At 41.6% G+C, this 246,091-nt stretch overlaps 1 protein-coding gene across 1 annotated transcript; it reads left to right on the top strand.

Moving 5' to 3' along the window:
* The first annotated feature begins 59,583 nt into the window (after positions 1–59,583).
* Positions 59,584–240,306, top strand: ARSB (arylsulfatase B). Its single transcript, NM_001101175.1, is given in 8 exon segments — positions 59,584–59,927; positions 82,133–82,319; positions 86,995–87,185; positions 94,733–94,940; positions 150,720–150,963; positions 178,090–178,160; positions 236,072–236,194; positions 237,424–240,306. Coding segments are annotated over 8 exon segments (1,602 nt in total). The 5' UTR covers positions 59,584–59,615; the 3' UTR covers positions 237,690–240,306.
* Positions 240,307–246,091: the final 5,785 nt, after the last annotated feature.

Genomic DNA, 246,091 nt, shown 5'->3' with positions numbered 1-246,091 from the left:
GCCATTCTTATCTCTACCCCAACGATTAAACCTTTAGAGAAACATGTTTAAAACTGTTCAGCCTTTAGACGCAATATTTATCATATTCAGAGGCACTGAAACCAAACAGGTTGAGACAAGCGTTGAACAGAGACTTCATGACTTCTGAGCGTAGCTTTTAGCCCATTAGAACCATGACAAGAACCCAAGACTCTGAAAACCAGAGAAATAAAGAAGTACAGCAAAAGCATCTACGTGATTTCCTCAGTGCACGGCCTGTGGGCTTTACAGCCCTGTTCATGGGGCATATTTATTCTTGGCACTCTGTCCTAACTTAAAAGGCATTTTACTTTTTGTTTAAATATAAATTATGTTACTACCAAATTGTTAATAATAATATTACTAGGAACAGATAATACATGCTCAGAGTTTAAAATTTAGATGTGAAGGATATATTGTGAAAGTTAGTTTTCCTCCTCTCCCTGTCCAGGGTCAACCGCCTATCAAGAGACAACCAACGTTATCGTTGCTTCTATATCCTTTCTGAGATTCTTTATAAGTATGTAAACATTTATCTCTTTCAACATATGAATATATGTGTGTGTGTACACACATTTATACATGTAATTTTGTTGTTGTTCAGTCACCAAGTCACGTCCGACTTTTCATGACCAGGCTTCCCTGTCGCTCACCATCTCCCAGAGTTTGCCTCAGCTGATGTCCATTGAATTGGTAACGCTATCCAAGCATACATGTAATTTGAAGCAAATTAAAACATACCAAGCATAATGTTCTTTGCCAAACTTAAAAAAAGTAACAGTATATCTTGGACATTATTCCATATCATCCTTTTAAATGATAGCTTAGTGTCTCACAATTATTTTGACCAGGACTAGCTATTTACCTTTTTCTAATAAAAATAAGGCCAAAATGAATATCTTGATGTATATGATATTTCTCACATAGACTATATCTGGAGGATAAATTCCTACAATTGGGATTAAAGTGTATGTACATTTTGATAGATATACAAAATTGTTCCCCATAGGGGTTACGCCAAATTTCACTTCTGTGATTCATATATGAGGGCTTGTTTTACCCAAAATAGTTAAGTTCTCACTAGTATCAGTGGTATACTATTGAAATTTCAATTTGTATTTCTCCTTTGAGTGAGGTTAAACATATATTCAAATATTTAATAACCACTTACATTTCCTTTTCTGTAAACTATTAGGTTCCTATATTTTGCCTATTTAAAGGTGGATGTTGATCTTTTTCTTACTGACTTTAGGAGTTAAAAGATTTTAAAGTATGGGCCAAATAGATTTTGTATGGGTTAGAATGTAAATCAGGTGTCTCTAATATCTTTTCCATGTAAAAAATATATCCCAAGTTCCAAGCACCTCATCTACCAAACAATTAACTTTAATACCTATTTGTGAGTTGGGAGCAGCCTTTCTTTCAGTCCTAATTTTTGCATTTTCAAACTGATTGGAATGTTTTTTATCTATATTATTTTATGTGCTTATGTAGTGGGGAAACCCTAAAAAGATCAATGATTAGATTAACTCAAACAATAAAATAATTATTTGGTAGAATATAAATAGGAATTCATGTCCACAAATAACAACTAGTTAAAAGATAGAGAAAAAGTTAAAGAAAGCCCCATTTCAGTAGCAACAGAGAAGATAAAATACTTAGGCATAAATTTAACAAGAAAGGTTCAAAGTCAGTATGAGGAAAATTTTAAAACACTTCTAAAAGACACAAATGTAGACCTTAATAAATGAAGGATAACCTCTTATTTTAGATAGGCAATTTCATATAAAGATTTAAGCTGTCCTTAATTTATAAATTTAATGCAATTCCAATAAAATACCAACAAACAGGTTGATATTAAAGTTTATATAAAACATGCAGGAATAGTCAGAAAAATATTAAAAATTAAAAGCTCTGAGGAGTCAGTCCCCATAACTCATTAAAACATATTGTAAAGCCTCTATAACTGAATCCGTGTGGTATTGAGTTCATGAGTCAACAGGTAGGACAGAGAAATAGAAAGCCCAGAAATAGACGCACACATAATGTGGATTCTTTACCAGATGAGCCACAAGGGAAGCCCCCAAATACTGGACTGGATAGCCTACCCCTTCTCCAGGGGATCTTCCCAACCCAGGAATCGAACGGGGGTCTCCTGCATTGCAGGCGGATTCTTTACCAGCTGAGCTATCAGGGAAGCCCATATGGAAATTAAGCGTGTAATAAAGTTTGCTTCTCATATCACTGGAACAATGGGGGACTTCTCTATTCTTTTTATGAACAGTGGTGGGAAAACTGAGTAACCGTTTGGAAAAAGGTAAAATTAGATCCCTATCTCACATCATACACAAACATAAATGCCAGTGGATCAGGGATCTAAATGTAAAAACTGGATACAAGTACTAGAAAAAAATATGAGTGCATTTGACTTTAACATTAGTGTAAGGAAGATCTAACTAGGACTCAAATCCAGATGCAATACAACAGGAAAATATTGATAAATTTGTCTGCATAAAAATACCTTTGGCATGTCAAAAAACACTATAGCAAAATATTTGACAGTGGACAAACTGGGAGAAAATATTAGTGATGTCAATCACAAAGAGGTAATACGTCTAATAAAGAACTTTTTAAAATGACAGGGAAATGACCAAAAACCCAATTGAAACTGACATGGACAGTTCACAAAAATAATGTAAAAATGTCCCTTCAACATACGAAAAGATTTTTAACCTTACTTATAATAGAAATACAAACACACACACACACACACATACACACACACACACACACTATACTGAGGTACCATTTTTCTTATAAGATTGGCAAAAATTAAAAGTATAGTATTTTTTTAATGACTGGTGATAGTGCAAATTAATACAACCCATATACATACAGAAAAGGGGGAAATAGAATTGGAGGTATTCACTTGAACTCGTGGTTTTATATTGATACACATGTATCTATATAATGCATATATGTAAATACATAAGTGGTGGCTTCCCTGGTGGCTCAGATGGTAAAGAGACTGCCTGCGGTGCAGGAGACTTGGGTTTGATCCCTGGGTCGGGAAGATCTCCTGGAGAAGGAAATGGCAAAGAGGTAATGTATCTAATATATAAAGAACTCTTTAAAATGACGGGGCAATGACCAAAAACCCAGTTGAACCTGACGTGGACAGTTCACAAAAATAATGTAATAATGTCCCTTCAACATAAGAAAAGATTTTTAACCTTACTCATAACAAGAGAAGTACAAAAACAAACACAAACTATACTGAGGTACCATTTTTCTTATTAGATTGGCAAAAATTAAAAGTATAGTATTTTTTTTAATGACTGGTGATAGTGAAAATTAATACAACCCATATACATATGGAAAAGGGGAAAACAGAATTGGAGGTATTCACTATGAACTCATACTTAAGGTACGCGTATATGTGTACACATATATCTGGCTTCTATCTTTAGTGAGAGATCCTACAAGCCGTGACAGCCGGTAACAATGAGTACACCTACAGCATAGATCTTGAGATTTTTTTTTCAGGTAGGAATACTGGAGTGGGTTGCCATTTGCCTTCCCTGGGGGATCTTCCAGACCTAGGGATCAAAACCACATTTCCCATGTCTCCTGCCCATGACTCTGCATTGCAGGCGATCCTTTACTTGCTGAACCATCAAGGAAGCCCTTCTAGAAGCCATCCTCCACTAAAAGGCATCAGGGTTCCTTGGAGAAGTGGATGAATCCAGGGTTGGAGAAGGAAGAATATAAGATAAATCTAGAATGTCTTGTACCAAAAAGTAAGGGAGTACTCAGGGATTAAAGAGGACATGCTGAAAAGACACTGGAGCCAGACTGAAGAGATACCCACTGGCCAAATCAGAAGAAATTTGAGCACTGAAATAATTAAAGAGTTAATAGCATACTGACTAAAATAAGAATCTATGAGTTCATAGTGATATAAATAAATAAATGGGGAAGAACATAAAGTTCTTCCTTACAGTAGAAAGATAACTGGTAATTATAGAAAGAATGACGGAATTAGAAAATCACCAATAGACAACCATCCTAATGTTAATTGAAGTAAGAAGCATTGGGGGTGCTAAAACTAATAAGCAAATGTTTGAGGAATGACAGAATATATACATATTCTCAAAGTATTTCCCCCTAAATAATTACTAATTACAAAGGGGAAAATAGTAACTTTACAGTGAAGAAATGGCCACCTTAACAAAGTTCTCAAATAATAAAGCAACTCAGCATGTGCTTCTTAGTAAGAAGCATCAAGAATGCAACATCATTTTTTGCAATATTTCTGCACAAACCCATAACCTGAGTCTAATCATTAGGAAACAACAGACTAACTCCAACTAAGAAAATTTATAAAAGCTAGCCAGTACTGTACATCACAGGTGTTCAATATACAGATGAAAATTAACTTTTTCATTAACTCAGGTGCACATTTCCTGAGCAATATTAACATAAGCTTGTCCCCATGAGGACATGGGAAGGCTTAGTGCAAGTTTAATAGTTTCTAGAGCACTTAGTCAAAGCAGGAATTGTTCTGCAGATTAGCGGCCACTGTTTGGGCAATTTGATTTCTATCAGTTAGGGTAGGCAGGAACAGTTATGGGGAGAGGGACATGCAAGGCCACTGTGGAAAATTCTCAGTCCTTTAAGGTCTCTTACAGGGTCTTTAAATGACATTGTCAAGCCTTTACATAATGAGACTCAAACGAGTCTTCAAAATTATTATCTTTGATACAAAGAAAAATGCGTTTTTTGCAACTCTCATACTTCTTAGTCAATCACTTCGTGTAGAAAAAAGAAAATGACATCAATATTATTACTTTATGCCCTGTGAGTAGAAACTAGGAAAATCAATAGAAATTTGCATTGTTGTTTAAGCATTAAAATATCCATGGCAAAGAATTTTATCTAAAATAGTTTATCAGTGAAATAAAAATTTTAACAATTTAAAAAATTACTTTAGGAGGAGCTAAGATGGCGGAGGAGTAGGACGGGGAGAACACTTTCTCCCCCACAAATTCATCAAAAGAACATTTAAACGCCGAGTAAATTCCACAAAACAACTTCTGAGTGCCGGCAGAGGACATCAGGCACCCAGAAAAGCAACCCAAGTCTTCGAAAGGAGGTAGGAAAAAATATAAAAGACAAAAAAAGAGACAAAAGAGGGAGGGACAGAGTTCCGTCCCGGGAAGGGAGTCTTAAAAAGAGAGAAGTTTCCAAACACCAGGAAACCTTCTCACTGCTGAATCTGTGCCGAGCCTTGGAAGCACAGAGGGCAACATAACAGGGAGGAAAAATAAATAAACAATTAAAACTCGCAGATTGCGAGCCCTACGGTAACTCCCCCAGAGGAGGAGCAGCGCAGACGCCTGCATCCGCCATTAGCAAGCGGGGGCTGGGCAGGGAGGCGCGGTGCGGGCTGCATCGCTTCGAGTAAGGATCTGGCCTGAATACCCTGAGCGCTATCTGAGTGAAATAATTTGGGCTAGCAAACCAGACTGTGGGATATCTACCACGCGAAAAGCCAGCCCTAACCTAAGACACCGCCAGGGCCGCGCACGGAACAAAGGACTGAACAGAGATAGCCGGCTGCAGACCATCCCCCTCCGGTGACAGGCAGCCAGAGCCGGAAGGGGGCAATCGCAGCCCCAGAGACATTATCTATAAAAATGTAAGCAGGCTTTTTTGCTAACTAAAACTTCTTGGGGGTCTGGACGGTCAACATCTGCCTGAGAAGGTGCGCCGCTTGTACATATAGATAAACGAGTGGCGGGGAGGCGATAAGTCGCAGCAATCGCGCTCGCCAAACACCTCATCACCTGAGCTGCTCGGACCTGGGAAGGGCACAAAACGCAGGCCCAACCGAGTCTGCGCCTCTGAGGACTACCCGAGTGCCTGAACCTGAGCGGCTTGGACCCGGGAGGTGCAAGCAGCCCAGGGCCGGCTACGGATGGTTCCCGGCGGAGCAACCTAGAGCCTGAGCAGTGTGGGCGGGGAGGCTACACGCGCCATGAACGGGGGCAGACCCAGTGTGGCTGAGGCACTGTGAGCACACGCCAGTGTTATTTGTTTGCAGCGTCCCTCCCTCCCCACAGTGCGACTGAACAAGTGAGTCTAAAAAAAAAAAAAAGTGTCCACCACCGTCCCCTTTGTGTCAGGGTGGAAACCAGACACTAAAGAGACCAGCAAACAGAAGAAGCTATAACAGAGGGAACCAACCACCTTGGAAGCTACAGGCAATAGATTAAACCCTGTGGTTAGTACTGACTACATCGGAAGGAGCCTATAGATCTTGAGAAATATAAGTCGGACCAAGGAAGTAGCCGAAAATGAACTGACCCCACAATACTCATAACAAAACCAGAGAAAGTCTTAGATATATTTTTACTGTTTTTACGATCATTCTTTCTTTCTTTTTTTTTTAAATTAAAAAAAAATTTTTAAGTCCTCTATTATTCCTTTAATTTTCACTTTTATAACCTACTATTACTTTGCAAAAAAAAAATACCCTATTTTTTTTAAAGCAAACTTCATATATATTTTTTTTATAATTTTTGTGACCTTGTTTTTTTTTTCTTTCTTCTTTTCTTTAACATTGTATTTTTGAAATTCCAATCTCTACTCTAGATTTTTAATTTTAGCTTTTTGGTATTTGTTATCAATTTTGTACCTATATTTTCTTTTATAATTTTTGTGACTTTTTTTTTCTCTCTCTCTTTCCTTCTCTTCTTCTTTTATATAACATTGTATATCTGAAATTCCAAACTCTACTCTAGATTTTTAATTTATGCTTTTTGGTATTTGTTATCAATTTTGTACCTATATTTTCTTTATAATTTTTGCGACTTTGTTTTTGTTTGTTTGTTTCTTTCTTTCTTTCTTTTTCCTCTTCTTTCTTTTTAACGTTGTATTTTTGAAATTCCAAACTCTACTCTAGATGTTTAACTTTTGCTTTTTGGTATTTGTTATCAATTTTGTACCTATATTTTCTTTATAATTTTTGCAACTTTGTTTGTTTTTTCTCCCTTTCTTTTCGTTCTTCTTTTCTTTAACATTGTATTTTTGAAATTCCAAACTCTACTCTAGATTTTTAATTTTTGCTTTTATGTATTTGTTACCAATTTTGTACCTTTAAGAACCCAATCTTCAGTACCCATTTTTCACTAGGGAGCGAGATTACTGGCTTGACTGCTCTCTCTCCCTTTGGACTCTCCTTTTTCTCCAGCGGGTCGCCTGTGTCTCCTCCCTAACCCCTCGCTACTCTACCCAACTCTGTGAATTTCTGTGTGTTCCAGACGGTGGAGAACACTTAGGGAATGATTACTGGCTGGATCTGTCACCCTCCTTTTCATTTCCCCCTTTTATCCTCCTGGCCACCTCTGTCTCCTTCCTCCTTCTCTGTATAACTCCATGAACATCTCTGAGCGGTCCAGTTGTGGAGTGCACATAAGGAAGTGATTACTGGCTAGCCCACTCTCTCCTCTATTGATTCCACCTCATCTCATTCGGGTCACCTCTAACTCCCTCCTCCCTCTTCTCTTCTCCATGTAAGGCTGTGAACCTCTCTGGGTGACCCTCACGGTGGAGAAACTTTTCATCTTTAACGTAGATGTTTTATCAATGGTGCTGTATAGAAGGAGAAGTTTTGAAACTACTGTAAAAATAAGACCGATAACTGGAAGCAGGAGGCTTAAGTCCAAACCCTGACTCCAGGGAACTCCTGACTCCAGGGATCATTAATTGACAGGAGCTCATCAAACGCCTCCATACATACACTGAAACCAAGCACCACACAAGAGCCAACAAGTTCCAGGGCAAGACATACCAAGCAAATTCTCCAGCAACACAGGAACACAGCCCTGAGCTCCAAGATATAGGCTGCCTAAAGTCACCCCAAAACCACAGACATCTCATAACTCATTACTGGACACTTCATTGCACTCCAAAGAGAAGAAATCCAGCTCCACCCACCAGAACACCGACACAAGCTTCCCTAACCAAGAAACCTTGACAAGCCACCTGTACAAACCCACACAAAGTGAGGAAACGCCACAATAAAGAGAACTCCACAAACTGCCAGAATACAGAAAGGACACCCCAAACTCAGCAATTTAAACAAGATGAAGAGACAGAGGAATACCCAGCAGATAAAGGACCAGGATACATGCCCACCAAACCAAACAAAAGAGGAAGAGATAGGGAATCTACCTGATAAAGAATTCTGAATAATGATAGTGAAATTGATCCAAAATCTTGAAATCAAAATGGAATCACAGATAAATAGCCTGGAGACAAGGATTGAGAAGATGCAAGGAAGGTTTAACAAGGACCTAGAAGAAGTAAAAAAGAGTCAATATATAATGAATAATGCAATAAATGAAATCAAAAACACTCTGGAGGCAACAAATAGTAGAATAACAGAGGCAGAAGATAGGATTAGTGAATTAGAAGATAGAATGGTAGAAATAAATGAATCAGAGAGGAAAAAAGAAAAACGAATAAAAAGAAATGAGGACAATCTCAGAGACCTCCAGGACAATATTAAACGCTACAACATTCAAATCATAGGGGTCCCGGAAGAAGAAGACAAAAAGAAAGACCATGAGAAAATACTTGAGGAGATAATAGTTGAAAACTTCCCTAAAATGGGGAAGGAAATAATCACTCAAGTCCAAGAAACCCAGAGAGTCCCAAACAGGATAAAGCCAAGGCGAAATACCCCAAGACACATATTAATCAAATTAACAAAGATCAAACACAAAGAACAAATATTAAAAGCAGCAAGGGAAAAACAACAAATAACACACAAGGGAATTCCCATAAGGATAACAGCTGATCTTTCAATGGAAACTCTCCAAGCCAGGAGGGAATGGCAAGACATACTTAAAGTGATGAAAGAAAATAACCTACAGCCCAGATTATTGTACCAGCAAGGATCTCATTCAAATGTGAAGGAGAAATCGAAAGCTTTACAGACAAGCAAAAGCTGAGAGAATTCAGCACCACCAAACCAGCTCTCCAAAAAATACTAAAGGATATTCTCTAGACAGGAAACACAAAAACGGTGTATAAATTTGAACCCCAAACAATAAAGTAAATGGCAACGGGATCATACTTATCAATAGTTACCTTAAACGTAAATGGGTTGAATGCCCCAACCAAAAGACAAAGACTGGCTGAATGGATACAAAAACAAGACCCCTACATATGCTGTCTACAAGAGACCCACCTCAAAACAGGGGACACATACAGACTGAAACTGAAGGGCTGGAAAAAGATTTTCCATGCAAATAGGGACCAAAAGAAAGCAGGAGTAGCAATACTCATATCAGATAAAATAGACTTTAAAACAAAGGCTGTGAAAAGAGACAAAGACGGTCACTACATAATGATCAAAGGATCAATCCAAGAAGAAGATATAACAATTATAAATATATATCCACCCAACACGGGAGCGCCGCAATATGTAAGACAAATGCTAACAAGTATGAAAGGAGAAATTAACAATAACACAATAATAGTGGGAGACTTTAATACCCCACTCACACCTATGGATAGATCAACTAAACAGAAAGTTAACAAGGAAACACAAACTCTAAACGATACAATAGACCAGTTAGACCTAATTGATATCTATAGAACATTTCATCCCCAAACAGTGAATTTCACCTTTTTCTCAAGTGCACATGGAACCTTCTCCAGGATAGATCACATTCTGGGCCATAAATCTAGCCTTGGTAAATTCAAAAAAATTGAAATCATTCCAAGCATCTTTTCTGACCACAATGCAGTAAGATTAGATCTCAATTACAGGAGAAACACTATTAAAAATTCCAACATATGGAGGCTGAACAACACGCTGCTGAATAACCAACAAATCACAGAAGAAATCAAAAAAGAAATCAAAATTTGCATAGAAACGAATGAAAATGAAAACACAACAACCCAAAACCTGTGGGACACTGTAAAAGCAGTCCTAAGGGGAAAGTTCATAGCAAACAGGCATACCTCAAGAAACAAGAAAAAAGTCAAATAAAGAACCTAACTCTACACCTAAAGCAACTAGAAAAGGAAGAAATGAAGAACCCCAGCGTTAGTAGAAGGAAAGAAATCTTAAAAATTAGGGCAGAAATAAATGCAAAAGAAACAAAAGAGACCATAGCAAAAATCAACAAAGCCAAAAGCTGGTTCTTTGAAAGAATAAATACAATTGACAAATCATTAGCCAGACTCATCAAGAAACAAAAGTAGAAAAACCAAATCAATAAAATTAGAAATGAAAATGGAGCGATCACAACAGACAACACAGAAATACAAAGGATCATAAGAGACTACTATCAACAATTATATGCCAGTAAAATGGACAACGTGGAGAAATGGACAAATTCTTAGAAAAGTACAACTTTCCAAAGCTGGACCAGGAAGAAATAGAAAATCTTAACAGACCCATCACAAGCACAGAAATTGAAACTGTAATCAAAAATCTTCCAGCAAACAAAAGCCCAGGTCCAGACGGCTTCACAGCTGAATTCTACCAAAAATTTAGAGAAGAGCTAACACCTATCCTACTCCAATTCTTCCAGAAAGTTGCAGAGGAAGGTAAACTTCCAAACTCCTTCTATGAGGCCACCATCACCGTAATACTGAAAGGTTGTTGAATCACGTGAAGACACCGGGATTCTTGGCCCCCGGAGGAGAAGAATTCAATCCGGGGCCAGAGACGAGGCTTGATCGCTCAGAGCTTTTGTGTAATAAAGTTTTATTAAAGTATAAAGGAGATAGAGAAAGCTTCTGACATAGGCATCAGAAGGGGGTAGAAAGAGTACCCGCTTGCTAGTGTTAACAATGAGGTTATATAATCCAAAGAATATCTGGAGATTGTAAAGACCTCATCAGACCTACTCCCATAATTTACATTTTAAGATAACACTGTTCTCACGCAAGATACATCCTTGTAAGACCGGGTCTACTCCCATAATTAACATTTTAAGATAACAGAAGATTGAATCCAAAGACTGTCCTTAGGCAGGATACATTATTGTTATATAATCCTAAGGAATGTGGAGAAAGAAAAAAAGTTTGTCCTTTCTTCCTCCTTGAGAATTCCAGACCCCTCTCTCCTTGGAGACCCCTAGACTCCCTATCAACCTGTCTAGGAACTGATTCTCTCAATACCAAAACCTGACAAAGATCCCACAAAAAAAGAAAACTACAGGCCAATATCACTGATGAACATAGATGCAAAAATCCTTAACAAAATTTTAGCAATCAGAATCCAACCACACATTAAAAAGATCATACACCATGACCAAGTGGGCTTTATCCCAGGGATGCAAGGATTCTTCAATATCCGCAAATCAGTCAATGTCATACGCCACATTAACAAATTGAAAACTAAAAACCATATGATTATCTCAACAGATGCAGAGAAAGCCTTTGACAAAATTCAACATCCATTTATGATAAAAACTCTCTAGAAAGCAGGAATAGAAGGAACATACCTCAACATAATAAAAGCTATATATGACAAACCCACAGCAAACATTATCCTCAATGGTGAAAAATTGAAAGCATTTCCTCTAAAGTCAGGAACAAGACAAGGGTACCCACTTTCACCATTACTATTCAACATAGTTTTGGCCACAGCAATCAGAGCAGAAAAAGAAATAAAAGGAATCCAAATTGGAAAAGAAGAAGTAAAACTCTCACTGTTTGCAGATGACATGATCCTCTACATAGAAAACCCTAAAGACTCCACCAGAAAATTACTAGAACTAATCAATGATTATAGTAAAGTTGCAGGATATAAAATCAACACACAGAAATCCCGTGCATTCCTATACACTAATAATGAGAAAACAGAAAGAGAAATTAAGGAAACAATTCCATTCACCATTGCAACGGAAAGAATAAAATACTTAGGAATATATCTACCTAAAGAAACTAAAGACCTTTATATAGAAAACTATAAACCACTGGTGAAAGAAATCAAAGAGGACACTAATAGATGGAGAAGTATACCATGTTCATGGATCGGAAGAATCAATATAGTGAAAGTGAGTATACTACCCAAAGCAATTTATAGATTCAATGCAATCTCTATCAAGCTACCAACGGTATTCTTCACAGAGCTAGAACAAAGAATTTCACAATTTGTATGGAAATACAAAAAACCTCGAATAGCCAAAGCTATCTGAGAAAGAAGAATGGAACTGGAGGAATCAACCTACCTGACTTCAGGCTCTACTACAAAGCCACAGTCATCAAGACAGTATGGTACTGGCACAAAGACAGAAATATAGATCAATGGAACAAAATAGAAAGCCCAGAGATAATCCACACACATATGGACACCTTATCTTTGACAAAGGAGGCAAGAATATACAATGGATTAAAGACAATCTCTTTAACAAGTGGTGCTGGGAAAAGTGGTCAACCACTTGTAAAAGAATGAAACTAGAGCACTTTCTAACACCATACACAAAAATAAACTCAAAATGGATTAAAGATCTCAACGTAAGACCAGAAACTATAAAACCCCTAGAGGAGAACATAGGCAAAACACTCTCCGACATACATTAGAGCAGGATCCTCTAGGACCCACCTCCCAGAATATTGGAAATAAAAGCAAAAATAAACAAATGGGACCTAATTAAACTTAAAAGCTTCTGCACAACAAAGGAAACTATAAGCAAGGTGAAAAGACAGCCTTCAGAATAGGAGAAAATAATAGCAAATGAAGCAACTGACAAACAACTAATCTCAAAAATATACAAGCAACTCCTACAGCTCAATTCCAGAAAAATAAATGACCCAATCAAAAAATGGGCCAAAGAACTAAATAGACATTTCCCCAAAGAAGATATACAGATGGCTAACAAACACATGAAAAGATGCTCCACATCACTCATTATCAGAGAAATGCAAATCAAAACCACTATGAGGTACCATTTCACGCCAGTCAGAATGGCTGTGATCCAAAAGTCTACAAGCAATAAATGCTGGAGAGGGTGTGGAGAAAAGGGAACCCTCTTACACTGTTGGTGGGAATGCAAACTAGTACAGCCACTATGGAGAACAGTGTGGAGATTCCTTAAAAAACTGGAAATAGAACCGCCTTATGATCCAGCAATCCCACTGCTGGGCATACATACTGAGGAAACCAGAATTGAAAGAGACACGTGTACCCCAGTGTTCATCGCAGCACTGTTTATAATAGCCAGGACATGGAAGCAACCTAGATGCCCATCAACAGATGAATGGATAAGAAAGCTGTGGTACATATACCCATGGAGTATTACTCAGCCATTAAAAAGAATACATTTGAATCAGTTCTAATGAGGTGGATGAAACTGGAGCCTATTATACAGAGTGAAGTAAGCCAGAAAGAAAAACACCAATACAGTATACTAACGCATATATATGGAATTTAGAAAGATGGTAACAATAACCCTGTGTACGAGACAGCCAAAGAGACACTGATGTATAGAACAGTCTTTTGGACTCTGTGGGAGAGGGAGAGGGTGGGATGATTTGGGAGAATGGCATTGAAATACGTACAATATCATATATGGAATGAGTCGCCAGTCCAGGTTCGATGCACGATACTGGATGCTTGGGGCTGGTGCACTGGGACGACCCAGAGGGATGGTATGGGGAGGGAGGAGGGAGGAGGATTCAGGATGGGGAACACAGGTATACCTGTGGCAGATTCATTTCGATATTTGGCAAAACCAATACAGTATTGTAAAGTTTAAAAATAAAATTAAAATTAAAAAAAAGAAAGGATAGAAAACAAAAAAATAAAATAAAAAATTACTTTAATGTTAAATTAAAATTTTTTCCTGTTAATTTTTTTTATTCCACCAGAGATGAAAAGTGGATGTGGCATAAACTAATCTACATCTGCAAAGAAAAAAAAAATTATATGTATGTAAGAGGGAAATAGTCTAAAATGTGCTAAAGTATAATTATTTTTTAAAAACGATAAAATCACAACCCTTATGCATATATAAAAATGAATACATGTTAAATATCTTATTTAACTCATTAATGAGAAAACTGGTGAAGCGTTAATACCAGTTCAAAGGACAATCCAAGGAACACATCCGGAATATGACATGTGTAAGTGGAGGCAAAACTTCTTTCTATGGTGGTGGCGGTGAGGGTGCCGCTCCACTGGATAGAATTCATGTGCATGTGTGGCTTAGATGGTAAAGAATCTCCCTGCAATGCAGGAGACTCTAGTTCAATCCCCGGATCTGGAAGATCCTCTGGAGATGGAAATGGCAACCCACTCTCAGTATTCTTGCCTGGAGGCTCCCCATGGACAGAGGAGGCTGGTGGGCTACAGTCCATGGGGTCTCAAAGAGTCGGACATGACTGAGCGACTAAGCACAACAACAACAATATTTATATAGAAGATTCACTTTACACTGACTGTTGATATACTAACAGTTTATTTCAGCACTCTTCTGACAGGTCATTTTCTAAATGCTAATAGGAACAGTTGGCTAAGTTTGCTTTAGGATTTTTAGGTTTTTCTCCTTTATATCTATTATTGCCATGCTAGTTTGATGGAAGAGAATTTTTTAAAGTTTAAAATGGAAATATGTCATTCTTCCTATCAAATCACTTGGCATGAAACTGAGCAAAATAAATAGATATATATTCTGAGAAATGATTTTAAACTTTCATTAATCTTCTCAAAAAAGTGAAGTTTTTCTCCTGGTATTATCCTCACAGACGGCATATCATAAAACTGTAAGTTGAACATATCTTTTGAGAGTTTTCATCTAAAGAGGAAGCACACAGTTCAGTTCAGTCACTCAGTCGTGTCTGACTCTTTGCAACCCCATGAACCGCAGCATGCCAGGCCTCCCTGTCCATCACCAACTCCCGGAGTCCACCCAAACCCAAGTCCACCGAGTCGGTGATGCCGTCCACCCATCTCATCCTAGCTGTGACCAAGATGCCGAGGACGGTGGGGTCTTGTTTTTCAGGTGGTTGGCAACACGACCTCCGGGAGCTATAGTTACCGCATCCAGAAGAGTCTGGTTTTCGCGTATGTCCCTGTAGAGCTCAGTAAAGTGGGACAACAAGTTGAAGTTGAACTATTGGGCAAAAATTACCCTGCAGTTGTCATACAAGAACCCTTGGTGTTAACAGAACCAACCAGAAGCCGGCTTCAAAAAAAACGGTGGAAAGGACAAAATTTGAAAAGACTTTGAAGAGGCAAATGTATTATGGTTTCAATATGCTTGTACTCAGAATTATAACTGATTGGCTGGGGAATGGGGAAACCAAAGATTTATTTCAAAATCATCAAAATCTAAATTAAGAATTCTAAAACCTTTCTCTTGTTTTCTAAGGAAGGTAGAATAATGGATGAATGATTTACATTGTTTCAAATGAAGATACTTGAAATCAATGTTTTTGTTATCCTATATTGTTGTTTATGAAACTCCATTAGCAAAACATTTAAGCGATTGCTAACACACAACCGAAGTAGAAAACATTATATAATTTTAGAAACATTTGCATATGGTTCTTGTTAGCTGAAAACAAATTATGTTTTACATAAAAACAAATGCAGTATTGATGGATTTACTTCTTTGAGAAATACTCATTGAATAAGGTATCGTTTTAATTTTTCATAACATGTCTAGGAAGAAAACACTAAAATGTAACATTGGTATGTGTAACATTTTTATTCAGCTCCTTGAGATATTTACTTTCTTAATGACCTCCCTGAAGGCAGTTTTATGGGACATCATTATTGTCCTTTCAAAGGTTGTTTTAAACGAGAAATTGCAAAAAAGAAGAGAGTCTTCCAAAGGAAGTGGTACTTGTAGACCTTCTGAGATGAAGCTGAAAAATAAATAGATTGTGCCAGGACAAACACAGCCTGAATACTGAACACCTCTCTTTGGGCAAGAATTACTGCAGGTTGCCATCACATTGTGCTGTTCTGGACACCATTTCACAAACAGTTGACAAAGCAGGTCAAATAAGAGCTGAGGAGCGGACAGGATTGCCCTTACCACTGTGTATAGCAAGAAAAAAACAAGCCATTTAAAATAACTCTTTGATACGCCTCTTGAAATTATTTGCATTTAGTTGAATAAATCAAAATGTTCAAAAAAATGTAGTTTGTCATTTATCATTTGTCCTGTACACACATTTGCTGCCTAGGATGTTCAATAAATGTGTATTAAAGACAGCTGAATGTGAAGCATGATAAGATTCTGTAGTTAGATTTTAAAATAATTTCTTAACTTGTAAGTTTTGAAAATGTGCCAAATTTACATGTAAATTTTTATAAAAGTAGTCATGTATTGGAACTCTTCAACATGCTATTCATTTACCTTTGGTATCTCCTCTTACATAAGAAATGAAGAAAATCCCTTTGAAAACACACATTTTCTAATTATCAAGAGTATTATCCAGAGCCTTTCTCTCAGCTCTGATATAGGTATAGGTATTTTTCATTCTTTGCCTTTCTGTAGTCTAATTGCTAATTGTGTTAAAACTAATGAAACCTTTGAAAAAATTTAACACTATATCAGTAGTACAATTTAATAGTTACCTAAGTTGTAACTTTTCAGTGATGAATTACTGGAAAATTATTGACATAAAATATTATGATATCAGACTCTAATCAAAGGAACAGTACCAGGAAGGAGAAGGCAATTGACTATGCAAAAACAAAATCCAAAAAAATGGTCATTTTTAAAAAAAATAAAATTCAAATTTCAAAGAATGCTGGAGAAACAACAAAAGATTCTGATCTTACATTGCTAGATGAGATCAGTAAAGCAGTATTTGAATGTCTTCATCTTTTTCACCAAAAATTGGGCACTTGCTCTAAATCAATAGACTGAACAATGTCATCTGCATATCTGAGGTTATTGATATTTCTTCCGGCAATCTTGATTCCAGCTTGTGCTTCTTCCAGCTCAGCGTTTCTCATGATGTACTCTGCGTATAAGTTAAATAAGCAGGGTGACAATATAACAGCCTTGACGTACTCCTTTTCCTATTTGGAACCAGTCTGTTGTTCTATGTTCAGTTCTAACTGTTGCTTCCTGACCTGCATACAAATTTCTCAAGAGGCAGGTCAGATGGTCTGGTATTCCCATCTCTTTCAGAATTTCCCACAGTCTATTGTGATCCACACAGTCAAAGGCTTTGGCACAGTCAATAAAGCAGAAATAGATGTTTTTCTGGAACTCTCTTGCTTTTTTGATGATCCAGCGGGTGTTGGCAATTTGGTCTCTGGTTCCTCTGCCTTTTCTAAAACCAGCCTGAACATCTGGAAGTTCACGGTTCATGGATTGCTGAAGCCTGGCTTGGAGAATTTTGAGCATTACTTTACTAGCGTGTAAGATGAGTACAATTGCACAGTAGTTTGAGCATTCTTTGGCATTGCCTTTCTTTGGGATTGGAATGAAAACTGACCTTTTCCAGTCCTGTGGCCACTGTTGAGTTTTCCAAATTTGCTGGCATATTGAGTACAGCACTCTCACAGCATCATCTTTCAGGATTTGAAAGAGCTCAACTGGAATTCCATCACCTCCACTAGCTTTGTTCATAGTGATGCTTTCTAAGGCCCACTTGACTTCACATTCCAGGATGTCTGGCTCTAGTTGTGTGATCACACCATCGTGATTATCTGGGTCGTGAAGATCTTTTTTGTCCAGTTCTTCTGTGTATTCTTGCTACCTCTTCTTAGTATCTTCTTCTTCTGTTAGGTCCATACCATTTCTGTCCTTTATCGAGCCCATCTTTGCATGAAATGTTCCCTTGATATCTCTAATTTTCTTGAAGACATCTCTAGTCTTTCCCATTCTGTTGTTTTCCTCTTTTTCTTTGCATTGATCACTGAGGAAGGCTTTCTTATCTTTTCTTGCTCTTCTTTGGAACTCTGCATTCAGATGTTTATATCTTTCCTTTCTTCCTTTGCTTTGTGCTTCTCTTCTTTTCACAGCTATTTGTAAGGCCTCCCCAGACAGCCATTTTGCTTTTTTGCATTTCTTTTCCATGGGGATGGTCTTGATTCCTGTCTCCTGTACAATGTCACGAACCTCAGTCCATAGTTCATCAGGCACTCTATCAGATCTAGTCCCTTAAATCTATTTCAATCAATTTCTATTTAAATCTAGTCCCTTACATCTAACCCTTATGGCAGAAAGTGAAGAGGAACTAAAAAGCCTCTTGATGAAGGTGAAAGAGGAGATTGAAAAAGTTGGCTTAAAACTCAACATTCAGAAAACTAAGATCATGGCATCTGGTCCTATCACTTCATGGGAAATAGATGGGGAAACAGTGGAAACAGTGTCAGACTTTTTTAGGCTCCAAAATCACCGCAGATGGTGATTGCAGCCATGAAATTAAAAGACACTTACTCCTTGGAAGGAAAGTTATGACCAACCTAGACAGCATATTGAAAAGCAGAGACATTACTTTGCCAACAAAGGTCCATCTAGTCAAGGCCATGGTTTTTCCAGTGGTCATGTGTGGATATGAGAGTTGAACTGTGAAGAAAGCTGAGCGCTGAAGAATTGATGCTTTTGAACTGTGGTGTTGGTGAAGACTCTTGAGAGTCCCCTAGACTGCAAGGAGATCCAACCAGTCCATTCTGAAGGAGATCAGCCCTGGGATTTCTTTGGAAGGAATGATGCTAAAGGTGAAACTCCAGTACTTTGGTCACCTCATACGAAGAGTTGACTCATTGGAAAAGACTCTGATGCTGGGAGGGATAGGGGGCAGGAGGAGAAGGGGACAACAGAGGATGAGATGGCTGGATGGCATCACTGATTCGATGGACGTGAGTCTGAGTGAACTCCGGGAGTTGGTCATGGACAGGGAGGCCTGGCGTGCTGCGATTCATGGGGTCGCAAAGAGTCGGACAGGACTGAGCAACCGAACTGAACGATGTCAAGGTTTGTTGTCAGCCATTTTCTCTAATTTTTAGCCAATGAAGAAAAACTTCAGAAATGTTTACTGTATGTAATACAAATGTATGATGAATTTTCTGATGAAGATATTTTAGTGGAAACTTTTAAACACAGACATGTTTGAAAGCCACTATAAATGTTCCCAAAGCACTAAAGACAGTAATGCAATTCCTGGAGTTTGTTGTGAAAGATTTTTACGAATTTCTGTCAAACTGGTACATCTGTTGCTCATGTAAAATAAAGGCTTAAAAAAAATTCTTCAATCAACTTTGCAAAAATAACTGGACAAATCTGGGTATACTGCCTGGTAAACATTAATATGTGAAGAAGAAAAAAATTCAGTGAAATCACTACAAAGCTTAAAAAGGAAAATGTTTATTATTCACAAGTAGCAGACCAATTTGTGAGTATAAATATTCTCCTTTTTCAAAACTAATATAGTTTAAAAATATTAATTTCTTTTTTATACTATAACATTTATTTCTATTTTTCTCATTACTCGCCTGACTATATATTCAAAGTTTAATAGAATTTTTTATCCTGTGTATTTTTTTCCTGGTAGTTATTATTCATTTCATTATTATTATTCAAAATAGCTGTACGGGACTTCCCTGGTGGCACAGACAGTAAAGTGTCTGCCTACAGTGCAGGAGACCCGGGTTCAATCCCTGGGTCAAGAAGATCTCCTGGAGAAGTAAATGGCACCCCACTCCAGTGCTCTTGCCTGGAAAATCCCATGGACGGACGAGCCTGGTAGGCTACAGTCCATGGGGTCGCAAAGAGTTGGACACGACTGAGTGACTTCACTTTCACTATTCATTTCATTATTATTACTAAAAATAATTGTATAATGTAAAAGAGGGAGAGAATCACTAAAAGTGGTCATCCAGGCTGGCTTCTTCTCTCGTGTCTGGCACCTAGCTAAGGCTGATGGCAACCCCTTGGGGTGGCAGGGCACTTGTTTCCAGGTGGCCTCACTATGTGATTGTCTTGCCAGGAAGTTCAAAGGAGGGAACTTAACTTGGAAAACAAGTGAGCGATGCCAGCTGCCAAGCTGACACCATGACTCATACAGGTTGGATCTGCTAATGGGAGCTGGAACCATAGAAAAGATATATCCATGTCGGTAACATCCTGTTTCTTGACCAGAGAGGTGGTTAACTTGAGTCTGTCCACATTGTGAGAATTAATTGACCTATGTACACTTTTGTGCACTGTCTTAAGCACACAAAAAATGCTATGTCAAAATCTTGTTTATACGAATGGTACTATTTTCCACTCTCTACTCTCATCTAGTTGGTTTTGAGGAGGTGATGAGCAACAAGCAGCATAAGGAGGTCAAAGGCGTTTCAATTTGAATTCAGTTTCAGACACTGGGAGAATTTTCAGAGATAAATGAATTATCTCTTCTTTTAAAAAAAACTGATCCTCTTCTTCTCAATGCACATACTCACACTAACACACAAAACAAAATCAACAATAAATGGAAGATACTTCTTAGAGAGAATTACCTTCCTACAAGCTGGTAAGCTTGATGATTCTTAATGCCTTGACAGTAGTTAGCCACTGATAGTGGTTAATGCATATAACTGATGCATGTAACTACTGGGCAACTTAAACTCATCTCCAAGTTTTAAAATAGGACCTTATAGGCTTTTGAGAAGACTCTGACCCTCTCTGCGTCCCTTGTGCTCAGTTGGTAAAGGAATCCCACTCGCAATGTGGGAGACCTGGGTTTGATCCCTGGGTTGGGGAAGATCCCAGGAGAAGGGAAAAGGCTTACCCACTCCAGTATTCTGGGGCCTGGAGAATTCCATGGACTGTACATGTCCATGGGGTCACAAAAAGTTGGACATGACTGAGCGACTTTTCACTTCAACTTGACGCCCTCACTTAGATATGGTAGAAACAAATCCCATCCCCAATCAATTCTCCAAAACTTAAATATATTTTGGAAAATAGTTTAATAGCTAAAACATCTAAAAATGACAAAGTGTTGTCTTTCTTTCTGATTTTTAAGGTCTAATCTCCTTCTGAACTATTCAAGGTAGTAATGGGGCAATGAGTAACCACCAACTCACAATTTAGCGCGGACACTTGGTTAGTAAACTTCAGTTTTCCTCTGTGTAGAAGAGGCCTCTTGCCATTCTTATCTCTACCCCAACGGTTAAACCTTAGGAGAAACATGTTTAAAAACGTTCAGCCTTTTAGACGCAAATATTTATCATATTCAGAGGCACTGAAACCAAACATGTTGAAACAAGCGTTGAACAGAGACTTCATGACTTCTGAGCGTAGCTTTTAGCCCATTAGAAACATTGGACATGACTGAGCGACTTTCACTTCACTTGACCCCTCACTTAGATATGGTAGAAACAAATCCCATCCCAAATCAATTCTCAAAACTAAATATATTTTGAAAATAGTTTAATAGCTAAACATCTAAATGACAAAGTTTGTCTATTCTTTCTGATTTTTAAGTCTATCTCCTTCTGAACTATTCAAGGTAGTAATGGGCAATGAGTAACACCAACCACAATTTACCACACTTGGTTAGTAAACTTCAGTTTTTCTCTCTGAAGAAAGGCCTCTTGCCATTCTTATGTCTACCCAACGTTAAACCTTTAGAGAAACATGTTTAAAATGCAGCCTTTACGACCAATATTTATCATATTCAGAGCCTGAAACCAAACAGGTTAAGACAAGCATTGAACAGAGACTTCATGACTTCTGAGCGTAGCTTTTAGCCCATTAGACCATGACAGAACCCAAGACTCTGAAAACCAGAGAAATAAAGAGTACAGCAAAAGCATCTACGTGATTTCCTCAGTGCACGGCCTGGCTTTACAGCCCTGTTCATGGGCATATTTATTCTTGGCACTCTGTCCTAACTTAAAAGGCATTTTACTTTTGTTTAAATATAAATTATGTTACTACCAAATGTTAATAATAATATTACTAGGAACAGATAATACATGCTCAGAGTTTAAAATTTAGATGAAGGATATATTGTGAAAGTTAGTTTTCCTCCTCTCCCTGTCCAGGGTCAACCGCCTATCAAGAGACAACCAACTTATCGTGCTTCTATATCCTTTCTGAGATTCTTTATAAGTATGTAAACATTTATCTCTTCAACATATAATATATGGTGTGTGTACACACATTTATACGTGTAATTTTGTTGTTGTTCAGTCACCAAGTCACGTCCGACTTTTCATGACCAGCTTCCCTGTCGCTCACCATCTCCCAGAGTTTGCCTCAGCTGATGTCCATTGAATTGGTAACGCTATCCAAGCATACATGTAATTTGAAGCAAATTAAAACATACCAAGCATAATGTTCTTTGCCAAACTTAAAAAAAGTAACAGTATATCTTGGACATTATTCCATATCATCCTTTTAAATGATAGCTTAGTGTCTCACAATTATTTTGACCAGGACTAGCTATTTACCTTTTTCTAATAAAAATAAGGCCAAAATGAATATCTTGATGTATATGATATTCTCACATAGACTATATCTGGAATAAATTCCTACAATTGGATTAAAGTGTATGTACATTTGATATATACAAAATTGTTCCCCATAGGGGTTACGCCAAATTTCACTTCTGTGTCATAACGAGGCTTGTTTACCCAAAATAGTTAAGTTCTCACTAGTATCAGTTATACTATTGAAATTTCAATTTGTACTTCTCCTTTGAGTGAGGTTAAACATATATTCAAATATTAATAACCACTTACATTTCCTTTTCTGTAAACTATTAGGTTCCTATATTTTGCCTATTTAAAGTGGATGTTGATCTTTTTCTTACTGACTTTAGAGTTAAAAGATTTTAAAGTATGGGCCAAATAGATTTTGTATGGGTTAGAATGTAAATCAGGTGTCTCTAATATCTTTTCCATGTAAAAAATATATCCCAAGTTCCAACACCTCATCTACCAAACAATTAACTTTAATACCTATTTGTGAGTTGGGAGCAGCCTTTCTTTCAGTCCTAATTTTGCATTTTCAAACTGATTGGAATGTTTTTATCTATATTATTTTATGTGCTTATGTAGTGGGGAAACCCTAAAAAGATCAATGATTAGATTAACTCAAACAATAAATAATTATTTGGTAGAATATAAATAGGAATTCATGTCCACAAATAACAACTAGTTAAAAGATAGAGAAAAAGTTAAAGAAAGCCCCATTTCAGTAGCAACAGAGAAGATAAAATACTTAGGCATAAATTTAACAAGAAAGGTTCAAAGTCAGTATGAGGAAAATTTTAAAACACTTCTAAAAGACACAAATGTAGACCTTAATAAATGAAGGATAACCTCTTATTTTAGATAGGCAATTTCATATAAAGATTTAAGCTGTCCTTAATTTATAAATTTAATGCAATTCCAATAAAATACCAACAAACAGGTTGATATTAAAGTTTATATAAAACATGCAGGAATAGTCAGAAAAATATTAAAAATTAAAAGCTCTGAGGAGTCAGTCCCCATAACTCATTAAAACATATTGTAAAGCCTCTATAACTGAATCCGTGTGGTATTGAGTTCATGAGTCAACAGGTAGGACAGAGAAATAGAAAGCCCAGAAATAGACGCACACATAATGTGGATTCTTTACCAGATGAGCCACAAGGGAAGCCCCCAAATACTGGACTGGATAGCCTACCCCTTCTCCAGGGGATCTTCCCAACCCAGGAATCGAACGGGGGTCTCCTGCATTGCAGGCGGATTCTTTACCAGCTGAGCTATCAGGGAAGCCCATATGGAAATTAAGCGTGTAATAAAGTTTGCTTCTCATATCACTGGAACAATGGGGGACTTCTCTATTCTTTTTATGAACAGTGGTGGGAAAACTGAGTAACCGTTTGGAAAAAGGTAAAATTAGATCCCTATCTCACATCATACACAAACATAAATGCCAGTGGATCAGGGATCTAAATGTAAAAACTGGATACAAGTACTAGAAAAAAATATGAGTGCATTTGACTTTAACATTAGTGTAAGGAAGATCTAACTAGGACTCAAATCCAGATGCAATACAACAGGAAAATATTGATAAATTTGTCTGCATAAAAATACCTTTGGCATGTCAAAAAACACTATAGCAAAATATTTGACAGTGGACAAACTGGGAGAAAATATTAGTGATGTCAATCACAAAGAGGTAATACGTCTAATAAAGAACTTTTTAAAATGACAGGGAAATGACCAAAAACCCAATTGAAACTGACATGGACAGTTCACAAAAATAATGTAAAAATGTCCCTTCAACATACGAAAAGATTTTTAACCTTACTTATAATAGAAATACAAACACACACACACACACACACACACATACACACACACACACACACTATACTGAGGTACCATTTTTCTTATAAGATTGGCAAAAATTAAAAGTATAGTATTTTTTTAATGACTGGTGATAGTGCAAATTAATACAACCCATATACATACAGAAAAGGGGGAAATAGAATTGGAGGTATTCACTTGAACTCGTGGTTTTATATTGATACACATGTATCTATATAATGCATATATGTAAATACATAAGTGGTGGCTTCCCTGGTGGCTCAGATGGTAAAGAGACTGCCTGCGGTGCAGGAGACTTGGGTTTGATCCCTGGGTCGGGAAGATCTCCTGGAGAAGGAAATGGCAAAGAGGTAATGTATCTAATATATAAAGAACTCTTTAAAATGACGGGGCAATGACCAAAAACCCAGTTGAACCTGACGTGGACAGTTCACAAAAATAATGTAATAATGTCCCTTCAACATAAGAAAAGATTTTTAACCTTACTCATAACAAGAGAAGTACAAAAACAAACACAAACTATACTGAGGTACCATTTTTCTTATTAGATTGGCAAAAATTAAAAGTATAGTATTTTTTTTAATGACTGGTGATAGTGAAAATTAATACAACCCATATACATATGGAAAAGGGGAAAACAGAATTGGAGGTATTCACTATGAACTCATACTTAAGGTACGCGTATATGTGTACACATATATCTGGCTTCTATCTTTAGTGAGAGATCCTACAAGCCGTGACAGCCGGTAACAATGAGTACACCTACAGCACAAGATCTTGAGATTTTTTTTTCAGGTAAATACTGGAGTGGGTTGCCATTTGCCTTCCCCGGGGATCTTCCAGACCTAGGATCAAAACCACATTTCCCATGTCTCCTGCCCATGACTCTGCATTGCAGGCGATCCTTTACTTGAACCATCAAGGAAGCCCTTCTAGAACCATCCTCCACTAAAAGGCATCAGGGTTCCTTGGAGAAGTGGATGAATCCAGGGTTGGAGAAGGAAGAATATAAATAAATCTAGAATGTCTTGTACCAAAAAGTAAGGAGTACTCAGGGATTAAAGAGGACATGCTGAAAAGACACTGGAGCCAGACTGAAGAGATACCCACTGGCCAAATCAGAAGAAATTTGAGCACTGAAATAATTAAAGAGTTAATAGCATACTGACTAAATAAGAATCTATAGTTCATAGTGATATAATAAATAAATGGGGAAGAACATAAATTCTTCCTTACAGTAGAAAGATAACTGGTAATTATAGAAAGAATGACGGAATTAGAAAATCACCAATAGACAACCATCCTAATTTAATTGAAGTAAGAAGCATTGGGGTGCTAAAACTAATAAGCAAATGTTTGAGGAATGACAGAATATATACATATTCTCAAAGTATTTCCCCCTAAATAATTACTAATTACAAAGGGGAAAAATAGTAACTTACAGTAGAAATGGCCACCTTAACAAAGTCTCAAATAATAAAGCAACTCAGCATGTGCTTCTAGTAAGAAGCATCAAGAATGCAACATCATTTTTGCAAATTTGCACAAACCCATAACCTGAGTCTAATCATTAGGAAACAACAGACTAACTCCAACTAAAAAATTTATAAAAGCTCCATACTGTACATCACAGGGTGTTCAATATACAGATGAAAATTAACTTTTTCATTAACTCAGGTGCACATTTCCTGAGCAATATTAACATAAGCTTGTCCCCATGAGGACATGGGAAGGCTTAGTGCAAGTTTAATAGTTTCTAGAGCACTTAGTCAAAGCAGGAATTGTTCTGCAGATTAGCGGCCACTGTTTGGGCAATTTGATTTCTATCAGTTAGGGTAGGCAGGAACAGTTATGGGAGAGGGACATGCAAGGCCACTGTGGAAAATTCTCAGTCCTTTAAGGTCTCTTACAGGGTCTTTAAATGACATTGTCAAGCCTTTACATAATGAGACTCAAACGAGTCTTCAAAATTATTATCTTTGATACAAAGAAAAATGCGTTTTTTGCAACTCTCATACTTCTTAGTCAATCACTTCGTGTAGAAAAAAGAAAATGACATCAATATTATTACTTTATGCCCTGTGAGTAGAAACTAGGAAAATCAATAGAAATTTGCATTGTTGTTTAAGCATTAAAATATCCATGGCAAAGAATTTTATCTAAAATAGTTTATCAGTGAAATAAAAATTTTAACAATTTAAAAAATTACTTTAGGAGGAGCTAAGATGGCGGAGGAGTAGGACGGGGAGAACACTTTCTCCCCCACAAATTCATCAAAAGAACATTTAAACGCCGAGTAAATTCCACAAAACAACTTCTGAGTGCCGGCAGAGGACATCAGGCACCCAGAAAAGCAACCCAAGTCTTCGAAAGGAGGTAGGAAAAAATATAAAAGACAAAAAAGAGACAAAAGAGGGAGGGACAGAGTTCCGTCCCGGGAAGGGAGTCTTAAAAAGAGAGAAGTTTCCAAACACCAGGAAACCTTCTCACTGCTGAATCTGTGCCGAGCCTTGGAAGCACAGAGGGCAACATAACAGGGAGGAAAAATAAATAAACAATTAAAACTCGCAGATTGCGAGCCCTACGGTAACTCCCCCAGAGGAGGAGCAGCGCAGACGCCTGCATCCGCCATTAGCAAGCGGGGGCTGGGCAGGGAGGCGCGGTGCGGGCTGCATCGCTTCGAGTAAGGATCTGGCCTGAATACCCTGAGCGCTATCTGAGTGAAATAATTTGGGCTAGCAAACCAGACTGTGGGATATCTACCACGCGAAAAGCCAGCCCTAACCTAAGACACCGCCAGGGCCGCGCACGGAACAAAGGACTGAACAGAGATAGCCGGCTGCAGACCATCCCCCTCCGGTGACAGGCAGCCAGAGCCGGAAGGGGGCAATCGCAGCCCCAGAGACATTATCTATAAAAATGTAAGCAGGCTTTTTTGCTAACTAAAACTTCTTGGGGGTCTGGACGGTCAACATCTGCCTGAGAAGGTGCGCCGCTTGTACATATAGATAAACGAGTGGCGGGGAGGCGATAAGTCGCAGCAATCGCGCTCGCCAAACACCTCATCACCTGAGCTGCTCGGACCTGGGAAGGGCACAAAACGCAGGCCCAACCGAGTCTGCGCCTCTGAGGACTACCCGAGTGCCTGAACCTGAGCGGCTTGGACCCGGGAGGTGCAAGCAGCCCAGGGCCGGCTACGGATGGTTCCCGGCGGAGCAACCTAGAGCCTGAGCAGTGTGGGCGGGGAGGCTACACGCGCCATGAACGGGGGCAGACCCAGTGTGGCTGAGGCACTGTGAGCACACGCCAGTGTTATTTGTTTGCAGCGTCCCTCCCTCCCCACAGTGCGACTGAACAAGTGAGTCTAAAAAAAAAAAAAGTGTCCACCACCGTCCCCTTTGTGTCAGGGTGGAAACCAGACACTAAAGAGACCAGCAAACAGAAGAAGCTATAACAGAGGGAACCAACCACCTTGGAAGCTACAGGCAATAGATTAAACCCTGTGGTTAGTACTGACTACATCGGAAGGAGCCTATAGATCTTGAGAAATATAAGTCGGACCAAGGAAGTAGCCGAAAATGAACTGACCCACAATACTCATAACAAAACCAGAGAAAGTCTTAGATATATTTTTACTTTTTTTACGATCATTCTTTCTTTCTTTTTTTTTTAAATTAAAAAAAAATTTTTAAGTCCTCTATTATTCCTTTAATTTTCACTTTTATAACCTACTATTACTTTGCAAAAAAAAAATACCCTATTTTTTTTAAAGCAAACTTCATATATATTTTTTTTATAATTTTTGTGACCTTGTTTTTTTTTCTTTCTTCTTTCTTTAACATTGTATTTTTGAAATTCCAATCTCTACTCTAGATTTTTAATTTTAGCTTTTTGGTATTTGTTATCAATTTTGTACCTATATTTTCTTTTATAATTTTGTGACTTTTTTTTTTCTCTCTCTCCTTCTCTCTTCTTTTATATAACATTGTATATCTGAAATTCCAAACTCTACTCTAGATTTTTAATTTATGCTTTTTGGTATTTGTTATCATTTTGTACCTATATTTTCTTTATAATTTTTGCGACTTTGTTTTTGTTTGTTTGTTTCTTTCTTTCTTTCTTTTTCCTCTTCTTTCTTTTTAACGTTGTATTTTTGAAATTCCAAACTCTACTCTAGATGTTTAACTTTTGCTTTTTGGTATTTGTTATCAATTTTGTACCTATATTTTCTTTATAATTTTTGCAACTTTGTTTGTTTTTTTCCCTTTCTTTTCGTTCTTCTTTTCTTTAACATTGTATTTTTGAAATTCCAAACTCTACTCTAGATTTTTAATTTTTGCTTTTATGATTTGTTACCAATTTTGTACCTTTAAGAACCCAATCTTCAGTACCCATTTTTCACTAGGGAGCGAGATTACTGGCTTGACTGCTCTCTCTCCCTTTGGACTCTCCTTTTTCTCCAGCGGGTCGCCTGTGTCTCCTCCCTAACCCCTCGCTACTCTACCCAACTCTGTGAATTTCTGTGTGTTCCAGACGGTGGAGAACACTTAGGGAATGATTACTGGCTGGATCTGTCACCTCCTTTTCATTTCCCCCTTTTATCCTCCTGGCCACCTCTGTCTCCTTCCTCCTTCTCTGTATAACTCCATGAACATCTCTGAGCGGTCCAGTTGTGGAGTGCACATAAGGAAGTGATTACTGGCTAGCCCACTCTCTCCTCTATTGATTCCACCTCATCTCATTCGGGTCACCTCTAACTCCCTCCTCCCTCTTCTCTTCTCCATGTAAGGCTGTGAACCTCTCTGGGTGACCCTCACGGTGGAGAAACTTTTCATCTTTAACGTAGATGTTTTATCAATGGTGCTGTATAGAAGGAGAAGTTTTGAAACTACTGTAAAAATAAGACCGATAACTGGAAGCAGGAGGCTTAAGTCCAAACCCTGACTCCAGGGAACTCCTGACTCCAGGGATCATTAATTGACAGGAGCTCATCAAACGCCTCCATACATACACTGAAACCAAGCACCACACAAGAGCCAACAAGTTCCAGGGCAAGACATACCAAGCAAATTCTCCAGCAACACAGGAACACAGCCCTGAGCTCCAAGATATAGGCTGCCTAAAGTCACCCAAAACCACAGACATCTCATAACTCATTACTGGACACTTCATTGCACTCCAAAGAGAAGAAATCCAGCTCCACCCACCAGAACACCGACACAAGCTTCCCTAACCAAGAAACCTTGACAAGCCACCTGTACAAACCCACACAAAGTGAGGAAACGCCACAATAAAGAGAACTCCACAAACTGCCAGAATACAGAAAGGACACCCCAAACTCAGCAATTTAAACAAGATGAAGAGACAGAGGAATACCCAGCAGATAAAGGACAGGATACATGCCCACCAAACCAAACAAAAGAGGAAGAGATAGGGAATCTACCTGATAAAGAATTCTGAATAATGATAGTGAAATTGATCCAAAATCTTGAAATCAAAATGGAATCACAGATAAATAGCCTGGAGACAAGGATTGAGAAGATGCAAGGAAGGTTTAACAAGGACCTAGAAGAAGTAAAAAAGAGTCAATATATAATGAATAATGCAATAAATGAAATCAAAAACACTCTGGAGGCAACAAATAGTAGAATAACAGAGGCAGAAGATAGGATTAGTGAATTAGAAGATAGAATGGTAGAAATAAATGAATCAGAGAGGAAAAAAGAAAAACGAATAAAAAGAAATGAGGACAATCTCAGAGACCTCCAGGACAATATTAAACGCTACAACATTCAAATCATAGGGGTCCCGGAAGAAGAAGACAAAAAGAAAGACCATGGAGAATACTGAGGAGATAATAGTTGAAAACTTCCCTAAAATGGGGAAGGAAATAACACTCAAGTCCCAAGAACCCAGAGAGTCCCAAAACAAGGTAAGCCAAGGCGAAATTACCCCAAGGACACATATTATCAATTAACCAAATATTCAAAACACAAAGAAACAAATATTAAAGCAGCAAGGGAAAAACCAACAAATACCACACAAGGGCATTCCATAAGGGATAGACCAGCTGATCTTTAATGGAAACTCTCCAAGCCCGGAGGAATGGCAAGACATACTTAAGTGATGAAAGAAATAACCTAAGCCCAGATTATTGTAACCAGGCAAGGATCTCGATTTTCAAATGTGAAGGAGAAATCGAAAGCTTTACAGACCAAGCAAAAGTCGAGAGAATTCAGCAACCACCAACCAGCTCTCCAAAAAATACTAAGGATTATCCTAGACAGGAAACACAAAAACGGGTTATAATTTGAACCCCAAACAATAAAGTAATGGCAACGGGATCATACTTATCAATAGTTACCTTAAAACGTAAATGGGTTGAATGCCCAACCAAAAGACAAGGACTGGCTGAATGATACAAAAACAGACCCTACATATGCTGTCTAAAGAGACCCACACCTCAAACAGGGAACACATACATACGAACTGAAGGCTGGAAAAAGATTTTCCATGCAAATAGGGACCAAAAGAAAGCAGGAGTAGCAAATTACTCATATCAATAAATAGACTTTAAAACAAAGGCTTGAAAAGAGACAAAGACGTCACTATAATGATCAAGGATCAATCCAAGAAGAAGATATAACAATTATAAATATTATCCACCCAACACGGAGCGCCGCAATAGTAAGACAAATGCTAACAAGTATGAAGGAGAAATTAACAATAACACATAATAGTGGGAGACTTTAATACCCCACTCACACCTATGGATAGATCAACTAAACAGAAAGTTAACAAGGAAACACAAACTCTAAACGATACATGACCAGTTAGACCTAATGATATCTATAGAACATTTCATCCCCAAACAGTGAATTTCACCTTTTTCTCAAGTGCACATGGAACCTTCTCCAGGATAGATCACATTCTGGGCCATAAATCTAGCCTTGGTAAATTCAAAAAAATTGAAATCATTCCAAGCATCCTTTTCTGACCACAATGCAGTAAGATAGATCTCAATTACAGGAGAAACACTATTAAACAAATTCCAACCATATGGGAGGCCTGACACAACACGCTGCTGAATAACCAAACACATCCACAGAAGAAATCAAAAAGCGAAACAAAATTTGCCATAGCAACGAATGAAAAAGAAAACGACCCAACACCCAAAACCTGTGGGACACTGTAAAAGCAGTCCTAAGGGGAAAGTTCATAGCAAACAGGCATACCTCAAGAAACAAGAAAAAGCTCAAAATAAGAACCTAACTCTACACCTAAAGCAACTAGAAAAGGAAGAAATGAAGAACCCCAGCGTTAGTAGAAGGAAAGAAATCTTAAAAATTAGGGCAGAAATAAATGCAAAGAAACAAAAGAGACCATAGCAAAAATCAACAAAGCCAAAGCTGGTTTCTTTGAAAGAATAAATACAATTGACAAATTCATTAGCCAGACTCATCAAGAAACAAAAGTAGAAAAACCAAATCAATAAAATTAGAAATGAAAATGGAGCGATCACAACAGACAACACAGAAATACAAAGGATCATAAGAGACTACTATCAACAATTATATGCCAGTAAAATGGACAACGTGGAGAAATGGACAAATTCTTAGAAAGTACAACTTTCCAAAGCTGGACCAGGAAGAAATAGAAAATTCTTAACAGACCCATCACAAGCACAGAAATTGAAACTGTAATCAAAAATCTTCCAGCAAACAAAAGCCCAGGTCCAGACGGCTTCACAGCTGAATTCTACCAAAAATTTAGAGAAGAGCTAACACCTATCCTACTCCAATTCTTCCAGAAAAGTTGCAGAGGAAGGTAAAACTTCCAAACTCCTTCTATGAGGCCACCATCACCGTAATACTGAAAGGTTGTTGAATCACGTGAAGACACCGGGATTCTTGGCCCCACGGAGGAGAGAATCAATCCGGGGCCAGAGACGAGGCTTGATCGCTCAGAGCTTTTGTGTAATAAAGTTTTATTAAAGTATAAAGGAGATTAGAGAAAAGCTTCTGACATAGGCATCAGAGGGGGTAGAAGAGTACCCGCTTGCTGTGTTAACATGAGGTTATATAATCCAAGAATATCTGGAGGATTGTAAAGACCTCATCAGACTACTCCCAATATTACATTTTAAGATAACACTGTTCTCACGCAAGATACATCCTTGTAAGACGGGTCTACTCCATAATTAACATTTTAAAGATAACAGAAGATTGAATCCAAAGACTGTCCTTAGGCAGGATACATTATTGTTATATAATCCTAAGGAATGTGGAGAAAGAAAAAAAGTTTGTCCTTTCTTCCTCCTTGAGAATTCCAGACCCCTCTCTCCTTGGAGACCCCTAGACTCCCTATCAACCTGTCTAGGAACTGATTCTCTCAATACCAAAACCTGACAAAGATCCACAAAAAAAGAAAACTACAGGCCAATATCACTGATGAACATAGATGCAAAATCCTTAACAAAATTTTAGCAATTCAGAATCCAACCACACATTAAAAAGATCATACACCATGACCAAGTGGGCTTTATCCAGGGATGCAAGGATTCTTCAATATCCGCAAATCAGTCAATGTCATAACGCCACATTAACAAATTGAAAACTAAAACCATATGATTATCTCAACAGATGCAGAGAAAGCCTTTGACAAATTCAACATCCATTTATGATAAAAACTCTCTAGAAAGCAGGAATAGAAGGAACATACCTCAACATAATAAAGCTATATATGACAAACCCACAGCAAACATTATCCTCAATGGTGAAAAATTGAAAGCATTTCCTCTAAAGTCAGGAACAAGACAAGGGTACCCACTTTCACCATTACTATTCAACATAGTTTTGGCCACAGCAATCAGAGCAGAAAAAGAAATAAAGGAATCCAAATTGGAAAAGAAGAAGTAAAACTCTCACTGTTTGCAGATGACATGATCCTCTACATAGAAAACCCTAAAGACTCCACCAGAAAATTACTAGAACTAATCAATGATTATAGTAAAGTTGCAGGATATAAAATCAACACACAGAAATCCCGTGCATTCCTATACACTAATAATGAGAAACAGAAAGAGAAATTAAGGAAACAATTCCATTCACCATTGCAACGGAAAGAATAAAATACTTAGGAATATATCTACCTAAAGAAACTAAAGACCTTTATATAGAAAACTATAAACCACTGGTGAAAGAAATCAAAGAGGACACTAATAGATGGAGAAGTATACCATGTTCATGGATCGGAAGAATCAATATAGTGAAAGTGAGTATACTACCCAAAGCAATTTATAGATTCAATGCAATCTCTATCAAGCTACCAACGGTATTCTTCACAGAGCTAGAACAAAGAATTTCACAATTTGTATGGAAATACAAAAAACCTCGAATAGCCAAAGCTATCTGAGAAAGAAGAATGGAACTGGAGGAATCAACCTACCTGACTTCAGGCTCTACTACAAAGCCACAGTCATCAAGACAGTATGGTACTGGCACAAAGACAGAAATATAGATCAATGGAACAAAATAGAAAGCCCAGAGATAATCCACACACATATGGACACCTTATCTTTGACAAAGGAGGCAAGAATATACAATGGATTAAAGACAATCTCTTTAACAAGTGGTGCTGGGAAAAGTGGTCAACCACTTGTAAAAGAATGAAACTAGAGCACTTTCTAACACCATACACAAAAATAAACTCAAAATGGATTAAAGATCTCAACGTAAGACCAGAAACTATAAAACCCTAGAGGAGAACATAGGCAAAACACTCTCCGACATACATTAGAGCAGGATCCTCTAGGACCCACCTCCCAGAATATTGGAAATAAAAGCAAAAATAAACAAATGGGACCTAATTAAACTTAAAAGCTTCTGCACAACAAAGGAAACTATAAGCAAGGTGAAAAGACAGCCTTCAGAATAGGAGAAAATAATAGCAAATGAAGCAACTGACAAACAACTAATCTCAAAAATATACAAGCAACTCCTACAGCTCAATTCCAGAAAAATAAATGACCCAATCAAAAAATGGGCCAAAGAACTAAATAGACATTTCCCCAAAGAAGATATACAGATGGCTAACAAACACATGAAAAGATGCTCCACATCACTCATTATCAGAGAAATGCAAATCAAAACCACTATGAGGTACCATTTCACGCCAGTCAGAATGGCTGTGATCCAAAAGTCTACAAGCAATAAATGCTGGAGAGGGTGTGGAGAAAAGGGAACCCTCTTACACTGTTGGTGGGAATGCAAACTAGTACAGCCACTATGGAGAACAGTGTGGAGATTCCTTAAAAAACTGGAAATAGAACCGCCTTATGATCCAGCAATCCCACTGCTGGGCATACATACTGAGGAAACCAGAATTGAAAGAGACACGTGTACCCCAGTGTTCATCGCAGCACTGTTTATAATAGCCAGGACATGGAAGCAACCTAGATGCCCATCAACAGATGAATGGATAAGAAAGCTGTGGTACATATACCCATGGAGTATTACTCAGCCATTAAAAAGAATACATTTGAATCAGTTCTAATGAGGTGGATGAAACTGGAGCCTATTATACAGAGTGAAGTAAGCCAGAAAGAAAAACACCAATACAGTATACTAACGCATATATATGGAATTTAGAAAGATGGTAACAATAACCCTGTGTACGAGACAGCCAAAGAGACACTGATGTATAGAACAGTCTTTTGGACTCTGTGGGAGAGGGAGAGGGTGGGATGATTTGGGAGAATGGCATTGAAATACGTACAATATCATATATGGAATGAGTCGCCAGTCCAGGTTCGATGCACGATACTGGATGCTTGGGGCTGGTGCACTGGGACGACCCAGAGGGATGGTATGGGGAGGGAGGAGGGAGGAGGATTCAGGATGGGGAACACAGGTATACCTGTGGCAGATTCATTTCGATATTTGGCAAAACCAATACAGTATTGTAAAGTTTAAAAATAAAATTAAAATTAAAAAAAAGAAAGGATAGAAAACAAAAAAATAAAATAAAAAATTACTTTAATGTTAAATTAAAATTTTTTCCTGTTAATTTTTTTTATTCCACCAGAGATGAAAAGTGGATGTGGCATAAACTAATCTACATCTGCAAAGAAAAAAAAAATTATATGTATGTAAGAGGGAAATAGTCTAAAATGTGCTAAAGTATAATTATTTTTTAAAAACGATAAAATCACAACCCTTATGCATATATAAAAATGAATACATGTTAAATATCTTATTTAACTCATTAATGAGAAAACTGGTGAAGCGTTAATACCAGTTCAAAGGACAATCCAAGGAACACATCCGGAATATGACATGTGTAAGTGGAGGCAAAACTTCTTTCTATGGTGGTGGCGGTGAGGGTGCCGCTCCACTGGATAGAATTCATGTGCATGTGTGGCTTAGATGGTAAAGAATCTCCCTGCAATGCAGGAGACTCTAGTTCAATCCCCGGATCTGGAAGATCCTCTGGAGATGGAAATGGCAACCCACTCTCAGTATTCTTGCCTGGAGGCTCCCCATGGACAGAGGAGGCTGGTGGGCTACAGTCCATGGGGTCTCAAAGAGTCGGACATGACTGAGCGACTAAGCACAACAACAACAATATTTATATAGAAGATTCACTTTACACTGACTGTTGATATACTAACAGTTTATTTCAGCACTCTTCTGACAGGTCATTTTCTAAATGCTAATAGGAACAGTTGGCTAAGTTTGCTTTAGGATTTTTAGGTTTTTCTCCTTTATATCTATTATTGCCATGCTAGTTTGATGGAAGAGAATTTTTTAAAGTTTAAAATGGAAATATGTCATTCTTCCTATCAAATCACTTGGCATGAAACTGAGCAAAATAAATAGATATATATTCTGAGAAATGATTTTAAACTTTCATTAATCTTCTCAAAAAAGTGAAGTTTTTCTCCTGGTATTATCCTCACAGACGGCATATCATAAAACTGTAAGTTGAACATATCTTTTGAGAGTTTTCATCTAAAGAGGAAGCACACAGTTCAGTTCAGTCACTCAGTCGTGTCTGACTCTTTGCAACCCCATGAACCGCAGCATGCCAGGCCTCCCTGTCCATCACCAACTCCCGGAGTCCACCCAAACCCAAGTCCACCGAGTCGGTGATGCCGTCCACCCATCTCATCCTAGCTGTGACCAAGATGCCGAGGACGGTGGGGTCTTGTTTTTCAGGTGGTTGGCAACACGACCTCCGGGAGCTATAGTTACCGCATCCAGAAGAGTCTGGTTTTCGCGTATGTCCCTGTAGAGCTCAGTAAAGTGGGACAACAAGTTGAAGTTGAACTATTGGGCAAAAATTACCCTGCAGTTGTCATACAAGAACCCTTGGTGTTAACAGAACCAACCAGAAGCCGGCTTCAAAAAAAACGGTGGAAAGGACAAAATTTGAAAAGACTTTGAAGAGGCAAATGTATTATGGTTTCAATATGCTTGTACTCAGAATTATAACTGATTGGCTGGGGAATGGGGAAACCAAAGATTTATTTCAAAATCATCAAAATCTAAATTAAGAATTCTAAAACCTTTCTCTTGTTTTCTAAGGAAGGTAGAATAATGGATGAATGATTTACATTGTTTCAAATGAAGATACTTGAAATCAATGTTTTTGTTATCCTATATTGTTGTTTATGAAACTCCATTAGCAAAACATTTAAGCGATTGCTAACACACAACCGAAGTAGAAAACATTATATAATTTTAGAAACATTTGCATATGGTTCTTGTTAGCTGAAAACAAATTATGTTTTACATAAAAACAAATGCAGTATTGATGGATTTACTTCTTTGAGAAATACTCATTGAATAAGGTATCGTTTTAATTTTTCATAACATGTCTAGGAAGAAAACACTAAAATGTAACATTGGTATGTGTAACATTTTTATTCAGCTCCTTGAGATATTTACTTTCTTAATGACCTCCCTGAAGGCAGTTTTATGGGACATCATTATTGTCCTTTCAAAGGTTGTTTTAAACGAGAAATTGCAAAAAAGAAGAGAGTCTTCCAAAGGAAGTGGTACTTGTAGACCTTCTGAGATGAAGCTGAAAAATAAATAGATTGTGCCAGGACAAACACAGCCTGAATACTGAACACCTCTCTTTGGGCAAGAATTACTGCAGGTTGCCATCACATTGTGCTGTTCTGGACACCATTTCACAAACAGTTGACAAAGCAGGTCAAATAAGAGCTGAGGAGCGGACAGGATTGCCCTTACCACTGTGTATAGCAAGAAAAAAACAAGCCATTTAAAATAACTCTTTGATACGCCTCTTGAAATTATTTGCATTTAGTTGAATAAATCAAAATGTTCAAAAAAATGTAGTTTGTCATTTATCATTTGTCCTGTACACACATTTGCTGCCTAGGATGTTCAATAAATGTGTATTAAAGACAGCTGAATGTGAAGCATGATAAGATTCTGTAGTTAGATTTTAAAATAATTTCTTAACTTGTAAGTTTTGAAAATGTGCCAAATTTACATGTAAATTTTTATAAAAGTAGTCATGTATTGGAACTCTTCAACATGCTATTCATTTACCTTTGGTATCTCCTCTTACATAAGAAATGAAGAAAATCCCTTTGAAAACACACATTTTCTAATTATCAAGAGTATTATCCAGAGCCTTTCTCTCAGCTCTGATATAGGTATAGGTATTTTTCATTCTTTGCCTTTCTGTAGTCTAATTGCTAATTGTGTTAAAACTAATGAAACCTTTGAAAAAATTTAACACTATATCAGTAGTACAATTTAATAGTTACCTAAGTTGTAACTTTTCAGTGATGAATTACTGGAAAATTATTGACATAAAATATTATGATATCAGACTCTAATCAAAGGAACAGTACCAGGAAGGAGAAGGCAATTGACTATGCAAAAACAAAATCCAAAAAAATGGTCATTTTTAAAAAAAATAAAATTCAAATTTCAAAGAATGCTGGAGAAACAACAAAAGATTCTGATCTTACATTGCTAGATGAGATCAGTAAAGCAGTATTTGAATGTCTTCATCTTTTTCACCAAAAATTGGGCACTTGCTCTAAATCAATAGACTGAACAATGTCATCTGCATATCTGAGGTTATTGATATTTCTTCCGGCAATCTTGATTCCAGCTTGTGCTTCTTCCAGCTCAGCGTTTCTCATGATGTACTCTGCGTATAAGTTAAATAAGCAGGGTGACAATATAACAGCCTTGACGTACTCCTTTTCCTATTTGGAACCAGTCTGTTGTTCTATGTTCAGTTCTAACTGTTGCTTCCTGACCTGCATACAAATTTCTCAAGAGGCAGGTCAGATGGTCTGGTATTCCCATCTCTTTCAGAATTTCCCACAGTCTATTGTGATCCACACAGTCAAAGGCTTTGGCACAGTCAATAAAGCAGAAATAGATGTTTTTCTGGAACTCTCTTGCTTTTTTGATGATCCAGCGGGTGTTGGCAATTTGGTCTCTGGTTCCTCTGCCTTTTCTAAAACCAGCCTGAACATCTGGAAGTTCACGGTTCATGGATTGCTGAAGCCTGGCTTGGAGAATTTTGAGCATTACTTTACTAGCGTGTAAGATGAGTACAATTGCACAGTAGTTTGAGCATTCTTTGGCATTGCCTTTCTTTGGGATTGGAATGAAAACTGACCTTTTCCAGTCCTGTGGCCACTGTTGAGTTTTCCAAATTTGCTGGCATATTGAGTACAGCACTCTCACAGCATCATCTTTCAGGATTTGAAAGAGCTCAACTGGAATTCCATCACCTCCACTAGCTTTGTTCATAGTGATGCTTTCTAAGGCCCACTTGACTTCACATTCCAGGATGTCTGGCTCTAGTTGTGTGATCACACCATCGTGATTATCTGGGTCGTGAAGATCTTTTTTGTCCAGTTCTTCTGTGTATTCTTGCTACCTCTTCTTAGTATCTTCTTCTTCTGTTAGGTCCATACCATTTCTGTCCTTTATCGAGCCCATCTTTGCATGAAATGTTCCCTTGATATCTCTAATTTTCTTGAAGACATCTCTAGTCTTTCCCATTCTGTTGTTTTCCTCTTTTTCTTTGCATTGATCACTGAGGAAGGCTTTCTTATCTTTTCTTGCTCTTCTTTGGAACTCTGCATTCAGATGTTTATATCTTTCCTTTCTTCCTTTGCTTTGTGCTTCTCTTCTTTTCACAGCTATTTGTAAGGCCTCCCCAGACAGCCATTTTGCTTTTTTGCATTTCTTTTCCATGGGGATGGTCTTGATTCCTGTCTCCTGTACAATGTCACGAACCTCAGTCCATAGTTCATCAGGCACTCTATCAGATCTAGTCCCTTAAATCTATTTCAATCAATTTCTATTTAAATCTAGTCCCTTACATCTAACCCTTATGGCAGAAAGTGAAGAGGAACTAAAAAGCCTCTTGATGAAGGTGAAAGAGGAGATTGAAAAAGTTGGCTTAAAACTCAACATTCAGAAAACTAAGATCATGGCATCTGGTCCTATCACTTCATGGGAAATAGATGGGGAAACAGTGGAAACAGTGTCAGACTTTTTTAGGCTCCAAAATCACCGCAGATGGTGATTGCAGCCATGAAATTAAAAGACACTTACTCCTTGGAAGGAAAGTTATGACCAACCTAGACAGCATATTGAAAAGCAGAGACATTACTTTGCCAACAAAGGTCCATCTAGTCAAGGCCATGGTTTTTCCAGTGGTCATGTGTGGATATGAGAGTTGAACTGTGAAGAAAGCTGAGCGCTGAAGAATTGATGCTTTTGAACTGTGGTGTTGGTGAAGACTCTTGAGAGTCCCCTAGACTGCAAGGAGATCCAACCAGTCCATTCTGAAGGAGATCAGCCCTGGGATTTCTTTGGAAGGAATGATGCTAAAGGTGAAACTCCAGTACTTTGGTCACCTCATACGAAGAGTTGACTCATTGGAAAAGACTCTGATGCTGGGAGGGATAGGGGGCAGGAGGAGAAGGGGACAACAGAGGATGAGATGGCTGGATGGCATCACTGATTCGATGGACGTGAGTCTGAGTGAACTCCGGGAGTTGGTCATGGACAGGGAGGCCTGGCGTGCTGCGATTCATGGGGTCGCAAAGAGTCGGACAGGACTGAGCAACCGAACTGAACGATGTCAAGGTTTGTTGTCAGCCATTTTCTCTAATTTTTAGCCAATGAAGAAAAACTTCAGAAATGTTTACTGTATGTAATACAAATGTATGATGAATTTTCTGATGAAGATATTTTAGTGGAAACTTTTAAACACAGACATGTTTGAAAGCCACTATAAATGTTCCCAAAGCACTAAAGACAGTAATGCAATTCCTGGAGTTTGTTGTGAAAGATTTTTACGAATTTCTGTCAAACTGGTACATCTGTTGCTCATGTAAAATAAAGGCTTAAAAAAAATTCTTCAATCAACTTTGCAAAAATAACTGGACAAATCTGGGTATACTGCCTGGTAAACATTAATATGTGAAGAAGAAAAAAATTCAGTGAAATCACTACAAAGCTTAAAAAGGAAAATGTTTATTATTCACAAGTAGCAGACCAATTTGTGAGTATAAATATTCTCCTTTTTCAAAACTAATATAGTTTAAAAATATTAATTTCTTTTTTATACTATAACATTTATTTCTATTTTTCTCATTACTCGCCTGACTATATATTCAAAGTTTAATAGAATTTTTTATCCTGTGTATTTTTTTCCTGGTAGTTATTATTCATTTCATTATTATTATTCAAAATAGCTGTACGGGACTTCCCTGGTGGCACAGACAGTAAAGTGTCTGCCTACAGTGCAGGAGACCCGGGTTCAATCCCTGGGTCAAGAAGATCTCCTGGAGAAGTAAATGGCACCCCACTCCAGTGCTCTTGCCTGGAAAATCCCATGGACGGACGAGCCTGGTAGGCTACAGTCCATGGGGTCGCAAAGAGTTGGACACGACTGAGTGACTTCACTTTCACTATTCATTTCATTATTATTACTAAAAATAATTGTATAATGTAAAAGAGGGAGAGAATCACTAAAAAGTGGTCATCCAGGCTGGCTTCTTCTCTCGTGTCTGGCACCTAGCTAAGGCTGATGGCAACCCCTTGGGGTGGCAGGGCACTTGTTTCCAGGTGGCCTCACTATGTGATTGTCTTGCCAGGAAGTTCAAAGGAGGGAACTTAACTTGGAAAACAAGTGAGCGATGCCAGCTGCCAAGCTGACACCATGACTCATACAGGTTGGATCTGCTAATGGGAGCTGGAACCATAGAAAAGATATATCCATGTCGGTAACATCCTGTTTCTTGACCAGAGAGGTGGTTAACTTGAGTCTGTCCACATTGTGAGAATTAATTGACCTATGTACACTTTTGTGCACTGTCTTAAGCACACAAAAAATGCTATGTCAAAATCTTGTTATACGAATGGTACTATTTTCCACTCTCTACTCTCATCTAGTTGGTTTTGAGGAGGTGATGAGCAACAAGCAGCATAAGGAGGTCAAAGGCGTTTCAATTTGAATTCAGTTTCAGACACTGGGAGAATTTTCAGAGATAAATGAATTATCTCTTCTTTTAAAAAAACTGATCCTCTTCTTCTCAATGCACATACTCACACTAACACACAAAACAAAATCAACAATAAATGGAAGATACTTCTTAGAGAGAATTACCTTCCTACAAGCTGGTAAGCTTGATGATTCTTAATGCCTTGACAGTAGTTAGCACTGATAGTGGTTAATGCATATAACTGATGCATGTAACTACTGGCAACTTAAACTCATCTCCAAGTTTAAAATAGGACCTTATAGGCTTTTGAGAAGACTCTGACCCTCTCTGCGTCCCTTGTGGCTCAGTTGGTAAAGAATCCACTCGCAATGTGGGAGACCTGGGTTTGATCCCTGGGTTGGGAAGATCCCCAGGAGAAGGGAAAGGCTACCCACTCCAGTATTCTGGCCTGGAGAATTCCATGGACTGTACAGTCCATGGGGTCACAAAAAGTTGGACATGACTGAGCGACTTTCACTTCACTTGACGCCCTCACTTAGATATGGTAGAAACAAATCCCATCCCAAATCAATTCTCAAAACTAAATATATTTTGAAAATAGTTTAATAGCTAAACATCTAAAATGACAAAGTTTGTCTTTTCTTTCTGATTTTTAAGTCTATCTCCTTCTGAACTATTCAAGGTAGTAATGGGCAATGAGTAACACCAACCACAATTTACCACACTTGGTTAGTAAACTTCAGTTTTTCTCTGTGAAGAAAGGCCTCTTGCCATTCTTATCTCTACCCCAACGGTTAAACCTTTAGAGAAACATGTTTAAAACTGTTCAGCCTTTAGACGCAATATTTATCATATTCAGAGGCACTGAAACCAAACATGTTGAAACAAGCGTTGAACAGAGACTTCATGACTTCTGAGCGTAGCTTTTAGCCCATTAGAAACATTGGACATGACTGAGCGACTTTCACTTCACTTGACGCCCTCACTTAGATATGGTAGAAACAAATCCCATCCCAAATCAATTCTCAAAACTAAATATATTTTGAAAATAGTTTAATAGCTAAACATCTAAATTGACAAAGTTTGTCTATTCTTTCTGATTTTTAAGTCTATCTCCTTCTGAACTATTCAAGGTAGTAATGGGCAATGAGTAACACCAACCACAATTTACCACACTTGGTTAGTAAACTTCAGTTTTTCTCTCTGAAGAAAGGCCTCTTGCCATTCTTATGTCTACCCCAACGGTTAAACCTTTAGAGAAACATGTTTAAAACTGTTCAGCCTTTAGACGCAATATTTATCATATTCAGAGGCCCTGAAACCAAACAGGTTAAGACAAGCATTGAACAGAGACTTCATGACTTCTGAGCGTAGCTTTTAGCCCATTAGAACCATGACAAGAACCCAAGACTCTGAAAACCAGAGAAATAAAGAAGTACAGCAAAAGCATCTACGTGATTTCCTCAGTGCACGGCCTGTGGGCTTTACAGCCCTGTTCATGGGGCATATTTATTCTTGGCACTCTGTCCTAACTTAAAAGGCATTTTACTTTTTGTTTAAATATAAATTATGTTACTACCAAATTGTTAATAATAATATTACTAGGAACAGATAATACATGCTCAGAGTTTAAAATTTAGATGTGAAGGATATATTGTGAAAGTTAGTTTTCCTCCTCTCCCTGTCCAGGGTCAACCGCCTATCAAGAGACAACCAACGTTATCGTTGCTTCTATATCCTTTCTGAGATTCTTTATAAGTATGTAAACATTTATCTCTTTCAACATATGAATATATGTGTGTGTGTACACACATTTATACGTGTAATTTTGTTGTTGTTCAGTCACCAAGTCACGTCCGACTTTTCATGACCAGGCTTCCCTGTCGCTCACCATCTCCCAGAGTTTGCCTCAGCTGATGTCCATTGAATTGGTAACGCTATCCAAGCATACATGTAATTTGAAGCAAATTAAAACATACCAAGCATAATGTTCTTTGCCAAACTTAAAAAAAGTAACAGTATATCTTGGACATTATTCCATATCATCCTTTTAAATGATAGCTTAGTGTCTCACAATTATTTTGACCAGGACTAGCTATTTACCTTTTTCTAATAAAAATAAGGCCAAAATGAATATCTTGATGTATATGATATTTCTCACATAGACTATATCTGGAGGATAAATTCCTACAATTGGGATTAAAGTGTATGTACATTTTGATAGATATACAAAATTGTTCCCCATAGGGGTTACGCCAAATTTCACTTCTGTGATTCATATACGAGGGCTTGTTTTACCCAAAATAGTTAAGTTCTCACTAGTATCAGTGGTATACTATTGAAATTTCAATTTGTACTTCTCCTTTGAGTGAGGTTAAACATATATTCAAATATTTAATAACCACTTACATTTCCTTTTCTGTAAACTATTAGGTTCCTATATTTTGCCTATTTAAAGGTGGATGTTGATCTTTTTCTTACTGACTTTAGGAGTTAAAAGATTTTAAAGTATGGGCCAAATAGATTTTGTATGGGTTAGAATGTAAATCAGGTGTCTCTAATATCTTTTCCATGTAAAAAATATATCCCAAGTTCCAAGCACCTCATCTACCAAACAATTAACTTTAATACCTATTTGTGAGTTGGGAGCAGCCTTTCTTTCAGTCCTAATTTTTGCATTTTCAAACTGATTGGAATGTTTTTTATCTATATTATTTTATGTGCTTATGTAGTGGGGAAACCCTAAAAAGATCAATGATTAGATTAACTCAAACAATAAAATAATTATTTGGTAGAATATAAATAGGAATTCATGTCCACAAATAACAACTAGTTAAAAGATAGAGAAAAAGTTAAAGAAAGCCCCATTTCAGTAGCAACAGAGAAGATAAAATACTTAGGCATAAATTTAACAAGAAAGGTTCAAAGTCAGTATGAGGAAAATTTTAAAACACTTCTAAAAGACACAAATGTAGACCTTAATAAATGAAGGATAACCTCTTATTTTAGATAGGCAATTTCATATAAAGATTTAAGCTGTCCTTAATTTATAAATTTAATGCAATTCCAATAAAATACCAACAAACAGGTTGATATTAAAGTTTATATAAAACATGCAGGAATAGTCAGAAAAATATTAAAAATTAAAAGCTCTGAGGAGTCAGTCCCCATAACTCATTAAAACATATTGTAAAGCCTCTATAACTGAATCCGTGTGGTATTGAGTTCATGAGTCAACAGGTAGGACAGAGAAATAGAAAGCCCAGAAATAGACGCACACATAATGTGGATTCTTTACCAGATGAGCCACAAGGGAAGCCCCCAAATACTGGACTGGATAGCCTACCCCTTCTCCAGGGGATCTTCCCAACCCAGGAATCGAACGGGGGTCTCCTGCATTGCAGGCGGATTCTTTACCAGCTGAGCTATCAGGGAAGCCCATATGGAAATTAAGCGTGTAATAAAGTTTGCTTCTCATATCACTGGAACAATGGGGGACTTCTCTATTCTTTTTATGAACAGTGGTGGGAAAACTGAGTAACCGTTTGGAAAAAGGTAAAATTAGATCCCTATCTCACATCATACACAAACATAAATGCCAGTGGATCAGGGATCTAAATGTAAAAACTGGATACAAGTACTAGAAAAAAATATGAGTGCATTTGACTTTAACATTAGTGTAAGGAAGATCTAACTAGGACTCAAATCCAGATGCAATACAACAGGAAAATATTGATAAATTTGTCTGCATAAAAATACCTTTGGCATGTCAAAAAACACTATAGCAAAATATTTGACAGTGGACAAACTGGGAGAAAATATTAGTGATGTCAATCACAAAGAGGTAATACGTCTAATAAAGAACTTTTTAAAATGACAGGGAAATGACCAAAAACCCAATTGAAACTGACATGGACAGTTCACAAAAATAATGTAAAAATGTCCCTTCAACATACGAAAAGATTTTTAACCTTACTTATAATAGAAATACAAACACACACACACACACACACACACATACACACACACACACACACTATACTGAGGTACCATTTTTCTTATAAGATTGGCAAAAATTAAAAGTATAGTATTTTTTTAATGACTGGTGATAGTGCAAATTAATACAACCCATATACATACAGAAAAGGGGGAAATAGAATTGGAGGTATTCACTTGAACTCGTGGTTTTATATTGATACACATGTATCTATATAATGCATATATGTAAATACATAAGTGGTGGCTTCCCTGGTGGCTCAGATGGTAAAGAGACTGCCTGCGGTGCAGGAGACTTGGGTTTGATCCCTGGGTCGGGAAGATCTCCTGGAGAAGGAAATGGCAAAGAGGTAATGTATCTAATATATAAAGAACTCTTTAAAATGACGGGGCAATGACCAAAAACCCAGTTGAACCTGACGTGGACAGTTCACAAAAATAATGTAATAATGTCCCTTCAACATAAGAAAAGATTTTTAACCTTACTCATAACAAGAGAAGTACAAAAACAAACACAAACTATACTGAGGTACCATTTTTCTTATTAGATTGGCAAAAATTAAAAGTATAGTATTTTTTTTAATGACTGGTGATAGTGAAAATTAATACAACCCATATACATATGGAAAAGGGGAAAACAGAATTGGAGGTATTCACTATGAACTCATACTTAAGGTACGCGTATATGTGTACACATATATCTGGCTTCTATCTTTAGTGAGAGATCCTACAAGCCGTGACAGCCGGTAACAATGAGTACACCTACAGCACAGATCTTGAGATTTTTTTTTCAGGTAGGAATACTGGAGTGGGTTGCCATTTGCCTTCCCCGGGGGATCTTCCAGACCTAGGGATCAAAACCACATTTCCCATGTCTCCTGCCCATGACTCTGCATTGCAGGCGATCCTTTACTTGCTGAACCATCAAGGAAGCCCTTCTAGAAGCCATCCTCCACTAAAAGGCATCAGGGTTCCTTGGAGAAGTGGATGAATCCAGGGTTGGAGAAGGAAGAATATAAGATAAATCTAGAATGTCTTGTACCAAAAAGTAAGGGAGTACTCAGGGATTAAAGAGGACATGCTGAAAAGACACTGGAGCCAGACTGAAGAGATACCCACTGGCCAAATCAGAAGAAATTTGAGCACTGAAATAATTAAAGAGTTAATAGCATACTGACTAAAATAAGAATCTATGAGTTCATAGTGATATAAATAAATAAATGGGGAAGAACATAAAGTTCTTCCTTACAGTAGAAAGATAACTGGTAATTATAGAAAGAATGACGGAATTAGAAAATCACCAATAGACAACCATCCTAATGTTAATTGAAGTAAGAAGCATTGGGGGTGCTAAAACTAATAAGCAAATGTTTGAGGAATGACAGAATATATACATATTCTCAAAGTATTTCCCCCTAAATAATTACTAATTACAAAGGGGAAAATAGTAACTTTACAGTGAAGAAATGGCCACCTTAACAAAGTTCTCAAATAATAAAGCAACTCAGCATGTGCTTCTTAGTAAGAAGCATCAAGAATGCAACATCATTTTTTGCAATATTTCTGCACAAACCCATAACCTGAGTCTAATCATTAGGAAACAACAGACTAACTCCAACTAAGAAAATTTATAAAAGCTAGCCAGTACTGTACATCACAGGTGTTCAATATACAGATGAAAATTAACTTTTTCATTAACTCAGGTGCACATTTCCTGAGCAATATTAACATAAGCTTGTCCCCATGAGGACATGGGAAGGCTTAGTGCAAGTTTAATAGTTTCTAGAGCACTTAGTCAAAGCAGGAATTGTTCTGCAGATTAGCGGCCACTGTTTGGGCAATTTGATTTCTATCAGTTAGGGTAGGCAGGAACAGTTATGGGGAGAGGGACATGCAAGGCCACTGTGGAAAATTCTCAGTCCTTTAAGGTCTCTTACAGGGTCTTTAAATGACATTGTCAAGCCTTTACATAATGAGACTCAAACGAGTCTTCAAAATTATTATCTTTGATACAAAGAAAAATGCGTTTTTTGCAACTCTCATACTTCTTAGTCAATCACTTCGTGTAGAAAAAAGAAAATGACATCAATATTATTACTTTATGCCCTGTGAGTAGAAACTAGGAAAATCAATAGAAATTTGCATTGTTGTTTAAGCATTAAAATATCCATGGCAAAGAATTTTATCTAAAATAGTTTATCAGTGAAATAAAAATTTTAACAATTTAAAAAATTACTTTAGGAGGAGCTAAGATGGCGGAGGAGTAGGACGGGGAGAACACTTTCTCCCCCACAAATTCATCAAAAGAACATTTAAACGCCGAGTAAATTCCACAAAACAACTTCTGAGTGCCGGCAGAGGACATCAGGCACCCAGAAAAGCAACCCAAGTCTTCGAAAGGAGGTAGGAAAAAATATAAAAGACAAAAAAAGAGACAAAAGAGGGAGGGACAGAGTTCCGTCCCGGGAAGGGAGTCTTAAAAAGAGAGAAGTTTCCAAACACCAGGAAACCTTCTCACTGCTGAATCTGTGCCGAGCCTTGGAAGCACAGAGGGCAACATAACAGGGAGGAAAAATAAATAAACAATTAAAACTCGCAGATTGCGAGCCCTACGGTAACTCCCCCAGAGGAGGAGCAGCGCAGACGCCTGCATCCGCCATTAGCAAGCGGGGGCTGGGCAGGGAGGCGCGGTGCGGGCTGCATCGCTTCGAGTAAGGATCTGGCCTGAATACCCTGAGCGCTATCTGAGTGAAATAATTTGGGCTAGCAAACCAGACTGTGGGATATCTACCACGCGAAAAGCCAGCCCTAACCTAAGACACCGCCAGGGCCGCGCACGGAACAAAGGACTGAACAGAGATAGCCGGCTGCAGACCATCCCCCTCCGGTGACAGGCAGCCAGAGCCGGAAGGGGGCAATCGCAGCCCCAGAGACATTATCTATAAAAATGTAAGCAGGCTTTTTTGCTAACTAAAACTTCTTGGGGGTCTGGACGGTCAACATCTGCCTGAGAAGGTGCGCCGCTTGTACATATAGATAAACGAGTGGCGGGGAGGCGATAAGTCGCAGCAATCGCGCTCGCCAAACACCTCATCACCTGAGCTGCTCGGACCTGGGAAGGGCACAAAACGCAGGCCCAACCGAGTCTGCGCCTCTGAGGACTACCCGAGTGCCTGAACCTGAGCGGCTTGGACCCGGGAGGTGCAAGCAGCCCAGGGCCGGCTACGGATGGTTCCCGGCGGAGCAACCTAGAGCCTGAGCAGTGTGGGCGGGGAGGCTACACGCGCCATGAACGGGGGCAGACCCAGTGTGGCTGAGGCACTGTGAGCACACGCCAGTGTTATTTGTTTGCAGCGTCCCTCCCTCCCCACAGTGCGACTGAACAAGTGAGTCTAAAAAAAAAAAAAAGTGTCCACCACCGTCCCCTTTGTGTCAGGGTGGAAACCAGACACTAAAGAGACCAGCAAACAGAAGAAGCTATAACAGAGGGAACCAACCACCTTGGAAGCTACAGGCAATAGATTAAACCCTGTGGTTAGTACTGACTACATCGGAAGGAGCCTATAGATCTTGAGAAATATAAGTCGGACCAAGGAAGTAGCCGAAAATGAACTGACCCCACAATACTCATAACAAAACCAGAGAAAGTCTTAGATATATTTTTACTGTTTTTACGATCATTCTTTCTTTCTTTTTTTTTTAAATTAAAAAAAAATTTTTAAGTCCTCTATTATTCCTTTAATTTTCACTTTTATAACCTACTATTACTTTGCAAAAAAAAAATACCCTATTTTTTTTAAAGCAAACTTCATATATATTTTTTTTATAATTTTTGTGACCTTGTTTTTTTTTCTTTCTTCTTTTCTTTAACATTGTATTTTTGAAATTCCAATCTCTACTCTAGATTTTTAATTTTAGCTTTTTGGTATTTGTTATCAATTTTGTACCTATATTTTCTTTTATAATTTTTGTGACTTTTTTTTTTCTCTCTCTCTTTCCTTCTCTTCTTCTTTTATATAACATTGTATATCTGAAATTCCAAACTCTACTCTAGATTTTTAATTTATGCTTTTTGGTATTTGTTATCAATTTTGTACCTATATTTTCTTTATAATTTTTGCGACTTTGTTTTTGTTTGTTTGTTTCTTTCTTTCTTTCTTTTTCCTCTTCTTTCTTTTTAACGTTGTATTTTTGAAATTCCAAACTCTACTCTAGATGTTTAACTTTTGCTTTTTGGTATTTGTTATCAATTTTGTACCTATATTTTCTTTATAATTTTTGCAACTTTGTTTGTTTTTTCTCCCTTTCTTTTCGTTCTTCTTTTCTTTAACATTGTATTTTTGAAATTCCAAACTCTACTCTAGATTTTTAATTTTTGCTTTTATGTATTTGTTACCAATTTTGTACCTTTAAGAACCCAATCTTCAGTACCCATTTTTCACTAGGGAGCGAGATTACTGGCTTGACTGCTCTCTCTCCCTTTGGACTCTCCTTTTTCTCCAGCGGGTCGCCTGTGTCTCCTCCCTAACCCCTCGCTACTCTACCCAACTCTGTGAATTTCTGTGTGTTCCAGACGGTGGAGAACACTTAGGGAACTGATTACTGGCTGGATCTATCTCCCTCCTTTTCATTTCCCCCTTTTATCCTCCTGGCCACCTCTGTCTCCTTCCTCCTTCTCTGTATAACTCCGTGAACATCTCTGAGCTGTCCAGTTGTGGAGTGCACATAAGGAAGTGATTACTGGCTAGCCCACTCTCTCCTCTATTGATTCCACCTCATCTCATTCGGGTCACCTCTAACTCCCTCCTCCCTCTTCTCTTCTCCATGTAAGGCTGTGAACCTCTCTGGGTGACCCTCACGGTGGAGAAACTTTTCATCTTTAACGTAGATGTTTTATCAATGGTGCTGTATAGAAGGAGAAGTTTTGAAACTACTGTAAAAATAAGACCGATGACTGGAAGCAGGAGGCTTAAGTCCAAACCCTGACTCCAGGGAACTCCTGACTCCAGGGATCATTAATTGACAGGAGCTCATCAAACGCCTCCATACATACACTGAAACCAAGCACCACACAAGAGCCAACAAGTTCCAGGGCAAGACATACCAAGCAAATTCTCCAGCAACACAGGAACACAGCCCTGAGCTCCAAGATATAGGCTGCCCAAAGTCACCCCAAAACCACAGACATCTCATAACTCATTACTGGACACTTCATTGCACTCCAAAGAGAAGAAATCCAGCTCCACCCACCAGAACACCGACACAAGCTTCCCTAACCAAGAAACCTTGACAAGCCACCTGTACAAACCCACACAAAGTGAGGAAACGCCACAATAAAGAGAACTCCACAAACTGCCAGAATACAGAAAGGACACCCCAGACTCAGCAATTTAAACAAGATGAAGAGACAGAGGAATACCCAGCAGATAAAGGAACAGGATAAATGCCCACCAAACCAAACAAAAGAGGAAGAGATAGGGAATCTACCTGATAAAGAATTCTGAATAATGATAGTGAAATTGATCCAAAATCTTGAAATCAAAATGGAATCACAGATAAATAGCCTGGAGACAAGGATTGAGAAGATGCAAGGAAGGTTTAACAAGGACCTAGAAGAAGTAAAAAAGAGTCAATATATAATGAATAATGCAATAAATGAAATCAAAAACACTCTGGAGGCAACAAATAGTAGAATAACAGAGGCAGAAGATAGGATTAGTGAATTAGAAGATAGAATGGTAGAAATAAATGAATCAGAGAGGAAAAAAGAAAAACGAATAAAAAGAAATGAGGACAATCTCAGAGACCTCCAGGACAATATTAAACGCTACAACATTCAAATCATAGGGGTCCCGGAAGAAGAAGACAAAAAGAAAGACCATGAGAAAATACTTGAGGAGATAATAGTTGAAAACTTCCCTAAAATGGGGAAGGAAATAATCACTCAAGTCCAAGAAACCCAGAGAGTCCCAAACAGGATAAAGCCAAGGCGAAATACCCCAAGACACATATTAATCAAATTAACAAAGATCAAACACAAAGAACAAATATTAAAAGCAGCAAGGGAAAAACAACAAATAACACACAAGGGAATTCCCATAAGGATAACAGCTGATCTTTCAATGGAAACTCTCCAAGCCAGGAGGGAATGGCAAGACATACTTAAAGTGATGAAAGAAAATAACCTACAGCCCAGATTATTGTACCAGCAAGGATCTCATTCAAATGTGAAGGAGAAATCGAAAGCTTTACAGACAAGCAAAAGCTGAGAGAATTCAGCACCACCAAACCAGCTCTCCAAAAAATACTAAAGGATATTCTCTAGACAGGAAACACAAAAACGGTGTATAAATTTGAACCCCAAACAATAAAGTAAATGGCAACGGGATCATACTTATCAATAATTACCTTAAACGTAAATGGGTTGAATGCCCCAACCAAAAGACAAAGACTGGCTGAATGGATACAAAAACAAGACCCCTACATATGCTGTCTACAAGAGACCCACCTCAAAACAGGGGACACATACAGACTGAAACTGAAGGGCTGGAAAAAGATTTTCCATGCAAATAGGGACCAAAAGAAAGCAGGAGTAGCAATACTCATATCAGATAAAATAGACTTTAAAACAAAGGCTGTCACTATGGAGAACAGTGTGGAGATTCCTTAAAAAGCTGGAAATAGAACTGCCTTATGATCCAGCAATCCCACTGCTGGGCATACACACTGAGGAAACCAGAAGGGAAAGAGACATGTGTACCCCAATGTTCATCGCAGCACTGTTTATAATAGCCAGGTCATGGAAGCAACCTAGATGTCCATCAGCAGATGAATGGATAAGAAAGCTGTGGTACATATACACAATGGAGTATTACTCAGCCATTAAAAAGAATACATTTGAATCAGTTCTAATGAGGTGGATGAAACTGGAGCCTATTATACAGAGTGAAGTAAGCCAGAAGGAAAAACACCAATACAGTATACTAACGCATATATATGGAATTTAGAAAGATGGTAACAATAACCCTGTATACGAGACAGCAAAAGAGACACTGACGTATAAAACAGTCTTATGGACTTTGTGGGAGAGGGAGAGGGTGGGAAGAATTGGGAGAATGGCATTGAAACATGTAAAATATCATGTATGAAACGAGATGCCAGTCTAGGTTCAATGCACGATACTGGATGCTTGGGGCTAGTGCACTGGGACGACCCAGAGGGACGGTATGGGGAGGGAGGAGGGAGGAGGGTTCAGGATGGGGAACACATGTATACCTGTGGTGGATTCATTTTGATGTTTGGCAAAGCTAATACAATTATGTGGAGTTTGAAAATAAAATAAAATAAATTAAAATTAAAAAAATAAAAATAAAACAAAGGCTGTGAAGAGAGACAAAGACGGTCACTACATAATGATCAAAGGATCAATCCAAGAAGAAGATATAACAATTATAAATATATATGCACCCAACACGGGAGCACCGCAATATGTAAGACAAATGCTAACAAGTATGAAAGGAGAAATTAACAATAACACAATAATAGTGGGAGACTTTAATACCCCACTCACACCTATGGATAGATCAACTAAACAGAAAGTTAACAAGGAAACACAAACTTTAAACGATACAATAGACCAGTTAGACCTAATTGATATCTATAGAACATTTCATCCCCAAACAATGAATTTCACCTTTTTCTCAAGCGCACATGGAACGTTCTCCAGGATAGATCACATTCTGGGCCATAAATCTAGCCTTGGTAAATTCAAAAAAATTGAAATCATTCCAAGCATCTTTTCTGACCACAATGCAGTAAGATTAGATCTCAATTACAGGAGAAACACTATTAAAAATTCCAACATATGGAGGCTGAACAACACGCTGCTGAATAACCAACAAATCACAGAAGAAATCAAAAAAGAAATCAAAATTTGCATAGAAACGAATGAAAATGAAAACACAACAACCCAAAACCTGTGGGACACTGTAAAAGCAGTCCTAAGGGGAAAGTTCATAGCAAACAGGCATACCTCAAGAAACAAGAAAAAAGTCAAATAAATAACCTAACTCTACACCTAAAGCAACTAGAAAAGGAAGAAATGAAGAACCCCAGCGTTAGTAGAAGGAAAGAAATCTTAAAAATTAGGGCAGAAATAAATGCAAAAGAAACAAAAGAGACCATAGCAAAAATCAACAAAGCCAAAAGCTGGTTCTTTGAAAGAATAAATACAATTGACAAATCATTAGCCAGACTCATCAAGAAACAAAAGTAGAAAAACCAAATCAATAAAATTAGAAATGAAAATGGAGCGATCACAACAGACAACACAGAAATACAAAGGATCATAAGAGACTACTATCAACAATTATATGCCAGTAAAATGGACAACGTGGAGAAATGGACAAATTCTTAGAAAAGTACAACTTTCCAAAGCTGGACCAGGAAGAAATAGAAAATCTTAACAGACCCATCACAAGCACAGAAATTGAAACTGTAATCAAAAATCTTCCAGCAAACAAAAGCCCAGGTCCAGACGGCTTCACAGCTGAATTCTACCAAAAATTTAGAGAAGAGCTAACACCTATCCTACTCCAATTCTTCCAGAAAGTTGCAGAGGAAGGTAAACTTCCAAACTCCTTCTATGAGGCCACCATCACCGTAATACTGAAAGGTTGTTGAATCACGTGAAGACACCGGGATTCTTGGCCCCCGGAGGAGAAGAATTCAATCCGGGGCCAGAGACGAGGCTTGATCGCTCAGAGCTTTTGTGTAATAAAGTTTTATTAAAGTATAAAGGAGATAGAGAAAGCTTCTGACATAGGCATCAGAAGGGGGTAGAAAGAGTACCCGCTTGCTAGTGTTAACAATGAGGTTATATAATCCAAAGAATATCTGGAGATTGTAAAGACCTCATCAGACCTACTCCCATAATTTACATTTTAAGATAACACTGTTCTCACGCAAGATACATCCTTGTAAGACCGGGTCTACTCCCATAATTAACATTTTAAGATAACAGAAGATTGAATCCAAAGACTGTCCTTAGGCAGGATACATTATTGTTATATAATCCTAAGGAATGTGGAGAAAGAAAAAAAGTTTGTCCTTTCTTCCTCCTTGAGAATTCCAGACCCCTCTCTCCTTGGAGACCCCTAGACTCCCTATCAACCTGTCTAGGAACTGATTCTCTCAATACCAAAACCTGACAAAGATCCCACAAAAAAAGAAAACTACAGGCCAATATCACTGATGAACATAGATGCAAAAATCCTTAACAAAATTTTAGCAATCAGAATCCAACCACACATTAAAAAGATCATACACCATGACCAAGTGGGCTTTATCCCAGGGATGCAAGGATTCTTCAATATCCGCAAATCAGTCAATGTCATACGCCACATTAACAAATTGAAAACTAAAAACCATATGATTATCTCAACAGATGCAGAGAAAGCCTTTGACAAAATTCAACATCCATTTATGATAAAAACTCTCTAGAAAGCAGGAATAGAAGGAACATACCTCAACATAATAAAAGCTATATATGACAAACCCACAGCAAACATTATCCTCAATGGTGAAAAATTGAAAGCATTTCCTCTAAAGTCAGGAACAAGACAAGGGTACCCACTTTCACCATTACTATTCAACATAGTTTTGGCCACAGCAATCAGAGCAGAAAAAGAAATAAAAGGAATCCAAATTGGAAAAGAAGAAGTAAAACTCTCACTGTTTGCAGATGACATGATCCTCTACATAGAAAACCCTAAAGACTCCACCAGAAAATTACTAGAACTAATCAATGATTATAGTAAAGTTGCAGGATATAAAATCAACACACAGAAATCCCGTGCATTCCTATACACTAATAATGAGAAAACAGAAAGGGAAATTAAGGAAACAATTCCATTCACCATTGCAACGGAAAGAATAAAATACTTAGGAATATATCTACCTAAAGAAACTAAAGACCTTTATATAGAAAACTATAAACCACTGGTGAAAGAAATCAAAGAGGACACTAATAGATGGAGAAGTATACCATGTTCATGGATCGGAAGAATCAATATAGTGAAAGTGAGTATACTACCCAAAGCAATTTATAGATTCAATGCAATCTCTATCAAGCTACCAACGGTATTCTTCACAGAGCTAGAACAAAGAATTTCACAATTTGTATGGAAATACAAAAAACCTCGAATAGCCAAAGCTATCTTGAGAAAGAAGAATGGAACTGGAGGAATCAACCTACCTGACTTCAGGCTCTACTACAAAGCCACAGTCATCAAGACAGTATGGTACTGGCACAAAGACAGAAATATAGATCAATGGAACAAAATAGAAAGCCCAGAGATAATCCACACACATATGGACACCTTATCTTTGACAAAGGAGGCAAGAATATACAATGGATTAAAGACAATCTCTTTAACAAGTGGTGCTGGGAAAAGTGGTCAACCACTTGTAAAAGAATGAAACTAGAGCACTTTCTAACACCATACACAAAAATAAACTCAAAATGGATTAAAGATCTCAACGTAAGACCAGAAACTATAAAACCCCTAGAGGAGAACATAGGCAAAACACTCTCCGACATACATTAGAGCAGGATCCTCTAGGACCCACCTCCCAGAATATTGGAAATAAAAGCAAAAATAAACAAATGGGACCTAATTAAACTTAAAAGCTTCTGCACAACAAAGGAAACTATAAGCAAGGTGAAAAGACAGCCTTCAGAATAGGAGAAAATAATAGCAAATGAAGCAACTGACAAACAACTAATCTCAAAAATATACAAGCAACTCCTACAGCTCAATTCCAGAAAAATAAATGACCCAATCAAAAAATGGGCCAAAGAACTAAATAGACATTTCCCCAAAGAAGATATACAGATGGCTAACAAACACATGAAAAGATGCTCCACATCACTCATTATCAGAGAAATGCAAATCAAAACCACTATGAGGTACCATTTCACGCCAGTCAGAATGGCTGTGATCCAAAAGTCTACAAGCAATAAATGCTGGAGAGGGTGTGGAGAAAAGGGAACCCTCTTACACTGTTGGTGGGAATGCAAACTAGTACAGCCACTATGGAGAACAGTGTGGAGATTCCTTAAAAAACTGGAAATAGAACCGCCTTATGATCCAGCAATCCCACTGCTGGGCATACATACTGAGGAAACCAGAATTGAAAGAGACACGTGTACCCCAGTGTTCATCGCAGCACTGTTTATAATAGCCAGGACATGGAAGCAACCTAGATGCCCATCAACAGATGAATGGATAAGAAAGCTGTGGTACATATACCCATGGAGTATTACTCAGCCATTAAAAAGAATACATTTGAATCAGTTCTAATGAGGTGGATGAAACTGGAGCCTATTATACAGAGTGAAGTAAGCCAGAAAGAAAAACACCAATACAGTATACTAACGCATATATATGGAATTTAGAAAGATGGTAACAATAACCCTGTGTACGAGACAGCCAAAGAGACACTGATGTATAGAACAGTCTTTTGGACTCTGTGGGAGAGGGAGAGGGTGGGATGATTTGGGAGAATGGCATTGAAATACGTACAATATCATATATGGAATGAGTCGCCAGTCCAGGTTCGATGCACGATACTGGATGCTTGGGGCTGGTGCACTGGGACGACCCAGAGGGATGGTATGGGGAGGGAGGAGGGAGGAGGATTCAGGATGGGGAACACAGGTATACCTGTGGCAGATTCATTTCGATATTTGGCAAAACCAATACAGTATTGTAAAGTTTAAAAATAAAATAAAATTAAAATTAAAAAAAAGAAAGGATAGAAAACAAAAAAATAAATAAAAAATTACTTTAATGTTAAATTAAAATTTTTTCCTGTTAATTTTTTTTATTCCCCCAGAGATGAAAAGTGGATGTGGTATAAACTAATCTACATCTGCAAAGAAAAAAAAAATTATATGTATGTAAGAGGGAAATAGTCTAAAACGTGCTAAAGTATAATTATTTTTTAAAAAAGATAAAATCACAACCCTTATGCATATATAAAAATGAATACATGTTAAATATCTTATTTAACTCATTAATGAGAAAACTGGTGAAGCGTTAATACCAGTTCAAAGGACAATCCAAGGAACACATCAGGAATATGACACGTGTAAGTAGAGGCAAAACTTCTTTCTATGGTGGTGGCGGTGAGGGTGCAGCTCCACTGGATAGAATTCATTTGCATGTGTGGCTCAGATGGTAAAGAATCTCCCTGCAATGCAGGAGACTCTAGTTCAATCCCCGGATCTGGAAGATCCTCTGGAGATGGAAATGGCAACCCACTCTCAGTATTCTTGCCTGGAGAATTCCATTGGACCGAGGAGCCTGGCAGGCTATGGGGTGGCAAAGAAACAGGACGGTACAACTAACACACACAATTAGTTTTCATCGCCTATAGCTGGCTGGTTATCTACAACCTATATGTTACCTACAACCTATAGAGTTGTAAAATGATTCCCATGGAATCAGATGCAGAAAATTTGCAAGGATGCTGTGCAAAATGTCTTCCCCTACAACTGTTAACAGTTCTTTTCTGTCTCCAGACACAGAGTAGGCTGAGTCTTGATGGCAATGGGAATATACTGGTCATAAGGCTAACTTCCCCATTCAATGAGCACGTGGCTAAGGGAATTTTTCCTTCCATCCACAGATTATTTAAGGCAAATGACATATTTTATTTCTTTGGTTCACTACTTGATTGTGGGGGAGCCAGCTGGTGGCCCAGACGGTAAAGAATCTGCCTGCAATGCGGGAGACCTGGATTCCATCCCTGGGTTGGGAAGATCCCCTGGAGCAGGGCATGGCAACCCACTCCAGTATTCTTGCCTGGAGAACCCCATTGACAGAGGAGGCTGGCGAGCTGCAGTCCTTGGGGTTGCACAGAGCCAGACACGACTGAGCGATTAAATTTCAAAGAACAGCTCTTAAAGGGAGCATGAACCAGACAGGTTAACGAGCTGCTCAGCGTCCAAAGAGCACCTCAATCAACACCCAACTGCATCTGTAAAAGGGCCCCGTGCAGTCGGAGTGTGTATTTGACTTTTTTTTTTTTTTTTTTGCTGGTGGGGAGGAAGTGGCTTCACAGGCGTGCGCTATTCTTAAATTAATCGGAAACATCCAGACCTCTTGTCTCTTCATCGTTCTCCCACCTGCACGACGCTGGGTTCTTTGGTCAGAAATAATTCTGCTAGAAATGAGTCACGACCTTTAAAACATCATAGCTCAAGATCTGGAGTCAGAACTGAGTTTGAGTTAGGCTCAGCCAACTACAAGCTTGTTTATTATTTATGGGGGGGGGGGGGGGGGTAGGCAGTAATTGTGATTCCTGGCAGCCAGGGTTGTTTCAAGATGTAAAGAAATGAGAGATGTGAAACATACTTTGTAAGCTGTTAAGAATTAGTAAAAAGAACAGATCTGCTCTCTTTCAGGGGTGCCACGAGGCATAGTTCTTCCGTGGAAAGATAAGAAGTCTTGGCTGCTTTCCAGCACCCACGGAGTTGCCACGGAGCACGGCAGCAGGCACGGCCCGGCTTCTTCCAGGCTGACTCCTCCCTACCGGCCCGCGTCGGAGGCGGCGGGCGCGGGTCTCCCCTGCCCGCGGCCAGCTGGGGGTGAAGTCCCGAGCCGGGGCGGGGCGGGCCTGGGCCGCCCAGTTCCTGCTTCTATAAGCGGTGCCTGGGGCCGGCGGCGCCGCCACAAACGCCGGCACTGCGGGCGGCGCAGGATGGGCGCGCGCGGCGTCGAGAGCCCGCCGCGAGGCCCCGGGCCGCTCCTCTCCGCCATCCTCCCGTTGGGGCTGCTGCTACTGCTGCTGCTGCTGCCGCCGCTGGGCTCGGGCGCCGGAGCTAGCCGGCCGCCCCACCTCGTCTTCGTGCTGGCGGACGACCTGGGCTGGAACGACGTGGGCTTCCACGGCTCGGCCATCCGCACGCCGCGCCTGGACGCGCTGGCGGCTGGCGGGGTGCTGCTGGACAACTACTACACGCAGCCGCTGTGCACGCCCTCGCGGAGCCAGCTGCTCACCGGCCGCTACCAGGTACACAGCGCCCCCGGGGCCCGCCCGGCCCGCGAGCCTCTTAGAAATGGGCTCTGGACCCCGAGCGAGCCAGAACAACCGGCTGCGTCCCCGGCCTGACTCTCGAAGGGGCGGCTTCTCTCACGGGCGGCGCCGTGCTCGCTCCTCCCAGGCCCGCAGCCCGCGGAGGTCTCTGCGCATGCCCGGCTCCAGGGCGCGCCCCCCGCTCCCTCCCCGCCGCGTCTTTTCGCGCCCCACCTATCCCGGCGGGTTTTCTGCCTTCGGTTTTCGGAAGGTCCCAGGAAGGGGCTTCTGGGCAATGCCAGCTGCGGGGCATTGCGAGTCAGTACGCCGAAGACCCGAGTGGACTCTGCCTAGCGGCCTTAAAGTGGGAGGATGGAGAGAGAAGGGAGGGGCCCCCAGGAATGGAGCAGGGGGAGATGGGCAACCAGGAAAGCCGGGGTGGGGGCGAGGCGGGGAGTGGTTAGGCAGGTGTGGGGGAGGCGGGGGGCTGGCGGCCGGGGGAGGCGGTGACGGGGGTGGGGCGGGAAACGGGTGCGGGGGGGAGGCGGGCGGGCGCGGGTTAACAGGGAGGAAGAGTCTGCAGTGGAGCCGGTTTTGTTTCCCTGCGAACCCAGCGGTCCTACGTTAGGACTGCCCTACCAAAGATTTAATTTTTCCAAGTTCACAGCAGCCCTGGAATGAAAACCAGATTGATATTTCTTGGGCTGATGACTTTCCCCATCCAGGAATCAAACCGGGTCTCCTGCAGGCAGATTCTTTACCGTCTGAGCCACTAGGGAAGCCCCAGGCAGCATTTCGAATACCTCTGAGACACTTCTCCATAGAGGTAGGGGAAGGTCGGCGTTACGTATGATTTTAGTGAAGGCTGGGGTGGTGTGTGTGCAGGCAAGCACAGGTTTTTGCAGAGGCTTGCTGCTAGTCATGAGTTAATGACTTTAATGCTTTTCTGGATATAAGGAGATGTAAGACTTGGGCTCATAAAATCTTCTCCTGAAAATATCTAACTCTCTGAATGCCTGCTCTGCTAATTTTTCCCAGAGCACAGAGTGCCTTATTGCTAATCTCAACCCTGAACTCCCCTCAGGGGGTGTTGAAGGTCAGCAGCTGTAGTGGCTTGTGACCCAACTCTTGTAGAGGCAGATGGCAAGTGCCAGTTCTTAGTTGGCAGAATCACATAGCTAGAAAGTGGTAAAAAGGGGTTGTGTGCCCTTCTTGTATCTGCTAGTCATCTCAGGCCTCTAAAACTGGATTTTTTTTCTTAACCTGAATAAGATTGACATTTTGTGATTATGACTATGAAAAATACAATTAACAGGTACTGCTTGAGAACACAAGCACACCTCCATATGTACTATGTATTCAACAGCCCCTTACTGTGAGTCACAGGGATGTGCTTGAACCTTGCCCTTCCAAATCTGTGTTCATGTAGCCTTTCAGATCAACCCTAGCCTCCTGTCCTGAGATCAAGGGAAGGGAAGGGTTCACTTGCAGTAAAGATTTGCATAGTGGTCTGAGACTTTTAGAAAAGATAAGACTGAAATGCAACTCAAAGTTTGCAGTGGAGGTAAAGGATGGTTCCCTTCACCATCAGCCCTAAATACTTTCCACAGCTCTGACTGGCTGCTACGTGAACTCAGGAATGTCGGCTCTAATGCAGATATCACCCTGGACCCTTTGTAGGAGTAAAAGTGCATCTGAGTAAAGAGGGGATCGAAGGGAAGACATAGTCTACCCAAATGGTTCTACATTTGATCTGAAATAAGAAAACTGAACTCAAATTGCAGAAGAATGGGAGGGTCATTTATTTCTCCAACTTCCTCCCTTCCAACAGTCTTGAACAGGAAAGCAAATACCACACTTTAAAAATTTGTTCATATAACTGACTGCGTTTGCCCCTGAGCATTCTCCCTAATAAGTTACCAACATTTTATCTTCAGGGGGAAAACAAATTTGAGTGTTTAGACTACCCTGAGGTCAAGAAGTGAAGGGAGGGTAAAGGCTGCTTACTCCAAAAGAGTTTAGAGACCACTCACTGCAGCAACTAGCCTCCCCAAACATTTTGCTTGACTTTTCTCCACTGTTTTATTCTGACTTCAAGAGACTCAATTAGAAATTATCTTGGGTTAGTAAGCATCTTCTTTTTTAAAAATTATTTATTTTAATTGGAGGCTAATTACTTTACAATATTGTGGTGGTTTTAGCCAAAGATGGAGAAGCTCTATGCAGTCAGCAAAAACAAGACCCAGAGCTGACTGTGGCTCAGATCATGAACTCCTTATTACCAAATTCAGACTTAAATTGAAGAAAGTGGGGAAAACCACTAGACCATTATGTATGACCTAAATCAAATCCCTTATGATTATACAGTGGAAGTAAGAAATAGATTTAAGAGACTAGATCTGATAGACAGAGTCCCTGATGAACTATGGACTGAGGTTTGTGACATTGTACAGGAGACATGCATCAAGGCCATCCCCAAGAAAAAGAAATGCAAAAAGGCAAAATGGCTGTCTGAGGAGGCCTTACAAAAGTTGTGAAAAGGAGAGAAGCAAAAAATAAAGGAGAAGAGGAAAGATATAAGCATCTGAATGCAGAGTTCCAAAGAATGCCAAGGAGAGATAAGAAGGCCTTCCTCAGCGATCAATGCAAAGAAAGAGAGGAAAACAATAGAATGGGAAAGACTAGAGATCTCTTCAAGAAAATTAGAGATGCTAAGAGAACATTTCATGCAGAGATGGGCTCAATAAAGGACAGAAATGGTAGGGACCTAACAGAAGCAGAAGATATTAAGAAGAGGTGGCAAGAATACACAGAAGAACTGTCCAAAAAAGATCTTCATGACCAAGATAATCACGATGGTGTGATCACACAACTAGAGCCAGACATCGTGGAATGTGAAGTCAAGTGGGCCTTAGGAAGCATCACTACAAACAAAGCTCGTGGAGGTGATGGAATTCCAGTTGAACTATTTCAAATCCTGGAAGATGATGCTGTGAAAGTGGTTCACTCAATATGTCAGCAAATTTGGAAAACTCAACAGTGGCCACAGGACTGGAAAAGGTCAGTTTTCATTCCAATCCCAAAGAAAGGCAATGCCAAAGAATGCTCAAACTACCGCACAATTGCACTCATCTCACACGCTAGTAAAGTAATGCTCAAAATTCCCCAAACCAGGCTTCAGCAATATGTGAACCATGAACTTCCAGATATTTAAGCTGGTTTTAGCAAAGACAGAGGAACCAGAGATCAAATTGCAAACATCCGCTGGATCATCGAAAAAGCAAGAGAGTTCCAGAGAAGTATCTATTTCTGCTTTATTGACTATGCCAAAGCCTTTGACTGTGTGGATCACAATAAACTGTAAAAATTCTTCAAGAGATGAAGACCTGACCTGCCTCTTGAGAAACCTGTATGCAGATCAGGAAGCACTAGTTAGAACTGGACATGGAACAACAGACTGGTTCCAAATAGGAAAAGCAGTACGTCAAGGCTGTATATTGTCACCCTGTTTATTTAACTTATGTGCAGAGTACATCATGAGAAACGCTGGGCTGAAAGAAGCACAAGCTGGATTCAAGATTGCCAGGAGAAATATCAGTAACCACAGATATGCAGATGACACCACCCTTATGGCAGAAAGCGAAGAAGAACTAAAGAGCCTCTTGATGAAAGTGAAAGAGGAAAGTGAAAAAGTTGCCTTAAAGCTCAACATTCAGAAAACTAAGATCATGGCATCTGGTCCCATCACTTCATGGCAAATAGATGGGGAAACAGTGGAAACAGTGTCAGACTTTATTTTTCTAGGCTCCAAAATCACTGCAGATGTTGACTGCAGCCATGAAATTAAAAGATGCTTATTCCTTGGAAGGAAAGTTATGACCAACCTAGACAGCATATTAAAAAGCAGAGACATTACATTGTCAATAAACATCTGTCTAGTCAGGGCTATGGTTTTTCCAGTAGTCATGTATGGATGTGAGAGTTGGACTATAAAGAAAGCTGACCGCGGAAGAATTGATGCTTTTGAACTGTGGTGGAGAAGACTCTTGAGAGTCCCTTGGACTGCCAGGAGATCCATCCAGTCCATCCTAAAGGAGATCAGTCAGGTGTTCATTGGAAGGAGTGATGTTGAAACTGAAACTCCAATACTTTGGCCACCTGAGGTGAAGAGTTGACTCATTGGAAAAGACCCTGATGCTGGAAAAGATTGAGGGCAAGAGGAGAAGGGGACGACAGAGGATGAGATGGTTGGATGGCATCACCGACTCAATGGACATGAGTTTGGGTGAACTCCGGGAGTTGGTGATGGACAGGGAGGCCTAGCGTGCTGTGGTTCATGGGGTCTCAAAGAGTCGGACACGACTGGGTGACTGAACTGAACTGACATGAATCAGCCATAGGTGTACATGTGTCCCCCATCCCGAGCCCCCCTCCCGCCTCCTTTCCCATCCCATCCCTTTGGGTTGTCCCAATGTACTGGCTTTGAGTGCCCTGATTCATGCACTGAACTTGGACTGGTGATCTATTTCACACATGGTAATATACATGTTCGTAGTGATGCTTTCTAAGGCCCACTTAACTTCACATTCCAGGATGTCTGGCTCTAGGTGAGTGATACACCATCGTGATTATCTTGGTCATGAAGATCTTTTTTGTACAGTCCTTCTGTGTATTCTTGCCACCTCTTCTTAATATCTTCTGCTTCAGTTAGATCCATACCATTTCTGTCCTTTATCGAGCCCATCTTTGCCTGAAATGTTCCCTTGGCATCTCTAATTTTCTTGAAGAGATCTCTAGTCTTTCCCAGTCTATTGTTTTCCTCTATTTCTTTGCATTGATCCCTGAGGAAGGCTGTCTTATCTCTCCTTGCTATTCTTTGGAACTCTGCATTCAGATGCTTGTATCTTTACTTTTCGCTTCTCTTCTTTTCACAGCTATTTGTAAGGCCTCCTCAGACAGCCATTTTGCTTTTTTGCATTTCTTTTCCATGGGAATGGTCTTGATTCCTGTCTCCTGTACAATGTCATGAACCTCTGTCCATAGTTCATCAGGCACTCTATCAGATCTAGTCCCTTAAATCTATTTCACTTCCACTGTATAATCGTAAGGGATTTGATTTAGGTCATACATGAATGGTCTAGTGGTTTTCCCCACTTTCTTCAATTTAAGTCTGAATTTGGCAATAAGGAGTTCATGATCTGAGCCACAGTCAGCTCCCGGTCTTTTTTTTTTTTTTTTTGCTGACTGTATAGAGCTTCTCCATCTTTGGCTGCAAAGAATATAATCAATCTGATTTTGGTGTTGACCATCAGGTGATGTCCATGTGTAGAGTCTTCTCCAGTGTTGTTGGAAGAGGGTGTTTGCTATGACCAGTGCGTTCTCTTGGCAAAACTCTATTAGTCTTTGTCCTGCTTCATTCCGTACTCCAAGGCCAAATTTGCCTGTTACTCCAGGTGTTTCTTGACTTCCTACTTTTGCATTCCAGTCCCCTATAATGAAAAGGACATCTTTTTTGGGTGTTAGTTCTAAAAGGTCTTGTAGGTCTTCATAGAACCGTTCAACTTCAGCTTTTTCAGTGTTCCTGATTGGGGCGTAGGCTTGGATTACTGTGATATTGAATGATTTGCCTTGGAAACGAACAGAGATCATTCTGTCATTTTTGAGACTGCATCCAAGTACTTCATTTCGGACTCTTTTGTTGACCATGATGGCTACTCCATTTCTTCTAAGGGATTCCTGCCCGCAGTAGTAGATATAATGGTCATCTGAGTTAAATTCACCCATTCCAGTCCATTTTAGTTTCCTGATTCCTAGAATGTCGACGTTCACTCTTGCCATCTCCTGCTTGACCACTTGCAATTTGCCTTGATTCATGGACCTGATATTCCAGGTTCCTGTGCAATATTGCTCTTTACAGCATCGGACCTTGCTTCTATCACCAGTCGCATCCACAACTGGGTATTGTTTTTGCTTTGGCTCCATCCCTTCATTCTTTCTGGAGTTATTTCTCCACTGATCTCCAGTAGCATATTGGGCACCTACTGACCCGGGGAGTTCCTCTTTCAGTATCCTATCATTTTGCCTTTTCATACTGTTCATGGGGTTCTCAAGGCAAGAATACTGAAGTGGTTTTCCATTCCCTTCTCCAGTGGACCACATTCTGTCAGACCTCTCCACCATGACCCATCTGTCTTGGGTGGCCCCACAGGCCATGGCTGAGTTTCATTGAGTTAGACAAGGCTGTGGTCCATGTGATCAGATTGACTAGTTTTCTGTGATTGTGGTTTCAGTGTGTCTGCCTTCTGATGCCCTCTTGCAACACCTACCGTCTTACTTGGGTTTTTCTTAGCTTGGACGTGGGGTATCTCTTCATGGCTGCTCCAGCAAAGCGCAGCCGTTGCTCCTTACCTTGGACAAAGTGTATCTCCTCACCGCCACCCCTCCTGACCTTGAACGTGGAGTAGCTCCTCTAGGCCCTCTTGCGCTGGCGCAGCTGCCGCTCCTTGGACGTGGGGTAGCTCCTCTTGGCCGCCGCCCTGACCTCGGATGTGTGGTAGCTCCTCTTGGCCACCGCCCCTGACCTCGGACATGGGGTAGGTCCTCTCGGCCACTCCTGTGCCGATGCAGCCTGGCACTCTCGGTCGCCGCCCTGACCTTGGGTGAGGGGTAGCTCCTCTTGGCTGCGCTTCTGTGTGGTCCATCACAGCTGGTGCACTTCAAGCCTCTTGATGAAAGTGAAAGAGGAGAGTGAAAAAGTTGGCTTAAAGCAAATCTGGTCCCATCACTTCATGGCAAATAGATGGGGAAACAGTGGAAACAGTGTCAGACTTTATTTTTCTGGGCTCCAAAATCATTGCAGATGGTGACTGCAGCCATGAAATTAAAAGATGCTTACTCCTTGGAAGGAAAGTTATGACCAACCTAGATAGCATATTCAAAAGCAGAGACATTACTTTGCCAACAAAGGTCCGTCTAGTCAAGGCTATGGTTTTTCCTGTGGTCATGTATGGATGTGAGAGTTGGACTGTGAAGAAGGCTGAGCGCTGAAGAATTGATGCTTTTGAGCTGTGGTGTTGGAGAAGACTCTTGAGAGTCCCTTGGACTGCAAGGAGATCCAACCAGTCCATCCTAAAGGAGATCAGTCCTGGGTGTTCATTGGAAGGACTGATGCTGAAGCTGAAACTCCAATACTTTGGCCACCTGAGGCGAAGAGTTGACTCATTGGAAAAGACCCTGATGCTGGGAGGGATTGGGGGCAGGAGGAGAAGGGGACAACAGAGGATGAGATGGCTGGATGGCATCACTGACTCAATGGACGTGAGTTTGAGTGAACTCCAGGAGTTGGTGATGGACAGGGAGGCCTGGTGTGCTGTGATTCGTGGGGTCACAAAGAGTCAGACACGACTGAGTGACTGAACTGAACTGAATATACGTATTTCAATGCTATTCTCTCAAGTCATCCCACCCTTGCCTTCTCCCACAGAGTCCAAAAGTCTGTTCTTTATATATATCTATGTCTCTTTTGCTGCCTTGCATATAGGGTTGCCGTTACCATCTTTCTAAATTCCATATATATGCATTAATGTATTGGTGTTTTTCTTTCTTACTTCACCCTATATAATAGGCTCCTGTTTCATCCACCTCATTAGAACTGATTCAAATTCCTTCTTTTTAATGGCTGAGTTATACTCCATTGTGTATATGTACCAAAGCTTTCTTATCCATTCATCTGCCGATGAACATCTAGGTTGCTTCCATGTCTTGGCTATTGTAAACAGTGCTGTGATGAACAGTGGGGTACACATGTCTCTTTCAATTGTGGTTTTCTCAGTGTGTTTGCCCAGCAGCGGGATTGCTGGTCATATGGCAGTTCTGTGTTCAGTTTTTTAAGGAATCTCCACACTGTTCTCCATAGTGGCTGTACTAGTTTTCATTTCCACCAAGAGTGTAAGAGGGTTCCCTTTTCTGCACCTCCTCTCCAGTATTTATTGCTTGTAGACTTTTGGATAGCAGCCATTCTGACCACTGTGGGATGGAACTTCACTGTGGTTTTGATTTGCATTTCTCTGATAATGAGTGATGTGGAGCATCTTTTCATGTGTTTGTTAGCCACCTGTATGTCTTCTTTGGAGAAATGTCTGTTTAGTTCCTTGGCCCATTTTTTGATTGGGTCATTTATTTTACTGGTATTGAGCTGCATGAGTTGTTTGTGTATTTTTGAGATTAATTCTTTGTCAGTTGCTTCATTTGCTATTATTTTCTCCCATTTTGAAGGTTGTCTTTTCACCTTGCTTATAGTTTCCTTCATTGTGCAAAAGCTTTTAAGTTAAATTAGGTCCCATTTGTTTATTTTTGCTTTTATTTCCAATATTCTGGGAGATGGGTCATAGAGGATCCTGCTGTGATTTATGTCATAGAGTGTTTTGCCTGTGTTCTCCTCTAAGAGTTTTATAGTTTCTGGTCTTATGTTTAGATCTTTAATTCATTTTGAGTTTATTTTTGTGTATGTTGTTAGAAAGTGTTCTAGTTTCATTCTTTTACAGGTGGTTGACCAGTTTTCCCAGCACCACTTGTTAAAAGAGATTGTCTTTTCTCCATTGTATATTCTTGCCTCCTTTGTCAAAGATAAGGTGTCCATGCTGCTGCTGCTAGGTCGCTTCAGTCAGGTCCGACTCTGTGTGACCCCATAGACGGCAGCCCACCAGACTCCCCCGTCCCTGGGGTTCTCCAGGCAAGAACACTGGAGTGGGTTGCCATTGCCTTCTCCAATGCATGAAAGTGAAAACTGAAAGTGAAGTCACTCAGTTGTATCCGACTTGTAGCGACCCCATGAACTGTAGCCTGCCAGGTTTCTCCATCCATGGGATTTTCCAGGCAAGAGTACTGGAGTGGGGTGCCATTGCCTTCTCCATAGGTGTGTGGATTTATCTCTGGGCTTTCTATTTTGTTCCATTGATCTATATTTCTGTCTTTGTGTCAGTACCATACTGTCTTGATGACTGTATCTTTGTAGTATAGTCTGAAGTGAGGCAGGTTGATTCCTCCGGTTCCATACTTCTTTCTCAAGATTGCTTTGGCTATTTGAGGCTTTTTGTATTTCTGTACAAATTGTGAAATTATTTGTTATAGTTCTGTGAAAAATGCTGTTGGTAGCTTGATAGGGATTACATTGAATCTATAGATTAGCAAGCATCTTCTTTTAAAAGAGTCATTATTTCTGGGCGAGCCAAGGAGCCTCACTGGCCTCAGATTCTATATTCTGGTACCATTCTAAGCATTTCACATGTGTTAATTCATTTAAGTCTTACAGCAACCCAATGAAATAGGTCCTACTTTATCATCCCTATTTGATAACAAGGAAAACAATGAGGTGGTTAAGAAACTTGCTCAAGGTCATGGGGCTGGTACGCTGTGGATCTGTGAATCAGGATTTGCCCCAGGCAGTATAGTCTGTAACCATTACACTATCTTGCCTACTCAGACTTATTTAAAAATATCGTTGCAAGAGCTGCTTCAGATTTACTAAATAATCTCTTTTAGTTTTTAACATTTAGGTCATTCCTAAACATCTTGATGAGAAAAACTAACCCACTGCATTTCAAGTTAGGAATTCCCTATGTTAAAAAGTGAAAATGGTGAGACAGGTTTTATTTCAAAATGAGTCATGTGTTTTGCATAATTTTAGACAATAAAATGAGGAAATTTGTTGACTCTTTCAAAACTAGATACTTGAAAAAACTGCTTAGTGGTCTTATCTGTGAACTTAGCACAGATAGAGATTCCCCCTTCCTTAATCATCAAGCTTTAGATTACAAAAGTGCAAAGTGCTAAACAAGTTTTGAGTGATTTAACTTTGTATTCCCAAGAAATGCTGAGTTTTCGGTTTTTAATTTATATTTACTGAAGAGGACTAGTAGAATTTTAAGATGTGGGTTTCAGTCTTTGCCATGTCAGCCTTCAGACTCTGACCTCAAAGGACATGATTTTCCACATCTATAATATATGAGAGTTGGAATGAGCTCTCAGGCTCTTTTAAACTCTAAATTTCTTTGATTATAAGACTCTTGTGTTCACTTGAGCAAGTTTCTAACTGCAGAAAAGCACGTGTCGTACCCACTATCTCCACCTCGTGGTAGAAAGAGAGATTAATCTTGCTCAACAGTGTCTGCTTTACAAGTTGCAGGAGCTGCTTGCTGTGAGGCTAGGAACTTGTTGAGAAAGGAATGTGAATCCGACCTTTTATTTTGAGACGTTTAATTTGTTCAGGATCCTCACATTTGAAACTTTTACAGCTTTCATACCTTGGTGAAAATTTGCACAGAGTTTAGATGGAGTGGGGAGGGAGGTTGATCAGCAGAGGGGCTAAGTAGTTCCTGGTACTCCAGGGACTGGAATTCAGGTCTCTGGCCACTTTGGCTAGTTTTCTTTCCACAGTCTTATGACTCATTCATCCCCTGTTTTAAAAATCTTTGAGAAATCTATATTTTATTTATATTTTGAATAGGAAATCCTATTCTTATTCCCCATATCCTTGCCAACACTGGTATATATTAGATACTAAACTATCTTCAGACATATGATCTGTGAATATTTTTATCCTTATGTTTATCCTAAGACAGTATCACATTATCTCTCTAAGGACAGATGTGTGAGGGTAAAAACTTGCAACAGGTAGTAAATAAGATTTAGAGATCTAATGCATAGCACAGTGGATACAGACAATAATATTGTATTATAAGCATGAGACTTGCTAGGAGTCTATAAGTTAATGATTCCAACCAGTAAAAGAAGACAATTATATAATATGATAGAAGTGCTAATTATCAGTACAATGGTGATCACATCTTAATGTATAAATGTATCGAATTAATATGTGACACATCTTAAATTTATACAGTGTTATGTGTTGAATATATTTCAATAGAGAACACACATATCCTAAGCTAAGGGTTGTGAGTTCATGTCTCACCTGGGGTACCAAAAAAATAAAAAACCACGTATAATAAAGATGTTTATAAAAGTGGGAGAATAAGTAAATAAAAATCCTTCAACTTTTCTAATAGAATTTTTATACCACTTTTAGTTAGAACCAAAGACTTGAAAATCCTGAATTTCCTTATTCTTACAACCTGACTTATTTGCTACAAAATGTTCATTACATCTCTGCACTCCCAGTTCACATTTTCAGCGTGGCTGTCTATTCTCAAGTCGACTTCCCCACTAGATTGCCCTGCTTGTCTCTGACCCAGAGAAGCACCCAATGTTGAGCAACTAAATGAATGACTTTGCTAAGCGCTTTAACACTTGTGTGTTTCCTGAAAGAGCTCACTGTCTTAACTGCGTAGGGTTGACAGGTCATTTCTAGTGCCCTGGCTTCCTTTTTAAGAAATTAAAAGGATGAAGGGGTCATAAAACTGGTAAGCCTTTATAGAAGCACTTCCTTCTGGGGGGAAAAAAAAAGAGTAACTTTGGTCCTCACCTGGGAACATTCTTACCTTGGGAACTGAGGGGGCTGCTCCACCAGCACTCTATAAACCTTGGCAGAGGATAAAAGCAATGAAAGATGATGCCAGGGTTTCATTCTTAAGGGACCCATGCCACATTTGTCTTCATCACTTTGATAAGCGGACAAGACACTTTCACGCCTTTTCACTCACGCCTGTAGCAGAACCTTGGACAGGAGATCTAGGAAGGAGGCTGTGTGGGAGCATGGTGGGTGATATTTGACTTTGGCTTCTAGTTAGCTTTAAGAATGTGAGCAGGGAGGACCCCACAGCTGCAGGCAGAAGAGGGTGTGGAAAGAGGAAGCAGTTCCATCTAGGCAGGCTCTCACCTCCCTGCGGCTTTTCCTCACTGCCTCATTCCTCGTGTCCTGTCTGCTCAGTCTCTGTCAGCCCTGTGAGTGCATGCCTCTCAGCGTCTCCTGTCCCTGGTCACCTCTCCCTGACTCTAAGAAGTGGGGCAAAGAGGAGTCAAGCGTTGGAAGAAAGGGGCGGAGTCTCGGGGAAAAGTGGTCACACATTGCCTGCCTGTGCTCAGTCGCTTCATCGTGTCCAACTCTTTGCGCTCCTACGGACTAGAGCCCACGAGGCTCCTCTGTCTGTGGGATTCTCCAGGCAAGAACACTGGAGTGGGTTGCTGTGCCCTCCTCCAGGGCATCTTCCCCACCCAGGGATCGAACCCATCATTCTTAAGTCTCCTGCATTGGCAGGCAGGTTCTTTACCACTAGCACCACTGGGGAAGCCCAGTCCCACATTACGAGTGTTCATATGACTTACTTCCCTGGTGGCTCAGCTGGTAAAGAATCTGCCTGCAATGCAGGAGACCTGGGTTTGATCCATGGGTTGGGAAGATCCCCTGGAGAAGGGAACGGCTCCCCACTCCAGTATTCTTGGCCTTCCCTGGTGGCTCAGCTGGTAAAGAATCTGCCTGCAATGAAGGAGACATGGATTCAATCCCTGGGTTGGGAAGATCCCCTGGAGAAGTGAAAGGCTGCCCACTCCAGTATTCTTGCCTGGAGAATTCCATGGACTGCATAGTCCAAAGGGTCGCAAAGAGTCAGACACAACTGAGCGACCCTCACTCACTTATGACTTATTGCCGAGGTATCCAAGGAGTGAGCCGTAAGAGGAGCATGTAATCCAGAGGCCACTGGGGCCTCCGAAGAGAAAGCACTTGCTGGTCTTTATTCCTGTGCTCATTTGAGGGGAGGAGTAAAGGATGCATCCGCTTCATACTGACAAACAAGACGGCTGCCCTCTACAACAAACACATCAGGGCTTCGTTGAAGGAAGGGGAGGGGAGCGAGGAGGGGGTGATGACTTGCTCTGATGGGTCTTTTGTTTTTATTGAAGCCAAGTGTTCTTTCTGAGCCTAGTCTGAGCCGAGAGGCATTTTTCCAAGAGGGAAGGGGCAACTGGAGTCCTTAGTCTGCAAATGTTGAAGATTTTTTTTTAAATCTAATTTTTACCTTTTTTACTTCCCAAATAATGGGAAAAGAGGGAATAAAAAGTTCGGAGTTGAGTGGAATATGAATCATTAACTTACGGGATTTTTAGGTTGGTTGACACTTGAAGTTTGTATTCCAAGAATCACTCTGAGCATAAGCTGTTACTGTCTGGTAGCTCTGTTTCCTTATTCATATCACTTTTCTAAAAATTCTTTTTCCTCCATATCGTCCTTCCTTTTCATTCTGGGCTCTCGGCTGGATTTATAATTTAAACAGGAAGGCAGTGAAACAGCGTTTGCCTTGTTTATTCCTTTTGCAAACAACATCCCTTTGTGGTTTGGTCAGAGATGTACACTCTTTGCTAATCAACACCAAAATAAATAGACGCTTAAAACTGTCAGTGACGCCAGCCAGTTCTGCAGCCCGAGTTCTGAAGGACTAGGCCAGATGGCAGAGCCAGGCCCCCGACACACATAATGTGTGTTCTGTCGCTCTTGGCATCAGCAGTGCAGGCAGCTGACTGCTTTTTAGAAGGCTAACTGGGAGGGAGCAGATTCTCCACTATCCATTTGTTCAGGATAAATCCTAAGGTGGTACGAGTGGTACTCAGCCGTGGTTAAAACCTGTAGTGCTCTGGCCCAGGCCCAGGCTGGCACTTCTGAACTCCTGCCTGGCCCCCAGCATGTTCTGTGATCGTGTTCTGGTCATGAAGCTCTCCGTTGGGCTCCCTGGTGTATAACGTGGAAGAGCAGAGCTACCCATTTTTTAGGAATTTTCAAGTATTGCAGCAGGAGGTATTGCCCAAATACAGGGCTGCAGTGAGTTCATCCTGCTCAGGTCAGACTGACAGGCGGAATCCTGCTCTGTTCCCCTGGGTGTTATCTCGACACTGCTGAAGTTCAGAGAAATAGCGTCCATTGCCAGTACACACACACACATGAAAATTTTGCTTTTCATGTCAAGTTTTGACTTTAGACTTCCACCTTGTTCACCTGCAAAGAGATTTTTGGCTCTTTGAAAATTCATAACTGCATTGTCAAAGTGCTAATTCGATAAAACAAACCAAAAATCCTTCTGTCATATGGAGAATGGAGTAAGAAATGGCAACCCACTCCAGTATTCTTGTCTGGAAAAGTACCATGGACAGGAAAGCCTGGCAGGCTGCAGTGCTTGGGGTCGCAAAGAGTTGGGCATGACTGAGCACACACACGCATGCCGTGTATGTAGCAGGGTCTCCCTGGCCCTTGGGAGAGCTTATTACAAGAGTAACTGAAACCCAGTGCTCTGAGCTTCCAAATAGATTGGTAGTCGACAGGCTGCCTATGAGATTCTGACGTGGGAGCCATCCTTTCTCCTCCCTTTCCAGGAGAGTGTTTTTTTTTTTTTTTTTTTGAATTCTCAAGAGACCACCCTGATAGTATATTCAAGGTCAATAACTTACAGGGTCAAATACATTTTTACATGCAGCAAAATATGTAAACAAAGATTTCTCATCACTTTTCTCATAGAAAGCACCCAGAGACAAGCCAGATCCTTGACTAACTCTGCAGACTCTTTGCCTTTGTGGAGGGAATCCTTGACATTCAAGTAAAATTTTAGGAGAAGCTGTTTTTTTGAGGCTTTGTTTAATGAAGAAGAGACAGCTACGGAGAGAAAGTAACCTCTTTGGACTCTCCTATACCACCCCACTCCAGTACTCTTGCCTGGAAAATCCCATGGACGGAGGAGGCTGGTGAGCTGCAGTCCATGGGGTCGCTAAGAGTCGGACACAACTGAGTGACTTCACTTTCACTTTTCACGTTCACGCATAGGAGAAGGAAATGGCAACCCACTCCAGTGTTCTTGCCTGGAGAATCCCAGGGACCGGGGAGCCTGGTAGGCTGCCGTCTCTGGGGTCGCACAGAGTTGGACACGACTGAAGCGACTTAGCAGCAGCAGCATACTATCTGTAGGACCCTCTCCGTTCAATGCCTACTCTCCAAACACTGAAGGCAGATGTTAGAATGGAATTGTTTTAGATGCTGTTGTGTTGCCAAGGGGATGCTTGTTTTTTCTTTTGGTTCTTCTTGGCGCCTTATTACCATCCTGCCCCGTGAAGCATGGCGTGGTTCTACAGTTTGGTGCTAAACCCAAGCTCAGTTCTGTGTTTGCCTGTTTACAGCTTCTCAACACACTACAGCTTCCTCACTTCAAACAGTGTGTGAACAAACCAAAAATATGTTTTTGGCTGTGATCCAGACTTTGGCTTCCGCTCCCCGAGTCATGCCATAAAAATGCTCTGTCGAATAAATTCTCAGGAATTGAAAAGAACGTTCCCTGCTCCATAGGATTTTAGATAATAGAGGAAGCTTCAGCTGACCACCTGGCTTGGTGCCCATGGCCTTGGAAGAGCAAATCACACAGCATCCCCTGGCAGTGCTTTACAGCGACCGGAGATCAAGTGATGGATGAACTTTCCATTTAAAGAAATTTGCACATAATGTTTATCTCCACTGGGTCTTTTGAACTCTGTAAAATGCTATCTTTCCGTATCCTCTGCTGTTGCCAGTTAGTATAGATTATGAAGTTTTTGAAGCCAGGATTAATTTTCCATTGAGTAACTTCTAGTGTTAACCATGGACAGAATCCTATTATTTGAGGGGTGTGTATGTGTGTGTGTGTGTGTGTGCATGCTTGTGTATGTTTAGAGAGCAATGTCTCCCTTTCCCAGCCTGGATATAGTCACATCCTTATGATTCAGGATCCCAGTTGGAAAGAGATGGCATATTCCAATTAGGACCATTTAGGGAGAGTTTATTCACAAAGGGACTATTTTTATTTTATTTTACTTTTTTAGTTGTAGCATGTGGGATCCAGCTCCTTGACCAGGTATTGAACCTCGGCCCCCTGACATGGGAACTTGCAGTCTTAACCACTGGACCACCAGGGAGGTCCCAGGGGCTATTTTTAAAAGGTGTGAATGTGAGGAAGGCGCCAAGATGGCAGAGGAGTAGGACGGGGAAAACACTTTCTCCCCCACAAATTCATCAAAAGAGCATTTAAACGTCGAGTAAATTCCACAAAACAACTTCTGAATGCCGGCAGAGGACATCAGGCACCCAGAAAAGCAACCCAACTCCTCGAAAGGAGGTAGGAAAAAATATTAAAGACAATAAAAGAGACAAAAGAGGGAGGGACGGAGTTCCATCCCGGGAAGGGAGTCTTAAAAAGAGAGAAGTTTCCAAATACCAGGAAACCTTCTCACTGCCGAATCCGTGCCGAGCTTTGGAAGCACAGAGGACAACATAACAGGGAGAAAAAATAAATAAACAATTAAAACTCGCAGATTGCAAGCCCTACGGTAACTCCTCCAGCGGAGAAGCAGCGCAGACGCCTGCATCTGCCATTAGCAAGCGGGGGCTGGGTAGGGAGGCGCGGCGCGGGCTGCATCGCTGAGAGTAAGGATCTGGCCTGAATACCCTGAGCACTATCTGACCGAAATAATTTGGGCTAGCAAACCAGACTGTGGGATATCTACCATGCGAAAAGCCAGCCCTAACCTAAGACACCGCCAGCCCGCGCACAGAACAAAGGACTAAACAGAGGTAGCCGGCTGCAAACCTTCCCCCTCCGGTGACAGGCAGCCAGAGCCGGAAGGGGGCAATCGCAGCCCCAGAGAGACATTATCTATAAAACTGGCTTCTTTGCTAACTAAAACTTATTGGGGGTCTGGACGGTCAACATCTGCCTGAGAAGGTGCGCCGGTTTTACACCCAGATAACCAAGTGGCGGGGAGGCGATAAGTCGCAGCATTGGCGCTCGCCAAACACCTCATCACCTGAGCTGCTCGGACCTGGGAAGAGCACAAAACGCAGCCCCAACTGAGTCTGCGCCTCTGAGGACTACCTGAGTGCCTGAACCTGAGCGGCTTGGACCTGGGAGGTGCATGCAACCCAGGGCCAGCCTCGGATTGTTCCCGGCGGAACAACCTAGAGCCTGAGCAGTGTGGGCAGGGAGGCTACACGCGCCGTGAGCGGGGGCAGACCCAGTGTGGCTGAGGCACTGCGAGCGCACGCCAGTGTCATTTGTTTGCAGCATCCCTCCCTCCCTCCCCATAGCGCGACTGAACAAAGAGAAGAAATACAGCTCCACCCACCAGAACACTGACACAACCTTCCCTAACCAGGAAACCTTGACAAGCCACCTCTACATACCCACACACAGCGAGGAAACGCCACAATAAAGAGAACTCCACAAACTGCCAGAATACAGAAAGGACTCCCAAACTCAGCAATTTAAACAAGATGAAGAGACAGAGGAATACCCAGCAGATAAAGGAACAGGATAAATGCCCACCAAACCAAACAAAAGAGGAAGAGATAGGGAATCTACCTGATAAAGAATTCCAAATAATGATAGTGAAATTGATCCAAAATCCTGAAATTAAAATGGAATCACAGATAAATAGCCTGGAGACAAGGATTGAGAAGATGCAAGAAAGGTTTAACAAGGACCTAGAAGAAATAAAAAAGAGTCAATATATAATGAATAATGCAATAAATGAAATTAAAAACACTCTGGAGGCAACAAATAGTAGAATAACAGAGGCAGAAGATAGGATTAGTGAATTAGAAGATAGAATGGTAGAAATAAATGAATCAGAGAGGATAAAAGAAAAACGAATAAAAAGAAATGAGGACAATCTCAGAGACCTCCAGGACAATATTAAACGCTACAACATTCGAATCATAGGGGTCCCAGAAGAAGAAGACAAAAAGAAAGACCATGAGAAAATACTTGAGGAGATAATAGTTGAAAACTTCCCTAAAATGGGGAAGGAAATAATCACCCAAGTCCAAGAAACCCAGAGAGTCCCAAACAGGATAAACCCAAGGAGAAACACCCCAAGACACATATTAATCAAATTAACAAAGATCAAACACAAAGAACAAATATTAAAAGCAGCAAGGGAAAAACAACAAATAACACACAAGGGAATTCCCATAAGGATAACAGCTGATCTTTCAATAGAAACTCTTCAAGCCAGGAGGGAATGGCAAGACATACTTAAAATGATGAAAGAAAATAACCTACAGCCCAGATTATTGTACCCAGCAAGGATCTCATTCAAGTATGAAGGAGAAATCAAAAGCTTTTCAGACAAGCAAAAGCTGAGAGAATTCAGCACCACCAAACCAGCTCTCCAACAAATACTAAAGGATATTCTCTAGACAGGAAACACAAAAATGGTGTATAAACTCGAACCCAAAACAATAAAGTAAATGGCAACGGGATCATACTTACTAGTAATTACCTTAAACGTAAATGGGTTGAATGCCCCAACCAAAAGACAAAGACTGGCTGAATGGATACAAAAACAAGACCCCTACATGTGTTGTCTACAAGAGACCCACCTCAAAACAGGGGACACATACAGACTGAAAGTGAAGGGCTGGAAAAAGATTTTCCATGCAAATTGGGACCAAAAGAAAGCAGGAGTTACAATACTCGTATCAGATAAATTAGACTTTAAAACAAAGCTGTGAAAAGAGACAAAGAAGGTCACTACATAATGATCAAAGGATCAATCCAAGAAGAAGATATAACAATTATAAATATATATCCACCCAACATGGGAGCACCGCAGTATGTAAGACAAATCCTAACAAGTATGAAAGGAGAAATTAACAATAACACAATAATAGTGGGAGACTTTAATACCCCACTCACACTTATGGATAGATCAACTAAACAGAAAATTAACAAGGAAAAAAAAAAAAAAAACATGTATCTATAAAGCTCACTAAAGCAAAGCACAGTAAAATGAGGTATGGCAATAAAAGGCGTTAAATTTATCAAATAAAAAAAAATAAATAAAGTGCTGAAAAATTAAAAAAAAAAAAAAAGATCATATCCCAACATGTCTGCCACCATCTGCTGTTAAGAGAATCTACATTTGCTGTGCTTTCCACTTTTCATATACATTATATCATGTAGAATGCATTAATCCTTGAAATGAACCCAACCCACCTCTCTTTAATTTCTATTCATAGATACTAATTATGAAGACAGACCTGTAAAACTTTGCAATTAGTTTTAAAGAAAAAGTTATTTATGACACTTGTTAATGCATTAATGCAGACTTTATTCAGGAGGACTGCCACCATAGGTATAAGGCGTATTGAAATGAGATTTTGCAGTAGAGAAGAGAGATGGAGCTCAATTCCTAATAAGATGAGGACTTATTGGGGAATATAGCAAAAGATTAGTTTGGAGGATCAGTGGATGAAAAATTACTAAGAGGAAACATTAAAATAGGCCTGATGGGAATCTTGTTGAAGACAGGCGGGGGTAATGAGACACCATCTGGAGGTGTTGGAAGATGGGGACTTTGATCAGATACCAAAGGTGGTCAGATATCGAAAGTGGGAATTCTGGATAAAAAAAAAAAAAAAAAAAAAATATTCAAAAGAGCTTGCCTTTAGGAAACCAAAAAACTGTTGAATAGAAACAGTTCTTTTACTTTAATCACAAACTCTTCTAAATTGTTTAATTGTTATTATATAAAAAAAAAAAACCCAAAACCTAAATACTGAATATAATACTCTATATACTTTCCTTTGATCTGAGTAAAAAAAATATATAAATATGAAGACTACATATATAGAGAAATACCATACCAGTATTTTCTATGGGCATACCTTATGATTTTTAATAATTATTAAAGAAGATGTAGCACATATATACAATGGACTACCACCCAGCCATAAAAGATAATGAAACAGTGCCACTGGTAGGAACACAGATGGACCTAGAGGTTGTCACGCAGAGTAATGTAAGCCAGACAGAGAAAGACAGATATCATATGATGTCACTTATATGTGTGGAAAAAAAGATACAAATGAACCTATTTCCAAAACAGAAAGAGACTCACAGATATAAAAAAACAAAAAACAAAAAAAAAAGGTGTGAATGTGTTGGGGAAACAGAAAGAGATAGTGTATGACTCACTGGAGCTGTTACTACTCGTAGACCAGAAGGGAAGGAAAGGAAGAGGCGAGACCAGAACCTGAAAACAGAGAATCCTGTCGAGAAGGCCACTTTCAGAATGGCCTGCAGGATGCAGATAACCTGGCCACTCAGGGCCATTCATCTCTTCCCTCCCTCCAATCCCTGTCTGGGCTCCCCATTGACTGAACCCAGTCAGAACCAAGAGGTGCAGAAGGCTTTTGATTTGGTCCCGGTAGGTTGATTTCCCAGGCTGAAAACAGGACAGAAGGCAAATTGGGGATTTGGAGGGCAAATGAAGGGCATCTGGAACATGTCCCAGTGTAGAGGTCCAGTTATTCCTAGGGAGGGCACAAAATCTGAACAGAAAATTTAAACTCACTTTTATTTTTAAATAGCTTTATTGAGGTATAATTGACATGCACTAGATGTTAGTCGCTCAGTCATATCCAACTCTGCGACTCCATGGAAAAAAGCAGCCCTTCATGCTCCTCTGTCCATGGAATTCTCCAGGCAAGAATACTAGAGTGGGTAGCCATTCCCTTCTTCAGGAGATCTTCCCAACCCAGGGATCGAACCTGGCTTTTCTGCATTGATGCAGATTCTTTACCATCTGAGCTACCAGGGAAGCAATAAACTGCATATAATTCAACTATGCAGTTTGGTAAGTTTTGATATGTATATGCCCATGAAGCCATTATCACACTATCAAGTTAGCAAACATATTATCACCTTCAAAATAAACTCACTTTAACATTTATGATATTCCACATGGCCCTTTAGGAGGGCATGGAAAGATATCATGAAATCAAGCAATAGCAAATACATTTCCAAAAGGATTGGGTCTGGACAGGCACACAAAAAATGAAATTCAAGACAATGTCAAAGTTTATGAGAAAGCTAGTTAATAGTAAGTAGTTTGTAATACATTAAAAAAAAATTGAAGGTTTTTGTTTTGTTTTTGTGTTTACTTCATATCTGTTTATTGCCATGATTTTAAAACAAAGCATGTACCTGCTTAAAAATCAAAGACCCCATAGAGCTTATGTTTATGTGGTTATCCCTTTCAAACTTTACCATATTAAAAATTAAAATAAAAATTTAAAATATTTTTTTTATTCATTGAAAAATGACAATATAATTCTATTACATATTAACATAAATAGCTTAGGGAAAATAGGCTATTTTGTGTTTTCCAAAACAAAAGAATTATGCAAGAAGAGTGATCGTTGTTTTCTATTTTTGTCTGTTTTCTATGAATAGAAACTAGCTAGTTTATGACATTACGTCTGCTTCTGTGTCCAACCAGTGCAATCAAGTTGACCCTTGAACAGCATGAGTTCAAACTGTAAGGGTCCACTTATATGTGGAGTGGATTTTGTTTACTAAATATGTGCTATGATGCTGCATGACCTGTGGTTGGTTAAATCCCTGGATGCAACCGACTGTAAAGTTATACTCAGATTTTCAGCTACACGGAGGTTAGTGCCCCTTCCCCCCAGTTGGTGAAAGATTAACCATATATTGTTTTGGTAAGTTGTTGAAGAACGTCTAGCCTCACATAGACGTATAGTTGGCAAAGGGAGGGTTATTTTAATGGCCTTTTCATATAATTGTAGACATTCTGTTTTAATATTACTCCAAGACTCAACACACGATCATTTGTTAAAGTTGGTTGTGTGGTGCTTGCCCCCTCGGCAGACTTGTATGAACCACTCCTAACCTGTCGGGTAGGTGGCTGTTTTCTTTTTTAAAGAAAAACTGGTCACTGTCTTTTGAAATTATGGTTTCTATAAGGTAGAATAAGAAATGCAAATCCTCACCTTCATTATACCCTTTTAAAAACTCAAGACTTGAAAAATTATAGAAGCTCCTTCTGATCAAACACCAGCTTTTCACATGCATAGGAATTAGAACACTTTTTCCTTGATAGATCCACACTTCATATTATAGCTACCCTTTTGAAGTAGGAAGTGAAAACTTAAGTTAATGGTTTCTAACATAATTCCTGAATAAATATTTGTAGAAACTATCTAACATTTGTTAGAGTGCTTTTATTCATTTCCTTCAAAATCTTATTTATGTCTATTACCCTATTTGAATAAGTGATAAAAATGCCTTTTAGAAATGCCTTAAATTTGTACAGAAACCAAATTAAACATTCAGGTCCACAGATATGTCCAATAAATTAGGCAACCACTTTATCTGCTTGTTTAGAATGTTTCAACATCATTAATCCATAATTTTATGTTTATGTCTTTTAAGATCCACACAGGTTTACAGCATCAAATAATCTTGCCCTGTCAGCCCAGCTGCATTCCTCTGGATGAAAAACTCCTGCCCCAGCTTCTAAAAGAAGCAGGCTACGCTACCCACATGGTTGGAAAGTGGCACCTGGGCATGTACCGGAAAGAATGTCTTCCAACACGCCGAGGATTTGATACCTACTTTGGTAATGGAAATGCATGTTTCTGTACCAACGCAGACCAACTGCAGCTCTCTCATAAAACAAGTGAAATGACCAGAAACTGAAAGCAGAATGCATCAGTCAGTAGCACTGGGAGGCCCGAGACATGGCAGTGCGCTCCGGGCGTGCTGGGACAGCAGTTACCTCCACCAGGGTTCTGGCCAGCACACGGGGTCCTTTGAAGAGTCTGCTGTCAGAGGCCTCTGTGCTGTAAGAGAACTCTATGACTGAAAGGGGATACAGACTGATTTTTTGAAAAAAAGTTTCAGGCAAAACTCAATACAAGAATATTTCCTTCACAAAAGTTCAGAATATTCTTTTCTCCTCATGAACTGTGTTCAAAGGTTTTGTTTAGTTTTGTTTTTCCTGGAGATAAAAAGCTTCTTTTCCATTGGTATCCTTTCCCCATTCTTGAGATCTGTTTTTGAAATCACTAATTTGGGGAAGATAGAGCAAATAAATAAAATGGAAGGGTAAATAACAAATGTTAATAGAAGAGATAAGAAGTAATAAATATTTTATGGGTGTGATAGCCCTGTAAAAATAAATGTAAAGCCTATAGTTTGTTTTCAAATATGCTCTCTTTAAACCTATTACTGGAGAAGGAAATGGCAACCCACCCCAGTGTTCTTGCCTGGAGAATCCCAGGAACGGGGAAGCCTGGTGGGCTGCCGTCTCTGGGGTCGCACAGAGTCGGACACGACTGAAGTGACTTAGCAGCAGCAGCAGCAAACCTATTACGAACCATACTGTAACAACCTGTTTATCTCGCCAGGCGCTATATATCTATCAAGGTCTTTTCATATTTTGCTTTCTGTCTAGCTAGAATATTCTGTTTTATCTGTCTAGGCGTTTAGCTTGCTACCAACTTCCCACTTGTCTCTTCATTTATTTACAACCTGCCGTATCCAAAAGAGAACATACACTGAATGTAAATTTTTAAGAAATAAATAGAATGAAAAATCAGGGTGAGTAGAAAAAGATGGACTAGTTGCATGGCACTGAATTATTTAAAAACAAAACAAAGCAGAACAGCTGCATGGCTGTAGGTGGACTTCACATTGAACTCTGAGATTTGAGACTTCTTGTGTCCAAAGGGAAAAAGAAAAGCAGTCTATAAGAGTCATATTATTTACAAGTTAAATGGAAACCAGATGTTCAGGAAGAGTAAAGCATTTTCTGGCTCTTAGACCTGAGAGAAATTTCTCCTTTGGGAGAAAGTAAGGTGGACAGTATCCTCAGAAACATCATTTTTGTAACAAAATAGTGGTTGTCTTGTAGGTGTTTCTTGAAGCATTGTCTTTTACTCAAGCTAGAGCCAGAGTACCCGAGTCCCTTTTGGTTGAAGGGATGGTCGAGGGCCATATCAATGCAATCAGAGCTCACAGCTCTGTAGTGCCTTGTTGGAACCAGGGTTAAGGTCGAGATGCAAGGATCCAGACATGCGACTGTGTGTCCTGTTCCCATCTCGGTTCTCTAGCAGACATTGCTAATCACCGTGCCTTCTTCCTTTCTTTCTCTTAAATATGTATTTATTTATTTGGCTGTTCCTGGTCTCAGTTGTGGCATGTGAGGTCTTAGTTCCCCGCATAGGGATTGAACCTGGGTCTCCCTGCATTGGGAGTGCAGTCTTAACTGCTAGATCACCAGGGAAGTTCCTCATGTGTTCTTTCTTAGTGAACCTGGATATATCCTCAGTATCCTTAAAGAGCCATTAAAAAATAGGACTTGGATGTAAGACTTCTTTGTCATCTTGGATATTCTAAAGGAAAAAACAGCCTCTACATCCTTTGACAGTTTTCACTCAGGCCTTTGCAAAAAGATGGATCGATACCTATATTCTGGCAACTGGAAGAATTATAGATATTAAATTTTTTTAATTAAAAAACCATTTATGAGAAAGAAGCCTAACTGGATTTAGACAAACAGAGTGACACCTCACATTCCTATGGAAGGGAGGCTCACAGACAAGGAGGGCATGATGACCACGAGCTATTATCACTAGGAAGACTTAGATGTCCTGGTAAAAACCAGTCAGATGATTGTGGGCCTGGCTGCTCATCTCTGTGAGTACACTAAGAACCATTGAATTGTACGTTTTATCTGGGAGATTTGTATGGTGTGTGAATTATATCTTAATGAGGCTGTTAAATACAGCAGTCAGAGGTTTTAATTGTTCAAAAAGTAGTTTTTCATTTTTCCCAAAAAAGTATCAGCTGCCATCTTCTTTAGGCTCAGCCCCAAAGGTCAAATTTGTGGATTTGGGGTCTCATCCTAAGATGAGAACAGCTCCAAGCGACTGTCCACATGGTTGCATAGGATCAGTTCAGTCCAGTCTGAATAGATCTATTATGTGAATAAAGAGTCCAATTTCTAGAATCCTTTCATCTGTACTAACTTGTTAATATTTACAATTCATACATCTTTTAATCAAATATAGCCTTTGCATGTATCTTCCCAAATGATAGAAAACAGTTTATACTTACAAATAAAGAACCCGAAGTGATTCCTCAAGGTACTACCAATAACGAATAGTTATTAATATAGAACACCAGTGTCCTGACCCCTCTAATTACCCATATAAGGGCTGAAGTTATTTTCATAGATATATTTATTTTTCTACTACATCAGTGCAGTTTCTCAGTTGTGTCTGACTTTTTGCGACCCCATAGAGTGCAGCACACCAGGCTTCCCTGTCCATCACCAACTCCCGGAGCTTGCTCAAACTCATGTCCATTGAGTCGGTGATGCCATCCAACCATCTCATCCTCTGTCGTCCCCTTCTCCTCCCGCCTTCAATCTTTCCTGGCATCAGGGACTTTTCCAATGAGTCAGTTCTTCGAATCAGGTGGCCAAAGTAGTGGAGCTTCAGCTTCAGCATCAGTGCTTCCAATGAATACTCAGGACTGATTTCCTTTAGGATGGACTGGTTGGATCTCCTTGCAGTCCAAGGGACTCTTAAGAGTCTTCTCTAACACCACAATTCAAAAACATCATTTCTTCGGCACTTAGCTTTCTTTTTATTCCTAGTCTCACATCCATACATGACTACTGGAAAAACCATAGCTTTGACTATTCTGTTGCATATTAATCGACAAATATACTGGCTTTCCCTTCCTGTTATCATGTAGGATAAAAGATTACCATTTAAAGAGTTATCTTGAGACCAAGATATTTGTTATATTCAGGACTTTGAATTTACTGAACCATGGAAAAGGAAGAAATTAATTTTTTTAATTAATTCATTTGCTGTGTAAGGTGTGTAAGGCTTTTAATTGTGATTATAGGAAATATTCAGAGCTGAGGAAAGGGTTAGATCAATTATATCATCTTTAAAGCTTTTTTTTAAAATGTGGGTCATTTTAAAATCTTTATTCAATTTGTTATGATATTGCTTCTGTTTTATGGTTTGATTTTTTTGGACCCGAGACATGTAGGATCTTAGGTCTCCAACCAGGGATCGAACCTGCACCCCCTGCATTGGAAGGCAAAGTCTTAATCACTGGACTGCCAGTGAAGTCCCTCATCTTTATTTTAATATTAATAAGCAGTGTTTGTCAGGAAATAGTTCAGAGTCCAGCACAGTTATTTCTTTTGAATAGCTTTATTGAGGTGTAATTCAGATACCATAGGTTCACTCAATAGAAGTGTACAATTCATTGATCTTTAATAAATTCACAGGGTTTTGCCACTGTCATCACAATCCAGATAAAGAGCATTTGTCCTCACAATCCAGATGAAGAACATTTCTATCACGCCTCCCCCGACAAAGAAAACCCATACCAGTTATCAGTCATGCACATTTCCCCCAACCCTGAGAGCCCTAGGCAACCGCTAACCTACTTTCTGTCTGTATAGATTTGCCTATTCTGAATGTTTCATAGAAATAGAATCCTACAACATGCAGTGCAACTTATTTTAATATTTTTGGAAAATATGGAACATTTGCAGAAACAAGTAAAGTTGAGAAAACCCATTTTCTCCTGTGTGTAAGTCTAAATTGTGGGATAGATGTCATTTAAATTTGGAACAAAATTGGGGTCACTGTAGGTAGAAAAATCTAATTTCAGTGCTGTACATTAGTTTGCTCTTTTGGTTCTGTTCTGTTTAGAGATCCTCCGTTTAGAAAAGTTTGTGTCTCTCACCAGTGGGTGTCAGCATCTGACTAAAGACGGTTCCTCCAAGCGCTCCTTCTATACATAACCTTGAAGCCAGTAGGCCAAGGTCAATATCAATGTTATTTGAATCCTGCATTCATTTACGTGATCACCTCAGAGTAAAAACTTGTAACAAATTACATTAACCGCATGCTAGTTTAGCCGTTAGATAGCTTTAAATGATTAAGATGTCATCACCTTTGCTGAATGTTACCTCTGATTTTTAAAACCATATTTACTTGCAATCACTCACTTTGAGAGTTACACAATAGAGCTTACATTCTAAAGATTGAAGGATGGCTTTTGATTTTTTTACAATAACATTTTAATGCCTTATGCTGGCAAATATAGAGATGTTAAAAACGGTGCTCTGATTAGCCTTGTCATTTGATTAGCCTTGTCATGGGTAATCAATTGCATTAGGCAATTAAATGCTGAAGCCTCCATTTGTTTAACAAGTTTTATGCTATGCTGACTACTTCCATCTCCCATCTCTGTCGTAGGATATCTTCTAGGCAGTGAAGATTACTACTCCCATGAGCGCTGCACCTTAATTGACGCTCTGAATGTCACACGATGTGCTCTTGATTTCCGAGATGGTGAAGAAGTTGCAACAGGATATAAAAATATGTATTCAACAAACGTATTTACTGAAAGGGCTACAACCCTCATAACCAACCACCCACCAGAGAAGGTAAATCTTGCTTCTTTTTGATTTCAAAGTCACGTGAAGATAGCATCTCTGCTCAGGTGAGCATAGGAAGAGGCCCCTGTCTTTTAGGAAACAATCTAATAAGTTCTAGGTTGGTAAAGAACATGCCTGTAATGCAGGAGACCCAGGTACAATCACCGGGTCGGAAAGATCCCCTGGAAAAGGAAATGGCAACCCACTCCAGTTTTCTTGCCTGGAGAATTCCATGGACAGAGAAGCAGAGCAGGCTACGGTCCATGGGATCGCAAAGAGTTGGACCTGACTGTGCGACTGACTTTCACTTTTTTTTTTTTCACTTCAAATGTTAGAGTACATTAGTATCAGCCTGGGAAGCTTGTTAGAAATACAAATTCCTGGAGCTCACTTCTAAAAGTCTGATTCATTAGGTCTGGGGAAAAATCTGTCAATATTTTAAAGAAGCTCTTTAAGGGTAATTCTGTTGCAAGTGGTCCCCAGATCACACTTTGAGGAATGCTGTGAGTATACTGTTTTGGTACCAATAGAGTTTTACTGTTTTAGTGTGCTATGTGCCTGAGTTGACTTTATTTTTAAAAATAAAGTTGACTTTATTTATAAAAAGATAGGCTTATGTGCAAAATGAGGTGTTATTATGACAGAATTTCTGTTAGAGACCCACAAACTTTAGATTCAGGGCAAGTTGCCTACCTTTGTATTTCCCAACCCCCCAAGAATTATCTTGGCTATTCTAGATATTCTGCATCCCCTTGTTAGTTTTAGAATGAGGTGGCCAGTTTCTACCAAGAAAAAAGAGGGGTCTGCTTGGGTTTGGATCTCATTGAATCAGTAGACCAACTTGAGGATAACAGACACATTAACAATATTGAGTCTTCTAATCTAGAAACAGGGTACACGAATGAGCCTGTTTTCCACATTGACCATACTGAAGCTATTTGTATATGTCATGTGCTTAAATCTTTTGATTTACTTACAGGGAAAAAGAGAAAAGAGTCTGACTAGCCTTAACATTTTTTTCTTTTTGTCAAACTAAAGTTAACCTCCTGAGGTGAAGTTTAAGCTGAATTCTCTAGATTTAGTTTATAAATGCCTTTAAAGTTGGGTCAGATGCTTGTGTTGTCAGATATTAGGCTCAAAATATGGTTTCATTAAGAACTGTATTAACATGCCCTCAAAATTAGAACTTCACGCAGTAGATTACAAAATGTGTACTGTTATCTGGGTTTTCTGATTGCCTGCACTTTGCCTCGTTGGCAGTTACTGAAGGTTCTCAGTTTGTTTACCTGTTCAGTCTTGGCACCTGTCTGCTGACTCCCTTTCTGGCCTTGTTTTCTTCCTGGCTCTGTCTTTGTTTCCTCTAGCTCAGTATCGAGTATCTTTCTTGATATCTGTCCTCAGCCTTGCCCCACTTTTGAGTTTTTTTATTATTCTTTCATTCTGACCACTTGGAGTGGCCATGCTTCCTGTGGATGATGGAAGAAATGGGAACATTCTCTCAAACATGTAGACATATGCATATTTAAACTCTAGGTCTATACCAATATTCAGATAGTTGGAAAGATAACTGCTAGATAATTGGCTTCAGTTCTTAGTTTTCTTTGGTATGCTTGGCATGTTGTATATACGGTTGAAGATTGAAAGAATGAGCTAAAGTCTTGAGGGAACTGTGGTCCTTGTCTTTTGAGGCTTGAGGTGGGGCATTATTTTACAGATAAGCCATCTGGCTTCGAGAAGTGAGGGAACTTGTTCAGGGTCACAGAGTTAGAACTTAAAACCATGGTGTTTAACTCGAGAGCTCAGAGCACTAACAACCATCTGAGGTTCACAGTTCAGATTCGACCAGAGGTGACGAGCCCCAGTGTGATTCAGCCTGATGGTTCCAACATACAGTGCTTTAACAGCGTGCTGGGATCCTCTGGAAGGCTTGGAAGAAGTACCACAGTTCCAAATACTGTGATTTACTAGGCTGGGGTGGGAGCCTATCAGTTACTTACTTTCCCTCCACCCCCAGCTCCCATCAGTGGTTCTGCCATGACGTCTCTGTTGATTGCCCCCAAGCACAGAGGGGCAGGCAGAAGCCAGCTGCCTTCTACAGGTTCACAGTATGTCGCTACTTTAGTGGTGTAACAACTACAATATGCCTACAGTAAAAATTAGTTCCCATGAAGGAACAATAGAGTGTTCTCTCCCAGTGCCCATAACAGTAAGCAGACAAGAGGAAGCACCTGGGCTGAAAGCGTTCCTGGTGGGTGGGCTGTCTTAACTGGTGCCATGGGCGAAGGCGCAGGAGCAGAGGGAGACTAGAGGTGCTGAGAGCTCACGAGCCATGCAAACTGGTGTGTGATGAGTCCGCTGCTGCTTATGGCAGCATTATGGAAATTGCCAGGTGAGAGGTGGTCCTTTTCCTACAATGACTGAAATATTCTGAAGCAGTATCCAGCCTTTTGGGGATCCTCAGAGTCAAGTGTGAAGCGCAGAAACAAAGGAATGAAATAATCAATAGCTGAGTAGTAGCCCCCAAAAGTTTAAGACGTAAAATGCAGGTGTTTACATTTTCCACTCTCGACAAAAGGATGCAGCCCACCAGTTCCAGGATTTTCATCCTTTTATTCCAACATTGAATCTAATCCTGTGCTAATTTCTCTGTGCTATCTACAGACTGCAACATGGACAACTTGCTCTAAGATGGAAATCGTTAAAGAAATACAAAGTGTCCACAAGCTGACTTAAAAATGTGTCTATTTTAAAGAGCCCTTGAGGGGGAAAGAGCATCTGGAGCTATTTTATAACAGAAACATGGTGTTGGAATCAGGGAGAAATTGCTAATAACCATTGCACAGTGCTGGGAGCGAATGTCATTTTTTTTTCCCCTGCAGGATAATTCCCTTAGTACTAACACTACAACGTGAAAGTAACACATTCACAAAATATCATTTTGTTAAAAATAGCCCCCCCCAAACTTTGCAGAATAAAATGTTTTCTCACACACCTCATCTACTAGCAGTTTCTTAAAGCAAATGTGAATTTCTAGTGGTAGACACTCACTTTTTCCTGCCACAGTTTGGGAGGAAATGTCTTAATTTGAAAGTCAAAGAATAACACTTTAAAAACGTATCATATGCTTTTTAAAAGTGATACTTTAAATTAGAAAAATATACTAAAGAAATGAAAATAAGGCTTTCTTCCTCACTGAAATTAGCATAATGAGAAACAGAAATGAATCCTTAGCACCATTTTAATATGCTAATAACTTTAGGCAATAATGTCATGCTGCTGCTGCTGCTGCTAAGTCGCTTCAGTCGTGTCCGACTCTGTGCGGCCCCAGAGACGGCAGCCCACCAGGCTCCCCTGTCCCTGGGATTCTCCAGGCAAGAACACTGGAGTGGGTTGCCATTGCCTTCTCCAAAGCATGAAAGTGAAAAGTGAAAGTGAAGTCACTCAGTCGAGTCCAACTCTTACTGACCCCATGGACTGCAGCCTACCAGGCTCCTCCGTCCATGGGATTTTCCAGGCAAGAGTACTGGAGTGAGTACTGTCACTTAATACCTAAACATCGGGTGATGATTCACATTTAGGATACCAAACCCGACCGAAAAGGGTACAGATTCTTTACCACTGAGCCACCAGGGGAGCCCATGCAATATTGGATGGAAATACTCTAAACTGTGGTCCCTTGGGCCTCTCCTCATTAAATGGGCTACCCTGTTTATCATTCTGCCTCCTGATGACCCAGAGACATAGTGATGTGTGCAAGGCTGCTTGCCAACACACTGAATGGTCCTAGATCACTGCTGATGAAATGGGGAAAAGACAACTTCTTTTGTTCAAGGACCACCTTTATCTTTACTCATTAGTTAAGAAGATCTAGCTGACAAGTGTGTATTGTGTGTATGTGTGTGTGTGATGCGTGCATGTTCAGTCGCCCAATCGTATCCTATCTTTGTGACCCCATGGACTGTAACCCACCAGGCTCCTCTGTCCATGGAATTTTCCAACACTGGAATGGGTTGCCATTTCCTACTCCAGGGGATCTTGGATGAGGATCAAACTCTCATCTCTTGTGTCTCCCGGATAGGCAGGCAGATTCTTTACCACTGCACCCCCTGGGAAGTGCAGTTGGTAGGTAATGGGGGGCTTTACAGGGCCTATAACAATCACAGGCCAAGGCAGACTGCATCTCCCAGGGGTTGTTTTCACTTTTTTGTCTCAGATTTGTCTCTTCTGTTTGAACTAACAGGAGCCTGACCCCTGGAAAAATGGGGAAATAGTTGTAGTTTCATCATTTTAATCCCTCAAGAGCAGTGGCCATGTCTTTAGCCACTAAGGAATAATTATGGGAAAGATTTTAGGTAATTTTTTGCTACATTTAACCAAGTGAGTAGAATGATTTCCATTCTAGCTGTTTATAAGACCCTTGAATGGTGGTCCCAGAATCATTGTTTTTTTCCCTGGTGTGGTTATGAGAACTCTCTTCCACCAGCCCCTCCAGCTGTCACCGCCAGGGATCACTTTCCAGTTGGAAATGACCTGCCCTCCTTCCCCTTTCTCTCTTTCACCAAGGGTACTGCCATACTGACCAAAATGATGTGGGCAAGCATGTTTTCTCCTGAAACATTGGGCTCCCTCCATAATTTTTCTACTCCTGCCCACTGCAGAGAATCCAGATCAGAGTCACAAACAAGGGCCAGGCTGCTACCCTAAGAAAGTGAAGCACAGTGGAGAGACTGGAGAGTTGGAGGGCCCTTGTGGGTGGGATCTCTGTTTCCCATACTCCAGCTATTTGTTGTCTGGGCCTGGAGTTATCAGAGGTTCTGATTTTTCAAGAAAAACAAAACAAAACAGGTTTTTAGTGTGACATTTCCTGGCTCTTAAAAACTTGATGTGTGTTGCAAATTGTTGTAGCCTTCCAGTTTTTAATCCTTCCCCATCCAGACCTTGGCTGGTGCTTGGTCTTGTGCTGACGACTCAGACTGTAACTGCACTGCCAAGTCACAGGGGTCCCTGCTCATTCTTTCCTCTCCAGACATCTTAGCCCAGGGTCCTTCCTCCCCAGCTGGGCAGAGCATCTGCTGGGATTCCCTTCCCTGTGGTCTGGAGGAGCACGGAGTTGGGGTGGGACTTGTGTGGTGGGATGAGAGCGCGTGTGTTGAGGGGCAGTAGAGGCGGAACTAAAGCCGTGTCAGAGCTGTTAGTGTTGCCTTTTGAGGGCTGGAATTTGGAATGTCTTCTCATGGAAATAATGTACACATGAAACCTAGGGTCTCCTTATCACGGTTGTCATTCCATCTCCTGCCTCTTATTGAACAGTCACTTTGAATGTTTTGATTTGGGGGAAAAGGTATTTCTAAGTTCCAAAGAGGTGAACTGAAAATACTCTCTTGGGTGTCTATTTGAGTTCTATGTATGTATACCCATTACGGTATCACAAGGATGTATAATATATAATTTGAAACATTTTTTTCAACAGTAATGAATGAAATATGAGCCAACCTTCCAGTCTGTGTTCTAATATTCCCCCATTCTTTATGAGATTTAAAAGTCTCAAGTATATCAACAGAATTATGTTTTTTTTCTTGGGTCGAGCCAGTTGTCTCCCTGAGTGTTTTCATTAAAGAATTCTATAGGAGCATGGTGAAAAGAGTACCTTCAGAAAGACTCATTAAAAGGAAGAGGCTAACCCAGAATACTGCTAATGTTAAATTCTGTAAATTGATGTCAGAGGTAAAATAGAATCAGTGTATCACCCCCCTCAGTTTCCAGGAATTAAATTGGCCTCACGGTTCACTTGTTTTCTTATGAAAATATAGACAATGCTTAAACCTCTCCTAAAAGGTGGTCACTTATTTTTCAGCTAAAGCAGAAAGCTAACCCATCTATTGGGACATATCCACACAGTAATACTGGACTTTCCGATAGGAAATTGCTTTGCAATTAATATGAATTTGTGCAAGCCATAAAGCTTATCTAAGCCTCAGTTACTGCTGCTGCTACTGCTAAGTCGCTTCAGTCGTGTCCGACTCTGTGTGACCCCATAGACGGCAGCCCACCAGGCTCCCCCGTCCCTGGGATTCTCCAGGCAAGAACGCTGGAGTGGGTTGCCATTGCCTTCTCCAATGCATGAGAGTGAAAAGTGAAAGTGAAGTCGCTCAGTCGTGTCCGACTCTTAGCGACCCCATGGACTGCAGCCCACCAGGCTCCTCCGTCCATGGAATTTTCCAGGCAAGAGTACTGGAGTGGGGTGCCATTGCCTTCTCAGTTAACTTACCTGTAAAATGGCTGTAACAAGGTGGTTTTTGAGTACTACGTGAGACAGAATTGTTGGTATTATTATTTCCATTTGTTTGAATCAGAGCTTTCTAGGCAATTTTAGAACTCAAGCTTTTTCATAAAATTCACCCATTTAAAGTGCACAATTCAATAATAAACTCACAGTTGTGCAACCATTACCACAATCTAAGTTTTGAACATTTTCACTGCTCCTGGAAGAAGTCTTGTACCTGTCAGCCATCACTCATCACTCCTCTCCCTCAGAAATCCAGACTACTTCAGGCAACCACTAATCTATTTTCTATCTCCATAGATTTGCCTATTCTGGACATTTTATATGAGTGAAACCATATAAATGTGATCTTTGCAATTGGTTTCCTTCACTTAATGTTTTCAAGTGACATCTATGTTATAGGATGTGTCCTTACTTCATTCCTTTTTATGCCTGCATCATAGTCCTTTAATTGCTGTATATTGCTGAAAATATACCACATTTTGTTAATCCATTCATTAATTGGCAGACATTTTGCTTCCACTTTTGGCCTATTATGAATAATGCCACTGTGACCATCCATGTACAAGTTTTCGTGTGCATATATGCTTTTGTTTCTCTAGGGAAATTGCTGGCTCATATGGTAACTCTATGTTTAACAACTTCAGGAACTGCCAAGTTGTTTTTCAAACTGGCTATACCATTTTACATTCCCATCAGCGGTGAATAAGAGTTTTAATTTTTCTGCATCCTCACTCACACTTCTTATTTCCCAGTTTTGAAATTAAAACCATCCTAGTGAGCATAGGAAATGGCAACCCACTCCAGTATTCTTGCCTGGAGAATTCCATGGACAGAGGAGTGTGGTGGGCTAGAGCCCATGGGGTCACAAAGAGTTGGACACGACTGAGTGACTAGCTTTCTTTCTTTTCTTCAGTGGGTATAAAGTAGTATCTCAGTGTGGGTTTTTTTTTTTTTTTTTTTTTTGTATTTCCCTGATGACTAATGGTGTTGAGCATCTTTTCATTTTGGCTGTTTGTATGTCTTCTTTGGAGAAATATCTATTCAAATTCTTTGCCCATTTTTGTAATTGAGTTAATCGAGTTCTGTTATCAAGTTGTAAGAACTCTTAATATGTTCTGGATACGTATCCCTGATCAGATATATGATGTACAGATATTTTCAACCCAGTTTGTGGGTTGTCTGAATATTACTTTTTTAACCAATTGACTTCTCTCTGTATATATCATGCTTCCAAGCCCACCTAACTGATTGGTACAAATTCTCTTTCCAGCCTCTGTTTCTCTACCTTGCTCTCCAGTCTGTCCACGAGCCCCTTCAGGTCCCCGAGGAATACCTGAAGCCCTATGACTTTATCCAAGATAGGAATAGGCGCTACTACGCAGGAATGGCGTCCGTTATGGATGAAGCAGTGGGAAATGTCACCGCGGCCTTAGAAAGACGCGGGCTCTGGAACAACACGGTGTTCATCTTCTCCACAGGTAAGTCTGTCAATAGGAAAATCATCTCTTGGCAAAGCTTAGGACGTGGTATTCGATAAATGGAATGAAGATAAATTGGAACATTTAGCAGTTCCTTATTAAAATAAATGCTACTTGCAAGAGTGGAGACATGGTAATAATGGATAGAAAAATGTGTCTAAGGAAAAAAGAATTATGAGCCTTCTTCCCTCTCCCTTCAGATATCAAACAGTTCTTAGAGTTTACTTGAAAACAAGCAGTAACTGGGTAAATGTGAGTGGATATCCTTCCTATGCAGGGCAGCTGGGCAGTGAGTCCCTAGAGTGACTTTTTCCCAGCAGTCTGTACGAACCAGGCATCCTTTATGAAGAGGACTTCTGCTGGCTCGGGGGTCCCTATGTCAGTGCCACGATAGATTGTGACATTATTAAGATTTGTGACATTATGAAAACACTTAAATGGAGCTATTTAAATTTGGGCTAAAGTCTCCAAGTATTAGATCAAATCAGATCAGTCGCTCAGTCATGTCCGACTCTTTGCGACCCCATGAATTGCAGCATGCCAGGCCTCCCTGTCCATCACCAACTCCCGGAGTTCACTCAGACTCACGTACATTGAGTCAGTGATGCCATCCAGCCAACTCATCCTCTGTCGTCCCCTTCTCCTCTTGCCCCCAATCCCTCCCAGCATCAGAGTCTTTTCCAATGAGTCAACTCTTCTCATGAGGTGGCCAAAGTACTGGAGTTTCACCTTTAGCATCATTCCTTCCAAAGAAATCCCAAGGCTGATCTCCTTCAGAATGGACTGGTTGGATCTCCTTGCAGTCCAAGGAACTCTATAGATTTTTTAATATTAAAATTTTCTGACAATAAAGTTATACATGTTGACTACAGAAAAAACAAAATGGAGAAAGAAAATTTTTTACAACAGTTTTCATTATGGCAAGGTCATTCTGATTCCTCATCTATTAAGTATGTGTTTTTCCCCTCTTCTCATTAGACTCCTTGTTCAGTCGCTCAGTCATGTCTGACTGTTTGTGACCCCATGGACTGCAGCGTGCCAGCCTTCTCTGTCTTCTATTATCTCCCTGAGTTTGCTCACATTCATGTCCATGGAGTCAGTGATGCTACCAAACCATCTCATCCTCTGTCACCTCCTTCTCCTTTTGCCTTCAGTCTTTCCCAGCATCAAGGTCTTTTCCAATGGGCCAGCTCTTCACATTGGTGGCCAAAGTATTGGAGCTTCAGCTTCACATCAGTCCTTCCAATGAATATTCAGTGTTGATTTCCTTTAGGATTGACTGGTTTGATTTCCTTGCAGTCCAAGGGACTCTCAAGAGTCTTCTCCAACACCACAGTTCAAAAGCATCAATTCATTGGCACTCAGCCTTCTTTGTGGTCCAACTCTTGCATCCCTATATGACTACTGAAAAAACCACAGCTTTGACTATATGGACCTTTGTCAGCGAAGTGATGTCTCTGCTTTTTATTATGCTGTAGGTTTGTGATAGCTTTTCTTCCAAGGAGCAAGTGTCTTTTAACTTCATGGCTTCAGTCACCATCTGCAGTGATTTTGGAGCCCAAGAAAATAAAATCTGCCACAGATTCCATCTTTCCCCCCATCTACTTGCCATGAAGTGATGGGACCAGATCCCATGATCTTAGTTTTTTGAATGCTGAGTTTTAAGCCAGATTTTTCACTCTCCTCTTTCACCCTCATCAAGAAGATCCTTAGTTCTTCTTCACCTTCTGCCATTAGAGTGTATCATCTGCATATCTGAGGTTATTGATATTTTTCCCAGCAATCTTGATTCCAGCTTTGCTTCATCCAGCCTGGCATTTCGCATTATGTACTCTGTATATAAGTTAAATAAGCAGGGTGACAGTATACAATCTTGTTGTACTCCTTTCCCAGTTTTGAACCAGTCATTTATTCCATATCTGGTTCTAACTGTTGCTTCTTGACCTGCATACACATTTCTGAGGAGACAGGTAAGGTGGTCTGGAATACCCATCTATTTAAGAATTTTCCAGTGTGTTGTGCTCCACACAGTCAAAGACTTTAGTATAGTCAATGAAGCAGATGTTTTTCTGAAATTCCTTTGCTTTCTCCATGATCCAGTGAATGTTGGCAATTTGATCTCTGGTTCTTCTGCCTTTTATAAATCCGGTTTGCACATTTGAAAGTTCTCAGTTCACATCCTGCTGAAGCCTAGCTTGAAGGACTTTGAGCATAACCTCACTAGCACATGAAATGAGCACAATTGTACAATAATTTGAACATTCTTTGGCATTGCACTTCTTTGAGATTGTATTGGAAAATGACCTTTTCCAGTCCTATGGCCACTGCTGAATTTTCCAAATTTGCTGGCATATTGAGTGCAGCACTTTAACAGCATTATCTTTTAGGATTTTAAATAGCTCAGCTGGAATTCCATCACCTCCACTATCTTTGTTTGTAGTGATGCTTCCTAAGGCCCACTTGACTTCACACTCCAGGATGTCTGGCTTTAGGTGAGTGACCACACCATTATGGTTATCCAGGTCATTAAGACCTTTTTTGTATAATTCTTCTATTTATTCTTGCCACTTCTTAATTTCTTTTGCTTCTGTTAGATCCTTACTGTTTCTGTCCTTTATCATGCCTGTCCTTGCATTAAATGTTCCCTTGATATCTTGTTTTCTTGAAGAGGTCTCTAGTCTTTCCAATTCTATTGTTTTCTTCTATTTTTTTTTTTTTTTAATATAGTTCATTTAAGAAGGACTTCTTATCTCTCCTTACTATTCTCTGGAACTCTGCATTCAATTGGGTATATCTTTCCCTTCCTCCCTTGCCTTTTGCTTTTCTTCTTTCCTTAGCTATTTGTAAAGCCTCCTCAGACCACCACTTTGCCTTCTTGAGTTTCTTTTTCTTTGGAATGGTTTTGGTCACTGCCTCTTGTACAGTGTTATGAACCTCCATCCAAAGTTCTTCAGGCACTCTTTCAGATCTAATCATTGAGTCTATTCATCATCTCCACTGTATGATCATAAAGGATTTGATTTAGGTCATAAAGAATCCCTCTGCAATGCAGGAGACCCTTATTTGATTCCTGGGTTGGGAAGATGCCCTGTAGAAGGGATAGGCTACCCACTCCATATTCTGGCCTGGAGAATTCCATGGACTGTATAGTCTATGGGATTGCAAAGAGTTGGACACAACCAAGTGACTCACTTCACACCTGAATGGCCTAGTGGTTTTCCCTACTTTCTTCAATTAAACCTGAATTTTGCAGTAAGGAGCTCACGATCTGAACCACAGTCAGATCTGGGTCTTAAATTTACTGACTGTATAGAGCTTCTTCATCTTTGGCTGCAAAGAACATAATCAATCTGATTTCAGTGTTGACCATCTGGTGATGTCCTTGTCTAGAGTCATCTCTTGGGTTGTTGGAAAAGGGTTTTTGCTATGACCAGTCTCTTGGCAAAATGCTGTTAGCCTTTGCCCTGCTTCATCTTGTACTCCAAGGCCAAACTTGCCTGTTACTCTGTCTCTTGACTTCCTACTTTTGCATTCCAATCCCCTAGGATGAAAAGGACATCTTTTTTGGTATTAGTTCTAGAAGTTGTTGTAGGTCTTCACAGAAAGTGTCAACTTCAGCCTCTTTGGCAACACTGGTTAGGGCAAAGACTTGGATTACCTGTTGGGTAAATCCAACTTTATAGTATGCATGTATTTTCATTACACTACTAATTACAGTTTGCTATGGTTTTATTTAGAATATTTGCATAAATTTAAAAGTGCAAATGAAGTAGGAGGTTTCTTTTCTCTCTGTCGGGTTTTGTTGTATTGCTTATACACATATCATGATATAAGTTGGATTTTTTCCATATTTTTCTATGTTCTGGAACACTTTACAGATTGAAAGATCCTTCTGGTCCCTGGAACCTTTTTAGAAGGCTTAGAAAAATGATCTCCATAGTTTACATTTTTGCTTAATTATATCTAAGGGGAGTGGGTCTTTAAAATAGTTTAACATTAATTTTGCCTGAAATACAGTGAGCCCTTTGATCTGAATGTTGAGATTATTTTTCACTTCAGGAAGTCTTCCTTGTTCCTATTTTAGCTTATTGCTTTTGTTCTGCTTGATTTGTTTCTCAAAAATGTCTTTAATTAGTAAGTTGAATTACTGACTCAGCTTTTCTTTCATCAGCCTTAGTTTTTCATCTTTTCTCAGTCTTCTGGAGCTCTTCTGCATTACCAGTTGGACATTTCTGCAGTTTAAATTCAGCTCTTTAATATCTTCGGTGGAGATTATTATTAATTGTGGTTTTAGTGTCTTTGCAATCCTTTCTTTTGCTCATTCAGTTCTTTTTCCTTCTAAGCTTGTTAGTAATAATAATGACTACTGTTTTTTAAATATTTCCTGCATGCCCAGGCTGTCCTTGGGTTTCGCCTGTACTTTGTCACTGTTGTGCATTAAAGCTCAAAGCAGCCTTGTGAAATAAGTTTCTTTATTCCTATTTTATAAATGAAGAAACCAAAAGTTAGACTTAGTTAAGTGATTTGCCCAAGACTAATGCTGTGGTCTGAATGTTTGTATTCACCTCAAATTCATATATGATGGTGTTGGAAGGTGGGGACTTTGGGAGGTAATTAGGTTGTGAAGGAGGACACCTCGTGCGTGGGATTAGTGTTTTTTTAAAGGAGGCACCAGAGAGATCAGTAGCATCTTCCTCCACCTGAGGACACAGTGAGATGGTGTTGACTCTGGAACGAGAGGAGTCTCATCAGAACGTGACTCTCCTGGCACCTTGATCTTGGACTTCCAACTTCCAGAACTGTGAGAAATACATTTCTGTTTTCTTTTAAGCCACCAGGTCCGTGGTATTTTGTTTGCACCCAAATGGGCTAAGAGCCACACATCTTAGAAATGGAAGAGAAGAATTCAAACCCAGATCAACTTGAGGCCAATACCTGTTAAATGTAATCAGTTGTGCTTTTCCATGTCATCAGTTTCCTTCCGTCTCATCCTCTTGTCCCTGATTTCTGCTTTTTAGCTTTCTACACTTCTATTCATATACCCATGCTTTTCCTGAATCTTTCTGAATAGAGCTTTTCTAAAACCTTCATTTCTATAGTAAGTGATTACCAGCTATGTACTCTTCCGAGTATAAGCAGCAGAGGATCTAGAGTGCATGGCTGTCTCTTGGGCCTCCGGTCATTGTCCCCTGATTAATTCCTTCTCAGATCTGTAACTTGAGGTCAAGTTGCTGCACGCAACTCACTCTATTTCCAGTGGCCTTCAGGCATTGGGAGCTTCTCTTCTGGCTCAGCTGGTGAAAAATCTGCCTGCAATGCGGGAGACCCCGGTTCGATCTCTGGGTTGGGAAGATCCCCTGGAGAAGGGAAAGGCTACCCACTTCTGTATTCTGGCCTGGAGAATTCCATGGACTGTATAGTCCATGGGGTTGTAAAGAGTCAGACATGGCTGAGTGACTTTCACTTTTTCAGGCATTGAGTCTTCTACACCCTTGTGAACCTGATTGACCTAACTGGTATTTTTTTCTCTTTGGGCTGCCTGGTTCTTCGGCACCACCACCAGACTCTTCCTGTCTCTATACCTTCAGGGCTTTAATTAGAGGGGCATTTGCCCAGGTAGTGTGCCCTGCTGCCAGGCCCTTTCTTCTGCTCAGTGTTCTAGGGAGCTGTGATCTCTAACTACAGATAGAAAGTTGGGGAGGTAGTAATTCTCCGATCATGTCCAAAATCAGCACCGTCCCCTCCCCTCCTGGGCTGCCTTTGTCCTTCTTTTCAGATAGGTAGATGGCTCTGTGTCATGAGGCAAGCAGGGTAGACCAGCCCTTGTTTCTTCATTCCAGCTTCTCTAGCTGCACAGCTTGTGGACATTTCTCCAGGCTTCTCTCTGGCATTTGAATAGATTGTCTATCAGACCTGGTTTCTTACCTTGTAATGAGTTTTCATCTCATTCTAACTCATGGCAGTGTGATGTCATTCATCTCATTCTGTGTCTGTGTTGCTCAGTTGCCCAGTCGTGTCTGACTCTTTGCAACCCCACGGACTGCAGCACACCAGGCCTCCCTGTCCATCACCGTCTCCCGAAGTTTGCCCACGTTCATGTGTGTTGGCCGTGATGTTGTCCAGTCATCTCATCCTCTGATGCCCTCTTCTCCTTCTGCCCTCAGTCTTTCCTAGATCTGTCTATGTTATTTTGGCAGAATATTGGTTAAGAGAAGCAGCACTAGTAGCTATTAGGAAGATACTGTTTTAACTTGTGCCCCTATTCCCAGAGCTGAGCTTTATAGTTATTAATCCCAGGAATCTTCACACAAGGCTAATCCTGAGTAACATGAGCTAAAATTAGAACTTACTCTGGAGCAACTAGATCATAAATTGAAACTAGGAAAACTGATTCTAAAACCTTGAAAGCAACAATTGATCACAACATCTTTCTGCAGCTATTGTGTATTTATATTAACTCACATCAGAATAACCATTTCCACTTATATTTAGAGGGAGTTTGACTATAAGGAAAACCTAATTTGCAGTTCCTCCTCTGGAGACTTCTCTGTGTTTATTGACAATTTCTTTGCCTGAAGTGGAATTTAATAATGTGATTAAAACCCAAGGAAACAAGGCCTGACTCTGGCTGGCTATAGAGCAGTGATTCATTTTTTCCAGTTTTCTCACTTTACTTGACTGGGCACTGCTCTTCTTTCCAAGCATAAAAATCCTGGGTATGTTCAAACAAGTAATTGTTGAATCCGATAGTATCGAAAACCCTGACATACACTAGCTTCTTCGTATCACATGTTATTTAGTGAAAGGGAGACACAAAGGCATGTTTTCTTTTTAGGTCTAGATGTTTAAGGACGCTTCTAAAAATCTTTCTTTATAGTCTGGAGGAGGCCCCTGAGGCTCCTTCATTTCTTGTTGTCATCATCGGAGCACTTAAGGTGCAGTATGCCATCTGGGGACCACTTGCCCCCTTGGAGTGTTCATTAAAAATATAGTTACTCAGGTGATGGCTGCCAAACACTGAATGTGCTAAATGTCACTGATTCAACACACTAAAGTGATTAATTTTATGTTACGTGAATTTCACCTCAGTTTTTAAAAAAGTAGTTTCTTAGACTCTAGTATGGATTCTAGATCTGAGCCCAGGAATCTCCATTTTTAACAGTAATACAGGTAATTCTTCTTACAGAGGAATTTGAGAACTTTTAATCCAAAGGAACTTATACGAACCCTGGGAATTTAACTAATGAAGAATATATATGTATGTAGTATATGTTTACACATATGTATTTATAGGAATATACATAAATGCAGTAATATATACTATATTTGCCAGAAACCAACTGGATTTGAATTTCAACCTCTCCTAGGTGTTTTCATTTCAGGTAAATGCACCCATTTCTAGAAACAGACTCTTGAAAAAAGTAAGAAAATTTTAAATGTAATTTTACTGCATATAAATTACAACCTTGATAGATTAATGACACTCTTTTTACAATGTGTGATTATTAGTGAGTGGCATTAACAAAAATTGCTTGTCTCCTTACAAACATAATATTCTGTTCTTTTTATACAAGGATGACCCTTCTAATCCCTCTTTGATAGAATATGATCAGAGTTCAAGTCCCAGTTTTCCTGCCAATTAGTTGTGTAGACTCTGGCCTCAGTTTCATTATCTATTAAATTCTGATTGGCCGGTCACTTGTTGATTCACCTGGTCTCTCATTGCAGATAGAAAGATGAATAAGATATGGTTCCAGCCCTTAGGAATCTTGCACTGTAGTGAAGCAGGCAAGCAAATGTACTCTTCCAATGCAATGGAAGAGTGCCCAGAGATCTCACCAGAGCCTAGCGATCTGGGGAGGCATTCTGAGATGGGAAGGTTGGCTGTGAGTTGGCCAGAGAAGCAGTGTGCAGGTGAAGAAGAGATTGAGCAGCTGAGAGAGAGGACTGTGACCAAGGGTAGAGAGGAGAGAGCTGTCTGTCAGAGGTCCAGTGGGGCTGGAGCCTAGAGTGCAAGGCAGGGATGGCGAGACGTGAGGACAGGGAGTGTGACCTGCAAGTCAGCTCAGAAGAGACCTGTGTACCTGCAGGGGGGAATCGCAAAGGCAGCGAAGGCAGTGGGAGGCCTTGAAAGGTCTGAAACAGGACCAGCTTTTCACCTTAGGATCGCTGTGGGGGATGGTTGGAGACCAGCAGACCTTTGGGGAGATTATGGCAGGGGCTAGAAGGAGGAGGAGGAGGGACTGAATAAAGGCAGAGGGAAAATGGATGGAGTGGAAAGGAGAGAGAGTCAAGAAATGCACTGAGAGCTTGAACCAGTTGACTCCTGATACTAGGAAAGTTGATGATTGTGTCAAGCTGTGTTTTCAGAGCTTTTGTCAGTGCTGGTGACAGCTTTCCATGGGGCCATCCCCCTTTAACAGGCAATGGGGTGCGTCTGCAGAGAGCTGGAGAGAGTGCAGCCCGCGGCCAGAGCACCTGTGTGGCCCCTGTAGCCATGGACCCACAGTCCGTTTGAGACTGGGGCGAGGGGGTCGACCACAGTATCTGAAAGTGTGCGGTAATGGTTCGGGTTGTCATAGTTACTTGAAGGTAAAGTCACTTTTGAAGGCCGGGCATCTGTAGCGCTCAGAGCAGCCTCGCACAGTGGAGAAGTGTCCTGACATGGACAGTGGTAAGACCAGCATCGAGGAACCCTGCCCACATCCTTTCACTGCACATGTCTGCCTGGACAGGGGAGCTCATTCCCAAACCTGAACTTTCAACATTTATTATCTGATCTTTCACAAACTTATGTGTGATTTAATGTCTTAAATAGAGCAATAAAGATTTGTAACTAATTCCCCCAGATCTTATGTCCCTTTCTCCCTCATATGTTGAATTCCCTTCAAAATTGGTCCCCACAAATGGAGAACTCCTTCAGTTTAATGTACTTAAGCAGTTGGCAGACTTGTGAATAATATAGAAATTTGGTGCCAGGAACAAAGTAATCTGATGCTGGCAAATCAGTCTCACTCAGTTCTTCACACTCTTAACTGCATTCCTGACAAAACTAAGGAAAACCTGTTAAGTGAATAAGTGATATAGTGGATCCACACCGACTTTCTCTTTGCAAATGCTTTCAACACAAGTACCGTAGAGGGAGATAACAGCGCATAGCTCAAAACTCTGAGACAAGAACCATTTTATCCCTCACCAGAGGTCATGAACCCATTTCACCTCTTGAGAATTGTCACATTAATGTTCATGCTAAAAGCATGTTGGGATACTTTAGGATTTTATTTGTAATAGGTAGTAATGCATACAGATTTATCCATTATTTTATTGAGCAAAGATAATAGTCAATACATTTCAAAGGCCCCAAGAATGATGTCTTACCTTTGTAAGACAAGTAAACCACTAAATCTGTGATGAACCACTGAATCACAAGCCCAGAGTCTAAGGCAAAGATGCTTCTTAATCCCTATGTTTATCAGATCTTTGATGTTTTATCATAACTCAGCTTATATACTATAATATTGTGTTATTGATATTATGAATTTCTTAGCATGAGAAACATAATCTTTACTTTCACACTTCTGTGAGAAGTGACCATTCCCTGAGTTTATAATTAATGGAAAATATGAATTGAAATAAGCATATTTATTGACTGAATTGTAAGCTTTCCAATGTGTTTGGGTTTACTTTTGCCTCTTGTTTTGCACTCCATTTTAAAGATCACATTTAAAATGGACCCATTTTTTATACTGTACATTGCTCACAAAGTTCATTAAAAGCCAAAGTCCCTGTGGAAGTGAGGGCAGTATTGGGTTGGATAGGCTGAACTGGGGGATGAAGGCAACAAGGAGAGTCTGCATAGAAAGAATCATGTGGGAGCCACACTCACAGTAGGGCGGAGGGGCAGAAATAAAGTCGGGTCATCCCAGTTACAGATGCAAATAGGCAACCAGAGGATGAAGGAAGGGACTAAATGGCCTAGGAATTATTAGTTTCTGAAACAGCAGAAAACAGAGTGTATTTCAGGTGTTTTGCATCTGGATTGTTTAAAAATCAGTCTTTAATTATAGATTGAAGATGAAAATTCAGATTTCAAAGGAGGACCCAGTATTTTCCGTTGACAGACAAAAGATGTGTGTTGTTTACACTCCTGTCTCCCAGCGTGTAATGGGGGTTGACTCTGTAGTAGTTGTTTTAAGAAAACACACAAAAAAATGAGAGTGGCTAAATTTTAGCTACTGAAGAATCCAACTAGTTCTTCCCCATTTTAATCCACATGCGGGGTTCACCTCGAGGCGGTGGTAACTGCTGTGCATGTGTGTGGAACATATTGAAACAAGGCATTTGCTCCAGAACTAGGGCCTTCAGGGCTAGCTTTGCCAGCGTTCTGTCCCAGATTCCTCTCTCTCTGTGTCGATGCAGTGATTGCTGTGTGGTTTTCCTTAGGCAGCAGAGGAGAGGCTGCGTCTCCTCCTTGCCCAGGAGTTTAAGGAGACGTGCTCTTCCAAGGAGGCCCTGGGAACCAGGGCTGAAGCTCTTTGCGGGAGATAGCCCTGCTGTGCTGGGCCTCAGACAGGCTGCTCATCCTTTGCTTTCCGAAGCATGAGATTTTCCCCCACCAGGCCTAAAAACAATAATAATAATATATTTGAAAAAATCCCCATCGCGTCCCTTGCTGACTTTGGCAGTTAGGTCCCAAGCGTCAACAAAATGTTGTACCCAGAAATCTGCCTTCCAGGCTTGTTCCCTTCTTACAGAACAATCCTTAGCCTCGTGGGGGCTCTTTTTTATGTTTTCTTAATGAGAAAATATGTCAGAGATTATTGGCACCACGGGTTTGTTCCTTTCTGGCGGTTTTCACCCTTAACCAACTGTACTTTCTATGATCTCTTTCCTATTTTCCTTTCACAGTATGGGACGCATCTAATCAGCCTCTCCTAGGATGGCTGCTCCAAGTACACACTGATTTTTTTTTCCTTTATCATTTCTACTCCTAAACACTTTCTTATTTGTGCAGAGTTTAAAAAAAAAAAAAAAAGGAAAGGAAAAGGGCTTCAAAAAACTTAAACATTAGAAATGACACTCACTGCTGTGGAGACTACCAACAAAACCTAAAGCTACATCTGTTTTCAAAACAGCCTGTGATCTGGTACCATGCTGATGCATACTGACGCACACACATTAGTCAATGGTGCAGAAGCAGTTGCGGGAGGGAGACCGGAGTGCTGTGTTTGGACTGAGGACGCTGGCTTTATGGTGCTGCTTCGGCATCCTGCTTTGGTGTCGTTTGGTTGTTAGAAGGTCCGTCTCAAGTCCAGAGGTAATAGAGCAGGCGGAACGGTGGAATCTGTGGAAAATCCAGTCCCCCCAATTGCCCTGTGTGCAGCACGTGAGACCTCACCTCTGCGAGTCCCTGAAGGGAGTGATTTGATTTGTGTCTGTGCTGGGTGGCGATCATCAGGCCGTCACCAGGTAAGGTCACCTGAACAAGTGGCTCATCATCTTCTTCCTAAAACAAGAATCAGTCAGTTGATACACATGACTCTCAGTTTTGTTTAGGACAATATGTTGATCCCAAGGAGACCAGAAGCTAAAGATGAGAGGCATAAATTTCATATTCCCTTGGGGGCAAGGGGGGCTTCCCCGGTGGCTCAGCTGGTAAAGAATCCGCCCACAATGCGGGAGACCTGGGTTCAATCCCTAGGTTGGGAAGATCCCCTGGAGAAGGGAATGGCTACCCACTCCAGTATTCTGGACTGGAGAATTCCATGGATTAGTCCATGGAGTTGCAAAAAGTCGGACACGACTGAGCAACTTTCACTATTTCACTATAGGGGCAAGGCAGGGACCAGGCAAGTGTAAGGCTGGGAGAGGTCCTTTCCCGTGCCTGGGGCTCTGACACATACTCTAGAAGGATTTGTGTTAATTCCCTGATCGCCAGGCTGAAACTGCTTTGTGCGGGGAGAAATGGTACAGAGGGCAGTGTGAATGGCTGGGGGAAGACAGGAAGTCTGGTCCAGGACCGTGCCTAGCACAGACCTCAGGAAATATTAGGAGGTGGAGGAGTGTGCATGTATTCCAGATCCAGCAACACACCCAGTTACCAAAGATTCAAGGTCAAGTGGGTGCAACAGAAAGATGAAGTTTGGAAAAGAGCCTCTGGATCAGGGGCAGCAGGAGAAGCTTCATGAGGAGACAGGATATAATTAAACTGTGCTTGAATGATTGATAAGATATCAGCGGGTGAATGGAAACAGAGGGCAGGACATTTGGGGCATGCAGAGTGGTGTGAGCAGATGAGTGGGGGAAGGAGGGAAGCAAAGGTCTGTTCTGGGCGTGTGACTAGGCCAGTCCAGCCTAGTCACAGGGACATCCAAAACCTTAGATGTGTCCTCCTGGAATGTTCATTTTGCTCCAATGTATAGAGGGAAAATTACTTAACTTAATTGGTTAGTCATTTAAAACATTTTGACATTAAAAGAAACGGCAGATTAAGGAACAGAATACAATGAATTTCACAGATTTTTTAAATAAGTGTTCAGAATCTCAGATTTCCACTCTTAACGTTTAATGGAAGAATTTAGAATTCTTAAAAGGAGATCAGCTCCATTCATTTGCAAAAAAAAAAAAAAAAAATGCCCACTATGCCTTACCTGGAACTTGGGGCAGGAGCTGGGTCTCCTCTGGGAGGTGGGGCAAGCAGGTCAGCCCTTGGCCACAGGGCGGAGGGTTTTGCTTAGCTGTAAGCGAGCCCCATGTGACTCTGGGCACTGTATGTCCTGGATAGCATATCTTGACAGTGGTTGGTGTGGCTCGTCTTAAAGGATGTGGCTCCGTCCCACACAGCAGATATACAGGACTGTATGTCTACATGCAAACGAGGTCCATTCTGACAGCACGTGCTTAAGTCCAGTTTGTTCATAAGTCCAGTGAAGCTAGGCTAGGTAGCCAGCTAACACAGTTGGCTATATAGTACTGTACTGTAAAAGGTTTATAATACTTTTCACACAAATAATACATTAAAAAACAAGAAATAAAACGTTTGCAATCTTCCAGTGCAATACCTTGAAAATTATAGTAGTCGAGTACAACAGCTGGCATGCAGTAGTTGGCATCGTGTAAACGGGCGAGAAGAGTTATTGACTAGAGGAGGGGGTGGGGGCAGTGGTGGAGTTGAAGGATGGTCAGCAACAGGTGATGGAGTGAAAGTGAAGTCGCTCAGTCGTGTCCGACTCTGTGCGACCCCAGGGACTGTAGCCCGCCAGCTCCCTGTCCGTGGAATTCTCCAGGCAAGAATACTGGAGTAGGTAGCCATTCCCTTCTCTAGGGGATCTTTCTGACCCGCGGATCAAATCTGGGTCTCCTACATTGCAGTCAGATTTCTTTACTGCCTGAGCTACCAGGGAAGCCTAGGAGATGGAGGGCAAACTGCCGTTTCACTCATGCTGACATTAATGGCACAGGTTCTGGTTCCTTGCTGGATTCAGTTCTATCTACGCTCTTGAAAAATCGATCCAGTGATATCTGGGTAGTGGCTCTTTTTTTCTCATCATAGGTGACACAGTAGCACTGGATTGCATTCTGAAGGGTTGCTGCAGCCATCATGTACTGTTCTGCGTTTGGGTCCTGGCCCTCAAAAACTAACAGTGCTTCCTCAGATAGAACAAACTTACTTGATCGCACATGCGAACACATGCTCACAGCTTTGAACGTTTGCAACTTGAAGGTTCATATGTAGGGACTTACCGTACCTTTGTGCACAGATCTGGTCAATGCATTTTATGCATTTTTTTTTCATGCATAAAAATGAATGCAGGGAGGCCTGGCTGCCTTGCTCTGCCGGGATAATGGAATGAAGGGTCTTCAGAGGTTCTTTTTGAGTCTTCAATTTCCTTTCCTTTCTCCCCTGCTGGTCCTAAACCCTGAATTCCTATCTCAGCTTCTCCAGCCCCTTTGGCTCCTGCTCTCCCCAGGTCCTTGCCCCCATGTGGTTCCTTTGTTTTCAGCATGTTTGGGTTGTGAATGTTTAAGCAACTTAGATCACAGACTCTGTTTTTCCTAGGCAAGGGAAAGGGCATACCCCTCCCCTTTAAAACTGTCTCCGGCTTTCCCAAGTTTTGAGAAAGCCACATGTAGCCTCTCCAAGCTACAGGGGCATCTCAGAGGCCAAACAGGCCAAATTGTTGGTGGGTGAAGGAGCTCCTAGACCTTCCTTTACCATTTCTCTTTTAATTCCCATCTTTCCTGGCACATGTCAGATTGACTTTGTTACAATTTTTTGTCATAATACCAATCTCTGCCCAGTGCTATAGAGAGCTTTCTCATATCATGGTCATCCATTCATAAGTTAAAGGAATTAGGAATGCCAAGAAGAACTCAGTTAACCTAATGCTAAATAGTGCACTAGCCTTCATTATTTGGAGAAGAAAAAGATTTGGATCTGTGCTAGCCACAGAAGGCTACTGAGCATTGAAAATGTGATTGATTTGAACTGAGATGTGCTGTAAGTGTGAAGTACTGAACTTCAAAGACTTGTTATGAAAGAAGAATGTAAAATAATATCTCAATAATTTTCATATTGATTACCTGTTAAGCTGATATCTTTAATATATTGGGTTGAACAAAATATATCATTAAAGTTAATTATAACTCCACCTTTTTGAAATGTGGCCCCTAGAAAAATTTTCAATTACACCTGTGGCTTGGGTTATATTTCTGTTGGACAGTGTTGCTCTAGATTGTATCTTTGCAGTAATTAATTCCTCGTGGGAATTCCCCAGGGATTATTTATTGACGATTTTTCTCTCTTAATCACCAAGCTAAGATGGGAAAAGGACACAGTAGACTGTGAAGTTCTACGAGGCGAGAGCTTGTCTGTTAACCTCCTTCTTTGGAGGCAGGAATGATGAGGCCATTTTGCTTAGGAGGCTCATAAACTGTTTTTGAAGATGTTTCCAGAAAGAGTCTTGACGAATTGACAACATCACTGAAGGAAGGGCATTGCCTCCCAGTGGCTCCCCTCAAAGATGTGATTCATTTAGTTGCCTAAACCAGGGCTTGGACTATTGAATAAAGAAAGAAAGCAGTCTTACTGCTTGAAGTCGATGTCCCCATTGGGTCTCAGCATAGAAATAGACACATGGACAAGAACCATGATCATCCCTATTACTGTTTTATAAATACAGGCTGCAACATGATGGAGGCAAAAGGGGAAAAGAAAGTCTTCTCCAACTGCTCTAAAGAAAACCCAAAATATTTAACTTGTTTGCTGTGGTGCCAGAAGAAATATTGTTACAACATAGAACAAATAGAATTATGGAATCTTGAATCATAATATGATTAAATACCCATACTGTCTAACGTTTTCTTTGAAATCTTAATCATTAGTTCTTATGTAGGTTGAAGATGAACTCTCAAGGCCTCTGTATCCATTTTCAGCAAGCTTTTTTTTTTCTTTAAGATTATAGAATCTTTTGGGGGGGACAAGTTCACTATTAGGAAGTATTTCTCTATAAAATAGAAGTAATCTTTTCCAAAAAAGAAAAAAAAAATTTTTTAATTTATTTTTTAGAAGTGCTTTTTTTTTTTTTTTTTTTAAGATTTTAATTTTTAAGAGCAGTTCAAGTTCACAGCAGGGTTAAGAGAAAGATAGGGACATTTCCCCATGTCCTTCCTGCCCCCACATATGTGTGCCTTCCCAATCTTATCAACATCCCCCACCAGGGAACTTTTGCTTCTTAAGGTCTTTAAAGTGTTCCCTTTGTTATAGCCTCCATTGTCTTCTAATTCTCTGGGGTAGATGAGAAATAATTATTATCTCTTTTGTAAATAAAGATACAGTCCCAAGGGTTATGATAGGGATATAACCCCAAGGGAGGTGATTTGTTGAAAACTTGTAGGTGACCAGTAACAAACATGATTTGAAAACTTAGATCATTTGTTTTGCATCCCAGCTACTAGGTTCCCAGAATCACAGGGCCACATGCATGCTCAAGTCTTTTGTCCACAACAGAACTTGCTGTTCTGAACAGTGAGGAGGTATGTCTTATTCTCAGGGGTACTTCTTGTTATTAAATTCTATACTGTGCTTTGTTCAATAATATAGTTATTTATACAATGTTTAGAAAGTTAACAGCGATAAACTGAATTCTTTATCTTGGTAGTCTTACTTTCTTCCCAATAACAATTTAAGAATAAAAAGATTTAGGCCTCTTTGCTGTCTTCTTGGAGGCTGAGTTGCTGTGAAGCTATGAAACCTTCATTATCACATTCCCACTGCTTGATTTGCCAGCTCACTTTCTTGAGGAATTTAATCAATCTTATCTCTGTGTATGGCTAAAAACCAATGGCATTTATTTTCTCTGCAAGTACTTATTTACTTTTTCTCTTAGACAGCTGTCCCTGTGTTGATAATCTTTTCTCCAGTCTTAAAGCACGGATTGATTTTGGAGCTTCAGCAAGATCAGTGGTTCCACTGATTGCAGAAACCATGTTCCTGTGGATTAATGAACAGTCTGTGTAACCATCAACAAGGGATCCTGCTGAGAATTGTAAATGAGAAAGACGTGATGGGTTGTGAGAACTGGGGGCTGCAAACCTGAGGACTCAGAAAAGAGCAGACATAAGCAGTCTCTTCCTTGTTAACTCTTTTCCCAGCCAGTCAGCCAGCCTTTGTTCCTTAATCATTTGGGGCTTGAAAATGTATGGACTCTTGAGATTATATTTACAAGTGACTTCCCCGGTGGCTTAGTGGCAAAGAATCCACCTCCTGCAGTGCAGGAGACATGGGTTCAAGAAGATCGCCTGGAGTCAGGAAGATCCCCTGGAGAAGGAAATGGCAACCCACTCCAGTATTCTTGCCTGGAGAATCCCATGGACAAAGGAGCCTGGCAGACTACAGGCTATGTTTACAAGTGCAGAAATATTGTTCAGTGGATCTTTCCTAAACAGTGTGAAGAGTAAGACCTAAGAAACAGGTTGGAAAAGAAAAATGACTTTAAATGTTGACATATCAGGACAGTGCTTTGCTTTTAAAGTTACATGCTATTATTTCAACTCCAATTCAGTCTGTTCCCTGAAGCAGAGCCAACTGTTGCCCTTGTGTTCCGTCACTGTTCTTGGCCTTAGGCAGACACGGCTCATCGCAGGAACTTAGTAATGGACTGAGATTTTCTTCCAACTCAAAAGAACACACCAGAATTGAAATTGCATTATAGCTCCAACAGGCCGCCCAAGTCCTGGCTCAGTGGCAAAGAATATTCCTGCCAAGGCAGGAGACGCAGGAGACTCGGGTTCGACCCCTCAAGTCTTCCTGAGGGTCAGGAAGAGCCTCTGGAGAAGGAAATGGCAGCCAACTCCAGTATTCTTGCCTGAAAAATCCCGTGGACAGAGGAGCCTGGTGGGCTACAGTCCATGGGGTCACAAAGAGTCAGACATGACTGAGCAACTGAGCACATGCACAACAGCTGCCTAAGTCAGGTGACTGACAGAGCCGCATAATGTGCCAACAGAGACTCCAGTTTCAGTCAATGCAGAATCAATACAGAAAATCAGGATGGCATGTTGGGTGGCATGTTGGAAATGGGGAGAAGCTAGGAGGCCGGGTCTGGGCAAAGCCAGGAATAGGGGACTAGGCTGCCTGTAGGACTGGCTTCTGAGGTTGGGACAGAGTCTGATTTGTAATGGACCAGAAGATGTGGCGATCTTGAGGCCCTTCCGGGAGAGTCAGCGTAGCAAGTGGTTAAGACAGAGCAGGAGCTCTGTAATCAGGCAAACCTGAATTCAGATCCTCTTTCTACGACTTACCAATTGGGTAACTGGGGCTAAATTACTTTTCTGAGCATCAGTATTCTATCAGTCTGCAAAATAGGAATGATGCTTACTCATAAGACTGTTACGAGAATTCATGTAATGCACGTGGTATCAGGCCTGGTGCAAGGAAGGATTTGGTAAATTCAGCTACCATTATTATTACCGTCACTATCTGAGCTTTGCTTTTTTGCACTAGTTGACCAGGACACCACAGCAGTAATCCCTAGGTGATATGTTGTTGTACAAACACTGACTGTGTGCAGGAGCCAGAAGTCCAGAAACTCTCTGTACTACATTTGCAACGTTTCTGTACCTCTAAAACTATTGTAAAATTAAAAGTTTAAAGAAATCCATGGGGACTTCCCTGGCAGTCCAGTGGTTAAGATTTCATGCTTCCAATGCAGGGACAGGGGTTCAATCCCTGGGCAGGGAACTAAGATTCCACATGCTTCACAATGCAGCCAAAAGATAAAAATAAATTTTAAAACACTAAAAGTTTAAAGAAACACACACACATAAATATCTCTTCAGATCAGATCAGAGCAGTCGCTCAGTCGTGTCCGACTCTGAGACCCCAGGAATCCCAGCACGCCAGGCCTCCCTGTCCATCATGAACTCCTGGAGTTCACGGAGACTCACGTCCATCGAGTCAGTGATGCCATCCAGCCATCTCATCCTCTGTCGTCCCCTTCTCCTCCTGCCCCCAATCCCTCACAGCATCAGAGTCTTTTCCAATGAGTCAACTCTTCGCATGAGGTGGCCAAAGTACTGGAGTTTCAGCTTCAGCATCATTCCCTCCAAAGAAATCCCAGGGCTGATCTCCTTTAGAATGGACTGGTTGGATCTCCTTGCAGTCCAAGGGACTCTCAAGAGTCTTCTCCAACACCACAGTTCAAAAGCATCCATTCTTCAGCCCTCAGCCTTCTTCACAGTCCAAGTCTCACATCCATACATGACCACTGGAAAAACCATAGCCTTGACTAGATGAACCTTTGTTGGCAAAGTAATGTCTCTGCTTTTGAATATGCTATCTAGGTTGGTCATAACTTTCCTTCCAAGGTGTAAGCATCTTTTAATTTCATGGCTGCAGTCACCATCTGCAGTGATTTTGGAGCCTAGAAAAATAAAGTCTGACACTGTTTCCACTGTTTCCCCATCTATTTCCCATGAACTGATGGGACCGGATGCCATGATCTTCGTTTTCTGAATGTTGAGCTTTAAGCCAACTTTTTCACTCTCCACTTTCACTTTCATCAAGAGGCTTTTTCGTTCCTCTTCACTTTCTGCCATAAGGGTGGTGTCATCTGCATATCTGAGGTTATTGATATTTCTCCCAGCAATCTTGATTCCAGCTTGTGTTTCTTCCAGTCCAGTGTTTCTCATGATGTACTCTGCATAGAAGTTAAATAAACAGGGTGACAATATACAGCCTTGACATACTCCTTTTCCTATTGGAACCAGTCTGTTATTCCATGTCCAGTTCTAACTGTTGCTTCCTGACCTGCATACAAATTTCTCAAGAGGCAGATCAGGTGGTCTGGTATTCCCATCTCTTTCAGAATTTCCCACAGTTTATTGTGATCCACACAGTCAAATGCTCTGGCATAGTCAGTAAAGCAGAAATAGATGTTTTTCTGGAACTCTCTTGCTTTTTCCATGATCCAGCGGATGTTGGCAATTTGATCTCTGGTTCCTCTGCCTTTTCTAAAACCAGCTTGAACATCTGGAAGTTCACGGTTCACATATTGCTGAAGCCTGGCTTGGAGAATTTTGAGCATTACTTTACTAGCGTGTAGGATGAGTGCAATTGTGCGGTAGTTTGAGCATTCTTTGGTATTGCCTTTCTTTGGGATTGGAATGAAAACTGACCTTTTCCAGTCCTGTGGCCACTGATGAGTTTTCCAAATTTGCTGGCATATTGAGTGCAACACTCTCACAGCATCATCTTTCAGGATTTGGAATAGCTCAACTGGAATTCTATCACCTCCACTAGCTTTGTTCGTAGTGATGTTTTCTAAGGCCCACTTGACTTCACATTCCAGGATGTCTGGCTTTAGGTCAGTGATCACACCATCGTGATTATCTTCATCGTGAAGACCTTTTTTGGACAGTTCTTCTGTGTGTTCTTGCCTTCTCTTCTTAATATCTTCTGCTTCTGTTAGGTCCATCCCATTTCTGTCCTTTATCGAGCCCATCTTTGCATGAAATGTTCCTTTGGTATCTCTCACTTTCTTGAAGAGATCTCTAGTCTTTCCCATTCTGTTGTTTTCCTCTATTTCTTTGCATTGATCGCTGAAGAATGCTTTCTTATCTCTTCTTGCTGTTCTTTGGAACTCTGCATTCAGATGTTTATATCTTTCCTTTTCTCCTTTGCTTTTCACTTCTCTTCTTTTCACAGCTATTTGTAAGGCCTCCCCAGACAGCCATTTTGCTTTTTTGCATTTCTTTTCCATGGGGATGGTCTTGATCCTTGTCTCCTGTACAATGTCACGAACCTCAGTCCATAGTTCATCAGGCACTCTATCTATCAGATCTAGGCCCTTAAATCTATTTCTTACTTCCACTGTATAATCATAAGGGATTTGATTTAGGTCATACCTGAATGGTCTAGTGGTTTTCCTTCCTTTCTTCAATTTCAGTCTGAATTTGGCAGTAAGGAGTTGATGATCTGAGTCACAGTCAGCTCCCAGTCTTGTTTTTGCTGACTGTATAGAGCTTCTCCATCTTTGGCTGCAAAGAATATAATCAATCTGATTTCAGTGTTGACCATCTCTTAAGGCCCATAAAAATCAAATTAGATACAGTCTACAGTAAACTTTATCTCTGTAAAGGTACCATAAATATAATCCCACCTAAAGGAAGTTCACTTTACTTTAAAAATTGACAATATTTTGGTATTGGTAGTTTTAGTTACAAGTAGTACCATCAGAAATCCCTGATAAAATTGCATGTGAAATATTTAGTTGCTACATATAAGGAGATACCTTTCTGAACAGAACGAGTAAGTCTATTCACTAAGGAATCTACTCTGTACCTCAGTCAAACCTACAGTTAAAGACTATGAATTAACTGTCTTTAGGATTGAAAAGATGTCTCGTGAAGCTGATGGGCCAACATGAGGAAGTGTGGTGACAGTTTGAGTTGGGCCTTTCTTTTGGTTTGTTCCATTGTAGGCTTCTAAGAAATTGACTGATTTGGGGCCACATTTGGTTGAAGAGTATTCAGTTTTCCTTGATTTCACTCGACATTGTAGTTTAATTTACCACTTTTCAACACAATTGCATTCAAAGAAAGGATTTCAAATGGATGTGTATCCTAGCCTATAAAAACATTTCAGTGAAATTAGTAGGTGGGTAGCACACATGATGAAAGAAAAGGGACGATAATTGTAAAATTTGACTTGAAGTTTCTTTGCGGTTGATTGCCAGTCATCATTGAGCTTATGGTTTTCTTGACAAAAATAACTTACTAGCAATATAGTTAATATAGTCTTTAATTTAAAAGAAACTTTGGCATAATGTATCCTCCCACCCTAGCATTGTATTAGAGAGCACCTTTGAACTTGAATTCCATGTGTATGGAACTTTCTTCATTGTAACGGTCCCAGAGCTGATGCCTTGTCGTTTAATGTCTCAGCTCACAGTCAGCTCTTCATCTGATGTTCCTCTCTGCCCCTTCACTGTCTATCCCATCACAGCAGTGGAATGCTTAGAGCATTTATCACAGTGGGAATTCATGTCTGCTTGTTTTTTTCTTGCTCATCAAATTAAACCCTAAGAGAGCAGGGGCCTTGTCTGTCTTGTTCATTACTATCTTGTATGCTTGGAACACTGCACACAGTAGATTGATACTTTAAAGTTTGACTTTGCAGTGTATATGTATAGACATATATGCATTCGTAATTCCTGGTAGAAAAACGGGCCAGAAAGATCCCCCTTACTGAATGAAAACAAGTAACAATCTCCAGTCACTAAGTCCTTTTCTCATTCCTTATTCTGTTTCTGATTTCCTTAGACACGTATTAACTTTAGGGCATGATAAATGATAAAATTTAATAGGAAAATGATAAATCTCAAGAAGAAAGGTCGGCATCAAGATAGCATTTTTATCTACAGAACAAACTGATGTTTTAGCTGCCTTCTTATCTTTTGGCTGTTGTCAGTAAGAAAAGAATGACTTCGGATGACCAGGCAGTTTGGGGGTAGGATATCTGGGGTTATTATCTCAGTGACCTCTTGTTTTACCTAAACGTTCCCAGAAGACAGGCAAGGTTAGTGTTTTACCGCAATAACCCAGAAATTCGATCAAATCTTCTCTTGGCTTTCGACTATAGGAAACTTGTCCATGTGCCCAGAGTCGTCTTTGCCCTGGAATGGAACAAACCGGGGCAAAGCTTTCTTTTTCTCCCCAAAGGTCAGGGTACCTTCATGTAGTTGGCCACTTACCTGCCTTGGAACTTGCATGGAAATTGCAAGCCTCTACAGACCTGCTGAGATCCTGAAAAGAAAGGTAGAGTGTGTGATCTTTATCAATTATTTACTCGTGGTTTGTGAGTACAGTCTGGGGTATTTTGAATTTTGTGGAAGCCATGCCTTGCTTGTAACTCTCATCCAAAAACTTCAGTTTCCTATTTAGATTATAATGGCTCATTTATCTCAGAGGATATTTGTAAACAATAAACGCTTATCTAAGGGCGTAAGTGGAATCACAGACTAAGATTGCATAAGAGATATAGCAAGCAAATCAACATCCAACAGACCTGACGGATGTCAGGCTCCATTTGACATCTTCTCCCTCCTTTTCTTTTCTTCCCAAATGAATGCAGTCTTCATGTTTAATAGAAAGCCCATTTGACCTTCCCCATTACTGCCTTTAGAGGCTTCCCAGGTGGCTCAGTGGTAAAGAATCCTTCTGCCAAGGCAGGAGTCACCAGAGACAGGCGTTCTATCCCTGGGCTGGGAAGATCCCCTGGAGGAGGAAATGGCAACTCACTCCAATATTCTTTACTGGAAAATTCCTTGGACAGAGGAGCCTCTTGAACCCCAGAGGGCTACAGTCCTGCTGCTGCTAAGTCACTTCAGTCGTGTCCGACTCTGTGCGACCCCATAGATGGCAGCCCACCAGGCTCCCCCGTCCCTGGGATTCTCCAGGCAAGAACATTTGAGTGGGTTGCCATTTCCTTCTCCAATGATGAAAGTGAAAAGTGAAAGCAAAGCCACTCAGTCGTGTCCAACTTGCAGCGACCCCAGGGACTGCAGCACCAGGCTCCTCTGTCCATGGGATTTTCCAGGCAAGAGTACTGGAGTGGGGTGCCATTGCCTTCTCCAGGGCTACAGTCCATGGGGTTGCAAAGAGTTGGACATGACTGAACACACACACACATGCAATTACTACCTCTGGGACATCTTTTCTCTTAATGTACAGAGTTAGCTTGCCTTAGATTGACCCAAACAAAATGCTTTACTTATCCTGATCCTCAATGCAGAGAATCTTCTCTTAGATCATTGGTTTCCTTTCAGATACAGAATCAATAGAGCTCAGAAAAATCCCTTATGATGTGACTGATGAAACTCAGAGAAAAGAAGCAAAGGGCCTAGATATATCAGCTAGATAAATTGGGTCCATGTTAATTGAAGTGGTATCCAGGAAATGAATGGGAGACAGAAACGAGATTGCACACTGATAGGAAAGACCAGATTTATTTGACAAAAAGAAACATTTCTACCAGAATTGAACCATGCCTCCTTTGGTTTGAAATACACAAGTAAGGAATGATGAGCACACTCAAGAGCTGAAGAAATTAGTCTATTGGTTGGCAAATGACCTGGAAAATTAATCAGTTCAGTTCAGTTCAGTCACTCAGTCGTGTCCAACTCTTTGCGACCCCATGAACCACAGCACGCCAGGCCTCCCTGTCCATCACCAACTCCCGGAGTTCACTCAGACTTAAGTCCATCGAGTCAGTGATGCCATCTAACCATCTCATCCTCTGTCGTCCCCTCTCCTGCCTTCAGTCTTTCCCAACATCAGGGTCTTTTCAAATGAGTCAGCTCTTCGCATTAGGTGGCCAAAATATTGGAGTTTCAGCTTCAACATCAGTCCTTCCAATGAACACCCAGGACTGATCTCCTTTAGGATGGACTGATTGGATCTCCTTGCAGTCCAAGGGACTCTCAAGAGTCTTCTCCAACACCACAGTTCAAAAGGAAAATTAATAGGAATGTTTAATATCTGTCAGAAGACTTTCATGAAATATAACAAATATAAAGTATCTCAGTGCGAGCATGTGATTCTGAGAATTTGGGCCACTCCATTCAGGTGTGTGGGCCACCCTTTTCCAACAAGGCGGGGCTTAGACAGAGATTGCTGCAAACATTGAGGGTTTGCTTCATTGTGTATTTTTTAATAAGTTGGCTCTAAAATGTTACTTTTCTCTCTGAGAAAAGATACTTTCCAGTTCCTGTCTTTCTTCTTTGTAAATTATCATTTAACATAACACTTTCTAACCTTTGGATTCCAGGGTAGACTTTATTTATACAATGTGGAAAGTGTAGGTTGATCAGTCATGTCCACCAGTTTGCAACCCCATGGACTGTAGCCCACCAGGCCTCTGTCCATGGAATTCTCCAGGCAAGAATACTGGAGTGGATTGCCATTCCCTTCTGCAGGGGATCTTCCTGATCCAGGGATTGAACCCAGATTGCATTGCAGGCAGATTCTTTACCATCTGAGCCACCAGGGAAGCCTCGGTTCATGGGGCTGCAAAGAGTTGGACGTGGCTGAGCAACTGAGCACACACGTACACGTGGTAGAAAATGATAACACTACTGAAAGATGCAGGGGATAAGCTATAAATTATCAGTTATTCTACCACCCAAGAGAAATACTTAACTTTCTATAGCAACCATCTCTCTGATATTAAAAATTATTTCAAAACATGATTTTTTAAAATTTTATTTATTTATTTTTTAAATTTAAATTTATTTATTTTAATTAGAGGCTTATTATTTTACAATATTGTATTGGTTTTGCCATACATCAACATGAAAGAAATGAATCGCCAGTCCAGGTTCGATGCAGGATACAGGAAGCTTGGGGTTGGTGCACTGGGATGACCCAGAGGGATGGTACGGGGAGGGAGGTGGGAGGGGGGTTCAGGATTGGGAACACATGTACACTGGTGGCGGATTCAAAACATGATTTTTAACAATACCAGTCACTTTAAGAAATCATACTTTGGATGACTCCAGCTAGAAAAGAGGGTTTGGTGGGGTTTTCATTTTGCTAAAATTTGCGGTACGTTAATTGAATATTTTGGTATAAATACTTATATCATGGCAGAGATTAATTGTTATGTACCTAGGGTGTGTGGGGGTGTGTGGGTGTGCATGCTGTACTCAGTCTTGTCTGACTCTTTGTGACCCTGTAGCCTACAGCCCACCAGTCTCCTCTATCCGTAGGATTCTCCAGGCAAGAATGCTGGAGTGGGTTGCCATTTCCTACTCCAGGGGATCTTCCCAACCCAGGGATCGAACCTGCATCTCTTGTGTCTTATGCATTGGCAGGCAGGTTCAGGACCTGGGAGGCCCAGGTACTGGTAGGATGGCAAGTCTGCAAATTTCAGCTCCAAGCACAAATAGATAACACTGAGCCTATACTGAAATATAGACCAAGAGATTCAAATGTGCTTTTGTAAAGTGAATTGATAGAAACCAGTATGTCTGTGTCTGTTCATAGTTGTAAGAAGCATGAGAATTAAATAAATAGGTTCCATCATATAAGAGGACAGGAAAACCACAAAGTCCACCTCAAAGTGCTGCCTTTGTCTGTGACTCAGCCTATGTGATGATACTCAAAGTGAATTAAAACTACCCGTTAAAAGCCTGGTTCCCATCATGATTCTGGCTGGCCAGAAAAGGCCTGGTGAAGGAGGGGGCATCACTCTGACTGAGCATGAGACGTTCATGGATCCCACTGACTCCCTGAGTCCTGTCCCCGAGCTCTCCATGTGTTTTCAGTAACCATGGGAAAAAGGCATTTAAGTGATCAGAATGATACATTAATTCTTCTTTCTAATACCTCAAATATTCTTTCAGCAAAGCTGCTTTAAAAATAATTTCAGATTGTATGTTTGGTTTTTATCAAGAAACGGGAATGGATAGTGGGATTGTGGATTGATCCCAAGAGAAAAAAGTTCCCATAAATGTAAGTGCCTTAGTCAGATAGTTGGAGAAGCTCCTGCCCGACCTCTGTTCCATATTTGGAGCTCAGACCTTCCCCTCGACCGTGTGGTGCCCCATTGTCTAGCTGAGTGAAATGTCGCTGCTGCAGTTACTTGAATGGGAGCAGCACTTTCTGACCCACCTGCTGTGTAGGTAAACCTGAAACCCATCCTGGCAAGCAGGTTTATTTGCTTTTCCCTGAAATGTGCTGTCCCTTCTTACCTCCTGCCGATAAAAACTGACAGGTCCTTTTCCTGCTAGCCAAAAACAGTGATGGGAACCAGGTGGAAGATGCGGCTCTTAGAACGTAGTTTTAATTCTTTTTGAGTCTCATAAAGTAGGCTGAGTCACAGACAAGCCGGGGGCCTCACCAGATCACTCCATGACCTCACTTTCCCTCTGGTAAACCTCTCTCAGTGCAGGAGGGTGATCTCACGGATGGAGTATCAGAAACAGCTTGCTTGAGAAGAGCCGGCCTGTGAGCTGCCAAGGCTGCCAGACGGCATTGCTCTCGTCCATCATCTCTCTTTCCTCCTGTTCTTCCAATGCATATGGTCTTCATGTACTACAACGGTGTTATTAAACCAATCTCACCACAACCACTTAGGTTGTAGATAGCAAAGGCCCATTCATTACATAACCATTCATTAGACGTGTGGCTTTGGAACTGATGAAAGCCTATGTTGACTTCTCATTTTCTTAAAATGGATACTTTGAATGAAACCACTGGACTCTCCAAGAAGATTATTGACCCTACTATTGTATACTGAGATCCCTATTTTCAGTTCTCTCCAATTACCTTCTTTTCTATATCTTTCAAATTACTATTGCCATTGTAGGTGAATAATATGATAGCGATTTGGATGAACTTCAGGAACAGAGGTTCAGCTGTGTCTGCTTCTAACTGGCTGTGCAGTTTCTTACATGCCATTTCATCTTTCTTGACATCATCATCTTTGTGTTGATTTCTAAGACATCATTTGAGATATCTGTAGTCCAATGATGAATTCAAACACCCTTTTCTACAGGGCAGAGGACCTTCTAGGCAGGTTTGTGATCTTCTCTATATTCCCGAACTACCTTGAAAGCCCTCTCCAAAGATTCTGATTGCCCAAGTGGTTCTCTAGTGTAGCTGGAATGAGAACCACCATGTGTGGGCTCTAGACCAAGGGCTCATTGTTATAAAAATTTCTTCTCTACTAATTCTTTTCCATCCTTAAGCGAAGGTCAATTTTACCCTTCAGAAAGCAACTACTTTTTAAATTCTTTTATAATTTAATCCTCACAAAATTAAGGTCCAGCCATTTTCTCTTTGTGTGACTTCTGTGAATATTCTGCATGGATTCAGTTCCCATTTGTCTTCTTACTTGTTTTTCCACTCTTGGGCTTCAACCACACTTGGCCAGTGATTCAAAAGAACAGAAAAAATGATGCAGGGTGAAAACTGGTTGACTTTTTTTGTGTTTTTTTTTAAGTTTCTTTTTTTTTTTTTACTGTTTATTTATTTGGCGGGGTGGGGTGGGGAGGAGGGCTGTGGTATGGCTGTGCTGGCATCTTAGTTCCTCTACCAGGTATCAAACCTGTGCCTTGTACAGTGGAAGCAAGGAGTCTTAACTACTGGATTGCCCAGGAAATCCCTAAAACTGGTTGATTTTAATGTTGTTGTTTAGTCACTAAGACATTTCTGACTCTTTTGCGACCCCGAGAACTATGGCCTGCCAGGCTCCTCTGTCCGTGACATTTCCCAGGCAAGAATACTGGATTGGGTTGCCATTTCCTTCTCCAGGGGATCTTCCTGACCCAAGGATCTACCCTGCAGCTCCTGCATTGGCAGGCGGGGTCTTTACCACAGAGCCACTTGGGAAGCACTGAGTTTGATGCACAAGCCATTAAATCTCTCACTGGAGAAATGGTTTTCAAAATGTGGTCTCAGGAGCATCACCATCACCAGGAAGCTCATCTGAAATGCAGGATCTTTGGCCCATCTTTGGACCAGAAACTCTGGAGATGGGAACCAACAATCGCTGCATTAACACGCCTTCCATGCTGTTGTTTGAGAGCTGTTCTAGAGAAATTGTATATTTTCAGATAGTTTTTTTTTTTAAGTGTGCACAAATATTTTTGAAATAATCATTGTCCAAACTTACATGCTCTAGAAATAGAAGGGATATTGCATATCTAAAGAGGATATTTCTCTGCCTTCCTTTTTTAAAAAAAAAAAAATCTTTTAGAAGTTTTCAGGTTCTGCTCTTAGAAAGCCTATTCATATTTCTACCTATTTGCACACTAAAATTTGAGTCTTAAGTTAGTTCTGTTATCGTGATCTATAGTGACACTAGATGGAAAGTGACTCGTAAAACATTTATTTAATTTCTACGATTTTATTATTTTATTTTTAATTTAGTTAATTTGGTTGCACTGAGTCTTTGTTGCTGTGTGCGGGTTTTCTCAAACTAGGGCATTTGGGGGCTGCTCTCTAGTTGCTTAGTTTCACTGAGTTAGACAAGGCTGTGGTCCTAGTGTGAATAGATTGACTGATTTTCTGTGATTATGGTTTCAGTATGTCTGCCCTCTGATGCCCTCTTGCAACATCTACCGTCTTACTTGGGTTTCTCTTACCTTGGACGTGGGGTATCTCTTCACAGCTGCTCCAACAAAGCAAAGCCACTGCTCCTTACCTTGGACGAGGGGTATCGCCTCACGGCCACTGCCCCTGGCCTCCAACATGGGGTAGCTCCTCTCGGCCACTGCCCCTGACCTCCGACGTGGGGTAGCTCCTGTCAGCCGCTCCTGTGCCATCAAAGCCTGGCACTCTTGACCGCCGCCCCTGACCTTGGACATGGAGTAGCTCCTCTTGGCCGCCGCCCCTGACCTCAGATGTGGGGTAGCTCCTATGGCCACGCTTCTGCGAGGGCCGTTGCAGCCGGTGCACTTGTCTAACTCAATGAAACTAAGCCATGCTTGTGGGGCAACCCAAGATGGGTGGGTCATGGTGGAGAGGTCTGACAGAATGTGGTCCACTGGAGAAGGGAATGGCAAACCACTTCAGTATTCCTGCCTTGAGAACCCCATGAACAGTATGAAAAGGCAAAATGATAGGATACTGAAAGGGGAATTCCCTGGGACAGTAGGTGCCCAATATGCTACTGGAGATCAGTGGAGAAATAACTCCAGAAAGAATGAAGGGATGGAGCCAAAGCAAAAACAATACCCAGTTGTGGATAGGACTGGTGATAGAAGCAAGGTCCGATGCTGTAAAGAGCAATATTGCATAGGAACCTGGAATGTCAGGTCCGTGAATCAAGGCAAATTGGAAGTGGTCAAACAAGAGATGGCAAGAGTGAACGTCGACATTAGAGGAATGAGCAAACTAAAATGGACTGGAATGGGTGAATTTAACTCAGATGACCATTATATCTACTACTGTGGGCAGGAATCCCTTAGAAGAAATGGAGTAGCCATCATGGTCAACAAAAGAGTCCGAAATGCAGTACTTGAATGCAATCTCAAAAACGACAGAATGATCTCTGTTCGTTTCCAAGGCAAACCATTCAATACCACAGTAATCCAAGTCTATGCCCCAACCAGGAATTCTGAAGAAGCTGAAGTTGAATGGTTCTATGAAGACCTACAAGACCTTTTAGAACTAACACCCAAAAAAGATGTCCTTTTCATTATAGGGGACTGGAATGCAAAAGTAGGAAGTCAAGAAACACCTGGAGTAACAGGCAAATTTGGCCTTGGAATACGGAATGAAGCAGGGCAAAGACTGATAGAGTTTTGCCAAGAGAACGCACTGGTCATAGCAAACACCCACTTCCAACAACACAAGAGAAGACTCTACACATGGACATCACCAGATGGTCAACACCAAAATCAGATTGATTATATTCTTTGCAGCCAAAGATGGAGAAACTCTATACAGTCAACAAAAACAAGACTGGGAGCTGACTGTGGCTCAGATCATCAACTCCTTACTGCCAAATTCAGACTGAAATTGAAGAAAGTAGGGAAAACCACTAGACCATTCAGGTATGACCTAAATCAAATCCCTTATGATTATACAGTGGAAGTAAGAAATAGATTTAAGGGCCTAGATCTGATAGATAGAGTGCCTGATGAACTATGGACTGAGGTTCGTGACATTCTACAGGAGACAGGGATCAAGACCATCCCCATGGAAAAGAAATGCAAAAAAGCAAAATGGCTGTCTGAGGAGGGCTTACAAATAGCTGTGAAAAGAAGAGAAGCGAAAAGCAAAGGAGAAAAGGAAAGATATAAGCATCTGAATGCAGAGTTCCAGAGAATAGCAAGAAGAGATAAGAAAGCCTTCCTTGGCGATCAATGCAAAGAAATAGAGGAAAACAACAGAATGGGAAAGACTAGAGATCTCTTCAAGAAAATTAGAGATATGAAGGGAACATTTTATGCAAAGATGGGCTCGATAAAGGACAGAAATGGTATGGACCTAACAGAAGCAGAAGATATTAAGAAGAGATGGCAAGAATACACAGAAGAACTGTCCAAAAAAGATCTTCATGACCAAGATAATCACGATGGTGTGATCACTGACCTAGAGCCAGACATCCTGGAATGTGAAGTTAAGTGGGCCTTAGAAAGCATCCCTATGAACAAAGTTAGTGGAGATGATGGAATTCCAGTTGAGCTATTTCAAATCCTGAAAGATGATGCTGTGAAAGCGCTGCACTCAATATGCCAGCAAATTTGGAAAACTCAGCAGTGGCCACAGGACTGGAAAAGGTCAGTTTTCATTCCAATCCCAAAGAAAGGCAATGCCAAAGAATGCTCAAACTACCACACAATTGCACTCATCCTACACGCTAGTAAAGTAATGCTCAAAATTCTCCAAGCCAGGCTTCAACAGTATGTGAACCGTGAACTTCCAGATGTTCAAGCTGGTTTTAGAAAAGGCAGAGGAACCAGAGATCAAATTGCCAACATCCGCTGGATCATGGAAAAAGCAAGAGAGTTCCAAAAAAACATCTATTTCTGCTTTACTGACTATGCCAAAGCCTTTGACTGTGTGGATCACAATAAACTGTGGAAAATTCTGAGAGATGGGAATACCAGACCACCTGACCTGCCTCTTGAGAAACCTATATGCTCGTCAGGAAGCAACAGTTAGAATTGGACATGGAACAACAGACTGGTTCCAAATAGGAAAAGGAGTACGTCAAGGCTGTATATTGTCACCCTGTTTATTTAACTTCTATGCAGAGTACATCATGAGAAACGCTGGGCTGGAAGAAGCTGGAATCAAGATTGCCAGGAGAAATATCAATAACCTCAGATATGCAGATGACACCACCCTTATGGAAGAAAGCGAAGAGAACTAAAAAGCCTCTTGATGAAAGTGAAAGAGGAGAGTGAAAAAGTTGGCTTAAAAGTCAACATTCAGAAAACGAAGATCATGGCACCTGGTCCCATCACTTCATGGCAAATAGATGGGGAAACAGTGGAAACAGTGTCAGACTTTATTTTTTTGGGCTCCAAAATCACTGCAGATGGTGACTGCAGCCATGAAATTAAAAGACGCTTACACCTTGGAAGGAAAGTTATGACCAACCTAGACAGCATATTCAAAAGCAGAGACATTACTTTGCCAACAAAGGTCCATCTAGTCAAGGCCATGGTTTTTCCAGTAGTTATGTATGGATGTGAGAGTTGGACAGTTAAGAAAGCTGAGCGCCAAAGAATGGATGCTTTTGAACTGTAGTGTTGGAGAAGACTCTTGAGAGTCCCTTGGACTGCAAGGAAATCCAACCAGTCCATTCTAAAGGAGATCAGCCCTGGGTGTTCTTTGGAAGGAATGATGCTAAAGCTGAAAGTCCAGTACTTTGGCCACTTCATGTGAAGAGGTGACTCATTGGAAAAGACTGTGATGCTGGGAGGGATTGGGGGCAGGAGGAGAAGGGGACAACAGAGGATGAGGTGGCTGGATGACATCACCGACTCGATGGACGTGAGTCTGAGTGAACTCCGGGAGATGGTGATGGACAGGGAGGCCTGGCATGCTGCAATTCATGGAGTCGCAAAGAGTTGGACACGACTGAGCGACTGAACTGAGCTGAACTGAACTCTGGTTGCAGTGAACCGGCTTCTCATTGTGGTGGTTTCTCCTGCTGGGGAGCTTGGGCTCTCGACATTCAGGCTTCAGTAGTTGCAGCGCATGGGCTCGGTAGTTGTGGCACACAAATTTAGTTGCCCCATGGCATGTGGAATGTTCCTGGACCAGGGATCGAACCCATGTCCCTTGCATTGACAGGAGAACCCCCAACCCTTGGACCACTAGGGAAGTCCTATTTTTTTTTTTTTTTAACTGAATCTTCTAAATGGCATTCTTCTTCCTTTAGAACATAGACAAGGATGATTTTTTTTTTTTTTTAGTTACCCTCAAATAAATGAAACTGCCTCCCATTTTACCCAAAGGTTGTTCTTGTCAGAGGGATATTTTTACTAAGTTGAATGCTCTCTGGAAGAAGGTGTAAGCAGAAGCTAATATCGTGTATTAGAAGAAGAATAAGAGGAGAAGGGCGTCTGGTCCTCAGTGCGGAATCTTGGACCCAGAAGCCTGCTGACTGCCAGCCTTAGGAGTCTTCCAGTCCAGTATTCTTGGCACCAAATGTCGCTGCCTTCGGGACCATGCTGTTCACCTAACTGGTGGACTTTTTGTCAAAAGCTTGATCCAAGTGAGGTTTTTTTGTTTGTTTGTTTTAAGATAGAAAGCTTTTGCAAGTTCTTTCAAGGGCAGCACATAGCTTTAACTCCCTCAAGCCCTCTCTCCTCTGTCAAACTGCACCAGGAAATTCAAGGTCTAGCCAGAGGCCCCCAAAGAGTTAAAATAAAAAGACAAGCAGCCTGCAGAGTAGTAGAAGCCAATGTCAAAAACATATGTTCCTCCGCGGGGCCTCGCTGGATTCCTAAGTCCGGATAAAGCCAGTGTGTATGCACACACGTCAAAAAGAAAAGAAGTCTTGGCCAGTGTCGTGCAGCAGTGAAGCGTTGTCCCTCATCTGCAGTTCCTCTTGACTCCCCGCTGCCTGGGAGCCCAGCCCGCGGGCTCCCGGGAGGCTGGTGGCCCTGACACCTGAGCATTAGCTCAGAACGCCCTCGAATCCCGTTCTCCTTGTGAGGGTTCCGGCTGAGCGGCCTGGACAGACCCTGCCCGTTTTCATTGGCTCCGAGGCTTGTTATTGGAGTGGCTGACAGCCGTCTGCCAGGCTGTCTGAAGCCGCCTTCCTGTGCTCTCTGCCGCCGCTCAACTTCACAGCACTATTGTTCCTGTTGGGCCTTTTTCTTAAAATCTTTCCCAGCTGTATCCTGATATGGTAAACCACTTAAATTAGCTCCAGATTGTTCTGTTTATTTTGTGTTAGATAAGCGACAAAATACAGTCCCGGCAGCCAGCCAGGAGGAGGGTGGAAGTGGGGGAATGGGGACAGAGGGACACAGGCAAGGTCCTTTACAAATGGTAGCGTTCGCAGACCGAGCCGTGAAAAGCCCCAAATGTGATGCCATCACGGGTCCCGCCATTGACGAGCGATCCCCGCAGGCTGGCCAGGGAATCACTTTGGATCTGAGCACAGCTCAGTCCAGAAAAGAAAACCAAGACCCCAGGGTTAAGTCACACAGACAGGAAGCCAGATTTCTATTACTGGCAATAGATACAGTACCGCTGTCAACCACAGGTCTGGTTGCAGGGCTAGCGATCCCTGTACCATGCTTGGTGCCCTGAGGGTGACGGGAATTCCTTTTATTCTTTTTTAAATTGTCCATCTGTATTGCGATGCCTGGAGGCTGATGGGCTCAACTCTGGCTGAAGTCCACCAGCCTCCCTATATGCTTAGCAGTTCAAAGTGTGCTCTTCCGCGCTGTAATTTTAAGCTGGAAATCCAGAGATGTTGAGTCACCAGCATAGGTATTTTCCACACAGCTGCGAGTGAAAACTCACAATGGACTTGGCCACCTGTGCGCCTACTCTACCCACGGCCTCTCCTCCTCTGCGGCTGTCTGCTCACAGGGGCTCTCGGTGCAAAGCCTTTCTGAACACTTAACAAAAAAACGTTTTCAAGTGTAATAGATGCTGTCCTAGAATGAAGATACTGCCTTTGCGATTGTAGGAATAAACCCAAATCAAATATGAAGAATAAACTTCCGAGTGTTTTAACTCAGCTGAAGCACACGAACAATGCCAGCAACCAGCTGAGTTACAACCATTATTGAGAATTGTGTCTGTGGTAATTCAAGACTCCCCAGGAAAGATCCCATGACTCACTGCAGCCTCCAGTCTTCACTCTGAACCAAAGTCCTGGAAATGCTTTTTACCGAGTTGAGGGAAGTACAGGATCAGGAGTAATAAAATGCCCTGAGAAACCACCTCTTAGTTTTCCTCTGGGCAAATACACTCAGTGTGTAATAAAAAGGCACAAAGCCAACTTTGAAAGAATAATTACTCTGTCAAGCCCCCGTCTCTCGGGTGGAATATGGCTTTTCTTCATCAAGGCTTGGCCAGGGGTTGAGTGGCCTCCATGTCACCCTCTCTGATTCCCAGGCTTTCATCTCTTTTCTCTGTATCCTTTTTAATGCAAATAGTGGACAGTCTTGTGTCTTTCACCTGGGCCGGGCTTCCCATGAACAGTGTCCCTCGAGCGTGAGGACCATGTATTGAACCCTCTATCGTCTTTTCTCACAATGCTAACCAGCAGTCATGGGCGCTGAGGGATGCTGAATTAAGGCCTTGCAAATAATAGGTTTCTTTTTATTCTTAACTGACATGAGGTCTTGTTCATTTTGCTTCTATATTAATTCAGGCCAAACTAAAAACAACAGCAAAACAAGAACAAACACCAAAAAACCCAAAATCAGACATCACAGGTCCCATGGGCCTGTCCTCATTAAAGTCATGTATGTACCCTTCTGGCGCTGGGCAGCATGGCGCAGCCACAAAAAGCCTGTCTGTGTCATGGACCACAGCTAAAATCTCTGGACGGTACAGAAGACAACCGCCTGGGCCACCTGAAAAGGAAGCAACAGCAGGCAGCTGGTGACCGGGCTGAGGCAAAGCATCACCCACCCCCAAAGTCAGTTTTGTGGGCTTTGTTTTCACTCCTGTGTCTCTGGGCTTTGACCCAAGGGCTGATGGAATTGTGGAACTATGTAGCAGGTGTTGGCAGCGAAATTTCCAGGTGAAACCCCCTTATTTCTAACCAGAGCTTTGGGGAATGCTTTTGATGGCAAACATAGGAGAATTTCCATTTCATTTGTTTCCTTTTATTTTTTTCTCTTTTCTCTCCTGACCCTGCCTCAAGGTAGCCCCACTTGAAGATCTGCTTGGCTTTGGTGGTGGGGGTTTGGGCTCCTAAAATCCCAAAAGAAGATTCTTTCTGACCAGAGGACCAGGGAGAAAGGGGCCCCTTTTATCCAAGGATAGTGGGAGGTTCCTATTACTCTCTCTCTCTGTTTATTTTGCTGCTTTGCTCCCAAAGACAACCTCAGTTGTGTTTCTGTGGAGCTAAAATCTGAGAAAAGCCTGTCTTTATGTCCAGCAGAGCCAGGAAAAGGGAACTCGGGGGGCTGGAAAGTATAGGAGAATCTCAGAGAAGAAAGAGCTGGGAAAGAGGATCCCCTGACTCTGTGAGTGAACTGACTTAAGTCCCAGCTCCAGGCTGCTCATGTGTCACACAGACCCAAAGAAGCAAAGCAAAGACTCCAGAACTCATCTGCAGTATAAACCAGTGCTGAACCCTAGACTAACCCCTGGGTTGGGCACACACTGGGCAAACCCAAACATCATAGCAACGACTTTCAAAAACTAAGCCGACATTAGGACCACTGCCTGTAGACAAGAAGAACCTTGTACTCTAAGTCTAACTAGGTTGGTTATAAGCATTCTCCATGAAATAAAGTTGAATACTCTTGAATGGGAAAATAGAAATTCTTGAGTGAAGTAGAAAGGGAAAAGAAGAACCAAATTAAAATTTTAGAACTGAAAAGTACAGCAAAAAGTGAAAATGAAAGTTGCTCAGTCATGTCCGACTCTGCGACCGTATGGCCATACAGTCCATGGAATTCTCCAGGCCAGAATACTGGAGTAGATAGCCTTTCCCTTCTCTAGGGGATCTTCCCAACCCAGGGATTGAAGTCAGGTCTCCCTCATTGCAGGTGGGTTCTTTACCAGGTGAGCCACAAGGGAAGCCCGAAAAGGATAGTACCGAAAATGAAACATTCACGCTATGGACCCAGCAGCAGAATGAAGATGACAGAGCAAAGAGTCAGTGAACTTCAGTATAGATCAACAGACATTACTCAGTGTGAAAGACAGGGAAAAGAAGACTTGAGCTGAGCTGAAGGACCTATGGAATACTATCAAAAGGCTTAACATGTATGTCATTAGAGTCCCAGAAACAAAGGGAAAATATTGGTGCAGGAAAAAAAAAATTTGAAGGGATAAAGTCTGAGAAGTTCACAATTTTGGTGAGAGATACATGTATAGGTTCAAGAAGCTCAATAAAATCGAGTTAACGTGAAGAAAACCTCATCCACCTTGTAATCAAATTGCTGAAAACCAAAGATGAAAAAATATCTTGAAAGCACAAATTCTAATTGTGGGAATTTACCCAAGAGAAATGAAAACATGTTTATACAAAAACCTATACCCACATATTAATAGCAGCTTTATTGTTAATTGCTAGAAACTGGAAAAAACTCAAATGTCCTTCAACTAGTAAAGAGATATACAAAATTATAGGACATCGGTACAGTTGACTATTACTTAGCAATATAATGAACCATTATACATGCACTAACATGCATGAGTCTTGAATGCATTGTACTTCTGCAAGAAGCCAGACTCAAAAGGTTACGTTATCTGTGTTCAGTCCCTGAGTTGTGTCAGACTCTCTGCAACCCCATGGACTACAGCACAACAGGGTTCCCCATCCTTTACTATCTCCCGGGTAGCTGCAAAAAGTTACAAAAGGTTACACACTGTATGATTCTTCCTATATGACATTCTGGAAAAGCAGAGCTTTGAAGATGGAGAAGCAGTCAGTGGTTGTCAGGGATTAAGAGTGGGGTGGAGGGTTTGACTCTGGAGAGACAGCACTAGGGAGGGATTCTGGGTTGATGGAGTTTTCTGTATCTGTGTTGACCTTAAAAGTTCTTTTACCAGCAAAAAATGAGTTACTCCAGAATAGCAAAGAACTGCAAATTCAAGACAAGCAAGCTATAGCAAAAGAATAGACACGTCCAACAAAGGAGAGGAACATTATTTTATAAAGACAAAGAAGTTGGGAAGGGTTGTTTTGAATGAAAGTCTGCTGGAGAAAAGGGAGAGTTTAAGATGTTTGTGGTCTTTCATTGGCTGAGTTGTTGCGATCATTGATTTCTTGTAAGAGATACAGTGTACATCTTTTCCTCTTAAGGTCTGTCTTTGATGGTTGTTTCCTGCTGGTGATTATTCTATTGTGGTCTGTAATTGACAGTTCTTCCTGTAATTGACCGGAAGTGGTACTGTGTGAGAACTTCCCCTTCTGGTTCCAACTCCATTTTAGTGAGTCTTCCCTTTATTAATTTTCACATTTAATTGTGGTGCTGCATATATGACTTCACTTGTCAAAATGAATAGCACTACACACCAAATAAGTGAATTTTACCATACACAAATCAGAAAATAAAAAATAAATCACGAGCATGGTATTTCATATCTGATAGGGTTAATATATCTTTATGACTACATGGAGTATGGAAAGATTCATGTAATCTCTTATCTGTTTTGAAGTCATTTTCCACTTGATTCCACATTTAAACTTGCAGGAAGTCAAAAATGGATTAAACAATAAAACAGTCTCTTCAGGTCCATACAAAAAGTTTTCCAAAAAAGAATTTTGTGTCTCACATGCCAGGCATATGTTTTATAGCATCAACCTACCACAAAGGCCATGATGAAAAAACTGAGGTAGAAAAAGCTGGTGTCTGTAAGAGGCAAATGTTGAATCCAGGAGAGATCTACTAATTTTAAAAGAAGCAAGGTCAATTTGGTGGCTTGGCGAAAGTAATAACAAAGCATCTGCCATGTCCTAGAAGCTCTGGGTTTTGATAACTAGGGTGGTGTTGAGAATTCCCTGTCCAGAAGAATCACATTTGGTGAACTGACGTATAGCCTTGCCTGTGTAGTTGTTGTTGAGTCACTCAGTCGTGTCCGACTCTTTGCAGCCTGGCTTCCCTGTCCTTCACTACCTCCCAGAGTTTACTCAAACTCATGTCCATTGTGATACCGTGGACGGTGATGCCATCCAACCATCTCATCCTCTGTTGCCCCCTTGTCCTCCTGCCCTCGATTTTTCCCATTATTGGAGTCTTTTCCAAAGAGTCAGTTCTTCGTATCAGGTGGCCAAAGTATTGGAGCTTCAGCATCAGTCCTTCCAAGGAGTATTTAAGGTTGATTTCCTTTAGGATTGACTAGTTTGATCTCCTTGCAGTCCAAGGGACTCTCAAGAGTCTTCTCCAGCACCACAGTTCAAAAGCATCAATTCTTCAGTGCTTAGCTTTCATTATGGTCCAACTCTCACATTCATAATGACCATTGGAAAAGTCATAGCTTTGACTATATGGACCTTTGTTGGCGAAGTGATGTACCTTGCCTGTACTCTGAATACACCTGGTGTGGGCAGGCTTGGACCATTTCCATGAAACAGATTGTAGACATAGTTGTGACAATAGGAAGGGTTTTCCTGAACGTAGGATTTTCCCCTTAGTCCACCTCTCATCCAAAGGGCAAAAAATGCAGGATGGATGCTTAATTGCAGTGAGATCCCCCCGCTGACCAGAGCCATACTTTCACCCACTGCTTATTCTGCCTTTGAAGTTCTATCATCACCTTGCCTTGTCTTACGCCATTATGGATCTTATCAATTTTAATACACAAATGTATTATAAAACCTGTTGATTTTAAGAACCTTTGCCGACCTCCAAGTCACAGAGATATTCTCTTATATTTTTCTATAAAAGTTGTATGGTTTTAGCATATACATTTAGGTTTTAGATCCATCTTTTATTTCTCATACAGCTTTGTTTTGTTAAGATATAACTCACATTACCATTAATTCAGTGGTTTTTAGTATATTCACAGAGTTGTACAATCAACATCATAGTTTATTTTTTTATCTTCTCTACAAAAAAAAAATCCTATATCCATTACCATTTTCCCTTCTTCCTAGCCTTTGGAAGGCACTAATCTATTTTCTGTCTCTATAGATTTGCCTATTCTGGACATTTTATATAAATGGAAAAATACAATATATGACCTGTTTTATCTGGCCTCTTTCATTAGCATAATGTTTTCAAGATTCACCAATATTGTAGAATGTGTCAGAACTTCATTCTTTTCATTGATTAATATTCCTTTTTTTCCCTGTATATTGCTGAAAATATATCTTATCCCTTCATCAACTCATGGAGATTGAGTCTTTCTACTTTTTTTGGCTATTATGAATAATGCTGCTATGAGCATTTATACACAAGCTTTTGTGTGGATATATGTTTTCATTTCTTTTGAATACACACCTAGGAGTGGGATTTCTGGGTTATGTGGTACCTTTATGTTTAACTTCTTGAGAGACTGCTGAGCTCTTTCCAAAGCAGCTGTGCCACTTTACATTCCTGCCAGCAGTGTATGAGGGGCCTCGCTCCTCCATATCCTCACCAGCACTCCTCATTGTCTTTTTTATTATAGCCGTTTTATTAAATGTGAAGTGGTATCTCTTGTGGTTTTCATTTGCATCCCCCTGGACATTTTTTCATGTGCTTATTGCTCATTTATGTATCTTCTTTGGAGAAATATCTGTTCAAATCCTTTGCTCATATTTTAATTTTTTTTTTTTACCATTGAGTTGAAATATGAGCCATCTTTAATTAATTTTCCCAAATGTTGTGAAGCAGGAATTGATCAAGGTCCTTTTCCCCCCCATAGATATTCAACTACTCTAGAATCATTTATTGCAAAGACTTTTTCCTCAACTGACTTATTTGGCACCTTCGCTATATATCAAATAATAATTAAGCATGGTTCTTTTCTTAGGCTTCCTATTCTAGTATCAAGATAGGCAAGAGAAACATCAACAATCTCATATATGTGGATGATACCACTCTAATGACAGAAAGCAAAGAGGAACTAAAGAGCCTCTTGATGAAGGTGAAGGAGGAGAGTGAAAGAGCCAGCTTAAGACTAAATATTAAAAAAACTAAGATAATGGCATCCAGCCCCATTGCTGCATGGCAAATAGAAGGGAAAAGGTGGAAGTAGTGACAGATTTCCTCTTCTTGGGCTCCAAAATCACTGTGGATGGTGACTGCGGCCATGAAATCAGAAGACGATTGTTTCTTGGCAGGAAAGCGATGACACACCTAGACAGTGTGTTGAAAAGCAGGGACATTACTCTGCCGACAAAGGTCCATATGGTCAAGGCTATGGCCTTCCCAGGGGTCCTGTACAATTGTGAGAGCTGGACCATAAAGAAGGCAGAATGCCAAAGAATTGATGCCTTTGAACTGTGGTGCTAGAGAAGACTCCTGAGAGTCCTTTGGACAACAAGGAGATCAAGCCAGTCAATCTTAAGGGAGATCAATCCTGAACATTCACTAGAAGGACTGATGCTGATGCTGAAACTCCAGTATTTCGATCATCTGATGCAAACAGATGACGCATTAGAAAAGACCCTGATGTTGAGAAAGATTGAGGGCAGAAGGAGAAGAGGGTGTCAGAGATGAGATAGCTGGATGGCATCACCAATGCCTTAAACATGAATTTGGGCAAACTCCAGGAGGTGGTGAGGGACAGGGAGACCTGGTGTGTTGGAGTCCATGGGGTCGCAAAAAGTCGGACATGACTGGGTGACTGAACAAAGACAACAATTCTAGTATACCAAGCTGTCTTGATTACTGTAGCTTTATAGGAGGTCTTGGAAGTTGGTTAGTGTAGTTTTCCCAATATTGTTCTTTTATTTGAAACTTGGTTGCCATCCTAGGATAAGCCTCATTTGCTCATCATGATTGTGGTAGGCAGGGTAATATTCCCTTCTCTTCCCCCAGAGATGTTCACATCCTAAAGCCTTGAGCCTGTGAATATCTTATGTTGTATGGCAAAGGGGAACTAAGATTGCAGACTGAATTAAGGTTGCCAATCAGCTGACCTTAAGTCGGGAATATTACCTGATTGGGCCAAATGGAATCACAAGAGTCTTTAAACGTGGAAGAGAGAGACAAAGAGGAGGTCAAAGCATTACCAAATGAGGAAGACTCAACCCGCCATTGCTGACTTTAGAGGAAGAAAGCCTTGAGCCGAGGAAGTCTGGCACCTCTACAAACCAGAAATGGCCAAGAAGCGATCATCCTCTGTTGTCTCAGAAAGGGAATGAAGCCATCGCAACACCTTGATTTAGCCCAGTGATTGTTGTTTCAGACCTCTAAACTGTAGAACTATAAGATGATACTGAAAGGTTGTTGCTGAACCACGAAAGAGGCCGGGATCCTTGGCCTCCAGAGGAGAATTCAATCCGGGGCCAGGGACGAGGCTTGATAGCTCAGAGCTTTTGTGTAATAAGAGTTTTACTAAAATATAAAGGAGATAGAGAAAGCTTCTGACATAGATTCAGAAGGGGGATGGACAGTGCCCCCTCACTAGTGTTAGCAATGGAGTTATATTCTTTCAATTAGTTATTACAATGAATCAAAAGTATGTCTGGAGGTTGTAAAGACCTTACTAGCTGCTACTGCCTCTAAGTCGCTTCAGTCGTGTCCGACTCTGTGTGACCCCAGAGACGGCAGCCCACCAGGCTCCCCTGTCCCTGGGATTCTCCAGGCAAGAACACTGGAGTGGGTTGCCATTTCCTTCTCCAATGCATGAAAGTGAAAAGTGAAAGTGAAGTCGCTCAGTAGTATCCGACTCCTAGCGACCCCATGGACTACAGCCTACCAGGCTCCTCCATCCGTGGAATTTTCCAGGCAAGAGTACTGGAGTGGGTCGCCAGTGCCTTCTCCGAAAGACCTTACTAGACCCACTCCCATAATTTACATTTTAAGATTACAGGATTAGCCAGAAGGGTTTTTCCAGAGACTGTCCTCAAGCAGGGTACATTATTGTTATATAATCCTAAGGAATGTAGAGGGAAAAAAATGCTTGTCCTTTCTTCCTCCTTCAGAATTCCAGACCCCTCTCTCCTTGGGGACCCCTGACTTCTTATCAACCTGCCTAGGAATTGATTCTCTGAATACATTTGTGTTGTTTAAGTGGGTAAATTTGTAGTACTTTGTTATTGAAGCCATAGAAACCGAATACAATCATGTATTAACATTTTTATATATAGCTGGATTTGATTTACTAAAATTTTATTGAGGATTTTTCCATGTCTGTTCATTGTAGTTTTCTTTTTTTTTTTTTGTAATGTCTTTGGCTATGGAATCAGAGTAATGTTGGCCCCAAAGAATGAGTTAGGAAGTTTAGGCTTCTGTTTTCTGGAAGAGCTATTTTAATTTTTATTTTCGTGTTCATTCCTTCCCTTTTTTATTCTTCTGTGCTTCTAGTGTAGAATGGCCTCCTTTAAGTCCAAGTGTGTTCATATATAGTCCATGTAATTATCTAACCACTTTGCTATGTATTCTATGTCTCATGTTTTCATATGAAATACATGCTATTTTATTATCAGTTGCCTTTTTCCCCTTATGTTACATTTAGAGTTATTTTGGAAAATATAATAGGTATGAATTCCACTATAGGGCAGTCAAAGGAGCATGACAAAATATTTGTTATAAAAAGGGGGTGTTAGGCTTGAAAGACTTGAGAACCATGATGTAGAAACTTCCCCTGCCCTATTTCAGAACTTTCCCAGTTATTATAGTTGTTATCAGGTAAAAACGTAAAGTCTGTGAATGAGCCCACAGGCAGGTCATATATTATCGTATCCACAATAAAAACAAAACAACCACAACAGTGAAAACATATTCATGTTCTGTCTCACCTGCAAAGTAATTTAACACAACTATTCTACCCATCCAGCACAGGGCGTCCAGCCACAGTGCTCATGTATGTGCATGGTAATCACAGGTGTCAATCCACAAAGGTAGACGTGCAAAGTGTAACTTGCTCCCCCCCACCACCTGCAACCCTCACCAAATAACTAGGCTTAGTCCTGTCAGAGTCCCAGCTCTGCTTAGAGGCATCCTGTTTTCAGTCCATTCAGATCAACTCAGTTAATCCGAGGTGTCTCTGTCTCATGTCTGCCTCCCCACCAGGAACCAAAATATTGCAGCTGAGGGGAGCTTGTGGTCCACAGCCACCATCCTGCTCACTGTCTGCAGAAACCTCCAGATCCCTCTCTGGTCTTTGTGTGTCCTCCATCTAGATCATGCTGCAGCCTGCTTGCCTGCAGACTCGGGCTCTCTTGCTGCATATGTGCTCTTCTCAGGAGCAAAAGGAAGCTGCACATCAGCGGGGCTGCAGTCTCTGCCACACTGTGATCTGAGGGCCTCCAAGGCCCCCAGCCATTGCCACCTGGGACACCTCACTGGGCACGGGGAAATGCAGGGAACCTTGCTTTCCTGTCCCATGCCGCCAGGCTCCCCTGGGGCAGGAAATACAGGCTGTTTCCGCTTGCTCTCCGATGCCCACATCTCCCATTCTCTCTACCCTGTGATGCAGGCCGGGAGCCCAGAGCACCTTCCTAACGCCACAGCACATCCTCTGGCTCTGCTTTCATTCCCCTCTCCTCCCCTTACTGGCTCTGAGTGATCATGGAAGTTAAACCTAGCAGCCCATCCGTCTGCTGACTCCTTCCCTGAGGCCATTCACCGAATGCCCTGCTCACTTCCTCGGTGGAAGGAAGTCACAGGACAACTGGAATTACTAGGAATGAGAAAAACCTGATAGACTGTCTCAAAACACTTTTCCAGTAGGGCCGTAAGGCTTGGGAAGCACTCTGGCCTGGCGTCATTTTCTCTCTTCCGACTTCAGGCTTAACTCTTTGCCAGGATTGTAGAAGTCTGTGTGTGCCTGCCGTTGTGACCTAGAGATGACCTGTGGAGGTGGTCCCCTTATATTGCTATAGATGGGATCAGTGACATTAATAAGGGCTATAAACATTTTTCTAGGTCTAAACTGTCCTTAACTATCTCACAGGCCTCTGACTGTCTCAGTGATGTAAGGTTATCATTTTAATGTTTTTAGTTACTGTGTGATGCTTCTTTCAGTAGTATCCCTAAAATACATCCATGTGGATCACTTAACCTTGTGAAACAGGGAAATAGTTTTTAGTTTTAAAACTAAAAATCATATTTTTTTCTTTTAAAATTCATATTTTTTCTTTCCCTTCCCTCATTCTTAGGCTGTCAACTCTCCCTGCAGAGACCATCTCCAACAGCCTGGACCATCCTAATTTGCAGATTCTAGCCTGCTGGGAAATTAGGAAGCCAGCCATCATACATGTTATTAGAAATGTGGCTGAGATTAAATGGGCCCTGAGTTAGGATCTGATTGCAGGAACTTCGTGGTGCCTATGGTGGTCACTCAGGGACATTTATTTGGATTTGTTTGGTCTTTTTTTTTTTTTTTAATCCTAGGAGATGTTGCATTTCCCAGGTGCCGGAACTCTCTCTCAACATCCTTTTGTCTCCTGCTAAAACGCTTCCACTTTACCACTTGCCTCTCATTGAGCACAGAGACCCAGGCTGCCCCCCCACACATTCTCTTCTCCTCCAGCTTCCTTCACTCCCAAGAGCTAGCCCTGTCTTCACCTGCTTGAGATGGCCAGTGTCACCAGGATTTCTTCTCATTCTCACTGTGTACATCCCAGTCAAAAAGGGTGCTGCCCGCCTCACATGGTCAGGAGGACCCGGAGTCCAAGAACTCGGAGTGTGTCTCTCTCTGCCTTTGGATCAGGTGTCATCTGAAGATCTGAAAGGAATCTTGTTCTTGTACCTGTCTTAAATATGTTCATCATTTGAAATTCTTTAAACAAACTTCTTAATATTTAGGTACATTGAAGGATTTTTTTGTTTCTGCCATTAAATGTTTCACTCTTCTGTTCTTTTTTCTCCATCTTATGTTTTATTAAGATGTAATTGACATACAGCATTGTATAAGGTGTATGGCATAATGATTTGACTTATATACATCATTAAATGATTAGCACAATAGATTTAGTGAACATCCATCATCACCTAGGTACAACGTTTTTAAAAAGAAATCTACTTTTTCCCTGAGATGAGAAATCTTAGGATTTACTCTCTGCTCTTCTTCAGAGAGGATCATTGATGTTGGTCCGTGGCCGTGCTCAGTCATGTCTGACTTAGTGACCTGCCAGGCTCTTCTGTCCATGGGATTTCCCAGGCAAGAACACTGGACTGGGTTGCCGTTTCCTCCTCCAGGAAATCTTCCTGATGCAGGGATCGAACCCACATCTCCTGTGTCTCCTGCATTGCAGGAGTTCTCATGACTGTCTTTTTTTTTTTTGGTCTCTCCCGCTATAATTAGACAATCATGTGTCAGTGAGATCCCTTAGCAGTTAGTAAACTTCAGAGTAGAGCTCTGGGAAAACAAAACTGCCTGTGCACAAAGCTTATTGGTTTTTCCGAGTAACCCTAAAAGCAAATCTTACTACTTTTGAAGTAGAGAACCAAAAAAATTAGTTTGTTTCTGCTTCAGGGTTAAATTAAGAATACTTAACTTGTGTTGTATATTTGGAAATGTAAAGAGAAATTAGTTGATGCTTACCCAGATAGAATATGTGAGCTATCTCTTGTTTCATTCTCTCTAAAACATCGTGGGCCTTAATTCCATATGTCTCACGTACAAGTAGTTATTACACTTGTTATTTTGCAACCACAGTTTTACTTTTTTCTACCTCTTGATGATATTTTCACTTCTCTCTTGCTATCTTTAAATTTGCCGGACTCTGAAGTGCTTCTTTGATATTTTTTCATCTATCACTTCTTGATTGACATTAGTGACAGATAAACAAACTAGTAAAAAAAAAAAAAATTATCTGGCTACCTAAAGGGATTTCAAGTCTGATAGGGGAGTCAAATAATTGTGAGTAAACTATGAAACTCCGTCAAGGTGCCAAAACATTTTAGTTTGCCCTGAAATTCATAACTTTATTAGTATAAAAAAAAAAATCAAGCTTTCTTTCAAGATCAAACTGCAGGAAAAACAAGGAGAGCTTTAGCTGTAAGAAAGGACTGAATAAACATTTAGTACTTTTCTTGGCCCTAAATATTCCAAACATGGGGCTTCTGTGCTACTTGTTAGGGGATCCAGAATGTGAAGATCAAAGCTAGTGTTAGCCCTGCCTTCTAAGTGAGAGTGACTCATAACATCTTGTACTTACAACTTTCATTTAAGGATCTCCAAGATCTGTGACTACCTATGATTTAAATTTCGGGGAAAAGTTTAGTTATTTGCCTAACAATATGCAATAAATTAGGACACTGTTTTTCAGTTCCCAGTTCCAGTTTAACTTTTGAGACCAAATGTTTTCAATCTTTCAACAGATTTTTGAGACTTTTCATCCTTAAGTTTTAAAGGAGAAGATAAAATCCCACTGGTGTCTCAACATTATAAGCAATGATATTGATGGGTTAGTCACTAAGTCGTGTCCAGCTCTTTCATATACTGCCTTCCAAAGCCAAATATGAATTCGATTTGGGATTATTAAGCAATGATATTAGCCCTGTAAAAATGAGGAAATCTTTGACTACAACTGCGTGTAATTTTTTTTTTCTTTTTAACCCCATTCATTCCTGATTTCGCCCTTTCCTTGCATTCATCTTCCTTTATCTTCAGCTCTTTTGGTGGCTGTCTCAGTTATTTGGGGTCTGGCTGCCAATTCCATTCCGCCAGAGTCCCCCTAATGCTAGCTTGGCAGGAACACTCTCCTTTGCTGATTCTTTTAATCAGGATGTAAAGTCTGATTATGTCTGGCTAGGAATTGGGGGTCAGAGCATGGATCTACTCTGAATGCTGCCAACCATTTGAAACTCCTACAAATATTCAGATGAGCGTCTGAATAAAGATTCCTTTTCTGAAATTTAATTGAACTGTTATTCAAATTAAATTGGTACCTTAAATTTGTACCTGTATGACCACTGTACCTCTTTCTTTGATAATTGATATGCTTTCTTTAGGGCTTTCTAGGTGGTGCATTGGTAAAGAATCTGCTTCCCAATGCAGGAGACTCAGACGTGGGTTTGATCCCTGGGTTGGGAAGATCCCCTGGTGGAGGAAATGGCAACCCACTCCAGTGTTCTTGCCTGGGAAATCTCATGGACAGAAGAGCCTAGTGGACTCCAGTCCATGGGATCACAAAAAGTCAGACACTACTGAGCATGCATGCTCTTTTTAAATTCATGGAAACTGAAAGGAGTCATAATGACAAAACCCCTCACAACTCATTGTGTTTTTATGACTCTTAAGGAATGACATACAGAGAAGAGAATGCTCCCTGGGAGGGTCTATGCTTGGAGTACTTTCTTCCTACAAAAGCTGGTTTTGATGCTAACTCTAGCATCTGTTTAATAAACACCCAGCTAGGAGCCTGTGCTGCTCTGCATACTTTGATGGTCCCCATCAGTGAAAATAGCTAACATGTATCAAGCACTACTTCTGTGCCAGGCTCTGTGTTAAAGTCGGTAGTGTGGTTATCTTCACTTTTCAAATGGGGGAAGTTAGGCTCAGAAACAGAGTAATTTGCCCAAAGTCACAACACTTAACTCTATCCCTTGAGTACACTTCTGCAAAATTAGAAATGTGGCCATAGAAATGATAGGGAGAAATAATATTAGTCATAAAACAGCTAGACATCTTTGTGTTTGTATATAGTTATTGTTCAGCTCAAGTTTTCCTTATGTTCTGGCAACAGAGTGTTCTTAAAAGCACGGTTCGCTTAGTCTTTAATTAAGAAGCTCGATGCAGAACACGTCCCATCTAGCATGTAATTGAACCAGGCCCTCGAGCCTCATGCTCCTCATGTCTGGGCCCTCTCGCAGATGGTGGTTGGCTGTGCCCTGTCATTCTGCTTCCAGCTCCTCCACCATGCCCAGCCACCCACTGCTTACTTCCAATGTTGAGATCTCTCTTTTTCTACCCATTCCATGTAAAAGGACCTTGTCTGTGTTATTTACTTCCATTTCCCCAAAGCTGGAGTGGTCCCTGGGCCATGAAATCCAAAAAGAATTGTTCAAGGGGGTGAGTGAGGGCTCTTCTCCAGGCCAGGACCGTGCTTCCTCCAATGCTGTCCAACAACCCCCTTTGATTTCAGTGTAAGTGATCGGGTGCCAGATTGGACAAACAATTCCGGTATTTGTGGGTTGGCTGTGTTTAAATCCTCATGGGGTTCCAGGAGCGCCTCTTGCCAATATCCTGTAAAATAAGCGGCCTCTGTGTGCAGAACAGCTTCCTAAAAGTCAAGGTCATGGGGCGACTGGATGAAGGCTCAGAAAACTATGGTAATAAGAGTGAATTTTTAGTGTCTTCAGTCTCCATTTTTGATGGCCTTTCTTCCATTCACTTATTTGTCCCCTCTCCCCGTCCTCAAATTCTCCAGCCCTCCTCTCTGGCAGGCCCTGTGCGAGGTCCTGGGAATGCAAACAAGAATGAGACGTTGTTCTTGTCCTGGAGAGCCAGAGTTCTCTCAGAGGATAAACCATGAATGATGAATAAACACCACACAGAGATAAGTGTGATAGAAAAGTATAACGAACATGCAGGAGAACAGTGGAGAGACAAAGACTGTCTGGGGGAGTAAGGCAAAAAGCAGCAAGGCGACATTGAAGTCAGGCAGGAAAGACAGGGAGGGCATTTTAGGCAAAGGAACCCACAGGAACCCACACAAAGTCAGCATGCTCAATTCCAACAACAGGAAGCAGGTTGCCTGTGGCTGAAACACGGGCACGCTTTGTGGAGATGGGCAGGAGCCGATGACCCAGAAGTAGAGTGGAGCCACGTGTGAGGGATTCTAGGTGTTGGACAGAAGCTTGAGGTTTTTGCCGATTGAGAAGCAGTTAGAGATCTTGAAACACACACGTGGCCTGATTGGTTTGGGGCATTGTCTTGCCTCTGATGATAACATGAAATATTCCATATGTTATCCCAAGAGTCCAGGTGAGAGCAGTGCCAAACCCAAGGCAATGGGGCTGGAGAAGGGGGAGGTGGATTGGAGTCCATTTTCAAGGTCAACTGGGCAGAAATGAATGTGTTGGATGTAGGGCAGGAGGGAAAGAGAAGAGCATCAGATGGCAAATTGAGTATCTGGGTAGATATGTTCTCCAGAAGCTTTTACCAGGAGAAGATTGAATTTACCCAGTCCTTTAGATCCACAGTCTCCAAACTTTTCAGCACTGGGGACTGGTTTCCTGGAAGGCAATTTTTTCAGGGACCCAAGGAGTGGGTAGGGGAATGGTTTCAGATGATTCAAATGTGTTACATTTATCGTGCACTTTATTTCTATTATTATATCAGCTCCATCTCAGATCGTCAGGCATTAGGTCCCAGAGGTTGGGGATCCGTGGTTAAACATAGATTAACTCTCCAATTTGCAGTCTAAAAGAATCAACCATGAGTACAGGTCCTTTTATGGGACAAAGAGGCTTCTAGACTTTGGAAATCCTGTTGTCTGCTCATAAGTCGCAGGCCAGTGGGCGGCCCTGTTCAGAGGGAAGTCCAGGCCCTGGTGCAAGGCTGTTGGAGCCCTCCTTGCATTTCGATCCAGGATCCCCAAGTCAGAGTGAGGGGCTGCCTTGGGTTAGCCGAGGTTGAAAGGTCCCAGGGAGCAGCAAGATGGAAATATACGCTGACGGTTCAGAGCAGCCTTCCTTCTACAGCCATGCTGCAGCACTGCACTGCGTGGGGAGGAGTCCTCAACACCGACGTTGCTGTCATGGTTCCATCTTAATTTTTATCAGCTGAATGCGAATGAGGCTTCATTGTCATATGCGTAATGCATTTGCTCAGATCTTTGGCTAACCAACATTTTTCCATGACTTTTTGACAGCTATTTTTGTTCAATAATGAATAATAAAGTGAGATTTACCATCTGTAGATGACAACATTTGTTTTATTTTGACATTTCTTTGCTAGACGGCAAAGATTTTATAATTAGGTTTTTCCTCTGCCAAAAACATTGTTGAAAAAACGTTTTCCCTGAAAAAAAAAAATGTTTCATAGCTTCCTATGCTAGTTGGAGTCATCTTATTTTGATTTGGAAGTTTTTCCTAAGTCAGTTGGGAAAGGAAACAAGAAAAATCTCTCTTGAAAATTAATTCTTAACAAGAACAAAGATTAACTGTTGCCCAAAAGAAAATGAGGAGAGAAAATGAAAAGAATCGTGTTTGAAATGGTAGTGCTTCCATTAATGTCCTTTTGAATTTTAATTTATGTCAGACTTAACAATATTGGAAACCCCCTTCTCTACCTTCTTTCAAGTGAGCTGACTTTATTCTTGTTAGTTTGATCCCTTTTATGTCTAACTCTTTGAAATACTTGTGAGACTATACTAGAACTGATGGGCAGTACCCTATTTCTCAAAGGCCTAAGTCTGAATTTTTTGCTGAGAAGTGGCAACTACCGGCCAACGCCTCCTGGCCAGGTCCCTCACAAAGCTGAATGGTCCTCTTCATGCTGTGGACGCTGCAGTTGGCTTCGTGACTGGGGAGGCCAAGAGAATGAGTTGCAGGTGTGTCGATTAACAGCGCTTTCTCCCTGGAGTGCTCTCAGAAAAATGATGGCGGAAGCCACGTTGATAGCAGATAATAGGCTCACTCATCATTGCTAATGGGAAAAACATCACAGAAGCTAACGGCAAAAACAGCCACACTCACTGCATCCACGCCTCCCAAATAAGACGTGGAAACACCTTCCAGCTCCTACAGTAGCAGCGGAGGCCAAATTCTCTTTACAGCCCAGAGTATTTTCCTTCCTGAGTCATACCTCAAGACTGCTCCTAAAATCAGATTCCAGACCCAGCCCACCTTATCCCCATCACCTCTACTCTTATTTCTGTCATCGTCATCACCCAGCATTTTTGCATTGAGCTCTAACAAATAGGTGGAATTGAAAGAGACATTACCTAATATTTCAAAGGAGTGTATCTATCGAAAATGGATACAACAGGCGTCTCCTACAAGCACTGACCCAGTATCATGCAGCGGCCTCCAACCTTTCTGGCACCAGGGATTGGTTTTGTGGAAGACAGTTTTTCCACAAACCAAGTCCAGGGGATGATTTGGGGATGATTTAGAGACATTATATTTATTGTGCACTTCATTTCTATTATTACTGCATCAGCTCCACCTCAGATCATTAGGCACTAGATCCGAGATGCTGGGGACCCTTGATTTATAGCAATGCAGAGAGCAGAGGGAAATGAGTGCTGTCTTCGACATTCTTGACTTCACAGGTAGACTATATACATTTTCCCAGTGTATTTTTGTATCTCATGAATAGCACCTTCTTTTAAGTTCTGATGCATAGTTATTGGTGACTAGTACTCAGTGAAGAATAAGGAGCATGGGGGAATTCCCTTTATCTAAAGATGGTGCCCCTTGTTTTGAACATGTAGGGTCTCAGATCAGTTCAGTCACTCAGTCATGTCTGACTTTGTGACCCCATGAACTGCAGTACACCAGGATTCCCTGTCCATCACCAACTCCCAGAGCTTGCTCAAGTCATGTCAATTGAGTCAGTGATGCCATTCAACCTTCTCATCCTCTGTCGTCCCCTTCTCCTCCCACCTTCAATCTTTCCCAGCATCAGGATCTTTTCCAATGAGTCAGTTCTTCACATCACATGACCAAAGTATTGGAGTTTCAGCTCCAGCATCAGTCCTTCCAATGAATATTCAGGACTGACTTCCTTCAGGATGGACTGGTTGGATCTCCTTGAAGTCCAAGGGACTCTCAAGAGTCTTCAACAACAACACAGTTCAAAAGCATCAATTCTTTGGTGCTCAGCTTTCTTCACAGTCCAACTCTCACATCCATACATGACCACTGGAAAAACCATAGCCTTGGCTAGATGGGCCTTTGTTGACAAAGTAATGTCTCTGCTTTTGAATATGCTATCTAGGTTGGTCATAGCTTTTCTTCCAAGGAGTAAGCGTCTTTTAATTTCATGTCTGCAGTCACCATCTGCAGTGATTTTGGAGCCCCCACAAATAAAGTCTGTCACTGTTTCCATTGTTTCCCCATCTATTTGGCATGAAGTGATGGGACCAGATGCCATGATCTTAGTTTTTTGAATGTTGAGCTTTAAGTCAGCCTTTTCACTCTCCTCTTTCACTTTCATCAAGAGGCTCTCTAGTTCCTCTTCATTTTCTGCCATAAGAGTGGTGTCATCTGCATATCTGAGGTTTTGATATTTCCCCCGGCAATCTTGATTCCAGCTTGTGCTTCACCCAGCCCAGCATTTCCCATAATGTACTCTGCATATAAGTTAAATAGGCAGGGTGACAATATACAGCCTTGATGTACTCCTTTCCCGATTTGGAACCAGTCTGTTGTTGCATGTCCAGTTCTAGCTGTTGCTTCTTGACCTGCATACGTATTTTTCAGGAGTCAGGTCAGGTGGTTTGGTATTCCCATCTCTTTAAGAATTTCCCAGTTTCCTATGATCCACACAGTCAGAGGCTCATGTGAAATAGAATGTGTGTGTAACAAAGTGGCTTGGATGACCATTTGTCTTGTCAAGAAGAGATGTGAGGTTTCAGAAGAGGTTCTTGGAAGTCTGACGGCAAATGATGAGATTGACTGTCACCACCCAGTGTTAAAGAACCGCTCCCTTCACCTAATATGGCTCAAGACTCTTCCCTCTCCCTGCCTGAGGCCCAAGAAGAAGCAAAGACCTTTTGTGTCAGGGGCTTGGTCAAAAGGCCCCCTGACAGTAGAGCCTTGAATTTCCTGCCCACCAGCAACAGAGACACCCCAGGGGGAGTTACCATCACCGTGAAGCAGCCCTGCTGCTGTGTCATGGGAACTGTGCGCGTGGTTGAGACGGACTGTGTTTATTACGTTTTTCTCATGGAAGTGAAACTTAATGTCCCTAAAAAACCCGCTCCACTCCAGGGACATCAGGAGCAGGGTGCTCTGGGGGCAGGAAGTGCCTGGGAGTCACAGACTTTGAATCCTAACTTTGCCAGTTAATGGCTGTTGGGCTTTTTCAAATCTCTCTCTCTCCCCCTCCGCCCCCCACTCTGTTTCATGGCAAAAGAGTTATAATCCTAGACTATCTGTATTGTTATAAATATTGTTGTTCGGTCCCTCAGTGGTGTCCCACTCTTTGCGACCCCATGGATTGCAGCACGCCAGGCTTCCCTGTCCTTCACCATCTCCCAGAGCCTGTCCATTGAGTCGGTGATGCCATCCAACCATCTCATCCTCTGTCATCCCCTTCTCCTCCTGCCTTCAATCTTTCCCGGCATCAGGGTCTTTTCTAATGTAAGACCCTGATGCTGGAAAATATATGTAATTTCTAACATAAATATTAGCTCCCATTTACTGAGCACTGAGGTTGTGCCAGGTCCCTAGCCAGACAAGTGTCATAAATGATGTGACTTAATTCCTACCATAATATATGAATGAGGTAGAAATGATTGTCTCTACATTAAAGATGAGGAAACTTTGGCAGTGTATTGCCCTGGGTCACACAGCTAGTGAGTGGCTTCAATTCCAGGTCTATCAGACTCCAGATTCTGTGATAATGTGAAATTAAAGCAGTGCCTCATGCAGAGTGGGTGCTTAACAAAGGCTGATTCTCTTTCCTTCCATGAGAATCCTTTGGCTTTGATAGAGCTTGATTTCTGTGTTAGATTTCTTTATGCGTGCATGCTTAGTCACTCAGTCGTGTCCAGCTCAGCAACCCATTGGACTGTAGCCTGCCAGGCTCTTCTGTCCGTGGGATTTTTCAGACACGAATCCTGGAGTGGCTTGCCATTTCCTTCTCCAAGATTTCTTTATCTATTTGTTCTATAGAGCAGCTCTGTCATACTGCCCCCCTATGGTTCATTTGGACAATAGTGGCTTTTAGGAAAACGGTTAATTGAGGTATAATTATAATTCTTAAAAGCCACTATTGTCCAAATGAACCATGGGCGGGGGGTGGGGGGGGTGGGGGGGGCGCAGTATGACAGAGCTGCTCTATAGAACAAATAGATAAAGAAATCTTGGAGAAGGAAATGGCAAGCCACTCCAGGATTCGTGTCTGAAAAATCCCACAAAAAAACAAAACAAAACAAAACAAAACAAAAAAACAAAAACAAAAAACAAACAAACAAACAAAATCCCACGGACAGAAGAGCCTGGCAGGCTACAGTCCAATGGGTTGCCGAGCTGGACACGACTGAATATATGGTCTTCCCCAGTGGCTCACATGGTTAAAGAATCTGTCTGCAATGTGGGAGACCCAGGTTTGATCCCTGGGTTGGAAGATCCCCTGGAGGAGGGTATGGCAACCCTCTTCAGTATTCTGTCTTGGAGAATTCCGTGGACAGAGAAGCCTGGCGGACTACCATCCATGGGACCGCAAAGTGAGACACAACTGAGCAGCTTTCACTTCACTTCACTTTTACATGTGAATAAGTGTTGTTTAAAATGTCTCTAAAATCACCTAAGCGTGTGGGTACTTTGGGAGATAATATGATTCTACAACCTCAGTGTATAGAAGTATGATGTTTATTTTCTACAGCCCAACTAGTTTCTGTCTCTGAGCCCCACCCAGCTGGTCAGATATTGAGGTCACCCTTGCAATTTCTCCGGCTCCCCCAGTGTCCTCTATTCCCTCAGTTGTCTTGGAAGAGAAACCTTCTCTTCCCTGGCACACATCTCACAATGCAGCTTTGTCCTGCCATCTTGTCAAGAAGGGAAGAATTTTTCTCGCAATTATTTTTTCCACCCAACTTTTCTATGTGCCGAGATATTTAGCCCACTGGCAAAGTTTTCAACTTTCACACTTAAGCAAGAGTTCAAATCACCAGGGAGTCAAATGTTAATTCCATGACCAGTTTAAATGTTAGAAAAATTTTCCAGGAAGAAAATAAAAAGGTTCACTCTCCCCACTCACTAGGAGCTTTAGGTTTCTAAGTGAAACTTACTCAGAGGTGTCTTTTTGTGTATCCGGAGGGCTTCCATGGTGCTCAGACAGTAAAGATTCTGTCTGCAATGTGGGAGACCTGGTTCAATCCCTGGATCGGGAAGATCCCCTGGAGGAGGGAGGGCATTCCAGTATTCTTGCCTTTAGAATTCCATGGACAGAGGAGCCTGGCGGCTACAACCCATGGGATCGCAAAGAGTTGAACACGAATGAGCAACTAACACTCTGACTTTCCTTTTCTGCCTACCTGGGTTCATTCTCCTGTGTTACACAAACTTGCACGCGTGCATTTGAATCTTAGTCAGTGCTCAGCAGAGCCCAAGCAGTGCCCTTCACAGGCCTTCCTTGTTCTTCAGTGGCTTTCTCCAGGGAGAATTCCATGGTCTCCCGTCAGATGTGTCCCGTGCTGCCCCGTGGTTATGTCTGTCAGACAGAGGGTGGTGTTGGGTGGGAAGAGGGTAGTTGGTACAGAAGAAGGGAAACAGGAATTTCCCTTTTTAGCTCTGAAGCACCATTTAATAACAGGACACATCCAAGTCTTCTCTTAAACATGTCTAGTGATTAAGCTTGTCCTCATGGCATGACCTGATTGTGTTTCAGATAACGGCGGACAGACTTTGGCAGGGGGCAATAACTGGCCCCTCCGAGGAAGAAAGTGGAGCCTGTGGGAGGGAGGCGTGCGAGGCGTGGGCTTTGTGGCCAGCCCCTTGCTGAAGCGGAAGGGCGTGAAGACCCGGGAGCTCATCCACATTTCTGACTGGCTGCCCACCTTGGTGAAGCTGGCGGGGGGCAGCACAAATGGCACCAAGCCTCTGGATGGCTTCGATGTGTGGAACACCATCAGGTACCGCCCATCTTCCTCTTTTACCTCTGAGATCAGAAGCTCTAGGAGCATCTTGACTGGCTGAGAAGGATTGCTTTTATGTGAAAATGATAGTATAGCTTGCAGATAAAAGATAAAAAAAAAAAAAGAAATGCCTTTACAAATACTGTGTGTATACACACACACACACACACACACACATATACATATATATGCATAATATGAGGAACAACATCGTCCTCAGTGGCTCACCCTCTACGAGAGGTCTTTACAGTGGAAGCCCTGCTAAGAAATTGGATGGGGTATTGTTTGCTTCCTGCAGAGGGTCAGAAGACCTGTCCTCTTGCCCACTAGGAGAATGGAGGACCAAGGCAGGGAGGGAAGATCTGGAAATAGCCTCATCTTCTAGTTTAGATTTTCCCCTTGGATATACGTGATTTGAAATTAAATATTTAATTGAGCTAGAGAATGACCATTTGAATTAATTTATTATTTCCTCTTGTTTTTTCGTTTAGAACCATTTTTCTCAGCTTGCAATGTGCCAAATATTTATCCATATTTTCTTCTAAGTGTTGTGGTCTGAGTTTCTTCCATGTAATTCTTGGACTATTGTGACATGATTTTATGTGTTCCACGAGGTCAGTATCTAAATCAGAGGAATGGGGTTTTTTCCCTCAGGTTTTTGAATCATAGACCTCTTTGAGACTCTGAAAACTGAGATTACAAAAAAATGTACCTAAGCATATGCACAAAAGCTTAGATAGAATTTATTTTTATGGTATTAGATATTGATTACATATTATTTGCTATGTACACATAGAAAATATAACATTCTTTGAAAGCCTCTGCCTCTCACTCATTTTTAATACAAAAATTAATAGTCACTTTATGATAAAAAGGAAATAAAAATTTCCAAGCAAAACAAAACTTGAACTTCAGCTTACTGCCAGCTTTCACTGTGAAGGCTACTGGAGTTTGACTTATAGAAGCAGGAGAAAGTTTTGAGACATTTTGCTATGACAACATATGTGTCAGCCTTGACACCCAATCAGTTTTTATTTTTTTGTTTTGTATTGTTTTGTGGCTAAAGTGTCATAAGCCCTGGGCTGTAAAAGCACATAATAGCCAATGGAATCAAAACTCTGTGGCATACTTGGCCAAATGAGGTTTGAGTTGAGAAACAGTTGAATTTATTTTGAGTAATTTCCTCTGTCCCAAGAGTCACAGAAGTTATGATATTTAGTAAAGTCCAAGTCATTGATGTTCATCCATATTACCAAATTTTGGACTATCCATCCACATTTCACATTTCAGTGGAATTCCACATTTCAGTCTTAAGATTATCTTGGTCAGAAGTACCTTTAGGACTTTGGCATGTATTTACTTCTGCTTGCAGAGGAACTGGAAGTTTGGCCACCCTTAAATGCATATTTCAGAAGGTCTTTCCTCAGTATCAGAGGAGAACTTCTCGTGGCCCATCCTAAAGAGAACGAGAGCTCTGCATCCTCCAGCATTATGTCCGTTGACTGCAGGGCTGTAACCAGAATGTTGTCACCAACAGTATTGTCCCAGTATGTGAAACCATGAGAGAGTGGCTTTCCTTTTCTATTTGGAAAAAAGCAAAACTTCTGCCCAGTATCATTAAGTGTCTGTTTCATAAGTGAAGAGCTGCTCTCATCCTATTCCCATTTATGGATGAAAAAGATCCTGAAAACAATGATTCAGCCCCCACTGTCCCGATAAAATGGATGCTTCTCACAACATTAGGCAAGCGTTCATTCAGTACTGGTGGTGGAGCATTTGGCACCCACGCCTGCCAAGGCAGAAAGCATCCAGTCTCACTGACGTCGGGAGCATCTCTTCCAAAGCAGTAAAAACAAATGGACAGCCAAATGTCAGAGACACTCAGTCTGTGCCCAGAGTTCTGGAACTTTTTTTCAGTAAGACATTTACTTGGAAATACCATTTTCAAGATGATGATAGTTTTTGAAAATTTCAAAAGGGTCTGATGAAAGAGGAATGCCAGTAATGGCAGTAACAGAGGCGGGTATCTGAAAACATCCAGTTTCCTTAGTTGCATAGTTATCAATTCCTCTCGAGTCTGCTTCAAAATACTAAATTTTAGAAGAAACTGCCGTTTTGGAGTGGGTGACATTCTGACAGTCTTTGTAATAGGAGTTCCTTGACTTCTATTTTTCATCTGTTTCAAGATACACTGCATGTTTATCAATTGTAGGGGACATGACCTCTCCAAGTTCTTTCTGATTCTGTGGTTTCTCTGTTTTTCAGCTTGATAAGCTACCTATAGTTTGTTTCAAGTCCTTTCAAAGGGTTTTTGAACTTATTTTATGTTTCATTAAACTTACGTAAACGTAAGCAGAACCCCTAATCATAATGGAAGGAATGTTTTTCCTTTCTGATCAGTGGGAAACTGATCTAGATGTTATAATAATTTTCCCAACCCGGGGATCGAACTGGGTTCCATCCCACACTGCAGGCAGATTCTTGACCATCTGAGCCACAAGGGAAGCCCCTTATTATTATAAGGGTGGTGACAATCAAATATTATCTGATAATGTGAAATATCTTAAAAACTTACTATGAAACTATAAAGACTTTCCCCACCTCATGGATTCAATTTTAAGAGAAATGTTGAAGGAAAGATAAGTCACTTTTCATCCCATTTTCACAGATACCATGAGGCCTAAAGCAGTTGTGATACTTAATGAGCCAAAGTTTAAGAACGTCGCTCAGTCGTGTCTGACTCTTTGCGACCCCATGGACTGTAGCCTACCAGGCTCCTCTGTCCATGGGATTTTCCAGGCAGTAGTACTGGAGTGGATTGCCATTTCCTTCTCCAGGGGATCTTCCCAACCCAGGGATTGAACCCGGGTCTCCCACATTATAGACAGACGCTTTACCGTCTGAGCCACCAGGGAAGTCCCAAACTAAAACGATGCTTTATTTAAAATATTAAGACAACTCAGACTGATTTTTGAGTAGTTATTACTGAATAATAACTTCATTGTTATTATTATTGAATATTTCCCTTTTCACTGATTTGTGGTACCACTTTATGTTCTTATTAGTGCTATGATCTGTCTGGGTGCCATCTGTATTAATCCACTGAGTTATCTGTTCTTATGTTAGCACCTGACTGTTGTAATCTGTAATCTTCTATTAATACAACTTTTAGAGTATATTTATATACCTGGCAGAAAGAGCTGTTCCCCTCCCCATTATATTTCCTTTACAAAATCTCCTTGACAAGTCTCACTTCTCCCTGGTGGTCGAGTGGTTAAGACTCCACACTGCTAGTGCAAGGGGCACAGGTTTGATCCCTGGTCAGGAAAGTAAGATCTCATGTGCCCCATGGCAAAAAAATTTAAAAATAAATTGAGATGAGTCAAAGGCTCCTTAGGTCCATGAATATCTCATAGGGATTATTAAGTGATGTTTTAAAGTAAATCACTTTAAAAAAAGAAAAAGCAGGATTTTAAAATATATCTTATAATACAATGATGCATGAATGGGTAATGATTATGTAATGTAAATTGTATAGCCTCAATCACAAAAAAATAAATGAGATTAACCATGAACATTAATTTGGGAAGAGTGGAGGTATTTGTCTTCTCACCTAAATCTTCCCCCTGCTGGTTGATGCTCTTTTCTTTTTGTTTGTTTTTTTGTAATTATTTTTTCTCTATATATTCCATTTTGGATAGATTCTGTTAGTATGCCTTCAAGTTTATTAATTTTTTTCTTAATTCTTACTCTTCTGTTAAGTCTGCCCAACATATTTTTCTTTTTTGAAAATTTATTTTTAAATGTGATAAATACACATAACAAAATTTACTATCTTAACCATTTTTAAGTGTACAGTTCAGTAGTGTTACGTGTATTCACATTGTTATATAACTAATATCCAGAAACTTTTTTATCTTGCAAAACTAAAACTATATATACATTAAACAACAATTTTCTACCTCCCCCTCTCCCCAGCCCCTGGCAACCACCCTTCTACTTCCTGTCCCTATAAATGTGACTACTGTAGATACTTCATACAGGTGAAATTCTACAGTATCTGTGGTTTTGTGACTGGCTTGTTTCCTTTACCATAATATCCTCAGAGTCCATTCATATAGCATGTATAAGAATTTCCTTCCTTTCTAAAGGCTGGTGAATATCCCACCACATTTTGATTTTCCATACATCCAGTGTTGGCCAGTTGTGTTGTTCCCCCTTTGGCTTTTGTGAATGATGCTGCTCTGAGCATAGGTGTACAAATATCTCTTTGAGACCCTGCTCTCAATTCTTTGGGTTATATACATAGAAGTGACATTGCTGTACCATGTGGTAATTCTGCTTCTAAGTTTTTGAAGAGCTGCTGTACTGTTTTCCGTAGTAGTGGTACCATTTCATATTCTGACAGTGTACAAGAGTTCCAGTTTCTCCTCATCCTCACCAGCACTGATTCTTTCCCTCCCTTAAAGAAAATCTGCTATGCGCCATCCTGATGGGTGTGAAGTGATATCTCATTGTGACTTTGATTTGCATCTCCCTTGTATTTAGTGATATTGAGTATCGTCCATGTGTTTGCAGATCATTTGTGTATCTTCCTTGGAGAGATATCTACTTGAATCCTTCATCGATTTTTAAATGAGATTTTTGTTGTTGTTACTATTGAGTTGTAGAAGTTCTTTATACATTCTGGATATTAACTCCTTGTTATATATATTGTTAGCAGATATTTTCTCCTATTCTGTAGATTGCCTTTTCTTCCTAATGAATATGTCCTTGGATGTATGTCTTTTAAAGGAGTCATGAATTCTGTATATTTAAAAAATTTGAATGCAAGTTATTAGCTTAATATTTTTGAATCTTATATTAATCATCAATAGTCTTACAGTCAACTGTGCAATTAAAAATATTCATAATTTATAGTATCAATTATTTGTATTAAAATATAGTTGATTTACAATATTGTGTTAATTTCTGGTGTCAAAGTTATATATACACATTTTTCAGATTATTTTCCATTATAGCTTCCATTACACAAGTTATTGAATATAGTTCCCTGTGCTATGCAGTAAGTCCTCATTGCTCACCTATTTTATGTAGAGCAATTTGCATCTGTTAATCCTGTACTCCTAATTTATCCTTCACCTCCTCCCTTCCCCTTTGGTAACCATAAATTTGTTTTCTGTGTCTGTGAGTCTGCTTCTGTTTTGTATATGGATTCATTTGTATTATTTTTTAGATTCCACGTATAAGTAATATAATATTTGTCTTTCTCTGTCTGACTTACTTCACTTAGTATGATATTCTCTGGATCCATCCATATTGCTGCAAAAGGCAATATTTCATTCTTTTTTATGACTAATATTCCATTGCATACATTACCGCATATTTTTAAACCAATCGTCAGTTGGCGGCCACTTAGGTTGTTTCCATGTCTTGGCTACTGTAAGAGTGCTGCTGTAAACACTGTATCTTTTTGATTTAGAGTTTCCATCTTTTTAGGATATATGCCCAGGAGTGGGATTGCTGAATCATAGGATAACCCTATTTTTAGCTTCTTAGGGAACCTCAATATTATTCTCCACAGTGACTGCAACAACTTATTTTCCCACCAACAGTGTAGAAGGGTTCCTAGAAAAAGGAACCAGCACTTATTGTTTGTAGAATTTTGATGATGGCCATTCTGACCGATGTGAGGTGATACCTCATTGTATTTTGATTTGCACTTCTCTAGTAATTACTGATGTTGACATCTTTTCATGTGCCTATTGGCCATCTGTCTTCTTTGGAGAAATATCTATTTAGTTCTTGTGCTTGTTTTTTGATTGGGTTATTTGTTTTTGATATTGATTTGTATGAGCTGTTTGTATGTTTTGGGTATTAACTCCTCATCAGTTGCATCATGTGCAAATATTTTCTCCCATTTGGTAGATTGTCTTTTCATTTTGTTGATGATTTCCTTTGCTTTTAAGTTTGATTAGTGCCCATGTGTTTATTTTTGCTCTTCTTTCTTTTGCCTTGGAAGACTGATCTAAGAAAATATTCCTGCGATTTATGTCTGAGAATGTTTTGCCTCTATCCATTCTGGTTTTCATCTCACATGTTGCAAGTTTTCACTTTAGAAGTCCAGCTTGGATCTTTTATATCTTTTTTAATCCAACTTTCTAAACATATAGAATATAGTTTTAATAACTGTTTTAATGTCCTCTGCTAATTCCAACAGCTATGTCAGTTCTAGGTTGGTAGTGATTAGTCAGTCACCTCATTGTGGGTCTCGTTTCCCTGACTTTTAATCTTTGATTTGATGCCAGACATTGTAAATTTTACTTTCTTGGATATTTATTTATTGTTATGAATCTTCTTGATTTGTACTGAAATGCAGTTGAGGATACTTGGAGCCTTCAGGATATTGCATTTATAGTTTATTAGGCATTAGGTCCATGTCAGTGTTCGGTCGTGGACAATAGTCTTCACTGATGAGTCAAAACCTTCCGAGTTATCTACCAAATGCCCTTTGATTTTAAGTTTTTCCAGTCTGGCAGATGGGAGTAGATATAACTATTTCTAACCCTATGTGAGTGCTGGGCACTGGTTCCTTTCATCCTTTCAGGTAGTTCTTTCCCTAGTTTGGGGTAGTTCTCTCGCATACGTCTGATCAGTGCTCAGCTAAATATTCTAAGGGACTTTCTACAAACCTCCAAGGCTCTCTGTGCAGCTTTCTCTTCTCTGGTACTCTATCCTGTCAACTCTAGGGTCTCCCTGGCACCTCAGCTCTCAAGTCAGGGAGTCCATGGGGCTATGCCTCAATTCCCCACCCCTACAGCAGGCCTGGAATCTTACCATTCTCATGGTAATAAGTGAGGACAGTGATAAGAATTCCTGTGTTTCCTGTCCTTTGCCTGATAGCTCATCTTTTGAAAACTGTTGTTTCATATGTTCTGTTTCTCTTTAGCTTGTTTTAGGTAGGAGGGTAGGTCCAGTCTGCCTGTTACTCCATCTTGGCTAGAAACAGAAATACCCAAAGAATATTTTACTATCCTGTTTATTTTCTACTTTCAAATGCTTTTCAAGTCAATCTGGGATCGTAGAACCAGCTTTCTGAAACATAATATTCTAAGTCTTATAACTCTTCCAGAGAGTTTTTCTTCTTTATAAACCTTTGTAATCATATATAGAGAAATTATGTATATTGATCTATAAGTTAATTACTTTTTAGATTACAAATATTCCTTAATTTTCACATTCTCAGTTCCTAATTTTAATTGATCTTTTCATTTATTTGGTTAATACTTTAAAGTAATTTTCATAGAGGTACATAAATGATAAGGTTTTTAAAAAAAATCTTCATATATGGAAGAATATCTTTCTGCTACCTTCAAACATAAGTAATAATTTGACAAAGCTGCTGCTGCTGCTGCTGCTAAGTCGCTTCAGTCGTGTCCAACTCTGTGCGACCCCAGAGATGGCAGCCCACCAGGCTCCCCCGTCCCTGGGATTCTCCAGGCAAGAACACTGGAGTGGGTTGCCATTTCCTTCTCCAATGCATGAAAGTGAAAAGTGGAAGTGAAGTCGCTCAGTTGTGTCCGACTCCTTGCGACCCCATGGACTGCAGCCTTCCAGGCTCCTCCATCCATGGGATTTTCCAGGCAAGAGTCCTAGAGTGGGTTCCTTTGACAAGGAATTATTGTCAAATGTGTTCTCCTCATTACTCTATAGACATTGCTTTATTGTCTTCTGATAAGTACCATTACAGCAAAGTGTACCAGGTTTACCTGATAACAGAAAAGCTAAGATTACAATCTTGGTATATCTGACAAGGTGGAATTTATGTCAAAATCATTGTTAAGAATAATGGTGGAAATGGTGCAAATGATTTCTTCTTTGATCCGTGTGTTTAGACCCATTTATTTTCCAAATTTTCAGATTTTCTCTGTTAGATTATTGATTTCTAGTTTAATCGTATTGTTGTCAGAGGACATACATTTTATTATTTCAGTCCTTTTAAATTTGAGACTTGCCTCACTTTCTTGGAACCTGTGCCAGGTAGTGTTGAAAAGAATGTGTATTTTGTAGTTGTTAGGTATAATATTAGGTTTTTTTTTTTTTGTGATCCAACCAGAAAATATTTTACTTCAGTAAATGAGTTTTAATATATATATTAAGAAAAGTATTAACTATACTTTTCTTAGCTCTGTTATTTTATATTATTTTTTTATGTTTGATTAGAGCAATGTATGGTTTATTCCAGTGGCATCATTATATTAATATATTTATGTAATTCTCTTAGTCACTTTTTAGGTTCTGCTATTTGGTTTGTCAGCTTTAAATGTTGTCTTTGACTTCTACTTATTACCTGTAAGAACATCAACAAGTTATTCAATTCTACCCATTGTCTTACCTTTCTCTTTCAGTGCTATTTTTAGTTGTATTATTTCTACTTTGAGCATATAATATTATAATGCTGTTTTTCTACCCTTGTCCACAATTTTGCTTTTGTCTTAGATCTATAATAATATATTCTGTGCTAAACACTTGTCCATTCCTAAAGTGTTCTCAATTATCTCTGAGTTGGAGGAATTCATTTGTTAATAGATTTCTCAGGATTCTTTGAATTTCTGCCTTGATATTGAAGCCATTCCTACAGCCTTGATGATACTGAAACAGTTGAACTGATATAAGCTCCTTGTCTCATATACTTTTTTTCCTTGAGCTTCTTGACAGTGTTACCCTACTGTATACTTGTTCTGTATGCCCCTGTTGATAACTTTCATGTTACCTGGATCTCATTTCATTTGCAAGTGAGTTGGTCCTTTTGCCTAGAGGTCTGAAAGGTTTTTGTTATCACTAGTATTATTTAAAGTTGAAGATTTTTACTAGATAAGTCTCAAAGGTGACCAAACTGAGTCACTTTCCCATATGCACAGTGGGGTACATTGAGGTCTTTAGTTTCAGAGTTTTTGGTGTTGGTCACTCAGTGCGGGGGCCTCTCTTTCTGGGTTTGTCAGATACAACCTGAGTCCCTTCCCCTCTTAGACCCCTGCACCCTGTTGGGCACAATCCCTGACCCCTTCCCTAGGTGGGAACCAGCACTGACCCTCCAGGGCTTAGATGGCTATTTCCTCATGTCCATCAAGGTTTAAACATGTTCTGTCTCCTGCTTATGTTGTAGGCTTGAGTGTTGGGTAATTTTACTTTCTTTCCTTTTCAGTATGTCTTTTAAGAGTAATGTGTGGAGAAATTCAAATGTAGATGGCCACCAATATCCTATGGAAATCTGGAAATTCACACGTTCTTTGGCTCTTGCTCCAGTGTAAGAAAAATGGGCCTGGAAACTGGAAATGAAGCTTATAAAATGGCTTATAAAGTAAAGATGAGCTACCAACCAGTAGCTCTGCATTCAAAGTCTATGTATATCTAGTCACTTCAGTCAAGTGAATATACATCTATATATATGTGTGTGTGTATACATATATATATCACATGTATGCATGTATGTATTTGTTCGGTTGACGCAAAATGTTTAAGAAGTGATGCAGTATTTTTTGACTTCCTACTTCTCCCTCTCTGACAAAAGAGCTTCTTCTCTATGTCCATAGTTATGCAGTGCTCTGGGGTTATCTCAGACATTTTCTGTTCGGCTGCATCACATTCTAGGGTGTGACCTAGCTGCCTAATTTCTTCTGTTCCCTCCCAGGTTGGTCTTGCATTTGCTGCCTGGAGGGACAGGAGAGGGAAGAAACCAGTGGTGAGGGACGAAAGGTGTGCTGGTTCAACTCTGAAGCCAGCTGATGAGAGATCCCTGCCCACTTTTGTTCAGTGTGACCTCTAAGGCCTAAGTTTTGGTCTTCCCTCATAGCTTGGTTGGTAAAGAATCTGCCTGCAATGCAAGAGAACCCGGTTCGATTCCTGGGTCAGGAAGATCGGCTGGAGAAGGGATAGGCTACTCAGTCCAGTATTCTTGGGCTTTCCTGGTGGCTCAGCTGGTGAAGAATCCACCTGCAATGAGGGAGACCTGGGTTTGATCCCTGGGTTGGGAAGATCCCCTGAAGAAGGGAAAGGCTACCCACTCCAGTGTTCTGGCCTCGAGAATTCCATGGGCTGTATAGTCCAGGGGGTCTCAGAGAGCTGGACACGACTGAGCGACTTTCACTTCACTTTGAGTTCCGTAGCTAGACATAGACAAAGTGAATCCATCTTTTTCTGCTTTCTTTGGGACCAGGTTTTAATTCTTCCATTAGAATCCAGGAATATGCTGTTAATCTCTTCAGCCCTGGCATGAGTGAAAATCCCCTCAGGACTTTGGCATCTGGTCTTCTCTTTAGTTTCCAACACTGTTGCCAGTTTTCCTCTTTTTGTAATTCTTCACGGGTATTATAATGGAAATTGGGAAAAAAGGGATATTAGGTTCTGCTGATTTGCCCTGATACTAACCTGGAAGTCCTACCAATTATTTTTTAATAATGAATAGGAAAAGATTGTAATAAAGGTATGACTCAGTTATTGTGAATAATATTGTATCTTTTAGTGTAGCCTACTTTAATATTTAATGATTCCTTAAAGGTGTACATGAAAAATTTCTCTCATATAAAACTCTACATCAGGTGGATTTAAGTTACCTATTTCCTCACCAATCTTAGTCAAAATGTTTTGATTTCCATGGCTAAACACTTTATTCATGGTAACATTTGCATGTTAAGATGGCTTTTAAAGGAGCATGGAATTTACACAAACCCAATATCACCGTCACCCACATAACAAAGAAAATATATCCTGGGAGTAATGTCACTAGTGTAACGGTTGAAAATGTGGACTCTGTGGTTAGATCTGGTCTTTGCCATTTATTATTTGTGTGATCTTGGGCAAGTTACTTTATGCCTCCAAGCATCAGTTTCCTTGTGTGTAAAATGTAACATTAGTGATGCCCACTTCATAGACACTTTACCTGAGGACGTAGTGAAAGAATATGTTTGAAACAGCAAGGAGCCTGGAACATAGTATCAATAACAACTCAGTAGCTTTAGGGGAAGATAGTAAGGATGATGATAATTCTTACAGAACGTTAACAGGATGGAAGATAATCTGTGGGCGTTTCTTGGATTTTTTATCAATAATTTTTTTTTTTTCAAAAATTCATGTCTGGAAATATTGCCATGGCTATTTCTGTTTCTAAAAATTTGAGATTGTCCTCCAGGGTGTGTCTTTGCTATGACAGATGGTCAGCAGCTAGTGGTAAAAGAAGTGTAGAATATCATAGCACTTCATTTATTTATGGGAAATGTTTTACTGCCCAACCCTTCAACTAGTTGGAAAATGAAAGTCAAAAACTGGAAACTCTATTTATAAATGGACAGTGCTGTGATCTCAGTGTCTGAAACTGTAGACTTTTAGAAAATATTTATAGCATATTGGAAACTAGTTACTGATCAGTGTATCCTTGCCCCATTAAAAAAAAAAAAAACTAACCCAGAAAACATGAAATTTGGGTAAATTAAAATTGAATAATGAAATGGTGTTACTGGTCGGGGCATAGACTTGGATCACCATGATATTGAATGGTTTGCCTTGGAAACGAACAGAGATCGTTCTGTTGCTTTTGAGATTGCATCCAAGTACTGCATTTTGGACTCTTGTTGACCATGATAGCTACTCCATTTCTTCTAAGGGATTCCTGCCCACAGTAGTAGGAAACTAAAGAGAAGACCAGATGCCAAAGTCCTGAGGGGATTTTCACTCACGCCAGGGCTGAAGAGATGTAATGGTCCTCTGAGTTAAATTCATCCATTCCAGTCCATCTTAGTTCAATGATTCCTAGAATGTCAACATTCACTCTTGCCATCTCCTGTTTGACCACTTCCAATTTGCTGTGATTCATGGCCCTGACATTCCAGGTTCCTATGCAATATTGCTCTTTACAGCATCGGACCTTGCTTCTATCACCAGTCACATCCACAACTGGGTATTGTTTTTGTTTTGGCTCCATCCCTTCATTCTTTCTGGAGTTATTTCTCCACTGATCTCCAGTAGCATATTGGGCACCTACCGACCTGGGGAGTTCCGCTTTCAGTATCCTATCATTTTGCCTTTTCATACTGTTCACGGGGTTCTCAAGGCAAGAATACTGAAGTGGTTTGCCATTCCCTTCTCCAGTGGACCACATTCTGTCAGACCTCTCCACCATGACCCGCCCGTCTTGGGTAGCCCCACAGGGCATGGCTTAGTTTCACTGAGTTAGACAAGGCTGTGGTCCATGTGATCTGATTGGCCTGTTGTCTGTGACTGTGGTTTCTGTCTGTCTGCCCTCTGATGCCCTTTCTCAGTGCCTACCTCTACTTGGGTTTCTCTTACCTTGGACGTGGGGTCTCTCTTCACGGCTGCTCCAGCAAGGCGCAGCTGCTGCTCCTTACCTCAGACGTGGGGTAGCTCCTCCCGGCCGCACTTATGCACCATCGCAGCTGCCTGCCCTTGAATTGTTCTGGGCTCCAAAATCACTGCAGATAGGTGACTGCAGCCATGAAATTAAAAGACGCTTTCTCCTTGGAAGGAAAGTTATGACCAACCTAGACAGCATATTAAAAAGCAGAGACATTACTTTGCCAACAAAGGTCCGTCTAGTCAAGGCTATGGTTTTTCCAGTGGTCATGTATGGATGTGCTGCTGCTGCTAAGTCGCTTCAGTTGTGTCTGACTCTGTGTGACCCCAAAGATGGCAGCCCACCAGGCTCCCCCATCCCTGGGATTCTCCAGGCAAGAACACTAGAGTGGGTTGCCATTTCCTTCTCCAATGATGAAAGTGAAAAGTGAAAGTGAAGTTGCTGAGTCGTGTCCAACTCCTAGCGACCCCATGGACTGCAGCCTACCAGGGTCCTCCATCCATGGGATTTTCCAGGCAAGAGTACTGGGGTGGGCTGCCATTGCCTTCTCCAGTATGGGTGTGACAGTTGGACTATAAAGAAAGCTGAATGCTGAAGAATTGATGCTTTTGAACTGTGGTATTGAGAGTCTTGAGAATGGGACTCTCTTGAGAGTCCCTTGAACTGTGAGATCCAACCAGTCCATCCTAAAGGAGATCAGTCCTGGGTGTTCATTGGAAGGACTGATGTTGAAGCTGAAACTCCAATACTTTGGCCACCTGATGTGAAGAGCTGACTCATTGGAAAAGATCCTGATGCTGGGAAAGATTGAGATTGGGGGCAGGAGGAGAAGGGAATGACAGAGGATGAGATGGTTGGATGGCATCACCGACTCAATGGACATGGGTTTGGGTGGACTCCAGGAGTTGGTGATGGACAGAGAGGCCTGGCGTGCTGCAGTTCACGGGGTCTCAAAGAGTTGGACATGACTGAGTGACTGAACTGTTCTAAATGAAATGGCATCAGAGACAACTGTATACCATTGTATATAAGTCTTTAAGAGAAGAAGATGGAGAAAAATTATTAATTCTTTTGTTAATAGAGGCACTTGAAGTAAACAGAGATGTTTGTTAATGGATCCTTAAAAATAAGCTGAATGAATGGAAATGTAATATATTTAAAAAGATACTGAGTCCATGTCTACATTTGATGGAGGAGACAATTTAGCATACTGGCTCTGAGTGGGGAATTCAGGAGTTTTCCTGAGTTCCAAACCCAGTTCCGTCACTGGCCCAAACACATGATCTGGTAAGTCACTCAACTGCTCTGTGCCAAGGTTGTGTCTGTCATAATGTAGAAGATTAAATGAGATAGTACACGCAAAACATTTGCACTGGTGTGAAGCACACAATAAATGCTCTCTAAATTCTAGCTACTATTATTCAAACGAACTTGGCCGGAACAACCTCCACTCTTCATTCCTGAGCGGCTCGGTAGTAAAGAATCCACCTGCCAATGCAGGAGATCCTGGATCAATCCCTGAGTCAGGAATATCCTCTGGAAGAGGAAATGGCAACCCACTCCAGTATTCATGCCTGAAAAATCCCATGGACAAAGGAGCCTGGGGGGCTACAGTCCATGGGATCACAGAGTCGGACATGCCTGAGCACACGCGCCATACCAGTGGGTACGTTACAGCTCTTTGTCTTTGCATAAATCTTCCTGTCACGGCACTTACCCGTGACCATCATCGTCTGCTAGGGCAGGTTGTGAGCACTGTGCAGGAAGAAAGAACTCTGAACAGTCCCCTAGGCGCCTAGCTTAAAGACGCTGATTAGATGGCTCTGTTTCATTCCTATCAGCCTGGAGCCCAAACATTTGCCCTAATAAAAACACCTGCTATAATAAAATCAGGGCATTTCATGAACTTGTGTGATTACTGGAAAATCATTTTCCATTAACATCATCAGTCATTATTTATAGATTTACATTTTGCAAATGTAATCAACAGTTTAATGAAGATAATATTGCACATACAGCTAAACTATACCATATGCTTAATTCAAAACATTGGGGAAATTCCTAGATAACAAATTGCAATGTATCCTTTTTTATATGCAGTTCATGACTGGACTGTGTGACTTGGCTGTATTTGACACTGATGCTTTTCTCAAAAGAGACTTTCACTTGGAAGAAGTTATAGCTACATCAGTGCATTTCTAAGGGGAACTCTTGCCAAGAAAGAGGGAAAGATAGGATTATTAATGTTCCATTGTTTTACATATTATTCATGTAGCTTATCTAGGCTGTAGTCTTGTATCTGTGATTGTATTCTTTCCATGTTTACAGAGTCAGGATCTGAATTCTGCAACAAAAGGTGTTGTCATTGTTTTTAAGCTACCAGCTTATTCAGTTCAGTTCAGTCACTCAGTCATGTCCGACTCTTTGCGATCCCATGGGCTACAGCATGCCAGGCCTCCCTGTCCATCACCAACTCCCAGAGTTTACTCACACCCATGTCCATTGAGTTGGTGATGCTATCCAACCATCTCATCCTCTGTCGTCCCCTTCTCTTCCTACCTTCAGTCTTTCCCAGCATCAGGATCTTTTCCAATGAGTCAGTTCTTCACATCAGGTGGCCAAAGTATTGGAGTTTCAGCTTTAGCATCAGTCCTTCCAATGAACACCCAGGACTGATTTCCTTTAGGATGGACTGGTTGGATCTCCTCACAGTCCAAGGGACTCTCAAGAGTCTTCTCTAACACCACAGTTCAAAAGCATCAATTCTTCAGCACTCAGCTTTCTTTGTAGTCCAACTCTCACATCCATACATGACCACTGGAAAAACAATAGCTTTGACTAGAAAGACCTTTGTTGGCAAAGTAATGTCTCTGCTATTTAATATGCTGTTTAGGTTGGTCATAACTTTTCTTCTAAGGAGCAAGCGTCTTTTAATTTCATGGCTACAGTCACCATCTGCAGTGATTTTGGAGCCCCCCAAAATTAAGTCTCTCACTATTTCCACAGTTTCCCATCTATTTGCCATGAAGTGATGGGACCGGATGCCATGATCTTAGTTTTCTGAATGTTGAGTTTTAAGCCAACTTTTTCACTCTCCTCTTTCACTTTCATCAAGAGACTCTTTAGTTCTTCAGTTTCTGCCATAAGGGTGGTGTCACCTGCATATCTGAGGTTATTGATATTTCTCCCGGCAATCTTGATTCCAGCTTGTGCTTCATCCAACCCAGCGTTTCTCGGTAAGTTAAATAAGCAGGGTGACAATATATAGCCCTAATGTACTCCTTTCCTGATTTGGAACCAGTCTGTTGTTCCATGTCCAGTTCTAACTATTGCTTCCTGACCTGCATACAGATTTCTTGGGAGGCAGGTCAGGTGGTCTGGTATTCCCATCTCTTGAAGAATTTTCCACAGTTTGTTGTGATTCACACAGTCAAAGGCTTTGGTGTAGTCAATAAAGCATATGTTTTCCTGGAATTCTCTTGCTTTTTCTGTGATCCAACAGATGTTGGCATTTTGATCTCTAGTTCCTCTGCCTTTTCTAAATCCAGCTTGAACATCTAGAAGTTCATGGTTCACATACTGTTGAAGCCTAGCTTGGAGAATTTTGAGCATTACTCTGCTAGCATGTGAAATGAGTGCAATTGTGTGGTAGTTTGAGCATTCTTTGGCATTGCCCTTCTTTGGGATTCGAATGAAAACTGACCTTTTCCAGTCCTGTGGCTGCTACTGAGTTTTCCAAATTTGCTACCATATTGAGTGCAGCACTTTCACAGCATCATCTTTTAGGATTTGAAATAGCTCAACTGGAATTCCATCACCTCCACTAGCTTTATTTGTAGCCATACTTCCAAAGGCCCACTTGACTTTGCATTCCAAGATGTCTGGCTCTAGGTGAGGGATCATACCATAGTGATTATCTGGGTCGTGAAGATCTTTTTTGTATAGTTCTTCTGTGTATTTTTGCCACCTCTTCTTAATATCTTCTGCTTCTGTTAGGTCTATGCCATTTCTGTCCTTTATTATGCCCATCTTTGCAGGAAATATTCCCTTGGTATCTCTAATTTTCTTAAAGAGATCTCTAGTCTTTCAGTACTCACTATGTAGCCCAAGCACTTTGCATATGTTTCCCTGCTTAATCCTTATACAGCCTTGTAAGTAGGTACTTTTGTCCACCTCCTGCTAGAGAGAAAAACAAGGCTCAAGTTTATATAATCTTGTGGAGTTGAGATGCAGACCCTGAAAGGCTACGCTCTTAAAGACAGTGCAGGGCTTCACATGAACAGTGAAGCGTTCAGAAATGGTGGAGGGGAGGCTGTAAAACACGGAAGCAATTGACACTGTCCGCTTTCTAGTGCTTTCTTTGTGTGGAAATGAAACTTTTGGAAAGTGTGATATCCAAAAGAATCATGAAAAACCACAATAATTGTAGCATTACCTATAAATACATATCAATAGATACGTTAGAAGATAAAAGTTACCATGGTATAACAGTGATCAATCCCATGAACATTTAATGAGTTTTATTTGGCCATTATTTATTCTGCAAAGATTGTGATGATTATACAGTTGATATTGCTGAAAACTGTTTTGAATATAGAAAACATTTCCCCCACCCCATAGCTCACTTTGTTGCACACACCTTTATGGAAGAAATTGTATCATATGCTAAAAGTTTGTGTTCAAGGTACTTATTCAAGGGCATATAAAAGAAATGGATGTAGGAAGTTATCAATATCCTTCATCAAAAGGATGAATGAAGTTTCCTTCCTTTCAAGAAGGAAAGGAAGTCTTATAGAATTATACATGGGCTCATTACATAAATATCCTAAAAACTTAGCCCTCATCTTTTTGTTCTACAAAAAAAAATCAAGAATTTAGAATATATAATCAGATGTGGTGCCCTCAGATAGCAAGGCTTGAGATTGGTGATTCTCATCCTAAACTGTGTGGGAGAATCAGCTGTATTTATGTGTACATATGTCTATGTTTCGGAGAAGGCAATGGCACCCCACTCCAGTACTCTTGCCTGGAAAATACCATGGATGGAGGAGCCTGGTGGGCTGCAGTCCATGGGATCGCTAAGAGTCGGACACGACTGAGCTACTTCACTTTCACTTCTCACTTTCATGCATTGGAGAAGGAAATGGCAACCCACTCCAGTGTTCTTGCCTGGAGAATCCCAGGGATGGGGGAGCCTGGTGGCTGCCGTCTATGGGGTCGCACAGAGTCGGACACGACTGAAGTGACTTAGCAGCAGCAGCAGCATGTGTATGTTTGTTATTGAAGTATAGTTACTGTACAATATTATATAAATTATAAGTATATACTTTATATAATAGAGATTAAATTATAAGTATATAATTTATATAACAGAGATTCACAATTTTTGTAGAGACTCACCATTTTTGAAGGTTATTTTCCACTTGTAGTTATTATAAAATGTTGGTTATATCGCCTATGTTGTACAATGTATTCTTGTAGCTTGCATACAAGAATACTATACATAATAGTTTGTACCTCCAGTCCCTCCTTCCCTCTCCCCACTGACAGCTGCTACTTTGTTCTATTGTTCTATATGTCTGTGAGTCCACTCCTTTCTTGTTATATTCACTAGTTTGTTGTATTTTTTTATTTTTAAATTGAAGTATAGTTGATTTACAATATTGTATTGGTTTCTGATGTACAGCAAAGTGATTCATATATATATGTATATATTTTTCTTTTTCAAATTCCTTTCCATTATAGGTTATTACAAGATGCTGCATGTAGTTCCCTGTGCTGTATAGTAGGACCTTGTTGTTTATCTGTTTTATGTATGGTCAGTTCAGTTCAGTCGCTCAGTCGCGTCCGACTCTTTGCAACCCCATGAATCGCAGCACGCCAGGCCTCCCTGTCCATCACCAACTTCCGGAGTTCACTCAGACTCACGTCCATTGAGTCAGTGATGCCATCCAGCCATCTAATCTTCTGTCGTCCCCTTCTCCTCCTGCCCCCAATCCCTCCCAGCATCAGAGTCTTTTCCAATGAGTCAACTCTTCGCATGAGGTGGCCAGAGTACTGGAGTTTCAGCTTTAGCATCATTCCTTCCAAAGAATACCCCGGACTTATCTCCTTTAGGGTGGACTGGTTGGATCTCCTTGCAGTCCAAGGGACTCTCAAGAGTCTTCTCCAACACCACAGTTCAAAAGCATCAATTCTTTGGCGCTCAGCTTTCTTCACAGTCCAACTCTCACATCCATACATGACCACTGGAAAAACCATAGCCTTGACTACACGATGGTAGTTTGTATCTAACAGTCCCAAACTCCTCATTGACCCCTCCTTACCCCTTTCCCTTTTAGTCACCATAAATATTTTTTCTGTGTCTGTGAGTCTGTTTCTGTTTTGTATATAAATTCATTTGTATAATTTTTTAGATTCCACATATAAGGGATATCACATTTTTGTCTTCTGTCTTACTTCACTTAGTATGGTATCCATGTTGATGCAAATGGCATTATTTCATTCTTTTTTATGACTATGTAATATTCTGTTGTGTAATACATATCCATATATGCCACATTTTATTTATGTACATATGTGTTCATCTCTCAGTAAACACTAGGTTGGTTCTACATCTTGGCTATTATAAATAGTGCTGCTATGAACACTGTGCTGCTATCTTTTTGAATTAGAGTTTTCATCTTTTCAGGATATAAGCCCAGGCACGGGATTGTTGAATCGTATTGCCACTCTATTTTTAGCTTTCTAAGGAACCTCTATACTGTTTCTCATAGTGGCTGCACCAATTTACATTCTAACCAGCAGTGTAGAAAGGTTTGCTTTTCTCCACACCCTCTCTAACACTTATTATTCTTAAGACGTTTTAATGATAATCATTTTGACCAGTGTGATGTGATGCCTTATTGTGGTTTTGATTTGTGTTTCTCTAACAACTAGCGATATTGAGCATTTTTTCATGTGCCTATTGACCATTTTTATGTCTTCTTTGGAGAAATATCTATTTAGGTCTTATGCCTATTGTTCAATTACATTGTTTGGTTTTTTGTTACTGAATTATATACTGAGTTTGTATATTTTGGAAATTAAGCCCTTGTCAGTAGCATCATTTGCAAATATTTTCTCCCATTATATAGGTTGTCTTTTCATTTTATTGATGGTTTTCTTTGCTGCAAAAGCTTATAAGTTTGATTAGGTCCCATTTGTTTCTTTCTGCTTTCATTCACTGCCCTGGGAGACTGACCTAAGAAAATATTGGTACAATTTATATCAGAGAATGCTTTGCCTATATTATCTTCTAGGAATTTTATGGTATCATGTCTTCTATTTAAGTCTTTAAGGAACTTTCGGTTTATTATTGTGTGTGGTGTGAGGGAGTATTCGAACTTCAGTGATTTACATGCAGCTGCCCAGCTTTCCCAGCACCACTTGCTGAAGCGCTGTACTTTTTAAGATTCCACGCAGAATGGTATCATACAGTATTTGTCTTTCTCTGTCTCACTTCACTTAGCATAATGCCTTTCAGGTCCATCCATGTTGTTACAAATGGCAAAATGTCTCTCTTTTTTAGGGTTGAATAGTACTCCATTATGTATATCTACCACATCTCTTTTATTCATCCATGTGATGGTGAAAACTTACTTCCATATTTGGCAGTCATAAATTTGCTGGGTCATATGGTAGTTCTGTTTTTAGTTTTTGAGAAACCTCTATTCTCTTTCCACAATGACTGTACCAATTTGCACTCTTACCACGAGTGTATGAGGGTTCCCTTTCTTTGTATCCTCACCAGATTTGTTATTTGCATTCTTTTTGATAATAGCCATTCTGACAGGTGTGAAGTGATATCTCGTTGTGATTTTGACTTGCATTTCCATAATGATTATCGATGTTGAGTATCTTTTCATGCGCCTGTTGACCACCTGCATTTCCTCTTTGGGACAATGTCTAATCAGTTCTTCTTCCCACTTTTAAATTGGGAGAATCAGTTGTGTTTTTGACAAGGATGCCAATATAGTTCAATTGGGAAGAATAATCTTTTCAATAAATATTACTGGGATACCTAGATATTCACATGCAAAAGGATGAAATTAAATTCCTACCTCACAGAATACACAGAAATTAACTTAAAATGGATCATAGACATGAAAGTAACAACTAAAATTATAACAGTTTTAGAAGAAAACATAAGAATAAAACTCTGTGACTTTGGATTAGGCAGTTTCTTAGAAAAAAATACCAAAAAGCAACAAAAGAAGAGATAAGTTGTTCTAAACCAAAATTTTAAACTTTTTTTTCTGCAAATGATACTATCAAGAAAGTAAAAAAACAACTCACAGAACTGGAGAAAATATTAGCAAATCATGTATCTGATATAGGACTTGTGTTCAGAACATATTAAGAATACTTGCAGTCAATCATAAACAGATGAATAGCCCATTTTTAAAATGAGCAAAGGATCTGAATAGACATTGCCTCCAAAGAAGTTGTATAAATGATCAATATACACATGAGAAGGAAAATGTAAATCAAAACTCCAGTGAAATACCCCTTCATACCAGCTAGGATGGCTGTAATAAAAAAGACAGGCATTTGTAAGTACCACTAAGAAGAGGATAGGGAGAAATTGGAATGCTCATACATAGCTAGTAAGAGTGTAAGATGGTGCAGCTGCTTTGGAAACTAGTTTAGCAGGTCCTTAAAAGTTTAAATATATAAAGTAGATGTAGCAAGTCTACTCCTAGATACACCCCCAAGAGAAAATAAAACAAATGTCCATACAAAATCCTTTACATAAGTATTCATTATAGGCAAAAAATGTAGAAACAACTCAAATGGCCATAAAATGATGAGTAAATAAAGACATTATGATATATCCATATGATGACTATTATTCAGCCATTTAAAAGGTAGTTGTACTGATACATGCTATAAAATGGATGTACCTTGAAAACATTATAAATCATATGGTTTGTAAGTTATATTTCAGTAAAGCTAATGTGACAAAATAATCAACTTGGATACTTTTGTAAATCTTTATGCCCAAGCTGAACCCCGGATCAATGAGATCGTTCTCTTATGGTGAAACTCAAGCATCAGTATTTTTTAAAGTTCCCCAGGTGATTGCATTTTGTAGCCAAGATTGAGAATCACTGCTCTAGAATCAGCTCTAATCTAAATGAGCTTCTAATTTAGGAAACTCTAGAAAAGTTCAGATCCCAGTAAGAGGACTCCAGGAAATTTCCACCAGTCTCGCTACTCAAAGTGTGGTCCTCAGACCAGTATCACTGGGGACCCTGTTAAAAATGTAGATTCCTGGGCAGCCTTCACCCTGGCTCTAGTAAATCAGAATCCACAATTTAACAAAAGCCCCAAGTTATCTAAAGTTTGAGAAGCATTGCCCCAGGTCAGTGATTCGCAATCTTGGCTGCATGTTGGAATCATCTGGGAGTTATACTGATGCCTGGGTTCCACCCCCCAGTGATGCTACTGGTATGAGGTACAGCATCTGGATTTTAGAAGCTTCTAGGTGATTTTAATGTGATACAAATTAAGAATAACTGGTATAAACGTACTGTTTGGGGACATTTAATGGCAAAAAGAAGAAAAGACAAGTATTTTAAAATAAAATATATTTTGTTTTCAACATAGAGGACTGAGGAACATGCATAAACAAATGGAGATCATTGGTGTCAAAAATTTCCAGAAGCGCAGGGAAGGAATGGGAGTAAGACAATAGTAGGGAAGGTTTGCCCTAAAAAGACATTGAAAAAGTAAAAAAAAAAAATGACCAAGCATTTTCTCCTCCAAGTACAAGAGTGAGATCTCTTTTTATAATATACGATTATTGGAGACTATGCAAATTTAAGTGGCCAAGGATCTGTGGTTCTTGAGAGAAGAGTGTTTTTAAATTCTACCACAAAATGTTCAGCAGCTACTTACTGAACTTTTCTGTTTTTTTGCTCTTTAAAAAAGAGTGTTAATATATTAATTCAGCAATAGATAATCCTTCCCAATAACCAGGGTACCAGTGTCCCAGTATTGGTGTCCAGTCCCAGTTCTGGGGAGATTGAATGCTTACAGGCAATGGGAGCTGAGCTGGGCGGGAGGTGCTCTTCCTGGGCATGAAGGACGCCCCTCGCCAACAATGGGCCTCACCTTGTTACGACCGGAGTCTCTCTACCCTCACTGGTCTTTGCAGAATCATGACTCTAAAGTGTCTCCTAGACAGAGTCACAAAGCTCACAGAGTTGGTCTTCGTGATCTCTCATTTCATCCCCCTCCACCAGCCTTAGTCTCCACGTGCTCTTCCCCGGGTGACTTGAGTCTGCTCTGTTTCAGCATCAATATACGGCACGCTTGTCTCCATTGAAATGAGCCACATGGGTTCTGTGCCTTCAGGAGTCGGGGTGTGTGTGTGCGTGTGTGTGTGTGTATGCATCTGTGTGTGTGTCTGTGTGTCAGTGCTCTAGTGATCTGTGCTAACTTAATGCGTAACTGTTAAAGGAAACCCACAGCCCCTTTTCCTCCTCCTCCTCCAGCTTTTCTGCCTCCCTCCTTTCTCCTTAACATCTCCCTCTCTTTTCTCTTATTCCCTCCATCTTAGGCACTGAAACCCTGAACCCTTTATCAAAATGAAAGAAGTGATGTACATGTTGAGACTTGAGAACCAACCCAGTGACCATAATACCTTTACTGTGTTTTCTACCTTTTGTTAAAGGCAAGTCTGATCTTAAACATACCAGGACATTTCTACATACTGAGAGGGAAATCACATGATCAGTTATTACCAGTATGTGATAGCATGAGTGAGTGGCGTGCAATTAAATTCCAAAAATCAACTAATGTGTTTAAGTACTGCAGGTACAACATGACCATGGGTCATTTTCCTGTCTTTAAATTCCCCAATTCTGTAAACTATCTGAGTTTTCTCTTTTCATGCTTTTTAAAGTCTTTATGAAATAATAAAAATGTTCACAAGCTATATACTACCTTAAAAAGAATCTTAAAATTTTTCTGATGACAATAATGATGCATGCAGCTGTATAAAGCACTGTCGAAAGTCTTGTAGTGTCCCAACCCATCCCCCCGTCCCAGCTAATAGTTTGGTGTACATTTTATCATATTTCCATTATCACCATCTTCCCTTTACATGTATGTATGCATTTTTAAAAAATCCACCTGGAGATATTTCTAAAATCCATCACTTTCCAAAGGACTAGCCCCAGGGAATAGGTACATGAGCTTGTTAAGGATTTTAATAACTTCTCATATTTTGATGTGGGGTAACCTTTGCCAACAAAGGTCCATCTAGTCAAGGCTATGGTTTTCCTGTGGTCATGTATGGATGTGAGAGTTGGACTGTGAAGGAGGCTGAGCACTGAAGAATTGATGCTTTTGAACTGTGGTGCTGGAGAAGACTCTTGAGAGTCCCTTGGACTGCAAGGAGATCCAACCAGTCCATTCTAAAGGAGATCAGCCCTGGGATTTCTTTGGAAGGACTGATGCTAAAGCTGAAACTCCAGTACTTTGGCCACCTCATGCGAAGAGTTGACTCATTGGAAAAGACTCTGATGCTGGGAGGGATTGGGGGCAGGAGGAGAAGGGGACAACAGAGGATGAGATGGCTGGATGGCATCACTGACTCCATGGACTTGAGTCTGAATGAACTCCGGGAGATGGTGATGGACAGGGAGGCCTGGCGTGCTGCGATTCATGGGGTCGCAAAGAGTCGGACACGACTGAGTGACTGAACTGAACTGAACCCAAAGTTTGGGCTTCCTAGGTGGCCCTAGTGGTAAAGAACCCGCTTACCAATGCAGGAGGCTTAAGAGACATGGGTTCGATCTCTGGGTCAAGAATATCCCCTGGAAGAGGGTATAGCAACCCACTCCAGTGTTCTTGCCTGGAGAATCCCATGGACAGAGGAGCCTGGCAGCCCATAGGGTCTCAAAGAGTCAGACATCACTGAAGAGACTTAGCACACATGCAACCCAAGATTTATGATAATTCAGTTCCTTTAAATGTACATGTAGTTTTCTTGACTTATTTAATAACTTGAAGTCTCTAATGGTATTTGGTTATTGTTTAAATCACTTGTCTTATTTTGTATTTCCTTGGCTTATATCTCTGACCACGTCCTTATCAAAATATCCTGATTAGTAGATTTTAAAAAGTAGCATCACTACATACATGACTTAAAAAGGTTGGTTGACTTTTAGTTTTTTCACTCCTGTCTGTATCATGAGATTCTACCTGCGATGATTTTCCCCAGCAAATAATTCATCACTGGGATTACTCATAACCTTTAGTTTCAAAATTCATCTCTTGCTATTAAGTTTCATTATTTTGCAGTATCTGTGGCTCTTCTGAATAATGAAAAAATGAAATGAATGATATACAGATAAAGTGAAAGTGAAGTTGCTCAGTTGTGTCCGACTCTGTGCAACCCCAAGACGGCAGCCCCCCAGGCTCCCCCATCCCTGGGATTCTCCAGGCAAGAATACTGGAGTGGGTTGCCATTTCCTTCTCCAATGTGAGAAAGTGAAAAGTGAAAGTGAAGTTGCTCAGTCGTGTCCAACTCCCAGCGACCCCATGGACTGCAGCCCACCAGGCTCCTCCATCCATGGGATTTTCCAGGCAAGAGTACTGGAGTGGGGTGCCATTGCCTTCTCCTGATATACAGATAAATTCCCTTTAAAAATTTTTGGAAAAAATATCTTTTATTTAACCATGCCTAGTACTTTGGGATATTCCAGTGAGCTCTACTTATAAAGATGAGAAATCTGGAAGTTCCTCCACCTTCTTTCTTGTCTTTTTTTTTTTTTTTGGATTGAATGAATTCTGTTTTGTTTTAGTCCAGAAAAGTCATACCTTTGTTTCTAAGTTACCTAAAATTTCAACATGTAAATTTTACTTTACTAAAATCTAAATTTAATGTACAGTTGTATCCTCTTCCAAATAATACAAAGACTTTCAAATGTTTTTATTCTGATTTCCCCTCCTGACTTACTTGCTATTTTTATCAACCAGATTTTAGCTCTGTTTGCTTGCTTTTTTTAACCTCACAAATTAGACATCACCATTCTGTTAAGATTTGCTTATCTTCATCTTTTTTTTGCTTATCATCCCTACTTATATTCAGAGCTTCTGGGATGAAACCCTAGTTCCTATCATTTTGGATTGGTTGACAGTCTCCATGATATACAGGTCATTAGTTAAATGTGTCAGGAAGAAAATGAGAAGCCCCAGGAAATAGCCCCCACACATGCACAGAGCTGCCCCCAGGCCTAGAAGCATCCTTGTATGTTTTCCTCCCACTCTCTAGTTAGAGGCTTTTATGGAGTAGAGAGGAAAAAGGAAATCTTATAGAATCCTGAAGTTAAATATATTCACTTTAAAGGATTGTTTCTTATTCTGAGACTGTATTTGTCCTAACTTTTGTTGCCATTAAAATTACCTTTATTTTGTAAAATAATGGATGGTGATGATAGTTGAAAGTTTTTTTGGTTTTGTTTTTTATTCATGAGGTTTGTTTTAAGTTTTCCATGCTTGGCAAGTATAACATTGCCGTTCACAACCCAGATTTTTTGAAAATTTACGAGTCCTTGAAATCCTAAACCACTACTGTAGACAACTAACTGTGAGTTTGGTATGTGGACATTGAAGCATGTATTCTTGGTTACATTAGGGGCTTTATTGGTTATTCGGATGTGGACAAATCCTGTAGTATTAGTAGTATTTTGCAACATTATGTTGTATTATCAAGTAGTCCTTCGGAGTCTCCCAACGATTGAAGTTATGTCTAAGAACTTCTTCCATAAGGCTGGATCTATACGAGCAAAGTGATCTGGGTGCTTTTTGCACACCTTGTGTACAACTGGTGATGTTTATGCTCCCAATTTTTAAAAAAAAACACTCACAACCAAATATTTGGCCAATAACTTACTATGTGTCTTTCTCATTTGAAACATGAGCAGGTTGAACTGCTTTCCAAGTTTGTTTTCAACACTAATGTGAGTTGTGATTGCACTTGCACATATGGCAGGATACAGGAAGCTTGGGGCTGGTGCACTGGAATGACCCAGAGAGATGGTATGGGCAGGGAGGTGGGAGGGGGGTTCAGGATGGGGAACACGTGTACACCCGTGGCGGATGCATGTTGATGTATGGCGAAACCAGTACAATATTGTAAAGTAAAAAAATATATATAAATTAAAAAAATAAAAAATAAAAAGTCTTAAAGAGATATAACTATTTCATATGTATTTATATTGCATGTAAGTTTCACACTATAAATTTAGATGCAGAAGACACTCATTTTTCTCATATGGGCTCATTTAAAAGGCTGCATCTGTGATATGGGCACTGCCATCTTAGCAGATGCCGTTTCTTCCTTTCCCTGTGAGTGCTCAGTGTGGAGCCTACACTAGAGTTCTCATTTCACTGCTGTAACGAATGGTCATGTTTAAATACAGTCACATTATTTATTGCAAAGGGTCACAGAACTCATCTTTGTAATGGTCACATGCTTGACACTGAAGTTGTTATGTAAACATTCAGTCATTGTGACAAGGTAGACAAGCGATGACTACTTGAAGATGCACAACCACAGATTTTGGAGGCCTCTGAATTCATGACGGAGTTGTTAACTGGCAGTTTTGTTATTTCCTATAAGTACAAGGAAAGGAAGTATTACAGTTACTCATACCCATTTGAAAGAGGAAATTAACATTTTCTAAAAAATTCTTTTTCAGTGAAGGAAGCCCGTCCCCCAGAATGGAGCTGCTGCACAATATCGACCCAAACTTTGTAGATACTGCACCGTGTGAGTACCTTGTTTATTGCTGCTAACTTATGTCTCTTTGGCTTACAAAGATGGTTTTATTGCCCAGTGGCTCTCTAGCCTAATTCTCCTTTTCCACTTGAGTTCGCTGTGAAAGTGAACATTTCTCCATGGCACCTGTGCCACCAGTGTCCCTGGGCTTTGTTGACACACACGGTGAATGCTGCTAATGAGCTATGTGACCTTCTAAGCCTGTTCCCTCCCCGAGCCCCAGCTTTCCCATCTATAAAAGGAGAACCCATTGCTGCCCTATAAATACATTCTTCGGTACCGTTTTTCTAGATTCTGTATGTGTGCGTTAGAATATGATACTTTTCTTTCTCTTTCTGACTCACTTTACTCTGTATGATAGGTTCTAGTTTCATCCACCTCATCAGAACGGACTCAAATGCATTCCTTTCATGGCTGGGTAATATTCCATTGTGTATATGTACCACAACTTCTTTATCCATTCATCTGTCGATGGGCATCTAGGTTGCTTCCGTGTTCTAGCCATTGTACATAGTGCTGCATTGAACATTGGTGTATGTGTATCTTTTTCAATTTTGGTTTCCTCAGGGTATGTGCCTAGGAGTGAGATTGCTGGGTCATACGGTGGTTTTATTCCCAGTTTCTTAAGGAATCTCCATACCGTCTTCCATAGTGGCTGTGATCAATTTACATTCCCACCAACAGTGCAAGAGTGTTCCCTCTTCTCCACACCCTCTCCAGCATTTATTGTTTGTAGACCTTTTGATGATGGCTATTCTGACTGGTGTGAGGTGATATCTCATTGTGGTTTTGATTTGCATTTCTCTAATAATGAGCAGTGTTGAGCATCTTTTAATGTGTTTGCAATGGAGAAACAGACATAGAGAATAGACTTATGGGGAGAGGGGAAGAGAGGGTGAGATGTATGGAGAGAGTAACATGGAAACTTACATTACCATATATAAAATAGATAGCCAACAGGAATTTGCCGTATGGCTCAGGGAACACAAACAGGAGCTCTGTATCAACCTAGAGGGGTGGGATGGGGAGGGAGATGGGAGGGAGGCTCAAAAGGGAGGGGATATATGTACACCTATGGCTGATTCATGTTGAGGTTTGACAGAAAACAGCAAAATTCTGTAAAGCAATTATCCTTCAATAAAACAATAAATTACAAAGAAAAAAAGTAAGTCAGAGAAAAGCAAATATTATATATTGCTACATATATGTGGGATCTAGAAAAATGATATAGATTATCTTATTTGCCAAGCAGAAACAGAGACACAGATATAGAGCTCAACCATATAGACCCCGAGGGGGAATAGGAGACGGATGAACTGGGAGATTGGGATTGACATATATACACAATTGATACTATGTATAAAATAGGTGATTAATTAAGAAATATTGCTATGATGACAATATCCCCTCAGCTTATCTATGGGTTCAATGCAATCTCTTTTAAAATAGTGGCTGGGTGCAAGTTGAGAATAGTTTTTACATTTTTAAAATTTAATTTTTATTTTAGAGTGGGATGTGCTTGATCTACAATGTTGTGTTGATTTTGGGCGTGCAGCCGCTGGTTCAGTTGTACATATGTGCTTGCACACTCAGTCGCTTCTGCCGTGTCTGACTCTTTGCAGCCCTATGAACTATAGCACCCCGACCCCCAACCAAGGCTCCTCTGTCCATCGTATTATCCTGGGAGGAATCCTGGAACGGGCTGCCAGTTCCTCCTCCAGGGGATCTTCCCGACCAGGGGTCGAGCCCATGTTCCTCCTTTGCAGGTGGATTCTTTATCACTGAGCCTCCTGGGAAGCCCATACGTGTACATGTATCTGTTCTTTTTTGATTTCTTTTCTCGTATAGGTTATTACAGAATACTGAGTGGTTTTTACATTTTTTTTCAGCTTTGTTATTACTTCCTTTTAGATCTTTTTGAAAAGTGAAAATTGTAGAGGGCGGCTCAAGAGGGAGGGAACACGTGTGTGTACCCATAGCTGATTCATGTTGATGTATGGCAGAAACCAACACAATATTTAAAGCAACTATCCTTCAATTAACACTAAATGTTTTAAAAAAAAGGAGACCCCATCTTTGAAAAGCCAGTTCCCTCTCCGAGCCCCAGCTTTCCCATCTATAAAAGAAGAACCCATCTCTGAGCCTCCCTGTAACCGTCAGCGTAGTGCTGTTATTGCCCCATTCTTACCTGAGAGTGTCAGAACCTCCTTCCACAAAACTCAAGGCCAAATCATCAGCTTGAGCATGAGCAAAAGGGGTGCAACAAGGCTGTATATTGTCACCCGCTTATTTAACTTACATGCAGAGCACATCATGAGAAACGCTGGGCTGGAAGAAGCACAAGCTGGAATCAAGATTGCCAGGAGAAATATCAATAACCTCAGATATGCAGATGACACCACCCTTATGGCAGAAAGTGAAGAGGAACTAAAGAGCCTCTTGATGAAAGTGAAAGAGGAGAGTGAAAAAGTTGGCTTAAAGCTCAACATTCAGAAAACTAAGATCATGGCATCTGGTCCCATCACTTCATGGCAAATAGATGGGGAAACAGTGTCAGACTTTATTTTTTGGGGCTCCAAAATCACTGCCGATGGTAACTGCAGCCATGAAATTAAAAGACACTTACTCCTTGGAAGCAAAGTTATGACCAACCTAGATAGCATATTCAAAAGCAGAGACATTACTTTGCCAACAAAGGTCCGTCTAGTCAAGGCTATGGTTTTTCCAGTAGTCATGTATGGATATGAAAGTTGGACTGTGAGGAAAGCTGAGTGCCAAAGAATTGATGCTTTTGAACTGTGGTGTTGGAGAAGACTCTTAAGAGTCCCTTGGACTGCCAGGAGATCCATCCAGTCCATCCTAAAGGAGATCAGTCCTGGATGTTGATTGGAAGGACTGATGTTGAAGCTGAAACTCCAATACTTTGGCCATCTGAGGTGAATAACTAACTCATTTGAAAAGACCCTGATGCTGGGAAAGATTGAGGGCAGGAGGATAAGGGGGTGACAGAGGATGCGATGGTTGGATGGCATCACCAACTCAATGGACATGGGTTTGGGTAGACTCTGGGAGTTGGTGATGGACAGGGAGGCCTGGCGTGCTGCGGTTTATGGGGTCTCAAAGAGTCAGACACGACTGAGGGACTGAACTGAACTGAAATCAGCCAGCACATCATCTGATCAGGCTGCGCAGGTGCTTCCCAGACCTGCCAAGTCTCATAAACCTGTGATTTTCCTGGCAATACTGCAACTTAGCTTGATTCTGCCAAGTGCCTAAATTAACCCAGAGGGAACCCTTTTAATTCCTGCAGGGAGAGAGGCCATGTGGTGCTCCCACATCCCCATAGGTTGTAATGCGTGCAACAGCCCTTTATAAATACCATGCTAGTGGCCCTGATCCCCCTGTGTCATGAGTTAGGACCTAGAAAGTGTTGACTATTAGACCCTTTGCCAGGATCTGTCATCATCCCTCGTTGTGAAACTGTCTGCAGGAAATATTGCTCTGACATTCCCTTCATTCCTTTGGGTGCTCCCGTCCACTCTTTTAGACATACCACTTCCCCGTGGTTCAGGCTCTTCTTACTCTTTTTGTCCTCTCCAGTCTGTGCTACAACCTGCCTTAGGATTTCCCTGCCCGGAGGATGACTGCACAGTAATTCTGAGTGTGTCACCAGACATTTGGGGCCCAGCTCTCCTTGCCAGCCTCACTCTAGGCCCTTCCTCCATCTTCTCACTCTCCTAGACACTTGCCATTTCCAAGTATGCAGATCGTCATCCTTAGGTCTTGAGCATGCTTTTCCCTATTCCTTTCGCTGCTCCTCCAGAATTTTCCTCATCCCTTAAAACCCAGTACACTTGTCCCAGTTCTGTGAATGCTTTCTGAAAACCCCAGAGGAAACAGTACTCCTTCCTGTCCACATATATGCACCTGCATATGCTGCTGCTGCTGCTAAGTCGCTTCAGTCGTGTCCAACTCTGTGCGACCCCATAGACGGCAGCCCACCAGGCTCCCCCGTCCCCGGGATTCTCCAGGCAAGAGCACTGTAGTGGGTTGCCATTTCCTTCTCCAATGCATGAAAGTAAAAAGTGAAAGTGAAGTCGCTTAGTCATGTCCGACTCTTCGCAACCCCATGGACTGCAGCCTACCAGGCTCTTCCGTCCATGGATTTCCAGGCAAGAGTACTGGAGTAGGGTGCCATTGCCTTCTCCAACCCCTTCATATATGTCTCTGTATATGCTATGCTAAGTTGCTTCAGTCATGTCTTACTCTCTGTGACCCCATGAACTATAGCATGCCAGGCTCCTCTGTCCATGGAATTTCCCAGGGAAGAATACTGGGGTGGGTTGCCATTTCCTCCTCCAGGGGATCTTCCCGACCCAGGGATCAAACCCAGGCCTCCTGCATTGCAGACAGGTTCTTTACTGCTGAGGCACTTGGGAAGGCCATATCTCTGTATGGCGTTGACCACATTTTCCGGTATGTGCCTACATTTCCCACTTAGCTGAGAGCTCCCGGACTTCAAGTTTTATGTAATATTTATCTTTCCATCCTCATAAGTTTACACAAAAACCTGGCACTTGGTAGGTACTCTGTGAGGATTATTTAAAGACTGAGTGAATGGTTGGAGAAGGTCTGGGATGGAATAAAGACCACCTAGAATCATTAAACCTGGAAAGGAAATGGTCCTGAGATAGGGAAGAATGGTTACAGGATGGAGAAATTTCTATTTCTATTGGAGTAAACATATGTCAATAGAGGCAAGGGTAGTAATATATCCAATATGCTAGCCACTAGGCTTGTGCAACTACTGAGCACTTGAAATGTGGCTAACTGTAGATCAAGGTGTGTGTGCTGCAAACCTAAAACACTCATCCGCTTTTGAAGACTTCGCACAAAAACTATAAAACATATATATATTATATATATATATTTATTTATTTATTACTGGTTGAAATGGCAGTGCCCTTGTTGCTCAGCTGGTAAAGAATCTGCCCACAATGTGGGAGACCTGGGTTCGATTCCTGTGTTGGGCAGATCCGCTGGAGAAGGGATGGGCTACCCACTCCAGTACTCTTGGGCTTCCCTTATGGCTTAGCTGGTAAAGAATCCACTCACAGTGCGGGAGACCTGGGTTTGATCCCTGGGTTGGGAAGAGCCCCTGGAGAAGGGAATGGCTACCTATTCCAGTCTTCTGGACTGTAAAGTCCATGGGGTCGCAAAGAGTTGGACACAACTGAGCGAATTTCACTTTCATTTCCCTTGGTATATCAAGTTTAAATATATTGATTGTAATTTCAGTTATTTCCTTTTCCTCTTTCAATGTGCTTAATAGAAAATTTTAAATCACACATGGCATTTGCATTACATTTCTGTGGGTCTAGAAGAATTGTTCTAGAAAGTACTAGGAAATGATTTGATCAGCTTCAGAGGAGCTTCAGGTCTGTGAGAGGATCACAGACCTATGGTTAGCTACTATGGAGATGCATCGATTGTTTAAACTCTTCTCTGCCCCAGCACACCTGGAGATATGACACATTCCAGCCCATAGCTGATTCACTGGAGCAGTGATGCATAGCCAGGGGCCAGTCAGGTAAGCGTCTCTCAGGGTGGTAAGAGAGAATAAAGGGGAAGTAGGGATGGTTTTCACAACCTCTGAGTAGCTTAAGGCACTGCAAAGCCCAGTATGACATCCAGGCATGTGCTGAAAAGGCTGCCCACGCCATAATGGCTGTAAGATGTCCTCACAGACTAAGTTCCACCTGCAAATGAGAAACTTCAACCCCCTTCACTCACTGAGCTGTGTGTTGTCTTGGCATCAGAAGTGGGAGCTTGAGAACTGTATTCCTGTGTGATGGGCCACAGTGCTGCTTGCCGTGGGGTTCTTAGTATAACCTGCCATGAATTTTTGCCGTCTTCCTCAAAGTGCCCCTAGCAAGGTAACAACACAGGCAAAAGATTTTTCCAGAGTAAGAATTGGGGCATGGAAATCAGGAGAGAAAACTGTCTTCATCTTGTCATTCATAGATTATGAGGTCTGGAGCAGGTCCCTTCACTTTTCTGGAACTTGGTTTCCCACGTATTAATTGATGAATGGAAACCCTTCGCTGCTGTCCCAGATTTAGGACTTCTTCCTGGCCATCTGCTCCTGCTCCCCACCTCCTGGAAGCCCACCCCAGGCCTTCCTGTTGACCCTCCCTACTGCTTGAGGACTCCTGCTCTAACCCCTGAGTGTGAGGAGGGGCATTGTCAGGCCCTGGCATCAACATGGAGCCATATTCACTATCGGTTCACAAAACCAGAGCATTTCCTACTTTCTGTGCCTGTGGGTAGCAATGTGCCACCTCCTTCTCATCCCTGTTCATGGGCAACATCATGGGTCTTTTCTGCTCAGTTTTCATATCCATTTCAACCCACTGTGGGGCAGAATTAGAAAAAGGGGATCTACCTTTGGGGTCCTGCTCCTTTCAAGGATGACAATACAAGCCCAGTTCCTTTTCTGTGCAGTTAATTTGTGGGAGGGAAATTAAATCCAGCTATAAGACAGTATATATTTGTAGGACAGTAAGACTGCATGTCATATTCATAGAATGTGTTTTATGATTATGTTCTAGAGGCTTTTGTGGAATAAAATCAGAAGGTAGCCCATGTAGGGTACAAATGAAGGAGAGATGACTGGGTCACTGTTATCATGGAAACATTTCTTTGCTTTCTAATGCCAACACTTCTCATATGGTTTGTGCTTACTTATGGGAGAAGAGAGTAATATTCCACCCCCACCTTCCCCAAAGCCACTTCCTTATCTGTGAGGTGAAAACTGAATTAAGTGACATCTGAGGTCCCTTCCAGCTTCAGCATTGTGTGGGTCTCTACAGAAGTAGGACCAACAGAGCAAAGCTTACCATTTCTTCTTTGTCACTCTGCTGGAAAAGATGCACTTGTTAATAAGCAGTGGTGTAGCCAAAGACATGTTTGTAAGTAGACGAACACAGGTGATAATGTTAGAAACGGTGTAAGAGTTAGTCGCTCGGTCACGTCGGACTCTTTGCAACCCCGTGGACTGTGGCCTACCAGGCTTCTCTGTCCATGGAATCCTCCAGGCAAGAATACTGGAGTGGGTAGCCATTCCCTTCTCCAAGGGATCTTCCCGACCCAGGGATCAAACCAGCATCTCCTGTGGCGCCTGCACTGGCAGGCAGGTTCTTTACCATCTGAGCCACCAGAGGAAGGTAAACATTATAAGAACTCAGTTCAGTGCAGTCGCTCAGTTGTGTCCAACTCTTTGCGACCCCATGGACTAAAGCACACCGGGCTTCCCTGTCCATCACCAACTCCCGGAGCTTACTCAAATTCATGTCCATCGAGTCAGTGATGCCATCTAACCATCTTGTCCTCTGTCTTCCCCTTCTCTTCTCACCTTCAATCTTTCCGAGCCTCAGGGTCTTTTCCAATGAGTCAGTTCTTTGCATCACATGGCCAAAGTATTGGAGTTTCAGCTTTAACAAAAGTCCTTCCAATGAATATTCAGTACTGATTTCCTTTAGGATTGACTGGTTGGATCTCCTTGCAGTCCAAGGGACTCTCAAGAGTCTTCTCCAACACCACAGTTCAAAAGCATCAATTCTTTGCCTCTCAGCTTTCTTTGTAGTCCAACTCTCACATCCATACATGACCACTGGAAAAACCATAGCTTTGACTAGATGGACCTTTGTTGGCAAAGTAATGTCTCTGCTTTTTAATATGCTGTCTAGGTTGGTCATAGCTTTTCTTCCAAGGAGCAATCGTCTTTTAATTTCATGGCTACAGTCACCATCTGCAGTGATTTTGAAGCCCCCCAAAATGAAGTCTGTCACTGTTTCCATTGTTTCCCCATCTATTTGCCATGAAGTGATGGGATCAGATGCCATGATCTTCGTTTTCTGAATGTTGAGCTTTAAGCCAACTTTTTCACTCTCCTCTTTCACTTTCATCAAGAGGCTCTTTAGTTCTTATTTGCTTTCTGCCATAAGGGTGGTGTCATCTGCATATCTGAGGTTATTGATATTTCTCCCGGCAATCTTGATTCCAGCCTGTGCTTCATCCGGCCTGGCATTTTGCGTGATGTCCTCTGCGTATAAGTTTGCTCCAAGCACTAGAGTAGTGTGAATTATTACACGATTTTGTTGTTACTACATCTTTCCCACCTTTCTGGCCAGTGTTCTGAAACATCACTGCATCACTCCAGTTTTCCATCTGCTGTCTCTCCTTTAGTGGGTCTCGTTGGCAGTGGTGAACCAATGTCTCCTCCTATCATGGATTGTAGGAATTGATGTTAGACTTTTCTGAAGGAAGTTCTGCCTTCCACATAGGACCAGAGCCCCTCAAAAGCTGGCCTCTTGCCTTGTAGCATCTATACCACCTCCCCCTTATTCTAAGAGTACAAGTCACCACAGAAGCCCTTCCTACTAGCGGAGTTAGGGTTTTTTCCATGGCCGCATACCTTGGTAGGTTGTGGCTTTGATATTAACAGTAAAAATGTTTCCAAAAGACTGGTGTGTACACGCACACACCAGAGGTCAAAGGGTGAGCCAGGAGATTCTGCAGTAAAGCATAAAGAAATCTCAGAGAGCCGTAGATCATACCAATGAGGGTGGCTACAGGAAGGGAGGGGTGGAGGAAGGAGAAGAACGGCCATTGAGAAGGATGTGACTTGGAGCGCTTGTGCACTGCTATTGGGAATGTAAACTGGTACAGCGCTCTGGAAACAGTGTGGCAGTTCCTCAAAAATGTAAAAATAGAACTGCCGTGTGATCCAGCAATTCCATACCTGGATATATGCCCAAAAGAATTGAAATCAGGGACTTGAACAGCATTGTTCACAGTGGCCAGAAGGTGGAAGCCACCCAAGTGTCCACTGAGAGAGGGATGGATAAACAAAATGTACTACATACAATGGAGCATTATTACTCAGTCCTAGAAAGAAAGGAAAATTCTGACACATGTTGCAACATGGTTAAACCTTGAGGACAGTATGGTAAATGAAATATGCCAGTTACAAAAAAAAGACAAATACCGTATGATTCCACTCACATGAGGTACCTAGGGTAGTTGAAATCGTAGAGACAGAAAGTAGCACATCGACTGGTGTACACACCAGTCTTTTGGAAACATTTTTCTGTTAATATCAAAGCCACAATCTACCAAGGTATGCCGCCGTGGAAGGCAGAATGGGAGTTGTTGCTTTTTAGTGGATATTGAGTTTCGGTTTTATAAGATAAAGAGTTCTGTGGACGGATGATGGTGATGGTAGCACACGAATGTGATCATACTCGATGCCACTGAACTGGACACTTGAAAATGGTTCAGACAGTAAATTCTATGTTATGCATTATATTGTACCAATATTTTAAAAACTAAAAATAAATGAAATTTAATCCCCCTGCCAAAAGCATAGAAACTCCATGAAGACAAGATCTATAACTTTTTCTTTTATTGCCGTATTTCCAGTGCATAGCACAGGCCTACCATTATACTAAGTCCTCAATAAATATTTGTTCATGAACGATGACTAGACCAACAGGTTATATAGTCTTTGTTTTATTGTATCTTAGCCTTTCTTGAACCTGAAAGTGCCTCCAGATGGCAATTCACACTCTCCTCTTAAACCCTGAACTCACATCCTACATTTTGTGCCTAAGAAAAAAAAAAGCCACAAGCTGCTTTTTATTTTAATTAACGTTATCACATACAGATGTTTGAAACTACTTATCCAGCATATAAATGCCCACCCTCACCCTTCCCCTCATGGAAAATATCCAGTGATGTGGCATTTTCCCTGCCCACTTCACCTCTTTACCCCAGACTTCCTTGATGGACAAATGAAAGAAAGTGAAAGTGTTAGTGACCGAGTCATGTCCAACTCTTTGGGACCCCTTGAACTATAGCCCACCAGGCGCCACTGTCCATGGGATTCTCCAGGCAAGAATACTGAAGTGGGTTGCCATTCCCTTCTCCAGGGGATCTTCCCGACCCAGGGATCAAACCTGGGTCTCCCGCACTGCAGGCAGATTCTTTACCGTCTGAGCGACCAGGGACAAATACACATAAATAAAATCCCCCGGCTGGTTTCAGCTCAGCTGGCTTCCCCTCTGAGCTGAGGGTGCAGCTGCTTCTTGCTGGTCTCTGTTCCCGTTTCCGCCTTTCTGGAAAGCTCCCTTTCATTGCTGGCCTGGGCACTGGCTCTCTCAGTGCCCGCAAAGCCGCCTCTGCTTTTATCTCTCTTGCCCCGGGCCCCCGGCCAGTGTCAAACATATGGTTTATAATTGCTTCCCCGTGTGCTTTGAGGAAACCTCTAATTCATCTTCAGAGGCTCTGTTTTCAGGTGACCTTGCATGGACACATTTTGGTCTCTGTTCAGGTAGTACCTTTTCTCTTCCTTCATTGCTAAGAGTAGATCCTAAGAATTATTTATTCTCCCCTCCTATCCTCCCATGTCTTTAAAGGGTTTCTTTCTAGCAGGTCTCAGGGTCTGTCTCCAGCTGTGCAGGGTGGGCCGTGGAGGAAGCCTGTGCAAGAGCCTGGGGCGAGGGGATGGTACTGTTGAAGGTGATTTACGGGAAAGCCTGGAAACATCCAGAGGGTGGGGAGTTAGCTGTGATCCCAGGTTAGGCTCCGAGGTCCTACAGGTGTGAATGCCACTCGGCCTGGTTCTAAAGCACTCTGAAGCCCCAAATTCTGTGGTTCCCCTCGGTTCTAGTCAGCCAGTTCTAGTCCCTGTCCTGCCTCAGACCAGGAGGAGAAATGATTTCAAAGGTATTAGTCTGCCTTAGAGAAAATGTATGTGCTCATTCTATATACCCAAGGCTTGATCTGGGCTATTCCGCGGTAAAGACGCTACTCCGTCTATGACCACAACTCACGTTGGAAGTCAGATGTGGCTTTCAGTGAATCGTCAGAATTCTCACACCCATCCACGTGTGTGACCTGACACACACACACACATAAAGTGCTCAGCCCCCGCTGGCAGAAGCATGATTAGACATGAAGGGCCCTGACAGATGTTAGCATTTTCCACTCCAAAGGCCAAGGCTTCAAAGTGATTCTGTACGTCTTCGTCACTATAGCATCGAAAGGGCCTCTTCTCTTCAAAAGTTATAATAGGATGTTACTTCTGCTCATGATTACAGGGTGAAAGAACAGTCTTCACTCCCTCCCCTCCTCTCACACGCACGTTTTCTGTGGTAAAATGTTCAGGTCTGTAGGCCAGATCCAGGAGTGGCCCAGGTCTGCATGCTTGGAGCTGCTCCCTGTTTTCCTCTTTAGAGCAAATTCAGATCCACTTCCTGATGCTAAGGTGCCGTTTCTGAGGTGATTTGTTCAGTAGACACTGCCTGCCCACCATAGGTATACAGTTATAGGTGGTTGCTGTTCAGTAGCTAAATTGTGTCTGACCCTTTGTGACCCCATGAACTTCAGCACACCAGGCTTCCCTGTCCTTCAACTCCTGGAGCTTGCTCAAACTCATGTCCATTGAGTCGATGATGCCATCCAACCATCTCATCCTGTCACCCCCTTCTCCTCCCACCCTCAATCTTTCCCAGCATCAGGGTTTTCTCCAATGGGTTGGCTCTTCGCATCAGGTGGCCAAAGTATTGGAGCTTTAGCTTCAGTCCTTCCAATGAATATTCAAAGTTGATTTCCTTTAGGATTGACAGGTTTGATCTCCTTGCAGTCCAAGGGACTCTCAAGAGTCTTCTCCAGCACCACAGTTCGAAAGCATCAATTCTTTGGTGCTCAGCCTTCTTTATGGTCCAACTTTCACATCCATACATGACTTCTGGAAAAAAACCATAGCTTTAACTATACGGACCTTTGTTGGCGAAGTGTACAAGAGATCATTTAGGGTTTAGCTTTTGTTGAAGGAGGACATAGACACAGCCCCTCACTTACCTGCTTGACAGCTGTTGGTGGGTCCCAGCTGCCAACAGCCACGCACAGACTCCTTAGCCTGCCTCCTGCAGCCTCTGTCATTTCCCTCAGCACCACTGCAGCATCCTCTGCCATCTTTCTTTGCTTCTCTGACCCTTCTTGAGGGCCCAGGTCACATTCTCCTGCTCCATGAAGCCCTCCCCGACCCTCCGGACTTGAGTCCCTTGAGTTTTTCTTGAGCATATTAAGACACTGAGATCTTGCTTCTTCCTCCTGCAGTTATTTCTGTTTATGGTTTCCCAATCCAGAGCCATACATTCCATGGAGGGCAAGATTTCATCATATAGCTCTCTTGAGGCCCTTTGTATAAGGAGATGTACACATCCCCAAAGAAGGCATGCTGATAAGTTAGGCATTTAGGTTGGTTATCATCTGCTCATTTAATCAGAAGACATCTAGCAAGAGCAGTAATACCATACATTATTTCAAAGCACTTTCATGTCTTTCTGGGCATATTTGGGAAGTAGCAACACAGGACGGCTTTCTGTCATTCAACCTGAAATGATATATTGAGCAGGAAAAAAAAAAAAGTTAGGTGGAATGCATGAGGCCAACCAGCTGTCAGTGAGATTTCCCATCATTGCATGGAGTACCAGCAGCTAGAAGGCACCCTGGCAGTCAGTTCAGCTACCCACTTTATAATCCAGATGGAGAAACTGAGGCAGCAGGTCACACACATGTAATAAATGTGTCTGCAGGTCCAGGCTTCATGTATAAGATACAATCTACTGACCTCAGAGGTCTCTGTTTTCTGTTCTGCATGATTTTGTGAAAAAAGTACAATCACCTCACTCAAATACTCAGCATGTTGATGGAGGATTATACATTTAAATGAGGCTGGGGAAGCAGATCTACTTGTGACACTAACCTTGCTGTTTCACATGTAACCTGATTCTGTGGATGATGGCAGCTTCTCTTTGCAAGGCTTGTTAAGAAACTGTGTTTGTGCCTCGTGGTAATTATCTCTGGGGAGGGTGGTGGAACAAGGGAGCGGGGTGTGGCTAAGGCAGAGTAGCCTACTGGACATGTAGAGTCCCAGAGTATCAGAAAGACCTGGATTTGAGTTCCAGCTTTGACTTATTTCTTGTGAGCTGGTAGATAAGTTCTCTGTGTCCTCTGTTCCATCACCTATAAATTGAGGACAGTTACAGCTGTCGCCTGTAATATGTTCAAAAAATATATACTGACTGTTGGGATTGGAGGTGTAGTGTCCCTACTTTTTATGTTCTATATTTCTGCAGTTTCAATTTTTAGTAATGAGCACACATTGTTTCCTTAACCAGGAATAAAGCCATAAAAATTATTTTTTAAAACCAGCTTAGAGGATTCTTGTGAGATTGTAATATCTGGAAAACTGCTGGGTTCTTAGCGAGTGGAAGTGGAGGCTGTACCAGAGTTCTTGGTCCCTATGCCCACCTGTCCTGGGTCAGAGAAGCTGCTGCTGCTGCTGCTGCTAAGTCACTTCAGTCATGTCCAACTCTGTGCGACCCCATAGGTGGCAGCCCACCAGGCTCCCCCGTCCCTGGGATTCTCCAGGCAAGAACACTGGAGTGGCTTGCCATTTCCTTCTCCAATGCATGAAAGTGAAAAGTCCAAGTGAAGTCGCTCAGTCGTGTCCGACTCTTAGTGACCTCATGGACTGCAGCCTACCAGGCTCCTCCATCCATGGAATTTTCCAGCAAGAGTACTGGAGTGGGGTGCCATTGCCTTCTCCGACAGAAGCTAGCATGTGACAGCATTTTTCCTCAGCTGTTAGTCCTGATACCCTGACCGTCTGAGTTGCCATTCTTTTTCTATATCAAATATGAGAGCTCATTTTACAGCTTGTCACAGAATTAGCAGAATTTTGTGTCTTCTCTTGCTGCCAATGTTTGTCTGCAGAGGGCTGTCAAATTTTCCTTGGTGTGGGCTGGTATGAGCCCTCAATCACAGAACCTAAATACTGATACCTCTTCTCCTTTTTAATTTTCAAAGGCTTTTAGTCTTTCTCCTTGACTTTGGGGAGTACTAAAGTGTGTTTGGAAATTTGGCCTTTCTGATGCTGAAGGCCGTCCCACAAGCCTCGTTTCCCGCCCACCCCACTTCACACAGGGCATCTCAAGTAACATACATCAAACCTTCGCTGTTAACACTTGGTGCTGGCGTACTGGCTTTCATCCTGAGAAAATAAATAAACCAAACCAAACCCACAGCACTTTAAAAACACTAATTAATCCTCACCACAGGCCTAGACTACACAGAAATGGCAAATCCCACTGCCCCAATTTTATGTTTGAAGAAATCAGAGTAAGCACCTTTTTTAAGGCTTCTCAGGGCCAGATAACAGAGGCTGACTTGAAGGGCTTGGGCCGGGCCTGCCTCTGGGAAATGGGTGTCTGGCCATGTGGTTACTTGCTCAAAACCTCACTTACATATCAGCTTAATTTTTTTCCCCCAAGGTTATGTTGACACCACACCCTCTCATTTCCAACTGACCTCTCATTTATTTGGCTACTTTTCTTTAATTCTGGTAGAGCTTAGAAATTTTAGCAATGGCTTCCAAGAGTAGCCTGACAATTCTAATTTACTCAAAGGTCGATGCTGATTTGGATACTCAGCACAGAAGTAGGCCACCGTCCAAGTCATCCCTTTCAGATCCAGCCCCTGTGCCCACTCCACCCTCTACACTGAAGGCATCTTTGTAGCTGGATCTCTTCAAGTTTTGGGAATGTGCAGACTAAACTCCCAGTCTAAACTAGGCATCTTTCTATCTCAGTCCCCTAGTCCCACAACCTATAAGGATAAAGATAGATGTATACTGTTCTTGAAATTGTCAACCATAGTATTTTGGAAAGACCTAAAACCTCACTAAATTTCATGGGACAAATCCAGTGCAGTTAAATTGTGGTAAGTCTACTTTCTAAATATTGATTAATCTGGTCAGATTTTTTAGGGGCTTTAGTAAAAGCCCTGCCTATGTAAAAGGCTGAAATGAAACTTTTAAAAACATTTCTGAGAAGTAAGCTGTAAAAAGCTGAGGACGTGGTCTGCTTTAAGTAACCTATAATGTAATATGTTGGGCTACCCAGGTGGCACTAATGGTAAATGGTGGCACTGCCTGCCAACGCAAGAGACATAAGAGATGCGGGTTTGATCCTTGGGTCGGGAAGATCCCTGGAGGAAGTCATGGTAAGCCACTCCAGTATTCTTGCCTGGAGAATCCCATGGACAGAGCAGCCTAGAAGGTTACAGTCCACAGGGTTGCAAAGAGTCGGACACGACTGAAGTGACTTAGCGCACACACACGCAGTGTAAGATGTCAGTGATCAGTCATGGCATGTATAGAATAAAACCTGTTACTTCTGGCAGCGAATACCTAGAGAATAAATACATGGCCTCTGCTTCTGAAGAGCCTTTTGAATCAGAGGAAAGTATATATATAGGCCTAGGAAGTGACATTAACACAGTTATAAAATAAAGTAGCAACAAATGATAAGCGATAGAAATCAAATACATAGGCTCTAAGGAGAAAGGAAGAAATAATGAAAGGCATTTGGGGATGATTAGGGTAGATTTACTCAAAAAGCATAGCTTTAAATTTATTATCTCAACAACTTTGGTTTTATCTTTCTGGATTTTTATCATCTTCCTCTCCCATTAAAACACAAACTCCACGAGGGCAGACGGTTTCATCTTTCATATTCGTTGTTGTCCCTAAGCATCTGGAGCAGTGACACAACCAAAGCAATAGTCAAATAAATTTCCTTCTTTATTTAAAGAAAAATGAAAAAAGGAAAGACCTGGGAAAGACTTCAACAGATCCTTTAAAAAGAGATTAGATGTCAGAGGTACTTGATTTGTAAGAGCTAATGTTTGTTCATAAAGTAACACAAAAACTTTAGATCTGGCTTAATTAATAGCAGGCAAGCATCAGACACTAGTGTCTTTCCTAATCATGACAGGAAGTCATGATTATTTTGACCACTTATTCATTCCAGAGCCTTTCTTCTATATCATTTTATAAAAATTCCTTTCAGAAAATAATTTGGTCTTTATCTGACTTTCAGCTCCTTTCTCAAAAGAGAAAATAAGAATAAAAGAGGAAAGAGAAAGAAACTCAGCTCAAGTACCACCCTCCCTTCTAATCATTTGCCTGAAATGTAAGAATTATTTGTAAGATAAATATGTCATTGAAAGAAAGTTGAGGATTGGATTTTGGTTATTTCTTGGACAAGGTAGAATGTAGTATCTGATTTCTGTTAACAACTAATGTTTAAATATTTTAATGTTAGAGACTGAAAAAAATCTAAACCTTTCTCTTTTCTCGTTCAACTGTATTTTCAAATTTATGTGAGGTTGTTTTTTTCTTAATCTTTCCTCAAATTATAAAGGACAGCATTTATCCTACATGAAGCTCAAATGAATATACATTCTTTTTAAATGAAAATATTGACAGTCTAAACCAAATTAGAAAAGAATGGAAAGAGATGTATTACATAAACCATCAGACACTTGGAAGAGCATGCAAGCAAATCTAAGAGCTGCATGTTTTTCATAATTTTATATTTTCCCTTTTAAAAAAAATTTCACTTTCCAGATTGTTGATGGTTTGGCAGCTCCACGGATGACATCAACTCTTCCACTGTGCAGTATCTGCTTTCTTTTAGATAACTTGAGGGCGCTTCATCAAGTTTTGGTGATTAAGTTGATTTTAAAAACCAACTGGGTTTGAGTTTAAATTCCCCTAACTGCTAAATCAAACACATTCTTGACCTTAGGCCTGCTTGTGCTGCTGCTGCTGCTGAGTCGCTTCAGTCGTGTCCAACTCTGTGGGACCCCAGAGATGGCAGCCCACCAGGCTCCGCCGTCCCTGGGATTCTCCAGGCAAGAACACTGGAGTGGGTTGCCATTTTCTTCTCCAATGCATAAAAGTGAAAAGTGAAAGTGAAGTCGCTCAGTCGAGTCCGATTCCTCGCGACCCCATGGACTGCAGCCCACCAGGCTCCTCTGTCCATGGGGTTTTCCAGGCAAGAGTACTGGAGAGGGATGAGGCCTGCTTGTAAGCACTTTTAAAAACTATATTGCACATAGACTGCTTTATTTATTGAAGGAGAAGTAAGCAAGTGAGAGAAAAACACACTTCTTAAAGTTCCTGATCATATCGGTCAAAATGCACTGTACTGTCAGTGTGGTACTCCAGCCATTCAGATGCTTTCACGCCAAGCATCCTCTTTTCTCTTACTTAATCTGACACCAAATCAAGAGGATAATCACCTTGGCAGGCATTGTTTTCCCACCTCAGAAATTACAGAGTGCCCTGAGCTCTAGTCTCTTTCAGCAATCAGGGACAGCTTCTGACCATCAGCAAGGCAGTGATGAAAAGATTAGACTAGAAGTTAGACTGTAATGGGGAAGAAGAAAGCAGTCTCTGAACAGTACTAACAACTTTTCCACATTGTCTAGGAAGTCACTTGTGACCATACTTGTATTCCAAAAGTCTGATCTGTCACCTGACCACAAACCAGTGCTTCTCAGATTAGAATAGGCATGTGGACCACTCAGTTGAGTTGGGCTGGGCTGGGGCCTGCATTCAGTATTTCTAGCAAGCTCTCGGGTGGAGCCAATGCTGCTGGCTCTCTGACAATACTTTGAGTAGTCCCTAGTCTAGGAAGGCAGAGAAGGCAATGGCACCCCACTCCAGTACTCTTGCCTGGAAAATCCCATGGACGGAGGAGCCTGGTGGGCTGCAGTCCATGGGGTCGCACAGAGTCAGACACGACTGAAGTGACTTAGCAGCAGCAGCAGTCTAGGAACGACTTTTACCGGATTTGAAGCTCAAGATTTATAATTTAAAATATTTGCATGAATATTTGATTGAAGACTAAATATTTTTTGTGTGAGATATGCAGTTAAAGACAGAGATACAAGACCTTAAATCTCAGACATGTTTTATAGGTCTTCATAAATTTCCCCTAAGTCCCTATTTAGGCTAACTGGACAGGAATTTACATTGCCTTTCTCATTATCTAGATGTCAATTGTTTTCCAATCCTAAAGTAATCCGGCGTTTAATGAAAAACATCCAAAATATATTTCAGCCAGTGAGACATGAAGACTTTAGAGCTTATCTCAGAAACTTGGTTCCTTTCTCCCTTTGTTCCTGATGTTCTCATTCTGTCAACATTCAGGGGAAAAAAAAACTCAAGCTTCCAAAATATGGTCATTAACTGAGCAACCACCCAGGAAGTGGTTCCCAGCCCTAGAATGAGGAAGCCAATTCTACTCCAGTTCTCTGAGACCCTCCCTGCTTGGGTTGCGGGTTCTGCCTCCTTCCAGGTTCTTCTCTGGTCTTGCAGGGTATTGGGGATGGGTACAGAGAAACTCCAGTGAGCCCAGGAGAGACTGTGTAGAGAAACTGGGAGTCTAAGCGTGCTAAGTGGGAAGTAGGAAAGCTCCCCATGTTCATGGTTTTGTAAATGACTGAGAGGTTACTCTCAAGTGGCTTTTGACATGCATGCATCCATGTGGCTGGTCAAAGAAGTGGCTGGAACACCTGTTGCTCCGTCACCCTGTCTCCTAGGAACACAGAGCATCCTCACCCAGTGTTACTGTGTGAGCTTGTCATACATCCTGGTCTCAGCAAGTTCGTTTTCTTTTGTCACTTCTCAAAATTAGAAATACAGATGTGTCTACAACTTCAGGGCATCTGAAAACATATCTTGTCATCACATTTAGAGGGAAAGTGGTAGAATTTGATGTTCCTATAGTATTTTAAAGAAGAAAACCTATTCTTTTCTTCCCCATGAATTGATGCCTTTGTTTGGAACATCCTAAGAGGAATCAGTATAGTTTTCCTTTCAAGTGTTTAGAGACAGTACAAAATAGATAACTAAAGAGAACTGACTGTGTAGCACAGGTAACTTGACTCAATGCTCTGTGGTGACCTGGGAAGGAAATCTAAAATAGAGTGGATATATTAATATGTATAACTGATGTACTTTCGCTGTACAGCACAAACTAATGCCACATTGTAAAGCAACTATACTCCAATAAAATTTTTTTCTAAATGTTTAGAGATGGACACAAAATATTTTATGCAGTATATAAGAGAAAAAATGCAGAGTAGAAAATTTTGTGTTCATTATTACCTCAATTGCATACAAAAATATGGGCATTAAAATAGGACTAGAAGGAATATGCCAAAATGTTATGATGGGCCATTAGCTTTTGAGAGTGAGATTGCAGATGACTTTTATCTTTTTCATCCTGTTCAGTATAAGCCAAAATTTTTTTACAAGTTGTACTGTTACTCTTGCAATTAAAAAAAAAAAAAGGAACAACGAACAAGGAAACAGAGTAACACTGTGATCAGGCTGACAGGCCCTGAGCCTTAACCTCCTCACACAACATGCCTGAAGCTCTGTGCTGGGACTTGGGTCTGTATTTAATTGTTTGATGTTTTTATGTGATATGGATCTGTGTACTGCCTTGGTGACAGGAATGCATTAAAGTGTCTCAGTAAAGACTGAACTCATCTATTTTTCCAAAATCCATATTTGATTAATTCTACAAAGGTCCAGGTCAAAGTTATTCCTCAAACCTCATTATTTTAATAAAGAAGCCCAAAGTTTCCACGTTTGCCAGGAAATTCATTATCATTGTAAAACAGCAAAAGGTCACAAAATGTCTCCTTCCACAATCAAATAGCATATAAGAAAAATTTCTTATTCTCAACAATTCATTACCCCACCAGAACCAAGAGAAACCTATGACATTTGCTTCAGGGGAAATAAATGTTCCATAGATCATGGAGAAAAATTACAAACAAATTAATGAAAAACAAATACACTCCTGCAGTGTCCGCAGCCATGCCAGACCAAACACAAGTCAAAGTCAGCTTCTATTCTCAGGTCTTTCCAGCTCTGAAGACGGACAGTTTCCATAATGGCATCAGCACTTTAGTTACAAAAAGCTGTACACACACCAAAGAAACACAAATTAAAGAAACATGCGGTGGAAAAACAGAAAGAGAAATTCTATCATTTCATGCATATTTAACTGTAGTGGGAAAGTCATTGCTGGCAAAGCATTGTTGAAATCTTGACCTAATAAGTGGAAGTATTCTAGAAGTTATTCCCCACCCCCCGCGCCTTCATAATGCTTTATACAAAACTGTAACTTGACTGAAGTTAGCAGTGCTCAATTTTCCCACATCCTAAAAATTCCTTCCTTTAATTCTGCCTCATTCTGGCCAGCTTTCTCTTCATCTTTAAACTTTGTCAAGGAGTAGCGTACATGTTCTTTCTCTACATCGTCAATTTCCATTCATTTACAAACAGTTTAATTCTAACACCAAGTATATTTTTATTTTTAAAAAATACAAGTAGTACAAATAAAGCCAAAATTCATGTGATGCCCCCCAGCCTCAGGCCCCTTCCCAGAGAAGACATCTGGTAGCAGTTTTGTCCTTCTGGACCACTGTCGATGTACATACTTAAATAGTAAGGACTTAATAGACTTATGTATATCTGTATATATATTGTACTTCGTTTACATAAATAGTACTTTTTTGCTACTTTTTTTTTTTTTTTTTTTGGTACCCAACGATCTACCTTGGATATCTTTCCAGGTCAGTACATGTAAATCAGTGGTTTTTCAACTAAAAGCAATTTCTAGAAACATTTTTGATGGTCACAACCTAGGCGGAAGTGCTCCTGGCAGCCAGGGGTGCTGTTAAACACCCTCAAATGCACAGGCAGCCCCCCTTCACAAAGAATTTTTCACTCCAAGTATCAATAATGCCAACATTAAGAAACCCTGATACGAATCTACTTATTTTAACCATGCATTGTATTCTGCAGTTTCTTTCACCAGTCACGTAACAATGTACATTTAGATACATTTTAAAAAACTTTAATTGTACTGTAGTTGCTTTATAATGTTTTAATTTTGCTGTACAGCTCAGTGATTCAGCTGAACATACATATATTCTTTTTTATATTCTTTTCCATTATGATTTATCATAGATGAATTATTTAAGGTATACTGATTTATGCCCATTAGTGAGTGTTTCTCCTACTGACTTTTCACTCAGCTCCAATATGCTTTCTCCCCCAAATACCTGCTAGGTCACCAGTAGCTTCCTAATTTCCCAATCCCTTGGCTTCTTTTTTGGGTGAGGCCACTTGGCCTTTCTGTGACATTTGTCCAGGCCCATCCCCCTTCTCCGGGAAGCATGCCCCGCCCCACCCAAGGCTCCGCCCCACCCAAGGCTCCGCCCCCACCTAAGGCCCCGCCCTCACCTCGCTGCTCCCTGCTGCCTTGCTGGTTTCACTCTCCCTGGATGGCCAACCACCACTTCCTGAGCTCCAACGGCCCTCAAGCCACAGTGCTTGGCGTCGGTGATGTGAAGATGGACTGAGAAGGTCCCTGCCCTGGAGACCCCCTGGTCTAGGAGGCATGTACAGGAGTTGTACAAAGTGAGACATGCCCTAATCAGAGTGTAGGATAAGCCTGCTGAGTGACTGAATAGATGATTAAAGTGTCAAAGATTTTAAAGGACAATAGAAAATGTTTTCCCTTCACGGGTTAGAATTTATTGCATATTTTATCTTCATGACTGCTTCTCCCACCACATAGATTTAAAAAAATAAATCAAGAAAAAGCCTTTCCTCCCATTTTCCCACCACCGCTCTTTTTTTTCCCCCTGCTTTGAAACGGCAACTGCATTGTTGCATATTTGCTCTTCGGGGAACGCGCCTGGCCTTGGCCACAGCAGAGAAAAGATCAAATTAGAGAGCAAGCCCGCCTGCTGCAGGGGGGAAATGAGACTGGTCCTCCCTCTCCTTCTGGAGCCTCCTTCCCCTCCCCCGTTTGTTCTTTACAGACTCTTGGGACTGTGAGGCCATCACCTCCCACTAGCCCCTCACTCTTGCGAGGGGTCTCTGGGAGCTGGCAGAGTGCTGCTGCTGTCTGACCCTTATTTCCCTGGATCAAGGAACTTTAAGCCCCTACCTGAAAGCTGACAGCAAAGCAAAGCTCCCCCATAAATCCAGTTCATTGCTCCAAGTGGACTCCTTAAGCATGGACTGAATGGTCCCTGGGTTGGCCCTGAGAAACACAAAGATCAAGGGGCCATGGCTCTGTCACTGAGGAGCCGGAGGAAATGGTGGGTGGGGGGCACATATAAGCAGCCACTTAGAATGCAAGGCAGAATACAAGTAGCCCTACAGAGAGGACTGAGCCAAGTTGGTTAAGGAGAAAAACGGGGAGGGGATTAGTTATGACGGGATCAAGCAAGGCCCTTGAAAGTCATTTCCCCTCTCTCTTAGAAATATGAGCAGCTTTGTTTGATGGATTCTTTCAGTTTGAACACAAGGGAAGTAGGATTTTGGAAAGGAGGGATGACTCGTCAAGAGAACTAGACTCTAGAGTGCGGTTCTACCAAGCGCCACATACATAGTTTGGGTAAAGCCCTGAACCTTAGATGCGGGAGTTTTTGTTTTTGTTATTCAGTCGCTAAGTCATGTCCAATTCTCTGCGACCTCATGGACTGCAGCACACCAGCCTTCCCTGTCCTCCACTATCTCCCGGAGTTTGCTCAAACTCATGTCCACTGAGTCAAGGATGCCATCTAACCATCTCATCCTCTGTTGCCCCCTTCTGTCCTCAATCTTTCCCAGCATCAGGGTCTTTTCCAATAAGTGGGATTTTTTTTTTCTTACATACTTATCTCAAGTCTTAATAAAAAACAGAGTCATCTTTGCCCCCAGATACTCAAGTCTGAACAGCCCTGGTTGTATGTCATGGATCTTAGTCTGACTCATTTCCGTTCAAGACCGTTTTGTGCAAGTCGTATTATCTAATTCTGAAAGGCACACCCACTGATCAGATCTGTGTAGAAGTTCTGTAGGGCTCTGTTTGTATTTTTGATTCCTTAAGTTGAAGCCAGGTGGGGTCCTGAGTACATGAAGGACAAAGCTGGGGCAGAGACTTTTCTTGTAAAGTACAAGTCCTGCTAGGCAGATGGCAGAAAGGAAGCTCTGACAGATGTGTGGGTTTGTGGAGGGCAGCCCTAACAGACAGAACGAAGCAGGTGGTCGAGTGGCTCAGTGAACCAGGAAAACAGTAGTAAGAAGCAGGGCTGGGGTTTGCTCCTGGTCTATGAACATCCATTCTCTATCTCCCCAAGTCGAGAAGTACGTGAGCTAGAGTCGGGAAGCACGTGGGGCCTGGCTCCAGACACTCCCTGAGGGCTGCTGGGCTCACTTCCTGTTTCTGTGTAACCATTGACCACATACCCCCAGCTCTAGACAGCACCCATTTATTATCTCCCAGTTCTCGAGGTCAAGAGTCGGGCAGGCTCAACTGGGTTCTCTGTGTAGGGTCTCACCAGGCTGCAGTTGCGGTGAGAGTCAGTCTGCCCTGGCCCCTGCAGGCTTGCAGGGAGGCTCTCCCCTCCACTCTCAAGGTCAATGGCAGAATGCGGTTGCTTGTAGCTGTAGGACTGAGGTCCCAGTTCTCCCCGCAAGGTGTTTCCAGCTTCTAGAGCCCATTCTCATGTCTTTGCCCTGTGACTCCAGAGCCAGAAAGAAACTTCCTCTAGCTGAATCCCTTTCGGGGCTGGAATCTCTGATCTTGCTTCTGCTGTGAGCCAGAGAAATCTCTGCTTCTAAAGGGCTTGTGATTCACTTAGGCCACCCAAATCATCTTCCTCTCTTGAAGTCACTGATTAGTGACCTTCATCACATCTTCCCTTTTGCCATGGAAGTCACATAATCCTGGGAGTAAGGCCAGGGGCAAAGGTCATGGGGCTTAGGATTCCAGCAAGCACCACTGCCCAGGGTATGGTTCCATCTGACCTTGAAATGATACCTGGAAATCCAGGGCCTCAGGCCCAAAAACTTTCACGTTTTAGGGGTGAAAGTGGTGGTGAGTGACACAGAAAGGAAGTGTTCTCCAGGAGGCAAATTGAGAAGGACTTTTGGAGGCAGAATCAGAGGAGGAATTCGGCTCCAGCATGTTCGCTGAGAAGGTTTTTTGAGAGGCCCTGGAAGCATTAGAATAATGAAGGACAACATGGGGTCCCTGCCGTTTCAGAATCCACAAGCTAGTACAATTATGAGATCTCTCCTAGACTGGACATCCTGTCCTGACCAAATGTGTACCTCGAGAAAGCTGCAAAACTTCAGGAAAATGCTTTTAATATTTTACCAACCTACCTGAGTGACCACTGCTGCTGCAGCCGCCTCCAACTTTCTACTAAAGGGAGTCACTCAGGCCCTGAGAAATAGGGACTTCAGAGCCAAGGCTGTGGTTCTGAAAGGGCCCCAAGGCCTCAGGGTGCTCCAGCAGAAATGGCAGCAGACCAGGGCCAAGAAGCCTCACATTACAGGGAAAGGGCCTTTATGGAGGAGAAGGGGTCCCAGGAGGCTACCTTGCTCAGATCCATCATAAACTATCAAAGGTGGGTAGTGCCCTGTGTTATTTCAAAATATCTCCAGAGTCGTGAATTCCTCAGCCTCCCTCATAAGGCCACAGTTCTTTATTTTACCTTTTCCCAATGCGTAAATTCTTTCCGCTTTTTTCATTCCTTTGTGGAAACAAAAAGCAAGTCCTTCACACTGGTTTCACAATAATATGTCATATATAGCTTTCTTCTGAGCATCAGATAACTAATGTTTGGAACTTTTCTTATTACTCAGTAGAATCTGGACCTGGGCAAAAAGTCAGATAAAAATGGAGCTCTGGAAAAGCTATCTTCAGGAAAATGTGGGAGCAAGGGTAGTAGGTCAGATGCTTTCTGCTCCCTTCCCCTTTTTGACAGGCTGCCGGGTGCGGTTTTATAGGTTGCTAACTGAACAAGGCCCTGTGTCTCCTCCATCTGCCAAGTCATGCTTCTTGGCCCAGAAAGGGCATCTTATTCTAATTTAAGTAAGGTACTCTGTAAACTTGTTGGGCCCTGCCCTTTGCACCTGCTCTCTTTATCTTGAGCTTGTGAGCCACAGTGAATTAGGTGACAAGTAATCAATCTCTTAGACAGAAAGCAGGGAAGGGGCAGTGGAGACAAGAAGGAAACCCACGGAAACAATTCTTAGGAGGAATCAATAGGAAAAGGCAGGGAGATGGGAAAGAGGTGGTCAGTCATAGCACCTCCTAATTAGAAGTTTAGGAAACATGGCTTGCTCTGTTCAGCAACCACAGACTAGAAAATAAGCACTGTTTGTACAATAACACTTCATGTTCAGTCAACTTCATAATTGCATTGTGATTAAGCTGATAGATGTAGAATTAAGCTGAATGTCTTGAATGTTACCTTTTTTGTTTAGTTTGTTTGTTTGCTTCTATTGTTGTTTCGGTCTGGTTTGGTTTAGTGTGGGCCCTTGGGATACCTTTGTATATTCCACAAACACTTCTTGGTACTGATTATGTTCACAGCACTCTCCTAGTTCTTACATATAGTCCTCGTATAGAGTGGTGGTCAATCTGTAGAGTACCTAAAAGTCACCTAGGCAACAGGTTAAAAATGCAACTTTCTGGGCCCTCCCTCCATACAGCTGCAGCATCTCTGAAGCTACAGTTTGGTCAAACACTCAGGCAGTTCCAGAGATACAAGGACAACCCGTTGAGAAAGGTTGCTAGAGGGATGAAAAGAGTATAACCCAAGTTCCATGTCCTCAAAAAGCATGTCAGGGAAGTAAAATGTAGACATATCTCAAGATTAATAATACACAACAGTGGATGCTAAAGAACTAGGTGAGTAATAGAGAAAATAGGTAATAGGCGAGATATTGTATGGGGAGAAGAATATTCCTAAACAATTTTCAGAAGATTTCAAAAAAGAGATTGGATTTCAACTGGGCTTTTAATAGAGGGAAGAGGGCATTTCAGGTGGGGGAAATAGGTGAATAAAGGCATTGCAATCTCATGCGGTGACAGCTCAAAGCAACTTAAGGGACACTGGACTGGTATCCCCTCAATGCATCATTGGTGATCCCTCTTGAAACCACAGCCTCATTCTTCTTCCTTATTAGGCTGTTTTTAAGAATCCTTCATAAGAGGTTGCACATGTACATGTAAAGAGAGATTAATCCATGTTTAAATATATGCATGAGTTATGTATAATTTCAGCCTGATTTAAGTGTCTCTATTGTTGAAAAATTATATGGATTCCAAATGGCATCCGATTATTAAGTTCAAATGCCAGAGCCTTTCATTAACAGTGAACTTTTGGGGGGTGTACTTTTTTGGCTTTGTATACATTCCTTCAGAAGTGGCAGGCCTACAGACATCTCAAGCTACAGTGCCAATCAGTGAAATAATGGAAATGGTCACAAAATTAGATGTGAAGTCATTCTCTCAACCTTTGGCAGTGTGGAGCCTTTGTTTATTCACATACCCCGTATCTGCAGTTCACTTTTTTTAAATGGATTACCAGCCCAAGTGTTTTGATGGGAGAGTATTTATACTCGTGTTTTGTAGTTCTTTCTCACTCAATTAATTTTGAAAATCAGAACACAATTTCAGAATATATATTTATTCAAATCAGAAGGAAATGAAGAGAATTCTCTCTTTTGCTGATACTCATGATAAATACAAAATGAGGAAAATAGATAGTTGTATAGTATTGCATGACTCTAAAGTACAAGTCACTGCCATGGGTTTTTTTAAGTGATAAATAAATGTTACATGGCTTTAGCTAGAGAGTGTATCGAAAGTTTAATATTTATAACTGCACGGATAGAAAAACTGTTAGTGGAGATAAATTTATTTATTCTTTACAGGTACACTCATAACTTGTCAACCTTTAAAAATCACCAATTATTATTCTATTCATGTGTGCCCAGGACAATTCTGAGCTCTCTGAGCTACAGCTAATACTATAGTGTGTGAGTGATAGTGTGTGTGTGTGTGTGTATTTGAAGAAACTGTTCTTATGACTTTGCTTCTAGAATGTGACCATGTCAAATACTTGGGATTACTTTAATCATAATTAGCATTAATTTCTAGCAAACTGATCTTGACTGTTATACGGCCATTCTCAATCTATTACATATATGTGTGTGTGTCTGCGTGTTTGTATGCACATGGACAATTTTTTCACATATGCATCATATTCTAAGTTTCCTTGAACAGCTTTCCCAGCCTGGTTTCACAGTGATTGCTCATTTAAGAATTGGTCTGCTCTCTCTTCTCCTCACTGGAAACACTTTTCTCTCAAGCAAGGTGGGTGCCTCCCAGGACACTCTGCTTTCCTTCCTGTCTTGGTTCCTACGCTGTTGTTTGTGCTTCTTTTGCGCATTTCCCAGGATCTAGCAGACAGCAGAGCACATGTCTACTACTCTGTAAATTCTGTCCTGTACCTTGGCAGGCTTTGAGTCCCCTTCCTATTTCCAAATTAATTAGCTTGTGGATCCCAATATACAGACACACATGCACAGGCCCCTGGTGTACTCCTTCCTGCTCACAAGGATGTGACTTCTTTCTCACTGCTTGAACAGTGGATCTCAATTCACAGCTTCCAGACAGTACATGGCCAAAAATTCTAAATATTTAATCTCTGGTGCAGGTTGAGTACAGTTGGCTGATATCCTTTCAGTTAAAAAAAAATGTAGATGAAGTATGAATATACTGCTAGGTTTTCATCTGCATTAATAACTAGTATTTTCCAGATACAATGTTTCTGCATTTTCAGGGACACAGTCTGATCAAGATTCTGTACAGTATTCACTGCTTCACACAATATGCAGTTCCTGAGATAACTATATAATTTTGAATGCTGAAAAGTTTGCTTTTCCCTCTCACACATCTGTTTTGCTTTATGCAAGAGAAATTTCTCATGCCAGAATGACTTTCAGTGGATGTAGGCAATCTGCTTTATGTTGAGCCTCTGCAATTCACAGATGCAAATGTTTAAAAAGCAGTGAGGTTAACATAGTTATTTCTCCATCTGAAACGTCCCCAGTCACTACTTTTGTCCTTAAAAAAAAATCTTATTGTGTTATAAATCCATTGTGTGTAATTCTTATAGCGTTGCCTCATAATTCTCCTGTAAGAATTGAATTAACTCTTCAGTGGCCTCCTAGGATGAATTTCAAGGTCCTCCTAGTTTATATTGCTAGTTCCACTGTGTCTTCTTAATAGAACTTAGGTTCTTAGGAAGAGAATAAGGGATGTAGTTTCATTACCCAGAACAGAATCCCATTAACCAAAAGAGCCACCCCCTAAAAGTTTAACCTTATTAATGTGTGCCCTTTGTTATTAAATCAACAAATATTGCTTTACTCTGCAAGGAAGTATGAGCAAGGCAAAGATAATATATGGATGCCCACCTCAGGAAATGTGCAGTCTAGCTGGACAGATGAACCCTAAAATAACAGACAGACAGTGCATGCTGAGAGTCAGCTGTCCTTCTTTTCTGCCCCAGAAGAAGGGAGAGCCCTCCGCTTGTCACACCCAGTGCTCCAGGCACATGCTCCAGACCTTAAACTGAACCCAGCCGTTCAGGGCCTGAATTTTCCACAGCAGTGTACCTAACTTTTCTGGTATAGCTAAGTTGTTGTATGGTATAAAGCCTTTTACATGGTAAGAAGTATGTTAACAGTTGGTCAAGCATTCAAACCTTTGAGAGCTTGAAAGAGATCTAACCACAATCATTTTCTGATACAGTGGAACATGGGAGTGTCTGGTGGTTGAAAGTTCCTGAAACTCTCAAAGCACAGGAAAGCCGAGTGCACATTCTGGTTGAAGATGTTTGATGGAGTCCCTGGTGGCAGTGACTGTTTGCAGAAGGAAGCTCTTATGTTTTCTGAAAACACATCCTCAAGAAAAGCTTGAAAGCCATTCCATGCTAATGCAGTTGAGTGATTGAAGGTACAGCTCTGTTGATGTCTAGGATTAGAATGGCAGAGTGCATCCCCCAGAATATGAGCTCACATGGAAAAAACCAGACAAAATCCACCCTCCACCCCTACCCCCACCAAACTGACTGTTGGCAGAAACCTGGTTTGCTTTTTGAAACCGAATGTAGGTTTCCAAATTCTCTAGACAATCTCTTTCCAAAGCAAATGAGAAACAAGTATCTCAAAGGCACCAGCTTCATGATTTTAGTTCAAAGAGTTTTCACTGTGCTGTTTCTGTCTTTTCATAACTAGGCTTTCCCTGAAATTCTTATACCAATGGTCCTAGAAATTCATGGAATCGGAGAGCTGGTTTGGGACGCAATTGGAATCACTTCCATTCTTACTTCCCCTCCTGCCCCGACTCCCTGCATAACAGGCTCTGTCTGTGCCCATCTCCAAAAGAGAAATGACTGTCCTACTCGGAGCACTTGCAGAAGAGACAGATTGACATTCTGCCTCTGTAGGGAGATGGGGGGTGGGGGAGGTGAGGCATGGGGTGACAGGAAGTTGGAGGAGTGAGTAGAGATGAGGAGAGCAAGTTTGCAAAGGGTAAGCTGGGGAGCAGCGCCTTTTCTTCCGAGACAGCAGATGGACCACTGTCTTCCTGATCCAGGGTCCAGGGCAGAGCTCGCCATGCCAGCTTCCTAGATTGAGGTTTTGAAGGGAAGCAAGGGAAATGGACAAGGGATGATGCTTAAGCCCTGCTTGTACAGTCGACACCTTCCAACATCCCGGCGGGTGCCAACATCCCACTGCTACCCTCTGAGACCCAGGGTGCTAGAGTCAGCTGAAATCACAGGGCCAGACAGCTGGCCTGGGGCTTAAGGTGTACATCAGTGGGATGGGGTTCAGGGCCAGGCCCACAGGCCTGCTGAGGGGGGAGCAAGGCAGGCCCCAGGCCTCACAGACAGGTTGCCAGGACGTGGCTGTCAGAGCTGGAGCCCAGGGGCAAAAGCCTGCAGACAGCAAGTGTGGCCAAATGCCCGGTACCAAAGAGCTGCAGAGTTGCTGCTCATGGCTCTGCCATCTCCAGCTGAAGGCAAAGAAGTACTACTCACACGGGAGCTGAGCCAGACCTAACAGCCCCTACTCTCCTCCCCAGACATTGTCCAGAATCACTCATGTCCTTGTTTGTTCCTCATTTGTTCCAGCTCTTTCTGGGGACTGGCCCTCGGTGTAGACATAGGAGAGAGTCACCCAGGATCCATGCTGAAAGGTCTATCACCAGGTGCTTCTCCTGCTGCCTGGAAGTGGGCCCTAAATCCTCTCCGTAAGACTTGCCTCCCCGATGAGCATCCCTCAGTGAGAGCTCGGTGCTGCTGCCGATAGAGCCAGGCCCGAGTCCACCCTGCAGAGGACCCCAAGTGGGGCCCAGCCACGGGGTCCAGGCCTATTTCCTGACCTGCCCACCACTGGCTCTCCTTCTCAGCCATGCTGTGTTCTTCCTTTCCCCCCAAAGATGCCATATGCTTTCCTGCCTTTGAGCATTTCCACATGCTCTTCCTTTTGCCTTGACTGCCCTTTCTTGCCTTCCTCTGCCTGATCCTTTGGGATCCAGTTCAGACATAACCTTCCTCAGTAAAACTTTCTCCACCAACACCACCACCTCCTTTTCTGGTAGAATTAAGTCCTCGTTGCTCCTTCCTCAGTGACCACTCACCATCTATATGTACCTCTAGCCCTTTATGGCAGGCTAGTTCATGCACGTTTTTGGTTAGATTCCAAACATCTCAAAGACAGGGACCTGAATGTCTGTCCATTCATCTTTGTGTTCCCTCCCAGCAAAAAGACGGTAATTTACACATCTTATTGCAAATCTGTTTGTAATTTACCCAGAACCTGGTTTGTAATTTACACCTCTTATTGTAATTCTGTTACCTGAGATGCGAGCCTTTAGCACTCATTAACATTTTAGCTCTGACTCATTGAGAAAGTCAAAAGCAAGGGCAAGTGGAATTGCTAATATTTATGCCTTTCTATCTGCTGCCTTCATCTCACTCCACATCCACCAGGAGGGTCAGCCGGGACATCACTGGCCCTGCAGAGAGGGAGTGGACAAGGGGGGCGGGTTCCCTCCAGTGACACTGCAGAAGGGGTGGGGATGTCAGCCAGTTCTGAGAGCTGAGCTGAGCTGTCCTGGAGATGGAGAAATTGGTCCCTGGTGGCCTTCCAAAGTATTGGGCTTTCTGAAGCTGCCCGTGGCTCAGGAAATCAGGTCAAGGCTTTCATGGGAGCGCTTCTCTGTGCTGGGAGGTATAAATGCAGCATGAGATGAGTCTCCCTCTGCCCAGTACAGGCTGTGCTCTGCGAGCATGTGCTCAGAGCCAGCTACGCACACAAGGACGTTTCCTAGGACAATGCCCTCCTGGCCGCCCTGGAGCTGATGCAGGCCTTGTCAGAAAAGTGGCTTAAAAACGAGGCAGAGTCAGACATTTGAAAACTAACTGATGTCATAGTCCGTTCATGCTTCGTAACAAAGTAGCGCACACTAGGTGGCTTATAAACAGCAGACATTTGTTCCCCACAGTCCTAGAGCAGGGAGGTCCCAGTTCAGGGTTCTAGAAGGTCACGGCCTGGTGCAGGCCTGCTTCCTGACCACAGCCAGGCCTCTCCCTGTGCCCTACGTGGTGAAAGGGGAAGAGATGTCTCCAGAGTCTTTTTTATAAGGGCACTAACCCCATTCATGAGGGCTCCACCCTCTTGGCTTAAGCACCTCTCAAAAGCCCTGCCTTTTAATACCATCATCTTTGGGGGGATAGGATCTCAACATGTGAATTTTGAAAAGACATAAACAGTCTTTTCAAACACCCCGACCACAGCACTGGATATGTGAAGCTATTAGAGAATTAATGTTCTAGGAAACATTGTTCATCTTTGGCCATTAAGTTATTAAAAATGTGATTATAGAATTGTGATTATGCTTTTTTTTTTAAAGAACCCTTGTCTTTTATAAAAATATATTAAAATATTTATAGGTAAATGTTATGATGGCTGGGATTTGCTTTGACACAGTGTAGGCAGGAGGGGGAAGCAGGTGAATATGGAAGGTTGGTCACAAGTGGACACATGCTAGACTTAGGTGCCTTGGTGCTTGTTATGCTGTTCAGTCTGTTCTTGGGTATGTTTGAAATTTTTCATAATAGGATTTTTCCAAAGCATTTAGGGAAAAAAGAGGTGGAAATAAGGTTACTGTGTTCTCATGCCCTCAATTCTTGGATTCTCTTTATTACGTCTCTTTGCCTCATCCAAGATCACCTCTGAGGGTTAGAGAAGAGGACTGACGTTATTGGTTTCTCCAGCACCTTCTTAAGCGGCCTTACTTCAAGCTTCCCAAGCATGTTTAAGGCCTTTGTAAAGAAAATGCTTTTCCTCCCCACCTTGGTCAGGTGGGGTTGGGGCAGCCCTGAGTCCTGGATAGCAGGTCAGCACTGGGCCTCACCTCCTGCTGAGACTCAGCACTTACCTCTCCCTGGAGTTAATGGGAGAGATGCCTTGTTGATGACAGGTTATGGAAGAGAAATGTACCCCTTCATTGTACCTGTATCCCAGGGGAGCTGGCAAGGGTACTGTTTGTATGAAAGACCCCTCTTTCATGGGCCTAACTCCGCTTGGAAGCCAACTGATGAATATGTGTTATCTGATAGAGCCTGGCGACCACCAGCCACGTAGGAGCAGACAGGGTGGAGGGCAGGCTCAGCACTGAATTATTTAATCTCTCAAATGTTTCCATTTTGTCTTCCTCCACAGACTAGATGCTCTGAAGTCCATTAGCTTAATGTTTTGCAGAGTGGATTTCCATCAGTCTCATTTCCACCAGCCCCCTGTTTCTTAAACACCCTCCTTTGCACATGCAAACACACACACACTCATACACACACACACACACACACAAACACACACACACACACACTCCACCTTGGGATGCTCTATGCTCATGGTATGGTCCTGAACCACTTCCCAGCTCCATGACCCAACTTTCCACCTATGCAGCCTACAGACATGGTTGCAAGGGAGCTAAGAAAGACTGGCTCATTGAGGGTGACAGGGAGTGGAGGAGTAAGCACGGCAAGTGTATGCCAACTGGTAGAGTCTGAAATGGAACCACATAAGACCAAGAGTTTGGGGGGGAACCCCCTGTTGAGTTAACATCTTGTCTAGCTTCCTGTCTAGAAGGCTTTTGTGTTCTGTCTATAAGGGCACGACTTGGAGGAAGGTGCCAAAGCCATATTCACATTCCAGATGCCGTAGAGCTGCAGGTGAGACGAGTACAGTGGACTACTAACTTGGGGTCCAGGAGAAGCTGAGGGTCAAGAAGAATGAGGCAAACCTACCAGGCTGGAATGCGATCTGGGTACATGTAAAGGGCTGTGCTTGGGGCCCTCTGCACAGAGCAGAGTTCTCTTAACTGGGAACTTAATATGAGGCAACAGAATGATGGCACTGCAGAAACCCACACACACATTTTTAAAAATCCGGTTGCATGGATAGTTGAGATTGAAAGCATCGATACCATAGTATGTCCAGAAGGGTCAATCTTGACACCATAATTTATTTCCTGTAAGTTCTGAAGGGGGTCATCTCAGTGGTTAGCTGTTAGTAGGAAAGATATGGTTATTTCTGTGACGGTGCCTGATCCTGTTGCCTGATCCTATGTGTTGCACGCAGAAGTTGGTCCACAAAAATCTTTCCTATTGAGCCTCATGGCTTCCTTCAGGGATCAAATTGTTATGCGTGTCAGGGGGCACTGTGACTGTGTTTTGTTTTTCATTTCCTCTAAGAAGTGGTTAGTTTTGCTGTTGTCTCCTTTAAGTTCCTAAGTGACCCAGTAGGGTGGGAGAGAAGAAGATGGGGCCAGAGTAGCTTTTATAATACTCATCATCATCACAGTGAAGGCCACCATATTTTCCCTATAGCAGGTGCCAGGCACAGGCTTAGCACTTTGCATTCGTTGGCCCTTTTAATCCTCACAGAAAAGCCAGAGAGATACATGTTGGTGTTGCTCCTATTTTATAGGGAAGCACAGCTTAGAAGACTTAAGTCATTTGCCCAAGGCTGCAGAGCCAGGAACGGGTGAGCTGGACTTGAGGAGCTGTTATTACCAGAGTCCAGGCCCTTTGTGCCTTCCATTGCTGGCCTTTGCACAGCATGAAGGGCAAATGCTCCTTGAAGTGTTCCTTGCAGCGTTCGGGGTCATGGTAACCAGAACTTGGAGATTCACTTCAAGTGGACATGCCAGCTCACCCTGCCATTTTCCTGATCAGAGGACAAAGACACATTCAGCATATATTTATCCTTGCTTATTATTCCCTTTCTTGCTTGCTTGCTTTTCTAGTCACGGTCAGAGAAAACCAGAAAAATCTGATGCTAAGAAGAGTTTTGCTTTCTCAGAAATAGCTCTTTCGTTTATGTGTATATGTATAATTGTATTTCTTTGTTTTCGGCTGTGCTGGGTCTTCGTTGCTGCACAGGCTTTTCTCGGGTTGTGGCAGGGCGCTTCTCACTGGGGTGGCTTCTCTTCTCTGAGCACGGACTTGCAGCTCCCAGGTTGTAGAGCATGGGCTCAGAAGTTGTGACGCATGGGCTTAGGTGCTCCGCAGCACGTGGACTCCTCCAGGTTCAGGGATCCAACCCACGTCTCCTACAATGGCAGGCAGATTCTCTACCTTTGAACCACCAAGTTAGCCCTCAGAAATAGTTCTTCCTGTCATGGGAAAAGAGAAGACAAGTTCACATTTGCCTCTTTCTTCTGCAGTGAAAGATGGATAGAAGGAAAATCATTAGAAATAAAATTAGTGAATAAAAACAAAAGGTTATATTTCTTACTAATCACTTCTCCTTCTTGTCTTACTAAATCTTCAACATGTACCTGGTATAAAATCACATGTCTAGTATGAAAATGTAGATGATCACAATGAAATAGTAACTTCCCATGGATTTTGCTGGCTTAATTCTGCCCTGACATGTAGCTAAAATGTTAGATTTCCACCACAGATAAGAGGAAAATGCAGAAAGTAACTCATCAGCCAGGTAAACCTGATATGGCTATAGGACTCAGTCAGATGCTTTCGTTATACAATCCGGCAATCAACGTGGAAAGCCTTGGTGTTTTCCACTCTCCCTTTCAAACGGGATTTATAATTTACCTGGGGTCTCACTCTCCAGTGCGCGTCCCTTGGAGGAAACCAGTGAGGACCGTCCTGTTTCTAAGAAACCATGTCTGTGTGGCGTTCTCACGAAACCTGGCAGCCAAGGTTGAGACCCCCCACCTCACCCAAATAGTGATCTCTGGCCAGGAGATAAGGGAACATTTCAGAGAAAATCAGTCATTCAATAAATATTTATGGGGCTCTTACTGAGCTAAGTCCTAGGAATTTTAGAGGAACTTGATGATCTCATCCCTGCCAAGGGGCGTTGATTTTACAGGTGATTCGGCAGCTGTGTGGACCGCTGCTGTGAGCAGGGAGCCCTCTGAGTGAGCCGGGAGGTGGGAGGCAGGCTGTCAACTCCAGCCAACCCCGTGGGGACAGCAGGGTCACACCCACAGGGCCATCAGCACCTGTGAAAGTGGGAACTGCCTACTTTGCCTCCTCTCCAGGGTCCATTCTGAAAGCACTGGGTAATTACCATTTCCACTGCTGCCTTGGGTGGTTGGGTTTAGTGCATTAATTATCTGCCGTATCAAGAGACTTCCGCTGCTCCCTCTGAACTCTGGCTTTTTTTCCTCCCAGTGGCTGTGGCGCCCTGCTTGTGAAGTCACAATAGTTCCTCAGCTTCCGTTTCTTCTGTGTCACATGAAAATCAGGCAGTTTCCAGCTTTCCTCTCTTCTCTAACTTTGTCATTGTTCAGTCGCCCAGTCGCGTCTGACTCGTTGCGACCTCATAGACTGCAGCACACCAGGCTTCCCTGTCTTTCACCATCTCCTGGATTTTGCTCAAACTCATGTCCATCAAGTTGGTGAAGCCATCCAACCATCTCATCCTCTGTCATCCCCTTCTCCTCCTGCCCTCGATCTTTTCCAGCATCAGGATTTTTTCCAATGAGTCAGTTCTTCACATCAGCTGGCCAAAGTATTGGAGTTTCAGCTTCAGCATCAGTCCTTCCAGTGACTATTCAGGACTGATCTCCTTTAGGATGGACTGTTTGGATCTCATTGCAGTCCACGGGACTCTCAAGAGTCTTCTCCAGCACCACAGTTCAAAGCATCCATTCTTTGGCACTCAGTCTTCTTAATGGCTTCTCTCTAACTTACCCTCTACTCTTCACCCTTGGAGAAGCTTATGCAATTACATCAACCAAATTCTCTAACCTCAGTGGCAGGTGGGTTTGGAGGGGGTGCCAAGGCAAGAAGAAGAATGCAGTTGTTTGGAAATAAAGCCACCTGAGCTGGAGTGAAACAGTCTTTTTCTTTCCATTTCCCAGTTTGGTTCCATCTGCATGAGCACGGACTAATCCCCAGAGAGAATCTCTCCCCTGGTGTTTGTTTCTTTTGGCAGGAGTTTAATTCTGTACGTATCTTGGGTGATATGTGTGATTTCTTAGTTTCTCCTTGAAACTAAGGGGGTTTTCTTTTCTATTCTCAAAATGTTAATGGCTAAAGAGTCTTAGAGCCATTCAGGGACTCTTCTTATACCCTTGGCTCACCAGGATGGCCACCGCTCTGCCAGCGGCCTTCAAGTGTGGGGTAAGGCCACAGAAATGAGCAGCAGGCCCTTGCTAGACCCAGAGCTCCTGACCTGCAGGGAATAACACTGGAGCACAGTTCGTAGTACCTAGGAGATGCTCAATAAATAATCATTGGATGGAAGAAAACCAATTCCTGATATGGAACCATGTTTAGAGTAAATGTTCAATAAGTATTTGTTGAAATATGAATAAATTACTGTGTTTCATGGAAGAAGAATTCCATCTTCATAGAGCTTGCCTCGTTTGAACCTCCAGAAGGACTCGGGCTCAATAAACTAGGAAAACAGCCATAGGCAGGGAAGCAGATGGGTGATCCAAGCCCTCCAGCTGAGAAGACCAGCACTGTTCCTGTGGGCACTTGGACGCCCTGACCTCACAGACGCTTGCAGGAGTAGAACAGGCCTGGGTGGGGGGCGGGGTGCAAATCCAAGGGATCCCTCTGCCCCCTGTGGTGCTCTTCGCAGCAGCACGTGCTTTGCTGTGCCAGGCCCCAGCTTCAGTAGCTTGAAGAGTCTAGTAATGATCAAGGGAGGCAGGGGTATGTGTGGAGAACACTCTAGCAGCAAATATTTCTTTTGCAAGAACCCAGTAAGCTGTTGACTTTCGCTCAAGTGTTCAAAGGCTACCAGAGGACTGACAAGCCAATTTAATCCTATTAACACAAGAAGCGTCCCCAGTGCAGAGGGAAATACATGACAGAGGACTGTCAGTTTCTCCTTGAGAGAGCCAGACGGTGAGGGGAAATCTGTCTTCCAGGTCCCAGGGTGCCTGCCCTGTGTTCTTCCAAGCTCTTATCTCATCCGGGTAAGTACTTGCTTCACTCTCAGGAGAGCAAACACAGTCAAATAAGGATGTAGATGCATTCTCATGTGTGCAAAACAGCCCTCCTTCTCTTTGTCCATTCAGGAGGAAAGACCCTGGAGTTAGCATCTTAGGAGATACCAATTCACTGAAATCCATCACAAGAGCTTCACGAGACACCCTTAGATGGAGCAGTAGGACCGCAGGTTCATCCTGGCCACAAATTCCTTCTCAGACAGAAGAGACCGCAAGCTTTTAGTCTGGCCTAAATGCAGAGCTGGGTATTGGAGCAGCAGCTCCCACCTCAGACACCAACTAGCTAGGGCAGGGAGCTTAACTTCTACCCCTCATCTCTGCAAAGGGGGAGCTCAGGGTAGATGATGTCTAAGGCGCGGAGGGAGCTCTAACATGCTTTATTCAATAGCATTGGGTTGGCCAAAAAGTGTGTTTGGGTTTTTTCTGTAACAATGGAAAAACCTGAACAAGCTTTTTGGTCAGCCCAATACTTATCTCCTTAATTATCCTTATGTCATTTCTCTGCACCTTATTCTTTTGCAGATGTCAGATCAAGACACAGATGCTGTCCCTGTGTGTGTATGTCCCACAGTCAAGTCTTGGCTGCTACCCTCTGTCCACCTGTCCCTACTGAGCTCCCTCCAAGTCTAACCACCCCTGGGAGCTCCAGCTCAGTCCCTTATTCCATAACATGTATCAGCTACACAGAGCTCAGAGCTTGTTAGTGCCCTGGGGAACAAAATGGCTATGGTCCCTGCCTTTTTTGGATCTTAAACTTTTAGAGGATGACATAAAAACAAAGTTATAGATGATTACAAATTGTCATGTGTATTATGATGAAAAATGAACAGGGCTTGACCTACTTTCATTTCAGAGGTGGGAAAAGACTATCCTGAGGAAGTATTATTTGATCTGAGATACCTAGAATGGGAGTTGGAGAAGGAAATGGCCACCCACTCCAGGATGCCTGGAGAATCCTGTGGACAGAGGAGCCTGGAGGGCTGCTGTCCATGGGGTCGCACAGAGTCGGACACGACTGAAGCGACTTAGCATGCATGCAGGCACTGGAGAAGGAAATGGCAACCCACTCCAGTATTCTTGCCTAGAGAATCCCAGGGACAGAGGAACCTGGTGGGCTGCCGTCTATAGGGTCCCACGGAGTCGGACACGACTGAAGCGACTTAGCAGCAGCAGCAGAATAGGAGTTAACCAGGCTGGATTGTAGAAAGAAGAAAGAGTTGAGCTCTGGGTTGAGAGAAGAGCAGATACAAAGACACCTACAACCGGGAAGGGCCATCCAGAGGAACAGAGCTCAGTGTGCCCCAAGTGCTGAAAGACACCAGTGTGACTGGAACATACTGACAAGAGGAGTGGCTAAGAGCAGAGGAGGGATGGATTCGCTAAGATGATGCAGGCATGGTGCACAAACCAAACTCTGTGACAGTCGAAGCATTTCTCACTTGTGCAGAGCGCCAAGTGGGTCCTCCTGAGCAGTAGACAGTTCTCTGCCCAACAGTGTCAGGGACCACAGCTCCTTCTCCCTTTGGCTCTGCCATTTTAAATGTGTGGCCCAGGCCAGCACACTTGTCTCCATGGAAGGCTGTGCATCAGAGGGCCTGGAGTTGTGCTCCCACACTGTCCAGTCCGCTGGCCCACAGCGAGCTTCGAGGAGGCCAGGCAGCGTGGGAGGTTGTGATCCCAGAAGGAGGCACAGCAGAGTGTGCAGGCCCCGTGGGCCGCGTTGCAGAACGCAGGCGCTGTTCCTCAAGCACCTGTGATACATCCGTCATCACATCTAAACCTGCATGTCTAAACCTCATTCATCCTCCTCCTCAAAAGCAGCCTCTCCTCCAGTCTTTGCTTCTTCTTTCAGCGATGCCATTGCAGACCTCATAGTCCTTTTCCCCACCCTGTGGTCTGTAGACTTTCCTTCTGCCCCCAAGGCCTGGACTGTTTCAGTGCTGCTCGCCCAGCAAGGCCCTCTGATTAGGCTCTTCGGCTCTGCTGTGGGATGCTAATTTACACATCTGCAGTGTGAAGTAGCTCCTCCCTGTGACTGTTATTCCCGGCTGAGATGTGTTTGCAGGATCCAGTCATCTGGAAAGCTTCATAATCAGGTCATCATGAGAGTGGAGATGAATCTTTCTAAAATGTGCCTTCCCTGCCTGCTCAAAATAATGTTTCCAGCTTCCAGTTACCTGCTGGAAAAAAAAAAGGTCTAACTTCTATAGTTTGGGGGAGCTAAATCAGCCTATCCTTTTCAAACTGGTCATATTCTAGACTCCCTCCAGCCAGCCAAGGTGTCCAACTATCCTCCAAAAAATTTTTTCCAAAATGCTCCATATTTCCTTGATTCTGCATCCATGCCCTCAGGCAGGACAGGTATTTCAAAGATCCTGACGTCCTATGACTTGAAGGTCACCAGCCTTCATCAGAGGCAGATGCAGTAACCAAATTAAAGGGGACACATAAGAATCACTACCAGTGAGTGCTTTCTGAGAATCAGAACTATACTCCAGAGTCAAGCAGACTTGGTGAATTCCCACCTCATACAATTCCTCACTGCTTGGGACATCCTATTCCTGCCCACCTGCCTCTCTGAATCCTGCCAATTATTCAGGGCCAGCACTCATGCCCAAGTCTCACCTTTTCTAGGAAGCCTTCCTTTACCCCACCGACTAGAAAATAAGCTTTCTGTCTTTGGAGTCCTGTAACACTCCCCAAAGTCCTTTACATAGTGGCTTGCAAATACGAGGTACTTGATTAATGCTTAAATTATTTACATTATGTTTTACCACTCCTTTGGCAGTTTTTCATATTTTCTCTTTTATGGACACATATCCTTCCAGTTCATACTGAACTTCTGGAGTAGAGCTGCTTTCCTCAATATCTAAAACAGTACCTGGCACATCCTCAAAAACAGAGATAAGTAATTAATGCTTTTCTATAATTCCTATAACACATAATTACTTCAGCATATCAGATGCCCAGAACATTCTTTTTGATTTCTTGTGGTTGTGGTCATTGTTGCTGTTGTCTGAATATATGATGTATATAAATGTAGAGCCTTTAGCCAGTTAGGGCAGAGTACCTGGCTAAAGGCTCTCTTCCCAGTGGTGTTTCAGGGACCACAACTCCTTCCATCTTTGGTTCTGCTATTTTAAATGAGCAGCCAAGGCCACCATGCTTGTCTGCACTCAAGGTTGTACACAAGAGGTTTTCTGGGCCCAGGCCCGCTTGGGAGTTTTGGAATTCCAGGCCCAAAGGGAGATCTTTGGGCAAAACATTTGAAGGGGAGCCATGTCTGCCGGTGCATCCCTAGCCGTCTGTGGGGACCTTGCTACTTTGTTTCTTACACCCACCCAAGTCTGGGTTTGTCCTGAAGGATTCAGTTATAAATGTTCCCATTTTCCTATTTACAATACATTTTCCCCCCAAGAAAGAGGTTTCAGGGAGTAGTGGCATTGCCTGAGGTCTGTCTTTTAAATATTTATTTATTTTGTGGTTTCAAAATAGTTGCATCTATTTGCAACTATTTAGTTGCGTCATGCAGGGTCTTTCCTGCAGAGGTGTGGAACACTAGTTGTGGTACCTGGGCTCCAGAGCATGTGGGCTTCAGGAGTTGAGGCACTCAGGCTTAAGATGTGGGATTTTATTTCCCCAACAGGGAATCGAACACTTGTCCCCTGCCTTGCAAGGTAGATTCCTCACCACTGGACCACCAGAGAAGTCCCTGGAGGTCTTTTAGATTTTCCATGTTATTAAGATTTTTCACGTGAAAAACTGTGCAAGAACCAGAGAAAGCATCAGACCAAAGAACCATGCCTGCGGGATCCCCTGGCTCTGGAGCTTGGATCACCAAAACCACTGCCGGGTGCGTCCTCTCATTATCTGGGCCCCTGATACGACAGCTGATTCCTCGTCATTTCTAAACCTGCCTTCTTCTCAACATTCTTATTTGCATCAGATGGGAAATTCAGTCCTGTCTTGTTTTTTCTCCCCATCTTAATTGGTTTTCCATATGCAGGCCTCAGAAACAGAGCTTTGCTGTTCACATCCTCCCTTAATGTGACGAGGCTGACTCTAGTGTTGGGGAAAGAGAAGAAGGGGTGGGGGTAATATTAGAGGGGAGTTCCTCCCACCTGCTTTGGGCTTCAAAACGGCAACCCAGGTGCTGGGAAGAAAGTGTCTGTCCAGAATGGACTGGCCAGCCCGGAGTCACACTCTGCCCCTTGGAGAATCACGTGAGGTGCCTGACAGTCCGCATCCTCAGGAAACTTTCAGGATTCTGGATGTGACAGTTAATACGGGTTTTCTGGGAGAGGACCAAGGCTTTGGGAATCTCAGGCTGCCTGTCCGGTGGACTCCCATCATCCTGCTGCCAGATTCAAACCAGCATCTGGAGACTCACGAGCAATTAAGGCGGGTCCTCTATGGAACCGCCCCTTTTTAAGCTGATCTGAAGCATTATTGGGACCTCTTTACCATTCACTCCATTGTTGCTAGCTCACCTGGAGAGCAAAAAACACCCTCTTTTTGATGGTCTCGGATGTGTTTCCAGTGTTCTGTGGAAAGTGTGCTCTGAATCCTGCTTCCTGTGAGAACCCAATAGTCTCAGAATACAAAACAGCCTTAGTTTCAACTGGGCTGCTGCCAAGAACTCGAGCAGTCTAGAAAGAGTGGTCCCACATTTTTGCTTTTTTCCCTTTGGCAAGCAGCACCTAGTGGTCCTCATTTCGGTGATTATAGGTTTGTGTAACATGCTAGGGTCTGGGCCACAGAAGAGCTGTGCTCTGGAGGGCTGTCCTTGGAAGGGCGCCAACCAGCTGCAGTTTTCTGCACTGTAATTGTTGCCCCTGCTGCCCCAGTTGGAGATCCGGGGTCGGGAGGGGCAGCATCTCCAGCTGCCTGCGAGCAGCCGGGCCCGCCTGACAGCCGTCACGGACGGGTCCCATGGGCAGAGCCCGCTTTCCACATGAAGGATTAAATTACCATTATTTCTTCCTCGTCTGAAAACGTGCTCAGAGCCTAGGCACTCTTTCCTGTGCCCCGGAGTATGAACTGTGCAACACAGGAAGAGTCCAGCCTTCAGCAAGGCATCTTGGACCGTGAAGCTTTCGGGTTGGGCTTTCACTAAATGCCATGTTGCGGGCAGGGGAGGCTTTCCTTCTTTCATCCCTAGCCAGAGAGCAGACGGCTGAGCCTCGTTCATGCTCATCGTCTTAATCACAGGCTGAAGATGAATATGTTTGGTTAGTTTCCCTCTTTTTTTATATATACACAGTGCCTATTTATAGCTATTTGCTGACAGACTCTACCAATTACTTGAAAAACTTGTATTTAGAGAGAGACAGACTGAAAATGTGAGTTCAGCGGATCGCCATGGTTCTGCATTAGATTAGCCCTCTGTGGGGCGGGATCAGCGTGGAGACGGTGGTTGGCGCGTGAGCAGTGATGCCGGAGCTGGAAATGACCGTCTGTTGTCATGTTCACTGGAGGCTGATTAGAGAAAACTCACGCTCTTCTCTGTTTTTTTGTTTGTTTGTGTAGCAATTGCATTTCTTTTTTAAATATTTATTTGTTTATTTGGCTGCGGGTCTTAGCTGTCGCATGAGGGCTCTTTCTGGTTGCAGCCCAGAGTTAGTGGGCTCTAGTTCCCTGACTAGGGATTGAACCCAGGCTCCCTGTATTGGAAGCTTGGAGTCTTAGCCACTGGAACAACGGGGAGTCCCTCTTCTCTATTTTATCTTTATTATTACTAGCTCACTGGATCCCCCGTTACATGTCTTACAGGCTTTGTATGTTCTAAACCCAAGTCAAGGCTTTCCTTCCCTGCTTTCTCATACTTCCCCTCTCTGGCATGAACCATTTTCTCCAGGGAATATTTCCCCTGGATGCGGAGGCATTCTTTCAGCTTACTCCTCCTCCTCCATCTTTGGGCTCTTTCCCTTTCTGCCTTGCCTTTCAAACGTTGGTTCTCCCCAGGGTTCCGTCCCCCACCGCTTTTCTCTTCTCAGTCTGTATTTTCTGCCTCTTTTTCTGCAACATGAAGAGGTGGAGATCTGGCACGCTGCTTGGGAGTCCAGGACTCAGCAGTGTGTAGGGCAGTCAGTGGGCAGCCGCCTGGAGAAGCAAGCTCTCTTACAGGCAGGCAGGCCCACAGGCTTGCTCAGACTTGCAGCCCTCCTCCTCATGCCAGCTACAGGGCTGAAGAGGGGCAGGGGGGCTCGTGGGAGGCTGAGATGTGGTGGAACCAGAGAGAGTACTTCAACTGTTGTCCATAGAAGAGAGGGGAGAAATAAGTGGAACCTATTTTGATGGCCAAGGCCAGAAACAGGAGATGGATATCAAATTCCCTATCTCCAAACGCAGGATTGCAGCATAATTAGAAGGGCAACATGTGAGGCAAGGAGGTTGGGCTCCAGCTATGTGGTCCCTGGGTTAGAGACACAGGGAATTGGACAGACAGAAGAACCTCTGGATAAGAGATGAGACTGTGGAGTCTTGCATACCTAGGGAAATGTTAAACATTGAGCTTGAGGGAAGGAAACATTGAAGAGATGAACAGAGAAAGGAGAAAAAACAGAAGAAGCTGGAAAATACAATGACAACAGGTAGGAATGATAACTAACTCCGATGGAGCAGTTTCTCTGTGCCAGGGACCCTGGGGCGTGCCTTGCAAGCATTTTTGTGTTTATATATGGAAGAGGAGGAAGATGCCAGGGGGAGAAGAAAATTTCAGGCCACTCCCTATCCCTGAAACATCACTGTCACTTTCTGTTTGCTGTCACATCATCCTGTCCTTAGGGCCCAGCTGAGAAAGCGCCACCTTTCAGCATCTTCCCAGGCAGCTAGCATCCCTTTTGGAATCACCCAACACTTTGTGCATTTTACTCACTCAGGCAGCAAATGTTCATCCCACTGTTTTAGAAATTTCTGCTTTTTTAACAAAAATATTTTATTATTACCTGCTGGACCCCATTTTTCTTTTTCATGCTGAAGATTTAGTAATGAGCACATAGAGTGATCAAGAAAGAAATATTTGTTTAATAGGCAAATGAGTGATTAGTATAAAATAGGATGCTTATTCAAGATCCATTTGAACCCACATATAAGCAGATCTCTGATCAACCATTTGCAATATAAATTGCTTAATTTACTATGACAGCCAAGTTGAGGGATTCCCTGAATGGTGGTTTTCTATGGCTTTGTTTACACAGCTCAGTTGACACTTCAGGTTAATGTCAGACAGCAACCAACTGTTGAAGTTCCCTGTAATGCAGGCACATTCTCTGATACTTACTATGCACGAGTCAATAATGATTAACATTTGAACCATGTCTAGGCTGAGCAAGCCACATCAAACTCTTTTTTCCCTAGGACTTTTATAATATCAAATATGGACTGAATGAGTAGGTGTCAGAGAAACTGACTTTGTAAACCAAAAATCATAAACCTAGATCCACTTGAAATATATGGAGTGCATATATAAAAATTATGAGCATTTTGATTTTTCCCTCGTAGGTAATAAATAACATGTGTAATATTCCTCCTCACCTTTTTCTGATTAGCTTTATGTCTGGCGTACTTTCCCCAACACTCCTGTTTCATGTTGCAAGGATTTCACCAGGGAGAGGCAGGATTCTAAATAAGTAGTGTGGATGTAACAGTAAACTTGTAGCAATCAGGGTTAAGTCCAGGAATGAGAGACAGGATGAATTCCAAAAAAAATTTGGAATTTTTTTTTAATATTTACTCATTTATTTATTTGGCTATGTCAGGTCTTAGCTGCTATACGTGGGGTCTTGGTCGCATCACTGAGTATCTTTTGTTTTGGCCCATGGGCTCAGTTGCCCTGTGGCATGTGGGATCTTAGTTCCCATACCACAGATCAAACTGACATCGCCTACATTGCAAGGCGGATTCGTAACCTCTGGACCACCAGGGAAGCCCCCCCCCCCCCCACTGAGGAATTTTTCATGGTGATCAGGCCTCCCAATTTTTCCCTTCTCTGGGTACTTACCAGCAGGGCTGTATGAGCCCCAAGGGGTGGGGGTGGCCCCGAAGGGCAAAGGACATGTGACCCACCATATCCCAGATCCACACACCAGCTCCACCATCCCTCAGTGCCAACGTGCTCCCACACGCCCAGCCCCCCACCCTTAGCACCTGTGCCCACGTGGTGCATGTAACAGAATGCTCTGGGCTGCTGCCTTCTACCCTGGGAATCCATGGACGGTGAAGCCAGGTGGAGACTGGACAGCTCTCCTTTTGTGCTGGTTTATATGATTTGTTTGGAGGGAAGGGCTATGTAAGACCGTAACAGGTGTAATAGATGCTGCTTGCTGAAGGGGTTGATTGCAGGTCACTGAAGGCTGGGCAGCCCATGTTGGCAGGTTGGGCCAGGCAAGAGACCAAGGCTGAGCTGTGCTGGGTTCAGGGAGAGCTCAGTGCTAAGGTGACTGCTGGGGTCAGGTGACCCCCAGTACAGAACCAAATTGGGAATTCCTGTTTTATCTCACTCTATTTTCACAATTTTGCCCAGACCTCCAGTTTAGCATATAAGATTTAGGTGATGTCACCACATTTTTTTTTTTTTTGGCATAATTTTCATTCTCTTTCTTCATTCGTTCCTGTACTCATTCACTTTTAAACCACTTAATTTGGATATGATTGATATACAAAAAGCTGTACATATTTATTGTGTACACCTTCTTGGGTTTTGAAATAAGTATACATCCATCAAACCAGTGTCACAGTCTATGCCATAAATTATCCATCACCTCCAAATGTTTCCTCCCACCTCCTTCGTTTATTATCATTGTGTGTGTGAGAGAGAGAGATAAGAACACTGGACATAAGATTCCACCTTCTTAGCAAATATGTGAGTACACAATGCAGTGTTGTTAAGTGTGCACACCATGGTGTACAATAGGTCTCTAGGACTTAACTTGGGTAACTGACAGTTTGTAGCCTTTGACTGATGCCTTGCGATTTCCCCTCCCCTTTTCTTTGCTGTGTGCGCTGAGCTGCTCAGTTGTGTCCAGCTCTTTGCAGCCCCATGGACTGTAGCCCACGAGCCTCCTCTGTCCATGGGATTCTCCAGGCAAGAATATTGGAGTGGGTTGCCATGCCCTCCTCCAGGAGATCTTCCCAACCCAGGTATCAAACCCAGGTCTCCCGCATTCCAGGTCGATTCTTTACCAGAGAAGGCCACCAGAGAAGCCCCCCCTTCCTTATACTTGTCTAATAATACCTTGTTCCAGCTGATTTAGATCTCAGTCATTACAGAGTCGGGTAATTGATCACACCTTGATTTTGATGGCTCTCTGTGGAAGGCCGCAGGTTTGACTTGAACTGAAATGCTTTCTTTGAGTTGGTCAGTTTTGTCTGTGTGCCCAGCCTTGTGGCAAGTGCTGTGGGAGTCTAAGAAACATGTAACCGGGACTTTTGTACTTAAACTTACCGCCAGTAGGATCTCATTTCATCCTCATAGTCATCCTGTGAGGTAGGCATTATTTTTATCCTCATTTGACATACTTGGAAACAGGAAGTCAGAGTGGTTAAATGATTTAACAAGATAATAGGAAGAGATTATTCGAAAGGCCGCTGAAATGCACAGTGGTTTCTCCAAGTTCCTTTTCAGAACTAGAGAGTAATAGCAGGGGGAATGCTGCTGCGTTTCTCAAAGCTCTGTCCATCCCAGTATTCGAGCCAGGAGGGCCGTCTCTATGACTGTTAACAGCTTTCCCCGCCTATTTCTGAAAATTAAGTAAAGCGTCAGCTCACAGTGTGGGGGTTCCAACAGTGTTTTTCAGGAATTATTTTTAGAGAAAAACTTCTATCTTTAGATCCAGAATGATGTTTAAAAATCAACTCAAGACAACAATGAGCACATTGGCATCTGGACATGTAAGTCTTCACCATGCAGTGAGATGGGAGGCAGCCTTGGCCTAAGGCCACAGTTTCCGAGACAAGTAAAACTGTGAGCAGACTGCTGCTTTGATCCTCACGTGTGCCCCACATGTCCCCCCACATGTAGCCTGAATGCACTATGATCTGGGCAGAGGAACAGGCAGCAGGGGGTGGGATTCAGACTGACTAGCACCTTAGTGACTTGAACTTCACCTTGAGTTTGGGAGTCCTTGAACTTCTCTTGGATTGAAGAAATGATCAGCCAATCAAATGTTTATTGTAAATAAAACTTTAGTGTAATAAACTTTAAGAGACAAATTTGACTCACATAACAAACTGACTCACAGAACAAACCACTTGAAGAACTTTTAAGCACCAGAGGTGAAGGTAGTTGTTGCAGAGTACATCATGTGAAATGCCAGGCTGGATGAATCACAAGCTGGAACCAAGATTCAATAGGAGAAGTATCAGCAATCTCAGATAATGCAGGTGATACCACTCTAGTGGCAGAAAGTGAAGAAGAACTGAAGAGCCTCTTGAGGAGGGTCAAAGAGGAGACTGAAACAGCTGGCTTGAAATTCATCATTCAAAAACTGAGATCATGGCATCTGGTCCCATCACTTCATGGAAAATAGAAGGGGAAGAAGTGGAAACAGTGGCATATTTTATTTTCTTGGATTCCAAAATCACTGTGGACTGTTACTGCAGCCACAAAATTAAAAGACACTTGCTCCTTGGAAGAAAAGCTATCACAAAACTAGACAGTGTATTAAAAGGCAGAGCCATCACTCTGCTGACAAAGGTCCACATAGTCAAAGCTATGGTTTTTCCAGTAGTCATATATGGATATGAAAGTTGGACCATAAAGAAGGCTGAGTGCTGAAGAATTGATGCTTTCAAATTGTGCTGCTGGAGAAGACTCTTGAGAGCCCTCGAACTGCAAGGAGATCAAACCAATCAAGCCTAAAGGAAATCAACTTTGAATATTCATTGGAAGGACTGATGCTGAAACTGAAGCTCCAATACTTTTTCACTTTGATGTGAAGAGCCAACTTATTGGAGAAGCCCCTAATGCTGGAAAGGATTGAGGGCAGGAGGAGAAGGGGATGACAGAGGATGAGATGGTTGGATGGCATCATCGACTCAATGGACATGAGTTTGAGCAAATTCTGGGAGACAGTGGAGAATAGGAAAGCCTGTGTGCTGCAATCCATGGATCACAAGGAGTCAGATATGACTTAGTGACTGAACAACAACAAAGTTGTTGCTAATTAAACTTAAATCCAACCTATTCACTAAAAGTATACCTGAAGAGATTGCATTTTAGAAAACAGTTTGATAATCAAATATCTGGGAAAGCTTGGGGTTTTCCCCATTAGCACAAGTGATTAAATTTGCTAAGTAAATATTCATTGTCATCAAAGTACAAAGATGGCATATTAGCATGAGGAATAAAATGGGTCATTAGAGGTAGAATGAAATTTTAAACTGATCTTTGTGAATTATAAAACAAGACAAAAACAAATAGAATTCAGTGGAAATGAATGGCAGACCACGAAACAGGGCAGAAAAGAAAGCCTCAAAGTGACAAATCAATGCTTCCACCATAAATGCTTTTCTTGCCAGTCCTGTTCAGATTCTGGAACATGAATTGGAGAACAAATAAGTCTTCTCCAAATGCAGACCAGAGAAATGATTAGTTTTCTTTTTTTTTTTCGGGTATAGTAATGAATTTACTTTCCTCGTTGTAAATCTTGAGTAGAACAGAACATAAAAGAAAAAACTTATATTAAACTGATAATAGCTAGCATTCAGTGACCTTTATTGCCAGACATTATTACTTATTTCTTAGAGTTACTGCAAGAATTAAATGATTTGATATACATAGAATACCTGCCACCATAGTTTATGATTTACAGTAGTAAGTGCTTCTAAGTATTAGCTGTTATTATCTTCCAATATTGATAGTGTTGACGATAGACCACACACTGTGCTAAGAAGTTTGCTGTTGTTCTACTAATTTCACTGATGATAAACCGAGCCAAGGGAGGTTAAGAAAGTTGCCCAAGATTTCACATTGGTATTTATTGTGCACCCACTATGCGCTAGACACACTGCCGATAAACATTTTCGATACGTCATCACATCTAGGCCACACAACTGCTCTGTGAAATAAATTATATTTTCCTGGTTTTACAAATGAGGAGATGCCTAAGGTCACATAGCCAGTGAGTGATGGAGCAGATATCCCAACACGAGCAATCTGGTTCCCAGAGTGTGTGCTCAGGACTGCTGTGCATGATGATCTTCTGGGAGAGAGATATCAGGGACTCACTTCCATCACCAGGCCCCTTCCTTTTGTCCTATGACCATTCCCAGCAGTGCTCTCCTGCAGTGTTAGAAGGTTGCCTCTTGCTAGGCCCCGTTCTGCAGCCACAATTAATCCATTCTACTCAGAAGTTACAGAGAGAGAGACCCAGACAACCCCTCTTGGCTATGCACCGATGTTGGGGCACCTGGCAACCTGGCTAGTTTTCTCCAGGAATGGAAACTTTTGTTTTAAGATTTTTTTTTTTTTTAATGTAGACCATTCTTAAAATGTTGATTGAATTTAATACAACATTGCTTCTGTTTTCTGTTTTTGTGTTTGGCTGCAAGGCATATGGAATCTTAGCTCCCCCATAAGGGATTGAACCTGCATTAGAAAGCTAAGTCTTAACCACTAGACTGCCAGGGAAGTCCCAGAAACTTTTGCTATGAAATTTCCATTTCTTATTTTCAAGTCAGCTACTAACATAACTTAATATAATATTTTATTTAAGTCTTGTATAGTTAGAAGTCTCAAAGGTTATACACCAAGATGTTAACAGCAGCTAATAAATGTACAGGTAATTTTAATTTTCCTGTTCATAGATTTTTGTGTTTTCTAAGTTATATAAATTACGTAGTCAGAAAAAATATATTTTATAAAAATACAATCGAAGACTAGATGGTTGTTTCTCAAGAGTCAGGAGGATGGGTTGTACAGCCAAGAGAGCAAGATCTCCTTCTGTGAACCCCAGGCAGCATCCCCAGTGATCCAGGCAGCCCCCAGTCCTTTCCCAGTTCGGTGACTCTGCCATCTGTGATGATTAGTGTCTTTCAAATTATCTTAGCCACAGGCTCTTTTTTTCAAACAAAAATATAGAGAAACACAATCTATTTAGCAAATATATATTATGGATTCTTCTTTAAGGATTAAACTGTGCTGATAGAAATGGAGTTAGAACCCTAGATCCTCACCCGTTAACCCACCATCCCATCTGAAAGCAACTCCCATAGTGCGTCTGGAACCCCTCTGGCTCTGGAAAACATACTTCTCTGCTGAACCTGTTGGTCCACCTCATTCTGGAAACTTGAACTCCAGAGGTTGCTCAGAGATGGAGCTCTGTCCGTTTACTATATATTAAGCAAGATAGTGATTTTCTTCATGTGCTCTAAATTTTTCTGCTGATCTCCTTCTTTACACCCAAAATCAATACACAAGACTAATCCATCTTATAATTGAGTATTCCTGTCTGACCGGAATGATTTATCATCTCAGAGGTGGCTTTCAGCTCGGAAGGGAAAGAGAAAGGTGTGTTTGTTTACACTTCTCTCTGAACTCCCTCGTTCCTACCCAGAGGTTAACAAATGCAATGCCCTTTTCTTACCCATCAAGCGGATGGGTAGAATGGTCGGCACTTTTGCGTCGTGGCCTGAGCCTTCTGCCCTCTCAGCTCCTGTGCTGCCCTGTTGCACTGGTCTCCTTCCGCATGTTCTTGTCTTCTTCTCGGCCTCATTGCTGACAGTTTTCCTTCAGCACTAGTTTCTGTCTGTGGGCTTCTGCTGTCCTCTTGCTTCGCTCTCTAGGCAGCTCATCCGTTTCCAGGGTTCAGTGATCACTGCATTCCGGATAGCGCTTGAGTCAATATATGCCTTCAGTCTCTCTTACAGGGTCCAGTCTTTGCTCCGTGTGTAGTCGATATCTCTCCCTTGGGTTCACATTAATTTTTCAAAGTCAACATGCCTAACTCTAGATCATGTTATCACCACTGTTTCCTGCTCTAAAATCTCTATTCTGCCAATGTCAATATTTTCTTTATCACCAAATTTAAAACCTTGGAATTTTATCTTTTATACTCTATAGTCACCAAAAATCTTTTTATTTTACCTTCAAAACTTCTCTGAGATGTGTCTTTGCTCATCACTCCATATCATAGAATTTAAGAACACAATGCTTTCTTGTCACTTAGTTGTTAATAAATAAATATTTTCTGAATCTGGGCTTCCCTAATGTCTCAGCTGGTTAAGAATTGACCTGCAAAGCAGGAGACCCAGGTTCGATCCCTGGGTCAGGAAGATCCCCTGGAGAAGGAAATGGCATCCCAGTGCTCTTACCTGGAGAATTCCATGGACAGAGGAGCCAGCAGGCCTACAGTCCATGGAGTTGCAAAGAGTCAGATAGGACTGTGAGACTCACTTTCACTTTTACTTTTCAAATCTGGATCTAGTCCAACTATGTCAGAAAAATTGTGAAAGTCATTAGCATTCTAAGAAATCTCTGATTCTTGGCTTCTGTTTCAACCACGTATTTAATACACTGTCAATTTAATAATGAAGATACCAATTTAATAATTCAATACTTCCACATATATAGATACAAAAATCCTCAACAAATACTAGCAAGTAGAATTCAGCAACATATAAAGAGGGTTATACAACATGACCAAGTGGGTTCATCCCAGGAATGTAATGATAGTTTAATAGCTAAAATCGATTAATATAGTATATTGATAGACTAGAAGACAAAAAATATTTAGTAATCTCAGATGCAGAAAAGAACTTTTGGCAAATGTCATACTTTTTCTGGATAGAACACTCAAACTGTCAATAAAAGGAGACCTTACTCAATTTGATAGAGCATCTACAAAAAAAAAAACCTATAGCTAGTATCCTACTGAATGGTGAAAGATTGAATATTTTACACTAAGATCAGGAATAAGACAAGGATGTTGGCTTTCACCATTTGTTTCAGCATTAAATAGAGATTCTAACAAGGCAATTGGGTAAGAAAAAGAAATAAGGTATTCAGATTGACACGGGAGAAGTAACACTATCCATATCTATAAATGACATGAGATTGTATTTAAAAAATCCCAAGGAGTCAACTACAAGACTACTAGAACTAATAAACAGGTTCTACAAGTTGCTGGATCATCGAAAAAGCAAGAGAGTTCCAGAAAAAACATCTATTTCTGCTTTATTGACAATGCCAAAGCCTTTGACTGTGTGGATCACAATAAACTGTGGAAAATTCTGAAAGAGGTGGGAATACCAGACCACCTAACCTCCCTCTTGAGAAATGTGTATGCAGGTCAGGAAGCACCAGTTAGAACTGGACATGAAACAACAGACTGGTTCCAAATAGGAAAAGGAGTATGTCAAGGCTGCATATTGTCACCCTGTTTATTTAACTTATATGCAGAGTACATCATGAGAAACGCTGGGCTGGATGAAGCACAAGCTGGAATCAAGATTGCCGGGAGAAATATCAATAACCTCAGATATGCAGATGACACCACCCTTATGGCAGAAAGTGAAGAGGAACTAAAGAGCCTCTTGATGAAAGTGAAAGAGGAGAGTGAAAAAGTTGGCTTAAAGCTCAACATTCAGAACACTAAGGTCATAACATCTGGTCCCATCACTTCATGAGAAATAGATGGGGAAACAGTGGAAACAGTGTCAGACTTTATTTTGGGGGGGCTCCAAAATCAGTGCAGATGGTGATTGCAGCCATGAAATCAAAAGACGCTTACTCCTTGGAAGGAAAGTTATGACCAACCTAGAGAGCATATTCAAAAGCAGAGACATTACTTTGCCAACAAAGGTCCATCTAGTCAAGGCTATGGTTTTTCCAGTGGTCATGTATGGATGTGAGAGTTGGATTTGAAGAAAGCTGAGTACTGAAGAATTGATGCTTTTGAACTGTGGTGTTGGAGAAGACTCTTGAGAGTCCCTTGGACTGCAAGGAGATCCAACCAATCCATCCTAAAGGAGATCAGTCCTGGGAGTTCATTGGAAGGACTGATGCTGAAGCTGAAACTCCAATACTTTGGCCACCTCATGCAAAGAGTTGACTCATTGGAAAAGACTCTGATGCTGGGAGGGATTGGGGGCAGGAGGAGAAGGAGACGACAGAGGATGAGATGACTGGATGGCATCACCGACTCGATGGATGAGTTTGGGTGAACTCCGAGAGTTGATGATGGACAGGGAGGCCTGGCGTGCTGTGATTCATGGGGTCGCAAAGAGTCGGACACGACTGAGCCACTGAACTGAACTGAACTGAACTGCACAAGGTTGTGCAGTAGAAGAGCAATGTACACCCATCAGCTGCATTTCTGTACAGTAGCAATGAACAAATCAAACATGAAATTAAGAAAATAGTTCATTTGCAATAGCATTGAAAAGAATGAAACACTTAGAGTGAATTTAAGAAAAGAAGTACAAAAGCTATATTCTGAAAACTGTAAAGCACTTAAAGAAGACCTAAATAAATGAAAAGATATCCCATGTTCATGGATTAGAAGACAGTATATTAAGATGGCAATAATCCCCAAATTGATTTATGAGTTTAATACACTTCCTAACAAAATTCCAGCTGACTCTTTGCCAGATTATTGATTAAACTGATCCTCAAATTCATAAAAAAAATTTTTTTTCAAAGAACTCAGAGTAATGAAATCAATCTTGGAGAAAAAAACAAAAACATTGAACTACTCATACCTCCTGATTTCAAAACTTACTACAAATAATTACAATAATCAAGATACTGACTTAAGAATGTAGACATATAGATAAGTAGAATAGAATTGAGAGTCTGGAAATAAACTCTTACGTATACAGTCAACTGATTTTCAACAAGAATGTCAAAAGCATTAATTAGGGAAGTAATAGTCTCTTCAACAAATAGTGCTGACGCAACGGATATCCACATGCGAAAGAATGAAACTGAACCCCTACCTCTCACCACATATAAATGTAATTCAAAGTGAATCAAAGATCTAAACAGAAGTACTAAACTATAAACTCTTAAAAGAGAATATAGATGTAAATCTTCATGACCTTGGATGAAGCAGTGATTTCCTAGATATGACACCAAAGCATAAGCAGTACAGTAGAAATTAGATAAATTGGGATTCATTAAAATTTAAACCTTTTGTACCTCAAAAAACACCATCAAGAAAGTGAAAAAGACAATCCATAGAATGGGAGAAAATATTTGGACCTGATAAGGGACTTGTATCTGGAATATATAAAGAACTCTTACAAGTAAATAATGAAAGGATCTGAATATACTTTTCCCCAAAAAAGAGGATATACAAGGGGCCAACAAACACATGAAAAGATGCTCAACTTTATTAGTCATCTGCTGCTGCTGCTGCTAAGTCACTTCAGTTGTGTCCAACTCTGTGCGACCCCAGAGACAGCAGCCCACCAGGCTCCCCCGTCCCTGGGATTCTCCAGGCAAGAACACTGGAGTGGGTTGCCATTTCCTTCTCCAATGCATGAAAGTGAAAAGTGAAAGTGAAGTCGCTCAGTCGTGTCTGACTCCTAGCGACCCCATGGACTGCAGCCCACCAGGCTCCTTCGTCCATTGGATTTGCCAGGCAAGAGTACTGGAGTGGGGGAGATGCAAATCCAAACCATAGTGAGATAAAACTTCATACCCAATGGGCTATAACAAAAGACAGGCAGTGGTAAGTGTTGACAACTATATGGACAAGTTGAAACCCTCATACCCTACCAGAGGGACATAACATGGTGGATATGTTTTCAAGCAACCTCAGATCCTGTAGTATTGTAGTATTTACTCTTGAAAAAAATCTGTGTATAAGTGGACCCATGCATTTCAAACCCATATTGTGAAAGGTCAACGCTAATAGTAAAAATAAATAAATAAGTAAAATAACCCAAATTCCTATTAAAGGGGAATGCATAAATAAAATGTGCTGTTTTATGTAACAAAATAGGAAATAATTAAAAGGAATAAACATACATATACATATATACATCATCTCTGAGCTCTAAAAAACACAGTAGTGGATAAAAAATGTCAAGTTGCAAAATAGATATAGCATTACACATACATGTACATTTCTAAAGTATAGAACTACCATGCGTTATTCCTTGACATATGTATCTGTTACTGTATCTTTAAATGGCTAAAAGATGCACTGAAATCGTGATGGCAGCAGCCACTGGGGTAATGGGTGAAGAGACTGGGATTGAAGATGGAGAAAAGGCATCTGACACTTCATCTCCATTGTACTACTTCTCTAATTAAAAGAAGCAGATATAACAAAATGTTAATATTTATTCATTCTGAGTGACAGCACACAGGGTGTTCATTATATTATTCTTTGTACTTTGCTTTTTGTTTAATTTCTCCCAGCGAATAAAACTTAAGGAGATAACAGCATCTTTCATCATTTAGTCTTAGACTTATTTATTGTTTAGGTATTTTATGTTCCTGTTTGCTTTAAAAGTAAATGTATATAAGTATAGCTGAGATAGCTACATTTCCTTCCTTTGTTTATATTCACAAAGCGTATTCCTTTTATTTAACATTCTTTGCTATCAAAATGTGGTTTTTATATACAAACTTGTGAGCAGTAGATTATGAGTGCTCACAGTTCTACCACGGTCTGTATGTTAAGAATGTACTTCCTATGGTGTGTGTGTGTGTGTGTGTGTGTGTTTAGTCGTGTCCAACTCATTGCCACCCCTGGACCATAGCCTGCCAGGCTTCTCTGTCCATGGAATGTACAGTCAAGTGGACATCCTCACACACCTCGATCGCTAGAAGCATCCACTTGTATCGGAGCCAGCATAGCCACGAGCAAACAGAAACAAGACGTCTAAAAGAGTTCCTCTTTGGTGCTGATGATTTGTTGGTGCTGACTGTTAAGACTGAAGGTCTGAAACCGCCGATGTTTATTGGCTCCGTCTGCAGTACGCCTCTCCGGGGTCATTGCCACAGTTCTGACAAGAGGATGGGACTCTGCCTTTTCCACCAGTAACAGAGCTTCCCTCACTAAACTGCGCACAGCACAGAAGTCCCGCGCAGGCAGGGTGGAGGGCACTCTCACAGTCCTTTATCACACAAAGGTGAGGCTGGGCAGATGGTGGCGAGCGCGCCTTCACAGACATACCACCCACTGCAGCTCTTAGGCATCTGATGGGGAGTCTGGCAAACTTTGGAGTTACACCCCACATTTGAAAAGTAACAGATGAATGTGGACTTAAAGCAGACTAATAATTACACAGTTAAGTGCTAAGGTGAGATGTTTAAACATGCACAGGTAAGAGAGGGGGCACCTCCATACCTTACCTTTGGGGATTCACCAGGGTCTTCAACTGGAGTGGAACTCAGGGCTCTCTCGCTGCACCTTATTTGCTCCTCCCCACAAGCAGGAGCAGGAGGAAGTTATCTAAAAGAAGGAACTGGGCATGCTCAATCTGGACCCTTTTGTCTGTCTAATTTTGGAGCCAGCCTGTCCCTGGGATATATGTCAATACACAAGGGTCAGTTATTAGCACAGCCTCCCTGCCACAGATCTAAAGCTATGTTCTTTTCAACCAGCTTTATCACTAACAAAGGCCATATGTTTAGCCCCATCCGTCTGGCCTCTTACCCGTCAATTGGTTCCAAACTCAAGAGGGAAAGAGGGAGCAGGTACCATCAAGTGTCCCCCCCCCCCGACAACCTGATGATCAATTAATGTAAAACCTCATGAGTATAAATTAATATAACCCACGATATCAATGGGGTGCAGTATAGGTGGCGCAGTGATAAAGAATCCGCCTGCCAATGCAGGAGACACTGGTTCGATCCCTGGGTCGGGAAGATCCCCTGGAGAAGGTAATACCAACCCCCTCCAGTATTCTTGCCTGGAGAATCCCATGGACAGAGGAGCCTGATGGGCTACAGTCCATGGGGTCACAAGGAGTCTGACATGATTGAGCACACATGACCACATGACATCAACCAATAATATGTATATACACCAGAATGATCTTATCTGAATAGTTAACTGAGCATTGCTCACTTACTTTTAGATTTCATAAGTGGGGTTAAAAAAATAAATGTACGATTTATTATGGCATGCTTGAATAACTTGAGACAGACTCCATTAAGATGTACATTTTATAATGTATCATATATCTACATAGGTATACAAGTGTACACAGATTTATTTAACTCAATCATGCAATAGCAAAAACAAAAGGTACCATAAAAAAGAAACCCTGCATGCTGTCACAGTACACAGGTCTGCAAATGGCCATCTGTACATTGGCAGAACACAGTGGTTTTAAGGTTGAATTAATGTTCTAATCTCTTTGGGATTTCCTTTATATTTGTGGTGTTTTATGACTGATGTTCCATGTAACTTGAGCTCTCTGTTTATATTTAATAGAAGATTCATTCCTGTGGCAGGATACACATTTACGCTCCAGTGTTGAATAAAAGCTACTGTTCTGCAGGAGGGATATAAAACGTTGATTTATAATGACACGTTCCAATAACAGTGATCTAATTCTTCCAAACCCTCTCCCCAGGTCCTGGGAACAGCATGGCTCTGGCCAAGGATGAGTCTTCCCTTCTGGAATATTCAGCCTTCAACACATCTATCCATGCTGCTGTTAGACACCAGAACTGGAAACTGCTCACAGGCTACCCAGGTAGAAGGCTTAGCATCTCCCACCAGAACAGCTGGGAGATTTTCCAAAGAATAGCTGCGTTTCGCAGAACACCATCTCTGGACTGCTGAATGAGAGGGAGGGGTGTAATCTCGTCCTACATTTTTAAAAATTAGGAACTAACTGTTGAGGTGGTGGGGGGGCAGGCGGAGGCTTCCTAGGTGGCACTGGTGGCAAAGAACCTGCCTGCCAATGCAGAAGATGTAAGAGACATGGATTCAGTCCCTGGGTTGGGAAGATCTCCTGGAGGAGGGCATGGCAACCCACTCCAGTATTCTTGCCTGGAGAATCCCATGGACAGAGAAGCCTAGCGGGCTACATGGGATCACAAAGAGTCAGACACAACTGAAGCGACTGAGCACACATGCATGTAGAGGCGGGGGGAGGGTGAGAGGAAGAAACACAGCTCTAGGGCTTCGTGGAAAATAAGGATTTCAGATACACATGGCCGGCAAGCACAATACATCTAGCTGCCAAAGACAGTCTCTGAAAGGGACATCTTCAGCCAAGGGTATAGTAGGGAAAAGGGGTTGCTTCCCCTGAGCACATTCTTTAGAGGTGACATCTTTTAAATATTTTTATGGTGTGTGGTTTGACGGTTAAGACTGTGATGCAATTAAGCAGTGTTTATAATGAGGCCCTTTTTGATGTTTGCAGCAAGACAGTCCTTCATTGTTTGTGACTGTCCCGTATTTGTAAGACATTTTAGCATCCCTGGCCCGTGACTACTAAATGACAGTTGTACACACCCCAAGCACCGCCCCCAAGTTCACTGTGACAACTAAAAATAACCCCGCTACACACACACATATACACACACGCGCGTGCACACACACACAGATATACACACACATGCACACACACACACACACACACACGCGTGCACACACACAGAGATATACACACACATGCACACACATATACACTTGTGCACACATACACACTTGTGCATGCACACACACACACATGCACACACATGCGTGCTCTTTCCTGGAAGCCCCAGCCCCACTGTGAAGCAGTGAGACATGTTTAGTTAAAGCCCCAGAAGTCAGAGTCTGAGAAAGATCTAGACGTAGCATCAAGGGCCACGTTTTTTTTTAATATGTCCATACCCACAACCCAGCTCAACCTCATCCCCCAGACTCCGTCCTTGAAGATAGATCCTACCTACAATGCTTCTCCTTAAATAAACTGTTGTATTTCTTTGCCAGGCTGTGGTCACTGGTTTCCCCCACCATCTCAGTATAATGTTTCTGTGATACCCTCATCGGACCCACCAGCCAAGACCCTCTGGCTCTTTGACATTGACCAGGACCCCGAGGAAAGGCATGACCTGTCAAGAGAATATCCCCACATCGTCAAGAAGCTCCTTTCCCGTCTGCAGTTCTACCAGAAACACTCCGTGCCTGTGTACTTTCCGGCACAAGACCCCCGCTGTGATCCCAAGGCCACTGGGGCCTGGGGCCCTTGGATGTAGGATTTCCGGCAGCCTGGAGGGCAGCCTGAAAGCCTCTCTGTTTGCAAGCTGGACTCCAGGCCTTTACTTGTGTGATTCTTGTCTGTCTGTTCTCCCAGCCTGGGTTCTCTGGGCCCTGCTCTTGCTCCTAAACCACCCTGAGTTGTCTAATTTCAACCCTTAGTGCAATTGAGGTGCTGATAAAATCTGAACACTGATGCTGTTGGCTGGGGTATGTGTCCAGAGGAGAGGGTGACTGGGTTCACCCTCCCTTGCCTGATTATCTGCGGGATTGCTGGGAATTTGACTTAAAAGAGGAAGTTACCGAGTCTTGGAGGCTGGAGCAGCTGGTTCTTTTTGCCTCACAAGTCAGATGTTAGATTTCCCTCTGCAATAGCCGGGTTTTATTGGAGTGACTCACGTTTCTTGTAACAAATGAAAGGGTTAGTCAGTCGCTAATGGTTCTGTTGGCCACGGGTTCTCCCTGCCTGAGAGATCCTGCTCAGGCGTGCCCCGTGAGTAACCCGCCTTGGTTCCCCCCTTGCTCACGCATCTCATCACTCACCTCATCACTCATCCTGTCATGGAGCATAAGGCTCGTTTCATTATTAACATGAGTTTGGCAATACGCCTATTCCTTAGTTTGGGGCTTTACGATTAAGAAATGTGTTTTTATCCCCCAGTTTTTCCCAACCGTTGCTCATCTTGTCTGGACTGCCAGCTACCCCCACACCCTCTGTGGTTCTTTTTCTGCCCTTTCTTCTGATTCAGGCTTCCTGCGCCTGGGAAGGCTGCTTTGCTTCTCCACTCTGAGCACCACTGGTCTGTGATACACTGCTGAGGCCTGCCTCCCTTCTGCCCCTGGCCCTGAAGCTAGAGCGCTACCCAGAGAGACGGCGAGTCTAGCTCTGTGGGCACGTTCATGGCAGCACTCGGGTCTCTGTCATCTGCTTGGAGATGTTTTTTTCTAGTTGCATGGAGTTTATTCTCATGATTGTGGCTAAGTGTCAAAACATATTTAGTTGCACTGCTCTTCCCTAGAAGTGAGGAGAAACCTTGGGAAAGGATAATACTGTCCTGAGGTGATGCAAGTAGTAGGCAGTTTGAAAAAGGAAATGGCCAGCATGTGGGTACTGGACCTCGATAACACAGAAGAAGGCGTACCCATGGTTCTCTATTTTCTGTTTTACTGCTTGTATTGAGGTTGGGGGAAGAGGATACACAGTTTGATCTTCCAACTCTTTCTCAGCCCCACCAATGTCCTACTAACATGAACCAGTCCAGATGAGCTTCAAAGAGTGTCAAACTCAGGAAAATATGGCCAAAATCTACATACCCTTTTTTTTGCATTAACTCCACTGTTTCATTCAATGCTTATCTCCAATGCCTGGATCAATGCCTGCTGTTTGGAAGGCACTGAGTACACCTTTCTAAAAAATAAGTGAGTGAATGAACAAATGAATAAATGAGCAAGTCTCATATCAGGGAAGATGCTAGTTTAATGAGCTGAGTCCTGGGCTGAATATAAATATCTTCCAACCATCACTTTTCTGTTCTCAGGCTGCCCTCCTGGGGCAGGAGCACAGCGCACATATCTGGGCGGTCTAGGACACCATAGTGAAGTTGTGATGTCTTCCAGAGGGAGAAGGGCAAGAAATATGCCCTCTGCAGGGACTCTTCTGCCAATAATCCTTAGTTCTCGTCTGCAGAGGACACTGGAAGCTAAAACCACCGAATAATACAATATAGGTCATGGCACAGCCGTCCTTCAGTTCAGCAGCAATATCCTCTGGTGACAACTGGTTTGTGTTAAAATACGATGAATGGAAAGAAACAGTGCTAGAACTAATGACCCCTGTTACCAGCCTGTATCCCACGCCTGGGCTGGCAGGCAGCTGGCCAAAATGCTTCTAACTCACTCCCAAGCCTGTGGCAGATATTATGAATAACTGAGCCCAGTGTTCCTTCTGGACCCTTCTAACCCTGGGGTGGAAGCACTGTTGATACTCTAAGATTGGAGGCCATCACTACATAATAGCTGTTCTCTCCCCCTGCTGTGCTCCCAACAGCTGCTCCCAATCCTAGGTCCTTGATTGCTGGGTACCGTGCGGATGTTCTGCACGCGATGGACTCAAAAGGAATCTTAAAGACCAATTTTTTGGTAGAACTTTTACTTGAGATCTTACGTTATCCATAGTAGAACGTCATTGGGTTTTCTCATTCTGTACAGGAATGTAAACAGATTCATAGGTTGTCACTTGAAGTATTAACGGTGTTTCTTTCTGATTTGGTTTACCTATGGTTTTGTTTATTCCATTTTCTTTTTACTACCTGATTACTCCAGATGTAGGGGACAAAAAATTAAATTTATCTTTGGAAATGTGTCAGCCATGAGTATGGGATTTCCATTTGGGAGATGCAAAGGTTCTGGAACCAGATAGTGGTGATGGTTGTACAACATCATGAATGCACTTAATGCCTCTGAATTGTACTTTAAACGGTTCGAATGATAAATTTTAAGTTGTATAGTTTTTAACCACAATTCCAAAACTGTGTTGGCCTGTTTTGTATCATGTGAATTTTAACTGAAAAAAACTATTAAATAAATATAACAAAAAATATCAGAGCTGAAAAAAAATGTGTCCATCATTGCCTCCAAAGACACACAATATCCTATTTTATCCTACAAAATCGGAGGAAGGTCAGGAGAGGGTAGGAGTAAATATAAAGTGATAATAAGGGAATGTATTAGTTTTCTATTGCTGTATAATAAATTACCCCCAAATTTAACAGCTTAAAACAATGAAGATTTGTTATGTTAAACATTATATGAGAGTCAGAAGTTTAGGAGTGGTTTACCTAGGTGGTTCTGGCTCAGGGTCTCTCATGGAATTGTATTCAAGCAATTGTCCAGGGCGACATTCCTCTGAGGGGATCACAACAATCTGTGGAAAATTCTTGAAGAGGGGAATAACAGACCACCTTACTGCCTCCTGAAAAACCTGTAGGCAGGTCAAGAAGCAACATCTAGAACCAGATATAGAACAACAGACTAGTTCAAAATTGGGAAAGGATTACGTCAAGACTATATTGTCCCCCTGCTTATTAAACTTCTATTCAGAATACATCATGCAAAATGCCAGGCTGGATGAATCACAAGCTGGAATCAAGATTTCCAAGAGGAATATCAACAACCTCAGATATGCAGATGACACCACCCTAATGGCAGAAAGCAAAGAGGAACTAAAGAGCCTCTTGATAAGGGTGAAAGAGGAGAGTGAAAAAGTTGGCTTAAATCTCAGCATTCAGAAAACTAAGATCATAGCATCCAATCCCATCACTTCATGGCAAATAGATGGGGGAAAAGTGAAAAATGACAGACTTTATTCTCTTGGGCTCCAAAAACACTGCAGATGGTGGCCATGAAATTAAAAGATGCTTGCTCCTTGGAAGCATGATGTGCTTGGAAAAGCTATGACCAACATGCTGCTGCTGCTGCTGCTGCTGCTAAGTCGCTTCAGTCATGTCCGACTCTGTGCAACCCCATAGATGGCAGCCCACCAGGCTCCCCCATCCCTGGGATTCTCCAGGCAAGAATACTGGAGTGGGTTGCTGTTTCCTTCTCCAATGCATGAAAGTGAAAAGTGAAAGGGAAGTCGCTCAGTCGTGTCTGACTCTTATCGACCCCATGGACTGTGGCCCACCAGGCTCCTCCATCCATGGGATTTTCCAGGCGAGAGTACTGGAGTGGAGTGCCATTGCCTTCTCCATATGACCAACATAGACAGCATATTAAAGAGCATAGATATCACTTTGTTGACAAAGGTCCATATAGTCAGAGCTATGTTTCTTCCAGTAGTCATGTATGGATGTGAGAGTTGGATCATATAGAAGGCTGAGTGCTGAAAAATTGATGCTTTTGAACTGCAGTGCTGGAGAAGACTCTTGAGAGTCCCTTGGACAGCAAGGAGATCAAACCAATCAATCCTAAAGGAGATCAACCCTTTAGGATATTCATTTGAAGGAATGATGCTGAAGCTCCAATACTTTGGCCACCTGATGCAAAAAGCTACTCTGATGCTGGGAGAGATTGAAGACAGGAGGAGAAGGGGATGACAAAAGATGAGATGGTTGGATGGTATCACTGACTCAATGGACAGGAATCTGAGCAAGCTCCAGGAGATGGTGCAGGACAGGGAAGTCTGGTGTGCTGCAGTCCGTGGGGTTGCAAAGAGTTGGACATGACTGAGCAACTGAACAACAGACCTCTGAAGGCTTGACTGGAGTTGGAGAACCCACTTCCAAGATGACTCACTCACAAGGCTCTTGGCTGGAGGCCTCAGTTCCCTGCTCTGTGGGCCTCTCCATGGGCTGAGTTATATCCTCACACGTGGTAGCAAGCTTCCAGAAGAACCAGAAATCCAAAGAGAGAAAGGGGGAGCTGCAGTACCTTTTATAACCTGGTCTCCAAAAGCATGCACCGTCTCCTCCACCTTTTTTCACTTCCTTAAAAACAAGTCACAAAGTGCAACCCATACACAGAGGAGGAGAATTAGGCTCCGCCTCTTAAAAGAAGTGTTAGATTTATGGATACATTTGACACCATTACAGACAACAGAGGCGAATGGGCACAGGTAGCTTCCTGGGGAATAAACTGTCTAATCAAGCCCACATGCATTTATCAAATGCTGCTGTTTGAAGAGAAAGAGTAGAAAAATCATCCAGCTTTGCTCTTTTGTGGCAGAATGACCATGGACAACTCATTGAAACTTTTCTGTGCCTCAGTTTTCCCCTGGTGAAATGATGGGTTGGAGTAGATAATCCCTAACTTCTCTTACACCCCTAGCGTCCAGGACAATGACTGGCACAGAGGAGATGTTCAATATATGTCGGTTGATTGACTCTCAACTGACTGAATTCTAATGCAAGGGTGAGAAAAAGTAGTGATAAAAATTGCCTGAGCCTGTGCTCAGTCTTTGAGAAAAGAACTAATCTGGTGATGGAAGGCAGCTCAGTGCTTTCCTTGTGGGGGAAGGACACTGACTAGGGAGGAAACCCTGAAACTTTTTAGGAATCAAAAAATTCTCTGTATCTTGATCTAGTGGTCTTTCCATGGGTATGATGTATACATGGTGTGCTGCTGCTGCTGCTAAGTCGCTTCAGTCGTGTCCAACTCTATGCGACCCATAGACGGCAGCCCACCAGGCTTCCCGTCCCTGGGATTCTCCAGGCAAGAACACTGGAGTGGGCTGCCATTTCCTCCTCCAATGCATGAAAGTGAAAAGTGAAAGTGAAGTCGCTCAGTCGTGTCCGACTCTAGCAACCCCATGGACTGCAGCCTACCAGGCTCCTCCGTCCATGGGATTTTGCAGGCAAAAGTACTGGAGTGGGGTGCCATTGCCTTCTCCGATCCATGGTGTATCCATACGTAAAAATTCACTGAGGTCTTGTACGCTTGATGCACTTTATGGTTTATATGTTACACGTAATTTAAAAGTACTTGATAACAAACATACCTGCCCTTAGAGCACAAAGCTCACTACCTGTGTAGTGAGAATGTACCTGGAACACACAAACATTTGTAAAAAAAAGAAAAAAAATTCTAAATGCTTTGAGGAATCTACTATTTGAAGAAGACTTTTGTGAATCCTTTTGAAAATACAAATTTAGGATTTTTTATTTACAAAACCTTAATACATCCATTTAGGTTTCCTAAACTGACATTTGCTACCCAGGGTTTCCTGAAGTCATGACACCCCAGGACCAGTGTTGGGGGAGGCAGGTAGAGACCAGGAAACGGCACACACTGAGGCTGTGGCTTAGGGCTCATCATTGTATTCTGTAGCACCAGGTTATTTCCAGCTCAACAATTCTTAAGAAAATTCCAACCAGTACTAAATGTGTTCAAGTAGTAATTATCCTTCCCAATCACCACTTAAGCTTTAAAATCTATTTTTTGTCCAAACTCCTCATCACGCAGAGGAGTTTTCACTTTGGTAGATTGGTTCATTTTCAAGCTGCTGAGAGACCAGTCTTCTCACTCTGTCTTCGCCCCTTACTGATCAGGGGAGCACGTGGGTTTGACTGACACAGACATACCTGCCACACGCCTTTCACCTTTGCCCTGTTGCCGTGGGCACCACCCACCAGATGACACAAAGCAGGGAGGACAGCAAGGCTCACGCTGCCCTGGGCCTGTCAGGGCTCTGTGACCACCAGGAACCTGAAGAGACAGTTTCATTCCCAAACTAATTCACTCAGGATACCAATAGATGAGCTTAAGATATTTCATGTAATATCCTTTATTATTTTTCTGATAATAATCATTTTAATCCCATTAGTGAAGTATAGATGATCTCAGAAGTGTTATCCTAAAGGAGCATAACTCCCCCGCCCCAACTCCAGGTCTCAACAGAGGGGCTAATGTGCCGTCAATCACATAACGAGGTAGGCACCAACCTCTTATTCACACCAGGGTCTTGCAGAGCAGAGCAGAGGAGAGGAGATAAACACACATGTGCCACCCCTGTGGGGTGAACAGGATGGATCGTGTTTTTATTTACATTAAATGAATCAAGTCAAAGCTTAGATTACCCCTGTGCCAGGATGTTGTAGTTCTTGTTGGGCTCATTCACGTCCGCACCATGATATGTACTGGAGGCCAGGACCAGGGCAGCTGATGGCAGCAGGGTGGTGCGGGGGCACTGAATCAGACCCCACCCCCAGGAATCTCACCCACCGGGGAGCACAGGCGGGAGCCCAGCAGACAGGAGGAGGACGGGGTCCTGGGCAGGCAGAAGGGAACTGGAGGGGCTCAGAGTCAGAGGCAGTGCTCCTCCACGCCTGGCAAGGGAATTCATTTGACTTTAAATTTGAGCTGCTCGTTTTTGTTCCACTAATGAGAACAGTGCGTTTGCTCTATATAAACTATTTTTACATTTGATTAGAGGAGCCCCTGATCTGTTAGGGAAAGCGCTGGTTTGGTATGAAAATATCATTTTGGGGGCTACACAAGAGGGCATCTGGTTTTTCCTGGTTCTTAAGCCAGAGCTTGAGTGAAAAGCTTTGGACTTAAATGCATCCAAGTGATGGACATATGCAGCCTCCACATCCAGGAGGAGACGGGTCCTTCGCAGTGGGGCCTGCCAGTGTTCTATCACCGAGGCCCAAAGGTACTCCTTCCCTGCAAAGACATGGCTCCCCAGGCAGCCAGAGCCAGGAGGATGCACACGGCGCCTTAGCGTCCCCCCCAGATCTCTGTGGCCCCCATAGGCCCTTTCACTGCTGAATGTCTTAGCATGCTGCTGCTGCCGCTGTTTCATCACTTGGTCATGTCCAAATCTTTGTGGCCCCATGGACTGTAGCCTGCCAGGCTCCTCTGTCCATGGGATTTCCCAGGCAAGAATACTGGAGTGGGTTGCCATTCCCTTCTCCAGGGGTCTTCCCAACACAGGGATCGAACCTGCATCTCCTGCTTGGCAAGCAGATTCTTTACCACTGAGCCACCTGGAAATACATGTCTTAAAATGGTGCTTTTCCTTAAATTCACAGATCTTTATTAGAATAAATAATTTAAAGGGATTTTTTTTTAACCACTGGGGTAAGGGGGAAACTAATGCAATGGGTTGTCATAAAAATACAATAATGCTCTTAATAAATACACACAGTAAGTACTCAGTAAATAAATAAATTGCTCTTAAATTAGCTCTCAGAACTGCTCCTGGCCTGGAAGGAAAGAGTACTGAAGAGTTAATAACTTTTGTAGTAAAGGGTTCAGTGTCACCAGTGCCAGGGCTGTGACTTTGGCAACCCTGGCCTGGAGACAAGGAAACTCCCCGAGGGCGGGCCCGCTGGTTCCCTGTGTGCCCAGGCCCCCCGGGGTGCTGGGTGATGCTCCACCTGACTGGTAACTACTGGTCCTCTCCGCCTGCCGTTTCCTCCAAGAAGAATCACAGCTGTGCTCTTCTTCTCACAGTTTGTTTTGCTCATGTGCCCGGAGACCCCAAAGCAAGGGAAGCATTCACAAGGAGATAAACGTATAAACACAAGAAGAAACCAACACACACATCCTCTGCAGGACAGTCGGGAAATCACACAGGATCCGACCAAAGGAAGAAGCCAGGAAAGTCAATAAACAAGTTGGAGGAGACGCAATGTACAGAGAAGAAATAAACACTGAGAGGAGGAAAAAAGATGCAACATGGAAGGTCTTGAGTTAAAAAGTTCCCTGAGCCTCTATTTCCAGGATTGTATCTGAGGTCCCAGGGATCAGAAAGTCACCCTCCCAGGAGACTCTGTGTCACCAATGCCTCGAAATTTCTCCTCTCTGCCTCACAGCCCTCTCTCATCCACTCGGTGCCCACATGGGCCTTGTTCTGAGTCGTGTAATTTTCAGGGAGGCCATGTTTTGCTAATTATTGAGG

The sequence above is a fragment of the Bos taurus genome, chromosome 10 (assembly GCF_002263795.3).
Source record: "Bos taurus isolate L1 Dominette 01449 registration number 42190680 breed Hereford chromosome 10, ARS-UCD2.0, whole genome shotgun sequence".
Lineage (NCBI taxonomy): Eukaryota > Metazoa > Chordata > Mammalia > Artiodactyla > Bovidae > Bos > Bos taurus.
This window is presented reverse-complemented; position numbering and strand designations above follow the sequence as displayed.